This window comes from Malaclemys terrapin, chromosome 1 (assembly GCF_027887155.1).
Source record: "Malaclemys terrapin pileata isolate rMalTer1 chromosome 1, rMalTer1.hap1, whole genome shotgun sequence".
Taxonomy (NCBI): Eukaryota; Metazoa; Chordata; order Testudines; family Emydidae; genus Malaclemys; species Malaclemys terrapin.
The window spans coordinates 91239383-91516989 of NC_071505.1; the positions used below are offsets into that span (position 1 = coordinate 91239383).

At 44.5% G+C, this 277607-nt stretch overlaps 3 protein-coding genes and 1 long non-coding RNA gene across 6 annotated transcripts; 1 reads left to right on the plus strand and 3 right to left on the minus strand.

The window, feature by feature from the left end:
* Nucleotides 1-23021: 23021 nt before the first annotated feature.
* LOC128830406 (histone acetyltransferase p300-like) lies at nt 23022-32158 on the minus strand. Its single transcript, XM_054016227.1, has 3 exons — nt 32098-32158; nt 27435-27621; nt 23022-25140 (listed from the first exon to the last, which is right to left on the minus strand). The coding sequence occupies exon 3, from the start codon at nt 25087-25089 to the stop codon at nt 24604-24606; it is 486 nt and encodes a 161-aa protein (XP_053872202.1). The 5' UTR covers nt 25090-25140; nt 27435-27621; nt 32098-32158; the 3' UTR covers nt 23022-24603.
* Nucleotides 32159-57924: 25766 nt separating this feature from the next.
* LOC128838629 (histone acetyltransferase p300-like) lies at nt 57925-174654 on the minus strand. Of its 3 annotated transcripts, none has more exons than XM_054030988.1 (32): nt 173058-174654; nt 151400-152058; nt 130148-130324; nt 125340-125601; nt 123262-123375; nt 121750-121986; nt 103403-103496; nt 102573-102710; nt 101851-101968; nt 101016-101190; nt 98445-98522; nt 97731-97840; nt 97102-97257; nt 96247-96702; nt 95492-95680; nt 94053-94209; nt 87598-87716; nt 85988-86227; nt 85024-85112; nt 82501-82581; nt 79105-79161; nt 77639-77716; nt 76355-76422; nt 73506-73656; nt 72803-72949; nt 72188-72301; nt 70454-70619; nt 69594-69758; nt 68607-68681; nt 63800-63961; nt 63030-63311; nt 57925-61285 (listed from the first exon to the last, which is right to left on the minus strand). In XM_054030988.1, exons 1-32 carry the CDS (start codon nt 173149-173151, stop codon nt 59030-59032), a joined length of 7464 nt encoding a protein of 2487 aa, XP_053886963.1. In that variant the 5' UTR covers nt 173152-174654; the 3' UTR covers nt 57925-59029. The 3 variants fall into 3 exon arrangements, with proteins under 3 accessions (XP_053886963.1, XP_053886956.1, XP_053886972.1); XM_054030981.1 differs by having other exon boundaries at nt 97102-97260; XM_054030997.1 differs by lacking the exon at nt 68607-68681 and having other exon boundaries at nt 97102-97260.
* Nucleotides 173791-205231, plus strand: LOC128838645 (uncharacterized). The gene is made up of 3 exons (XR_008445226.1): nt 173791-173880; nt 190264-190415; nt 203089-205231. It is a non-coding gene; the product is annotated as an uncharacterized LOC128838645 (long non-coding RNA).
* Nucleotides 205232-237235: 32004 nt separating this feature from the next.
* On the minus strand, nt 237236-251273 carry RBX1 (ring-box 1). The gene is made up of 5 exons (XM_054031014.1): nt 251159-251273; nt 248418-248496; nt 240590-240660; nt 238811-238896; nt 237236-237417 (listed from the first exon to the last, which is right to left on the minus strand). The coding sequence occupies exons 1-5, from the start codon at nt 251270-251272 to the stop codon at nt 237405-237407; spliced, it is 363 nt and encodes a 120-aa protein (XP_053886989.1). The 5' UTR covers nt 251273; the 3' UTR covers nt 237236-237404.
* Nucleotides 251274-277607: the final 26334 nt, after the last annotated feature.

Below are 277607 nucleotides of genomic sequence, written 5' to 3' on the forward strand. Positions count from 1 at the left end.
ACCTCCAGAAGGCCCCTAGCACCAGAGGAAGTGTGCCCCCAACAGGAACAACTCACTCCACTGCCTGCCACAGTTTGGTATTCCCTGGAAGCCTGTCCAAGCATTGACAAAGATCACCGCTTGTCATGGTCTGTCTGTAGACAGAGCTATATGAACTTGTCCAGAGGATTCTGAGTTTGCAGTCCAGGCATAGAATTGGAAGACAGAAGCCTGTGTAGCTGCACCATGAGTGTCTTCACATCCAAGGACAGATGCTCAATTCTTAGTTTGAAGAGGGGATAGGTTGATCAATATTGGGTACAACTTTTCCAATTTGGGATTTTTTTTTTTAAATCTGTCTGGGGCAAGGCAGGGGAGGGGGAGAGAAGGGAATTTAAGGAAGAACATAGTTTTTTTCATGTAGACAAGACATGTGAATTAGGAGACAAGAACTTACTTGTCAAAGTTCATACCCAAAGGAAAAACAGATTCAGGAGGGAGACTGGGACGTGGAACCTCTACACCTGCATTCACTCTCAGAGTGTTGGGATCTAGAGATCAAGAAAAAAAAATTGCTGCATCTTAACTAATAGTTTGCCACCCTTTTACTGGGCTTTGCACAGTTATTTTATAGAAACTATCCATTTAGAAAACCAATTTAATATCTGGGAAGTGAAAATCCTTTACAACTTATCTTGGAAGAGTGATGAGAGGAGAGAAAACAGGGCTTACTTGGAGTTGTTCTGAAGAGCAGACCAGCCACTGGGGTAGATCTCTTGTTATCACAAGAAACCCTTCCTAGATCACTGCCAGGAAGGACCATGGCTGGTTTCAACAAGCCATTTGTTGAACTAGCAAAGAATAAAAGCAAAGCCTTGGCTGGATGCTCCCCCAGCAGGCAGTAACCTCCTTCAGCTTCTCCTAGATCTTGCCGCTAGTAGCGGCATAGCAGGCAACCACTAGTGAATGTTCACAAACTGGGTAATTCAGGAAGGCAGATGATCAGATTTGAGCAGCAAGATTCAGACGATTCCTTAACCAAAGGAAACTGTAGGTAAATATTTCAGGAACTAAAGTGGTACTGTTGGAAGATGTTCTAGTCTGGAAGACAGCCACAAATCCAGTTGCATTTCTCTTCCAGCATTTAGACTAAAGATTTAGGTCACTAGAACATGAGACACATTGGACAATATACTGTCTGCTGGAATGTGACCTTACTTTGTGGATTCCTGGGAGATGGCCCCTGGAGAGATTGTTCTGGCCGCTGACCATTTGCTTGAGGCCAAGGTAATCCCTCCATCTTGAGATGCCTGGCCAAGTTGTTGTGTAGGTGTGGAGAGAGTTGGTGTCAATCAAATAGTAGTTTGTACTCCAGACTCTACAAAGAGAATTTCCAAGTTCTACCTCAGCTCTCTTCCAGCACTGTTGGATGGAAACATCAGTAACAACCCCCTCCCCCGCACACCTTGGTAAAGAGAGAGAGAGAGAGAGAGAGAGAGACAGACTGTGCACAAGACTAGAGGTCTGGTTTTAGGCATGCACTCTCCTCCCACATGGCCACAAGAACATGGCCTGATCCTCATTCTATCCCAACCCCTCCCCACATGGCTGTCCTATTTTCCTCTCATAGGAGAGGAAGATTGGAATCTGCCCAGGAACACTGTTCTGTGAAGCCTGCCCCTGCCCCCCCTTCATTCCACTGGAACTGCCAGAGATAAATTTTACACTAAAAATCCTTCCAAACTGGAAGTACTGTATGAAGCAATGTATGACAAGAAGTGCAACGTCATTTTATATTTACCCTTCAACAGTATGACGAAAGAGAAATTCTTATCTTTAGAGGAATCTAACATGTCAGTTTGCTGACATGCGACCTGCTTGGGGTTATTTATATTGTGGTAGCACCTAGAGACCCTCCAACAAATATCAGGGTCCCATGGTGCTTGACACGAAGAAGACGGTTCCTGCTCTAGAAAGCTTATAGTTTAAACAAATTAGATCAATAATTGTAGAAATTTAGCCTAGGACTGGAAGGGACCTCAGGCCATCCCTGACAGGGGTTTGTCTAACCTGTTTTTAAAAACCTCCGGTGACAGGCAGGTTGTGGAATCTAGGTAGTTTGTGCACAGCTTAACCATCCTTCAATTAGGAAAATTTTCCTAATGTCTAACTTAAGCCTCCCTTCTGCGATTTAAGCTCATTACTTCTGTCCTCAGTGGATAAAGAGAACCATTTATCATCCCCCTCTTTATATGTGCCCCCTCAATCATCTCTTGAAGAAAAATCAATTTTTTCAGTCTTGCCTCATAGCTCACATTTTCTAGACCTTTAATCATTTTTGTTGCTCTCCTCTGGACTCTCCAGTTTGTCCACATCTTCCCCAAAGTGTGATGCCCTGAACTGGACACAATACTCCAGCTGAGGCCTCACCAGTGCTGAGTAGTGTGTCTTGCTTACAACATACCAATACATCCCAGAATGATGGTCACTTTTTTTTTTTTTTTTTGGGGGGGGGGGGGGGAGAAACAGAATTACAGATGTCTACAATGTAGCAGCAATCCACTGTAACCCCCAGATCCTTTTCCGCAGTACTCCTTCCTAGGTGCTCATTCCCCCCCCCCCCCCCCCAATTTTGTTTTTGGGCAATTTATGGTTCCTGTCTAACTGTAGTATTTGCATTTGTCCTTATGGAATTTCATGCTATTTGTTTCAGGCCATTTCTCCAGTTCTAGTACATTTTGAATTCTAATCCTGTCCTCCAAAGCATTTGCAACACCTCCCAGCTTGGTATCAACAAATTAAGTGCACTCTCAGTTTGGATAATGGTATAAATATATTGAATAGAACTGGACCTAGGACAGATCCCTGTGGGACCCCACGTGAAATGGCCTCCCAGCTTGACTGAGGCATTGATAACTACTCTGAGTAGTTATCCAGCCAGTTGTGCACCCAACTTATAGCAAGTTCATCTAGGCTAGATTTCCATAGTTTGCTTCTGAAAAGGGCATGTGAAACAGTATCAAAAGCCTTATTAAAATTGATATACATCACATCTGCTGCTTCCTTCCTATCCACAAGGCTTGTTACCCTGTCCAAGAAGGATATTAGGTTGGTTTGACATGATTTGTTCTTGACAAGTCCATGTTGACTGTTACTGATCACATTATCTTGTGGTGCTTACAAATGGATCGTTTGATTATTTGCACTGTTATCTTTCCAGGTACTGAAGTTAGGCTGACAGGTCTGTATTTCCCAGGGTTGTCCTTGTTCCCTTTTTATAGATGGGTAACTTGCCCTTTTCCAGTCCTCTAGGATCTCCCCCTTCCTCTAGGAGTCCCCAAAGGTCATCACTAATGGCTCAGAGATCTCTTCAGACAGTTCCTTACGTAGTCCAGTATGCATTCCATCAGGCCCTGCCAACTTGAAGACATCTAATTTGTCTAAGGCCAGGCCTACACTGCAAGCTTACATTGATATAACTATGTTGCGCAGTGGTATGAAAAAACAAAACACCCCCCCAAACAATATAGTTTTGCTAGCATAAGTGGTAGTGTGCACAGCACTAGGTCAGCAGGAGACCTCTTTGGGGGTGGTTTAATTATGTCAACAGGAGAGCTCTCTCTCATCAGCATAGAGTGGCTACAAGGGAGATCTTGGTGGTACAGCTGTGCAGTGTAAGGTCTCTAGTGTAGACATGGCCTAAGTTGACAGGAGAGCTCTGTCTGCATCAAGCATCTTCACTGCAGCGGTACAGCAGTGCAGCCCCCTCACAGGGCCAGCTTTAGGCTGATTCCCCCAAATTGGGTCCCGCACCTAAGGCATCTTTTAAATTTTTTAATTTGTTTTACTCACCTGGCGGCGGTCAACTCCGGGTCTTCGGCAGCACGGGGGCCTTCAGTGCTGCCGAAGACCTGGACTGGGTATTCAAATTGGGCCCTGCAGGTCCTAAAGTCAGCCCTGCCCCCTCAAAGGCCCCCCCCACTCTGTTCTTGGTCTTCAATTGATGCATTTATAAAAATGTTTTCTTGTTACATTTTATGTTCCAGCTAGTTTAATCTCATTTTGCCCCTTTGTAATTGGCCCTAGTTTTTACTTTCTGTAGGACTAGAGTTTCAGGTCATTGAAGATCTCCTCGTTAAGCCAACATGGTCTCTAACCATACTTCTTATGTTTCCTTTGCATTGGGATAGTTTGCTCTTACAGCCTTAAAATTGATAATTTTTTTTATTTGTTATTGATCTGAAGCACAGACCTTCATTAAAAATACAATTCCTCCCTGCTTTCTCCCCATTTCTTCACATCCTTTGTTCATCTCAGGGGCCCCTCTTCCACTTTACCCAACCCCCAGAGCTAATCACCCTCATCATACTGACCTTGAAAACCCATCCCCTAGCCAAACTGAAAACTAGACTACGTAGAAATAACATACTATGAAGCCTCTGCCTGAGGAGAATGCAATTGTATAGTAAAAAAAGTTTACAGTTTTCACAAACAGCAGCCAGAGAAAAGGCTGCAATAAAGTGTTAGTGGATGTACATAAGGAGAAAAATATCTTTCCCAACATTTGTTAGGGGGGGTCAAAGTGTCTTCCAAGCCACATGTCTGTAGAAACCAACATGGGGCTTTGCCTCACAGTAAGGGTGGTACAAGCAAAAGAGAAAAAGCCCAGGTGCCCAACATTAACAGGGCAGCATGGAGAAGTAGCAGCAACACATCTAGGACGGTCAACAGCAGAGTCACCTTTTACCAGGCGTTAGAGTCTCTCCCCCTCTGTGGTTGTGAGCATAGAAAAGGGAGAGAGACAAGATACATACATATCACCACCAGTTTTCTACTATCCTGTGGCTGTCTCCTACTTAGTGTAGTTGTAGATATGGTCGGTTTTCATTCTTGACACACTAGCTTTTTCCATGGAGTGACAGACCTGGAGGGAGCAGGCTAAGGAGGTCCATTTAAATAGTTGATAAGGATGAGTAAAGATTTAAAACTTAAGGAAAGAAAGTTCCCTTTCAGCCTGGCAACATAAAACAGCCTAGGTTTAAGAGGATGGAGGAACAGTACATAGCAGCCTTGCTATACAGAACTGGTAAATAATCACATCCACTTTTTAAGGAAGATCACAAAAATCAAAAGCTTTCAAGCACAATGCCAGAGTAAACAGTTTACTTAATAGCAGCCCCCTACTACACACTTCCCTATTCCCATACTTACATGCATTTCCCTCCAGGAAAGCTTAGCTATAGAGACCTGGCTTTCTTTATATACCAGTTAGCTTTGCTACTAGCGCTACCCCTCTTTAGCAAATGATCCTAATCCCAATCAATAAATAATTGGGGTGAGGGTGTGGTAGAAAGGAGTTACCATCTCATTAGCTAAAGGCTCACAACCACAGGATCACCCACAAACCTATTTTGAAGCTAATACAACTATGTTATTAAGTCTGTCCTGCCCAGGAGTCCCAGCTTACCTATCCACAATCAGTTTTGCTTGGGGGAAAAGGTAATAAAAGGGACTGTACCGAGTGAGTAATTTTTACATTTAAACTATAGACCAGATTAACTATCTGCTCTACATTATTAATATAATGGCAAATCCTCCTTTGAATCTTCCTCAGCTACACCTTGTGTCAGTGCCTGATCAATGAAGGGGCTCCCAGACGATTCTGATTGGCTGAGAGTGCAGAGTTTTTGTACTGCCATGAATAAAGCCCCCTCCCCCTGTTTTAATGAGCTCTCTGAAGGTGGACGTCTGTGCCAATGCACAGGCCTAGAGACTTCCCTGGGGCTCTGCACAGGTGCAAGGATTTACCTGCTCAGAGCTCATGACAGGATCAGGGCCTAAGCAAAGTGAGGGATTTGGTAGGACAGAACATTAGCTGGGCTAGTGGTTTAGAAGGGGAAGGAATTAAGATAAGGCTTTCCATGACCCTGGAGGGATGGGCTAGAAGGTGCTGCCTTTAATAAATCAATATAAAGCAGCCCTTATCTGGAGCCACTGTTTGAGAACATACAAAGATTTCCTTGTAGCCATATTAAGGGGCTGCCTTGGTGTATTTTTGACATACATCTTGCCTGGGTCAACAATGCTGAGTCACGGTTTAGTCTTAGCATTAAGTTTGTTGGTGAATGTTCTGTTATAGACAAGAAAGTTTGGCATTTGGGAGGGATGGGGTTTTTCCAAGCACTCCCTCTCTTGGAGACAGGTGCCCAAGTCCAGGCTGCAGGGAGGCACCTAGCTGTGCTAGTGATCTGTGAAATGGGGGAAAATAGGCACTCTGCTGCCTAAGTTGCATGTGGGACCTGAAACAAAATGTGGGGCAGGGAGAGAGAAGGAGGCCTTCCCTTATAACCTTCAGCCTAGGGTATTCACCTATGCTGTCGGAGACCCCCAGTTCAAGTCCCCCCTCCCTCTGATGAGAAGGGATTTGAACAGGGATCTCTCAGAGGCATGCCCTAACCACAAGACTGTGGAATATTCTCATGCAGGGCTCCCTCAATCTCTCCTACTGAAGTTGTGTCACTTTAATGAAACAGTGGAATACTTTGAGACAGAGTTAGAACAACTCTATAACTCTGTGGTTAGGGCACCCAGCTGAGAGGTGGCAGATGGTTGTTCCAATCCCTTCTCCTCATCAGGCAAGGGGAACTTGAACCAAGGATCTCCCACATCCTGGGACCCTATCCACTAGGTTTAAGATGATAAAGGGGCTGCTGCTCCTTTCCTTCACGGGCTTTGTGCAGATTCACCTGAGGGGCCCGATCCAGTAGACATTCTCAGAGGCTGTTTACAGGATCAGGCCCCTGCATGTGGCTTGGGCAGCTGAATGCCTGTCTTTCGCTGTGAGTGGCTCTGGGGCTTAGGTGGGCATCCGGACAGCTAGAGTGAGACAGCAGTGTGCATGCCCGGAAGAAAAAAAACTTAGGCACAGGCAAGTTTAGGCTTCTCCAGGGCTAGGCAGCAGCTGAATGGGAGTTCTGTGGATTGTAGCGGTGCCTGAAAATGGGACTTAGGCACCTAAGTACCTCTTAAAGCTCTAGCCTGGTCCCCAAACCAATGATCCAAGAGACTCCTTCTTCCCCATCCCACACCAGGAAAAACTTCAACTTGAACATGAGGGAGCTGCCAGTAGATACCTCTGTAGGACCCTTCAAGCTACAAAACCCCTCTTCTCAGGCATTTGTGGAGGTCTGGAGATACCTTTTGGCAGCTTTCATGGTATGGACATATTATTAGGATGGAAGACCAACAAATTATGACGCATGTTTGCCAAGGAAATTCTGCTACACAGCCAGCAATCACATGGTCATCAAAAGCTGCAGTGGCATGAGAAAATCACCAGTGAGGGAAATAAACTGAATCTCCAGCCAGACTGTCTTAAGGACCTAGCTAGAAATTGATCCAGGTGGCACTCGATCTCCAAGGAGGCTATGGGATTTGCCATGATGATGGTGGAGATGCCGTTTGTAATAGTGCATTTTAGTGGATGTTTATTCAGGTGAAGAGACTGGTCTGTCATGTGATGTGATATGAAAAAATTAAATTGTATAAAAGTGCTTACTGATGTTTTATAAACCTAACCAACTAGCCTACTTAAATCCAGAGTAGAGAATCAATTTCAGCAAGCTTAGTTGTGTTCATATGAATTTCCCCACAATAGCCAACAGATTAAAATTAGGGCAAGAGCGCCAATGGATAAAATTATCTGACCCCCAAACAATGTGTGCTTTTTAGAGTGATGTGTTTTTACCTGGCTCTCGTAACTCCAGAATGGCTCAGCAGCGGGGCCAGCGCAACCCATTAGGCGACCTAGGCAGTCGCCTAGGGCACTACAATTTGGGGAGCAGTGACCATGACGGTATTTCCGCGGCGGGACCTTCCGCCATCTCTGTGGGCGGCGGCATTTCGGGGCGGGACCTTCCGCCACCTAGGGCGGCAGAAAAGCTGGCGGCGCTCCTGCTCAGCAGACCTTGCTGAAGTTTTTGAGCCCTGGTCTGAGTTCAGCCATGAAACATTTAAATTCCAAACTGAAAAAAAGAGAGACTATAGAACTGTGTGTTTTGAATGCAGTGGCCATATATGACAACATGCGTCTTGCACCCCTTTAAATATTTAATGATAAATTATGAGTGGTATGTTCCTGCTGCTTGTGAAACAAATTGGACACTATGGAGGGGAGGGGATAGACAGACATCATGGGGGGAATAAAAACAGAGAATTCTATACAGAAGTCTAAACTCATGGTACTGGGACACGAAGCCTCTCTGGGAATTGTACAGGACCACCGGAAACACACACAGGGGGCCTTAACTCACATTTATTGGGCTATCTGCACATTTTGCTGGATATGCCAATAGCAGGTTCCATCTCTTAGGCAGAGAAACCAAATTAGTCCTTCTGGGTATAGTTCAGTAGGGAAACTAGCGGGCTTGTCCACATGAATACTTAGTTCCTAGCAAGCTGAGTGTCAATGTACAGTGCACTAGCATGCTATGGACACAGTGTCTGAGTGGGGCATGCTCCCGCACATTACACGTTCCCTAATGTCTTTAACCTACTCCCGTTTCAAAGCAGGATAGATCAAAGTGCACTATGGAACTTTTAATGCACGGCAGCAGGATCCACACGGACCCTTAGTACACAGCAAACTAGTGTGCCGTACAGTCATCTCCCAGCTTGCCATGAGCTAAGTGTTTATGTGGACAAGCCCTAAGAAACTTGCAGAGTTAAAATGAAGAATGTACGCCAAACCCCTGGAAATTCACTAGCCCCCCTAGACCATCTGCCAAGGACACTCTCCCAGCTTGACATGAAAACTCCTTTAACCACTTATAGTGGGACAGTCAAGTTGTAGGGATTTTGGAAAATGATAGGGCACTGGACTAGGTTAGGTAGCAGGAGACCTGGCATCTATTCCCACCTCTGCCACTTGCCTGCTGTAATCTTGAGCAAGTCGCTTCACCTCTTTCCCCTTCCCACCCATGGTCTATTTAGAACATAAACCCTTTGTTGCGCACACTATCTTTTACTACATGTTTGTAGTGTGCCTAGTGGGATGGAGCTCTGATGTCCACTGGGGCCTCGAGGTGCTACTGTAATACAATGAATAGGAAATTATCCTCCTGCAATCACACTTGGTGCTAGAGGCTTATTAGCACAGAGCCCTTCAATTCCTCTGACATGCACTTATGGGGACTCCTGTGATCACCTGTCTTCACCAGGGAAGAAATCCTCCTCATGCTGCTGGAGGAAGGATTGATTCTGCTGAAGTCAAGTGGCTACCAAGAGTCTCCCATGTTACATCCCTAGGTAAAGTCAAGACACTTGAAGTAAAGGCACTCCCACCCTCTTGTCCAGTTAAGACACTCCAACTAACTCGATGTCAGAATTGTTGTAGGAGCAGAAGTGATCTGTATGACTATGCTATGTATAACCTGTATGCTCAAAAGGTCTGTTACACCTTCCCCACACTTCTGTCTCCTCTCCCTCTTTGAATACCTGTGAAGTGGCTTTCCCCCTCCCCCCTGGAATGCTTGTGGGATGAATGGGCTGGTTGAACAGCTGGAAGATCAGAAGAACTCCCAGGTAGACAAGGTATCTGCGACTCTAATTAGGCAGCACTCACACACCCAATGCATGGACACTGGCCAAGGTGGAGTGTGACTAACCAGACATGGCCAAGTCATCTCTAGTCGCAGGCCATGAGGAGCAGGTCCTTAAGAGGGGAAGGGGCCATGTGCTTGGCAATGCACTCACAAGCTTGCACCTCCCGTGAAGGCCCTTCACCCGGATCGCCTGGCCAGTGGTTCACCGCATTGCATTCCATCGTGCCTTGGGAAGACTTACCTTCATCCAACCATCCATCGCTGTGCTGTGGGGACACTTACCTTGAAGGATCCTGACATCTCCAGTGCCATGCCTGTACTGGGAGCATGAGTATGCGAGTGTGAGTGTGACCCACCCCCTTCTTTTGAGCTTAGCTATCAGTATAATAAATGTGCTGCTTTCTGCCAAACGCTGGTGGGTCATTAGTCTTCCCTAAGCTTACTAGCTGGCCCAATTTCGGGTAACAAGAATGGTTAAACCTGCTGTCATAAATATAAAGGAAAGAGTTGCATAAAATCCCTCCTTGGCAGCTATACTGAATTGTTTTACCTGTAAGAGGTTAAGAAGCTCAATAACCTGGTTGGCACCTGACCAGAAGGACCAATAAGGAAAGAAGATACTTTCAAATCTGGAGGTGGGGGGAGGTTTTGTTTGTGCTCTCTTTGTTTGTTCCCGATCCGGACGGAGAGAGAGACCAGGCAGGTACATCTCCTCTTGAAAACATACCTTAAATGATCCATCTAAGATTACAAAAATTGTAAGTAAGGCAAGGAAATGCGTTACGTTATCTTTTGTTTTAGCTTGTGAATTTTCCCTATGCTAAGAGGTAGTTTTATTCATGTTTTTGTAACTGTGAAGCTGAGTCCAGAGGGGAGTCCTCTGTGTTTTAAATCTTTTTATTGCCCTGTAAAGTTACCTTCCATCCTGATTTTGCAGAGGTGATTCTTTTACTTTTTCCTTTATAATAAAGTTCTTCTTTTAAGAACCTGATTGATATTAGTGTCCTAAAGATAAAGGGTCTGGTCTGTACTTACATTAAAAGCAATTGTTTGGTAGATTATTCTCAAGCCTCCGCAAGGGGTGAAGGGACTTGGGGGAATATTTTGGGAGGATAGGGATTCCAAGTGACCCTGCCCTGAATTTTTGTGTAAATCACTTGGTGGTGGCAGCAATACCATCCAAGGACAAGGAAAGAAATTTGTGCCTTAGGGAAGTTTTTAACCTAAGCTGGTAGAATATAAGCTTAGGGGATCTTTCATGCGGGTCCCCACATCTGCACCCCAGAGTTCAGAGTGTGTGTGGGGGGGGGAACCCTGACACCTGCAAACCTCTGCAATGCTGAGTGATAAGACCTGAACTTGAAATAAAACTTGCTGGGCAAATAGTGTGTAACTTGCTTTAATGCACATTATTAATGTGACAGTACAACACTGAAAGGCGCTAGCAGTAGATGTGTGTAGTAGCTGCAGATGGCAGGCCCTTAAACTGGGTAACATGGTTGATTAAGGCTACATGATATTTCTTCACAGAAATCTTGACAGTGTGGTGATGGCTTTTGATTTTCTGCTTCATTTTCTGAGGGGCTGTGCTGCAAGGTACCATCCTCTCAAAAGGGGAGAAGAAAGTTAAATATTGGATCAAATTCAGCTCTGACACAAGCTGGTACAAAAGTCAGATCTGGCAACACTGAGATGCTGGTTTGTACTAGACCTAGGAAAGGAGACGAATTCAACGCCCCCAAACACATTCTGAGGTTCAAGGACCTAGCTGAATTCAGCATTGGTGAAATACGCCAGATTGACAAGCCAAAGCCTGTGCAAGCTTCCCATACACACCATTCCCTTGCCAATGTGCCTCAGGCTTGAAATAGAGGATCCTCCTTTTGGGATGGGTGGGAAGTTGAATCTAAATGTCACATTTAGGGCTTCCCCCAACATCCAATTAAGTTACTGGGATGTCTTTCTATTGATTTCATGAGATCTGGATCAGGTCCTTTGTCCTTAATGTGAAAGAACCAATGAGGGTACTAAATACTGCCAGCTGTTACTGTGGTTTGTGTGATGTGGGTAGTTCTCCAGTAGGGGCTAGAATTAAACCACTGCACGGAAGCCTCTTCTCCCCCAACCAATTTTGCAAATAGCCACAAAATGGCAACAATTTGGGTCACTATCTTTTGGACTAAATTTCAGCCAATGACCAAAATGAAAGACTCCATATGCCACAAAACCAATCCCCTGAGTCATTTATTGCCATATATGTTAATTCTTATTATTTTGTACTTTCAACTAGAAAAAAATGGAAGAATGTTTTCCTGAGACTTACCGTAGAATTTAATATCACAGCCAGAAGTCAAATGGCTGCAGGCCATTGTTAATAGATGCCGGAATTAACTATTTTGGAATGGGGGTAGAAGTTGAGTGACTGAGTCTCCATGTCACAAAAGGGGCTTACCTTTTTCTTTTCTTAGGGGGGTAGATGGGATCACGCAGGCGTCCCTTTGTCAAAACCCTTTCATAAGTTAAATTCCCCAGTGTCTATAAGTGAGAAAAGTTCTTCACTGTCTCCTTCATGGAGTTCTCCCTCATCATATATTTATTCTTGAAAATACAGCATAGACGGATGCAGGGCCAGCCCTAGACCAAATGGCACCCCAGGCGAGGAGCATCTTCCGCGCACCTCCCCCCCAACTTGTTAAACTTTTGAATACCTTTTTTTATTACATTTGTAATTAATTTTACGACTTTGATGCATGTTTATCCCTGTCATACAAGACGATAAATTTTCATGATAGGATCTGTAAATCTGTATTTATTCATGCCATATATAAACAAATAAAAAATATGTTTCCTCTAAGCTTATAGAAACTTTTGAATTTTAGGAATAACTGAAATGTACTAATATTAAGAAATTGAACTGTGCACCAACATTGGGTGAACCAGTATTAAATAGTGTTACAGTAGGTGACAGCCTTAGAACATTAACCCTAGTCCTTTAGTTCAAAAGGTCGCTTTTCTCGCCTTTGTCCTCGCGAACTGAAGCACAGCATCAGAGAGATCCAAAGATTGGCCAATGGCATTTTCAAGCAATAAAATAGCAATCAATGTCAGTCTCTCATCGGCCATTGTCGATCAAAGATAAGTTTTAATGGGCCTGAGCTTCAAAAAGCTGCGCTCACCGCTTCCATCTATGGCCAGCAGCGTGAGCAGAATCCTCACAGCTATCCACACATTAGGAAAAAGTGTCCTTCAGCTTTGCATCATGAATGAACTGGAGAACTAGGAGTGGAGAGTGCCTCCCACATGGCAAAATGTGACAGATGATGTCCAATTTGACATCAAGATGTTCAAACATTCTCCATGTGTCAGTGTCTGGTGAAGGTCTGTACAATTGTTCAAGAGTGTTTTCCTGTCTGCTGGCAGCTTACTAAGGTCATACAAAACCCACAGGTCTTTTTGTGGTGCTTCCTTTGTCCAAACCTTACTTCAGGGGACATTTGAGCAGTGTCAGCAAGCAAGCAAAAAAAATTCCCTCTTAATTTTTTTCTTCCAAGCTTCCCATCACCTCATCTCTGCCCTCATAAGCAAACTATCTCTTCTTCTGCTGACTATGAGTTTTCTTGAAGACAGGCTCAACTCCTAAGTTCTCTACCATTTCTTTGGCAGCAGTGATGGCATTTTCAAATCCATTGTCTCTGTAGGCCATAACGAAATCAAGGTAGCTTCTCATCAAAGTATTAACGGTCGCGATGGCCATCGACTGAGTTTGTAATGCCTTGCCTACAACACTTACTTGGAACAGGATATCGTGGCAAACCAAAACTGAGAGCAGAAATTTGAAGGTAGTGATCTAGTTTGCCAGGCTTTGCACCTCATGTTGGATTCTGGCCTTGGATTTACTCAACGGCGCCAGTTCCACCAGGGCATCGTAAACCTCAGTTACTTGGTATCTCTCTGGCCTTATGCTGTCAATGCAGCTCTTCCAGAAAGGTTTCAGAGTAGCAGCCATGTTAGTCTGTATCCGCAAAAAGAACAGGAGTACTTGTGGCACCTTAGAGACTAACAAATTTATTAGAGCATAAGCTTTCGTGGACTGCATCCGAAGAAGTGGGCTGTAGTCCACGAAAGCTTATGCTCTAATAAATTTGTTAGTCTCTAAGGTGCCACAAGTACTCCTGTTCCTCTTCCAGAAAGTCACTTAGTGGCTGCTCGGTCAGATTTGAAACATTGTCCGTGAGGATCTTTCAGCTGATAGTTGATGCTGAAACCAGGACGTATATCCTTTGCAGTACTCCGAAGAGAGATATTGAATCTAAAAAAGATGACGCTGCATCTGATACAACCAGGTTGAGGGAATGGCAGCTGCAAGGCACAAAGAAAGCTCTTTGATTCAGCACAAGAATCCTTGCCACTGTTTCTTCCTTTCATGATCATGCTGTTGTCATAGCCTTGGCCACAGCATAGGGTTACCATTCGTCCGGATTCCCCCGGACATGTCCGGCTTTTTCGGGTTAAAAATAGCGTCCAGGGGGAATTTGTCAATGTCCGGACTTCCCCTCCTCCCCCCTCCCATGCAGAGCGTGCGCGCGCTGTGCTCCAAAAGCCAGAGCCAGAGCCCTGCTTGCACTTCCCCTTCCTCCCTCCTGAAACTTGACACCACTCCCCTCCTCTCCCTCCCTCCCTCCCTGCACTCACAGATCGCTGGCTGGGCTGTTCGTCTGGAGCTCCGAGCCTGCTCCCCTCCCCCGCTGTCGAGCGCGCTGCTCTGCAGCACAGTAAGGGGGCCGGGGGCCAGAGAAGCGGCAGGGAGGTTCGGGGGGGGGGTAGTCAAGAGACAGGGAGCAGGGGGGAGGGTTGAATGGGTCAGGGAGTTCGGGGGGGGGGCTGTCTGGGGGTTAGGGGTGTAAGGTTTTGGGCAGTCAGGGTACAGGTGGGGGGGGTCTCAGGAGGGGGCAGTTAGGGGATAAGGAACAGGGAGGCTTAGGTAGGGGGTGGGGTTCTGGAGGGCAGTTAGGAGCAGGGGTCCCAGGAGGGGGCAGTCAGGGGACAGGGAGCAGAGGGGTTTAGATGGGTCAGGAGTTCTGGGGCGGGCTGTCAGGGGGTGGGGGTGTGAATAAGGGTTGGGGCAGTCAGGGGACAGGTAGGGGGGTAGGGTCCTAGGGGGCCAGTTAGGATGTGGGGAAGGTCTCAGGAGGAGGCAGTCAGGGGACAAGAGGCAGGGAGGCTTAGGGAGAGGGTGGAGTCCTGGGGGGCAGTCAGGGGACAAGGAGTGGGGGGGGAGGGTTGGGGGTTCTGAGGGGGCAGGAAGTGGGAGGGAGTGGAAGGGGCAGGGGCGGGGCTAGGACAGGACGGGGGCGGGGCTAGGACAGGACAGGGGCGGGGCTAGGGCGGGGCTCCTCCCGTCCTCTTTTTTGATTGTTGAAATATGGTAACCCTACCACAGCAGTCCTGAAGTTTTATTTTATTCCCATTCAAAATGTTCGTAAACAGTTCTGTTAGGCCTTATCCAGTAGAGTCGTCCACAAACCAGTAAAAATCCTTTACTTGGATACAGCCATCTTCGTCATCAACCAATCTTACTGTAAATGACATCTTTTCACTGTGACTAATGTCGGGAGTGCAGTCCATTATTACGGTGTAATACTTTGCTTTGCTGAACCACATCAATATGTTATCAAGCACCTTCCTTGCTATAAGGTCAATCAATTTGTTTTGAATTGTTTTGCTGCAGTAATGGTCCACAGCTTCTTTAAGAACTACTCGATGTAGGTGCTCATGCATAACATCGTTGTATTTCCCAAGGAGCTCTACCAAACTGAGGAAATTACTATTATGTTCAGTGAACAACTTATCTGACAAGCCCTGGAAAGCCAAATTATTCTTTGCAAGGAAGAGTGTAATTGAGATCAGATGCTCAAGCACGTTCCTCCAATGCTGGGTTTCTACATTAATAATAAGCTGGTTTTCTACGTCTGTGCATTTATTCAGCTTGAGTCTGGACTCTACCTCCATCCATTTGGAGTAGGCCATAAAATGGCTGGGTGACTTTTCATGTTGCTTCAGTGCAGCAGCTAAGAAGTTATGCCAATAATTGTACCCAGAAAGCACAAGCAATGATTTGCATTCTTGTCAGATATTTTGGAACAAAAACAGAACACTTTGTTAGTTGATTTCAAGTAAATTAGCCAACACCGATTCAGTATCTCACCATTGTCAAGCACTTTTTCACAGTGTGACTTTGAGAAGTGTCACTTCCACTCATTTCCTGGAAATGTCATATCCTTGTATTTGCCCCGTTTGTTCAAAATTGTACGGTCACTATTAGGGTTACCATATTTCAGCAAGCAAAAAAGAGGACGGGAGGAGCCCCACCCTAGCCCCGCCCCTGTCCTGCCCTAGCCCCGCCCCTGCCCCACCCACTTCCCACCCCCCTCAGAACCCCAACCCTCCCCCCCGCTCCTTGTTCCCTGACTGCCCTCTCCTGGGACCCCTGCCCCTAACTGCCCCCCCCAGGACTTTACCCCCTACCTAAGCCTCCCTGTTACTTATCCCCTAACTGCCCCCTCCTAAGACCCCCCCCCAAATGCCCCCCAGGACCCTACCCCCTACCTGTACCCTGACTGCCCAAAATCTTATCCACACCCCCAGAAAGCCCCCCCCCGAACTCCCAACCCTCCCCCCGTCTCTTGACTGCCCCCTCCAGAACCTCCCTGCCCCTTCTCCCACCCCCTTGTTGTTGGCCTTTCTTCACCTAATGTCTGGTGAACTTGCTCAGGAACTGCCTGAGCCGCTGGGCAGCAGCGGGGGAGGAGCTCCAGACTGCCGGAGCCGATCTGCGATGCAGGGAGGGAGGGAGGGAGGGAGCTCTGCTGCAGGGGGAGGAGGGATTCCCTCTCACTGTCGGAGCCCCATGTAAGTGGCACCATCCGGCTGCCCTGTTAGCCGCGCGTGCTCTGCATGGGGGGAAGGGGGGGGAAGTCCGGACATTAACAAATTCCCCCCGGACGCTATTTTTAGTTCAAAAATCCGGACATGTCCGGGGGAATCCGGACGAATGGTAACCCTAGTCACTATGAGCAGAGTTTAGGATTGCAGGCCATAAAGCAGGATCTGACACATTGATTTGTGGTGTGCCATTTTTCTCACCGCTGTTTCTGTCATCATGAAAGGCTGATTCTTCTTTATTGTTTCTTTCCTTTTCATGTAAACCTGATTTTTTTCTTATTACTCTCCTTTTCATGTGAGCCACATTCTTCTTTACCATCACTCTCCTTTATGCCGCCAGGAAAACTGGGCAATTCTCCATAACTTTCCTCACATTTCCATTCCTTATCTTCAGGTAAATCTGCTAATTCCTTAGCAATAGGAATTCCATCATTTATGCTTCTCTCCTCAATTTCTTCTGCACGGGAATGATCGCTACTGCCTAAAGCCCAGTCTAGGTTGTTCTGTTTCAGATATTTTCCCATCAAACTTTCCCCTTGCTGCAAACTAGATTGCAACTGAAGTTTTCGCTTCTTATACTGAGCTCCTGAAGGCTTCTTCAGGGGCATCTTTTATTTTCTCTGGGTGAAAATAGACAGTATTGGAGAGAGCAAAAGACTACATTCCACAGTCTTAAAAACATCAAACATCACGTGTTAAGCCTGGCAAAAGAAGTAACAGTATTTATTTTATATTGTTGCGTAGATAGGGGTTCAATAGATATCTCTGGAGTCTCACTAAATATGTCCTTTATTAGTAGCTATGTACACTCCTCAAGTCTTAAACCACAAGTACACTTTCACAATTATACGCTAAAACAAGGTTCACAGTATTACAGCTGGACTGTCACTTCACTTCAGATCGTCCTTATATCTCACTGACTGACTGGCGATGCCCTGCCCGTAATATATCCCCAAAGGCATGGCTGACAACATTCTAGAAGGTTTGAGGAAAATGTAGTTCTCAAAGTGTGGAAGGTTCCACGAGAGTCTATAAAGGTCCAGAACATTCAAGGAGGTTAGTGAAAAATGAATCCACATACGGAATACCTGAAACATGTTACTTCAAACATTCTATTTTCCCTTTTGTCGCTAACAACAAAAACACCCTGAGCCCGGTGCCTCCCAAGCCTGGCACTCCAAGCAATCTCCTGGGTCACCTGCCCCTAAATCCAGCCCTGGATGGATGCGCACACACACCCATTACTCACTCTGGCAGGATTTGCCAGCCTGGCAGTGTGTCATATGGCTGAGGACGTTCTTCATGGCACTGCAAGGAGGGAGGTTGCATTGTCGCACCTCACAATTTGCCTGTTCCCACCACCACGGCCGGCTTTAGGAAGTGTGGGGCCCAATTCGAACATTTTCGGCAGGGCCCCGGCAGGGATGACTTTAAAAAAAAAAAAGTTAAAAAAACCCTTTAATTTCTTCTATGTATTATTTACTTTCCATAACTATATAAATAATAACAAAATTATATATTACGTACATTGCTGGCTGGAGGCAGAGCAAGGGCAGGGCAGGGGCTGACTGGAGGTAGGGTCTGCCTGGAGGCAGGGCAGGGGGTGCGGGGCTGGCTGCGGGCAGGGCAGGGGGTGCGGCACTGGAGGCAGGGCAGGGGGTGCAGCAGGGGCTGGCTGCGGGCAGGGCAGGGGCTCCCCTGCTGCTACCGCCCTGGCCCTTTAAATAGCTACCAGAGCCCTGGGGAAGCAGCGGGGCTTCCGCGGCTATTTAAAAGACCAGGGCGGCAGAGGTAGCTGGAGCCCCGGCCCTTTAAATAGCCGCTGGAGCCACTCGCTTCCCCAGGGCTCTGGGGACTATTTAAAGGGCCCGGGGCTCCCCTGCTTCTATTGCCCCGGCCATTTAAATAGCCGAGGGAGCCGTGGGGAAGCAGCGGGGCTCCAGCGGCTATTTAAAGGGCCGGGGCGGTAGAAGCAACGGGAGCCCCGGATTTTTTAAATACCCCCAGAGCCCTGCAGCCCTACCCCAGGGCTCCAGAAGTGGGGCTCTGATGGCAATTTAAAGGGCCTGGGGCTTCAGCCCCTGCTGGGAGCCCCAGGCCCTTTAAATTGCCCCCTGGGGAAGCCGGGCCACCCCGGTACGCGTACTGGTGGCGGCAAGGGCGCGGGGCCCTCTTAGGTGCGGGGCCCGATTCAGGGGAATTGGCTGAATCGGCCTAAAGCCGGCCCTGCCCACCACTGACACATGTCAGCATGTAAGAGGAGAACGAGCTGCTGCTGAATGAGCCTGCATATTGCTCTGTCTGCCATATGTGCAGGGCCGGCGCAACCCATTAGGCGACCTAGGTGGTCGCCTAGGGCGCTGCGATTTGGGGGGCGACGACTGAGGCAGTATTTCAGCTGCGGGACCTTCCGCTGCCTCTGTGGGGGGGGGGCGGCATTTTGGGGCGGAAAAGCTGGCGGCGCTCCCGCATATGTGCTCCCAACACCACTTCCCGGTATGTAGTTTAAAAATCACTCCCATCCCCTTCATTTATCTCCAGCTTCTTCATTGCTGTACACATTAGTGAGTAGGTGCAAACAGTCTGGCTAGATTTTTAAATCAAAGCTATGCAAATCACCAATTTTAAACATGATTTAAATCAGCAAGCAGGAAACAGGTGATTAAAATCACTGATTTTAATTTGTCCTTTAGCTACACCTCTACTCCGATATAACGTGACCCGATATAACACGAATTCGGATATAACGCGGTAAAACAGCGCTCGGGGGGGGGGGGGGGGGGCAGGGCTGCGCACTCCGGCCGTCAAAGCAAGTTCAATATAACACAGTTTCACCTATAACATGGTAAGATTTTGTGGCTCCCGAGGACAGCGTTATATCAGGGTAGAGGTGTATTTTCCTAAAGACCAGGTCAATTCACGCTGGTTAGTAGGGGGTCGGGCTGACCTAGGAGAGATGGCCTTAAAAGCCAGAGGCTAAGCAACTAAGGAACCGCAAACAGCGGCATTTAAGAGGGAGAGGGGATTCCCCTGCTGAATGAACAAGGTGCGCGTACTAATCTCGGGCTGAGTGAGCGAGCTTGTTTGGCTGTTTTTGGTTTTTGGCTGTTTGTTTTTCTTTCTCTTTCAGGTTATTTAAAGTTACAGGGTAAATTGGGAGCGTGTGTTTGGGGGCTGTTTGAGCCTTTGTTCCCTGGATCAGCCTTGATCATCTTTGAACAGCCTTCATCAGCCTTGGAGAGAAGGCCTTAAAAGCCAGTGGCTAAGCAACCAAGGGGAGACAATAATATAGACTGTCATACCATTGGGGCAATAATCTGGTAGAGCTGTACCACCACCTGGCGCTCTCAATCACTGACACCTCAACCTAAGGTCAGTCTAGCACACTGGGGTACTGGGAAATCTCCCAGGAGGCCCCTTCCCCCAACCACGCACAGCTTAAAAATACGGGGGGTGGGGGGGGGGCGGTGTTAGAATCCTGTCTCTTTAAAACTGGCAGAGAAAAGCCTCAGCACTCGGCACAGGCAGATCCCAGGGGGGCCCCTCAGCACTGCCTTCCTTTGGTAGTGCCTGTGTAACCCACGCCTTGTGGGTGTGGTGTTCTGTCCCAGTAAGTGAGTGAGTGGGGGTTGGGGTGGGGGAAGAGTCTGCTCTACAGCTTAGCTAACAGCCAGTTGGCTTTTAGCTCATGCGGTAGAGGCTCATGCACTAAGCTCCAGAGGTCCCCTGTTCGATCGATCCTGCCGGTGACCGGGGTCTGCTGGCGTTACACCAGCACTGCAGCATAATGCCCCAGAATGCACTGCAGGCGCTGACTGCTTCTGTCAAATGAAGGGGAGGGGCACCATCACAGTGCCCTGTGGGTGTCGCTCCACAGCAGCTGGGCGATGGGATTCCCTGCTTGAGTAGATGTACATACGCTAGCTCTGCTCAAGCTAGTGCTGGAAAAAATAGCAGTTTGTCCCGGCAGCAGCTAGCACACTGATGAATTGAGCCCTTTTTCTTTGCCTTCAAGGCCCTGCATTACTCCATCCACCTATTTAATCTGACCTTCTGTTTTATGTCATCCCACCACTGATGCCAGCCTAGGTGCTCCCTTTGTCACTTCTCCCACAGCCAGCTCTAGGCTTTTTCCCACATTGCCCTCTAGCCCTGGAAGGCTGGTTCATAAGGCCATCACCCTCTCCTCATTCACATCTGTTGGGAAGACCCACTTATATCACGAGGCCTACTGGGAACGAGTCACTCTCAGCATACAATGTCACTGAGGAACCCTGCAATCTAACTGCTGTCACCCAATCCTTCATCTGCCACCCCACCCTACTGTACTGTGACCCCCTTCAGTCTATCATGATCTGAAATTAGACTGCAAACTCTCTAGGGCAGGGATTATCATTTTTTTTATCTGTGCTGTGAGCAGTGGTGCCAACTCATGATTTTAATTGCAAGTATAGGCACCCTTTACTAGCGGGGCCTCTGTACTTTACTGGGCGTGTTCCAGGGGAAAAGCCTGTGTGCTGCAATCTAGCCTTAGAGACTACAACTCCCATGATGCCTTGGGGAAAGAGGGGGAGACTACCTCGTGCAGGGAGAGAAGGCATCAGACTCTATTTTGGGAAAAGGAGTGAGATTGCAGCTGTGGAGCTCTGTCCATACCAGGAGCTGCTACTGAGAGCCTGCAGGGGCTTTGATCAAGCAGGGAGCCTCAGAGGCTGTTGGTGGCTTCACTGGAGCCAGGTCAGAGACGTTTGCTGTGCCTAGCGCTGACTGAGGTGGTGGGCCTGCAGTGAAGGAACTGAGAGTAACCCTAGGGTTACCATACGTCCGGATTTTCCCGGACATGTCCGGCTTTTTGGGCCTCAAATCCCCGTCCGGGGGGAAATCCCAAAAAGCCAGACATGTCCGGGAAAATAGGGAGGGAGGGACCGGCGGTGCTCAGCCAGGGGCTGGAGCCGCTGGGGCCGGCAGTGCTTGGCCGGGGGCCAGGCCGGGGCCGGCGGTGCTGGAGCCGGGGGGCCGGCGCTGCAGAGCTGGGGCCGGGCGGTGCTTGGCCCGGGGGCGGCGGTGCTCTGCCCGGGGGCGGGGGCTGGAGCCGGCGGTGCAGGGCCAGGGTTGGGGGCCGGCGCCCCAGGGCTTGAGCCAAGCCGGGTGGGAGACGCCGGGGCCAGAGCCTCTTGGCCTGGGCCAGCCGGCGAAGGAAGCCGCTCGGCCAGGGGGGCCGGACTGGGCCGCGCCCCCCCGCCCCAGCTTGCCTGCTGCTTCAGGCTTCCCGCAAATGAAATGTTCGCGGGAAGCAGGGGAGCGGGAGGGGCGGGGGGGGCAAAGCGTCCAGGGGAGGGAGTGGATTGGGGCGGGGCTGGGAAGGGGCGGAGTTGGGGCGGGGCCGTGGAGTGTCCTCCTTTTGGACACTTAAAATATGGTAACCCTAAGTAACCCCCACTCTCCAAACTCCCTGGTTTGGGAAAGTATTTGCAAGGGAAGGGGCACAGCAGAGAGACAGTCTGAGGAGACACAGAGTGATCTTCCCGTCGAACCAGGACCCAGAGCTGCTGACATTTGGTGGAGCCAGCTCCAATCATCAGAGGGGTTGTGCAGTTTCTTGCCTTGGCTGGACTGATACACAGAACCGCCAGAGTGCTGTCTCCAGCTGTAGATCTTCCAGCACGCCCACACAAGCGTCTAGGACTCCGAAATCCAGAGGAGTGTGCACTGCGGGGTGGGGTCAATGGTGGCAGTGTAAATGCCAGTTAGATAAGTTTCATTTATTGCTGTATACTATATTTGTTAATTGATTTTATTCAGATTTAAATTAGTAGTGACATGTAATCTTAGTCGGTTAGACACTGATTTTTTAAGTTGTTAAGTAAAGGTATGTTAACTCTAATGTAAATATATTGGATGTATATTATTTATAATTGGTATTTTTGAGTTACACCCATGCCACAAATTATGTCATAATTATTTATTATTAGAATAGCTTTATTCCTGGAGGTTCCCAAGACACGCCATTGAGTGTGTACAGGGCCCAGCCAGGTGGAGGCACCGCCAATTTTAAATTCCTTTAGGAGTAAAGGGACTGCAGCAGAGGGGTGGATAGAGGATTCCCATCTATCCAACAGCACCACTGGGATACTCAGGATCTTCTTTAATGTCAACAATATCAGGCACACAGGTGAGTGTTGCCTGCTCCCGAGTAACGCAGGAAGGAAAGGGGGGGCTACACAAGTCTCACAATATTTGGTACGTTTTTTAAAACCCTAGCCCCAGATGTCAGGTGATTTAATGAGAATTTCAGCTTTCATTTAAAAAAAAAAAATTGTTTCGAGCCTGCATCGGTACAGAAAAAAGCATGAAAACGTGTCTCAAAACCCTAAGACAAACCCACAGAACCCAAAATGTTCTATATTTATTTAATCACATGATTTTTTGGGACTCATGCTCTTTGAACACTTGGTACTGGCAGTACAGTGGGAAGGGTGTTAAAATCACATACTCTAATAACAGTGGTGAACACACATTGTTTAATAGTTTGACTGCACCAGAAAAGAAAACAATATCCTAAAGCATTTTCACAACCAGGAGTACAGAACAGTTCTAGCCCAGAATAGCCACTAATCACTGAGCGACGACCCCCACTACCAAAGGTAGATTAGAGCCTGTGCCCTAGGCTGCAGGGCTGGATGGGGGGCATGACACCTGGGCCACCGCCTGACCACTTTTAAGCAGGTACATGGAAAATAGGGTTGCCACTGACTGGGCTGGGTTTTCTACTCTCTTGCCAGTTAAGAGATGTCATTGGCTGGTCTTCTTTTTGTTGATGCCTGTTTGGTGATCTTGTAACTAGTGGTCATGCTCATCATGGCTGGAACAGAAGCCACCCAGGTCCCACTCTGTATGCGCAGCAGACCGGGGCCTCACCTGACAGTTGCCAAAACCATGATGGCACCTCTCAGCACCAAGGGCCACCCGGGAAGTGAGACAGACATCACCAATGGCCAGGCTCGCCAGCAGGGAGGGGGTCAGGTGTGGAGTAGGGGAGATGGGGTCCTGGGAGAGAACAGTAGAGGGGAGGGGCTTCCAGGGGGCTGAGGCTCTTGAGAGGGGGTAGAGTGGGCCAGCGATTTCAGGTTCTCAGGAATGGTGGGGCACCTGAGAGTGGAAGAAGAGGGTCGTGCAGAGGGTGGCAAATCTATTTCCCCCAACTTTAAAGGGGGCATATGCTGCACTAAATCCAACCTCCCCTCCAAAGCACCCCGTTCTTCAGAGCAACTAGTAGAAAGCCAGGGGTTTGTGGGGAGAAATAATTCAGGACAGCTCCTGTAGATGGCCCATACAGATCCTCTCTCCTGAGATATTTCCACACATGACTAACCCAAGAATTATCTGAGAGATTTAATGAAGGATTTTGTCCCATTAGGTTAGTAGCTAAAAGGGCACCTCCAGCATCTTAGCCTTGACAGCCTGACCAACCCCACAGTACATTGGTCTTACTCAGCTTGAAGTTTGAGGCCACTTTCAGCAGGAGGCTGCAGCACCACTTCATCTTCGGGAAGCATGCCCTAAGCAGGGCTAGTCACTACAGCCTGGAGCTCTGGGACTCTCCTGACCAGCGCTGTCACCACAAGGAATGCAGGCTTCAGAGCCAGGGACAGAACATTCTCCTTGAGATTGAAACAGAGACTAGCAGCTTGGCTAGGATGAGGGAGAAGCCTCTCAAAGGCATTGGGAATGCAGAGGAGGGATGTTAAATGTCCCCTTTCAATGTAGAAACTGCTTCCCCTGGAATACAATATGCTGCAATCACTGACAGATTAGTTTTAAGGGAATTTACTGAGCAGCCCTATTGCCTTACAGTTCATAATGCCCAGGGCAGGTGCTGACACGGATAGAGGGTCTCTTTCTATCCATGCTGCCCATATAAAAAACTTTCTCCTTGTCAGGCCCTTTATCTATGCCAAGGGACATAGGCCTACTATGCTACGCTATTCTTATTCTATCTTGCTTAAGCTAATGTCTTACAGGGTACAGGCCTGTAGGTTCCTTGCGTTACTGCTAAATATAATAAAAGGCTAAACTAGCTCTATGGGCTACACTGCTGGCCTGGTGGAGTTGTTGGTGTGGCTGGGGTTGGTGAAGGCAATCCTTGCTGCTGACCTACCACACCGGTCCTCTGCATGCTCGCCATCCTCCTTCGGCGCATCTGGGCCTGCTGCAGACGGTGCTGAAGTTGCTGTTGGCGAAGCTTGTGTTTAATATTGAGGCAAAAGAGCACCGGGCACTTGTTCTCCTGGCAGTGCTTTGCATGGTAGCAGCAAAGAGCAATGAGGTGTTTGCAAATAGGGCACCCTCCGTTGGTCTTGCGCTTGCAGCCTTTGGTATGTTGGACAACTCGCTTCATCTTCTGACAGGACGGCAGTGAACAGTTGGCGTTATGACACAGGCAGGCATGGACAAGGGACTGGATACAGCGCTGGATGCTCAGGCGGCGAGAGTCACCAGGGCTCTGGGTGGTTGCAGTCTGCTGGTTGTTGCTCTCATTGTCTAGGCCAAGGCCCAATTTCTCCATCTTGTGGTCGTGGTTTTCAGTGTTATAACAGGTGATGCACAGGTCGTAATCCTGCAAAGAGACAAAACATTTTGAAAATTTAACAGCTGTCTACATAACCTGGCACAATAAATATACAAATGGGGTCATGTCACTAACAAGGGATATGGACTGTGGTTGGGGAGAGGGGTATGGCCTTTTTGTTGATTATAAAGCCAGAAGGAACCATTGTGATCATCTAGTCTGACCTCTTGTGTAACACAGGCCATAGGACTTCCCTGGATTAATGTCTATTCAACTAGACCACTGCTTTTAGGAAAACATCCTGTCTCGATTTAAAAGTTTGCAGTGTTGGAGAATCTATCACAACCCGTGCTAAATTGTTCCAATGGCTAATTACTGTCATTTAAATTTGCACCTTATTTCTAGTGTAGATTTGTCTAGCTTCAACTTCCAGCCATTGGATCTCGTCATATCTTTGCTTGCTAGATTGAAGGGCCCTCATCACATTTCTGTTCTCCACGTAGGTAGCTCTAGACTGATCAAGTCACCCCTTAAACATCTCTTTGTTAAGCTCAATAGACTGAGCTGCTTATAAGCACGTTTTCCAATCTTTTATTCATTTTTGTGGCTCTTCTTTGAACCCTGTCCAATATATCAACTTTTTTTGAATTGCAAACGGTAGAACCAAACACAATATTCCAGTGGAAGTCACACCAGTGCCAAATAGAGATAATATAACGGCTCTTTTCCTACTTGATATTCCCCTTTTTATACAGCCAAGGATCACACTAGCTCTTTTAGCCAGTGTTGCATGGCCTTGCAATGTTCCGTCCATGGGTGGCGGTTCGCATAGGCTGGGCGAGGCTTTGCCTCCCCAAACAGCCAGGCATACCCCTGCCGTGATGCTCCTGCGTGCGGCTGTGGCTCCAGTCCTCTGGTTCCGAGTCCAGACCCCAGTGGTCTGGGGGTGGGGCCAGCCACCTTCCCATGCTCCAAAGCTGGGGAGACTGAGGCCGTGCGCCGCCCACCCTCCCAGTGCTCCTTTGGGGCTGGGGTCTAGCTGCGGGACTAGGCTGGTGGCTGTGTGTGTGTGGGGGGGCAGTTCCGGGGGTCGGGGGGCATGCTGGCTCCAGCAGGGGTGGAAGGGTTGGGGCCTCCAGCAGAAGGGGCAGGGCTGGGGGCTAGCCTCCCTCAGCCAGCGGTTCACACGCCGCTCATGGTTCCCTCTAACTATTGTGCCGGCAGCTGTCAGTGTGAACATACAACAGCCGTTTCCCTTCTGCCCTCTCTGAGCAGCGCTGTAACTTCCAGCAGTGTAACTTTGCCAGTGTAGACGGGCCCTCAGAAAAGCCCAGAAAGCTTTGAAGGAGAAAGAGAAGGCTATTAAGGAGTTAACAAATCGGCTACATTCAGTGTCAGAGGAGCGATTAGTACTTTTTCAAAAGATGCAGGAGTTAGAGGAGAAGTTTGAAGAGAGTAGGTATCGGGTACAGAAAGCAAGAGAGGAAACACGCTGTTGGCAGGACCAAGCGGTTGCCAGCTGAAGATCTCTGAAGGGCTATAAATCAGACTGGGATCAGCTTTTGGAGAGAATCGGGGAGTTGGAAAGTGTTTGTGATGTGTTAGAGAGACAGACGAGGGACACAGTGCCAAGTATAGCAGGGCTACAAAATGCCTGCCGCTGCAAGCTTCTTGAGAGAAGAAGCAAGCACGGAGGTACAGATGGTGACACACATTGTGAGAGAGATCAGAGGACCGGCGCATCGGTTCCCATTCCCGTTAGTATGGTGGAGCCAACAGAGATAGAGCAACCTGTGGGGCCAATTACTAGAAGCAGGGCGGGAGAGTTAGCACAGGCTGACAGGGTACCTTCAGGAGCGGAGACGGAGATTGTCTGAGGAGCCACAGGGACCGTCAGTTACCAGTAGCAGCTGGGTGTAGTCTGCAAACAGAAAGGGGAAGTTCCAGAGTGGCACAGCAGGAGGTGGGGTCAAGTGTCATCTTAGAGGAAGTGACTGGGGGTGCAAAGGTCAGGATAAGATGAGCGGAGCAAAGGGGGAGAAGCCATCCTCTCCTCTGTTAGTGTCTGCCCCTACTAGCAAAGAGGGGGTGCTTTTAGAGACTGTGATTGTTCAGGAACTAGCCCAGTGGTTCTCAAGTTTTTTTTTCCCCACAGACCACGAGAAAATTGCTGAAGGTCTCGGCGGACCACTTAATGATCTTTCCAAATGTTATTTATACTGTTAGCTAACAATTGTAAAGTGCTTTGGATAAAAGTGCTATAAAAAAACGTAATAATAATAAACTTTTTTTGTTCTACAAATAAAAGCACACAACTGATATTTTAATATCAGTAATCTTACCTTTCTAATGTGATGGATGTGCCCTCTCTTCCCCGTCGCAGCAGCCCCCAAGCTGGGGCTGAGAAGGAGGGGGGTGTCTCCCTCTCTCCCCGGCCTTAGCAGCCCCCGAGCTGGGGCTGGGAAGGAGGGGGGTCTCTCCCCGGCAGCCGCAGCCCTGGAGCTGGGGAAAGTCGCCTCTTTCTCTGGCCTAGGGTTACCATATTTCAACAATCAAAAAAGAGGACGGGAGGAGCCCCGCCCCTGTCCTAGCCCCGCCCCCGTCCTGTCCTAGCCCCGCCCCTGCCCCTTCCACTCCCTCCCACTTCCTGCCCCCTCAGAACCCCCAACCCTCCCCCCCACTCCTTGTCCCCTGACTGCCCCCCAGGACTCCACCCCCTCCCTAAGCCTCCCTGCCTCTTGTCCCCTGACTGCCTCCTCCTGAGACCTTCCCCACATCCTAACTGGCCCCCTAGTACCCTACCCCCCTACCTGTCCCCTGACTGCCCCAACCCTTATCCACACCCCCACCCCCTGACAGCCCCCCCCAGAACTCCTGACCCATCTAAACCCCTCTGCTCCCTGTCCCCTGACTGCCCCCTCCTGGGACCCCTGCTCCTAACTGCCCTCCAGAACCCCACCCCCTACCTAAGCCTCCCTGTTCCTTATCCCCTAACTGCCCCCCAGGACCCTACCCCCTACCTGTACCCTGACTGCCCAAAACCTTACACCCCCAACCCCCAGACAGCCCCCCCCCGAACTCCCTGACCCATTCAACCCTCCCCCCTGCTCCCTGTCTCTTGACTACCCCCCCCCCCGAACCTCCCTGACGCTTCTCTGGTCCCCGGCCCCCTTACTGTGCTGCAGAGCAGCGTGCTCGACAGCGGGGGAGGGCAGCAGTGTCGGAGCCTGCGATCTGTGAGTGGAGGGAGGGAGAGGAGGGGGGGTGTCAAGTTTCAGGAGGGAGGAGGGGGAAGTGCAAGCAGGGCTCTGGCTCTGGCTGTCCGAGCTCTGGCTCTGGCTGTCGGAGCACCGGCTGCTTTGTAAGCGCGCGCACGCTCTGCATGGGAGTGGGAAGGAGGGGAAGTCCGGACATTGACAAATTCCCCCCGGACGCTATTTTTAACCCGAAAAAGCCGGACATGTCCGGGGGAATCCGGACGAATGGTAACCCTACTCTGGCCGCTGCAGTCCTGCACATCCCAAATTCCCCCCACCCCCTCTTCTCACCCCACTACCCCTTCCCACCTACCCCCTACTTCCCCCAAGGCCACCACTTCACCTTACATGTGCGTCTTCTCCAGGGTCCAGGCACCTAATTAGCGGAGCCACACCTGTGCGGCTCCACTAACTAGGTAGGTGGCCCTTCATTCTCTCATGTGCAACCGCCCAGGCATGCATCTTAGAGGGAACTATCTGCAGGCCACCTGAATGGAGCTCGCAGACCACTGGTGGTCTGCGGACTACAGTTTGAGATCCTCTGGACTAGAAGATGCGGTGTCACAGGTGACACAAGTAGCTAGTGCCTCTGATGTAGTAATCTCTAGGTTACAACACAGAGAGAGACAACATCCAAGGGATGCCATGTCTGCTCCTCCACCCAATGTTATATTGACACCATATAGGTCAAGAGACCCACCCCCTTCGGGTGAGCACTTATTGACATTTGGGTGACCACCAGCACTGCCTAGGTCCCTAGAATTTCGTGGACCATCTTCACCCCCTTGGTATATGCTGGTATCACCTGGTGTATCTGTAGAACACCCAGTAACACCCAGTCTTAATGGACTGAGGGATGTCCTGTGTCAGTGTGGAGATGCCTTAAGTGTAGGATGTAGAGGTTTTATGGAGAGTTACCCTGCTCACGCAGGATTATAGGCAGGGGAAAGTTCTGATAGCTCTGATGAGGAAAGTGCTGATCCGGGTAAGAGAACCCCATATCCTGTATTGAGGAGTCAAGGCCCAGAAACCATAGATTCAGATCCAGGCAGAAGACACCCACATCCTGATCCAGGGAGGTGAACCCCAGATTCTGATTCAAATTGTCCTGTGGCAGCTGTTACAGATATTAAGACCCTAGATTTGATAGCTAAGCAAGTAGGGATGATGGAGGATTCTTCGGTTGCGATGCACGCACAGCGTGTGCAAGAAACAGTGAAAGTATTTGGCTTACCAAGGGAAGACTGGGTTAAAATCCTACAGCTCACAGTGAATTGAACATTATGGAGTACCTTACTCCCTGAGGATATGGTAGGAGAGAGATCTTTTAAAGAAACAGTAGCCCTATTGGAACATAACTAGCACACAGGACAAGCTGGAGTGGTCATCCTGTCTAACCTAAAGCAAAGACCCAATGCTGGTTGGCAATCCTGAGTTGGAAGCCCCCCATGAAGTAATCTTTGCATCCAAATAAATCCAGGCGCTTGGCGTCCTTAGATTGCTTGCTGACCCTGCCTCTCCCTCTCATTTACTGCCGACACTACCAACGAGCAAGGCTGTGGGTGTGTGAACAGGTACTTGAACCCTTTGGAGAGTATGAAGTACTTCCTCTCCACACCCTTAGCGGCAGGGCCGGCTTTAGCAAGAGCGGGGCCCGATTCCTGGGGGCGGGGCTTGCTGCAAGCCCCGCCCCCAGGACCCGAGCCGCGCCGCGGGGGGGGGGGACGGGACGGGGGGACCGAGCCGCGCCGCGGGGGGGGGAAGACGGGGGGGACCCGAGCCGCACCGCGGGGGGACGGGGGATGGGGGACGGGGGGACCCGAGCCCCGCCGCGGGGACGGGGGGACCCGAGCCGCCCCCAGGACCCGAGCCGCGCCGCGGGGGGGGACGGGACGGGGGGACCCAAGCCGCGCCGCGCCGTGGGGACGACGCCAGCCGCGCCGCGGGGGGGACGGGGGGACCCGAGCCGCGCCGCGGGGGGGGACAGGGGACTGGGGGAGCCGAGCCCCGCCGCGCCGTGGGGGGGACGGGGACGGGGAGCCGAGCCGCGCCGCGGGGACGGGGGGAGCCGAGCCGCGCCGCGGGGGGGGGGAAGCCGAGCCGCGGGGGGGGGGGGAAGCCGAGCCGCGGGGGGGGGGGAGGGGGGAGCTGAGACGCGCCGCGGGGGACGGGGGAGCCGTGCCGCGCCGCGGGGACGGGGGGGGGAGCCGAGCCGCGCCGCGCCGCGGGGACGGGGGGCGGGGGAGCCGAGCCGCGCTGCGGGGACGGGGGAGCCGAGCCGCGCCACGGGGGGGGGGGGAGCCGAGCCGTGCTGTGGGGGGGACGGGGGGACCCGAGCCGCGCCGCGGAAGCCGCTCCGGGGGGGGGGGGGGGGAGATGGGACCCGAGCCGCGGGGGCCGGGCTGGAGCCAAGCCGGGCCAGAGCCCCTGGGGCCCGCGGGAACGGGCCGCGCCTCCCCGGAGCCCTTCTCCCGCCCCCACCCCAGCTTACCTCATGCTGCTGGCCCGCCCCTGCTTCGTCTCAGACTTCCCGCGAATCGCAGGGGAGGGGACGGGGCGTGGAGGAGGGGGAAGTGAGCTGGGGGCGGGGCGGACAGCTGCAGCGCGGGGCCCTCTTGGCGCGGGGCCCAATTCAGCCGAATCGGCTGAATCGGCCTAAAGCCGGCCCTGCTTAGCGGTGGGAAGGATGGAGGCCAGGGTCTGCCAAATGGTCTTTGCATTGGCTTGTATAGTTTTGATGAGAGGTAGAGTGACCCTGGATGGTCCTTCTAGTGCCAGGATGTCCACCATAGGGTCCTCCGACTCTACCACCGCCTCAGCCTGCAGGTTCATATTCTGTGCCACCCCACACAGGACTTCCTGGTGGGCACGGCTATCTAGAGGGGGCGGCCCCGAGATGGAGGTGCCCGCCACTGTTGACCTGAATTTGATGGGTTAGCTGTTATGGCTTGCCACTGTTCACATCCAACCAGAAGATTTATAGGTTCTTGTCCAATTCAGACTACAGGGTCCGAGAACTCAGAGAGTTCTATATCGGGAGAGGACTGTCGGGGTGCTTGGCAAAAACACGTACGCTGAGGACAATACCAAATTGATGTAGTGCCCCTCTCCACCTGGTTACCTCCTTTAATGGAAATCTGCTTACAGGTTTTGATGGACAGGTCTGGGTTCTTTTGGATCCCGCCACCCATTCATCAGGGTGAATCTTTGTTCTTTTTTTTTCTATGAAATTATTTGGCGGTGACTCCACCCTCCTCGCTCCTTCCTGGCAGGATCACCAGGGCAGCTTGGGCGGAAAATTCTAACTACAGAGTAATCCCCATTTACTTGCCAGATAGTTGGAGACTTCCAAGAAATAACACAACACAACACAATAATGATATTAAACAGGCAACAAATACAACATAACAGGGTGAAACACTATTTTTAGGGTCACCAGTGCCCACACTGAAAATACCCGTGACTTGATGTAACAAGTGTAAAATTAGTGTCCTGTTGGTACGCGTACTTTGCTGGGGCCCTTGATGACCTATACAATTCTCTGTGGTGGTTTAGCTGTGTGGCTGACTGGGTTCAGTACAGCCCAAAGGACCCACAAGTGGGAGGAGGTGGTGAATCCCTCCACAGGTATAATAAGCAGCAGGTTATAAAATCCTCAAACCCTTCCTCCCTGGCTTGAGGACACAGTTCAGGGAGTAGGGGGTCCCCAAAACAAATTCCCTGACTAACTAAAAGATGGTGCACTCACGAACTCCATGAATTATCTTCAGGTTTGAAGATGATGCTGGGCTCTTCAGTCACTGCAGAAGGGCTGCTGTCAGGGATCCTCCTCAAGCAGGAATCAGGCTGCGTTGGTCCCAGGATTTCCCCTCACCACAAAGGGGTGCAGGGCTCAAGGTGTAGGTTATACAACTACCCTAACATCCCAACTGTAGCCTCCTAGCCCAGCCTCCAGTCACACACTCAGCAGGCAGCTTCCCTGGACTAGCAGAGCTGACCATGTGGTGACTAGTCTCACCTAGGGAGCTGGAGCCTGGCTGGGAAAATTTCTCAAAAAACACTACCAATTGGGACTCACCCGTGGGGAAAGAAAACCGAGGTGAGGGATCAGCTGTCAGCTCCCTAGAGGCCAGTTCTCAGGGGGAACCCTGCTTGCAGGCCTGGGACTCACCAGCTCTCCACACAACCAGTCCTGCCCTTGCCCTGGCTGGCTCCAGCCTCTCCAAAAGGGCTTCTCCCCTCTCCTGAACTCCCTGGGAGGGGCATCTCACTCCCTATTGGTTGCCGGGCAGACTCTGAGTTTGCCTTGGCTCCTCCTCCCTGAGCTGCCGGCAGACAGAGCTCCAGGAATCTATGTAATCTCCTTGGGGGTTACATTGATAAAAATTTTGAGATTAACAAAAGAATAATAAATGCTATGAAACTTATGACTGCAAAACAGTAAAAGAATTCCACAACTCCTGGTGGTAACATTCCTATTATAAATAGCTTAACCTAACATACTCACACCTTTCCTCGAGGACCTGGTAATAGGAGGTGAAGGACCAGCCTTACTCCTGACATGCCCAATAACACAATGGTTCTGGCTTCCCCAATACTTAGGAATGCTGCATAGTTATACTGTACTACACACACTGAGCTAATAGCGTGATGGAAGATAGAATGATGGGTAGATAAAAAGGTAGTCTATAGAACAAAGAGAAGAAAAAAGCTCTCTAAGATATTCTTACATGGTATTTTATAGGATTACACTATGTAATTCAGGCCCAACCTACTATACCCAAATCTTACTTCCGTACCCTAAGAAATTTATGGGTACCCTTCTCCTATAGGTTAGTGGATTATGACACGTACTCTCCACTTATTAATAAGGATTGTCTCACTCCAAAAACTGCCAAGCTAGGTTCTCTTGGCGACTTCCAGGTTTGTGGTGCACCCTGCGGTTACCAACCGGTTGCAGACGCCGGATAAACCTGTTCAGTGTTGGGTGTAGTTCCTCCCTTCGGTTCCCCAAAGTTCAGGGACCATTTCTATCTGTGCCATTGGTTGCCAGCCTTTATGCTGACTTACTATTAACTGATCATACTTTTAGCTATTAAGCTGATTTTACCAGATACAGGCCCGTAGGCTTCTTGCATTTCAGCAAAACTTAATCTATGTATAATTATTAGGAAACACATATCATATGCCTCAACACATCCCAATTTCATAGGAATTCATACTGATAAAATATAAGGATCATGTATGAAATGGATTAATTCAGAAAGAGAAACATATTATTTGATATGGCTGGCTGGATTAGTAGGATATAGTAGCTAACAAAGTAATCCTTTGGGCTATACCACCGCCTTGTCCGGGGAGGATGATGAGGATACTAGTGGGGTAACTGGGTCCTCTGGACCCTCTTCGTCCTCAGGGACCTGCTGCCCCGCTTCTAGCTCCGTGCCAGCCACACCAGTGGCGCTCAATTGGAGGGAATAAAAATGGATGCCTACCTGCAGAATCAGCAAGAACATTTAAATCAGGTCCACTTGCAGATAGCTGCTAAACTGGGGAAAGGCAAAGGCCTACTTTGACAAAAACCAGAGAGAGAATACTTGGAAGGTTACAATGTTATAATGTTGTTATCTTACAAAGCACCAGAGCATGGGCTGTGTAATCGATGAATCAGACCCTTCTGAATCATCACTAATCTCAGTTCAGCAGTGTATAAACTTAGGATAACAGGAGGCAAGTGTAATAGAGACAGAATCTACCATGCTAACTCGTTAAAGCTGTATCGATCATCCAGGTCACAGGAGCCACTTTCACCTCAGGAGCCAGGTGAGCAACACCCAGCAGAATTGCAATCGCTGTAGTTCAGCAGATCCCAACCATGAAATGGACACTGATCTTTCTGATTTGCTGCCCCCTTAGCATTGCTCTAAGGGTAAGTGTAGTGGGGTGGCTGCCTCACTCCGGGAGAACAGGGGTTAAAACAGCCAAGCTAGGCTGATTGGAGTAGCAGCCACAGCTGTGGCCAGCTCAATTAGGGCCCAGCTGGCCCTGACAGGAGGGTGTGGGCCAGAAGCTGGAGGCAGTCTTTCTCTAGGTGGGGAGAGAGATGGTACCTGAACTGGAGCAATGCTGGGGAATAGGGCAAGGGAACTGGAGAGCTCCAGCCTGGGAAATCCCCAGGCCGCAGGCCTTGGTGAAGGCCTACACAGGTACTGAGGTTGCAGAGGTGCAGCTTGGGCTTAGGCAGAGGCAGCTGGTCCGACCTCCTTGCCAATGATGAGTGGCCTTTTACAGGCTGCAGTTTGCCCCAGTGAAAAATCACAAGAACAAATCTGCACAGACACACCCCTAGAGCCCCAACTGCTACCCAAGCTGCTACCCAAGATCCATAAACCTGGAAATCCTGGACGCCCCATCATCTCAGCCATTGGCACCCTGACAGCAGGATTGTCTGGCTATGTAGACTCTTTCCACAGGCCCTACGCTACCAGCACTCCTAGCTATCTTTGAGACACCACTGACTTCCTGAGGAAACTACAATCCATTGATGATCCTCCAGAAAACACCATCCTGGCCACTATGGATGTAGAAGCCTTCTACACCAACATTCCACACAAAGATGGACTACAAGCCGTCAGGAACAGTATCCCCAATAATGTCACGGCAAACCTGGTGGCTGAACTTTGTAACTTTGTCCTCACCCACAACTATTTCACATTTGGGGACAATATATACCTTCAAGTCAGTGGCATTGCTATGGGTACCCGCATGGCCCCACAGTATGCCAACATTTTTATGGCTGACTTATAACAACGCTTCCTCAGCTCTCGTCCCCTAATGCCCCAACTCTACTTGCGTTACACTGATGACATCATCATCTGGACCCATGGAAAAGAAGCCCTTGAGGAATTCCACCATGATTTAAATAATTTCCATCCCACTATCAACCTCAGCTTGGACCAGTCCACACAAGAGATCCACTTCCTGGACACTACAGTGCTAATAAGCGATGGTCACATAAACACCACCCTATGCCAGAAACCTACTGACCGCTATACTTACCTACATGCCTCCAGCTTTCATCCAGACCACACCACACGATCCATTGTCTACAGCTTAGCTCTAAGATACAACCGCATTTGCTCCAACCCCTCAAACAGAGACAAACACCTACAAGATCTCTATCAAGCATTCTTACAACTACAATACCCACCTGCTGAAGTGAAGAAACAGATTGACAGAGCCAGAAGAGTACCTAGAAGTTACCTACTACAGGACAGGCCCAACAAAGAAAGTAACAGAATGCAACTAGCCGTCACCTTCAGCCCCCAACTGAAACCTCTCCAGTGCATCATCAAAGATCTACAACATAGCCTGAAGGACGATCCCTCACTCTCACAGATCTTGGGAGACAGGCCAGTCCTCGCTTACAGACAGCCCCCCCAACCTGAAGCAAATACTCACCAGCAACCACACACAACACAACAAAAACACTAACCCAGGAACCTATCCTTGCAACAAAGCCCATTGCCAACTCTGTCCACATATCTATTTGGGGGACACCATCACAGGATCTAATCACATCAGCCACACTATCAGAGGCTCGTTCACCTGCACATCTACCAATGTGATATATGCCATCATGTGCCAGCAATGCCCCTCTGCCATGTACATTGGCCAAACCGGACAGTCCCTCCGCAAAAGAATAAATGGACACAAATCAGACGTCAAGAATTATAACATTCAATACCAATCAGAGAACACTTCAACCTCCCTGGTCACTCAATTACAGACCTCAAAGTCACAATACCCCAACCAAAAAAACTTCAAAAATAGACTCCAACGAGAAACTGCAGAATTGGAATTAATTTGCAAACTGGACACCATTAAATTAGGCGTGAATAAAGACTGGGAGTGGATGGGTCATTACACAAAGTAAAACCTATTTCCCCATGCTAATTTTCCCCCCCTACTGTTACTCACACCTTGTCAACTGTTGGAAATGGGCCATCCTAATTATTGATACAAAAGTTTTTTTCCCTCCTGCTGATAATTGCTCACCTTAGTTGATTACTCTTGTTACAGTTGGTATGGCTACACCCATTTTTTCATCTATATCTTCCTACTCTATTTTCCACTGCATGCATCCGATGAAGTGGGTTTTAGCCCACGAAAGCTTATGCCCAAATAAATTTGTTAGGCTCTAAGGTGCCACAAGTACTCCTGTTCTTTTTGCTGATACAGACTAACATGGCTATCACTCTGAAACCTGGCAGAAGAAGAGTGATTTACTGTTTACAACATGCATGACATAACCCAACTATTTAATGAGACCCAACGTATACTCCTGATGGCCTTCTGTGCCAAATAATCAAAAAATAAAAATTCTACGCACAAGATTTTAAAATTCTTCAAAATTCTCAAATTTTGTCAAATAAATGTGGAGGCTCCAGCATGGCATTGGGGAGCACAGGCCACTGGCTGCATAGAGGTGGGAAATCACTGTGCAGCTCTCCCCAGGACACGGACTCAGCAGTGAGGCTGCACCCAACCCTGACACAGCACAAGGACCAGGCCTGGCCCAGAAACACCCCAGGGCCCTGCCCCTCTGTGCAAGATGCACCAGGTGTGGGCAGGCAGGCTCAGCAAGGCAAGATCCAAGTATGGAGGGGCTTAGTGTGGGGGAAATCCAGGTGAGGGTTGAGAGGGTTTTGTGTGGGGCAATCTGGGTGCACGGGGATCTGGATGCACAGGGGAGTCCTGGGTGCAATGTTAATGGGACTCTCCAGGGACGTTCAGGTGATGGTGGTTGGGGCTCAATGAGGGGGGGCTGATGGTGGGGGGGGATAGAGCTCAGCAGGGGGGTCTGGGTGTGGGGAGCTCAGTGGCGGGTCCAGATACTGGGGGAGTGGGGCTCAGTGGGGTGAGGATCCAGGTGCAGCTTGTTGGGTCTCGGTGGGGTGGAGGTCAGGGTGTGGGTGGCTCATCAAGGTGGTCCAGGTGCAGGGGGAGTGGGGCTCAGCAGGAGGGTTCTGAGTGTGTGGGGTGAGGCTTGGCAGGAGGGCCAGGGTATGAGGGGGGTCTGGATGCACAGGGGAGCAGCTCCCTGTACAGGGATCCCTCCCCCTGCAGCTGAGGAGCGATGGGTGCAGCAGGAAGTGGGGACTTTGCAGAGCTTTCTGCAGCCGGGGGAGAAATCTGGGTCTGACCCAGTCCTGGATGCCGTGCAGGGGAAGAGGAAGTCCCATCCTCCCCAGCCCAGCCAGGTCTAGCAGCTGAGCCCGGTGCAGAGTAGGAGCCACCAGCTGGGTCTTCTCCAGTCCTGCCTCCTGACCCACAGTGATTTACCTCTCTGCCGGCTGCCCTGGGCCCACAAACCATATTGCGGGGAAGGGTCATGTGACCACTCTTGTAGCTTCCCTTTGCTTCCCTGTCAGAAGGTCATTTTTCTGGGGGAAAGCAAAGAAATCTGCGGGAGAGATAAATTCTGCACATGTGCAATGGCACATAATTCCTCCAGAAGTACAATTTAAAATGAACCAGCTAGTCATTTTAAACAACAATCAGCACAAGGATCAATATATAGGAAAAGAGATTATTTGCCCTGCGTATGGAACGTATGTTGTAACTACAATCACTGATGCAGTACAATCTCTAAGATTGGGAAAGGTTCCTGACGTAATAAAGAAAGATGACCAGTTGTTGAGTTGGTATTGCCCCAAATGTTTCAAAGGCTGGGAAAGGAGCGATCCATGTGTTTGGATTTGTGCCAGCATTTATCAGTAGGTACAATGAGACAGCTGGGATCTGACACACCTCACCCCAACTGAGAGAGGTGTTCTTTTTCTAAAGATTGTATAATGACATGATCCTTGTATGTCTCATACATGATCTCGTTACCAGTGTTTGACCGAGACAGGGATATGTACAGGCAATTGGTGGCTGTTCATTCTATAAGGCACTTTGAAGATGACATCTACAGTGAACGTGTCAATGTGGCTCCCTTGGTGGTCCATCACACTTCAGCTTGAACCTGGAAAATTCCACAGATGGCCTGTTGCTCTGAAAAAGGACCTTGGTACATCTGTAGATGTTATGTGTTTGAGACAGACACTGTCCTTTGTGGACTACAAGGAGAAGAATTACGGAATAAATCATCATTATCGCCGTGCCTGGTGACGCTGACCAAGTGGAAGACTCTGATGGAGAGGGTGACCTATGCTGGAAATGGCCAATTTTGCGTGGTAACCAATCAAAAGAGGTACCAATATGGTCCCTTGGTGTGTCCTGTCACAGACCCAAATTTTTGTTTTACTCCAAAGCAACCTACTTTGATAGGGAACCAAGCAATTTCCCCTGTTCCCACTTTTGAAAACATCACCATCATTCAGTCTGACCCAGCCTATTAGGATTTAACTATTTAAAGTACACCCACATTTCTTGTCTATATTCCTCTGCTAAGCTTTCAATTAAAGGCATTACTGGCTCGTAAGGAGACCCACCTCAGACAAATTACTAACAATATGGCTAAAGCTAAGCTATTACTCAATTAATTAATGAAGGTAATGAGTCTTCAATAACCCCCGGGAAGGATGTTGGGTTAAAAGGTGGGTTATTGCCCAAGGAATTGCAATAGGGGTTATTTGCATTGTTTTAGGATGTATGCAGTATAAACCCAAGAAGTATAGGCAAAGACCTAGACAGGTACCAAATATTAATGATGGCGAATATATATCCACGGTACCAGGGTACCTTCCAGAAACACATCAGGACTCTGAGTCTCACCTTTACGATACCCTTCCTCCATCCCACGATGTGGAATATGGCATTGTAACTGTCCCTATTATTTTCTTATAACAGGTTATAATAGGTTTATATTAAAGTATTCTGGCTGTAACGCAAGGGACCTACAGGCCACATCCTGTGTGTTGAGCTAAGGCAAATTTAGCCTACATCTGTTTGTGATCTTTCACCCAGATAGGTGGTGATGAGTTAAAGCATAAGGTCCATATATGGCTATGATCTTTAACATAGATAGATAAAAGATGCATTGAAGCAGGTTGGCATAAGGGGCTTCCTAAGTTCATATCCTCTTTAAACGTAACAGGTCCACCACAAGGAAATAACTGATATAACTGAGTAGGACAGAAATAACAAATATGAGAATGATCTAATGTTATTAATATGTATGCATATGTCATCAATATGTACAAACATGCCAGCCTATGGAGTAAGTGTAACCTAATGTACTGTGGCTGAGGAAACCAAGTTTGGACATAGAAGCGGGGACTCAGGTGTTCAAGCCCTATAAGAGGTGTGACCCACCGGGCCAAGGCAGCTTCGTTAGTTCTTTGTCTATTAGTCTGTTAGTGTTTTACTTAACTAACGTACTTTACTGACTTAAACTTACAATTAAGAACTAAGTTAGCTTCTTTAGCAATTAGGTCTTTAGCATCTCCTAAGCTCTACACCTGCCACTCAAGAACTGAGGAACCTGGACCCGAACTCTCTTGGCATGCCAGAGGTGAGGCTGGTCCTTTGTCTCTTACTGCCAGGTTATCAGGGATGGGTGTAAGTATAGTAATCAAAAACTTTACAGTTTATAATATCACACATCTTTCTAGGACTATATTATTGCATTTGTAACTCTGATTATTTTACCATTTGATTATTATTCCATTTAGCTCAATGAAAGGCTACATTTGTCTCAGTATGAGTGTCCTGTCTTACATCCCGAGGGTCCTTGCAAATTCTATGTAGCCTGCTTTTGGGACAAGAACCTTATCATCTTCTGATCAGATTATTTGACGAGTCTATAACCCATAATATCCAAATTAATAATATGAACCTCCTAAAATCAAGCAATACCCTCCCTACTCTTGTGGGCTGGCCTGTTTCTAGTCCAGTGACCCCAAACTGTGAGGCACGTTCCCCCTAGGCTGGTGTGTAGAAATATTGGGGGAGGGGGGGGGCGTGCAGGGTGGTATGTTGCGGGGCCTAGGCCAGTCCCTACTGGGGGTGGGGAGGGAGTGCCACACTTCCAGACCTGCTCCGCTCCCAGCCTTACTGCATCCCCAATCCGATTCAGCCCCCAGTCATGCTACACCTCCAGGCCAGATCCACCCCCATCCCCAGCTCCACTCTGCTCCCTGCTCCACCCCCAGCCCTGCTCTGCCCTCATTTCCTCTCTACGCCCCCTGACCAGATCCACCTCTAGCTCCAGCTCCTCCCCCATCCCCAGCTCCACCTTCAGCCCAAGCTCCGCTCCACTACTGAGGAATCCTTGGCTGGGCAGTAATGGTGGGGAGAGGTGCAGACTGATTCCATTAATGGTTGGGGGGGGGGGGGGGAGGGAAATGTTTGTGCACCACTATTCTTGTCTCATTATACTGGGGTAGGCCTTTCTGGTAGCAACCACACGCCTATTTGTTATGTTGTTGTTTTGTTTTATAATGAAAATAAGCTCACAGTAGTTTTTAAAATATAGAGCTGAAAAAATACTGAAACTTTATTTTAATCAGTAAACCAAATATTTTTTCAGTTCAGTTCTAGTTCCAGATCAGTAGGTAGAACAAAATTATGGTTCCGGTTCAGTTCCAGTTTAAACACCAGTTTGAACTGTGTTTCTGGTTCTGGTTCAACTCCCTGGGCAGAATAGATTATCTGGGCAGCTCAGATACCAGGTAAGACGTCTAAGTGCTCTGTGGTGGTTCTAAAATACGCAACACAGGGAGTAGGACAGAGAGTGATTCTAAGCATCTAAACAATGAGACTGGCTCAGCAATTCCTTGCTTATTTAGCAAGGAAGCACTAAAGGAGGTGGAGGAGGGGGAGGGGTGGAGTGGCTCCTGGGCCAGGGCTGTCAGGATTCTGGGTGGGTGGTGGTGCACTGGAGAGGGGAAAAGGCAGGTCAGGCAGAGGGAGGCAAATTTATATCCCCCACACACTTTAAATAGTACATCCGCCTCCCTAAATCCAACCCCCAGAGTTAGGTTGCAGGGTGAGAGAAAGGCCCCATCGCACAGGCGGGGAGATTTCTAAAAGGTACAAATGGGAGTTAACCATGTTGCCAACTCCTGCAATTTTTTGGTGGCTCTGGCAACATCTGGTGATCTTCCTGAAGCCCGAGGGGCTCCACTTTCATTTAAAAATCAAACAAACATAAAAGGAACTTCCTCAGCCTCCCACGTGCAGAAAAAAGCTTGACCAGGTGATGGGAGTGTAACCCCCACCAGGCTCAGAAACCAGCAGGAAAATGCAAAACACCAAATGTTTTAAAAAAAAAAAAATCTTCTGGACCCTCTGTTTCACTGTGCTGCTCTAAGTGTGGGTCCTGTGGGGCGGAGGGAATGCCCAACAGCCCACTGGATATGGATTTTTCCCAGGGTCCCTCCCTCTCTCTGTGGGTAGATGGCCCTGCCCCTTCTCCCAGGATTGACAAGGCAGGGGTTGTCTCCTCCAATGGAAAGGGGGTCCCCCAATATCCTCACCTCTCCACTTTGCATCCGGCTGCTCCCGGACATGTGCATCTCTTGGGCGGGGAGAGGTGCAGAAGTGCTGTGTCATGCCCAGGTGTCATCAGTGCCACACTCTCAACTTAGCCCTGCCGGTGTCACCAGCCAGCTTGCCACCACAGCCCCATCACTCACCCCCAGGTTGCACAGCCAATGGGCATTCACCCCTGACAGTGTGCAGCCAATCAACCCTGGGGACGGGAGCCACCAACCTCTACCACCATCGCAGAGGGAGCCCTCACTGAAATCCAATGCAGCACATTCCTATTAAAACAAGCCCTGAGATGCGTGCTCCCTCCTACCCCCAACAGACTGCACTCAAGCATGCAGTGTTTCCCCCAGGAACTGAAATTAGGGGGGGGATGTTCGATTTTACGGGGAGGGGGGTATGGTACTATGGCACCATAGTAAAAACTAAAAAATGTTTCATGACTATTTTATTAAATTTAACTCATGTTTCAAAATCATCACACAAATTAAAGTTGGCTACTCAAGCCTTCTATGAAGCACTACAGCTACATCCTTCTTGGTTTCTTGTTATAATTTTGCACAACTCTGTTAATGAACTTCTTGAATGCAATGCGTTCATCTTTGGTGGCTTCTCGTAGGTCCGGTACTTTCATTCCTTCAATTGATATGCTCATTAGTTCATTCACATGATCTGAAAGAAGCCGCCTTCTGCCTGAACACAAAATTCTATTCGATGATGAAAAAGAATGCTCAACTGTAGCTGTTGTGACTGGGAGTAGCAAGAGATGAATTCCTACTTCTTTCATCCCAGGAAACAGAACACAAAGATCGATTCGAGCCACTAGTGATGATAAAAAAGAAGTTGAAGTCAAACATTCATTCATCGTATGATATTCTATTCTGTGTTCAAATTCGCTATTCTGTCCTGGGTACACGGCAGCCCCATTGCTGGTGGTGCCTCACTCCGCTCAATTGTTGGTGTTTTATAGGACAGGGATCTGTAAAAGCTACGTAGAGGTTGAGTAGAATCTAGAAGTCACTGTTGTCGATTTTTAAGAATCAAGTCTGAGTACTTTTTCAGTTGTCTTAAACACTTCTTGTCCTCTTCACTTCAGGATTCAATATAAATGCCTTCATTAGTCAACTTCTGGACTGAAGTCTTTGTTTCTTCCAGTACTTTTTCAATTGATAGCTCTCTGATTGTCCAGCAATAGAAGCTACATTTGGATCAAAGATCTACTACTGTTGTAGCAGATGCCTGGATGGCATTGTTTAGTGACCCAAGTGGTTTCAACAGTAGACTTACAAGGGAGAGAATGGCAATAGTCTTCTCTGAACATAGTAGCAAAAGTAATCCACCAGCCTCACTACTTAGATCCATCCCATCTTGGTAGATACTTTCCAAAAAGTCAGTAATAATGGCTGGAGTAATTTTAAGACAACAGCCAAGGATCACTCATGAGAAAGCCAGAGGGTTATCCCTGGTTGGACTAATTTGAACTTCAGTCCCAGTCTATCTTCTATATTTTCCAAGATATTCAGTCTTTTTGGGCTCTCATGTCTTCATTTGGACTCAGCAAATGTATAGCTTTTTAAATGTCTTTTGAAGAGTCTGCAGCTCGTATTAGTGCTAGTTGGAGTAGCTGGCCTCTGCAGTGTGTATAGGAGAGATTAGGGTTACACTTTTCTCTGAACAAAGCTTGCACTCCACCATGTCTTCCAGAGAAGTTTGCAGCTCCATCAAATGCACAAGCAGCCATCTGTTTGGGGTCCAATTGACAAGCATTTAACTCTTCTAAGATGTGGGTTGTCACAGATGCAGCCAATGTGTCTTCTACAACTTGAACATCTAGAAATGCATCTACTGGCCTACCACTGACATCAAGATAACCTACACAATGACTTAATACTCGATGCTCATTTGCATTGGTGCATTCATCAGCCATGTATGCAAATTTTTTGAATGTGGTGAGAGAGTTCTTCACTTTTTCAACTGTTGAGTCTTTCACTGTTGCACCACATGCTCTTAGCCAGTCAGTTGAGTTTCTTGCAGAAAGACAGTGAGCATTTGCTGGTCTTGTTCAGAACCAGTGTTCAATTTCAGGATGAGCAAGTGAAAATGCACTTAACATTGGCCTCCAGTTTGTAGTGTGTGGTATCTTTTGCTTAAATAGAAAGTATGATGCCATAGCCATGTTTGTTCACATGAACTGTGTTGTGTCTCCAGCATTCTTAAGAGCTTCATTAGCACTCACCGGTGTGGTTCTTGGTCAGTGGAGACTCAGAGTTCAGAGGTGCTTTCACATGAGTTGGTCTCTTGAGGTTCCACCCAGCTCTCAGTGATTTCAGCTGAGCTCTCAGTGGGGGAACCTCGCTGCTAGTGCGGACTAGTCTGCCTTTTCCACAGAAACACTGTCTCACAGCAGGTCTAAGTGCTTAGACCTGATTATCAGTGATTTCAGCTGTAGTGGTCACTTAAAACAAAAGATTATCTATGGCAGGGGTGGGCAAACCTTTTGGCCCGAGGGCCACATATGGGTATGGAAATTGTATGGTGGGCCATGAATGCTCACAAAATTGGGGGTTGGGATACAGGAGGGAGTAAGGGCTCTGGCAGGGGGTACAGGCTCTGGGGTGAGGCCAGAAATTAGGAGTTCAGGGTGCGGGAGGGGGCTCTGGGCACGGGTGGGGGGTGAGGACTCTGGGTTGCAGGAAGGTGGTACTAGGGTTACCATTCGTCCGGATTTACCCGGACATGTCCTCCTTTTTGTGCTAAAAATAGCGTCCGGGGGGGAATTTGTAAAGCACTCACAATGTCCGGGATTTCCCCCCTCCCCCGGAGCGGCTGGGAGGGCTGCAGGGAAGTCCCGGGCTGGACTCCGGAGCAGCTGGAGAGGAGCTCCGCCCTGCATTCTGAGCAAGTGTCTCAGCACAAAGTGCAGCCCTCCCCTTTTGCAACTGGGAGCGGTTACTGCCATGCAGCGTAGCAAAACGGGAGCGAGAGCACTTTGTGCTGATACAAGGGCAGCTCTCTCCTGCAACCCGGTCCGGGCCAGGGACCGGGTTTTGTTGTGCAGGGCCAGGGACCGGGTTTTGTTGTGCTGGGGAGCTCAGCCACGTGTCCGGCTCGCACAGAGCCCAACACCCTGTTCTGAGCAGCAGGGTAAGGGGGGCAGGAGAAGGGGCAGGGAGGTTCTGGAGGGGGCAGTCAAGAAACGGGGGGGGGGCTTTTTGGGGGGAGTGGAGAAAGTTTTGGGCAGTCAGGGTACAGGTAGGGGGTAGGGTCCTGGTGGGCAGTTGGGGGGGGGTCTTAGGAGGGGGCAGTTAGGGGACAAGGAACAGGGAGTCTTAGGTAGGGGGTGGGGTTCTGGAGGGCAGTTAGGAGCAGGGGTCCCAGGAGGGGGCAGTCAGGGGACAAGGAGCGGGGGGGTAGGGGGCTGGGAGTTCTGGGGGGGAGCTGTCAGGGGGCAGGAGTGGGGAGAGGGATCGGAGCAGTCAGGGGACAGGGAGCAGAGGGGTTTAGATGGGTTGGGAGTTCTGGGGGGGAGCTGTCAGGGGGCAGGAGTGGGGAGAGGGATCGGAGCAGTCAGGGGACAGGGAGCAGAAGGGTTTAGATGGGTTGGGAGTTCTGGGGGGGGCTGTCAGGGGGCAGGAGTGCGGAGAGGGATCGGAGCAGTCAGGGGACAGGGAGCAGAGGGGTTTAGATGGGTTGGGAGTTCTGGGGGGGAGCTGTCAGGGGGCAGGAGTGGGGAGAGGGATCGGAGCAGTCGGGACAGGGAGCAGAGGGGTTTAGATGGGTTGGGAGTTCTGGGGGGGGGGCTGTCAGGGGGTGGGGAGTGGTTGGATGGGGCGTGGGAGTCCCAGGGGTCTGTCTGGGGGTGGGGGTGTGGATAAAGGTTGGGGCAGTCAGGGGACAAGAGGCAGGGAGGCTTAGATAGTCCTGGGGGGCAGTTAGGGGCAGGGGTCCCAGGAGGGGGTAGTCAGGGGACAAGGAACGGGGGGAGGGTTGGGAGGTCAGGGGGGGCGGGAAGTGGGAGGGGCAGGGGCGGGGCTAGGGCGGGGCTTCTCCCGTCCTCTTTTTTGCTCGCTGAAATATGGTAACCCTAGGTGGTACTGAGGGGTTTGGAGGGGGATCAGGGCTGGGGCAGGGGGTTGGGGCACAGGAGGGGGCAGGGGTGCAGGCTCTGGGCGGCACTTACTTCAAGCAGCTCCCGGAAACAGCGGCATGTCCCCACTCCGGCTCCTACGCAGAGGTGCAGCCAGGTGGCTCTGCATACTGCCCTGTCCGCAGGCACTGCCCCTGCACCTTCCATTGGCCCCATTTGCTGGCTAATGGGAGCTATGGGGGCAGCACTTGTGGTGGGGGCAGCGTGCGGAGCCCCCTGGCTGTCCCTACGTGTAGGAGCCGGAGTGGGGATGTGCCGCTGCTTCCAGGAGCTGTGCGGAGCAAGCCCCTGACCCCACTCCCTGGCAGGAGCTCGAGGGCCAGAGTAAAACATCTGAAGGGCTGGATGTGCCCACCGGGCTATAGTTTGCTCACCCCTGATCTATGGAGCCTAATCAGCTCTGTCTTTAAACAGTGGAGAGGGGCAGGTCAAATAGTACTTGTGACTCAGGCAGACCATCAATCAAAACACCTGTCCCTTGATGCCCTCAATCAGCACAGGCTAAATACAGTTCTACTGCCCTTTACTCATACAATAAGAACAACAACATTTCATCCCCCCCCCTTCCCCCTGCCGAATTCAAGTGATTTGTAACCCAACCCCAACCAAAATCTATCACTTGGGCGACACAGCTCTGTTTGCTGGATACCGAGGTAGATTAGGTGTGAATGTAAATACAATCTGGTCCTGAAGCCTTTCCCCCCAGCTCATCACTAGCTGTCAGGGAGAGCTCATTTAGACTTTGCTCACAAATCATCATTTGAAATGATTAGGTTGGCCAACATCACCGACATGAATGCATTGACATTGTCATAAAAACAACAGCCGTATAAGGAAGCTAGTCTATGTTCATACTTTTCAAATCTATTCTACTTTTTTCAGATACATGTATTTATCATATGAAAGTGTGTATTCATGTTTCAATTTCAATTCAAATTTCCAAACAATCACTAAATTGGCAACAGTAACTAGTTCACAAAACTTGGGGGGGGGGAGGGGGAAGGGAGTAAGGAAATCCCTGCAAGCATTATCATTAACATAGAGTGCGTTACCCAAAGGAAAGTAGGGTTACCGTATAGGGTTACCATACTTCCGGGTTTCCCCAACATGTCCCCTTTTGGGTCTTTAAATAGCAGTTGAGGGAATTTGTAAAAAGCTAAAAATGTCCGGGATTTCCCCCGGACGGCTATTTAAAGATCCAAAAGCGGCTGACAGGGCAGCCGCTCCAGCAGAAAGCGGTACTGGGAACAGCATGGAGCGGCCGCGAGAGGTGGGTGCGGGCGGCCCGGCTCGCCCTGCCTGGGGCTCCCCCTCTGCAGCGCTGCCCGCCGCGGGGCTGGGGCTCTCCCGGGGCTCTGCCCTGCACGTGCCCAGCACCCCCCGGGCTGCTCCTGTCTCCCCGGGCTGGCCCCAGATCCCCTCCCCCGGGGGTTTGGGGTCCTGTTGCAGCTTGCGCCCCTCTGCCTCCTCCGCGGGGCAGGCAGCCCCGGGGGGTTGAGGCCGTGCCACCCCTTCCCCAGCTTCCCCCTCCAGCAGCCCCCGCACCGCCCTGCCGGCCCTGTTCGGCCCTCGGCCCCACCGGGTTCTGCCCTGCTTCAAGCAACCCACCCCCCCCTTGGCGTGCGGCGGCCCGGGGGGACTGGGGGAGCCGCAGCAAAGCCTCGCCCGGAGCTGGTGCAGGAGATGAGTCTGGCTCCGGCATCAGACTGTAGCCGGGAGCAGAGCCACCACCCGCCGGCTCGGCTCAGCCCAGCCCCGCTCTTAAAGGGACAGGGACCCTACCTTGGCTTGGCCCGGCCTGGGGCACGTGGGGGTGTCACCTCACCCCGCGCTTGGGGGGCCCCGTGAGGGGGGTGCTCGGCACCATAGCAGCGCAGAGGGGAGGCCAGCGATGCACCTTACTCTCTCCTGCACTGCCAGCCATGGTCTTGCCTCCTTTCCCCAGCTCTGTGAGGCACTGTACATCTCAGAGCAGCAAATGGTAGCAGATTCTGCTGTCTCCAAGCAGAGTTTAGCCCTGAGTGTTTATTTCCGCACCAGTGAGTTTTCGGTTTGGTGCATTCACTCCTGATCTTCCTGGTAAAGTGTAACAAAAGCCCTTGGCATTCATTTTCTCGGTGTTTCTGGGAATACCCTTTTCAGTTTCGTAGATTGATCTGGGATCTTTCTTTTGCTGTTTCCGGAGAGAACTGTTGACAGCAGGGAGATATGTCCCTGACTAGAGGGCAGGAAGCAAATTTGAGTAGACCAGTTGTGACTTCCTTTTTATTTGTTTACTATAAAATGTATTACACACAAATAGATTGCTAATGAACTTCCACCTTTGGGTTTCTGGAAAACAACTCACTCTAATACTTGGAAGATGCAGGGACCTTTGGTCTTAAAAAACGAACCATCAGACTCATTAATTTGGGGGAAGTGCAGTGGTCCATTTATGAAATATCTTAAAAACATGATTAAAAAAATTCTTCTGAGACTGTATTTTAATGCTGAGATCCCAATAGCCTTACTATAGAAATAGAAAGTAAAACAAAGACATTCTTGATCCAGGTCAATTAGAGCGGTGGTTGTCAATGTTTCCAGGCTACTGTACCTCCTTCAGGAGGCTGATTTGTCTTGAGTACCCCTCACTTAAAAACTACTTGCTTACAAAATCAGTCATAAAAATACAAGTATCACAGCATTACTGAAAAATTGCTTATTTTCTCATTTTTACCATATACATTATCAAATAAATCACGACTCCCAGATTGAGAAACACATATAGTATATAGAGCAGTATAAACAAGTCACTGTCTACGATGATGGTTGCATATGCTTCGATAATTAGTTTGGCAAGGCCTTCTATATCAAAGTTACACACATTTTTACACAGTATCAGGCAAACCAGCTTGGATCTCTCACTATTCATGTCTCTGTACTAATTGTGCTCTGCATCATTTCACAAAAAAGTTATTTAACTGAGCTTGAAATTTGTCATTATACTGAGATTTCTAAAAATACCCTTCTAGAAAAACTTACATTTGGCTTCCCAGTAAAGAAAAGGAGTTTATATAGCTTGTTTGTTTGAACTTTGAGGCCCATACAGTCCCTGAAATGACACTGCCTTGGTTAGTGTTGTGCCCCATTTCTCACAGTACTCACGATGGGTTGGATTGTCACAGCCCAGCTCAGCCACACAAGGGAGTAAATATTATCTTTTCCAAGTAGACCCCGCTGATATGGGGATGCCCCTTTAAAGGAAGGCCCCGGGACAGGTATGGACAGGGGAGTCCCTCCAGTGGAGGGAGAGGTGAGTGTCAGAGGTAGGGTTACCATACGTCCGGATTTTCCCAGACATGTCTGGCTTTTTGGTCCTCAAATCCCCATCCGGGAGGAATTTCCAAAAAGTCGAACATGTCCAGGAAAATAGGGAGGCATGGTAAGGGGACCGCCTCCTCCCCGGGCTCCAACTTTCCTGGCTCCCGCCACTCTCCACCGCGGCGGGGGCCGAAGAAACTGCCCCAGTGCAGCAGCAGCTGGAGGGCGGGAGGGAGGAGGGGGAATGTGGGGTGCTCAGGGGAGGGGGCAGAGGTAGGGAAGGGGCAGAGTTGGGGTGGGGTCCCGGGGAGTGTCCTCTTTTTGCACTATTGAAATATGGTAACCCTAAGGAAAGTATCGCAGAGCCCACTACAGAGGGGCATCGAAGTAACCACACCTCCCCTGCTGCTATGGGAGACCAGGAATGCAGTGGTGCAGACACATTAAAACATTGCTTAAGACGGTATAGGCTGTGTAACAGCACTGAGGGAGAGAAATCCTGGCAGAGTAAAAAGCTGGGGGAAGAGGAGGACATGTTTGCCCCCTGTCCATCCCTGCAGTGGTCGGGTCTGTGCTGGAATAGCAGAGGCCTGGCCGGATGGAGCCATTTCCTGGAATCGATGTCATGCATCTCCCACTCCCCACCACAAGGCAGTTGCTACATCCTGTGACTGACAGAACACACGCAGCTCTCTGGGGAAAGGAGGCATGAATTTCATTTCTAGGTATTCGACTCTGTAGACTTGATGCAACCTACTGAATTTGCTTGGGGAAAATGCTGTGCTTTAAAAAAAAACAAAAATGTTCTGATTGTTCATGCAGCACAGAGGTGGCTTTAGCTATTTTGCCTTACGCCTACTTCACACTGTGAGGGGCCTGACTCATGATTTTGGGGTTTCTAGTGGTACGGATGCTATTATGGACAGGAGAGTTCTGATGACCCAGTTATTTAGGCAGAATTTAAGCTTGCTGGAGAGAAGCTGGTCTTGGAAATGGTTCCGTGCTGCTCTGGGTGCTTTGTGTGTGCTACGGTCTGATTTAGCTCTGGCAGCAGAATGCAGAAAATACACCAGACAGTCCCTTCCCCCATCTTTTCACTTTCCTAGGGTCTATGCACCAGGCAAGCCCTCTGCCAGTGTGGGATCGTGTGTGGAGGCCTGGACTTGAGAAATCTAACATCGACATAACTGTCTAAAGTTTATGACCTCTGATAAAAAACACATAGAAAAATGCCTTTGAGGATCATCAATTGTCTGGGAAGTTAATGGTGTCCTAAAGTTACCCATTTAAGCCAGTGCAGTTAGAGATTAATGTGACTGGTTCAGAAAGTCTGCTAAGCACTGTCCCACAATGCACTAGTCACTCTCCAGTTGGGCTATCTGGTGTACTTTCTGCACTCCACTGCCCAGGGCGCAGCTTGGCTGGAAGTCACTTAGTCATACAAATACTGCTGCAAACACACCGCAGCTCATTGGCAATCTCCATAGCAAGCAACTCTTCCCCTTCTACAGGTGCATTTAAATAGTACATCTCAGAGAAGACTATCATCCAACTGGCCTGCAATGCCAGGCAAAAACTAAGGATGGCAAGACAAAATTATATGATCAAGGACCAGAATAACCAGTCCAGAGTGGGCAGAAGACAGGCCCCTTCAACACTGAGGCTGCGCCTCTCCTCCCAGCCCAACCAACACTCAAGGACACTGAGAGGCCAGCAACATTAATGCTGGATGATAAGGAGGGGTAGTGGGGAAGACTAGGATGCGGAGGAGCATGACAGGGAACTACCAGGCTCCCAGGACATTTTTGGGGTCCCCCAGGATGACCACATGTCAGAAGACTTACAGGGATGGTGTGCATGACATGGCAGACATGTTGGAGGGGATGGAATTGAAGGAAGAGGCATCCTTTAAACAACGTAACATTTTATTGCACAATAGACCAAGAGCAGTTGAGATAGAGCAGATGTGAAACCTGACTTTTCCAGGTCCATGTTCAAAGCAGACACAAAAGAATAGGCAGAAGGGTTTATGAGTAAGTGTTTGTCAAGCCTTGTCTACACACAAACTGGAACCAAAAACTAAAGTGGTCGTGCTTTACACTGTTAGCCACAAGTCAGTATGTGGACATGTATTTCAAGAACAGGAGTGTCTTATTTCAGTATTCATAGACAAGATGTTTAACTATTTCATTCTCTCACCTGCTATGTAGTTTTGAGGACTTTTCTCCACAGCAAAATGAATTGAAATGGCTCTGTTACAGCCCCTGTCTCTTCTGCTTTGGCTAACATTGATCTATCTGAGGTAACATTTTAATCTTACTCCAAAGGAAGACAATAAAAAGGTCTTGCAGCCAGTGCTAGGCATAAGCAGACGATACATTGCTTAGGGCCCCAAGCAGCTCCCGGGGGACCCCTATTAATTAATAGTATGTGTTGTGGGTGGGGTGGCCCCAAAAGTATTCCTGCTTAGAGCCACCAATGGGCTAGCACTGGCACTGCCTGCAGCCCAAGTGAAATCCTCAGTGACATCTATGCCACCTTCACCACTTTGCTCCTAGTTGCCTTCATAGGGTTTGTACTAGTATGACTGACAGAACCAGCTGGATGGGCCACTCTTAGCTGGTGTAATTGCCGGCTGGTTCCCTTTTCCTCTCACCAGGGCCGACCCTAGACCAAATGGTGCCCCAGGCGAGGAACGTCTTCAGTGGCCCACACTTCATTTGTTAAACTTTTGAATACCTTATTTTTTATTGAATTTGTAGCCCATTTCATGGCTTTGATGCACAATTTGCATGCATGAGTTATCCCTGTCATATAGTCACTACTTGCACTCTTCAAGTCTTAAAACACAAGTATGCTTTCACAATTACACAAGGTTCACAATATTGCAGCTGGGCTCTCACTTCAGTTTGTTCTTACTCACTGACTGGCGACGCCCTGCCCCTTGTATACCCACGAGGGCATGGCTGACAACATTCTAGGAGGCTCCAGGAAAATGTAGTTCTCACAGTCTGGAAGGTTCCATGAGATTCTACAAAGGTCCAGAACATTCTAGGTGGTTAGTAAAAAGTTGATCCACATACAGAATACCTGAAATGTTACTTCAAACATTCTATTTTCCCTTTTGCTGCTAACAACAGAAACAGCTTCCCGAGCCCAGCGCCCCCCAAGCCTGGAACTCCATGCGGCCACCTGGGTTGCCTGTCCCTAAATCCAGCCCGGCCTCTCACTCCCTGAGGCTGGTGTCTGTTTCCTCTCCTCCACATTGGACTAAAGTGGAGGAAGTCACAGTGACGCCTCATCACCAGCTGCTTTTACAGGCTCTACTTAAGAAGTAATTTACCAAGGGACGAAGAGAGGCATTTGGTTAGTGATTGCTTCTCCTCCATTACCGCCTCAGAAACATCAGACATTCCACCTTTTTTTTTTTTTTTGTTAATAAAACTTTAGAAATAGCAGCTGTGCCTTGAAGAAGCCAGCAGCCGCTCTCCTCGCCCTTAGTCTAAGGTGTGGTGGTGTTTGTTAGGCATTTAAATGATGGAGTTAAAAAAAAAAAATTGAGCCTAAACCCCTCTCCTCCAGCAGATTAGCTCCACTAGACAGTTTGGGTGCGGTCAGTGGCATTCATTTTACTAAACAAGGTCTCTTCACTGTCACCTTGTCCCCCTCTTCATTTGTCTGTTGAATACACCAGTTGTCTCGTTATATGCCAAGGTTGGAAGCTCTTTGGGATGGGAATATAAAAAAAAAAAAAAAAACATCCCATTCCTAGCCCAATAGAGCCCTGATCCATGCTGGGAAACCTCTAGCTACTAACACAATAAAAAGCTCTTCATTCAGGCATAGTATCCTTCCAGAAAAATGGTACCCACTCATCCAAGTTACTAACGTAAAAAACTAGAAAGCTAAACAAACCCCATAAATCCCTTCTTCAAGGCTTAGCAGCCCTGGAGAGGCCTTTGTTGTTTAATGTGCAGTGAAAGTGCTAAACTGCACAACTTTAAATCCAGACTGGCGCGTGTGCTCTCTCTCTATTCTCTACCTCAAAGAGCAGTTATTGGGTGGGATACAGGAACTCCTGGGTAAAATCCTATAAGTTGTGATATACAGGAGGTTAGACTAGATGATCAATGTGGTCCCTTGTGGCCTTAAAAAAAAAATCTATGAAGCTGACCGAACAAAGATGCAGAGAGAAGATGCAAAAGTTTTTTGCAAAGGGCTTCTTGGCCATGTGTACTGAGCCCTCTCCACCTATACGTTATATGGGAAACAAACACATTCACCTCTGTAAGGGGAGTTGCATGCATTTGAAAGCCCTTATTTTGGTATTTGACAAGGCCAGGTATCACCACCCCTACAACAATCCCCGTTCCTCTCCCCCCCAAAGAAACTGAAAAATGTTATATCACACTTGCATGGCCAAAATTAAAAGGCAGTGATAGAAGAGCCTTATAACTCTGAATTCAGCTAAAACCGGTTTCTTCAAACTGATTAACATTCATACAATATTGACTCTGAACAAAACCAAGTTCAGTGAGAGCAGTCAGCGTGCAAGATACCCCACTGCACCTCATGGGTGCCTGACTGCATCTCCGGCTGCTATTCCAGCTCACAACAATGGATGAATAGCAAAGTGAGTAGTGAAGCACAGTCACTTGCAAATACATCCTCTGGGAAGAGTCTGACTTACACAGCAGAGGTTCGCACTTGGTAGAGAAGCAAGCATGTTATTGTGTTACTGGCCTTGGCTACACTGGTTTTCAGATGTATAGGATGCTGGTGACCAGCACGTCTGAAGATCAGGCCACTTCAGTGTGTTCTTGAGTGCTCAAAAGTGCAGCACTGGGATGGATGTGTTCCAGCAGTTACTGCTGATACGCTGGTTGTGATCATACCAGAGCAACCCCAAAAGGAGAGCCATGTTTGTGAAGGCAGGTAACACCACCAAACATTTCACTTTTCAATAAAACTACAGGAATCCCAGGGCCATGAAGCAAAAAGCAGCAGGTGGAAGAGGAAAAATTCTCCCCACCATTTCTCAGCAATCAAACAGTAAAGTTCAGCAGCAGATGAGGCTGATTGAGATGATACCCCTCTAAGTAATTCCAACAGACCCCTTCCCCTGTTCTTCACAGCAACAGGTGAATAGCAGGGAGTTTGTCAGGAGAAGTAATACAGGACAGCTCCTGTAAATGGCCCATATATACCCTCTCTCCCGAGATATTTCCACCCATGACTAGCCCAAGAATTTTCTGAAAGATTTAATGAAGGACTTTGTCCCATTAGGTTAGTAGCTAAAAGGGCACCTCCAGCATCTTAGCCTTGACAGCCTGACCAACCCCACAGTACATTGGTCTTACTCAGCTTGAAGTTTGAGGCCACTTTCAGCAGGAGGCTACAGCACCACTGCATCTTTGAGAAGCACTCCCTAAACAGGGCTAGTCACTACAGCCTGGAGCTCTGGGACTCTCCTGACCAGCGCTGTCACCACAAGGAATGCAGCCTTCAGAGCCAGGGACAGAACATTCTCCTTGGGATTGAAATAGACACCAGAAGTTTGCCTAGGATGAGGGAGAAACCTTTCAAGGGCATTGGGAACACAGAGGCGGGATCTTAAATGGCCCCTTTCAAATGCTGTGAGGCAAGCATGGAAAAACTGAAACTTCTTCCCCTGGAATACAATATGCCAGTCACTGAGAGATTAACTTTAAGGGAAGTTACTGAGCAGCCCTATTGCCTTACAGTTCATAGAGCCCAGGACAGGCGCTGACACAAAGAGATGGTCTATTTCTATCTGTGCTGCCCAAATAGAAAACTTCCCCCTTGCTGCTACACAGGATTTTCCTACTTATGGTTTCCAATTCTCTAGTAGTATCTGCCAGACCTCCTGTACTACTAACTTAAAGTAGAACCTTCATGCTGGGTTAGAATCCAGGAAAGAGGGAGGTAGATGCGATTCTGCATGGCAGTAAAGCCAAAGCTCCCTGTAGCCTACAGCCACACTTGGTGACTGATGAATGTGGGAATTTTTATTTATTTATTTCTATGCACACACCAGTTTCTCTGGACTTTATAGTGCTATGCACTAAGTGCAAAGGGAAGGGGCCAGGTCTGGAGATAAGCACCATTAAATTGAATAAAGGCTACACCTATGAACAGGAGGATGCAGAACACACAAAGGAAACCCCACCTAGCCACCACCATTCTCCCCACTTCCACTGGGTGGCAAACTGGCCCCATGCTGGAGAGGAAAGGGAAAAGGCACCACATGGCTGTGCTCTCCCCTGGGATGGGAACAAAGAACAGGGAGAGAAAGAAGCAGAGATGGTTCCTAGAGCACCATGACTCAGGGACCCCTGATGCTCGCATCTGAACTCTGTCTTAATCTTTGCTTCTTGATGCTGACCTCTGGGCTTTCAGATGCGGTATGCCAGGGGATGGCTTGATGTTGCTGCAAATATCAAAGCACTGCTCCCTCCAGGGGTGAAGAACAAGTCTCTCACAGGGGCCTAGCTTGGCTGGGGTTGGTGCAAGAAGCCACACAGAAAAATATGGATCCCTGGCCCCCAAAGGCCATTTCGGAGTCATGGAGGCTATGGGCCTTTCCCTGGGGAACTGTTTAGATCCTGGGGAGTTACCCCTTCAGCCCCCAAGGAGCTGGTTACACTCTGGGGCAGACACCAAACCTTGTAGATCCATGACCGTGACAAGCTGAGGCTGGGATTTTGAAGGAGAGCCAAAGCTGGTCACAACTCCAAATCCACCTGAAGCTCTTGGGGCCTCCTCCCTCAGCATGGATGAGATTAGAGGCTGATCATTGCATACGCAGGGTGTAAATTTAGGGCGGATTTAGCACTAGCTAAGCAAACAGGCTTCACTCAAGCCTCTAAAGGCACTGGGCCTGTGGGACAGATTGGAAATCTAAGGTTAGAAAATGGGCAGTCTTTAAACTTTTGCCAGAGCCTCCATCCTTGGAAGAAGGTTGGTATCAGGCAAAATAGTTCTTGGAACCAAAATCCTTAACAAAGAAATAAACTCTATTTAGTGTTGATTTGTATCTATTTACAGTGGAACTAGGCGTAGCTGGAGGAGGAAGCAAACTGGACCTTTTGGTTAGAGGCTGAGGGAGGAGGAGGAGTTCTGATGTATGTATATGCATCCTTAGTTCCTTCCAATAGGCCCTGTTCCTTTCCATGGCACAACAGAAAGCCTGCATTAATGGGCTGGAGAATTCTGGCTTGGTGTGGAGTGTGTAGATACAAGTCAGGAGTGGTGATCTGTATTAACAATACTTGAAAGAATCCCAAGCTTCTCACTGGAGTGCTTTCCATGAAACATAATGAGGTCTCCCCACCAGCTTTCATGTAGTCTCTACCTAGTAGGTGTATTTTTGTCTGTTAGCCCAAGTTATACTTATTTCTACACTGAGTACTTGTGGCACCTTAGAGCCTAACAAATTTATTGGGGTATAAGCTTTTGTGGGCTTAAACCCACTTCATCAGAAGCATGGAGTGGAAAATACAGTAGGAACACACACGAAAAGATGGGGGTTGCCAACTTTTCATTTACTCTGTATATATATCTTCCTACTGTATTTTCCACTCCATGCCTCTGATGAAGTGGGTTTTAGCCCATGAAAGCTTATGCCAAAATAAATTTGTTAGTCTAAAGTGCCACAAGTACTCCTCGTTGTTTTTGCTGATACAGATTAACACGGCTACCACTCTGAAAGCTGTAATTTCTACACTATATTTCTCTTCCTTTTTTAGTATTTAGACCTTTCAAATATTTCCAAGTAGCTATCTTATTCCCCTCCCTTCCCATAGTTTGTGGCAAACAATGTTCCTTCTTTCAGTCTTTTCACAAATCAATAACCACAAAACCTTATTCCTCCAGTTTGACCCAGAGGCTACATCTACACTTGGAGCTGAGTTTGCAATGCCCAACTCACATAGTTATACTCAAGCTAGCATGCTAAAAATAGCACAGCCAGGATAGAAGAGGTGACTGTTCAAACTAGCTGCTCTGAAGATGTCCCCACCAGGATCTCCTGGCTATGTATTTGGGCAGCCTGTGCTGCCCTGGTACACTGCTATTTTAAGTGCACTAGCTTGAGTAGAGCCACTGTGGGTACATCTACGAAGCTGAGAATCACACACCCAGCTCAGAGTGTAGACAGTCACAAGGTTGGCACAAAAAGCTCTACAGGGTACTCCAGAAGGAATGTGGTCTTTCAATTTTGTATCACCCAAGCAGAAGTTTGGGTTTCATATTAAGGAGCGGCCCTTGGAACTCAAGATGCTAAAACACACCGACTGGAGCCCAGCGGACTGGCATGGCAGTTGTGTAAGGCGGGGGGACCAGGCCTTGTTTTTTGGTAAATTAGAGTGAGCAGATGCAATTACAGAGTCTTACCAAAATGTGCATTTCTAATGCTAATTATAAACAACTCCAGATTGTAAGTTTTTTTTTTTTTTTAAAAAGCAATGGCAAAAACCAAATACCGTGAATAATTCTCCAACTTCTGACCACCAAAAGTTTAAGCAGCATATACTCCGCTGTCCTCACCATTTTAAAAACAAGCACCATAGGTGAGAGAGAGGAGAAGGGAAGCAGTAAAAAGCAGGCTGTCTGTCTCACACAGTTTATTTAACAATAGGTAATAAGAAATCAATTTTAACAGTCTATACAGTGATCGAAAGTTCATATTTATAAGTAATCAACTTTAATTGCATGATTTACAACATTTGAGGGTTTTTTGCTTTCTATTTTCAAGTTTTACAGAAAGTGGAAGAGGGTGGGGAAAGGGGAGAGAGAAAGCAAGCATAAAGAAGAAACCCCAGGGATTTTTCTCAGGTTAAAATCATCCTCTCGGAATTGTTTCTTACCCTCTTTTTTATTTTTTTCCTTTGTTAGATGTAAAAATAACAAAAAAAAATTCTTTCAAGAAAACAGAAACCACAATATATATACTACATCCATTTGGCAGCTGCCCCTGTGTATTTGCAAAAATGTTGTCTTCTCTACATGTACAAATTATTTTAATACTTGAAGTTTTTTTAAGCTCAGACTCTTGTATAGAAAATTCTTGGAGGACAAAAGTAGACTTCAGGAGGGTATGGGTTATTTAATATTTTTACATTTTTTCAAAGAATTGACATCTTTCCAACCAAAGAGGAAAAAACTGGTATTTATTTTTAATATATATTTATATATATGTAATGTATTTTTAAAGCAACATTAACCCCTTTTGTCCTCCGGTTTTAGGAAATGTTCTCCTGTGGGTTTTTTGCAATGATGTGAGGAAAAACCAGAATAGGGAAAATGTTAACCATCTGCCTCAGTAAATAATAACTATCAATATTACATATTTTCATTAATTTAAAAAAAAATAAAACCTATTGGAGGCATGAGAAGGGGGCCAATTTGGTCAGCGGCCAAAAGACCACCCTTTTCCCCTCCACCTCCCAACGCACGCATGCGAGGAAAAACAAGAAAAAGGACTGGTTATGATTCCAGCCATAACAAAAATATATTCTTTGTATTCTATTGTCCCTCAGGTTCATTTTGTTGGTTTCTTGTTTTTAAAACCACAAATTACTGCTGCAGAGTTCGGATGTGTTCCAGGGAAAAATGTTGTTTTAGCTAAGAAAGATTCAAAAAAATTTGTCTTCAGTACAAAAAGTCTTGAGAAAATAAGTTTTTTTTTTGCTCCCAAAATGCTACAATGTGTCTAGTGTATGTCTAGTGTACTCTGTGAAAGGTTTGAATTCAAGTCTGAGTTATCGGAGCTGAGCCCCAGTTCCGTGGCGCTTGTACCATGGAGGCCTGCCATGCCTGGATTGCCAGCAAGCTGAGAAAGCATTGCACTCTGGTCCGGGCTGGCAAAGTGCCCCTGATCCATGGGGTTAGCCTGGGCAGCTACCAGTCCTGGATGTGGGGAGCTGGTCTGCGGAGAGACATGGTGTGGAGAAGGTTGAGGTTGCATCCGAGGGGAAGGGCTGGAATGGGGGGGCTGGGACTGGGGTCGTGGTGAGGGTACAGGCTGTGGAGAACGCACTTGATTGGTGAGCGATGAAGGGATCTGCTGGCCCTGTAAGTGTGGGGACTGGGCCTGACTGGGGAGCATGTGCTGTTGGGGGCTCATAGGGTTGGGCTGAGCTGGGGATCCCATTTGCTGCTGAAGTAGCCTCTGCTGGAAAGCCTGCTGCAAACTGGCTCCTGTCTCTGCACTCATTGCCTGTGGAAGCTGGCTCATTTGTCCCATAGTTCCTTGCTGCATCTGTTGCATATGATGCTGCATCCTTTGCTGTTGCTGCTGCTGTTGCTGCTGAGCGTAACCGACACCCTGGGGCTGCTGAAACTGATTATGGTTGGCCATCCCGGGCCCCAATCCCGGACCGGCTCCTTGCTGCTGCTGCTGCTGCTGATGGCGCTGCTGCTCCATCATCTGCTGCCGTCTCATTAAAAGATCCCGGAATTGCGGAGACATCCCAGAGTGATTCATGTTCATCGGCTGTGCCTGAGGATTCATCCCACCCAGGGCCTGCTGAGGCGGCTGCTGCTGCTGCGTCTGTTGGGGCATGCTGGGCCTTTGGACCCCGGCTTGCATGGGGTTCATATTTTGCATGGCTGGATTTGGGTGCACCCCTCCTTGCTGCCCTTGCATGGCTGGCTGCGGTTGAAGCCCTGGCTGACCCTGTGGCATTCCAGGCTGCCCTGGCATACCTTGTGGATTCTGAGACACTGCGTACTTGGCAGCCCTCTGCTTGATGAAAGCAGCCAGTAGCTGAGGGTTGGAGTGGAGGATGTTAAGCACCTGCTGCTGCTGCATGGGGGAGCTGGGAGACCTGAGAGTCCGCAGTAAGTTTTGTAAGGCTGCCTGGGGCAGAGATGCTGGTTTTGGCTGAGGCGCACCAGGAACCTGACCCATTCCTGGCTGAGGCGCCATGTTCATAGGCTGCCCTGGCTGGGCTACTGACATCATGGATGGTCTCTGCATTCCTGGCTGGAGCTGCTGTGGTTGGGGTAACCCACTCTGGGCCCATGGTGGCTGCTGCTGGATTCCCGCTGGCCCCATCCCTTGATCTATGTGACCGCCAGGCCCTCTAGCCATCTGGGGAGGGTTCATCCCCATTGGTGGCATCGGATTCAGTTGGGGCATCTGGTGCTGAATTGGCCTTTGGAAAATCTGAACTTGTGCCATCTGACGCTGAGTCTCTGCTGCCCGCTGGATCTGCATGGCCATTTCTACTGCAGCTGGAGGAGGACCCTGGACTGGTGGCTGAGCAGTCTGAGGTGGAGTTGGAGGAGTTATCTGGCCACCTGCTTTGCCCTGGGACACAGCACCAGGGGGTTGAGTTCTCGGCATGGTGTAGGGCGGCATAGTATTGGGAGGTGCAGGTTGGGGTTGCGAGGCAGGCTGGGGTGGTGGCTGGGGTTGTGGGGTCTGTGGTGTTGGGGGCTGCTGGCCTGTTGGAGTTGTTGGTGTGGCTGGGGTTGGTGAAGGCAATCCTTGCTGCTGACCTACCACACCGGTCCTCTGCATGCTCGCCATCCTCCTTCGGAGCATCTGGGCCTGCTGCAGACGGTGCTGAAGTTGCTGCTGGCGAAGCTTGTGTTTAATATTGAGGCAAAAGGGCACCGGGCACTTGTTCTCCTGGCAGTGCTTTGCATGGTAGCAGCAAAGAGCAATGAGTTGTTTGCAAATAGGGCACCCTCCGTTGGTCTTGCGCTTGCAGCCTTTGGTATGTTGGACAACTCGCTTCATCTTCTGACAGGACGGCAGTGAACAGTTGGCGTTACGACACTGGCAGGCATGGACAAGGGACTGGATACAGCGCTGGATGCTCAGGCGGCGAGAGTCACCAGGGCTCTGGGTGGTTGCAGTCTGCTGGTTGTTGCTCTCATCGTCTAGGCCAAGGCCCAATTTCTCCATCTTGTGGTCATGGTTTTTAGTGTTATAACAGGTGATGCACAGGTCGTAATCCTGCAAAGAGACAAACCATTTTGAAAATTAAACAGCTGTCTACATAACCTGGCACAATAAATATACAAATGGGGTCATGTCACTAACAAGGGATATGGATTGTGGTTGGGAGGAGGGGGAAAAATTGGCCTTTTTGTTGATTACAAAGCCAGAAGGGACCATTGTGATCATCTAGTCTGACTTCTTGTGTAACACAGGCCATAGGACTTCCCTGGATTAATGTCTCTTCAACTAGACTACTGCTTTTAGGAAAACATCCAGTCTTGATTTCAAAGTTTGCAGTGATGGAGAATCTATCACAACCTGTGCTAAATTGTTCCAATGGCTAATTACTGTCATTTAAATTGGCATCTTATTTCTAGTGCAGATTTCTCTAGCTTCAACTTTCAGGCATTGGATTTAGTCATATCTTTGCTTGCTAGATTGAAGGGCCCTCATCACATTTCTGTTCTCCACGTAGGTAGCTCTAGACTGATCAAGTCACCCCTTAAACATCTCTTTGTTAAGCTCAATAGACTGAGCTGCTTGTAAGCACGTTTTCCAATCTTTTATTCATTCTTGTGGCTCCTCTCTGAACCCTCTCCAATATATCACTATCCTTCTTGAATTGTGGATAGTAGAACTGAATACAATATTCCAGCAGCCCCACCAGTGCCAAAGAGAGAATAAAACTCCCTCTACCTGATATTTCCCCATTTATACATCCAAGGATCACACTAGCTCTTTTGACCACAGCGTTACACTGGGAGCTGATGTTCAAGTGATTATCCATCGCGACGCCCAAGTCTTTTTCAGAGTGACTGCTTCCCAAGATACAGTCCCCTATGACCAGTGACCTGTGCTGGCCATTATTTACCACTCTCCCAGTCTTTGGATCATCTGAAAAGTATCACTAATAATTTTATATTTTCCTTTCAGGTAATTTATAATGTCCTCTGGGCCCAGGTATTGGCAGAAGTCCAAACAACTAACAGTGAAAAGTGTGGGCACAAAATAGTATCTGACATTTATACAGACCGATTAGCCAGGGCTTGGAAAACCTGTTTGCCCTGAGCCAGTAGAAATTTCACCTGACCAAGTGGGGTCAGGGGACCACTGGCTCCTTCCCCTGGAGGGGAGGAGGACCTCAGGCAACAGAGTAGCCACTCATCTGCTTGCTCTTCTTCGAAAGAGGAGTGGGACACTATAGTGACACTTCTTTAAGAAGGGGAGAGGGAGGAGCAGATTGCTTTTCCCAGTGCGGAAGGGGAGCACAGAGCAGAGGGGCCACATGGAGAACAGATAGGAGGCTGGGCGGCTTTGAAATTCTGAGGAAGGCAGAAGTCCTGCCAAACGGTAGGGGACCTGGTATTCCTAAAATTCGTGAAGAAAATAAAAAACTCCCAAAATTCACTAACTGGAGAACCCAGAATTTGTTTACTTAGGTGTATGTGGGAGGCAGAATGTTAAGTTTTATTTGCAGTTTCTCAGAACTGAATTTAGGGCACAGTTAATTTACTGGTGGAGGAGTGAAGATTTAAATGAAACAGGCATGGTTAAGGTGATTGTGACCTTTGGGGGCACAGAGCAGCACAGCTACTTTTCACTCAGGCTAGCACACTTAACACCTCCCATTCCAAACTGCCACAATGTAGACTGGACAGACATTGCTATGAATGTAGGTTTAGAAGTGACTTCAGGTCAAGAGTCTCCTTAACCTTGGTGCCCAGAGCTAGTGGGGAAAAAAACATCTTATCAGGCATACCTCACAGACAGTGCAGTGCCATCTAGTCTCTACATGATGCTTGCATTCATTGCAGGTGTAAACAAAGCGGTCCTGGCTCTGGGTATGCAGTTCCACCAGCATGCACATGGTTGACCACTGAGCTCTTCGTAGTGAGGAGAACTCCAGGTGTTTGTCTCTAGCAAGGGTGAGGAAGGCATCACGCCCATCCATCAAGTCACATGGAATGAGTGGGTCAGGCTCAACAATGGGAGGCAGGGAGTTCGCTGCAGGGCCAGCGATGAGACGGATAACAAAGAAGACCTGAAAAGTAAAGCAGAAGTTAAAATCAGCCATTGACAAACCTTAACTACACAGTATAGGACATTCCATGGCTACTGATGTTAGCATGCTGTGATGGGTGGGGTGGCTTCACATCAAGCTGACTACTTGCATGGGTCATGAAGGAATTTCCACTTCTGCACATACAACATTACATAATTCACCAAGTGCACTACGAATCCCTCCCCTCCACTTTCCTCTGATGCAAATACTGACCACTGAACTAAATGGACCAATGGTCCAATCTGGCACAGCAAAGACTTTTACTTATGAAAGTTCTCTACACAGCACAGCTGTGATCTGTATTTATTCCCATAGCCCTGACAGGAAAGAGTCTAGATGGGGATTCCATCTACAAATACGTACGCTCTTGCTAAATTCTATATTAAATGTTAGAACATAGAACATAAGAAGAGGGGACACTTGGCTGCTCAAATAGAGTAGATACTTCTCAATCCAATGGCTTTTACCTCTTTGTGCTTCTCCATAGTGGCATACAACTTCTGGGAGAGATCGTTGGAGACATTGGGCATGCCAGGCTTCTTCTTATTGCCACGACTCAAGCTGCTCTTGTTTTTACTTGTCTTCTTATTATTCTTCTTTTTGGCATTTTTGCTGTCTCCCTTACTCACCTGCCAGAGAAGCCAATAACTTTGAATTTGTAGAATAATAAGAGGCGTTTAGGTGCCTCTTACAATTATTTAAAAAGACAGTAAATCAGTATATCAAAATTTAAAGCACTTTATTAGGCTAGCACCTCCAGTCATTGGAGAACTATAAGAAAAGCTTTCACAATAATTTACTATGAAGCTAGGAAAATGTTCTTACCAACTGTCCTGGAAGTCTGAATTAATTTGATCAGTCATTCCAAAGATGCCAGAGTGGCAATATAACCATCTAAAAGGTATTTGAAGAGTGTAAACACCCAAAAGAGATATTTGTTTAGGTTGGACTGAAGGGGTAAAACAGAGAAAAGGGATAAAATTCATCAAAGACTGGCAATCAGAAAAAGGTTCTCTAATGGTGAGCTCTCAGATTGTGGAATCATCTCCATGGGATGTAACAGACAACCTTGATCCATTTAAACCTGGAGAAGTCACTGAAGAACACATAAGGAATGAGAGTGCACTGTCCAGAGACCTGGGGAAGGAGTAGACAGTCCATGTGACTTTATAAGTATCTCTCATTTCTATTATCTTCCCATCAACACAGCCTCCCTAACCATTTATTCCAGCTTAACTCATCTCTCTAGATTGCCTCCAACGGAGGTTTATACCAAGTTGTGCCTTTATGTCCAAGAAATGGGTTTTACTCCCACTTTGATCTTGATTAACATGTGTATGTGAGAATAATGGTAGCTGGAAGGGGTAACAATTTCAATTGATACAGACAAAAGTAGTAGTCCCTTCTGTAGATGCTTTTTATGTACTTTGTGTGATAAATTGGGTATGGGAATACAGACCTTAAAGTTTATTTCTTCAGTGGGCTTTATTTTGATAAACTTTAAAGTAACTTTGTCAAGATGAAAATTTCCAAAAAGAAACTATTTGATATAATCCCCAATTCCTAAATAAAGATTACTAAATTGTCTTGTTTGCAAGACGAATGGTGACATCTGATCCTAAAATGATCACACTTATTTTGTGCTGAACTTTCCATAAACTGCTGGCATAATGCCATTTCAAGACCCTTTCACCTGGACAAGGCCATGTCAGCTTCCTTAGAAGTGTATTTGATATTTTTGGTGGTCTCAAAATACTCCCTGAATGCAAATACTGAATACTTTAAAAAAAATTGCTGGTTTTAGCAAGACTCTCTCCCCCTCCACTCCCCAATGCTAGCCAAAAAGATTTCCTAACTCAAACACAATCAGATCAAGCTTCATGGCTTCAAGGTAAGACTCTCATCCGCTTTGTCCAAAGGCCTTGGAGGAAGATGCTGCAAGGCGGCATAGGAATACCATAAGAATTAAGGGTAAGACTGAGAAGTTTTGCCTTTTGGATCAGCAAGCCACTGAGGAAAGACTAAAGTTCTAGAATCCCAAGACTGATCACCTCTGGGGGAGGAAGTCACAACATCAACAAACAGGCTATGCCAGGCTTTGGCCAGTCTACCTGCACATGAAAAAGTCTGCTAGCAAGCAGCACTGTCAGCAACATCGCTGTCTGGCTCGACTGAAGTTCCCGTTCCTATTTCTAAAGAGTCTAGAATACTACGTAAGCCCTCTATTATCTTAAGTATCTTTTCCCTTTTTCTATTTGTCTTTTACTTTTATTAGCTGGGCGACATCCCAGCCTTTCATTCTTTAATTTTAGGGTGTAAAAATGTGGTTGAGAATATAAGCATCAGTAAAGTCCACCCTGGGAAGCTGCCAGAAAGTAAGTTCCACAGGCTTAAGTAACCCTACAACAAAGTCTCAAAAATACTCATTAAAGCAACTTCTGTCTTCTGAATCCTAAGCAACTTAAAACGGTCAGCTGTAAACTAGGATATGTAAACTGCTAAGTCAGGGTTGTCAGACTTCTGCTTATCAAAGTATTCTGTAGAGACCTGTATTTAGTTGCTTTTTTTTGGGGGGGGGGGGGGAGTGGGAGGGAAGGAGGATTAGCTACCACATGAGAACTGAAATCTAAAGAGGAAGCTTTTGTTTGGTTGTGGTTTAGAAATTATACAGTTTTTTTTCAGTATCAAATATTTAACCAGCTCCAAGTTCAGACTGACTAACCTTGGTAAAATTCTTAGTTGGTGTTTGTAACTGAACTGACAGCCACCTCCTTAGTTCCCTTCTTTGAATTTATAAGGACTAATTATTTGTTGAATTAATCTGATGATCTGACTAATTTGATCATTTAATTCAAATCTACTAACTTGCTGATTTAGCCTTGTTTGATCTTTTTGCTTTATCCTTAGGTTTCATTTAGTATGGCTAACTGCAACTTAGTTTCAGTGATATGCTTTCTTTATTTTAATAGCTTAAATAAAATGTATAAAATTGATGCAGAGTCATTTCTTTAAAAAAAAGAAACCAACAAAAAAAAAAACCCAACCCAAAACAAAGATCCAGAATCCTTGAATATCCTGGATGGATATTAGCTGGTCAAGCTAAAACCCTGATCACCTCCCCCAATTGATCTTTGACTCTCAACTTTTAGACCAGCTTTGTTAGAGATTGAAAGACCATATAACCGCAGAAATTCACATGACTGGAATGTTAAATGAATGGTTATAATCTATTCAGGAAGGACTGAGTGAGCAAAAGGGGAGAGGGAGGGGCACCCTATGTTGAAAATGGCATTACCTGTTTCCGAGTCACTCATAACTCGGACAAAAGTGACCCTGAATGCTCATACGTCAATATCCTAACAGATAAAGCACAAGTGGGGTATCAGCTGGTGTCTTCTACAGATCACCAAATCACACTAGGGAACAGGATGACTGCCTCCTTATGTACTTCTCTATGATCTGTAGGCGGAAAAAAAACTTGTGTGATCATGGGGGACTTCAATTTGAGTGACATATGCTGGAGGTCTTGAGTGACATATGCTGCCAGTACTAAAAATATCCTTGGAATTTCTAAACATTATAGATGGCAATTTCCAAACTCAAAAGTGTTGCAAGCCAACATGGGGGAATTATTTATTAGACCTCATCTTAACAGAAAAAAAGGAAGTGATCACAGAACTAAAAAATAATGGTAGCTTAGTGATCATGACTTGATCCCATTTATAATATGCAAGCAGAATAAAGGCCAGACCAGTAATATGTATACACTTGGTCCGGATTTCACAAAGTTGAACACAATTATGAGCCAACTCAGCTGGGAGAAAGAATTTAATCTGAAAAATGTGAATGATAGTTCGGAATCATTTAAGAAACTAGGGTTACTAGATGCATAGAAAGCCACAATTCCACAATCAAGGAACAAGGCTGTACTGCATAAAAAACGACCTGAGAGGGGAAATGAAGGCAGGTATAAAAAAGAATATATAACAAATGAAAGAAAGGGAAAGGAGATAGAAATGAATATATATCAGAAGTTAGGAATTGTAGAAAATTGATAAGGGAAGCCAAGGGTCACATGGAGAAATCTATGGCCAGCAGAGTTAAGGACAATAAGGAGTTGTAAAAATGTTTTAGGGACAAAGAATCCGGACAATGATATTGGTCCATTATTAGATGGAAATGGTAGAATCATCAATAATAATGCAGAAATGTCAGAAGTGTTCAATAAATATTTGTTCTGTATTTGAGGAAAAAACATATGGTGGTAACACACTTTCCATTCCAATAGTATCTCTGGAGGATGTTAAACAGGAGCTACTGAAGGGAGACATTTTAAAATCAGCAGGTCCAGATAACTTGCATCCAAAGAGTTTTAAAAGAGCTGGCTGAGGAGCTCGATAGACTATTAATGATGTTCTTCAACAAGGCTTGGAGCACTGGGGAAGTTCTAGAAGACTGGAAGAAAGCTAATGCTGTTCCAATTTTTAAGAAGGGTAAACAGGATGATCCGGGTAATCACAGGCCTGTTAGGCTGACATCAATCCCAGACAAGATAATGGAGTGGCTGATACGGGACTCAATTAATAAGGAATTAAAGGAAGGCAATATAATAAATGCAATTCAACATGGGTTTATGGAAAACCGATCTTGTCAAACTTGGTATTTTTTATGGGATTACAAGTCTGGTTGATAAAGACAGTGTTGACGTAATATACTTATACTTTTGCAAAGCATTTGACTTGGTAACATGACATTTTGATTGAAAAACTACAATGACAAATTAACATGGCACACATTAAATGGATTAAAAACTGACTAAATGATATGTCTCCAAATATAACTAAACAGGAAATCATCATCTAGCAGGTGCATTTCCGGTGGGGTTCTGCAGGGACTGTTATTGGCCCTATGCTATTTAACATTTTTATCAATGACCTGGAAGAAAACATGAAATTGTCACGGATAAAATTTGTAGATGACAAAAACTGGGAACAGGTCAATGATTCAGAGCGATCTGGATCACTTGATAAACTGGGCACAAGCAAACAATATGCATTTTAATACGGCTAAATGTATACATCTAGGAACAAAGAATGTAGGTAATATTTAAAGGATTGGGGACTCTATCCTGTGAAGCAATGACTGAAAAAGATTTGAGGGTCATGGTGGATAATGAACATGAGCTCCCAGTGCAACACTGCGGCCAAAAGAGCAAATGCAAGCCTGGGATGCATAAACAGGGGAATCTTGAGTAGAGTAGAGAGGTTATTTTACCTCTGTATTTGGCACTGGGTGCGACTGCTGCTGGAATACTGTGTCCAGTTCTGGTGTCCACAATTCAAGAAGAATCTTGATAAATTGGAGAGGGTTCAGAGAAGAGCCACGAGAATGATTAAAGAATTAGAAAACATGCCTTATATAGTGATAGACTCAAGGAGCTCAATCTATTTAGCTTAACAAAGAAAAGGTTAAGGGGTGACTTGATTACAGCCTATAGTATTTACAAGGGGAACAAATATTTAATAATGGGATCTTCACTCTCGGGAGTGGAAGGTGTAACATGATCCAATGACTGGAAGTAGAAGCCAGACAAATTCAGACTTGAAACAAGGTGTAAATTTTTTAACAGTCAGAGTAATTAACCATTGGAACAATTTACCAAGGACCGTGGTGAATTCTCCATCACTGACAATTTTTAAAATCAAGATCGGATTTTTTCTAAAAGATTTGCTCTGGGAATTATTTTAGGAAAGTTCTATGGCCTGGGTTATATAGGAAGTCAGACTAGATGACCAGAGTCATCCTGTCTGGCCTTGAAATCTATGGAAAATGTCAGTAATGGACTCACTGTTATGCTCATTCTGCATTACTCAGCACTCTCATACCAATTAAGACAAACCAAGGTTAAAGTCCAGTGACACAATGTGTCCATCTGAATCTGAAGATAAGCTGGCTGATAATGGTTTCCAAGGCTCCCACACAATGATTTTCTGGCTCCCAATTAAGTAGAATGATAGCAAGAATTCAACTTACAGGTAGGGAAACAGGGGGAAATGGGCAGCATCTGGGAAAGTGGGAGAGCTGAGTCTCAAAATAAACATGCATTTTAGATAAACCTAAAGAAAATGATTTCCACCCCCAAATGGAAGCTTTAAACTTTAACATTTAATTCTGCACCAGGGACCTAGGGAAACTAAATGAAGATATAAGAAAAGATGGAGAAATATCATGAAGAATTAGGTAAAAAAAGAGTCTCCTTACATCTGTGCTCTCATTGCTAGTGTTCTCTTCTCTCTTCCGTTCTTCCTCCTCTTGTTCTAGTTCCTTAATGCTCTCCTCCAGCACGTTGGGCCAGAAGTCCCCTTCAAAGTAAGGCAGCTCTTTTGCACTTGTTAGACGATCTTCTGTTGCCTGCTTAAAAATATCCTATAAAAAAACATACAAACTTGGTTACAGCTATCATAACTATGCAAGTGAACCAGGGCACCCTCTTCTCAGAGGCAGCAAAAAAAGCACTGAAGACAGCATCCAAAAAAGCTAAGAGACACATTTAGTGGTGCTTCAATTACGGATAGTTTGGGTCGATGATTCAGATATTTAGTCCCCACAGGAAAAAAAACCCATTAGTAGACTGCTAGCCACTCACTGCAAGCCCATTTATTAGATAGAACAGCAATATCACACCACTTCCTACAGCCCTTGATCTCAAGTCAACATAAACCTGTAGACTTGAGGTCCTAACTGCATCAGCAGCCCAACCATGTATGTTAGGGTTTTCTTTTTTAAAATTGCTAAGATATCCCCAAAAGATTAACTCCATATTGGCTGTTCTTTAGTATTCCCATGGCCTGTAGCTTTGATTTTCTATTTCTTTGGGAGCAAAGGAAGGTGTGACATTACCTCATACCTCTTTTACTAAAATGGCTTCAAAAGATGTGTGATTTAGATAGGATTTACGTATTTTAACCCCAGACTGCTAAATACTCAATCCAGTTCTAAAACACAAGTTAATGCCTTACAAATTTCTTTGAATAATCCCACACTGCAGGACAAGCGGTGGGAAGAGAACCAAAACAGACTGCTCATGAAATCCGACTGCATCTAGTTTACATTTAACCAACCTTGTAGTCATGGACAATGCGCTCCGACACAGATTTGTCCAGCATCTTTTTATACCACTCTTGCAGTCGCTTGGGCTTGGGTATCTTCTGGTCAGGAGGATGGCAATGGAAAATATAGTCATCTCCTTCACTAGGTGGGCAGGCCCAGATATGTCCAGTTGTATATCTGCCATTGTAAAAAACATCAATACATCAGAATGCTGATGTTTATCACTAGGGTCTTCTATTCCTTTCAGCCACAAGGTGGAGCCAGCACAAAGTCTGCTGGTACTACAAGATGGACAACTACTGCAATCCTCTTCCTGATCTAAATTCTAGAGCAGTCGCTATATATAAGCAATGGATACCATTAATAAAAACATTGAGTTGTATTCTGATTGGCACGTGCATACAATATGGGCATGCATATTTTTACTAATTAATGCACAGACCTACACTGTGCAGAAACAAAGCATTTTCCCCCAATCTACAGGTAAAATCACTAAAGCCTGACATATACTTGCAACGGTCATCTACCAACTGCATTATAATTAGATGAGAGAAGTGTAAATTCTCAGAGCAAAGAAACAGATTATTTCAGCACTAGGAGCCAGGATTTTCCTTCCCCAACAAGACAGATGAACTGCTTACCAGATGAGATTCCAAAAACTACCTTGTCTTCTGAAACCTACTTTACTTTCCCAGCATTGATTCCTTTCCCTTGGCCTTCAAGGCCAATTAAAGGAAGAAAATTCCTCTATACCTGGGAGTTCTCCAAGTATATTTCCTCTGTAGCTCCTAGGAAGCATATGTTTCAGTACCATGAAACCTGAAATCATCTAGAAATTAATAACTGTGAAAGGCTATAGGACCACAAAGCCAAATTTGCCCTCAGTCCCTTTCCATCTATTGGTAATTTGAAAGACGCCCAAAACCAGGGAAAAGAGAGTAGACAATATACTCAAAATTCCAGTTATAAGTATGCTTCCTTGCTTCACTGAGAACAGTCTCTGCAGATCCCCCATCCCACTTTAGGGCCTTGTCTACATTACCGCTTAAGTTACATCCCTCCAGGGTGTGAAAAAGCCACTCCCCAGCAACGTAACTTACATAGATTTAAGGTAGTGTCTACACTGTGCTATGTCAGTGGGAGACGCTTTCTTGCGCGACATAGCTTTCACTTCTCGTTGAGGTGGATTAATTACGTTGACAGGAGAGCTCCCAATAATGTACGGTGTCTTCACCGGATGTGCTAAATCACAGTGGTGCCGATTTGGCACGGTAGCGAAGACAAGCCTTAGGAAGCTTAGCTAGCAGCAGTCCTCCCCTTCATGCCAGGAAAGTAGTTACCTGACTGATTATTATAATCCCCAAACGAGCACCTGACATAACCCATAAGCACAGAAAGCAGCATGAAGTGAAGATGTGGACTGAGCTTCATATAGCAGTTTAACAGATACTGGGGTAAGGAAATTCCATGGTGGGAACATAGCATAATACATGGGGCAAGTCTTTTATACCTTTAAAAAACTGTTCCACAAGTCTCTGCTGAGAAACCACAACTCGCTGCAGTGTCATATCCCCTTCCTCCTCCTAAACCTATCCCCCACGGTTTTGTTGCCCCTTCCATTAAGTTACTGGTTGAAATTAGATGGCATGCTCTTCAGGGTAGGGTTCATATCATTTTGTCTGCACTGCGAGGTGCCTAGCACACTACTGGATGCTGTAAATTAGGAAGAAGGATTAAAGGCTTACCCTAATTTCTTGACATATTCTAGGTATCCAATTAATATTTCGTGATAGACAGCAGTCCTCAAGCATTTAGGGCGGAAGAAATGAACACTGTCGAGGTAAGATATGTATACGCGCCTAGACAAAGACAGGGAAAAATATACATGACACTACAGAACAGAAGGCCAGAAATATTTCACAGTATTTATATACATTCATCCATGGTATTTTCTGTCCTTGAAGTACCTAATGCACAAGCCACTGTCTTCAAAGGCTATGGGTCCCATCTACCTCCAGGAACTCACCTTCCTTTACATCACCTCTGATCTGCAAAATCTGACCTCCCCCACTCTCTAGAACAGTCTGCTCCTTCTTCCTCACTGACTCCCTGTTTCTTTACAAACTAGACCCCAAAATCCATCTGTTTCCTGCTGCTGGAACACCACAACCAGATGCCCATTCTGTCACCCACCTGTCTTCAATTCCTTCTTACTATAACCTTATTGCTGTAACTGTTTTGTGTTGGGATATACTATTAGGAACAACAAAAATTTAATTATGCTGCACAGAAGTTTTAAATCTGAGACTTCTGAGCAAAGTAAAATTTAACCTCCCTTGACTGGCACTGCAGTTCCTCACCTCTGATTAGGCGGGGGGCAATCGGAGCCGTACTCCTGTACATGCATACCGAAGAAGCACAAGTCTACACCATCAATTTCCTCAAAAGCAAACAGGGCTTTTGTTCGATAAGGGAAGGACTCTGCCATCTCTCCACTGTCTACAAACCTGCAGATATCATAAGATAAAGAGGAGAGTAATAAATACTTTCATTCCATCAGGACAGAGAACACCACATGGTGATACATAAAGATAGTAATTAAGAGAGGATTTGCAACGCATGGTCAGAGCCATTTGTCACCGGCAATGGGAAAGCCAACCCTGACAACTATATCCCAGAGAAGGAAAAGTGTCCCAAGTTATCCTGAAAGTTTGTTCATGTTTCATCTCAATCTTTCTGGAGTGGAGGGATTTTAGTGTTTACATAAAGGACAAAACTAGAGAGCAACAAATACAAATAATCAAAGCTACAATGCAATGGAACACAGCTTTATTTTAAAATTGTTTAGTTTTAATCTCCAGAACTTTAATGTACTTCATGCAATATAATACAGGTGGGTGTGACATCACTGACAGCCAATCAAGAAAGCTCTGTTGGTGGTGTTCTGAATACTAGACACACACACTTTGCAGTTGCCAAATAGCAGCAAATGTAGAAAACTCAAACACCTATCTTTTGGGATGATGCTGGGAGCAGGCAACATTAGGACTTGAAGGGATGTACCTTGCTTTCATTCCAGGTTTTACTTCTACAGTTTTGTCGGAGGCATGAACCACCCTGACTGTGACCTCTCCTGACTCAGGGTGATTCTGTCTTCTCAGAAATTCATTCACTCTGTTCTCCAAGAAGGTACCCAGCCTTGTAGATGGCAACCCTGCACAAACAAACAAAACTCTTAACATATGCATAACTGGACATTCAAATTCTATTTCTCTATTTATGTATTAGATTATGAATGAGGGCACTGGGCCCAGGATTAGAGTAAGTAGGACATGCTGCATGTGGAAGTTTCAGGCTGCCTATCCCTGTCAGGTTCTAGCCAATAGTGTCAATACCTTCGTTCTCTTGAAGACAAATTCACCCATTTTTTTGATAAATAAAAACCCTACTAAATAGAACTATTCCATTTATATCCACAAGGATTACAGTCATCTCTCCTTTCAAAGGAAACCTAAACAAAGGAAGAGCAAGTATACAGGCATCTGAAGGAATAGCTGAAACTGGAAGTTCATGTAAGTAAGAACATGATGAGGCCCTAGCACAATGAGGCCCCAATCTCTTTTTGAGCCTGCAGACACTCCTGTAATATTAACAGTTTCTTGTCCACAGCCTCCAACTTTCACATTTGGCACATTCCTGAAAATCCCCACTATACAATAGTATCGTGAGTAAAATTTGCATGTAAGTAATTGGAAACCCTAGCTAATTGAACAAAATTGGAAGCAGCCCTCCCATTCCTCTCAGTAAATCCAGGACGCTTGGATTATGGAAAAAGCATACAGATGGTCTAACTTGAAGCACTAGTCTAAAAGTGGTTTGGCTTCCATTTTATGAGAATGCAGTTGAAGAGAAAAGCTCTGGGATGGCTAAGATGCAAACCCAACTATTTTTTCAACATTTCAAGACAATTCAGTTCTCTAAATTGCCTCCTTGCCCATTGTCAGAAAAGCTCACTACAAAGGTAGAACTTTTATACTATGCAATTACTAACACCCCAGTGTCAGTCAAGTTTTGTTTGGGCTGTTTGAGCAAAATGAAATGCAACTATTTACTCAACTTTTTAAACGCATTTTAAAGCAGAGTGAAAGGTGTCAGATTGAAAAGCTTTAAAAATAATCCCTAAAGAACAGACAATGACAGTAGAAGCTTCCTACACATTGCCTTCATCCTGATATCAATCCTGCCCAAGGAGAAGCCACCTCTAGTAGTGAGAAAGAGTGGTTTTGTTTTTGTGGTCAAACCAAATAGTCTACTCTGCCAAGACTTCTAGAGGTGCCAGCTGTGGGGATGACTTGAATGTGTTATCTTCACATTTAAGCAAAACAGCAATCATACAGGAGCCACTCAACACTAGTAGTATTAGTGACTGGGGTAAAAGTCTCTGTATCCCACATTAACAGTCCCCTAAACCAATACATTAGTAACAGGGCCGGATTAATCTTTTGTTGACCCGGCACCAAACATATTTGTGGGCCCCTCTGGGGGCAATGGAACATGGCATGGGGTGGTCAGGCCTTGGAGCGAGTGGCTGGCCGGGGCAAGGCACAGCGTGGACGACCCCACTCCGCCCAGCGCGAGGGCACTGTTTACAAACTGACAGTTGCCAGATGCATACTGGCCCGCCCAGCCCTGTGCCCCTTCCCCGTGGGGGTGGGTCCACGATGCATTTCACAACCGCCCCACCCAGCACCCCCCCCACACACAAATACAGTGCCCTGCACACCACCATCCCTATCCAGGACCCTCTCCCCCGCACTCAACCCCCACCACAAATGCCTAGTACCCCACAGACCCCCCCATTGCCCAGCATCCCAACATGCACAGATCTCCACACCCCCGCTGCCCAGTACCCTTCCCCACAGCCCCCAACCACCATAACTACACAGTGCCCACCCAACAGACCCCCACTGCCTAGCACCCCAAAACACACAAACCTCCCCCACTGCCCAGCACCTCCCACCCCCTCACATCTCAGCATCCCTCCCTCCCCCGCCCCCCACAGACCCACTCCCCCATGCCCTGGCCCGCCAGCGCAGAGCAGGGATCCCCCCCTCCCAGCACAGTGCTAGGAGTCAGGACAGCTGACACTCGGGAGCACAGAGCTGCCCCGTGCCCTGGGGGCCCCACCCGGCCCTACCCGCCTGTGTTGATGTTGCTCACAGTGGAGGAGACATTTCCTTGCATGGGCAAGGAGGGTGGGGGTGAAGCAGCCTCCAACTTCCCCAGCCCAACACTTCCACAAAGCAGCAGGGAGAGACGGGCCCTGCCCGGGGGAGCCCAAAGTGGACAGTGACCAGACTGGAGCGGCAGCGGGCTCCCCTCTGCCCCTATATCCACTGGCGGCTGCTGGCTGGTGATGGGGGCAGAAAGGAGCCCTCAGCTGGCCGAAAGGAGCAAGCCAGGGGCAGGGAGGAGGGGCCAGGGGTGGGGAGGAGCCGGCAGGTGGGGCCAGCGGCAGAGAGATGTCCTGGCCGGCAGGCCGAGAGGAGTGAGTGGTGGTGTTGGTGAGCCAGGGGGGTAGAGAGGAGCCAGCTGCTCCGTGCGCAGTGCAAGTGGAGGGGGCCCCGACCCCCTTTTGAGCATGGGCCCCGCCCCTGCCATTGTAAACCCAGTACTGATTAGTAAGTTGGATGTGTGTATTTTGAATAAATATGAGGGAAGTGATCTGGCTGAAATTATCTTCCCATCTCTATCCCAAAACACATGGAATCCCAGAATTTAAGTAAAAGCTTAAAATGCTAAAAAAATAAAATAAAAGAGGAACAGGAAAGTTCCCCTTCTCCCCCAATACATTGTTAAAATCTAGCCAATACACCTGAAATGTTCTCTAAACAAGTATCAGGAGGACTTACTTTTAGCAGAGAATTTGTTCTCTTTTCTGGTTCGTCCTGTTTTCTTTAAGCAGCCATCACACACAAAGCTGAAGGGGAAACAAGAAAAAGGAATGAATAACCCCATACCTAATGCTGCTAAGGTACTCATAGTAAGATTCACAACATAGGTTTGAAACATCAGGAACAAAACATTCTACCAGATGTAAAAGACTAGGGAACAGCCACACTGAAAATATTGGATAAAACAGGACAGGAGGAAGAGAATGGCAGTAACTCTACTAGTGGAAAGTTACTGTCATCTTAACATCTGGAGCTTTTCAAGACAGAACATGAGAAAGCTGAATGAACAGAGCATGAACACAGTTGATCTTTACAATATGGGCTTATTCCTCTGAAACCTCAGGTATTACCACTGATGGAGACAGGATCCTGGTTAGAGGAACTAATGGTCTGATGGGAATATAGAAAATTCTAGGATCCTAGTACACAAAAAAAATTCTGGACAACCCTAGGATTCTTCCCCAAGCAGTTAAGGGCCAACCACCCTTATAAAAAGAGGAATAGGAGTAGCAAGATAGCAAATCCCCAAATTGTGCAATCAGCAAAAAGTAAGAGTTCTTTTTACAGAAATTTACTTACAGAATTATAATTGATCATTTGTTATCTTAATCACTATAATTAGGACACACTAATAACATTTAAATTTACTAAAGTCTCTTGTACTTTTGAGTTTCCTGATTAAGAAAGATCTACAGCAAGTCCAGCCAAGATACAAATGGAGATTTAGACCTTTGCCTTTCAGGATGTAAATGGCTCGTAGCTGGGGTCAAGAAGATGCAGTCTACCAGTTCAATTCTTCAGTGATGCCAAAATGTTTAAACTGCAGTTTATATTACACAGAAATACATATCCCAAAGAGTAAGGAAAACAGACCAATATAAAGCAATGGCAATTAGTAATTATGACATCAGCACTCCTGGTCAAGGACAATCATAACTTCAGTGAACTAATATCTAAAAGTTCTTCTTTTACATAAAGGTATCCTAGTGATCAGCAATGGTAAGAAATGCAGAACATTTTAATCAAGACACCATCCAATATTTAAGTTTATTGGACATTGGATATTGTTTAAAATGTTAACAGCTAATGGAATGTCTCCCGTTGGATCAAGTTTTTTTTAGACATAGGATTTCATATATATAAAACGTAATGTATCAAAATGTAGGTATATACACATAAACACCTGTACACGAACCAAATGTCATCTATTCAAGAAAGGGAGCAAAAGCTGAAGAAACTCACCCAGATGGCCAGATTATTTCGTTATGAAGCACACAGATCTGGTGCATTTTTCTCCCACACTCTATACATTCAACAAACCTGGATGTCAGAAAAAAAAGTGTGGAGAGCACATTAAATCAACTATACTAATTACAGGGTTACTTAAGCTAACAATGTTTCAAAGATAAACGTGTACTAAGACTCGTACCTCATGCCTTCCCTAACACACAGAGTCAAAGGGAGACAGGGACCCTATTCCTTGAGAGTTCAGAGATGTAAGGGTGGACCGGTGTCATTTGTGCTAGGGGCCTGGGATCAGAAGCAGCCTCTGAATTTTATTCTTTGGACTGCAGAGGCACTACAACAACGATGGAAGGGATAGAGTTATGAGCCGTATTTTCATTCTTTCCTTCCATGACCCTTGCCAAATTGAAAAGCAACACTGACTGATCCCAGGGTAGGCATGAGCCCCTCTGACCTATTCATTAGGAATTAAGACATTTTAGCAGCTGCAATGTGGGTGGCGGAATTAGGGACTGGATTAAGGGCTAAAAGATGATAAAAAAGCATTGGTGAGATGTAGGGGAAGCAGATTGCTATCTGGTCACCACTGGCTCCAGCACCTGAATGTCCACTACTCTTTCTCCAGCAAGAAGGACAGAATAGCAGCCAACTCTGTATAATTTAACATATTCTGTCATCCCGGTATAGCTGCCTGCAAAGTAGGATTTCTGCTCTTGGTTATTACAGAAACCAAGAGCAGAAAAATGCTGCTGCAGAATGATCTGAACTAAATTTTGACCTCTCCATACGCTATACCAGGGGTGGCCAAACTGTGGCTAGTGAGCCACATTCAGCTCTTTTACCATTCAAGTGTGGCTCACTGAGCCCCCGCCCCCTGCACTATTTACCCCCCATTCTCCACCTACGGGGGATGAGCGGGGAGGAAAGAGGGGTTTGGCCCTCTGCCTTGCAGGGACTTCTGCCCTGTGAGGAGGTGGGTCACTGGGCTTTAGACCCACTGGGTTCACCTGCCAGGGCTCAGGGCTTCGGCAGGAGCGGGGTTGAAGCCCCGAGCCCCATCAGGTGTGCCATGGCTCTCGAACTTCTGAGCTGCATACAACAATCTTCAGAAGGTCAGTAAGTTTGGCCACCCCGCACTACACCAAAAGAAAGAGCTTCAAGTAGCACAGCTAACTGCAGATTTCTATCAAACATCAGAATTCAAGAAGAGCGAAATGGACTCTGCAACTCCAGCAGCCCATAACCTCAAGATCGCATTTTCTCAGGCAGATCTGTGACAATCTGGAGTCTCAGGACAGAATGCAAAACTTGGTGCTTGCACACCAGCCCCTGCTGGCCAATTAATGGAGCAGCATTAAGCTAAGAAAACTATGAAGTGATGGCTTTTTTCACAGGGGGTGAACGAGGAGATTGGGGATATAGATTTAAAAATAAATAAGTTGAGTTGCCAGAGTATTACTTACAGTTCAGGATCTAGTGTATCATTTTTCCTCTTAGAAAACTGTTCTTTGTTTATCGTACTAAGGAGAAAGAGACAGGTGATAAAAACTTAGTTGTGATATAAGATAAGCATTCATAGTATACTAATTTCCCGCATCTCGAGCATGCCCAGGCACATTCACTGTAACTGGATTTCTTAAGTGTTTACGATGCTGTGGGTATAGGAGTAAGAAAGAGTTCATAATGAGATGGCTGAGCACAAAGTATGTGCTTGCTCCTGCCCTGGGGCAAGGATGCTGTTCTATTGGAGAGTGACTTGTACAGACATTTGCTCCTCCCAGAAATGAGATTACTAGTGCATGCCTCAGGTAGATTTGAACCGGAGAAGTGCACCAGTAGTCTAAATGCACACCCTGGAATGGCATATAGCTATCTCAATTTGCGGCTCATAAGTTTTATATTTCTTTTTTGAAAGCCTTTTAAAATTTAGTTTTGGGTTAGTTTATGAAACATACCTTTCCTCTATGAGAGATAGTTCCTACAAGGATCTATGGAAAAATTGGTATAAGCTATTATGGAGGGAATACGCTATTCTCAAAACAACCTGGATTATTCAGACCCTTTCACAATGAGACCAGTTATAATAGCCTCCTCCTGGAGTAACACTTGAAAAAAAACTTCTGCTTCCCCCTGCAGCCTGGCCCTGGTACCCAGCTGTACCGCTTCTCACTTAATCTGGACTATCTTTTTCCCCATTTAACAGAAAAATCCCTCCAACCTTTATGAGTCTTTTGGTGATGGGGTCCCAGCCATGGATATCTGGGATGTGGTTTATGGCATAGTAACATTGGCTCAAAGAGCTAAACAGCTTTGAACTATCAATACCTAAAACTACACTAAATGACAGTAGGTAGAGCTGTGAGATTTGGAGGGGTTGAGCGTGTGGAGAGAAGCATGCACTGAAGTTATCATAGGAACAGAGAATCAGTCCAAGTTGCATGGGATTGCTTCCCCTTCCTATCCCCTCTATTTCAGGGTTCAGCCTGGGTTTTGCAGGATGCAGTCATCCTTCCCCACAAATATGAGATTTATATAAAAGGGCCAACCCTCCCTATCATCTCAGAAGTTACATGCTATTCCTCATCTCACACATCAAAAAGTTCTGGTTTTGTTACTATTCTCTCCCAACCCTTTTCTTCTAAAAACATGCTGTCAGAGTGAGAAGACTGGACTCAAGGTAATGGGGCCTATGAGTTTACAGGCTGCACCAAAATTAATATGAAACAAGGGGTGGTGGCATACCAAAAAACTTAACTACTGACTCATTTGAAGGAGGAGACTTTCAAATTCATTATGTAGTAACCACTTATTTATAGGATTGGGGAGGGGAGTACACCACATATTAGGAATTATTTTCTTCATTTTACTACTGTTAATAGACATTTCAACACCATTTACTAGTTACATTTAATATGAATACAGTTCAACTATTTGTATTTGCAATTATAGTACAAAATTTGGTATACAGAAATTAAGCAGCACTCACCACAGAGGGTGGCCTTTCTTCATTCTACCTGATGCTGTTGCAAATTGTGCTATTCACTTTCCTAATTTATGTGCAATGTGGTTTATACATTGCCGATTGGCAAGTGGCAGTTCATATGGTCTAGAAGTCTTACAGATCTCAGATTATAAAAAACAGTTTAACATGAGTAAACTGTGACCTTTGATTCTAGGGACACTATTGGAAATGCTGACTAGCATACCAAGGCCACAACACCCACTTCTCTCTGCCCCAAAGAAAATTGACAAGTGCTCCCACAGCAATCCTAGGTATAAATGATCCCTCTGCAGTTATTCTAGATAGTAGCATATCCCTTACTGTGACCAAGATTTGGCCATTTTGTGCTTCTGATAACCTTTGTTTCCAGTTGAAGGCATCATCTTGTACCTTCCTTCCTATATGCCAGTTTCCAATCACCCAGATTGGGAATTTTCTGCGTTCCCTACCTCTTTTCCCCCTGTAGAATCTATGCTCCAAGGAGTTTCCCTGGAGAGTCCAATATCGGCCCTAATCGGCAAACTAACAACTCTGCACTCATCTGCCCATGCTATTGGTTTCCTTCCTCACTGGAATTCTCTGTTGCAAGCCATGAGGAAGCAAACAATGTCCTAGCAGTTGTCAGAGCATCACTTCCACTACTATTACTACAGAAAAAACAATTAAATCCTTGTCAAGCTCTCCAAATCGTCTGCCCATCAGCAACTGTGCAGCATCTCTTACATCAGGAGTGGGCAAACTTTTTGGCCCGAGGACCACATCTGGGTATGGAAATTGTATGGCGGACCATTAATGCTAACGAAAATGGGGATTGGGGTGCGGGAGGGGGTGACGGCTCTGGCTGGGGTGGGCTTTTGGGTGGGGCTGGGGATGAGGGGTGGGGGTGCAGTAGGGTGCTCCGGGCTGGGACCAAAAGGTTTGGAGGGCGGGAGGGGGGGGGAGATCAGGGCTGGGGCACGGGAGAGGGTCAAGGGGCCAGGCTCCGGGCGGTGCTTACCTCAAGCAGCTCCCAGAAACAGCGGCACGTTCCCCCTCTGGCTCCTATGCGGAGGCGCGGCCAGGCCACTCTACACGCTGCCCTGTCTGCAGGTGCTGCCCCTGCAGCTCCCATTGGCTGCGGTTCCTGGACAATGGGAGCTGCGGGGGTGGCGCTTGGGGTGGGGGCAGCATGCAGAGCCCCCTGGCTGCCCCTACGCATAGGAGCCAGAGTGGGGACATGCCACTGCTTCCAGGAGCTGTGCAGAGTGGGGCAAGACCCCGACCCCACTCCCCAGCTGAAGCACCGGAGCGGGGCAAGCCCCAGACCCCGCTTCCCGGCGGGAGCTCGGGGGCCAGATTAAAACGTCTAGAGGGCCGGATGTGGCCCCCGGGCAGTAGTTTGCCCACCTCTGTCTTATATGATTACAAGATAGTGCTCCAATAAAAAGGGTCTTAAATAGCTCAATGGCAAAACTGAATTGTTCTTGCTTGTACTTTTAGGCAGAAGACAGAAGAGTGAACAGAAAAACTCCCTAAAGCAGAAGGGCATAGATTCAGCGGAGATCTAGAAGGATATTTGCTATGCACCCTACCCTTTAAAAAACGTCAATTTTCACGTGAAGATATATCCTGACCTCTTAGTATTGTCCAGGATTTGAAAGACAGGTGTCCCTACCCACACTTAAGATAAAATCCAGATTTTTAAACTTCCCCCCACTCAGTATTTGGTCCAACTCTTGAAGAAAGATTAAAGCAAACCCCTTTATTGCCTAGGTATTTCCTAATCTTTGAGAGTGCATTTTAGATCATGCTATAGATCAGAAATCACAAAAATAAAAATATATAAATAACTATCCCAAGCAGATATATGGCTACTCACGTCTGAGGTTGTGATGGGTCATCCCCCAGAGAAACGCTCTCCCCCTGGATTTCGTTGAAGCACTTCTCACAGAAATGATACCTGTCAGCAAGAAGGCCATATTTGGGTGAACTGTTCCGTCCACACAACACAGCCCAAGCCAAGCAACGGAGCCACCAATCACAGCAGGCCAAGGAGGGGGCGGGAGCAGAGAGCAGGTCATCAACGGCGACAGGGATATTCAATGATGTAGATTTATGGGCCCCACAGTTTGTGTTTGGTTGGTTTGTTTTTTTTGGTTTGTTTTTTTTGCAATCAAAGCCAAGTGCAGACAACGACAAGCATGAAGGAGAAATAAAAAATAACACACACACGAACAAACAAAGAAATGGGGGTTGTAGGACAAAAACAAAAAACACAAAAGCAGGACAAGACAACACAAAGCAGAAAGCCAAGGCAAAGCACAGATTAGCATTAAATCTCAAATGGGATCACAAGCAGCAAATGATTATAGCAAATAAAACAAAAGAGTATTACATTTTAGCATACCCGCACCCTCTTCATTTTAAAAATGAACGCAATATAAAGCAAAGAATCAAAATGAGGAAAGGGAAGAGGGTAGAAGGACGGAAGGATTGCTACTCTGGCAACTGTATCAGGATAGCAATTCTGTCTGCAAGAGCATCTGCTAGGAGATGACTGGAAGGGGGAATCTTCCACCTTAAAAAAAAAACCACTCAAAGACTGAAGGGCCACAGGATTCTCTCCTCACTGAAGTGGACTCCATGGCTTGCAATAAGCTACAAGATTCTCATTTTCATCAATTTAAAGGGACAGTAATCAGTCCTCAAAACCACCATCCATTTGTTTTAGGTCTGTCAAATTACATGTAAAACAGGTATTTGAAATGTATTAATTGCATTCATACTGCTCTAGATTCGCACAGTATTGCCATACCCCAATTTTGAGACACAAAATACTTTAGATATCAACAAAATGAAACCGTTCTGTGGTGCTTATTTGCATTTGAATGAAACTAGAGTGTTTTATTCAAGATCTGATCTCCACCCCTCAAAAGTCTATTGAAACTACAGTCTCTCCATTACTAATCATGTTAACTGGAGTGCACAAAACATCTAAAAACAAAAGAATGAAAAATAAAAAATTGCGACAGTTTATCATAAAGCAACACAAACCAACACTATGGGATCTGTAAAGCTAAAGAAGTCACTTTATCCTCTGAGCTCCCTCCAGTATAGATGGAAGCTGAATCATGATTTTACTTAAATATAGATTATATATACACAGTTTATATATTACATACACATATATTTAAAGATCAGAAGTGAATGATACTCAAGTTATGGAAGCAAGTTTAGGAAGAAGATTCTTCTGGTCCATTTAGTGCTCACCAAAGGATGGCACATGAGGAGAAACTATTGACCCATGGCATGAAATGTTCTTGCATATAAAACCACTGAAAATCCAGATTCAAATTTCTTTTTACGAGACACTATGGCCTCTTTTCCCCACTCCTCCATTCCCACCCATAAAAACCTCCCTTGATGCATTGTAGCAATCCTCTTCCTGCAGTCAAAGAGGGCTGGATGCAACCACTGTTCTGTAGATTCTCAATGCTTCTTTCCACCCCTACAGGCTGAATACACTTCCCCTCCTGAAAGACCTGGCTGGCTTCAAGATGAAAGACTTTTCTTTGAAAGGTGCCAGACCGGAGAACAGAAAGCAAGAACCATACTGAATAAAAGGTGGCATAATTGAAAGATATCTCCATCCCTCTGTTTAGACTGAAGTGTTTAGTAACAAACCAAGGGCTGCCATCCCTGCATGTTAAGCGCAGCACAGTGTTCTTCCAGGATAAGAAGAAATATCTAGCAAGAAACCCTCCCTGGGAAGTTAAATAGGTTTTAATAAACTGCAGGTCAAACATATTAGCCAGGAAGAGAATTTTGGAAGTGACAGTATTTTATATTGTTGCTGACAGCCACAGAAACGCAACAATTCACTCAAGGGGGCTTGTGATGAGAAAAGCACTAATTCCCTCAGCAAGATTTGAATAATTAATGAAGTATGTGTCAAAGACAGCTACATTATTCACTGCAAAATTCTTCATAATAATAGCATAGAGAACCAGTTACTTGCTGAATATGATCAGAAGTTCACTGCACAAAAGAAAGTTACTAACTTATCTGCTGAAGGACTGTTGTGTACTGTTTGGCAAGGAGCAATATAATTTATTATAGCATAATATACTGATGAAAACAAAATCTGACTACAGGATAAAAGTCTACTGAATACCACAGGTTTTTTTTTTTTTTTTAAGACAAAGGAGTAAGAGCAAAGGGTGCAACAAGCCTTTTTGCAGAATGGCAGCTTGCTAATACACAATGTAAGCTGTTTAGGATGTTTCCAGAAATTTAGAATGTGACATGAAGGTATACACATGTATGAAGGATGCATACATATACAGGCACGCCTCTGCCCATAGATTGATTAGTGATGCATGCTGTAACCAGTTTTACTTACCTGTTCTGGTAACTGTAGTAAGTGGCATCTCGAGGGATTGTGCATAACTGTTTGCCATAGCAACACAAAGTCTGTGGTGAGAACTCCAACTGCAGAAAGAAATTATTTTCTTAGTATTCATGCATGTTTCCACTGGCTCTCCCTGAGAAGTGGGTATGACCCTTACAGTGAAGATCATTTGGATTACTAAGATTGCACCATTATGTGCACAAATCTGAACAGTACAGTATGAGAGTCTATACTGAACGTTAACACTATAACAATGTTCTGTTCAGCTGTCATTTACAAGTTAACCATTTCTTTACACACTTTTCCCAACAGGGAATCTATTTCCCCGTTCTATGATTGGGTGAGTCAATTATATAATACCACAGAGCGATCACTTTGTTATAACACTCAGAAAAGCTGATGTACCTATTTCAAACTACATTAAGCCTTAATACATATCCTCACAAGCTTGCTTCTGGTGCATTATATTAAAAAAATTTTGGTTTTAAGCAGTTTGCGTAGTATTAGACATTTTATGACTAAGATTTTAAAACGGACACCTAAAATTAGAGTCTAAGGTCATATCTAACACAGCAAAAAATTCCATGACAGCAAGCGTCAGAGCCCAGTTCAACTGACCTGGGCTCATGGTACAGGGCTCAAAACAGCAGCACACACATTCCTGCTTGGACTGGAGCACAGGCTCTGAAACCTGGCGACAGGAGCGGGTCTCAAGGCCTGAGTTGGAACATTGACCCTGCTATTTTAAGCTCCATAGCCCAAGCCTGAGCCAGCTGACCGGCCTCAGATTCACTGACACTTATTTTTTTGTCCTTAAATAATTAAATAAGTGGCTTGATTTTCAGAAGTTCTGAGCACCCAACAGCTCCCACTGACTGCTGCTCCTATGCTCTTTCATATTATATATTACATATGGAGATGGGAAAAAGTCTATAAGGAAGTTGCCCTTCCTTACCTTTCTCCCACAGCAATAACCAAGGCTCTGCATAACTGGATCAATTTCTTGTTCAAACACCTCTGCCAGTCTGGAGCAGTACTTATACACACGGGATGTCTTGCGGTTATAGAGCCAAGCGTTGTTGAACATGAGCCAGATATCATCCACATATTGCCAAGGTTCCTGGTACTGTCCTGTATCTAGCTTCCTCTTGATGGTCGAGAGGTCCATGGGGTTCTTCACTATATCAAAGTAATCCTGCAAGAATGAGGGGCATTTCAAACAAGATCAGAGAAAATGTATTACAATGTGATAGCATGTGTGTTCTTTAGACAAGCTTCTTCTTCAATACCCTTGCAAGCATTAGAAGTAACAACCCTAGAACATGTAATGCCAAACATGGACTGTTCGTGACATACAGTGCTCTCTCTTAGCAATGCCATCTCTCCCATGTAAGGCCTTCCTTCCCTTATTTTCACCACATTTCTTGGATACTTTACTTTGCCCTTCCAACCTTGGCCAAATAAAACCACTTTGCTATTTGGTTAACAAGGACTAAGATGGCCAGGGAGACTAGAAGCCCACATTTACAATCACTATTATTCTATTACATATTTTCACTATGTATCTATTTAGTTTGATCTTCAGTTATATAATTTAGTATTGTTCTGAAAGTGTCATACTGAAATAGAAATCATGTAAAAAAGAACAATGACTGTACATACCAAACAGGTCTTTGCAGGAATTGTGGACCAAAGCACCCGAATCAGGTTGCTGTCATGAATTTTAACTTTTGATACACTCATTTGTGTGCACCAAGGAACTGAAATTAGTTTATGGCAATGATACTCAGACCTCTGGTTCAGGAGCCAAATTAGCAATCAGCATTACCCAGGAGCCATAGTTGTGTGAATTAATAGTTTCATTTACTATAGTATTGTTCATATTTGAACAGTATGAGAGGGGAAATATTTATTATAGCGTTATATAAAAATCTCATATCCAATAAGTTAATAACTTAGTGCAAACCCATAACTTAATTAGTTAATAGTAAAAGCATCCCTAATTGGTTAATAATTAAATCACACAGTGTTTAATATGTGCTGCAAAGAGCACTGGCTAGATCCAACCACCTTGACCTGGGTTTTGTTTTTCTTGCTTCTATAGTATTTAGCAGTGCACGACATAAGTTACTGTTTAAATGAATTTTTCAAAAATTTTAGCGTTGATAAGCTTCCTGAACAGTTGAGAAACTAAACTGTTGCCACACACTTCGGGTGAGAATGGCTTCCCTGGTTTCCCAGGACTTTGTGACACTGCAGAAACAGGACAGTATGCAAATGTCCTGCAAAAGCCAGTATATGTAGGATTCCATCAATAAGAATAATTTGATGTCTTCCCATTCTTCTATTTTCTCTTTAACAGAAAACAGAAAAACAAGCCTTAAAAATAAGTTTCTCTATGCCACAGATGTGGTACAAGCCAATCCCAAATCCAAGCTCTTCCAATCCATCTATATAAAAATGGAGACAGGACTACAGCATGCCATCTGGTCTCCTCGGGCAGACAAGTCCTGGAGTTGAAGCTATAAGTTAAAAAACAGGGAAACAGCTTGATAATAAACTTACAGGAATTCCTAGTAGTTGGGGATCCACAGGCTGTCTGAAAGGAAGGGACTCAGGATCCTGCCGGTATAGCGCCTCCAATGTTGGCATAAGTGCCTGCCGCAACTCTTCCGGTTTGAAAACTTTTGAAAAATAAATACACGCAAAAATGGAGTAACGGCCAGAAGCAAGAAATCTGCTGTAAAATTTGAATGCTGTTGAAAACACTACACACACTGTATATACAAGACACAAACATATTGCGCTTACACCACTCACAGCAATGCTGGGTTTTGTGGAAGACAGAAATTAGACTGGAAGCCCATAATGTGAAATGGCATACTAAATAAAGAAAAAACGTTTACTTACATGTACACTAACTGTTGTTCTTCAAGATGCGTTGTGCACATATACATTCCATTGCAAGTGTGTGTGCACCCAATGCACTCAAATTTGAGATCTCTACCAGCTGCACCACAAGGTAGAGCATAAAAGGGGCATGGTTGCCCCCCTCCCTCCGCTCTTTTGCACTGCCGTCTAATACCTGAATTAGCAGGGAATGTATATGTGTGTATGTGCACAACACATCTCAAAGAACAGTTACTGTATAGTTAAGGAGCCATTTTTGTTCCTTCCAGTGATTATGCACATATACCTTCCACTGCACGTGACTCCTCAGCAGTTTTCTTACAGGTGGAGGGACTTCAGATTAAAAGAAACTGAAGCACCAACTTGCTGATGTTAATGTAGAGTAGTGTCTGGAGAAGGCATGTACCAACAACCACACTGCTGCTTTGCAGGTATCCACTACAGGAATGTTGGTCAGAGAGGTTGATGAAGTGGAATGAGCTCTAGTGGAGTGTGCCGTTACCCATAGTGGAAGAGAGACCAAGATCATAGCAAAATCGGCAGTCCAAAAATCCATGGCTTGGAACCAAGCCTCGGGAAGGAAGGGTCTAGCCTGAGTAGAGTTGAGCACCACTCCAATGAATTCTATGCACTATAGTGGGGTTAAGGTTGACTTTCTCTCATTTATTACCAGCCCCAGGTCATGACAGGTGAAAAAAACAGATTGAGATGCCACCGCACCTGATCCTGGGACCAGCCCTTTAGTAGCAAGCGATCAAGGTATGGGTAAATTTGAAAGCCCTGATGCTGGAGGTAAGCGGCCACTGCCACTATGCACTTTGTGAACTCTCTTTGGGCTGATAAGAGACCAAAGGGCATTGCTATGAATTGGAAATGGCACCGGCAAAGCATAAAACAAAGGAAGCGCCTGCGCACCCGGAAAATGGAAATACGTGTCCTTCAAGTCGAGGGTGGAGTACCTGTCTCCCAGATCCAGGGAGGGGATACCAGAGGCCAGGGACACCATGTGAAACTTCAAGTTCTTGAGAGACTTGAGACGACGCAGGTCCAAGACCAGGGCCCCCTGCCTCTCCCCGGAGTTGGATTCCTGGTGAAGCCCCAGGGCTGGCACCTGGCCTGACATCTGTCCTTTGCCCAAAACCCCTTTTCCTTCCAGTGCCAGGGGTTCTTCTTTTGCCGCATTCTTAGGTGCTGGCAAGGGGGAAATAGTGCTAGTCGGCGCCTGGTGCCAGCGGTTCTCTCCATACCGAAGCGGGAGGGCTCCAATGCAGAACAAAGCGCAGCCTCCAAGAAGAGGGCCATCAAGCGGATATCCCGCTTTTGGGTTCTAGGTCGAATGTTTTTAGAGATTTGACACTTGTCATTTCTATGGGATTCCCCCAAACACTTCAAGCAGCTGTCGTGGGAGTCACTGATAGGCACTGGCCTGCTGCATGTCGAGCATGGTCTGAAGCTGGGAGAGCATGCCCCGCTTCAGGACGAAGTCCCAGCCGGGACGCTAACTACCAACTAACCTAATACTTAATTAGTAACTAAGTACCTACAAACTATATACAAAGAAGATAAAGGCTGTAAAGAACCGCTAATGCTCTTGCGATCTGCAAGACAAGGCGCTCCAACCAATAATCATGGGCGGTAAGAAGGAACTGAGAGAGCTTAGTGTTGGCAGCGCCTAATATACCGACGCATGAGCATGGCTCTCAAGGGGGCGCCACAGCACCCTACGGATACTGCTAAGGCAGAAGTCTCCGACAACTGTGCGAGTGGGTGCGCACACACCTAGAATAGAATGGACTGGACATGAGCAAGTACTCAAAGAAGAAAACAACAGAGGATCCTGTGGCACCTTTGAGACTGACAGAAGTATTGGGAGCATAAGCTTTCGTGGGTAAGAACCTCACTTCTTCAGATGCAGAAGTCTTCTTCTTCTTGCATCTGAAGAAGTGAGGTTCTTACCCACGAAAGCTTATGCTCCCAATACTTCTGTTAGTCTCAAAGGTGCCACAGGACTCTCTGTTGCTTTTTACAGATTCAGACTAACACGGTTACCCCTCTGATACTCAAAGAAGAAAGACGTCTGTCATGGAACCCTGGGCTTCACCCTGTTCTGGAGCAGAATCTCCTGCATTTGTTGCTCAGGTTGGCTGCAAAAAGGTCTATTACTGGGTAACCCCACTGGCAGAAGACCTAGAGCAAAATGTATTTTCTTATTGACCACTTGTGCTGGTCTATAAACTACCTGCTGAAGGAATCCGTAAGAGCATTCTTCACCCCTGGAAAGTGAAAGGCTTTCTGGTGAGACCTTCTTTATATAGAGGTTCCACAAGTGGATCGCTTCCTAGCATACTGCACCTCCATGTTTTTTCAGGTAAAACATAGCAGTGGTGTTGTCTGTGAGAACTTGAACCACCTGATTCCTAATGGTTGACGTAAACATCTTGTGGGTCCGACAAATAGCTTGAAGCTCCAGCACATTTATATGTAGTGAAGCCTCCTGAAGCAACCTAAGTACTTGAGCCTAAAGTTGACTGAGATCCCTCCCACCTCCACACACACATCCTGCTACGGCAACCCTTGGTAGATGTGTCTGTTACAAGAGTCACAGTTGGTTCTGGTATGAAAAAGGGAACCCCTTTGCATATGTTCTGATGGTCCAACCAACAATCCAGGGACTAAAGCATTCAGGCAGGTGCAAATGAGCATGTCTTATGAACATCTGCTTGGTTGATATACTAAGTGGAGCCAGGTGTGCAGACATCTGACGTGAAGTCTAGCATGCAGAGTCATATACATGCGCACGGCCATGTGACCCAGGAGTTGTAGACAAATGCTCTGTTGTCCTTGGGTTGGATTTGAGGGTTTTGGACAGAGATACTATGGACTGAAACCTGTCTGTGGAGAAGTAAGCCATGGTGCACAGAGGACTGCTCCTTTGAAGATTATTCATTGTCTTGTCACAATTCCGATGCCTCTACATTTAGTTTTAAACCCAGATGAGAGAACAGATGTCAGATGAGAATGCTGTTTTGGACATGGGTACTTGATCTTCCCTGAACTAGCCAACTGTCTTGGTAAGGAAACATTTGTATACCTAGGCAGTGGGCTGCTACCACCATCATGCACTTAGTGAATACCCATGGGGCCAACGATAACCCAAAGAGAAGCATCATGTACTAGTAGTTCTTGCTGCCTGCTATGAACTGAAAATAATTTCAGTAGCCAGGGTGTACTGCCACATGAAAGTAAACATCCTATAAATTGAGGGCAGCATACGATCGCCAAGGAAAGGATAACTGAAGCAAGTTGATTTTCTAACCTTTTTTTTTTTTATTAAAGGTCTAGACTGGATCAAAGACCACCGTGGTGGGAATTGGGAAGTACGGGGAAAAGAAACCTTTCATTCTGTGTTGATAAGGAAAACCTGCTCTGTGGCTCCCAATTTGGAAAAAGACACTACTTCCTGAAGAAGGGATGGGAAAAGTGGGCTGAGGAAGGGAAAGGAATTGAACTCGATAATGAATCCCTCCCTTACTGTTTTGAGTGCCCACTTGTCTGACGTAATCTTTCTCCAAAAACTATAAAAAAGAGAGGTACATGCTTTCTAAATAGTGGGAGATGAGATATAGCTGGTGTGCTGTCTTCAATCAAGTAATCAAAACTATCATCGGAGCCCTAAGAGGTCTGGTGAGAAGAGGCTGCCATGGACAATGACAACTGACAACTAGCATGCTTAGACCTTCTTTTAGAGGTCTCCTGAGACCTTAGCTAACAGAATTGTCTGTAACATGTTTGAGGCATAAGCTGTTTTTTCTGTTACTGGGGTGTAACATAGATTCTGGGGTGACGGCCTCATCAGGGAAGATTAAATCGGGCGGGGGGAGGGAGGCGGGGAGGTTATCACCTAGGCTTTCCTCCCTTGCATCCGCTTCCTCTGCCTGCTCCAACAAAAGACTGGGCTGAGGGTTTGTAGAATCTTCCCTAGAAATCCCCAGTATGGGAGAAAGGAATCTCCTCAGACTGACAGGCGTCTAGACTCTCTTGGATCAGTCCAAGATGCCTAATAAAGTTGGGGGGTGTGGGTGTAGGTGTTCCATTCCAATCTTTGAACCACACATGGTGGTATGCACCACACAGGGGCCTCTTTGTAAGAATGCCAATCTTGCCCCTTGATTCAGGCATCTCTAGAGCATGACCTGAACACTCCTTGGTGGAGATATGGGTCTACCGTGGTCAAAGTCTGAAGGAGATATGGCTCCCCTTGGTGAATGGAGGAGCTGTTCCAATTGACATTTGTGGGCATCTCAGCACCATCAAAATTGGGATCATGTCCTAAAGGTACCGACATGGAGGATGTATCCAACAGTCATGGAAGTGGGACAGGAAGGCAAAAGGATAAGTTGAGGCGGTCACCAAGGGCTGTATTCAAGAAGCCAATTGAAATGATGGAGCCATGATTGTAAATGATGTCACGGCCAACAGTACCGGTCAAGACTGGTGCTGGACGATATAGTAAAGGAGAGTCCAGTAGGGGAAAGATACAAAAGGTCCTTTTGCTGCAAGTAAGGCCTGCAGTGTTGGTGGCACCAAAATCAGAGGCAAATGTGTTCTCACTGCCTATGGTATGTACAGGACCCAAATGCTGAGGATGAGGATGCTCTAGATAACAGTAGAGATGCTGGTCTTGATGGCCCCAGGGGATGGTGCTGCCTCAGATAGTGCTGGTGAGAATCAGTGTGCAACTAGATCTTGACCTGGCATTGGAAATCTTCTGATATTTTTCTGTGAGGTAAAGAGTGATGCTTCAACTCCCTACCAGTCTCAGAAGACAAAGATGGTTAAAATGTCTTGAGGAGGCTGCGAGAGAAGAGAAAGAGCGGTGTTTCTCAACAAATCTGGGCTCAGAAGCTGAGACAGCAGGAGGGACACTCCTCGTGGACAAGCTGTCCATCCTCTTGTGATTAGGGTCACACTCTGAAGAGGAACGCATTACCTCTTCCATAAAATGGATTTTAAGGCAGAAATTCCTGTTTCTTCCTCCACATTGGAAAAGAGGCACTAATAAGACATTTGTCCCTTCCCCATGCCATGCCCATGCCCATCCCCCTCCCCAGGCAAATTAGGCAGCTTTTGTGACTGTCCATAACAGTTATCATGGCCCTGTTTATTTGAATCCTGGGGATTTTTTTCCATATTAAATCTCCAAATGAAAGGACTAAGAAAACTATAAGAAGCCTAAACTGTAACTATAATTATGAGTAACAGAAGTCTTTTTTATCAGAGGGGTAGCCGTGTTAGTCTGAATCTGTAAAAAGCAACAGAGGGTCCTGTGGCACCTTTGAGACTAACAGAAGTACTGGGAGCATAAGCTTTCGTGGGTCAGAACCTCACTTCTTCAGATGCAAGTCTGAAGAAGTGAGGTTCTGACCCACAAAAGCTTATGCTCCCAGTACTTCTGTTAGTCTCAAAGGTGCCACAGGACCCTCTGTTGCTTTTTACAGAAGTCTTTTTCTAGAGGCTGGATAATCAAAGCTAAACAATGACAGAGTCCAACTCTCACCACAGGCACCAAGAAGGAACTGAGAGGGAGGTGGTGGCAGCCATTCCCTTTTCATGCCCTCAGCTCCCATCATGAAGACAGCAGTGGCGCATGCACTGCCTTGGTTTTACAGTTGGCAAATTCTCCGACTTGAGTGCATTGGGGGGGAGGGAGGGGTGCATGCACCTGCAGTGGAATGTACATGTTCACAATCACTTGAAGGAGAACAGGGTCTTCCTGCATTATAGTTCTTCCAAGAGCCAATTTATACACTCAGAATACAGTCTTTTTATGTAAGATAATTTCCTACAGACGTTTATTAAACAGGAAAGGGTCTCCGATCCTTATTTTACAGAGAGTGTCTAATACCTGATTCAGTGTCAGATAACATTTGAGAACAGTTCACTAGAACCACTTTTGTACTACTAAAATATTAATACTTATGTCCAAGAGCTACAAAGAGAAGAGTTCATATATGCAAATCGGAAACACTGAAGAAAGTTCAGCTTCTGCCTAGATATCCCCACTCCCCCAGAGATTTGAATCCCAAGACCACAACAGTTTTCTTGCTTACTTTTCCTCTTAGACTGTCCTGGTGCTGGAGAAGACTGAGTAGCTGGAGTATTGGGTCTTTCTTCCTCTTCCTTCATTTCTGACTTCACTTCTGGTTTCTTCTCTTCTTGCTCCATTGGTTCTGTCATACATTCCTTCACCACTGATTCCACTTTAATCTGAAAAGCAGATCAGATTCCCTTCACTTATATTGAATTAAGCCCCTCACTTGCTCTTGTTGTGAGGATATAGTAAGATAGTGTGTCTTTTGGGCTTAGCTACAGCTTGCCTGTCGTTACTTCCTACGGAAAAAATGACCCTTGCTCACTCATCCTGGCTCTCACCTAAGCCTATTCTTCACTCCTCCCCATGTGGTCTCTGCCAAGATTCAAATAGTTCTATGGGTAATTTATTTAACACTAAATCATGAAGACTGACCTCCGCCTTCCCTTCCTCCATCTCATCCAATTGGTGAGGAATCCCACCTCCCTGATCACTAGGATCCAGTCTCCTTTTTGGCTTTTAATGTGAGGATACTATAGTTTCTATCCCCGCCAGACAAAAAGTGAAGCTACTTTCCCATAAAGCCACAAGTTCCTTTAATGAAAAGTGATCAGGACCTTAGTTTTTCAGCTCAAAGATGTAACCCACAGGAGCACAATTCACTATTATAAGGAATCAAGCCTACAGTGCAGGGGTGGCCAACTTGAGTCTGAGAAGAAGCCAGAATTTACCAACGTACATTGCTAAAGAGCCATGGTAAAACGTCAGCAGCCCCCCCATCTGCTCCCCCACCCTGCTCCCAGGGCCTCCCACACACACCGGCAGCCCCGCCGATCAGCACCTCCCCTTCCCTCCCGATCAGTTGTTTTGTGGCGTGCAGAAGGCTCTGGGGGGGTGGGGGGGAAGGAGCGAGGGCACTGCAGGTTCAGGGGAGGGGGAAGGAAGGGGTGGAGTGGGGTAGGGCTGTGGCAGAGACAGGGGTTGAGCAGTGAGCACCCCCCGTCACATTGGAAAGTTGGCTCCTGTAGCTCCAGCCCCAGAGTCAGTGCCTATACAAGGAGCCACATATTAACTTCTGAAGAGCTGCATGTGGCTCCGGAGCCACAGGCTGGCCACCCCTGCTATAGTGACTGCTTACACTAAGGAACATTTTACAGAGGAAAAAAACCAGTTGCAGGCACATGCTCAGCTCTCACCGGGTTAGCAAAATTGAGGACCTCAGTGCTGAGAGCCTACTGGCTGCTGCCACCATTTTAAGCACTCATCTACCCCGGCTCAAAACCAGGTCTAGGAGAGAGTGCCTAAATTATGGTGCAGCTGGGATCTACAACTAGCTTAGCTAGAGCCCTAGAGGGAATACCCTCTTCTGAATCACAGCACTCATTTCTCTTCAATCCCCCATCCAAGTACTGACCTTGCCCAATCAATTCATACCAGAAAAATTATCTATCCTCTTACCTCTGGTTTCTCCTCTATCTGGAGCTCTGTTTGTTCTGACCCCTCTTCTTCCATTTTAATATCCATTTTCACTTCCTGCAAGAGTGGCTGCTGCTGCTCAGGGATAGTCTGTTGCGAGTTCACTTCTGTGCTGCTGGTGGATGGTGGGTTTGATACCTGCCCATCAATGCTTACAGCCGGCTGCGAAAGCTGCGGGGAAACTCACAGTGACTAAAAAGGGCCAAGCAATTATGCTGCCAAGTTTACTTTATTAAGATGTGCTTTTCATTTGCCGTCATGTTTCCTCAAATTTAACTACACCTCACTTATTCCCCTCCCTTGAAAAAAAACCTGACTCCTGCACAACTGTGGTCTGAGGAAACATGCTATTGAAATCTGCTTTGGACAGCACGGCATTTTAACAATTTTATATGCCTACTGTACAATCCCACCCCTACACATGCATGGAAATAGATGCATTATGAGAGACATCTTCTATATTTCGCAGTAGGCTCCTAAATGTGCACTAAAATTCTCTAAAATCCTTCCAACATGGAAGTGTCAGGTGTTCCAGTGTCCAGTTTACTGGTCCTGGGTCTTCAGACACAAAAATGTACTTCTCAAATGTAATGCATACCCATATTGGTTCAGATGCCTCTTAAACAGGTTGTTCACCATTGTCTTGGACACAGAACAAATAAACAAAGCTCCTGTCTGAAAGAGTCTCACATCTGAGTATCCCTGGGGAAAGCATAGAAATAAAAATATTTTCTTACAGGTGTTGTGGGGTGCTGAGGTTGCAGTGGTGCTGTTGGGGTGGGCACAGATGCAGTCGTGCTCTGTTGGGACAGGGGTTGCTGCTGTTGCTCTGCCGAAGGGGTGACTGGAACTGGAGGTTGGACTTGTGGAGGCAGCTGTGCCTGTGGAGGCGTTGGAGTCTGCCTCGGAGGGGGGTGCATAGTTTGTGACTGCGGTCCAGGTGGCATTGCCGTAGGGGTGGGGGCAGTGGGGGCAGTGGTGGCGGCTGCTGCTGGTGTTGCCTGCGGCTGCTGCTGCTGGGATCCCAGACCTGGGGGAGTGTGGTGAGGTGTTGGGGTACGGCTAGGTACTGGAGAGGGAGAGTTTCGGTGCAAGGTAGGCTGTGGAAGAGGTGGGCAGTGAATATGGCTCCCTTGAGAACCTGGAGCCATTACAGGAGAGTTCACAGGACAGGAAGAGCTGGTCATTTGTGCCTGTGGGAAAACAAGTAGATATATACAATGACTTGAGACAGTAAGCGCGAAGAGGGAAGGGATTACCTTCAAGTGGGCACTTTTTACCTGAGTTACTAACACCTATCAGTTTAAAAGTATGACTAGCAATACTGTTGACTTTTTGCATTTCATTTACTTTAGTGAGCAGAACAGGATTGTTCAATTTGACATTTTTGTTCACATGCACAATGCTGCAGTGTTTAGGTTTCCCAGAACTTGTAAGAAAAATGTAAATACAATTAACTAGTTTTCACTGATATTTAAATAAGCATTAAAGAACAACATTCCCTATTAATCCAACTACCCAATTGAAAAAGAACCGTAAAACCAGCTCGCAGAGCCTGTCAGTGAAACTGCTCCCTTAAGTGAAGAACATACTTGAGACACTGGCGTCTGATTGCCAGGCTGGGTCATAGGCATGTTTGTTGCATTCATTCCTGGGGAGGAAGCAGGGAACTGGTTCTGTTGCAGAAACTGACTTTGGCTGGAAGGTTGGCCAACCCCCGGCTGCTGCATACGTGAAGCAAATCCCATCTGCTGGGAAAAAGGAAAGGCTTATTTCACAGTGTATACATACCCACTCACTCACCCTTAAAAATAAAATTCTACAAAGTAACATCCAGTGCAAGGCAGAGCAATTGACACATCTGGCAGCATGTGATGTGATGCAGCATGGCAAATATGCTAATACTCTGCTTAAAAGCAGGAATATATTTTTAGTTACTTCCTAATTCAGTTTAGGACAGGAGTTCAGGAATTCAGACAGATCATGCCTCAAGTTTCTGAGCTAGTTTCTGATAAATTCCTCTCTTTCAAGGGTGTTACTGCACACACCGTCTTAAATCTAAGCCAATATTAGCAGTTCCCTCACTGATTTGTAAAGACTGCATCTCCACTATGAGTAGCCAAAGGGAGAAACAACGGGACCATAGAGCAAGCAAAGAATTACTGTTTGGATAACCATAGTTAAACAGGAACATCAAACCTAAAGAATTCAACATACTGACCTGGTTCATGGCCCCAGCCTGGCTTAGCTGTCCAGGGTGCTGAAGAGGAGGGGTTTGCCGGGGACCCATGGATGGCAGTTGCATGTTCATCTGGCCAAACTGGTTCATTCCTGTGTATTTACCCCAAAAAGATTTTAAAACAAAAGTTTCAGTTCTCATTTGGACATCATTCAATGTTTGAACAGGAACAAATATTGCCTCTACTCTCCTAATTTTATTTCTACCAACACACATCTTTGAGTATGCCACATAATGTAGTTCAGGCTCTAACTTAGGTATTTTAAGCCTTTCGAAAGCAATGCACATAAACCTAGTAATAAGTTTCTGGGTCAAAGGAATTGTTTTTGAGCATGCTTTGAAGAGAAAGGATTTTTTTGTTTGTTTACAAAGTGTATTTTACACACAACTCCAATATGCTAAGAGAAATCTGTCTTTACATTAACCAGCTGCTTGGCAGAGTTTGAAATCAAGTTTAATATGTCAACCCAAACTCCTGCACATTCCTTCAGAACACAAACTAGGCTTTCCTGAAAGACTTGTGTATCCATGTCCCTGCTTTCAGGTATGAGTTTTGGTGAAGAGCAGAGAAAACTACATTCTAATAGACTCCAGTGAGGACTGCTTGATGTCATATAGCCATTGAGGAAGGCAGAATCCAAGATTCTATGCACATTCATTTGGAATTACATACGCTTCCTTTCTTTGGACACTTACCCGGCTGCGTCTGCATGCGATTCATCATCTGATTTGGCACACTGGCACGAATCATGGTTGGGTCAGGAAGGGGACCATCTGAAAAAGAGTTGGAGAAACAGAGGTTAGGGAGTTAAGACCACCCTCTCAAACTTCACTTTTACAACAATTACTTTATTGGGAAATATTCAAATTAACTCCAAACACAGTGAGACCATGTTAGGCCCTAAAAGATGACTCAATGGAACAAAGATGGAAAAACTTGTAAATACAAACACGTGTGCTATTTCTTAACCAAAAAGAGTTTAAGATCTCTGAACTTTGTGAAGTTGAGGACTGATCTACAGCATATTAACGACTTACAATGACTAGATGGCCAGAGGCTTAAAATGTCTCACGCACTATTAAGCAGTGTTAACACTGTTCTGTATAGGTTAAACTGCAGACTGACAAATTCAATTAGAGTACCAACCTTGAAAGGACCTGTATCTCACACCGAAATCAAGTTCAAACTTTTTTTATCAAAATGCATCCTCTTTTAAAAGTGACTAACCCAATTGTACAGTGACATTCTGAGGTGAATGGATGGCTCAGGGGATTGGGAAAAATGTTTAGCTTTTTGCCTCTACATCACTAATTCCATCTAACCCCAGTCTGGTGAGCAAAACACATTACAATATGATGGCTGTTTAGCAGCCTGCATGAAATTCAATATTCAACTAAATTCATATTTGTAAAGTGCTTCTAAAGCTCAAGAACTGAATGAGCACAAGAAAAAAAAAAATCCCCTCATTCTTAGAGGTAGGTGGCCTGTTAGGAGAATGGCCATACTGAGCAAGGGGAATAGCTCTGTGAAATAAGTTTACAGAGCTGCAATTGTACTTAGAGGACTTCAGTCTCCAGAGCTGTCAGTTCAGCACCTTGCACCAACACAAAACTAATCTTAAACAAGTATGTTTTAGCACAAGTAATTTGTCATTTAAATTATTACTGTAAAAGTGTTTTACTTACAGAAATATAAAAAAGACAGACAGACCAACTGGAAGGGGAAAGGAGGACAGAACAGGATAGTGTCTGTCCCACCCCACCCTACCCCCCAGTCTATTATATCACACTGATCACCACAGCTGACATTTCTACACCCATTGTCTAATATTCCTTGGCCATGAACAGATTTGTTTGTTGTTGGATTGGTGGTGGGAGTTATAACATTGTAAGTGTAATGTGAGAATCTGAGCAAGAAATGATTGGAAATTTAACCATCAATCCAAGCCCTTAAGTTATTGCTTAGCATTACCCAGATGAAGCACACTGTACCTGATGATGTTTAAAGACATTAAACACGCTAATACCCAGGCAGTCCTGTAGAATTTGGCCTTGTCACCCCATTTATTTATGATGTCTGGTGGACTGTTGGAGTGATACTACAGACTTCAACATCAGCATGCTAATATCTAGTTCTACTCCCCCGCCCATCAAGACCAAACTATTATTTCTCTGATATCCCAGCACCTGGCTGAAGGAGAAACCTGGACAAAATCCATTGCATCCACAGTACTTAGGGACTCCGTTTGGTTAACATGGAAGTGATTATTGTGAAGGAGGAAGAAGCATTATGAGAAATACACTGAGATTTTGATTTCACCCACAACTGAAGGCATCTGTTCATCTGTCAAGGTGACATGCATTTTTTTGGGGTCTTATTGGACTTCTAATTCTGAATTCCCAAATGCATTTCTGGGCAAAAATATTTTTTTACTTCTGAATTTTCAAGAGATTAATATACATCCTTTTCTCTCCAATGACAACCTTTGCAGTGTCTTCTAGGCATATGTAGCTCCAGGCTAGCTTACAGCAATGTGCTCCCCACTTCGGATTACCTTTAAATAGCCACCGGGAAGCTGCAAAAAGTGCAGAATATGGCAACTTTATAGGTAAGGGCAGGCTGTCAAGAGCACATCTCACCAATGCTCTAAACTGGTTACAATTCCAATTCTTTAAAAAAAATAAAGTTGTAAATGGTTTATGACCCAGCTATCTCAGAGCCTTTCCCATAGCCGCTATAACAACTGCCATTAACCAAGTAACAGTTTACTTCAGTCCCCAGAGCTGAATTCTTCATTCATACTGTGGTTGCATATTCTCAGAAATAGGCTCAGCTCTGGAATTCACTCAATTGATCCATCAGAATCTAAGTCTTGCCACTTTTAGGACACAATACAGGACAGCTCTGCTTACACTCTCCAAAACAGACAGACAGTGGCAAGTTCAGTTAGTGCACAAGATCCCATGTGAAGTTTTGTCTTGTCAAACACCATTCTCTCCACCACTTGAGTGCAAGTTAACTCAGATTTTGCAAGTAGTTCTTGCAAAATCTCACATAGTGAATAGGCAACAACAGGAAAATGCTCTCACCACCGTACCACATACTATTACACACTGAGCCACCTCAAGTTCTTCTAGAGAATTAGGCAATTATAATTTTGTAAGATTAGCTGTAAAATGGGGGAGAAAGGCTCCCATTCTGTCCCACTATAATAATTTCCCCTGCAAAAGTTATTCCCTTTTATTAACTAACCCAACTGTTCTTACTTGCAGACATCCCTGGTTGTGGCTGCCCCATGTTGGGTCCTTGATTCATGGGAGCTGGAGGCATGCCTGGTGCATTTGGTATCATGTTCTGCTTCTGCAATCTGGTCCTTCGCTTTTCCTCTAGTTCCTTCTGAATCTTATAGATCTTCTCAGCTAACAAGTGGTAGTACTCCGCCTGTTGCGGTATAAAGACACAAGAGATAGTGGAGACATACAATAAGTAAAGCTTACAGATTAAAAACTGATGACCAAGTTTAGGGCTGGGAAAAACTTCCGTCTCTCCCCTGCATATTAGAGTGCTGAGAAGTCATTTTCCCATAGGATTAGGCGAGCATATTCCACAGTATTTCCTGCAACTGAAGACTGACTGACCGTGGAGATTTATTCTACCAATATTGTGCATTTATTTGACACACATCACAGTGAAGGGTGAGCTCTGGTTTATACTGTATTTGGGAGAAAATGAGAAACCTCAAGCATGGCACATTAGGATAAAAAGCTTTCAGACCACAAACATGTCTCAAGCAAAAAGACAAGATCTGAAACTAGGAAGAGATTGGAGCTTGCTGTTGGCCCTTGTATATGTCAGCATCACCTTTAAAAAAAAACTCTGCACTTTTATTCATTTTTGGGACCCAACTTGTCAGTTAGGCCTCTACTCCCACCCTACAAACACCACTTCATTTATGAATGGTGCATTGAGACAGTATTTCAACACTGACCCCATGAATACTAGAAGCTGCCTAGTTTCCATAGCAGTTCTGAGTTCTGTCCACTATACTGACAAACTCATGCTGGCTCTCTGCAGCTCTGGAGGGAAAATATGGCAACTCACCCTGCTATTTGCGGACTCATACATGTCACCTTCTACCTTCCGCGCATATGCCACCAGGTTCTCCATGCGCCTGTCTTTTAATGCTGCAGGGTCAGGGGTAGGAAATATGGCTTGGACTCTGAAGAGGGAAAAACCATGAAACAGATTAAAAAGATGCATCTTTTGAATTTAAATAAATGGCCCCAAATGAAGTTCAAACATAAAGGGCTTTTAATCTCTATTTCAAGCATCTAAAGAAAGTTAGAGATCATCATACATTGCAGCTTTAGGGGTCTCTATAACCCCATTGCTTTCCAGATCTCTCCTCCAATACTGCCAATCTGGAGCACAGAGGGGCATGTTTGATACAATAGGATCAGACCTAAAGTAGCTTCTGATATAATTTTAAGATTTAACACAAGGAAAGCAAGTAATCCCATATTTTTGCCATTATTTCTTCTGACCTTCACCCCATCCGAAATCCACTTTCATGTCCTATCTTGCTCAAAGCAACAGGCTTCAACTTTAGAGCTTAAGCTACTCACTAGTAGCTCTCTCTCTACTTTTTTGGGGTGGAGCAGAGTGGGGTGCAACTACAAAACATTTTAAAAAGTTTTTGTGTTTATACTTCTTTAAGTTCAACTGATTCCTTAGCCTCCTAATCTTAGAAAATTCGACAACCCTTCCAGTTCTCCCAACCTTCCTTGGCAGAGGGAGACCTTGTTTTGATACCAAATACCTACAGTTTATGAACAAGATGATTTCGGAGGTCCTGAGTAATATCTTCATGCCACTGTTTTCGAATTCCGGTGTTGGATGGTTGTGCTGCTGTTGGCATAGCTCCCAAACTGGTAACACTGGCGCTTTCACTCATCATGGGACTTTGAAATAGAAGAAGATGATGTTAGAGGAGGAAAAAGTGCTAAACTTATGATCTTACATGAATAGTCTATTTTATACTTAAGGATGACAAATCACTATTTACTATTTGATTTACACACTATATAAGAATCACTTCACTGATCAAGGCAGCACACCCACCTCTGGAGTGAGGCAAAATGGATGTTTAGTAGTATGCAGCAGCACTACAAAACTATTTAGGAGACTGACATGAATACTACCAAATCCAATGGAAAACACAGCAACTACCTAAAAGGAATTTAGCCCTGACACTGGGGTTTACTTCTTTTCCCTTGCAAAAAGTTTGACAGAAGTTGTAATTACCTCTTTATATCTCATCTGAAAGATGAGGCACCAGAGTGGCTCTTAACCCCATGGCAGAGGGATGACAGATTTGCAATACATCATCACATCCAGTAACACCTGCATGTTTGAGGTCTAGCAAAAAACTCACTCAGCCTAACAGTGGTAATCCATGAGACCTGATGTTCTTTTAACCATACCAAAAATGCCCTCAAATCCAAAGATACTCCCTTTTTTCCAGTCTTAATTGCAAAGATTATATAAATCTCTCAACATGGGAGTAGGGATTTCTCCCCCTCAGGTTTTTTTGAGGTGAATTCTGTTCAGTATTTTCAGACTTTTTTTAATCCATGTAAAATGTTCAACTTACTTTTGGGAATTCATTGCCGAATGCAACATCGACTCAGGCAGCAGATTAGGGGCTTGAACCCCCATACCTCCATTCACACCCATAGGATTAGCATCTAGATAGCAAAAGGAAGAATATATTAAAATTAATGACTCACCACCACACAAGCTCTGTACTCAATCCTCCTCCCTCAAGAGAGGGAAAAACATTGGTAAAAAAAGAAATATGGATAGCGCTGAAGAGTTATGAAATACTCACTTGAGGCTTTCAAGACATTTTCCCCTAATAGTCATTTTTCACTAAGCAAATACTGATTCCTTTGCCAATCCGTGTACATTGCGACTTGTATATTTCTAGGTCATCAGAAGCCAACGTGTGTATCAGCTCTGATAATTTCTTGGATCAGCTGTTATAATCTCCTCTTTCCTCTCCAACAATGCCACCAAGACCAGAGAGGCAGGAGAAAAGAACAGAGGAGAGAAGTTACTTACCTTTTACAGTAACTGGAGTTCAATATATATGTCCTTATGGGTGCTCCACTTTGAATGTGTCTATGCCCCATGTGCCTTCATAGGAGATTTTCTGTAGCAGTGCCTGTTAGGCTAATGCATGTGCCCTACACATCCTCCTGCTCTGTACCAAGGAAATATGGGGTTGCATGGGCGAATCGCCCTCAGTTCCTTCTCCACCGCAAAGCCCTAAAGAGATGAGACTCTGAAGCAGAGGGGAAGGAAGGAAGGCAGGGTACTGGAGCATCCATAGAGACTCATCTCAAAGAACTCCAATTACTGTACAAGGTAAGTAACCTCTTCTCCTTTGAGTAGTCTCTCTGTGGGCATCAAGCACCAGAATTCCTAGCAGTACCCACTGAAGGAGACAGACTGAGTGCCGAAGCCCCTAAGGCTGTCTGTAAGACAGCAAAGTCTACATTCTATGTAGGAAGCATCAACCAAGGCATAGTGTCTAGAGAAAGTGTGAATTGAAGCTCACATAGCAGTCTTGCATATTTCCATAATAAACAAGTCCTTTAGCAGAGTCCCAAACATGGAGTATGATCTTGTAGAACTGACAAGGACTTTAGAGGGGGAGAGAATGTTAGCAGCCACATAACAGGTGAGTTATGAAACCAGAAACCCACTGGGTTGTCACAGCTAGCTCTGGCCACAACAGAAAAACAATCTCAGGAAGGGATTGAAAAAAAGTCAATACCTGCCCAGATAATAAGCCAACATTCTTCTGACATCTGATATGAAGAACAGTTTCCTGTTTTGACTGATGACTGGTGTAGAATACTGGGAGATGAAATGATTGATTGACATGAAAATCTGAAGAAATGTTGGGTAAGAAGCATAGAATGGTCAAAGAAACTATCTTTGAAAACAATGGAATATAGAGGGTCAGCCACTAAAGCTCCCAATTCTCCACTGCTTTAGGCAGAGATAATAGCCACTAGGAATGCTGCTTTTATGGAGGGGTTCAGAAGCAAGCAGATCACTAACACTATAAAGGGTGGTTTCATCAAAAGCACTGAAAACTAAATTTAAGTCCCAGGAGGGAGTAGGGTGTCTAATACTAAAGAGGATTGACAGATCCTGTATAAATCTTGACATTGCAAGATAAATATTGAGAAGCCTTGTACTGGAGAATGGAATACTGTGATGGCAGCTAGGTGAACTTTAACAGAACTCAAAGCAAGTTCTGCTTTCTTCAAAAAGTAAATAAGTATTCTAATACTTCGAAGTGGGAGATCAATAGGAGACAAATTATGGTGAACACATCAATGACAACTTCAGAAATGGAAAAGGTTTTAAGTCTTTCTGATGGAATCTTCCCTACTGTTCAGAAGAATCTCCTGAATCCTTATGACGGTAAGATAGTACTAGCTCCAGGAACCATCTAGGTATCAGGCCTCGAGCCGCAGCATGTTCAGGTTGGTTTGAAGGACACTCCCTGAGTCCTGTGTGAGAAGACCAGGCATCAGCAGAAGATTGATAGCTGGTCAGGAGAAGAGAAAAAGGAAGCCAAATTTGTCATCTCAGCCAAGTTGGTGCAAACAAGATGACCGTGGCTTTGTCCTGCTTGATTCTGTTTAAGACCCTGAGAATCAGTGTCATTGAAGGAAACACATAGAAGTTTCTTTGCCCAGGAAAGGAGAAAGGCATTGCCCAGAGAATGGTGGCCCAACCCTCCCCTTGAACAGAACTGCACAAGTTTTTGATTGGCTGCGGGGGCAAAAATCCGTTTTTGGAAATCCCAGGCAAAAAATACCAGAGTCCGACTGTCTCGTTCCCACTAAGTGAAGCACCTGCTGAGACTGTCAGCTTCAGTGTTTTGGTGGGTAGGAAGACTGCCGAGATCAGAATATTATGAGCTATGCACCAGTTCTGTAATTTCATGGCTTCTGTGGAGAGGGAAAGAGAATCTTGCTCCCCCTCGTCTATAATAGTACATACTGGCCCTGCTCTCTGTCACTATGTGGACTGATTGGCCTTGAATCATGAATAGAAAGTGCAGACAGGCATGTCTGACAGCTCTGAGTTCCAGAACAATGATGTGCAAGGTGGACTCTTGGGCAGACCCTCTGCCTTGGACAGTATGCACCTAAAGAAGAGTTCCCCATTCAAAGGAGGACATATCAAGCTATCACATGAGAAGGTGGCTGAACAGCCCCGCCCCCAACACACTTTTTTGGATTCTTCCACCATTCAAGGGAAAGTAGAATATGACAGGGATTAGAGACCTGAAGCAGGCTTGGAAGCAACATAAGTGCAGCTGAGCATGAAATCTGACAAAAGGTACATGCTGCAGGCATGATCTGGCAGTGACTTGAGAACAGATCTGAATTCGCACAATCAGATGCGACCGCGCAAGGAACCTGGCAGATAAGCTCTGGTTGTGTTAGCGTTTCAAATAGCCCCTAAAAACTCTATCCTTTGTAAAAGGTAGGAGGAAGGACTTCCTGAAGTTGAGCTGAAGACCAATACTGCTGAACAGAGACAAAGCCAAGAATGCTGCCAATCTGTGTAGGTATATCACTTGAGAAGCCAGTCGTCAAGGTAGGGGTAGATGATTATTCACCATTGACAAAAGTTGTGCAGTTACCGCTGCCATGACTTTTATAAACACTTGGGAGCAGTAGCTAACCCAAAAAGGAAGTATGAGATATTGGTAATGGTCTTCCCCACCTCAAAGTGTAGAAATTTCCTGTGAGAAGGGTGCATCGCAATATGAAAACACATCCTGAAGGTTGACGATCGGGAAGTAGTCCCCCAGATCCAGAGATTGAATGATGGCTGCCAGTAGTATCCTCAATTTCCGTCACCTTGACAAAAGTATTCAACGTCTATAGATCTAGAATCAGTCTCCATCTACCCTTCTATTTAGGAATAGAAGTCCTTAGAATAGAGCCCCCTTTCCTTGTATTGAGTAGGAACTGCTCCTGAACAGAGAAGGGACTGAACCTCTTGCTTCAGAAAAGGTTCATGAGAGGGGTCCCTCCAAAGTGAAGGGAAAGGGAGAATGGAATGGAACTGAATGGAGTAACCCAAAGTTGTTATAACTTTGGACACTCATCTGTCAAAGATACTCTGCTCTCATGAGGTGTGAAAAATGGAGATGATCTCCAAAGGGTGGAAAGTTGGGTAGGGTAACATGATGCAGCAAGAGGCCTGAATCGGCATGTTCGTGCTCCTCAATCGAGTCAAAAAGAATGTTTGGCTATCATTGGGCTACTGAGTTGAGGTTGCTGTAGCAGATGGTCTCTGCCAACCTTCTGAATCTATCATGATCATCTAGTGTGACCTCCTGCACATTGCAGGCCTCAGAACCTCACCCACCAATTCTTGTAATAGACCCCTAACCTCTGACTGAGTTACTGAAGTCCTCAAATCATGGTTTAGAGACTTCAAGTTATAGAGAATCCATGATTTATACTAATTTAAACCTGCAAGTGACTTGTTCCTCATGCTGCAGAGAGGAAGGCAAAAAACACCCCAGAATGTCTGCCAATATTGCCCTGGTGAAAATTCCTTCCCGACTCCAAACATGGCAATCAGTTAGACCCTGAGCATATGGACAAGACCCACCAGCCAGACACCTAGGAAAACATTCTCTAATAATCAGAGCCCTCCCCATCTAGTGTCCCATCACCAGCCATTGGAGTTATTTGCTGCTAGCAGTTGCAGATTGGCTACATGCCATTGTTGTCAGTCTCATCATACGATCCCCTCCATAAACTTAGCAAGCTCAGTCTTGAAGCCAATTCGATTTTTTGCCCCCACTGCTCCCCTTAGAAGGCTGTTCCAGAACTTCACTCCTCAGAATTAGAAACTTTTGCCTAATCTCAAGCCTAAACTTACTGATGGCCAATTTATATCCATTTGTTCTTGTGTCCACACTGGCACTTAACTTAAATAACTTTCCTTATGAAATCTGGGGTTTATTCTAGGTGGCACTGAATCTATGGAAAGCAGAGAATTGAGAAGGGCGTGATCTCTGGAGCGGTCTGAGATAGACTAAACCTCTCTTTATTTGCAGGCATAGATATACCCAGAGAGTGAAGGGTCCTCCTGAAGTCCTCCAAAGTATGCAGCCAATTGTCTGTGGTATCACTGAATAATTTTAGAACATCAAAAAGGAGGTCCCTCTACAGTGTTCAGACATCACGATTTCCTGTGATGTCCAGAAGCTACGATACCCTGTGAATTACTACCACTACCATACCAATGGAATGAGAAGCCTGCACGGTTGCTATAGCCAAGAGCTGCCCTTTTGCAATAATGGCTTGAAGTTTTTCTTTGCACTTTTGTGGTATATGTTAAATTTAAAAAACAAAAACTAAACTTGGTATAATTAGTATCACTATTTTGCTACAATTGCGTGAAAGTTAGCAATTCAGAATTAACATAAGGACACAATAATAATGGCCATATTGGTTCAGATCAATAGTCCATCTAGCCCAGCATCCTGTTTTTGACAGGAACTGGTGCCAGATGGTTCAGAGGGACAACCAGAACCGGCAGTTGATCAAGTGATCCATCCCACTGTCCATTCCCACCTTCTGGCAGTCAGATGTTTATGGACAGCCTGAGCATGGGGTTGCACATCTGACCATCTTGGCTAATAGCCACCGACAGAGGTATCCTCCATGAACTTATCTAATTCTTTTTTGAACTAAGTTACACTTTTGATTTTCACAACATCCCCCAGCAATAAGTTCCACAGGTTGACTATGTATTGTGTGACGTAGTACTTCCTTAAAATTAGTTTTATATGTGCTTCCTATTAATTTCATTTGGTGACCCCTGGTTCGTACGTTATGTGAAGGAATAAGTAACACTTCCTCATTCACAGTCTCCACACTATTCATGATTTTATAGACCTCTATTATATCCTCTCTCACTCACCTCTAAGATGAACAATCCCAGTCTTTTTAAACCCTCCTCATAGGAAAGCTGTTCCATACCTCTAATCATTTTTATTTTTGTTGTCCTTCTCTGTACTGTAGCCAATTTAATATATTTTTGAGGGGGGTGGGGTGACCAGAACTGTATGCAGAATTCAAGGGGTGGGTGTACCATGGATTTATATAGTGTCATGATATTTTCTCTTATCTATCCCTTCCCTAATGGTTTCTAACACTATTTGCTTGTTTATCTGCTGCTGCACACTGAGCAGATTTTTTCAGAGCGCTATTAACAATGCCTCCGATCTTTCTTGAGTGGTAACAGCTAATGTAGATCCTGTCATTTTCCATGGATAGTTGGGATTACGTTTTCCAATGTACATTACTTTGCATTTATCAACACCAAATTTCACTTGTCATCCTGTTGCCCAATCACCCAATATTGTGAGATCCCTCCCTTAACTACCTTGAGTAATTTTGTATTGTCTGCAATTTTACTACCTCATTAAATTACCCCCTTTCCAGATCATTTAGGAATACGTTGAACACCATTGGTCCCAGTTCCGATCCTTGGGGTCCCTGCTCTATTTACCTCTCTCTATTGTAAAAACAGCATTTATTCCTACCCTTTGTTTTCTATCTTTTAATCAGTTACTGATCCATGAGAGGACCTTCCCTCTTATCCCATGACTGCCCACTTTGCTTAAGAGCCTTTGGTGAGTGACCTTAAAAGGCATTCTGAAAGTTCAAGTACACTATATCAACTGGATCACCCATGTCTAAATGGGTGTTGATACCAATCTATTAGAATTCTGTGAGAGTAAGGCATGATTTCCCTTTACAAAAGCCGTGATGACTCTTCCACAATGTATCATGTTCATTTAAGTGACTGATTATTCTGTTCTTTACTATGGTAACAACCAATATGCCTGGTACTCAAGTTAGGTTTACCGGTCTGTAACTGTCAGAATTGCCTCCAGAGCCTTTTTAAAAACAATACAAATTAGCATCACATTAGCTATTTGCCAGTCATCTGGTATAGAGGCTGATTTAAGCAACAGGTTACATAACACAGTTAATAGCTCTGCAGTTTCATATACAAGTTCCTTCAGAACTCTTGGGCAAGTACCATCTGCCTGGTCCTGGTGACTTATTACTGTTTATTTCATCAATTTGTTCCCAAACCACCTCTACGGACACTTCAATCTTGGACAATTCCTCAGATTTCTGACCTAAAAAGAATGGTTCAGGTATGGGACTCTCTGACATACTCTGCAGTGAAGACCAATGAAAAGAATTCACTTAGCTTCTCTTCAACAGCCTTTCATTTTTTGAGTGCTCTATTAGCACTATCATCCAGTGGCCCCACTGATTGTTTCACAGGCATCCTGCTTCTGCTGTAAAACTGCAGAAAAGTAATCCAAATGAGCACTGGGCACTTTAAAAAACCCTCTTGCCAGTAGATAGTCCAGGGATCCCAGTATGTCCACTGGGAAGACGTGAGAGAGTGTGAATGAGAGAGAGAGAATGGAGGGGACATTCTGGGTTGGTCGTACCAGGTGAGATGTTTGGTGGGCTTTAATGGTAGAAGCCTGAGTCTCTCTCCCCATAGGTCAGCTTCTGGATAGTCAAACATAGTAGGTAGTCAGCAGAATCCTGCGCAGAAATCTGAGAATCTAAAGTACTCGCCACCTCTTTATAGTCTAGTGGAGAGGCAGATGGAAAGAGAAGTAACTGGTATCTTTCAGAAAGTGCCAGTACTGGTGATATAGACAGTCTCTGCAAAAGGTGGGATATGAAGTATAACACCAGTTGTGGTACTGGAGTCTCAAACACCGAGGAGACTTTGGATCCCTGGAAATAAATGGGTCCTCTGAGAATTTCAATTCCTGCAATACCAGGTGAGCCAGTGTGGTGAGATAGTGAGTCCCAGCGACAAAGATGAGAGGTATCCAGGGTCGGATGATTGTATCCATACCCGCTGCACTGATGCTCTAGGTATGAGCAAGACAGTGGAAGATGAAGAGTGTGCTGCCTTCTTACTAGAGTTCTTAGGATCAGTCGTCTCACCCAAGTTTGAATGGTACTGATGGCTTCTGTACCGAGTGGTGGGTACTGTGCACTCTGAAAAGCTGACAAGGACTTAGGATAGATGATTTCTCAGTACCAAGACCACTTGAAGTTTCTGCAGGGTGCAAAGTCTGCAGTCTGGTAGACCTTTTAGAATAGTCTTTGTGAGGAGACCTGACACTCCTCTTGGAGGATGGTCTTCCAGATTCACTCATAGGTCTGTCCCTCAAAGTCCTAGAGGGTGAGCTACCCACAGGAGTTGTTGCAATACTAGTCACTCAGAGGCTGATGCCCCCATTTCTGAGCCTGGATCTGAAGTGAGACAAAGACAGAGCTCCATCAAAAGGGGTCAATGCTTTCATCTCTTTTTCCTTGAGTGGCTCTTGAAGCTAGTGCAAAACTTGCACTTAGATATACACGCGTATCCCTAAAGCAGTGAATACAGCACAAATGGCTGCCACTCACTGGGAAGGGTTTCTGGCAAGTGAGAACTTTTGAAACCTTGGGATATAGGCATATCACAGAAGAAAAAAGATTTCTGAGGAAGGACCCCCGTACAGGGGGGTGGAGGATGAGGAAAGTCCCAACCCGTAGAAAAATGGAAAAACCAAAACAAGAACAAAATAAACTAAGTAGTAATAAGTTAAGAAAAGATCTAAAAAATACACTAGCAAAATAGAAGCCACGCTTAGGCAGGTGCTACAAATTGCTCTGTGTCAGGCCACGGCTGTTGAGGGCAGTTTGCCAGTAGTGCCCTATATCTCCTCGGTAAGGAACACAAGTATGCATAGGGCACATGTGCAAGCCAAATGGGCATGGCTACTTAAAATCTCCGACTGAAGGAGCATGTGCACCTCAAGTGGAGCACCCACAAGGATGCTACTCAAAGAATTATCATCGTCTCCTTTCTTGTAGCAGTTACATGTAGCTCAAGCTCCTCACTTTCAGAGTTTCATAATATCGCATCTCCTACACTACATAGTTTTCATTGCTTGTTTTGTCTTTACTTTCACTTTATGCCATTTATAGTAATTCTACTCTTGGGATGATTTCCCAGTAACACACACCAAGTCCCCTTCCTCTCCAGTTTAAAAGTAGTCAAAGCACTAGAAAACATATTATAGGAAACAATCTACTAGCAAGAAGATGGATTAGGTGACAAATTACTACCTAATTTTTTTTTTTAATTCAGCCCCAAAACATTTCATTAACAACTTCTGAAAATCTACCTGTTCTGCAAAACACACTAGCTTCTAGAAAACATGTTTTTCCACTCTTATACCAACTCTCACTTAAAAAGCGAGCTCTGAAGCAGGGATTTTGTTTAGTGTGCTTTACACATTGTAAAGCATCCTACAGCAATAACAATGACAAGACTTTAAGTGATTTAAACCTCTTCATGAAAAATGTCACTGTCTACGCCCTATGGCCTTATGGTTTAAATAGCAGCTGGGCAACTGAGGCTACATCGTTCAATAGAAAATGGCTCATTTATAGAGGAGATTGATTTCTGCCATGGATGTCAGTAATTACATCCCTTAGACTGGTACAGGTCTCTAACAAAAATCTAACTTCCTTCAGGAGTTTTAATAGGAACAGCTTCAGTAAATTTTAGATGCTACCTCCTGCAACCAAGAATCCCAATTTCTGGGAAACAACAGTAATATTTCAGCTCAAAGTAATTCCTTATAGGAGGAGTTTTGAACATCACTTGAAGGCTCTCCTAAAAGCAGGCCTCCATGTGAGAGAAAGGGTGCATGCACAAGTAGGAAATGAGTACAAAAGTTTCTGACAGAGTACAATAAGTGCTAAATATTGTCACTATTGCAGAAGTCAACTACCTATCTGCTTCCAAAACCAAGTCTTATACAATCATTTGTTTCTATTCCAAACAAAACGGCAATCCAAATCACAAACTTATTGCTTGTTGACAAAAAATACCTCTGAAATACCAAGGGGAAATTTTCTTAGGCCAGGTCTACACTAACCCCCCAATTCGAACTAAGGTACACAACTTCAGCTACGTTATTCACATAGCTGAAGTTGACGTACCTTAGTCCGAACTTACTGCGGTCCAGACGCAGCAGGCAGGCTCCCCCATTGACTCCGCGTACTCCTCGCACCAAGCAGGATTACCGGAGTCGATGGGGAGCACTTCTGGGTTCGATTTATCGCGTCCAGACAAGACGCGATAAATCGAACCCAGAAGTTCGATTGCCTGCCGCCAAACCAACGCGTAAGTATAGACAAGCCCTTAGTGTGAATCACTTGTGTCCAAGAGGACATGAAAGTATTAGTCAGTTCACCATGTCAAGAGTGACTTTTCAGGGGGACGTGCGGTTTAAAATTGAGACTAATTGAGGGAAATTCCTTTGCTCAGGATATAACGAATTCTTCTATACTCCTTTTCCACTCTATTTTTAAATACCAATTAAGGCAAAGTTACAATAAAATGTTAACATACTACATATCATACAGTACTTATTCAGGATCAGTTTAATAGTCAAAGAACCTGGCTAAAGATTCCGGATTACTGGTTGGGGAGCCTCTTCCTCAGAGTATGCTAAAAAAGGATGACCAAATTTCTACATAGCTATCTCCTCTTTTTGGCACTTCTCGTGTGTATATACTTGGTGTGAAAGCTTTCACACCAAGGACTGTCCAGACTTTACCATACCACAACTCTAAAGAAGTCCTATTTTTCCAATATGCAATACAAAGTCTTGTTGCCAACAAAAAATTAATTTGTCATTCTGTTTTTAAAATGGAGCTCCTTTACTGGAATACAAAGTATTCAGGTTAGGGGATCTCAGGGAAGCTGGCATTTTGTTACAAGATGAAATTAATAATTTCCTCCCCAAACCATCTAATTCCCGGACACAACCACCACATATGAAATATGTTCCCCTTTCCCCACAATCCCTCCAACAGAGTACATCCCTGGTAGCAAAAATATGATGATGATCTTAACTGGAGTCAAATGTTATCTATAAAGAAATTTTTTATAAATTACTGTGTGAGCTACAAAAGTTGAAGATGTACATCACTTCTCACCTAGATCAATTTCCTTTACCATATCCCTCTCCTGTCTTTTCATGGGGGTTGTTTTCCTATCAACATCTTTTTCAATCAAAATTGTACGTATCTTAGAAGCTGAACTTTTTGTTCACACTTGCTTCTGGTTCAGCTCCTCAAATGTGGTTAAAAGGTCTACATAGAACAATCCTGTATCCAGATTTCACAATAAAATGTTTGATTTGTAAATACTGAAATATGGGATCTTCATATTATTTACATTATTATGCATCTGTTGGTATGATTTCAAATCAGGACCCAGGAACAGCTCTCCAAATTGAGTAATCTCAGCTCTTACCCACAATGAATAGTCAGTTTGATATTTCCTAGAGATAAATTCCTGATTACTAGTGAAAGTAGCTAAGGGAAAAGGCCTTGATAACAGGTGTTTAAAAAAAATTATCCAAAGCTAAGTTGGTTTGGATAAAAGGGTGATTTTTTTAATTTTGGTGACCTAAATTTTGTTATTCGAGTGCTTGTTCATGTCCATTCCAATGTAGGTGTGTGCCTGCCCCGAGCACTGCCACCAGAAAGCTTTTCCCTCAGTGGTATCTCTTGGGTCAGCTCTGATGCCGCCTGAAGTCCTGCTCTCATAGCGCCACTATAAAGGGCTCTCTTGACTCTCCCCCCCACAGTTCCTTCTTACCACCTGTAACGGTGGCTGGAACTGCATTTCGTTCCTGCTTCTGCAAGTACTCCTCAGTGGACTTTCTCTAAACTCTGTAGAGAATTTAAGCCCGCACCAAGAAGGATAGAGATGCTAGATTTCATTCTATCCTCATGGAGGCAGTGCTCCGACCTCCATCAAAGCCAGGCCACTGGGACTTGGCACCGAGTACTTCGGCCTCAGTAGAAGTGCCCCAGCCTCACTTTGAGACACCCAGCACAGTTTCCAGTCTCCGGCACGGAGGCAAGACGCTACAACTGCATCTAAGAAACCACGGCACTATCAAACATCTCCGGTGCCGAAGAAAGATGCACTGGCAAGACACTAGGCACCGTTCACCATCGCCAGTGCCTATGAAGAAACAAAGGAAGACTGACGGGTTGATTTCCATCACAGAGATCGGCAGGACAAGGGGACACTGCCAGGGTGAGACCTGGGTTGGGCCACCCTGTGATGCCGACAACCCATGCCATGACATTGACTCCGGTCCCAGAATGTGAGCTGTTGAATCTGGCACTGAGACTCAACAACGTGAGACAAGTTGGAGGCCCACAACCCTGCCAGTGTCGTCGATGCCAGAGGCCTTCACGGCAGTAAGGGACTTACTTACGATGTCAGTACCGATGTTCCTGGCTGTACGAGAACCGTCAATGGCGACACCGACATAAAGGATTTCTGCAGGCTCGAGTCCAAAGATGGTTTCGAAGGGGAAACCAGCCATGATAGCACAGCCCAGTCCCGTCCCATCCCTCCAAGCACCGCTCATCAGCGCTGGCTGGGACTGCTCTATCCCTGACTCCAGAGGGATCCTTGGCGATGGACTCTGAGGTGGAGTTCTATGTCTCACGGAGGAGCCAGCAATTCCAGTCTAGGCACTATCCCGCTGCTGACCCGAGCCAAAGGGTCCCACTGGCAGTGTGCCCACCAGGACAGTGGCAGTTCCCTGTATAGTGACCTTTTTGGAACCCCTGAGCATTTCCAGCGCAACAAAGGTCACATTCCAGGTGGTCATATTTAGGGGCTTCACAGCCCAGACTGCCTCCACCACCAGAGCACAATCCAGTACCAAGGCTGGTGCCATATGCCAGGAGATGGCACTACGGAATTCGGCTCGTGCCGAGGATAAAGAGTAAGGCCCGGTGCCAGTCCAAGCATCCTCCTCCTCTTCCCCAGATAAGGCGGTCATGGAGACTGATGTTGCATCCCTGTAGGAGGATTATAAGTCACAGCAAGAGCTCCTAAGGAGGGTCTCTCAGAACCTGGAAATTCAGGCGCTGGTCTTCATAGAAAGGAAAACTACTCAACTGCTTGTGGTGACTGCAGACAGGATGAAAGGCTCCCCAGTCTCCACCCAGAGAATTTCATCATGGATCACCTCCTGTATCCACACATGCTATGACTTGGCAAAAGTCCTGGTTCTGGCCCTAACGGCACAGTCCACAAGGGTACAGGCATCTTCAGCTGCATTTGAGACACAGGTTCCTATCCAGGACCTCTGTAGAGCAGCAATGTGGTCTTCGGTCCACACTTTTGCATCTCACTATGCCATCACTCAGCAGGCCAGAGATGCTTTTTTTTGACAGAGCAGTGCTATGGTCTGCTTGTCAATCAACTCCGAATCCCTGCTCCTACACTTGCTTGGGAGTCACCTACATTGGAATGAATATGAGCAAGCACTCGAAGAAAACACAGTTACTAACCTTCCATAACTGTTGTTCAAGATGTATTCCTCATGTCCATTCCAAAACCCACTCTCCTACCTCACTATCATTATTAGCCAGCAAGAAGGAACTGAGAGGGTGGTGAAGAACAGTTAGAGAAGATTAGTAACCGTTTTTTAACCTAACAGCTGTAATTGGGGTCCAGTCTTGTTCAAGTTTCAGTGTTTGGATGGTCTATTGTTAACCCACTTGATCGTATTTTAATTATGATTCATAATAAGCCAAATTAGGGAAAGCTAACCTACCCCACTTGGTAGGCTTATCCAGAAAGTTAGAACTCACCCTTTTTCTTTTATGTTTCTATAAAATTTTAATAGTGCATGCTACCATGTTTTAATGTCATGTCAGGAATACCAACAGGGATGCAGAGAAACAAAAAAATAGTAACTCAGTATTATATCCTTGTCTTGATAGTAGTGTAGACAGACAATCACATCTCTTGGTTTGGAGCCTGCTGGAAGCCTGGGGAAAGGGATTTGTGAGCCCTTTCAATATTAATGTAATTCTTATTGCCCAGTTTTAGTATGTCATGGAAAATATCACCCAATGTGTCCAGAATACCTTTAAATCCTTACGTTATTCCTGTGTTCTCTACTTTCCATGTCCTCTAGCTTTAATTTTATTTTCTCTTTTCAATTCTGATTCTTTCATCGAGATTAAAAGTGCTGTCCAATTACTCATTTAATCCTGCTTCCACATCTGATGTGGAATATTTTACTATTAATCTCATTTCATTTTTTGATATCTTTAATGAAAGCCTGGAACTCTTCCCTCATCATCTTATTCATCTTTTGATTCCTAACAGCAGGCCCTTCAGGTCACCCTTTGTGACTGGGGCTTCGTTACCCACCTCCATAGTCTGTTTGCTGGAAGTGGAGTTACTCTTTTCCATGGACATGTCTTTGTTCTGGGGGAGAGGGGAAGGGGAGGAGGAGGAGGAGAGACCGATCTTTGTATTGGAGGATTCCTTTCCCTTCCCAGACATCTAGATCATCCTTCCTCCTTGCATATTGTGCCTCTCCCCCAAGATGGTTGCCACCACTCTCCCCCTTTCCAAAATGGTCACTGCCACACACTTCCTCCCTGAGCTACACTAGTACGATTTTTTTTAAATAAGTTCTGCAGGCTGATGGCACTGGATTCTTTTGCTGGATTTTCTCCCTCAGAAGCAGCTTTCTGGGCCTGGGATCTGGCCAACTCTCTTCACCCTTTTTCTCTTTCCAAAACTAGCTCCATGGATGGTTATTCATATTTAGGACACAACTGTTGATTCAGACTGGCTTTGTTCTTTTTATCTTCTTAAATTGTTTTCTTTTCCTCTCCTCTTTATTGCAGAGCTGGAGTTAGCCACCATCTTGTTTGCTATTTTAGACACACTCCCTCCACTAATTTAGACAGTGTGTTGTGTGTCATAGTCCCAGGACTAAACTCTGCTATTCAGATAAGCTACAATTCCATGGACAATTCATCTGGTGATAATGGCAGATCTAAGACAGGAGAGAGTTACAAGACACAAACTGCCATACCAAAGAAAGCCATGGTCCATCTACACTGGTATACTGTTTGACAAGAGCTAGTGCTGTCAGAGGAAGGGTTCCTCCTCTTCTAATCAGTTAAAAGTTTCTGTAATAGTGGAATACTACAGCATGGAAAAAAGGACATTTCTTTCTAATCTCAGATGGTGATCAGCCCTGAGGCCTGAAGGTAGTAATTTTTCTAACGTTTAGTTGCAGATACCAGTTTTAATCACTTGTGTAATGCTATTTTGATCTGTCTCAATGTTCTTCACTAGAGAGTTCCACATATGGGATTATGTGGGGAAAATCAAGGAAGTGAGGAAGCCTGCAATAAAAGAGAATCATCAGTGATCCTGCTGATTTAAGGAAATTTCAGATTCCCAGCCCTGGCAGCTTTATTTTCCACTGTAAAGTTATTCCTGTGCTATGTCTTTGACCCACAGAAGTCTCTTCACACAATGAAAATTTCTTCTTGGTTTTATTGTTGTTGCCTTTAACTTCACCCTTTATCCATAACAGAAAGGCATTTGGTTAACAGGAGTGCCCCCTGGGCATTCTGTAGTCAGTCTATTTTTATTTACTGCCATCATTTCTCTTATCCTCTCCAAGTAAAAAGCAAGTTTTTAAATTTCTCAATTCCTCACCTGCCATCGCTCATGCCAAGGCATGAATTAGTTAGCCTTCTAAAGACCCATTCTATTTCTACTATTTCTCTGACAAAACTCAGCACAGCATTTGAGGGGAGGTCAAACCAATCTGACAAATCTACATGAACATCAGTATTTACCTCAATGAGTGGCTAAGTCAGAAAAAAAATCCATGTTAACTTGCAAAGCTATTCCGAAGGCATGTCGGGCTGCTCGTAAGTTATGGTTGGGAGAGGAAAGAATACCAGAAACTGACAATCCCTGATTTGAGAAGCTAATAAGTATCTAAAGAAGGATGACAATCACAAAGGACTACATAAAGTTGGAGTCCCAAGTCCAATCAGGCTCCCATCATAGTGCTGGCTCTTTAAAAATGATGCTATTACTATGAATGGTGTATTCCTACAAATTTGGGTGTGCTTGAGAGGGACACAGGTGAACAAATCAATGACAACTGGTTTGAAGATGATTCAACGGGCCAATTTCTCAAGGAGACCTTTGAAATTGTACCTCTTGACACCACCAAGGGAGGAGATTTTCAGGAGTTTACCATTTTACCTATCAAGCACAATCTAGATAAGAATTACTCCCCCCTCTTAATCAGCTCCAAACTGGCTAGTCTTCATAAATGTTATTCTTTACAAGACTGTGGCAGAATATCTAGACAACAGCAAAAATCATTCACAAGTATTCAAGATACTAGTGGAGGAGGGGAAAGAGGAGTTTTATCTTCATGATGTACAAAGGTTTGGAAGTTTACGGTTTTATGGTTGGTTGTTTTACTTCAAAATATTTTGGTTTGTTGGAGGATTTTTTTTTCTCTTTTAGAATTGGAAAATTGAAGAAAGTCATAGCTCTCATCTAAAGGGGTTGTGGTACTCAAAACTTCCACAAGGAGTTTCCTTCCAAAAGTCTGATGGGAATCTGAGTCAAACAGGTACTATAAAACGATGAGTTTTATTGTCTGGCTAAAAATCTCTTCCTCTCTTAACTGCTCAGGTTTCAGTTTCTTGTAGGATAACATGAGACTAGTCATTCAGCCTTGATTCTTCCAGCATAATAGCCAAAACTGAAAAAAAAGGGGACACTCTTGCAGGCTACCTTCAAAGTCAAGTAAAGTATCCATCAGCCATCTGCAAACTACAGCAGCATTTTGCATTTATAGAAACAAGCATGAGAGGAAAAGGTTTGTTCTGATGAAGCTATTGATCATAATAATTGATATTGGTTTAATGATAAAACATAGTAGCCAAGGAAAACCAAGCAATGGTACATGAACAGCATAATGGCCAACAAGGGTCAGGCTAGAGACTCTTGCCTATATGCTCGGGGTATTACTGATCGCCATATTTGGGGTCGGGAAGGAATTTTCCTCCAGGGTAGATTGGCTGAGCCTCTGGAGGTTTTTCGCCTTCCTCCGCAGCATGGGGCAGGGATCACTAGCAGGAGGGTCTCAGCCGATTGAAGTCACTAAAACACAGGATTGGGGACTTCAACGGTAGAGTCCAGGGAAGGGTCTTGCGGCCTGCAGCATGCAGGGGGTCAGACCAGATGATCATAATGGTCCCTTCTGACCTTAATGTCTATGAGTCTATGAGTCTATGAACAGCAAGGCCAAGCATGAGAGTAAGAGCAGACCAAGGTTGAGGAAAATCAACACTAATTCAGGGCAGAACTGTGTCCTTTGATGTTATCTGCAGTCTTCATATTCAAAGAGGACAATAGCACAGATTCTCTAAAATGAAGAGAATTTGAGGATAAAAGGAGCCACACTCTGAGGTAGTGCAGTCTAATTTCTCTCCACTAACCCAATAATAAAGAACAACATGAATCTCAACAGGCTCTCCAGAAACTTCTGAGAGCAACTGTCCTTGGAAATAGGATTTAGCTCTAGCACACATTTCTCCTATGACTAAAGAATAGGAAAATATTCTCCAGAAAATAGTCTAGAGACACGAGGAAAGCCATATAAACCAGAATGGGTTGGGAAGCCCTTGATATCCACCAATTGAACCTTAAATGCACCACATAGGTTACTTCACAGAAAACAATTAATAAAATTCTGCTTATTCTGGGCTTTTCACCTGGGTAAAGCCACCCAAAGAATGGCTATGATAATCTCAAAGCATCCATTTAATTTGCATTAGATTTTGTTTGGTTAAATGAGGTTACTCAAATGCACCATCTTTATTTGCCAAGAGTAGTCACACTGGAGTGGTATGGAATATTTTACTTTTGTGCATTTGCACTTACAGCAAGCATGAATGTGTATGGATTGCTACAGGGCCACATGAGAATCTCATCTCATCTCAGTGTGTCACATTTAAAAGGTGTTCTGAAGTGTTTTAAAGATACACAGCTATGTATTTTTTTTAAAGTTGTAAATGAAAGCACTCTGAGTTTGGGGCAATTGGAGGGAGAAGCCACAGGGAAGAAGAGGGAGAAGAGTTGGGGAGCCATTACCTTTTTCCCTGGGCTTGAAGAGTTACTGTTAACTTCTGGGACGAGGGAACATTCCACCTCTTCTCTTCCCAGAGGGGAGTCTCAGGAGAAAGCTCATCTCACTCTAGGGCCCCCTGCTTTCCCTCTCCTTTCCTACTCTTCTGGGCTGGTCTCTTCCTATTACCCTTCCCATTATACTGGGGCAGGCCTTTCTGGTAGCAATCACACACTTATATTATTTTGTCTTGTTTTATAATGAAAATAAGATCACAGAAGAATTTTTTAAAATACTGAACTTAAAATTGCTGAAAATGTATTTTAAGCAGTAACCCCAATTTTTTTTCCCCCAGTTCAGTTTCGGTTCAGGAGGTAGGACTAAATTATGGTTCAGGTTTGGTTCTGGTTCAAGTAAAAATACTGGTTCAAACTGGTTCTCCGGTTCCAGTTTGACTCCTTGAGTAGTTCAGATACCAGGTAAGACCTCTAAGTATTCTTTGGTGGTTCTAAAATAAGCATAGAGACAGAGAATGATTCTAAGCATCTAAACAATGAGTTGAGGATAGCAATTCCCTATTTAGCTCTTTCAAATTTTTAAGCAAACACTACAAAACAAATGACAATGCTGTAAAATGCTTCAATCCGCATCTGATCATGAAGTCATACCTGCATTCCAGTATTGTGCAAGGTGTGAATATACACAAAGCAGTTTGGAAACAAAAATACTTAAGGAAATCGAAGCATTTTCATAACATGAAGCATGCATTAGACAAAGCACAGAAGATAGCTGTATACAGTTTATATTTTAACACTTGATTGTCAACTTACTCATGGGATTCATAGGGCGCAGACCCTGGGGTGACTGCCCTTGCTGCTGATTCTTCACTTGAGCCTGGGATTGCGTCTGCATCTGGTTCCCTTGATAGGTCAGTCCAAGGGCTGCATACGCCCTCTCAATGGAGCTAGGGTCAATCTGACTGGTAGTGTTTATAGAGGGCGTAGTCTGTTGCCCTACCCCTACAGAGCCAGTATTTGCAAGTCCTGCAGCAGCTCCCCCCAGTAATGCTGGAAAAGACAGATTCCATATTAACAAAAATGTCAGAAACTGAGACCAAAGAAAAAGGTAAAAGTGCACAAAATTTCAGTGGTTGGTATGACCAAAATATACCCTTACAAGAGCAGTTACATGAGCACCCTGGTCAAGAATCCACAATGAGAAGTTTGAGGAATTTTATCCTACCACAATGTACTACTTTCACTATGAACTGGGAACAGTAAATGTACACTATTATTAAATGTATAGGACGTCAGTTTGCTTTAAACAGTTTAAAGCTCAAGCAGCACATAATCAGATGTTAAAGGCCCGAGGAGCAGAGTCCTTCAGATTGGTCATGGTGTTGTTTATTTCTCTCTCTCGATATATAGTTTCAGAATAGAGTTAAACAGCCTGGAGGACCAGTTGTGAGAAAAGCACAAAGTAGCAAGGAGAATGGTTTGGGGTTTTTTTCCTGGAGGGAATACTGGGAAACAGAAGCATCGGGATATTTCGACAGGAACAAGGGAGAGTCAGGCAGCAAGAAAAATTTCGGGCAAGTAATACTAGGAGAAGGATGGGGGAAGCATGCTGGGACATAATGCAGAAGCTGCCAGGGTAAAAAAAAAAAAAGTTTATGTACAATATTCTTCACATGGCAGAAAAGTGTCAGCTTAGAATGGGAAGAAGAGGGGCTGGTCAGGTGAGAGGCAGGAATTACTTTCATTCAACCTTAGCTGAAAGTCAGAAGAGTATGTGATAAACACTACAAATCTTTTGCTCTAACTACACATATAGTGTGCTGGTATCAGGGCATTTATAAACCAAAAATTTTAAGAATTCCAAAATTAGACTTTGAATTCAAGTAGTATATAACCTGGCATAAATAACTAATATCATTTAATACTTTCATATTGATCTGAGCAGGCAAAAGTTCTTAGAACACACCACTTTTTAATCTTTAGTGTGCAAACTCCAGTTTCACACTTTTGACAAGGATGAAAGTGGACATACCCAACATTTCTTCTCTCAGAACTACCAGCCCTTAGGCCCAGCATCATGCTGGCCTCCTCTCTCCAGCTAAAAAGAGCTAAATTAAGTGATCTAAGGGGTCTTTCAACATTATATTGGGTACTGACTAGAGAAAGGGGGGATATCCTTCCAAAGCAACATGAAAATCCTTATCCTCACGTTAGTTCCTGGATGACATGGCAGCTCTGCTCTGATCCATATTCTTAGGGGCTTACAACAACACAGATCTAACACTAAACATGACATTTTATGCAAAAAGACCACATGAGGCTTACATTGTTGGTTTCTTTTGTCCCCAGCATTTTTGAGAGGCAAACACACAGGACAGTCATGTCTTGTACAATTCTTCCAGTGCGAGATGATTTGTCGTGAAGATGCACAGTGTGCCACTAGGGAAGGGAAGAGAAACAAAAACATTTTAAAAAGAATTCTAAATTTTCAGTTCTCCACATTCTTCTCTCTCTCATTCGCGCACACATGCATGCACACACGAGAACCATCAAGTCATGGCTCTATGAAGTATAATAGCACAAAATATCTTAATCAGAGATGACAGATTTATTAAGACACCTGGTCTAATCTCTTATCACCAGGGCAGGATTTAGAGTATTTTCGTAGCAGAAGATAATAATCAAGAGGTCTTACAGTTCAGTTTTGTTGTTAAACGAAAGTTAAGGTCTTTTCCATTAGGTTTATATGCGCCACCCTGCTCTTCTTACTCATTTTTGCTTTTAAATTTGAATTTAGTGCAGGTGAGAATTTCCAGAATAGCAAACGGAAATCTAAGCAAACTTATACACACATGCATCCATCCATACCAAGTGCTCTTAGCCAAACTGACCCATGCTTCACCTGAAGGAACCAGTTTTTGGGGCAGAGGGGATTTTTCATGTTTGCTTGCTGTCCTTGTCAGCATCCCCAAATGAGGTACAGGTGTCAGAAGAGTGTGCACTTGCCCACTAGCCACTACAAACTGTTTGATGTTGTCTTTTTTCTATCAACTAATTGTACAAAAGCCAATAAATAGCCAGAAATATGCAACAACTGTCACTATTTCAACTTTCTCCCAGGTTAATATAGACCAGAGACAAGAGGCTTCAGGTACCATTAAACCAATCCCAAATCATCCATTTTCCTAGGTGTTAATTTATACTTTCAGTGAGAAAAAAATTCGAGAGTGTTTGCCTAAGACTTACTGCAGAACTTAAGATGAACTGTGTAGAACTGTAAATAAGTTAAAACAAGACTACAAAGTATCCACAAAACATGGGTTCCATTTTGACTCATTAACTACAACATGAAAGACAACTGCTCCACTGCCAAAAGGGGCATATAAAAAAGTGTATTCCTTGATGGCTTATGTTTATATAGCCCGCTTTCTTCCTGAGACATCCCGAAGTGTTTTACAGATTGCATACACAGGGATCACTCTGCCACCACTGAAATACAAATGTCTCTAAGTTGACTAAGGCAGTTCACCAGCAAATAGAAATCCTACAAACAGTCACAAGAGACAAGTAAAGAACACCGAATCTAGCTAAAACTGCAGGAAGAATTTTAGGTCAGACAATAGTTATCCATACTGGAAGCTGGGCAGAACACAGAGACCAATAACTTTACTCTCTAGGAAACTACCATTGGAGGTCTTTTAATAAAAGAAGCGGTCAGAAGCTCAATTTTTATTAGTCATTCTAAATACAGTACACTTCCAGCACCAGTCTCCAAACATGCATATGAGGCATTAGATGCTTAATGACTTAATATATAGCACTCTCCCCTCTGAACCCCCAACACCAGCTACTGCAGCATTGGGATTTCCCTTGGCAGTTTCCAAACCAAGTACTGTCAAGTTGACCCTCTACCATGTGAGATCTGACAATATCCTGGCCAGAGGTCAAATGGCCGCAGGCCATTGTTAACAGATACTGCAGTTACAGTAAAACCTGCCTTAGAGACCATCTCTAAAGAGAGACCACTTGTCACAAGTGGCTTCTTGCCGAGGCCATGGAACACCACTGCTCTCTGGTGTGCAAACCTTTGAAAAGAGACCTCTTATAAGCAACTACTTTTGCTAACTCTCACGGTAATCACTCTTGGTAGGTTTTACTGTATTTCAGAATGGGGGTAAAACTTGAGTGGCTATGCCTCTGCATCACAAAAGGTGCTTAACCCTTTCTTTTCTTAGCATGCAGATTCCGTGATCATGGAGGCATCCTGTTGTCAAAACCCTTTTATAAGCTAAATTCCCCAGTATCTATAAGTGAGAAAAATTCTGCATCGTCTCCTTCATGGAGTCCTGTCCAATCCTATATTTATTCTTGTAAGCACACTCAAATGCTCACTCTCTACTTACCCTGGCAGGATTTGCCAGCCTGGCAGTGTGTCATGTGGTTGAGGACATTCTTCATGGTACGGCAATGAGGAAGGTTGCATTGTCGCACCTCACCATTTGCCTGTTCCCGCCGCTGGCACTTGTGAGCATGTAAGAGGAGAACGAGCTGTTGCTGAATGAGTTTGCGTTTTTCTGGGTCTGCTGTGGGTGCACCTGACCCCATTCCCTGGGGAGCAGCTGGCACCATCCCAGCTTGCTGAACTTGAGGAGCCTGCTGCTGGCCCTTGAGGGAAGTGATGGAGACAAACAAATTAAAATAGAGTCCCTTTTGAAAAAGGGTCAATTTTCTGATTAGCTAGGATTATACACAAAATCACATCTGCTAAAACAGATCATGAATACAATTTTGCATTGAGAACTATACCTTCCACTTACCTTTAACCACAGATTACCAGAATTAAATATTTATTAACACTGTGACAAGCTGGTATTGAAACTTGTTGCTGACAACAGTACTTTCAGCCTCTTTCCTCCTCCCTGACCCCCCTTTCCTTTTTTTCCTACCTTCTCTATATGAATTAAGACCACTTCAATTCACACTCGCTTTCAGATTGACTTGTGAGGCCACACTATTTGAAGTCTCATTAAATATGACTTCATTTTTAAAACATCAAAGAGCTGTGGGTGCAGCTGTTTAAATGCAAGATAAATCTAACGGACAGAACTCCTGTAGCACTTGTACCATTATTTAAAGAGGTACTAACCAAAGAAGTCCTCCACCTTTGAAAGCAACAGTCTAATTGGAGAGGAGATGGTTGGGAAGTTGCCTGGTCACAAAGATTTCATGCAGGCATACAGAACACAAAGCTTATCTGTTCTCTACCAGAGATGCCACACAACTTCCAGGTAATGCACAGTATAATTAGCCTAGACTGTGTTGTTCCAGTTAGTATTACCTTCAAATGGCCTGTGATAACTTCTTTGAGGGGCTCGGGGCCGCTCTTTGTGCCCTTTCAATGTGAAAACCTGAGGCTTCTGATGGACTGTCCACTTCTAATTAATTTGATGTAATTTCTGACGAGGACTGAATATTTTCTGGGATCTTCTGAGATTCACTGTCTGATTTTGTCCCCATGCTTTCTTTAGTTGCTTTGAATAGCATTATCAACATCCTCCTTCCGCAAAAGGAGGAGAGCCAGGTTAAGGGCACCATTAAGTCTTAATGCTCAAGTGCTGCCATTTACTGGCTTGTTTGTAACCTTTCCTTTTTAGGCAGGAGAATTGGGAAGGTGGTGTTTGGTTGGTTCTAGGTGCACCTGGATGCATAAGTCATCTTAAGCAGATTTAAGTCTGAACTGAAGCTTTCTGAAGATGAGATTGTTCATGACCCTGACTAGCACAACTTCCTGATGTTTTGACATTTGGGTTACATGGCTATAGTGGTCATGCTGGACCTTTCCAAGGATTCTGTGAGTACAAGAGGTTGCTTCAGAAACTAGGTCTACAGTGCTGTGAATGGAACTACCCTCTGGATGTATGAGTAAAGGATTGGAATTACTTAGGGATGAACAACCGTTCTTAAGAATAGCCTGAAATGCAGTGTTCAGGACTTTATCCTATTTCATCCATACTCAATGTATACATAAGGTTTCTTACCGAGATCGCCTCTAAACATGAGGTAGAGTATCATGAGTATGCCAAACAATCACATGTATTTCGACCCTTGGATCCTGTTTGATCAATATCTGCTTTGGAGATGTGCTTGGTCAATACTGATCTCCAAAGCCATTAATGCTATCTCCTCCTCAACCTCTGAAGACTGAATGTTTAATACTAGATAGTGGTAGTCAGTACAAGGATATCCCCTTCTTTGGTGCCTCCTGTTCTCCTCCCCATCTTCTGAGGGGATATGTTAAATGGAATGATGCTAGAACTCTAGCATTATATTGCACATTCTTTCCAGGGAAAACTATCAGATATAGTACAAAAGTGTTTTTCCACTAAATTTGTACCAGCCATACTTTGACTTATCCTGTAACAACTTTTGTAACAGCAATGTATTCCCAAGACAAAAAGTTTAGTGACTATAATTTTCTCCTAGTAGAACTTTTAGCAGGGCTCTTCACTTACAGACTGCAGCAACACTGTTGCTGAAGGAATAAGCCCTGCCTGCCTGCTAGTGACAAACTGATTAAGATAGCCCTGTTGGTTTTTAGAGCTCTGAAAGACTGTAGAACCTCATATTATTTATATTACTGTAGTGCCAAGCAGCCTTAATCATGGACCAGGACACCCTAAGGACCCTTTTCTTGTTGCTTATTTTGACAGGTAACCAATCTCATACCAAGAGTTCCATCATCACACTTTTGCTGTTGTGGTACACTATTCAGGGGTGGCCAACCTGTGGCTCTGGAGCCACATGAAGCTCTTCAGAAGTTAATATGCGGATCCTTGTATAGGCATCGACTCCGGAGCTGGAGCTATAGGCACCAACTTTCCAATGTGCCAGGGGGTGCTCACTACTCAACCCCTGGCTCTACCACAGGCCCTACCCCCACTCCACCCCTTCCTGCCCCCGCACCCCGAGCCTGTAGTGCCCTCGCTCTCCCTCCCCCTCACCTCCTGCACACCACAAACAGCTGATTGGGAGGTGCAGGGAGGGAGGGAGAGGTGCTGATCGGCAGGGCTGCCAGTGGATGGGAGGTGCTGGGAGTGGGGTGGGGGAGCTGATGGGGGGCTGCTGACGTATTACTGTGGCTCTTTAGCAATGTACATTGGTAAATTCTGGCTCCTTCTCAGGCTCAGGTTGGCCACCCAAGCGCTATATCACTGAGACATCCACTCCATTCACCCTTCCCGTTTTTCAAAAGAATCAGCAGCCACTCCTTCCAGAACTTTTTTCAGTAATTTCAGTCCTTGTATGGGATTCTCCCTTTCCTGTTTTTTAATGGCAAGATTTTTTTATTGCATTGGATTTAAATTGTTGTGTAGCACCCCAGGGCCTCTGCGTGAACACTGTATAAATAAGATCAACGAAAACTAAATTCAGAGTGCTTTAATATCCCCAATTTAATTCTAGAAAGCTAGTTCGAAGTGGCTTGTGGATCACAAACATCTGCTAAAACAAAAGCCTACCTTCTAATGCTTAAGAGAAAGGAGAAATCTCTTCTTTTTAAGGATGAACCTATTAGAAACAAGTATGTTCATAATAGTAAGAAAAAGGTGTTTATTAGGGCTGTCAATTAATCGCAGTTAACTCACGCGATTAACTCAAAAAATTAATCGCGATTTTTTTATCGCACTGTTAAACAGACTACCAATTGAAATCTATTAAATATTTTGGATGTTTTTCTACATTTTCAAATATTGAATTCAATTACAACACAGAATGCAAAGTGTACAGTGCTTACTTTATATTTCTGATTACAAATATTTGCACTGTAAAAAACAAAATAGTATTTTTCAATTCACCTCATACAAGTACTGTAGTGCAATCTCTATCATGAAAGTGTAACTTACAAATGTAGATTATTATTATTTTTTTTTAACATAACTGCATTCAAAACCAAAACAATGTAAAACTTTGGAGCCTACAAGTCCACTTACTCCTACTTCTTGTTCAGCCAATCACTAAGACAAACAATTTTGTTTACATTTACGTGAGATACTGCTGCCTGCTTCTTATTTACAATGTAACCTGAAAGTGAGAACAGGCGTTCACGTGGCACTTTTGTAACCAGTGCTGCAAGGTGTTTACGTGCCAGATATGCTAAACATTTGTATGCCCCTTCATGTTTCAGCCACCATTCCAGAGGACACGCTTCCATGCTGATGATGCGCGTTAAAAACACAATGTGTTAATTAAATTTGTGACTGAACTCCTTGGGGTAGAACTGTATGTCTCCTGCTCTGTTTTACCCGCATTCTGCCATATATTTCATGTTATATCAGGCCTGGATGATGACCCAGCACATGTTCGTTTTAAGAACACTGACAGCAGATTTGACAAAAACGCAAAGAAGGTACCAACGTGAGATTTCTAAAAATAGCTACAGCACTCGACCCAAGGTTTAAGAATCTGAAGTGCCATCTAAAATCTGAGAGGAACAAGGTGTGGAGCATGATTTCAGAAGTCTTAAAAAAGCAACACTCTGATGCGGAAACTACAGAACCCGAACCACCAAAAAAGAAAATCAACCCTCTGCTGGTGGCATCTGACTCAGATGATGAAAATGAACATGCGTCTGTCCACTGTGCTTTGGATCGTTATTGAGCAGAACCCCTCATCAACATGGGACGCACGTCCTCTGGAATAGTGGTTGAAACATGAAGGGACATATGAATCTTTAGCACATCTGGCATGTAAATATCTTGCAATGCCAGCTACAACAGTGCCATATGAATGCCTGTATTTACTTTCAGGTGACATTATAAACAAGCAGCGTGCAGCATTACCTCCTGTAAATTGTAACCAGATTTGTTTGAGAGATTGGTTGAAGTAGGAATGAGTGGACTTGTAGGCGTTAAGTTTTAAATTGTTTTATTTTTGAATGCAGGTTTTCTTGTACATAATTCTACATTTGTAAGTTCAACTTTCATGATAAAGAGATTGCACTACAGTACCACTCACTCTCTTCCTCCTTTCCCAGCTCTATCTTTCATAGAGAGAGCTAGATCCTCCTCCATGCATACCCATGACACAAGGGGACAAAGAGAATGCACACGGTATTTGACAGCTATAAAACCCAAGAGTACCACAAGCAGAATATTGCAAGAAGCCCATATTTGATCTGCTACCATTTGAAAGTGGAACCTATAATTCTACCTACCATGTTAGGCATTCCTGCCCCGGGAACTGGCTTCTTGTCCATTGGAAACTGGGGTAAGCTGTTTGGTAGCCCAGTCTTATTCTGCATCTGGGGACCAAGTCCACTGGCTCCAATCTGCTGCCCAGTGTTCTGGCTGTACGGTGAGCCATAAGGACTGGGATTGCTCATCATTCCCATCTAGGAATTAAGAAGAAATTTAAAAAGTTATACTAGGTTTAGTTAGGAAGATGTGTTTCCATTTAATTTTACTTAGCTTACTATTTCATACAGTATACTACAAGAAGAGACTAGCTGGCACATCAAGAGCCAGGAACCAAAAGTAGTCTGCTACATGAGGCCCTAACACATGCTGCCCGTTCCTCCTCCAAAACCACTTTATGTACCTCCATACCCTTACCATAGCAAGACTAACACACTGATTAGGCTGTCTTCTTTAAGAGTTCCACAGAACTAGTTGACACCTATGCTAGTCTGGTTAGAACTGTTGCAATATTTTCATTGTAAAGCATTTAGTCCAGCAAGTTTATCACTCAAGGTTATCTTTCCTTTTATTATTCCATACTATGGTGTTCATCACTATATAGTAGTAGAGCACTTTACAAATGACGTCTGTATCCTTGCAGCATCAGTGTGTGGTAAAAAAGCATCCACATTTTACAGTTGGAGAACTCAAGCATAGTAGAGAGCTTAGATGACTGGCGTATGGTCATACAAGTAGACAGTAGGAGAGGCAGGAACAGACCCAGACACCTCAAGTTCCAGTACAGTGTACTAACCACAACATCGTTCCCAGTTAGAAGTTAATCAAACACGGCCTCACTCCACTCTGACATAACTGAGCTAGTCACAGTCATTTTTACAGAGCAGTTTGTGTTCTATCACTGTTTTCCAGACCATATTCTTTTCTCACCCCCATAACAATGTTATGAAATACACACACACACACACGCGTCTATAGCAGGTTTGGCTAGCAGAGTTCTTGGAAAAGAAAACCTGTCCTGGAAACACTGCTAGCCTTGCTAGCAATAACCATATTATATCCAGTTATAGCTAGCACTGTTGAGCCCAGTGAAGAGAAGGACAAAAGTTTAAACTTACTAAGATCTCATCTATAGTGAAGGGTTGTCTACACAGACTTAGTGAGTGGCAAGCATAGGTGCCCACAGTAGCCTCCTATGTGAACCCTGCTACCACACACTAGAAGCTCTATAATGCACTTTGATATACTGATAGCAGTATATCAAAGTACACTAAGGAACTTTTAGTGCATGGTAGCAGGGTCCATACCGCCAGCTAGTGCATGGCAGGCTAGTATGCTGTAGATTTACACCCTGGCTTGCTATGCACCAAGTCTCCATGTAGACTAGCCCTTTGTTTGCTCCAATTACAGCAATCAGTGGTCAACCACCTGCATAGATGCATCAGTGCAAGCGATACCACCACTATTTTCATCAGTGGAGCTTAACCCAAATAACTCCTACCCATCTGTTAAAACTTCCAGCCCCAGTCCTCTGCACACTAAACACCTTCTACAATTGTGTACTTTCAATACAAAACCAAGAGGCAGTATAAAATTTCATTAAATATCGTAGACACACAGGAAATGCCATACCGAATCAGACCTGTGATCCAGGTAGTCCAGTACCCTGTATGAAAGTAACCAGTCCCAGATGTTTGAGAGGAAGGTGTAGCATGGTACTCTGCAGGCAGTATGAAGTTATGAAATCTGCCTATAGGATATTTCCTCCTATCCCGCATTGAAATTTATATCCTTTTCAAAGCAGTTTTTCTAGGTTTTAAAGTCCTTACTCTACCATCACCATGGATTCTCTTGTTATATATCTATCACTGTAGCAGATGCATTACTCATTTATATATTTAATTCAGTAAAATCCTCTGTTTTTAGCGCATTAGAAAGATGCCAGAGAATTTCCAATCTGCTGCACTGGGTGTGCCTCAGTATCCAGGACACCTGCCTCAGAATTTAGGTCAACATTCCCACGAAGTATAGAGGACATTGTGTCCCCCCGCCCTTTCCCTTCCTCCACCCCCTCCAATTTCTTTCCCTATACTGTGTTATTCCCCAATATTCCATTCCTCCTTTGGTTTCCTCCTATCCACACAAAGCTCTCATACGTCTCTTTTCTTCTAGCCTTAGTCCCATCTATGGATAGGTTCAGCTCTTGGAGACCTCCATTCCAGTCTGTTCCTCAAAACTCTGCAGTTAATCAAATCCTTTTGTAGGACATTCATCTAGCTCCACTTTTAAATTTTAAACACACCCTGTTTCCTATATATCTGATTTTTTGCATGGACAAACAATTTAAGCCTGAATTTCCTCAGCTTTTCCTATAATTGGTACTGGCTTCACACTTCCTCTAACCTTGGTTCATTCTAACACGGTTCATCCTTGTAACTCCAAGCATCCATCTTCGTTTTTTAAAATCTCACTTTTTTCCTCAGACAATTTGGAAATGTTTTCCAGGAATGTAACAGCACGAAGACTAAAAATACAATAAAGGTCAGCATAAAAAGTTCTCACCATTATCCAGGTGATATGTTAACATCCTTCCATCCCATAGCACTTGGGAAAGAGGATGCTGAAATATGCATCAGATTATTATTCTGGACATCTATTTGGAAACTCCATTTTATATACTGGCCTCTGATTAGCAGGTATTTAGTCAATTTAAAGCCACTCAATCTCCTTTGGCTGTTCTGTTTCCCCACTCAATAAAAGAGCTTATTGGCAGCTAAGATAGGTTTGTGTCTCCTCCATTACCATTCGCCTAGGCTGTTCTTGGGTCTTCTTCCTAGAGTGAATAACTGAAGTGGCTGCTTCTACTGTTCATAAGTTTCTCAAGCTGCAGAGTGAAAGCGACCTGCTTCTCAACTTAATTACTGCCCTGAGATTACCTGTGCTTATCTAAAGGCTTCTTTTCTTCAAGTAATAGCTTTCAATGATCCATTACAGTGGTTCTTCAGCCAGTATGCAATCTCTAGGTCAGAACCAGACTTGTCTATTACTGGCAGAAGGGGAGTGACTCTCTTACTGAAAAGCCTGCCACTTGAGAACTTCTACCAGGCAAGATAAGTTCACCAAACTCTGAGAAAAGCCAACCTTTTAATACAAAAACCTCACACTAGTTAATAGTTTCACCTACTGCCACGCATGGGATGGATCTTTAAAAATAAAGAAATAAAAACTGGTATTCATTTTAAGCAGGAGTGATCCTCTGTCTAGATACAGTGATATTACCTGAAGGACATTTCTAGGTAAGCAAATACATTTTTCCTATTCACTCAATTAACACCCAAAGAGCCCATCAGCTGAGGAATGGATGTTTACTTTGTAGAATTTGGTGAAATATGGATAAATGCGGCTATAATGCACTTGATAAGCATAGACTTCTGCCCATGATATCACAACAGTATTAAAGAAACAGATTCTAAGGTTTAACATATTCGTAAAAACCTTTAAATCTCTGAAGTTCTCCATCTGATCTCCATCTCAATTTTAATAGATGATTTAGAGGTTCTAGTTTAGTTCAATGTAGACTCTGGTAGCCCCATATATGTCCCACATATACACCTCTACCCCGATATAACGTGACCCGCTATAACACAAATTTGGCTATAATGCAGTAAAGCAGTGCTCTGGAGGGGCAGGGCTGTGCACTCCGGCGGATCAAAGCAAGTTCGATATAATGCGGTTTCACCTATAACGCGGTAAGATTTTTTGGCTCCCGAGGACAGCGTTATATTGGGGTAGAGGTGTACCAAAAATTTTCCTCAGTGTGAAGGTTTGAGACAAGGATATGTTTTTTGATATTTGGGGGGGATAAATAGTTGTTCAGTCAGAAACATCTGTTTCATATATACCCAATACCAAGACTAAGGGGGCTCCTGTCTGACACCTATCTGGCAGTTGTGACCACCACCACCAGGAAGTCCACCTGGATGGACTGCAAGTACAAGACATCTCTCTCCAGCTTTCAATCAAGTGTACCACAAGTGCAATAGGTAGGAGATAAGATTCCAGGGTTATGTCATGGTCTTTTGCAGATGATGCATCATAGAGCCCAGATGCAAATACATTCTTCTTGCCAGATGCACAGAATACTTAACGAAGTGAAGATGTGGTCTCATACAACATAGCAGCCTTCATACGCCCAAGTTAGGACTCTCCAAATGAATTCTAGGACATGATTCACTTTTGACAGCGATAAATAATTCATGGTCTCTTCACCAGTATCTAAACCTCACTCAAGTCTTAGAACAGATTTGACAACTTTTTAATTGACGTTAACAGTGTGAGATTATCCAAGTAGCTCTCTTTAGATACTTGCCAAATACTTAGAAGCTAGCTGACATTTGTCTGGTTTGGGGTGCAGGACTGATCCCTGTGATAATACAAACTATGTGGTAGGAATACAGAGAAAGGGGGGGGGCGCATTCACATTAGAAAGAGCCTCCATCTTGGCCCCTAGGTCTCTATCTGACAAAGTAGCAGAGAATCTTCATTTAAAAGGCAAATAGGTCCATTTCTACCTTTCCAAATTGTTAGATAAGTAGCAAGACTATCTAACTGGAGGCTCTACTCTGTTGATCTTTTGAGGCAGTCTGCTTCTGGTACAAAGAGCATATATCCCCCTTGAAACAAAGAACATATATCAATAAGTGGTTCCTCTCCAGTCAGAAGAGCAGAGAGATACAGAGTGATCCTGTTTTTTTTTTTTTTTTTTTTTTTTCCCTTAAATATAGCTCATGATATGCATGTTGGCAATGAATTTAGTGCTTTGAGACAATTACAGGCCTGCCTTGGGATTTGGACAGTTGCTACTGCCTTCTTTGGACCCTGTTCCGTGGATTACATTCATCCAGGAGTAGTTCTCATACTGCAAGGATGCACTGGGTGAGTGTGAGTGAGGTGAAGACTGACCTGTCTGGGTATTTAAATTTTCCCTTCTAAATATTTTCTTCCATCATTTTAGATAACTATGTAAAGACTGCACAACTTTAATACAAGATGTAATGTGGAGGAGAAATCTTTGGATCACTCATCCTGAGCCACAGAGTCCCATATGAGCCAGTCACCACAACAGGCTTGCAGTGATAGTCATATGAATTGCTCTCAATATTGTCATAGGTTTGCCCTGGAAGAGATGACGTGATCACCACCCACGAAGGACCCATCAAACATCTGAAGGGATTGTCAAGTGGTGGTAGATATTATGTAGTAGAGACCCAGTGTTCAGAAGTTCTGAAGAGGTGAAGATGAAGCACTGTCTATGGAACAGTTTACATAAAAAACGCCCCCATGCTGACCAGCTGAAGTCATCGGTCTGTTGATGCCTGGAGAGTGCTTGAGGAACAGCCTGAGGAGGACTTGATTTTTATAAAGCTTTTCCTTGGGAAATATTAAGAGGCTCAGAGTGGTTATGCAGAGAGCTCACAGGTTTAGAGTTACTGAGACAGGATATGGCAGCTTTGATGGTTCATTGTTAATTCCATGCTTTAAAAACAAAACAATGAGCAGCTTGGCAAGTGTGACCTTGTAGGACTGCACCTTCAACATCAGAATGTCCAGACAGTGGTAGATCTGAATCCCCTCTTGTCTATGGCTATCTACCAGAAATAAACTGTCTGAACATGAGATGAGAGGATTCCAAACCAAAGGTCATTACCTGAAACTTACGGTTGTTCCAGAAGGCAAAACATAAGTTGTTAGCTCGGACACATTGGAAATATAAAGCTCCTTGAGATCCGTGTAATATAAATCTCAGAGCTAGTTTTTGGTTCAGAAGAAGAGCTGGTCTCTATCCTGGAATTGGTTATGCACATGGAGAGGTTACAGATGGACCACTCCAGAATTTTTATCATCCCAAGGAAAATGGAGTTGAAATTTATTAGAAGTGATACTGGACCAGACTGAAAAGAAATTCTTAATCCTTTCTCCCAGGTGAAGATAGGCCCCATGCCAGCAGACCTTCACTGTCTTGCAGAGAATCCTTTCTGGACAACTTCTCTGGTTAGTACTGGAAAAGAGGAAGTTACTCACCTTGTGGAGTAACAATGGTTCTCTGAGATGTCTCTCTCTATGGGTGCTCAACTGTAGATGTATCTGTGTCCCTATGCCTCTGATGGGAGATTTTAGGTAGCAGTCTCCTTTGGCCCACACTTATGATCTCCCTCCTTCATGCTCCGTCTAGAGGCTAATTTAATTTAGCCCTGTGTGGGCAAACCACCCTCAGTTCCTTCTCTACCGCAGAGCCCCTTGTTGAGAACTCTGAAGTAGAGGGGAGGAGGGTGAGTCGTGAAGCACCCATAGGGGGACATCTCAAGGAACCATAGTTACTGCACAAGGTAAGTAACTTCCTCTTCTTTGCATAGTGTCCCTATGGGTGCCGTACAGTAGGTGACTTCACAGCATTCCCGCTTCCCTCCTCCCCCCAATGGAGGGCTGAGGCTTCAGAGTGGAATCTATTATTGATAATACTGTGGAGCTGAAGATGGCATCAGAAGCTGAGTCTCGAGTAATTGCGTAGTGTTCCAGAAAAGTATGAGCAGAAGCCCAAGTTTCTACCCTACAGATTTCTGAGATGGAACATCTTTAAAAAATGCAGCCAAGGTGGAACATGATTTCATGGAGTGTGCGCGAATTTCTGATGGAGGTAGCAGGTTATGGGCATGACAATAGTTAATGCAGTTCAAAACCCATTTGGAGAGCCTTTGAGCTGATTGTGGAGCCCTTGGAGCTGTCTGCATTTGAGAGGAGAGTTTAGAAGGTTCCCTAAAGCCCTTTTGACCTGTCCAAATAAAATGTTACAGCTCTCCTAATATCAAGCATATGTAGTATTGCCTCAGTGTTGTCACAATGCGACTTTGAGAAAAAGTTAGGGAGATGAATGAGCTAGCTCATGTGGAAGGACCAGGCCACCTTGGGGAGAAACTTTGGGTGAGGCCTTAGAGTGATTTTGTCTTTAAAGACAACCATGAAGAGTGGGTGCACCATCAACACTTATTTCCCCTATTCGTCATGCTGAGGTGATGGTCACTAGAAATGCTGTCTTTATTGACAGGTGTAGAAGAGAACAAGGTTAAAAGAGTGGTCTAGTTAGGGTCCCATGTTGGAACTGGGTATCTGGTGTGAGAAGGTGGTTTCCCATGCCCTTGAGGAAATCTTTGTGTTGTTGGATGGGCAAATATCGAATAGCCATCCATCCGCTGGAGGAAGGCTGTCATGGCCATGAGATGTACTTTGAGTGAGAGACCAGTCCCTTCTGAGAACGAGTATATAGTCTAGGATCAAAGGGAGGGAGGAAGCTGTCTGGGCAACTTGTTTGGAATTGGACCAAATTTGGAATAATTTCCACGTTTGCAAGTAAGTGCAACAAGTAGTTAATTTCCTATTGAGTAGTAACACTTCTTTCAACTCCTCAGAGCAGCAGCTCTTGGTGTGTTGGAACAATGAAGCAGCCAAGCCTGGAGCCAAAGGATCTGTAAATTGGGGTGATGGATGTGTCAGTCATTTTGGGAGAGTAGGTGAGGACTGGGTTGAAGAGGAATTGGAGGACACATTGCCCCCAACTGACAGAGAGAAGTGTGTTACCCATACCTGACACAGCTAGCAATCAGTATAACGCTTGCTTTTTCACACCTTAATTTTAATAGGACCTTTGATATCAGAGGGAATGAAGAAAAGACGTATAGCAGTTCTCTGCCCCACTGAAGAAAGAAAGCATCACCTAGGGACTATTTCCTAAATCTGGCTCTGGAGCAGTAGTGGAGACATTTCTTGTTCTGGGAAGTAGCAAACAATTTTATTGTTGGGGTTCCCCATGACCAAATACATTGTGGAGCACAGTTTGGGTTCATTTCCCATTCATGGTTGTGAGAGAAATTACCTCTAAGACTGACTGCTGTTATATTTTGTATCCCTGGCAGGCAAGCGACTGATATGAATACACTGTAGTGCATACATCAGTTCCAGAGTTTTAGTGCTTCTGTGCAAAGGGAAGGTGATCTGGCACCCCCCTTGGCAGTTTAGGTAAATCATGCACACTATCTTGTCTGTCATGATATTCGAAAGAGTATCCCTGATGAATGGGAGAAAGTGCGCACAAGCCTAAGGTTGATATAGAGTAAAGCTTCCACGGGGACCATTTGCCCTGAACTCTACGATTGTTGCGGTGGGCTCCCCAGCCTAACAGAGAGGCATCTGCTGTTAGAATCAGTGCTGCTGCTGGTTGTGTGAATGTGATCCTTGCACATACATCAGATGGGTCTTTCCACCATTTTAGGGAGTGTTCGACTCTGGAGGGTATCGACAGCAGCTTGTTGAGCCTGTCCTTGTTTGGATTCTAAACATATCTGTGCCATGTCTGTAGATCCCTCATATGTAATTGGGCATGAGATGTCAAAAATATGCATGATACCATGTGCCGGAGAAAATGAAGGCAATTTCTGGCTGTCATTTGTGGGCTGGCCTGAACTGTCTCTAGGAGACTGGTCAGAGTGTTGAATCTGTGCAGCAGGAGGAATGCTCTTGCTTAAACTGCGTCGAGTTCAACCCCTATAAACTCCAAACGCTTTACTGGAGTCAAGGCTAATTTCTGGGTATTGAGTTGTAGACCCAGTTGCGCAAAAGTGTCCTTTGGGTGGCTCATAGGGCATCTTTGAAGGAATGATAAGGCAGTCCTCCAGATATGGGTAGATTACGATATCCAGTGTTCGTAGATGTGTTGCTAAGACAGAGGACCTTGGAGAATACTTTGGGTGCCAGTGAGAGACTGAATGGAAGTTCTCTGTCCTGGTAGCGGTCCTGCCCAGAGGTAAATCAAAGGAATCTTCTGTGGGACGGTAGGATTGAGATGTAGAAATAGGCATACTGTATATCAAGGGCAGAGAACCCATCTCCCTGCTCTAGAGATGGAATAATTGCTTCTAGTGTGATCTTGAATCTTTGCGCCTTCACATATCTGTTTAGTGCTCTTTGATCTAATATGGGTCTCCAACCTCCTTTTTTCTCTTGGGGATCAGGAAATATTTGAATAAAAGCCTTTGCCTTGGGAGGTGAACAGGGACAGGTTTTATGGCCCCTAGGTACAGATCACCTGCTATTTCCTGACATGAGTCTCTTGTGAGAAAGATCCCTGAAGAGGGATGGGGAGAGAAGGTAGGTAGAAGGGAGGGAGGGAGAAGTGGATTAAGTAACCCTTGGAAATGATCTCTAAGACCAATTTGTCGGAAGTGATGTTTTCCCAATTCTGGGGGAAGAAAGCTAGGCAATATCCAAAGGGATGTGGAAGGGTCTGTGTGTTGCAGCTATTATAAGGAGTGGTTGCTCAGGGCCTTGACCAAGGCTTCAAAACCGGTGCTTTGACATTGAGGGCTGAAATGTTGAAGACTGGGAGGTTGACTGTTTCCGCTTCTGCATCCTAGGTCTTTTGTTGTGGTTCGTAGTATCACTGTGGTGGTGGGGGGGAACTCTGCGAGCTGGTTGTAAACTAATGAGTACATTCCTAGAGAGTGCAGAGTAGCTATGGAATCCTTTAAAGGGTGAAGCTATGTGTCAGTCTCGTCAGAGAAGAGTGGAGTCCTCAAAAGGGAAGTGCTCAATCGTCATCAGTACTTCCTTAGGCAGCCCTGAGAAGTGTAACCATGAAGCCTGCCTCATTCCACTGCCATTGAAACTGAGCAGGCTGCTGTAGGCACAGTGTCCAATGTGGTCTGTAGCTCTGTTCTCACTACCAGCTGGCCCTCATGGATGACTGCTTGAAACTGTTCTCGTTGTGCTTCTGGCAAGTGGTCAATAAAGGCACTGAGTTTTCCATAATTCATGTGTTCGTACTTCACCATTAAAACTTGATAGGTTGAAATCCTGAATTGCAGAGTTGCTGAGGAGTATGCCTTCCTCCCAAATAAGTCCAGCCTTTTCCAGTCTCTATCATAAGGATTTGATTTAGCGTAGTGATGCTTTCCTTGAAAATTAACAGCATCAATGTCAACAGAGTTAGACTGAGGATGCATAAAAAGAGTGTGCCTCTTTGGGGGACACGTAGTACTTCTCAGCCATTTTACATGTCAGTGCAGTGGAGGCTCTTGTCTGCCAGATGACCTTGACAGGATCTAAAGGCTGCTCATTGACTGGGAGGACAATTCTTGAAGAGGAGGTGGTGTGTAATACGTCCAGCAATTTGTGGTGGGTATCTTTCACTTCAAGGGAGATTTTCAGTGTGTCAGCAACCCTCTTAGCGAGATCCTGAAAACGTTTAAAATCACTGGCCTGTGATGGAGGGGACATCACCGCCTCATCCAGTGAGGAGGAGAAGGAGATATTTGCTGGGGGTATAGTCTCCTTTTCTAGTTTGGCCTCCTGTTCCTCAAAAGTTTCCTCCTGATATTCTGGGGCTCTGGATACAGAGACTGTAGGAGATCTCCTAGTAGACTTTCTGTAGGAGACACTGGATGCCCAAGTAGTATGGTGCCTGTAGGCTGCCCACGGATCTCAGTACGGCCGCTGGGGAGGAGGAAAGGACACGAGTGGCAGCACCCACAGGTGGCCATATCAGGAGGATTGGGGACTGGAGCGTGGGTGTAGTTGGGAAGGTACTGATTGTTGTAATTATGAGGGATGGTGAGAGGCCAGAGAGAGGTTGTCACAACCACCAGGTCACTCCTGCTGGAATAGGGTGGGGCTGACAGGGAAGCGGGAGGTGAAGGCACCAGAACCTCTGGTGATTCTGGGTACCAGGACATGCTTGATACCAGTACTGAGTAGCGGGAACTCTGGCATCTCTGTGATTGTAAGGGTATCGTTGCGATCGGTATCATCAGGGGTTATTGGTGCTGATTCATCAATACCGATATCTTTTATGGGCGTCACGGTCCAAACAAACGTTGCTTTGAGGCGGTTGGTGCCCAAGGATTTCTTTGGCGGTACCAGTTTTGCAAAGATTGTGCCCTTCATGTCTTTAGGCATTACAGCGGAGCTTGTACCCGAGGGTCCCTGTGTTTTCTGGGTACCATGTTTCAAAGCCACCAGTGCCAAAGTGACCAATTGTGCCAGGACCTCCTCTGGCTGGTGAGGAGCTCAGCTTGAGGGCTTGCAGCCCTCTTTTTATTTGGAAGCTTTGCGAGGTGAGTCTGAAGATTTTCTCGTCGGCTCTTTCTCCCTAGAAGTTGAAGGCTCTAGGGATGATCTTTGCCGCAGAGAGGATTCAGGACCGGGGTCAGATACCGGTTTAAGAACCCCTCCATAAGGAGGAATTTCAATTTTAAACTCAATTTTTTCAGGATCTAGCCTTCAACTGCTGACAGAAGAGGCAATTCTGCAGGATAGGAGGCAGCAGACATGTCCATCTGTAACAGGAGAGGCACCATTTACAGCTAGGGTAGCGAAGCATGCCCCTTCCATAGGGTGATCCCCAAAGAGGGGGGAGGGGGAAAATAGGGAGAAAAAAATTAAAAATGGAATCTCTGCATGCTACAAAAATAAAACTCTATAAAAGACTAAAAACATTATTAATTATAATTAAACATGAGATAAGAAAACCGGACTGTTACTCGCTCTGTCTCAGGGCAAGGGCAGTTGATAAGGAACTGCAAGAGGTTCACCCACACAGCACTAGAAAGCCTCGAGGCAGAAAGCACATGTGCAAGCCAAATGGACACTGCTACCTAAAAATCTCTGATCAGAGGCACAGGGGCACAGATATACCTACAGTGGAGCACCCACAGGGACACTACTCAAAGAAGAATAATCTCTTGGTCCTGATAAATCGAAAGACGAGAGTTTGACAATTCTTGTATAGCTGACAGTTGCAGGGAAATAAACCTGAAGTTTCCCAAGTATCTGTCAAAAATGGATGGCTGGGAACAATTTAAATCATACCTGAAGAATTTTTAACAGCTTTCAGGAGAAGCTTGCTTAAGAGTTTCATTCCATCAAAGTGTGCCTAAAGAAGTTTGCCTTTGTAAGTCTAAGCTGGAAAAGGGTAAAGATTGAAAAACTCCTAAGGAAGAAAACCCACAGAGAAAACCTCTGCCTCAGAGCACAAAGACAAAATTTTGCAGGAATACCGCCGCCGCTATAGTTCACTAAGCATGCTTCTAGAAAGCATGGACAGGCAAGCTGCACTAGAAAGAGACGAACCACTTACCTATCCTTGAGAAAGAGGGGTGGGGGAGAGACGGGGAGACCAGTTTCAAGTCTGATGCAGCAGATCCCCATTGTAGGAGGGAATTCAACATTTCCATCTATTGGTGAATGGAAGATAACTGAAAACAATCCCCTTGCCTGCTTGACCTGGACTTTGTTCTCTGAGACGCAAGAGTGAATCATCTCATACAAAGAATATTTGTGTTGCACATTGCAAGGAAGACATGTCCTAGGGCAGTCAAAAAGTTAATATTCTCCTTCAGAACAGTATTTAGTTTATCCCTAATCAACCCAAGAATCCTGGAATAGGATGACCATGAGCTTGAATTTGTTGGTTGAAGAATTCCTCAGATCAAGTTCACAGAAAAAAGACTCTTCCAAACAGCATTCATACCTCCTAGATAACTAACTTTAGGCACTCACACTGCATCACAGTGCTTTAATGGCAAAACAAAAGTTTTTAACCAAAGCTTAAGATTCCCTCAGATCTAACACTGGATCACACCAGTCTGTGGATGTGTAAGCCAGTCTAGAAAAGCTCTAGAAACACAGGACATGTACACTGACACCCAGGACAACCATGAAGAATTAGTAATCCTTGCATAAAGCCCACATGCAATTTTTCAATCCAGAACATCTCTGGTATATTACGTTTAAATTCGAACAGTGGATTTGATATAGGAAACACAAAAAGATTGATCATGGGAGCCAACAGCTTCCTGTATATAAATAGCCAGCATGTGTTGTCTTAAAGCAGTTTTGGAGTGATCTAGCATTCATCTAGTACCTATAAGAACATACCTAACCAGAATTAGACAATGTCCCCATCATTCCAGCATTAAAAAAAAAAGCCTACAGGCTGGCATCTTCATCTTGAGAATGTCAGCTACAAATCTCACCAAAAATATTCCAGTTTCTCCTGCGTTACTGGACTGAAACTGGGGCTTTTGTATTGGAGCTGTTTTCATCATGGTCCCCACTGCTTATTCATTTGAAAGGCAGAAGGATTTCTCCTGCAAGATAGCTGCAGTCTTTTAGAGCAGCAGTTCTCTAGCAATTATACACCGCAGTTGATAGTGATCTTCGGAGAGGCTGTAGACAATATTTCCTCTAATTTTAATTAGTGTACATAACTAACAACTGTTTGAGAGGAAGTTTAAAAATCAGTGAATACAGTTTTTTTTACATACTCTCCCCCTCGCTCAATTCCTCTCCCAATTCCCACTAACCTCTTCATTCTCTCATTCCCACTTTTTCCATATTCATGCCATAGCCCGTATTAATATTTTCCTCTCCTTTCACTTTCCTCCCCCCATTCTTCCATTTCATAAAAATGGCAATACTGAGTCAGACCAAAGGTCTATCTAGCCCAATATCCTGTCTTCCGACAGTGACCAATGCAGGTGCCCCAGAGGGAATGAACAGGTAATCAAGTGATTCATCCCCCGTCGCCCATTCCCAGCTTCTGGCAAACAGAGGCTAGGGATATCATCCCTGCCCATCCTGACTAATAGCCAGTGATGGACCTATATAGCCTCCAAGAATTTATCTAGTTCTTTTTTGAATCCTGCTTATAGTCTTGGCCTTCACAACATCCTCTGGCAAAGAGTTCCACAGGTTGACTGTGCGTTGTGAGAAGAAATACTTGCTTTTGTTTGTTTTAAACCTGCTGCCTATTAATTTCATTTGGTGACCCCTACTTCTTGTTTTATGAGAAGGAGTAAATAACACTTGATCTCACACACCCTCTTCCTCACTTTCACTGTGTGAGAAAAGTTACATGTACAGGGAAACCAGGGGAGAGGGTGCATGTGATGAGAAGAATGAGACATAGGAAGGGGAGAAGATATAATAAAAGTGGTTTATGGAATGAATGAAGGAGGAAGAAAAACGTAAGTGAATTAAGTAGACTGAATGAGGGAAACGGATAGAGTAAAAGAGGAATAGGGAGAAAATGAAGTCACAGGTTTTAAAGTTAAGCTCAGGTAGTCACTTCTTCTGCACACAAATTGAAGAGGAACAGATAAGGGGAGAGAAGTAGGCAGCGTTGCTTTCCCTCCCTGCCCCAAAATGCAAGCAGCATCAAGCTGCCACCACGATTGGGAGAGGTGGTGAAGACCCTGGAGTCCCTTCTTCTCAGCCAAGAGTAGCAGTGGCACAGAAAATGCATCCCCTCCTTCTCAGGAAAAGACAGCAGCAAAAAAGGCTGCTTTGGCCAGATGCAACAGCAGCTGCAAGGAGCTCCAACACTACCACTTCACACTGGGAAGCAGATGCCTCCAAAATTAGGAATCTTCAATGTGCAGCAGGCACTACTGAGTGCCTTGTGCCTACCAGTAGTGTGGCTGCTCATGAAAGTTAAGCAGAAGCAGAGTTAGATATTAAGAGGCTCCTTAGGCTGTAAACTCCTTGGAACATGGACCAGCCTTCTGAAACGTTTGCTCATAGCAGACACTACCATAATCAAGAAACAGCACTGCATTGTTCTTGTTTCCAGCTACTTCTCTAGCTAGCCAAGCTCTTCAATGGAAGACTGTAGGGAGGCAGAGTAGCCTCCCTCCAGACTGGAGAGCGAGGGACCACTACCCTCCCTTTGGCGGGCAGAGCCAGACCTGCCCGTACCCCAGCTCGCCAGACAGGCAGGACAGGAAGTACAAGGGAGGGACCTACAGCTCAGCTGAGCAGAAGCCACGGAAGGAGTCACAGATGAGCCCATGCTGCGCAGCGCCCTGCCGTTGGAGGAGACAGAACCTGGAGAGAAGTTGCCAGGACTGCCATCCACAGTAGACCCTGAGGAGACAGAGGACACTTGGACTACATAACCCCGTCTCCAGACTGTGGCTGGAAGTAGCCCAGGGAAACCAGACTTTACTCCAGTTTTGTTGCTGGAGCAGGGGTCAGCACGTTGCAGCTGGAATCCCTGCTGACCCAGTGGCAGAACACTCCGCCACTGTTGGGGCCTGAGGTCCTCCTACCCCCCTTGCTGCCAACCCCACCCCTGGGGTGGCAGCCTTTGCACCCCTAGGCCAGAAGGCCTGTGCTTGGCTTGTCCCCCATCAGAAGACCGAGCCTTAGTGTGTGTGTGCTGGCCGCCATAGCCAGGAGGCTTAGGCTAATGTCTGTTCCCTGCTCTGCCCTGCACAAAGAGCCAGAGCTTTAGACTGTTAGTTACTGCCAGCCTCAGACAGGAGGCTGTGGGCTAAAGACTGCTCATTGCTCTGCCCCGCCCAAGGGGACTAGAGCACCAAATTGTTACTTGTTGTTTGCCTCTGCTAAGTGGCCTCAGAGCCATAGACTTCGTACTGCTTGGCCCCGCCAGCGGAACCCGAGCCCAAGTGCTGTTACCTGACACAGCGAGGCGGAGTGGCCTCCCTCCCCACTTGAGAGCGAGGGACCACTTCAAAGAATCTACAGAACTAGCTGAAAATGAGGACTACCACAGCTACCTCCTACCAGCAGTCACAGAAAATGTAGACATCAGCCAGTCAGCAAGGAAGCATGGACAGGGAAAGAAGCTGTCTACACTCACGTTTTTCTTAATTTCCCACCAGTGTACTATCATTGAAAACACCTCCATTAGTGGTAGCTATAGTAGATGCCCTAGCACACTCGCATATTGGTGAACTTCTGTGGCCACTTATTCATGAGTAAGGAAGTTTTGTCACAAGCCCTGACAGCTGCCCACCAGCCCACTGCGCAAGCCGCACCAGCCACCACTCTGGCAAGGGTTGAGGCCAAAGAAGTCACAGAGGTCCGTTAAAGTCCGTTTATCCAATACCTGTTATCCTGAAAGACCAATACAAAATATGAATAGACAGCCAGCAAGTATCAATGGCAAAACTCTGATGAGACGTTTAGCATTACTCTTTATCCTGGGCTGCTGACCTTGGACACTACTCTTGTGCTTCATATTTCATAACAGTCTCTGGTAGTACATGCCTAATAAATGTTAGCACTACCTCACCAGTGACTGCTGGAAGAGCTTCTCTCCTACCCACCCTAAGAGTCTACTGGCTGCAGTAAAAGCAAGGGTCTCCACAGCTCCAATACTCCCCCCTGAACACCTGTCTACCTCTGATATTGCTTGGAAAAGCAGACTATTAGCCAGATTTTTCTCCTCCCCACCCAGGAAAAAAAAGTTACACACCCAGCTAAAAGTGAATTTTAATTCTTTAAATAGATCAACGTACAATCATAAAAGCACCCTTCATCCAAAAGCACTTTACACACACATCAATCCACCCACCACTGAAATGTCCACATTTGGGATGGAAAACAGCAGCTATTTAAAGAATGCATAGCAATACTATGGCCAAAATATCACCCCTAAAAGTGTGATTTAATGATGCCAAAGAGAAGACCATTTCTATTATGTCCCTTAACTGCACCAACTTCAGAAGTTCCATATCTACTACAATAATTAATTTTTCCCCCTTCTTCAAGCCTTGGGCAGCACAATTCATAAGACTCAAGTCATTTTAAAATTAAGCTACCTGGAGGATTCTAATTTGACATAATTTCAGTTGGGATGCATTGAAGTTGTAAAGGGGAAAAAAAAAGTTCTTTCTACAAAATTAAGAATATCTTTTCTTCACTCAGTTACAACTGAATTCTACTTTTTAGAAGTTCTGTTTGTTGGTAAGTGTCAGTGGCTACCGGTGTGGTGCTCTGCTCTTGTTCGATAACAATCGGCTGCGTGCATGTTCCTTCTGTGTGCTACCCCAGTTCTGCGCAGATAGCCGACACAGCAAACCCCAAGAGAACCCCCAAAGACCACAGACTCTAGTAGGGTACGAAGGAACCCGAGCCAGGTTTATTGTTAAACAAAGCACAGTAATAGTTTCCTATAGACTCTACAGGACATACTACGAATATGTGCCCCCTAGCAATGGACACAGCTCAGTCAGTGGCGGGACATTCCACTGCCCCCTAGGCTGGACAAAGATGTGCACTCCGGGACCTATTTTTATACAGTTACAGGACAGATTACTCATCCCTACTGACGTATTGAGGTACAGCCCCTAGACTCATTAGGGTGCTGTCTCCCCCTTTGATCATGTTGTTTCAAACATGATCTATCCATCATGCTGTCCTTTTGACCCTGTCTTTAAGATGCACCTGCCTGTTCCTCGTTATCTCTGTGGAGTATTCTGATGCCATTTTGGCACAAGTTCCTCTTATTAGCACTTATGTGTGGATGCACCTGCTTCTAGCAGCCCTCTTCTCGCCAACTTCTGTGAGTGGGGCCTGCCTCTGGCTCCCAGCCCAACTTTTGCTTAGCAATGCCTGGAAGTACTTTGGTTCAGGCCTCAGACTGGGCCTCTGACACAAGAGTTTATATTTCAGGGCCTCATCTTACTACAGTAAGGTAGGGACCAAGCCAAGTTACCATCCTCTAATATAAACCAATTCTAGATTTTTACAAAGTGAACTGAACAAGTTTGCCCCATGTTTTTAACAGCCTAACTTCTGAACTTTGTATACTCCCAAAATTATGTATTGAATCAGATGATTTGAGGACTGCTCAACTGCAATTCTTTAAAAATATTTCAAACAGATTTAAAGCTTTACATAGAAATGAAGTGTTCTGATTGGTGTCCATAATGTATCAGGACTGACTAGTCTCCTCTCCTTTTCATACTAGGAGAAAAATTATTGGAAGAACAGACATTAAAAATATTTATTTCAAATGGCTGACGTCACTTTACCTTCAGATTTGTGGCACGCAGGACAGCAGAGTGCAACCACCACCAAAGAAATACACAAATTATCATATTTGTTTATGAAACACCTTCCCATTCTGAAGAACATGAGTAGACCAGGCAACATGATAGTAACCAGAGGGTGCTAACAGCAAGCTGCTGAACAGCCAAAGAGGCAGAATAAAATGAGTATTTTGTTGAAGATTAACTGGCTCAGGGCTGCTGGAGTTGGGATAGTATAGATATTATTTGACTTGTGAATTTATAAAATACCAATTGGAAACTTGTCCAATTTGAGGCTAGTATATCTAGGCTCCTAAAGACAAATAAGCCTCAAATAACCATCTTACTCCTAAGTCCAGCTTTATTCAGGAGGTGAGACTAAACCTTTGGTCATGAAGATAAAGTCCAGGTAGCTATCAAAAAGGATAATCCTCTGTAAATTTAGAGCAATTCTGTTCCAAGCACACAATCCTATCTCCAAATAAGCATCCCAACAAGCTTAGTAACAACATGCAATAAAGCTCATCTCAGGAAAATTTTTAAAACAGATTTGTCTGTTCTCAAGGGTGTGCCAGGCTTTCTTCCACTGGATTGCAAAGCCGGCACCCTGCATATTCAATATCATGGAACCTTGGTAATAAAAGTTTCCTCTTCATACTGAAACTAGGGAATTTATTTAGAAATAAGTTTGATGCAGACATGAAGATACTACCTTGCAAAACAAGTATAAGGACTTTTACAAAGTGGGGTTTTTATTTATAGAACTGATGAATTTTATATTTATGCACCTAACTTAAGTTGCAGGACTTATGCAGTACGAATGAATAAAATGTTACCTATTTCCTGTATTTTTTAAAATCCTTCATTCATCCACACAATCAAAATTTTAACTTGAAAGTGTCCTTAAAATGCTTACATTTGAAACAGTCTCAGTAGTTGTAAACAGAACAGATGGCCTTCAAATTCCTGTTTCAAGAACAATAGGTGAACTCCCACCCCCCACCTTAACCTAAATCAAACACAGCTAGCAGCAGGCTCATTCAGGCAAAGCACACCCTGTGCTAGCTCCCTTCCCACTTCTCAAGTTCTGCTGGCTCCTCTTAGGCACACCCCGATCCACTACATCACCAGTTAAACATCACCGAGGAAATGTTTCACTAACTCCATAGAGCAACAATAGGCCTTCAAAGCATATTTCTGCTACTCAAACTGAAGAGCCACTACACATTAGTAAATCCAGGCTCCCAGGTTAAAAAACTACCACTGTAATTTACCAAAATATTTTTAAACAGCCAATAAAAAGTTATATTTACAATTATGTTTAATTTCCTTTTCCATCTATTTTTTGAAGATTTGGAGGTGGGAATGATGAGGCCAGATGGGTGGAAAGATACAATGGTCAGAGATATTACTGTTATTAGCTTCTGCTAACTCCACTGCAAGTAGTGAAACATCGGCTCCCTGCCAACAACTAAACCAAATGAAGACATTCTGGAATTTCAGCCTCCATTTCAGACTGTTCCTTCTCATCAGGCAGTTCAGCTACTTTATGAGCAATGTATATTACAATCAAATACGACATTGAAACATAGGCTCAAACAAAATTTCATGCATTTTTATAGCTAAGGTTTCTCTCTTCACATTAAACCCTATTCAAATATATTTTCTATCAACTCAGATAGCAAATTAAAAATTCCACATACTGCACTGATGTATTTGATTTGAAATCCCAAAAAGCAAGCAACTAGATCAAATTTGAAATGCTTTCCTTCCTTATTTGGATCCACACAGCACACTTCAGGGCTTCGGTTGAAATAGGTTGGGGACAGTGTAAATTAACTATATCAATTCAAAGACTGACCTTGCAATCTTAGCAAAGATTTTCTCCAAATTAAACAGATGTTTTGAAATTTGATCAGCTTTATTGATACTTAAATCTTGTAATTAAAATGCATCTTGAACTGCAATGCATTAATCTTGAAATTAGTGTAAATTTTTAACTTGAAATAAAATTCCACATTGGACTATAGAGAACAATGCATCAAAATTCCTTTCTGTATAGTTGTTTTGATATGCTTCTGACTCTGCCCTTAGAGAAATTTCAGTTACATTGAACAATTATGTTTAATTTCCTTTTTACAGCACCATTTGAATATATTGCAACACATCCTTTTGTAACGGTCATGTTTACCAAACAGTCCAAGTGATCGTAGTCTACCAGATTAATATTAACAATCCAATCAAAGGCCAGTTCATTGTTAGATATGCTTCCACCCACTAGGTACCATATTTACTATTACATCAAGCTCACAGGGTCAGTTTTGATTTTTAAAATTTACTTCTTAGGCTATTTGTAAGGCAATTATTTCAGACCATTTTATTAATACTAGTTAAGATCTAGTCCACATTACAGACTAATATTCTAAATTAGTTTGGTTGGTTTTTTTAAGTTTAAGGGTGCTTTTTATGGAATAAGGTGCATCCCAACCCAATAAGCTTCCAAAATTTTCATTTTGATTACAGCATCTGAATAAATCTCTTTAAAGTGTTTTTTAGAATAACTTTCCCTCTTTGACCAACACATGATATAATTCACTCTGGATGGAAATTGCATAATAGTTGACTGATTGTTCTGACTTCTGATTTAGAGTTGAACCCAAAGCTTGGAAAAATATTCCACGTCAGACTATTTCTGAAAAGGGGAATGTGTATTTGTAGTTTCAACTCTGTCATGCCAGATCATTTCCATTTTCAAAATGCCCCAGTACCACTCCTCCTTACTCTTTTCCCCATCCCAATATTAAAAACTCATTTCCTTCCCCATTACCCAAGAATATTTTCTATTTTTTTTTTCTGCTTTCCTCTTTATTCCCTCACCTTGGAATGAGTCTTCCAAATTTTATACCAAATTTGGCAGATTAACACTTACCCAGTAAGAATTCCAATATGGGTCCATAGAAATTTAAGTGAATGTTTAATAAAAAGGATTCAAATCCACTTGTTCCACCAAGGAACGTATTTATGGACAGGAATAAAAACTACATTCTCAGATCAAAATACATCAGAGAATCTTTAGTTTAATTTAGAGTGGTAGTGATGACAATGTAAAAAATTAACAGGTTTTTTAAAAAAGTAACAGACCTTTATCCAGCAATATTGGTACATGTCTCTAATGAATGTAGCTTCTTATAAGATCTGTAATTCTCACCTTTATATAACTCCTTTGAATGCTGCCAATTCTTTTGTACCAAATTATCTAGAAGGAAGTGTTCCCTTATAATACGGGTTTTGAAGACAGGTCAAGAATGAGTTTTCTACCCTAGTTCTTATAAATGATGTCAAAGTTACCACATGGAATAAGTAAAGTAACCAAGCTTTCCTTACCTTGTTCATTGCTCCAGGTTGTGGCCCTCTCAGTCCCGTCTGTCCTCCCATCTGGGGAGAACCTTGCTGCAGTGTCTCAGCCAACAAGTTACCAGCATTACCTATTCCTGGATTTGGATATGGCATGTTGGGTCGCCCTCTTCCTGCTCCAATTGAACCGTTCATGACTTGCCCTTGCATCATCCCCTGTCCATTGCCTGCAGCCAGCATCCCAGGATTCATGCCAGCATTCATCCCTGTGTTCATTCCCATGCCAGGCTGATTAACTGGACTATTTACTGCAGGCATCATTCCTGCAGTTGACTGGGCTGAAGGACCTTGATTTGGGCCACTTGTACCCATCCCCATATTTGGAGACGTCAAACCTGCCTGTGCCATGGGGCTTTTAACCATGCTGTTTAAGATTCCCATTCCAGGACTGTTCTGTTGGGTTTGACTTGCCATGCCTTGGCCTGGTCCCCCAACCCCCATATTGAGGTTTGGGGAACTACCAGCCCGCAGCAGTTCAGACAGCTGCTTATGTTTAGATGCAGCATCTTGTGCCATGCCAAGACTGGTTTGCAGCTGATTAATGTCACCACCGTTGGTAAGTCCCAAATCTGTGGAGCTGATTAGTTCATCTGGTAAATCATGTTCCAGATCAAAGAGGGATCCAAAATCTAGAAGGAAAAACAAAAAGAAGTTTTTTTAAAAAATTCAGATCAACTAATAAGATCCGAAGATAAACCAGAACAAAATAATCAAGCGTCTATGTCAGATGAATAGCACACCTTCACAGCAACTATTCAAGCAATTATTACAGCATCAGCTAGTATTTGAAGTTAGCCAGCTCGCCTTCATGCAGACCACCTCAACTGCAAAAACTTAATGAGATTACACCTTTTTTGTTTCTTTACGATACATGAAAAATGCCTCACTCCCAACCCCACATAAACCAATTTTGCTGGAGGAGCTATTGGATGTCTCAGAGCATGTTTATGAGCTCTTGCACTGTAAGTGTGGGAGTTTTAGATTTTTAACAATGATGTCCTTTTCCAAAGGGTTGGTCACTGAAGTTAAATAGGTTTTAATTGTCAAAAAATAAAGTTTTGAATCATTAAAAATCCCTTCCCCTCAATTTCTCAGCTTTCACTTAACTAAGGCTTTGTCTATACTACGCACCTTGTAGTGACACAGCAGTGCCACTACAAATACTTAAGAGATATGCCATAGGTACTGTGCATCTCTTAATCTGTACTGAGTCAGTGATCTGTGTATTATTTTTACAGTTAAATATAAAACCAAAAAGTGTTTCCACAAAAGATCACCTACTATATTATGAATTCATACAATTTTAATGACTAAGGAGCATGCTGCCTAATGTTTACAGTTGGACACTATATTACATAAAATAGTTAGTGATCAAGTTTAATTTTAACCTCTTAAAACAAGTTTCATTTCATGAATGCTCTATTATAGCAGATATTTTACTTTACTTTCAAAGAGAAATTATTCAAAACTTTGTTAGACAACTGACATTGCTGCCAATACACTATTTTCACACTATTATAATGCTGATTAAGGGGACGTGCCAACTCTACTGAAAGTCAAAGAGTATGACCACAGTAGTCCTCACTAAAATATTAAAATTGAAGATAAAGAATTAGTATCAGAAATAAGAAGCAGGTTAAGTCTGAATTCCATTAGATACTTGCTCAATAGGGATCACAATGATACAGTACCAAGTTGCAAGACCTTAGTATCTGCAGCCTTGGAAGTAAGCATGACTTCAGAAATGAAAAGTAAATCACCAAAAAAAGCCTTCTGAAAGTTTTGCTGCTGGGGATTAGCAAGAGAAGAATTAGTTGGATAGACTAAGATGAAGCAATTTCAATTCTATTTAAATTTTAATGCCCCCAACACTGCAGTATCCAAGAACCACAGATAAAACTATAGAAACAAAATTCTTGCCCAAAAGGCCTACTTTCCAATCCTCCCTTATTACTTCATAAATTGCTGCAGTCATTTGCCTCAGTAAAATGTAAACAGACCATCCTTTAGCCTCCATTATTTGGGGGAAGTCTGTGCAAAGGACAGGCCTTGCATTATACTTCAACAGTGGATCTTCAATAGCAGCTTCCTTTCGACAGTCTTGTAATTTAGTTACTATTTACAGATGAAGTTGAGAAGAGGAGGAAAAAGGGGCCCTTAATTCTGCTAAGCATACAGTTTCCAGGAGGCAGGCCTAAACTTCATATAATTTCACATCAGAAGGAATAGAAAATACTTCACTTGCTTCCTGAGAACTAAACAAATCAGTGAGTGAAAGGAAACAGCAAGGATTACAATGGAGAAGCATCTTAAAGATAGCAGGAGGACAAGAGAAATGGGAAAGCAATAAAAGGGACATGTGGTACCCTGAAAAGACTAAAAAGCATGTCAAACGTTCAGAGACTATCAGACTCAGGTTAAGTAGTGTCAGACTAAGAGGATCAGTAAGGAAGGTCAGAAACAAGAGAAAAGTGATTCACAAGCTACAGTCCATGGTCCAGCAAAGATGTGGAGAGCCATTCCTGGTGGTTAGCAGAATAAAACTTTGAGAACTAAAGCAGTGAAATTTTGCAAGAGAACATGGTCCATGAATGGTGCATCTTATTAAGCAAGTCAGAGAACAAAAAGTCAGAAAGTCACTGAATAAGGAAACTTCTGAACATGAAGAACTCTCAACCCCCTCTTCAAAATATGATGGGACATCATTTCCATGGAAAGGCTCGTGTAAGGAATTTAAAGTATATGCCAATCCTGTAAACTAGTATGAAATTCTTGTTTTCAGAATTCTAAAGCCATATTTGCTTTTCCTCATGTAATGAAAAGATCACTTAGCATGTCTCTGAAGATCTAACAATCACATGGGATTCTCCCTCCTAGATCTCCACTTCTAAGTACATGAGGGCAGAATTCTAAGCTTTAAAGGTTTCTGGTCTCTAAGAACAACTCTAGCATCCAGAAATGTAAGCCAACCCCTACCCCTCATTGGCAGTCATGCCAAAGGAGCCTTTCAGCAGGGAAAATACACCAACAAAATAATCAAACAAAAAATGTTCCCTCAAAAGGCAAGAAATGAACAGGTACATGCAGAAAAAACAAGAACAAAATCATACTAGATTGAGGGAAGGTGGCTGGGAAATAATCCTCTTGGCTTTAAACATTCAGAGATACAGAATTATAAATATTCTCTCTCTTATCTATCAGGGTGGATAAAAATCAATGATTTAAAAAAAAAAAATCAAAAAATTCGGTTTTTATTTAAAACTGATTTTTTTTATAAATGCTTTTTGAAGAGAAAAACTTATCTAAAGATAGTTTTAATTAAGGTATCTTTGAGTTATAATGTCTCATGGAATAGGGATTATAAATTTAATTCTAGAGTATGAGAAAATATTTATCTAATGTTTAAGAAAGTTTTGTAAATGAGTTCCAATAGTTCATGGATTAGGGACCCAATCTTAAAGACTAACAGATTGTTGTTTTTGTGGATACAGACTAACACGGCTACCTCCTGATACTATCTACCCAATGGACTCCGTACTCAGTCTAGAAGATATCATCAGAGATGCTTAGTTTTGCAGTTCTCAAACTGTGGATTTGTCTCTCCAGGGATAACATGCTTGTTAACAGCAAAAATGTTTTAAATAAATAAATATATAGAGGGAGAAACAACAGACCTCAACCCTATTGTCCCTCTGCAAATTTCTGTACACAGAGTCAATCCCTTACCTCTCTCTAAAAGTGCAAAGTTTCAAAAAGTTCACTGAATAGAAGATTGTTGGAGGCGGAATAGATCTGGACAAGGAGAAGAAGTCTGGAGATAAATGTGAGAAGGGAGGGACGGAGTAGAAACAAAAGTGAAACTGTTTGAGCAGCATATTCCAGACTTCTTGAGGTCTTTCTGAGTGTAGCCTTCATTGATCTGAGATCTACCATACCATTCTCTCACTAGATGAGAAAACCTGTAATGGGGGCAGGCCGTAAAAGAGACCCAGTTTGGGAATATTTTAATGAAGTTCCTCTACCTGTGGGTAAGACAGGCATGCGTGCAAAATGTATACAGTGCAACAAAGAAATGCAAGGCCTGGTTGCCCGAATGAAACAACATCACGAGAAGTGTTCCTTCTCAGGAGGAAGCTGCGTTGAAGATGATCAAAGGAACAGGTCTGAACATGCAGGATCTTCAGGTTGGTAAATTTTTATTTCATACTTCTTTCTTAAGGACTGCCTGTCTTCCTTCTGGACTATTCTTGAATTCTCATGTTTGAGCAAAAAAAAATTATAGGTGTTACTCTATGGATGCAGTTGTGATAAAAAATGAATAGCTGAAATTGGCAGATCTTCCTTTTACAATTTCACCTTTGAAGTAGTACTGAGTGTCAGTGAATGCAATGAGTAATACTAAATGAGCAGTATAGTAATAATAATTAAGTAACTGCATTGACTTATTTTGTTTAGGAGAATCCATCCTCAACATACAGGATTCTGAAGACTATCCACCTTCAAGATCACCATCATTTTCTATAGTTTCAGAGTTATCTGCCAATGATAGTGTTTCAGTCACATCATAGCCACAGTATATCACCTGTAGCAAAAAGAAAAAAAAAAATCTCCATCATCCAGAAACCACCATAGATAAGTTTGTGATTAAGAACCAGCAGATTACAAAAAAAAAAAAAAAAAAAAAAAAAGAGATAATTGATAAAAAAAATTGCCCGGTTTGTTTATGCAACAAACTCTCCTTTCCATAGGACTGAGAACCCACACTTCATTCACAGGGTTCAGTCATTAAGACCAGGATACAGTCCACCCAACAGAGCAGATGTTGCAGGCAAATTGTTGGATAAAGTATATGAAAGAGATTGAGCAGTGTGCAAAAGGTCTAGAGGGTAAAATTGTTAACCTGAGTCTTGATGGGTGGAGCAATGTCCCACAATGATCCTGTTGTATGTGCTTGTGTGACAACAGAAGGGAATGTCTTCCTTATAGAAACAATTGATACAAGAAGCAGCAGTAAAAGCTATAACAAACTGGAAAAAAAAATTCAGATGTCTAGCACGCAGCTTGGTCATCGACAATTCTGCAAATGTATCCAAGATGAGAAGAAATTATTTAGGAGTGAAGAGAGTCCCAAGCTAATAAGATACGGTTGCAGTGCTCATTCAATGCACCCATTAGCCAAAGACTTCAGTGTTCAGAGAATGTTGAAACGCAAAATACTTCTGTAACAACCACTTTGCGGCAGCTGCTCTAAAAAGGTGGGAGGAACCAAGCTAACTCTCCCACAAGACTAGTGTTGTGAGCACTATATCAAGAACTGGCCTAATCTGATGACAGTGTGTGAACAGAATCATGAAAAAATAGATGGCACTCACAGCCAAAGTTCTCAACATTGGGCTTAAGAGAAATGTTGAACACATGCCGAGTACCCTGAAGCCTATTTCTGTAGCCTTAAACAAAATGCAGGGAAATTGCTGTTTTATTGCTGACGCTGCTGAAATTTGGAAGGAACTGAGTGAGATCTTAAAAAGATAAATATGCAATAACAGAGTTAAATTACAAGCATTAAAAAAAACACAAATGGGACAAGCACTATCTCCGGCTCATTTTCTTGCAAAGATTCTCAATACTCGGTACTGGGGTCAAACCTTAACTGCTGAAGAAGAGGAGTTGGCTATGACATGGACATTAAGCAATCATCCGTCCATAATGCCAACTATAATAAACATCAGAGCTAAGGGTGAACCATTCAAGAAATATATGTTTGCTGATGATGTTTTAAAGAAAGTCACACCAGTGAACTGGTCGAAGTCACTTAAGCACTTGGATTCAGGGACTCGAAGTGATAATCTCACTTTACAGTAGTAGTAGCTTCTTCTGCTGGTGTAGAAAGAATATTTTCTTCCTTTGGACTAATTCATCCCAAACTGAGAAATTGTTTGGGACCTGAAAAAGAAGGAAAGCTTATTTTTCTATTCCAGATTATGAACAAACAGGAAAATGAAGGTGAAGACGACAGTTAGCTGCAGAAGCCAATATTTTAAGTTTCTCATGTTGATCTGGCTGACAGTCAATTTAATTTAATATTTCATTAACTATTTTAGTAAAAGTCATTTTAACAAAAACAAACCTGATTTTAAAAAATTTGAATGTTTAACTAAATTCAAAAATTCATATGCTTGTTTTGTTAAAATATTATATGTTTGCTGAAGAAAAACATCCAGAATACATAACATTGTTGTTTTAGTTAAATAAAACAATTTGAATGTCTGTCTGGTGATGTTCTCCTCCTAATACAGCATGGCAAGAAAATCCTCCAAATATTAATGATTAACCAGTTGAATTGGAGATACTTCCCCTCCCAGTGACTTAATAAATATCTGCTTCAATTACCTTTGGTAAATGAAATAACCAATCATTCATTTTCTGATATAGCTGTAAAACTACTCTGAAAAAACTTTTCAAAATAAATCACTTAAAAAAATATCTAGTGTGTACCTTCTAAAAATGAAACTTTCATCTATCTCCGAGCTGTGAAGTATATGTATTAAGGTTATAACAACCAACAAGAATGCACTGTTATGTAGAAATCCATGATTAAATTGAGTCTTCTTGACTAGTGATTTAAATCATGATTTAAATCAATTTGATTTAAACCAAATCCACCCTGAAAGATATCATTTGCCAAGATTCTCACTTCTGAAGAGTACAAAATGGTTGTCTCAGGAGAATAGCAGTAAGTATTAACCAAAAATATGAAGTGAACTTGAGCAAGGATAACGGTATTCTGTTTTGTTTTTAATGACAGGTAAAGTCAAATTGAAACCCAAATCTACGAAGTCTTTTACAGCCAAAGGAAAGGAAACAAATACCAGACAGAATGTTCAAACTGTAGGATTTTCCTTTCAAAGTCAACCAAACTAGTAGTCTGAAGACCAGCAACGAGTTTGCGTTCCCACATTTTACAGGCAGATCCCGTTGGACTGAGGGATCAAAATATGAACAGCCTCAGGAAATTTATTTCAGCAGTACTGCTTTGTGTGTACTTACGTACATGATAGAGTCACAGCTTATTTCATATTCATATTTATTTGCAGACAATATGCATCTTGAGGCAGACTGTGGAGGCTGCTTTGGCTCTGACCAAATCAGCACTGGCATGGCTTGGTCACTGACCAGCTACTCAAGAACCTGGTGTCAAAACTCAGGAAGAGGAGTCAGCTTTCCAACACACAGAGTCTTCTGCAACCTCTCTCTTTCACCCAGAATGCACCAAAGAAGATCTGACCAAAGTAAGGGAGTATGCAGACATTTGATCATCAAGGTAATGATTTATGATCTCTAGAGACATCATGACACCCTCCCAAATACAGAAGAGTTACTACATGGGGGAAATAGGCACTCTGGTTTAAACTCTGAAGTAAAACGCAGAAGTCACCAATACCCAGGAAGCGACCTTCAGTGTTAGGGTGGTTCAGAAGAATCCTACATTAGGTTAATCTGGGGATCCATTAATACCCTGGGTTCACAGGTAAAGTGAAGATGTAGAGAAGAGGGAATGTTTCACCCTAAGTATCTGACGATGGGTTACTGAGACAAATGACCTATTTTTAATTAGGCCATATCCAAAAGGTTACCCACAAAAATAGCATTAGTGTGGAATAGCCTCAAGGTGCAAAGATGATATGCAACAGTTCTCTTATGAACTGCGCCACCAGCAGATACTTCTGCTATGCCCGAAGTCCCTTTGTCAGCTACTGCCCACGCAACCATAGAACTCATCTGTGAAAGAAAACACCCCATGAAATGTTACCCTATCAGGAACCACATCATGAGCAAGGTACAGACTGAACAAGTTGGTTCAATCCTACAGTCTTTCACAGACATAATACGGACGAAATCATAACCCTCATAAGCCAACAATGGCCGTCTCATCACTCAATTCACAATTCCCTTGTGTGTTCTCTTGCCTTATGGGACATAACAGCCCTAACCTCTCACCCATGCTGCCAGCTGCTAACACACCTCTTTACAGCAGCCACAGCTTTCCTGCACTACCCTTAGTGCACAGTCTTCTCCTATCTTGGTCCATTATTAATTTGTGGATTTATTTTGTGACACCATCAAGAACTTGCACTGCTAGGGCTCACCTTAAACTTCCTTAGATCTCAACTTGTTGGAAGTATCTGCACACCATGGGATACACGTGTTAACTCAAGTCAGATGAAGCCTTCTGACCTTACAACGGGATAGTGGTTATTCCCTGCTGGCGCTAAGCAAGGTATAGACCAGCTGGTCTCAGTCATGCACTGAATGTGGTGCTTTTTTACTTTCATAGTGTGAGAGCCATCTTTTCCGGGGACCCTGGCTATCCTGTGTTAACACAGATCATTTTGGTACTGCATGGGATTTATGGGTTTTCCAGCCTGCAGCATGTCCAGGCATTCAGCCTGGGAGTAGTTTTCCTCCTACCAGTCATTTGGAGACTCACCTGACACCTAGGTGGCCTTAAGTTACTCAAATTCAGACATTACTGTCAGACATTACTGTAACACTGTTGCAAATAAAGCAAACATCATTCTGGGATCCATTAGCAGGAGTATTGTAAGCAAGACATGAGAAGTAATTATTTCGCTCTACTCCATGCTGATTAGACCTCAGCTGGAGTATTGTGTCCAGTTCTGGGCACCACATTTCAGGAAAGATGTGGTGGACAAATTGGAGAAAGTCCAGAGAAGAGCAACAAAAATGTATTAAAGATCTAGAAAACATGACCTATTAGGGAAGATTGAAAAAACGGGGTTTGTTTAGTCTGGAGAAGAGAAGACAGAGGGGACATAACAGTTTTCAAATACATAAAAGGCTGTTAAAAGGAGGAGGGAGAAAAATTGATGTTCTTAACCTCTGAGGATAGGACAAGCAGAAATGGACTTAAATTGCAGCAAGGGCGGTTTAGGTTGGACATAAGGAAAAAACTTCCTTAACTGTCAGGGTGGTTAAGCACTGGAATAAATTGCCTAGGGAGGTTGTAAAATCTCCATCATTGGGGATTTTTAAGAGCAGATTATTACTTAGTCCTGCCTTGAGTGCAGGGGACTGGACTAGATGACCTCTTGAGGTCCCTTAGAGTTCTATGATTACTAATCAAGATCCTGAAGGTGAATCTGACCTTTAATGTGCTAGGAACTCAATGCCCTAGCATCTCAAAGTTGTCCTATTTAAGGTGGAAAACAGTATCTCTAACATTATTTATACTGCAGTAATGCCTAGGAGTCCCAGTGAGGGACCAGGATCACACTGAAAAGGCACTTTACAAACAGAAAACAAAAAATGGTCCCTATCACAAGAAGTTGACATTCTAGGCAAAATATATCCTTACCTATTACAGAGCAGAGAACCAAACTTGCAAATGGGTTGAGGCACTCAATGCTAGTCCCTCTTTCATGTTTTCTAGCTCAGGTGAATCTCATTCAGATTAGAAAACTGGAGGAAGTTCTCACTTAATTAAGATTAGTTTTACTTGTTTCTGAAAGTATATTAACAGGCCTTTCTACCAAGTTTCTGGGTAGTTAGCTTCTAATAACAGAGGATGGAATAATTCCAGTTTTTTGGGAACTTGCTCCAGAGGCCTCCAGATACCTGAGGAGGTTTTTGACCTCATTGCCTAAATGTGTTCTGCAGATGGGAACAATGGCCTCAAAGTAGTCAATCTTCAAAGAATAGATTTTTAATTGAAATGACAGTTTTGTATGCACAGAAATGCCTGAAGGATCTTGGCACAGAAGCTGTGTAAGATGACAGAAAGTGCCAGATAAGCCTTGAGGCAGATTCTTATAGCAGGCAAGACAGGGCCTTGAGGCTCCAGTCTAGATCCCCCTTTACAGCACTGCAATGGGAAGAGAGATGAATCAAAGTTGGACCTCAAAGAACGATCATCCTTCTGAACAACCCATCAGCAGCCCTGATATGCATCAGTAAATCAGACCATGAAATAGCTCTGTCTGATGTATAAAATGAATTAACGAGTGGACAAGGCTTGATACCAGCGCTTCTCTCTGCTTTGTCCAATAGACACTTCAAGCAGCACTGTCTTGTACTTGGCACACTCAGTCTTCCACATCAGGCAAAACTAACAACAAGCACTCAACATTCCATGCAAAATACCTCATCAGGACTCCAACCCTAGAGCCCTGCAAGCATTAACAGGTGCACCTCAAAGCTTTACTATCAACACTGACTGCTGGGTGCCACACAATGCAGGCTACTGCATATGAAACATATGGCATCCCTTTTGTGCTTTCAGGCAGAAGCAATGGCCGTGAAATGCTGAGATCAAAATACTCTCTGCAGAGAGACCTGAAAGCTATCCAGCACAAGGCCTAGAAGCAAGAAAGAAAAGACCAACCCACAGGACACAACTAAGCACCATAGTGTAACCAGCTATTTGGGTTCAGAGTTAAGCAGCTACACTGGGGATCCAAGAATGGAGGCTCATGACCTAAAGTACTCTACAAAAAGATAAGCTGAGAAGACAATGAGCCAAGGAACGTCACAAGGCAAAACACTTAGATGCCCTGAACAACTTAGTTCAATACCCTGAAACAAAGAAAGAAAATGTCAAATAAAGCTAAGGAGGAGGTAAAACAAAAGTAACTACCAACAAGCTCTGAAAGTTGCAATATTAGGGCCTAAAGGTCTCCTGATGGGGAGACAAAATGACTCTTCCAAGGAGAGATGTGACACAGAAAGAACCTCAGCCAGGAAGGGACTGAAGTAAAAAGGAAAACTGAAGCAACAAGAAATTGGACTGCAGTGAAGAGTCACTACTTTGGTTGAAGGGGCAAAGCTCCTGTGGGGAGCTCCATCACTGACTGATCAAGGAAAGGACTGGAAATTTCAGATGGCAACCGTTAGAAGTTCAGGTGGAGTGTGACCGCCAGTAGATGCTCTGCTGTTCTTTGGGGACAAAAAACAAAAAAAACAAACACAAACCTTTAACACTTGCAGAGTTCCACCCTGTTCTGTCTGGGAAACATTCAAATGTGAGGATTCTAACAAATGATATTTAGAGAAGGTCAGATTTATTTCCCCTTAATGGGGCTTATGACAGGGTCCAATAGCATTTTCATTGTAAACACTTCTGAAGCAACAATCCCCTTCAAGGTGAAATTTAATGATAGTTTTTTCCTACTTTTTTTTAAATTGTGGAGCCATTTTTAATTAGAGGGCAACAGAAATTAACTATACCACTGCTGTATTCAGACAAAATCCAATAATCTGATTTAAGATCAAATAAAGGCAGAAATTCAAACAAGACCTAAAAAAGTACAAGATTCAGAGCCACAAAAGCTATTGAGTTCAGTTATACATCAAACCTCACAACATCCTAGGATGCTAGTCCCTAAACAACCAGAAGTAACTTCACCTCTTTGTGTCTAGAATACGAAAGTTTGATCCAAAGCTGCAAATTTTTTCCCTGCATCTGTTTCAGGAAGCTATAACCTTTTTGCTTTAATACACCATGTGTGTTTTGGAAACTCCAAGAGCCTCTGGTATTAGGTTTTTAATTCTCCTCACTAAGAAATTGTGTTTTTTGCTTCCCCTCACCACCACCTCACACCCTGAAGACCCCACTTTAATGCAGTATTCATGTGCATTCTGCCTCAAGGAACTCAAAGGGAAAATAAGATGCCTGAATTCAAAGTTTGGGACTGCCAGCAAAACCCTACCCAACAGCTGTGCCTAACCAGAACAACTTTTCAATACCTCATGTTAGTGATCAGAATCATTGAAAGTCTGCAAATGGAAGCCTGTAAGCCATTTTAGGAGAGTAAAGCAAGTGTTTCAGACAGCGGCTCGTAGCAGCAACCCAACAAAGTTTGTTGGTGAAAATGTTCAACGCAGTGGCAGACATACACATTACCTCATCTACCAGTTGGGGAGAGGGGGAGGAGAATTGTCACACATTTGATATAATTAATTTGCAAAGGGCAAGATGACAAGTAAATGTTATAAAAAAGACCATTTATTGCTCTAGCCCAATCTGAAAAGAATCTATCTTGGGGTGCTCATTCTTTGTGCAAATTCTTACACCGTGTAATTTGTATACACCCCACATTCCCTGATCAGAGTGCAGATTCTATGCCAAGCACCACACCGCTCTTCCTCAAAAGAAAGAACAAACATTCCATTTTGTTCAGAATAGTGATCTGAAAGTTCACTCAGGGCCTGATCCAAAGCCCTCTGAAGTCAATAGGACTCTGACTTCAAAATGGGCTTTGGATCAGTGCCACAATCAAGAGCACTAAAACTGAGCCATCTGATTCAGAGAGGTTGTAACCCAGTTTCCATCCTGTTTTTATTCTGGATTTGACATCTGGAGAACTTAACTGCTTTAACATTAAACTGATTAACAAGTTAAAGTTTTGTTACTAATTGGTCACTAAAATATTTTGAAATAAAATGTTAAGATTTATAAATGATCAAGAGTGCTATTCACCAACATGAGCTAGGGAGACATTTCAGCTCATTCACCATGCTGAAAGCGATTAACAATAACTAAAGGGGGAAGTTAAAAAAAGTTATCTGAGTAAACCAGATTTAAAAATACACAATGCAAAGCCTTTGCTCAGCGACTATTGGCCCAAGTTATAAACAACATGAGGGGCCTTGGACATTAATAGTTAATAATGGCCCCCAATATACCAAGGTAAGAGTCTAGCTTAATATCAACTGAAACATTTTGTTAATCAACTTCTTGCCTAGTACATTCCCCAGCCAAGGATGTGCCACCTTTATATAGCATAGGCTTTGTAAAGCTAGACTGATTCAAAATAATACTCAGTCTAAGAAAAATATACAAGCTTCAGACAGGAATTTCATTTGTACAGTTTTAACCCCGGCCTTAAAGTATAGCAGTTTTCAAATATGTAAGTATTACTGAAGAGTCTCAATTTTCTGAGCACTATGGGCCCTAGTACAAGTTGAAATTAGAGGTGAATGAGCCTATTTTAGCATACTAACATTGTGGACCACCAGAAGAAAGCACAATGAAGCAACCATTCACTATTATCCCAATAAGGATGAATTTTCTACCTAGAATACCAAAAAAAAAAAAAATCAGTAGCCCTGCAATACTTTGCGACCTTTGGTTTAAGCCAGGGGTAGGCAACCTATGGCACGTGTGCCGAAGGCAGCACTCGAGCTGATTTTCAGTGGCACTCTCACTGCCTGGGTCCTGGCCACCAGCCCGAGGGGCTCTGCATTTTAATTTAATTTTAAATGAAGCTTCTCAAACATTTAAAAAGCTTTATTTACTTTACATACAATAGTTTAGTTATATATTATAGACTTATAGAAAGAGACCTTCTAAAAACATTAAAATGTATTACTGGCACATGAAACCTTAAATTAGAGTGGATAAATGAAGACTCGGCACACCACTTCTGAAAGGTTGCCGACCCCTGGTTTAAGCAGTCTAGAGCCTATTTGCAAGGTACTCTAACTTACTAGGACAGCCCACCTATTCACCCCATACTTACGAGCTACAAAGAGAAAAACTAAGCCAGCGGCTTGGGTTGAAAACAATCTGTAGTAGGGGTCGGCAACCTTCGGCACGCAGCCTATCAGGGTAATCCGCTGGCAGGCCACAAGACATTGTGTTTACATTGACCATCCACAGGCACAGCCCCCCGTAGCTCTCAGTGGCCACGGTTCACAGTTCCCAGCCAATGGGAGCTTCAGGAAGCGGCATCGGCTGCAGGGATGTGCTGGCTGCCGTTTCCCGCAACTCCCATTGGCTGGGAACGGTGAACTGCAACAGACCATGCCTCCCTCCGGACAGTCAACATAAACATGACTCGCGGCCCACCAGCGGATTACCCTGATGGGCTGCATGCCAAAGGTTGCCAACCCCTGATCTATAGTCACTATACATTTTAGAAATTCCTCTGTAGGAGAATCACCATGGCTCACTCTCGCTCATGCTTCCCAGCAACACCAGCAGAGACTTGTAATTGATGTGGTCCTGAACTCCAGCATCCTGTTGAAAAAAATCCTAAAAGCAGAAAGAGAGCTAATATATGCATGGTTTTGTACTGGTGCTGTGGAAAAGGACAGGAGGACAAAAGAGAAAAACTTCTCTTGCCATTCTACCTCACACCAGCAGTGATGAATCACCTGTACTACTGCTGCTCCTGCACATAGTATTTTCAAAACAGAAGTGGAGAGAATCTAACTAGTGCCACATCAATTCCACATCTCTGCTGATGCAAATGTAGCTGAGAACTACACAACTGGCTGAGAACTACACAACTTACCCATTACAGTTCCCCCATCTAAAAATGGCAGCTGTTTGGAATTCTTGGAAAAATGAAAAAGTGTCAACATTTTCTTTAAAAAAAATCCTACAGCAAAAGCATATCTGAAGACAGTTATTTGTATATGACAAAGTAAAGCCTTCAAAATACATAGAAAAGTTAAGTGACATTTGTTATTTTGTGCTGTGATTCACATAACAACCTAATATCAGGAAACATGCTTTAAGAAAGAAATATCGGATCATGCCCATGGACATGTTGCTTACTGCTTAGCAAATAAGGAGGTTCCTGTGTATAAAATAGCTGATTTATGTCTTGCTTGTCAGATTCATGTATCCAAATTCAGTGGGATCACGATGTTTTGCATGTCACTGAATACAACCATATGCAGAGACAGATGTATTTTACTTCAACCTGCTGCTACAGTTTTGGTAAAGCCTGAGAAGCCAAATCCTTGGAGACCCATATAAGTAGTTTAAACTGACAGGTAAACAAATCAGCAAAATTACTTAGATTTGTTATCTGACAAACTAAATGACTTTGGGCTCAATCTCCACAGAGGGGCACTGGTTAATGTGCAGAGAATGGTTAAAGTAAGATCATTACATCAACAGAGCATGCACTGGAAGACTGTCCCACTGAAGCATACAAGCAAGTCATGGAGGAGAGACTAGAGACAACCAACCAGAAGTGTGTGGGGGGGGGGGGGGGAGGAACTTGCAATAGATATACTTATAAATCCCATTAAATCCACTGGCAGAGAAAGACTGCTGTACACTTTGGACATAGCAATCCATAGAAAAGAGCCAGAATTCTTCCAGTAATATGCTTAATCTCTCCTCCCTCCACCCAACCCACAAGCATTAGTAAAAAACAAAAAAATTCTCTACACAAGTGTTTTAACAAAGAATTGATTAAGGATCTGAACTGATGGCTCCTATTAGGCAGAGTTAAGTATTCAGCCTGAAATAGATCATTTAACAAGAGACCATCTCAACTGCATCTACTTAAAATTAACTAGGTTTTGTTGGAATCTAGCATCTAAAACTCCTGAATTCAGCAGCAAGGTTTTCTCCTGAAATTTCAGACATCCATTTGTTAGTTGCTATTTACTTTTAAGTACACCTCTACCTCAATATAACACTGTCCTCGGGAGTAAAAAAAACAAAAAAAAAATCTTACTGCGTTATAGGTGAAACTACATTCTATCGAACTTGCTTTGATCCGCTGGAGTACGCAGTGCCCCCCCATTCCCAAGCATCCGAATTCATGTTATATCGGGGTAGAGGTGTAGTACACACCCCCTTCTGATCTCAGGTGTCTTACACTGTACAGTGCCCAGGACTTAGTTTTTACTTGTAGTTTGCATAATATACATACATACACACATATAAAATTTATATTTCCATAGAGCTTTACTTATGTGTATATATTTTTATTTTTAAAATGTGTAAAACATTGCAATTTTACATACGTAATTCAGTGAGTGTAGGAAAGAAAAATAAATAAATAGTTATAGGTATCATAAGATTAGGAATGGAATGCAAAGTTGTGAAGTCTGCAGGATCATTGATTTTTGAATCAACCACCATAGAAAGATCAAGTTACTGTTCTTCTCAAAAATCTTATTCTTGACAGTCCACTTGACTACAAACTAGAAATTATTTCAGTTCTCTCACACCAATTATTCAGTGTCAATTAAAATAATAATTGCCAACTGTAACAATACAGTATGTATTACATTATTTTCTACCTGTCCAACCCCCAAATTAAGGGTTTTCTGTTTCTCTTGTAACAACTGACACCATTAACACTTCAAAAAACAAAAACGGTGAAGAGAAAAAAAACTAGAACTGGGTCTCACCAGGAAAGGTAATAAATCTCGTTTTTAAATAATTTCTAATATTTAAATATATGTAATAATTTCAGGTCTATGGGTTTTTTTAATTAATTCTCTATTTTTTCAGGTACCAGAACAAGCAGTTTTAGTGAAAAGTACATTTGAGTTATAAAAATAAAGATTTCCAAGTGAATTCTTGACAGTTGCCTACAGCTTGGTTGCTGACTGACAGTATTTCATAGTAAAGGGAGTGTGAAGATGTGTGACTTTGTGATAGGGCACAGGAACATGAGTCAAGAGACCAAGGTTCTATTCCTGGCTCTGACACTTACCTGTTATATGGTCATGAACAAGTCACTTCACCTCTCCGTGCCTCTGATCCCTCTCCCTATCCTTTGCATATCTTGTCTATTGAGACTGTAAGCTCTTTGGAGAAGAACTATAACTTACTACAAGTCTGTACAATGTCTAGCACAGTCTCAGTTGCACAACTGTAATTAATACAAGTAAAAATAGTTTTATTTGCTATAATACAAAAACTTTGTAAGTTATCTATTAAAGAGGCAGCAAATGAAAATAAAGTGAACTGCAACAGACTCACTCACCCAAGTTTCAGAGAGAAAGAGCACATGTAAAGTTGAAAGGGAGGGGAACTCAGGAGTGAGATCTGATTGCTGTGCAAGAAAGGGGCCAGGAGTCAGACCTGAAAGGAGAGAGGGCTAGAAAGAAAAAAGGTGAGGTCAAACAAATGGAGAGAAACTCCAAGAAGGAGCCTGAAAACTGGGTCGAGACTTTGTATCAATCTCTGAAATAGATAGGGAGCCAGGTTAAAATTTGAGGTGATGTGTTCCTAATGAAGAAACAATCCTCCACATTTTAAAAATCAATGAAAATTACATTTTCTATACAAAGAATTACAGTAATCCAGATGACAGAAGATGACAATATGAATCATTTTTTATAAGAGGAGCAATTCCTGAAGCTTTTACAATAGAGAAATGTATACACCTTGGATATGAGGGATGTAGAAGAATTAAGGGTCAAGATGAGAACAAATCAAGATTTATAAAAAATGGATACCAATTGGAAGGGAGATTAAGGGGATGTACATTTGGCTCTAAGGGCTGTTAATCAATAGAATCTGATTTTTGGATATGCCTAGCTGAAGGATGCTAAATTCCATACTACAAATATACATACAGATCTCTTTTACCACAAATCTGTATATTAACGGTTATCTCAGGAAATGATAGAGTTGTTTAATATTTTACAACTTACATGTCAAACAATATTTTTATATCCAACAACCAAAAGATCTTGCACTGTCTACTACAATGTTATGACATTTATCAAGGAATACAAACTTCAGGATATCCTCTCCAAATACATAACACCATTTAACACGCCTGATTAATGGAAGGAAGTCTTGCCCAAAATGAACTTAAAAAAACATTTGGTATTTTTGAAGACTATTTGGGATGCTAAATTTACATAAAGCTCTTGTCAAGCATTTCATTACAGTATTAAGAAAAATGAAAATGGTAGACTTTTACTCCAAAGCCTAGACTACACTGAGAAAGGGTTGCTGGGTATAAATATACCAACAGAATCTAAGTGAAAGCTGCATCTACGCTTTTTTTTTTTTTAGCAGTGTTTCTGCTAGTATAGCTTATACCAGGTCCCCAAACGAAATGCACAACATCAGCAAAATCACTTTTATGAAGGAATGACCAAATCTACATGAAGGCTTTCGCCAGGACATAAATGTCACCAAAAAACACCCTTAACTGATATTGCTTATAATGCAAAAGTTTCTAGCATAGACCTGGCTCAAGTGTTCCGATTTAGTGTTCTTTGAAGAACTCAATTTAGGGCTTCACATGCACAGACAGGTATTAGTCCTCCTTCCCACCAAGTTTTGTCAACTGTTCGCACTGAAGTGGTACCAGTACTTTTGTAACTATTGAGAAAATCTAAGATGTTCAGCTCCTAAAGTCAAGAGTTTTTAATGGATGCATTAAGAATTACAAGGGATGACAAAACAATATGTAAAGTTTAACCATTAGTTTACTAGAAGGAAAACCATTCACATCATCAAGATTTTCTGATACTCCTCAGTATCCAGTAGGTATAACAGTATTTTAGTGTTGGCAAATGATATGAACCTGCAGTTAAACACTTGAGCTGGCTGGTAACACAGTATTCCCTTCCTGCTTCTTCTTCCTCTGGACAAGGAATTTAGCCTTTATTAGAATTTATTTTCGCATTTATTTTTAAACTGTGAAAGCTCTTAAGTTATACTACTTTCTATGGCTTCAGAGCAAACATTACTTTCAAAACAGGAAAGAAATAACAGCCAAGGCTTCTTAGAAAGAGATCCAGCACTGCGACACAGTGGGCAAGAAGCTACTGGATGGATGAGCAGAGAAATGAGGTTTACTAGTGCAACCCAGGTGAACACCTTTTGAATTCTCCCAATGCGTTTTGTGAATCCCAATAACTTCCTTTTTTGTGTACATTCTGAAAACCAATTAACTATATAGTCTTGGTACGTAACAAAAACACAATTGGGGATAAATTATGGCTTCTGTATGTTGAAAATATTTGACATCTGCTAGTTTCAGCTCCAGCAACTCAACTAAACTCACCACTGCTCTTAGGTCTCCAATCTGCCAAATCCATATTTTAAATTAACACTGAACCAAATAAGCCAACAGTGAGAAATATACAAAAAGAATCCCCTTCACGCTTGCAAGCAAAGTGAAATAGCCACAACAATTTAGAAATTTCTGACTCCTCACTTTATGAGCACATAATGAAGTTTGCAATCTAATATTTAGATTACTGCAGAAAAAAATGTAATGTTTCTAGTAAATAATTAAGGTAAGATCAAAAACATGATGCAATAATTATCCTAGGAGTGGGGCAACACACCCCTTTCTATAGCCGGGACCTACCACACTACACATCACTAATTCAAAGTTACTTGGGGAAAAGAAAGGGAAAAGCCTTAAGATATAGTAGAAACTGGAGTTGTGGTGTTTATGGAAACAGGTTGACATGAGACAAAAAACAGTCATGCAATGGAAGTGAAGGAATATAACCCGCAAACGATGGGTTTTGAGTTAAAGAAACACTAATATTCAACTTTACAAGATAAGTGCGCTTGTGAGATGAACGCATAATTATGCCCAGGTAACAAACATAGTACTGTGCCTCAAAGCCCGCAATGTTAATATGTTACTTAACATGAGAACCCAGAGTAAAGAAGTCTTCATCAATAACTATTGAGTGTAATTTCATATGAAAAATTGACGCTATCCAAAGCCTCTGCATTACCTGTTGAATGAAGTAAAGTTTGAGTTTATACAAGTCTTATGAACAAAGTACATTCTGTTTTGTCCACTATGTCACATCTGAATTCCTAAGAAATAGTTACAATATCTGTATTAAGTGTTTGATCCGACCTATACAATGATTCCTCAACTATTAAGTCGCCCAATGCTCCTGATTAAAATGCTCACATTATATTAAATATATTGAGCATCTGCACTTGTTAAATAGAAATAAGCTCCCTGTAGCCTGGCACAACCAGTGTTTTTATACTTTCAATCAAATACATAAAACGTTTCCACCTGTCCAACTATTCTAAACAGTATCCTGATTCCCTCCCCCCCAAAAAAGCCTGAAGTCAAATTTGGAACTTTCCACACAATGAAGGGGGCGGGGGGTATGATTTTGAACTAAAACAATTTCCCTGTTGAATGATCAACTTGACAGGGAAAGGAAATATAGGAAGGCTACTGAATTCAAGTACTTGCTTTCTAAGTAATGCTAAAAATCAACCACTGATCTGAGGGGGTGGAGGAAGAGGAACTCCCCTCCTATCTCCCTCTTCTATTAGAGACTGGACCTGTTGATTTTGGGACAGAAATGCATCACCCCTCTTTCACAGTCTCTGTAACACTGCCTATGCCTTAATGTGCTCTAAAAGTTCTCAGCAAACTTTTTTTTTTAAATTATACACCAATTAAAACTTCATTAATCCAGAACAAAGAAAAGATCAGCAAAAAAACTTTTTAATTAAGATGATTCCAGTTAAACCAGTGCACAACTGAAAGCTAGACATTTAAACATCTTGTTTACTGTCTGATAGCCAGCCATTTTTTACTTATTTTCCTGGCAGCTCAATCAATTACAATAAACAAGAAAACTGGTGCCTACAAGGAACAACAACCTTAACTAGACAATGTATGGCAGGGGGAGACAGAGTTGGGGAGTCCCCGAAGTTTTCTTTTGGCTAAGAAGTCTAAAAGCGAGTTTTGAGAAGCAACTAGGGGCAGGCTGCTCAGTACTCTCAAAGCAAAATGACCAAATATTTATCTGCTTCTTAATAAGAGGCAGTGAAAAGAAGAACAGCTTATTGTTAATTTCCAGTACAACCAGTTTACGTTTGCTGGGGATTGGGACACGCAAAATTTACACCCTCTAGCTTGGTTTCAGAGCAACTATGGATTGTTCCTCCCTAAAAAAAAAAAACACTGTTAAAAATCCTTGCAGGATTGCAAAGAACAAGCCCCCTTCATCTTCACAACCCAATAAACCTACATGGGAATTTCAGACATTTTGGCCTCACAGCAAAGAAATGGGAGATGCAAAATGAACTGCGCTCCATATTGATTCTTAATGCAAATAAGATGAAACGCTATGTGTTTGCATCAAGATAAAAAGGCTCTTAAAAAGCCCTACACATCACTAAAATCTGCAATCTAGGTCTTTAAAAACTAACACTAAGCTAAATTTCTAACAAAAAACAGAACCACTCTTCCTCAGAGAAAAGACAGGGTAAGAAAGGGTGAAGGGAAAAGGTAAAAAAGTAAATAGAATAACCAGAATGCAAACAAGGGCTAAAATGAGGAATGGAAGAGAATTCAATCCCTTATTTAGAAAAAAAAGTGATAAAAATCCTTACATATAAGCCGACAAACATTAAGAGAGAGGTGTGTGTGTATATATACACACACACACACATCTCTCTCAATGTTTGTCGGCTTATATGCAAGGATATACACACACAGTTAAGAGTGATGAAGAGGATACTTGTGTGCACTATTTTATGCATATAATCAGAATTTAGATAGATATATGAGAAAGAGTGCTTGATATAATTATTACAACGAAAAGGATGAAAATGGTAAAATTGTTAGTCTTTTTCTGCAAATGGCCATATGCATAATAAACCAAACAGCTTTCCTCTCAATCACGTCCAACAAATAAAGGACAAGAGCAATTAAATACCCTCCGAGGAGATTAATACACATAGGTGCAGAGGAAAAAGGGGTACAAATGGAAAGACAGTAAGGGGGAGAGAAGAAGTGGAGCTGGAAAAAAAAGATGGGGAAAAGAAGGCGAGAGAAAGGGTTCTAGGTGTACAGCTGGGATATAGGAGGGGGTCTGGGCCCCTGAGACTGACCTGTGCCGTCGCTTGCGGACACGGAGAGCGCCGGTGAGGAGAGTTTAGGCCGCTTGGCTGAAGGCGGGCCCGGCTCCACCACATTCTCGGCCATTTTTAATTCTTTTTAGACAAACACAACGAGCAGAGAGACGGGGGATCCCCAAAATCTTCGCCTTCCTCTCGGGCCCCCGACGCAGCTGAAGACTATGGAGAGCGAGCGACGGATCTGGAGGACGCGGGGGGCCAAGTTCCCCTTTTTCTGCCCCTCGGGTTTGGTCTCTGGTAGGGTGGCACCGGCTCAGCGGGGGGGAAAGGTGGGGAGTAGGGTGGGGAAGAGGCCTTTTCCCCCGGGCCACGGGCAGAGGGGACGGGAAGAACACGGAAAGCGCCCCCGCCAGAAAAAAAAAAGGGGGGGGAGAGAAGAGGCTGGTGGGTTTTTAGTCAAATTAATCCCGGCTGTTGTGCTGCTGGTGCTTCCTCATCTCTGCCACCATCATCTTCATCCTCCGGGGGGTCTCCTCCTCCTGCTGCCGCCTCACCGCCGCCATCAGCCTCTTCCTCCTCGGCGTCGTTCTCCTCCTCCTCATCGCCACAAGGAGGCGGGCGAAGGAGGGGAGAGGAGGAGGAAAAAGGAGAGAGAGAAAAAATCACCCTCCTCTAGCAGCTCCTTCCCTGTCCAACACCACCCTGCAAAAAAACAAACAAAACAAAAAAAAACCCACCGCCCGCGAAGGGGCTGGAGGGGAGGAAGACAGCGCGTGTGCGGGGTCCCCAGCGCCCCCTGCTTCTTCCTCGCCAGGCACTAATGGCTGCAGAGAGGGGAGCTGGAAGGATGAGGAGGGTGAGGATAAGTCCCAGGAGTCTCCGCTTCACATCTTGTTGTGCGGGGAAGAAGGAGGGGTTGTTGTCCTGATGGAGGCAGCGCCGATCTCGGGGTGGGGGTGCAGGGGCGGGTTTCAGCGCCCCCTCCGCGCTCTCTCTCAGCCCGAAGAGCAGGGTGCCCCCCAGAGCAAGCGGAGGGACCGATCCCAAAGCAGGAGGAGGAGGAGGAGGAGGAAGAAGCAGCCGGCCCCTCCCCCCTTCTCTCGCGCTACCTTCCCCCTCCCCAGTGGCGGAGGATGGTTATTAGCGCTGGGTTTGGGCAGGGCGGGGGGTGTTAGGCTCCTCTCTTCTCCCACCCCCTGCGCTCGGCGATGGTCACTCTCCGCTTCTCCCACCGCCGCTCAGGCGCTGCTGGGACGCCCTCTCGCCTCCGCCATAGGGGGCGGGGGCCCCAACGGGGGTCCAGACGCCTCCCAAAATACCGAGCCAAGAGGGGGGATCTCCCCTTGTGGATTAAACAGACCGCGGGGGGGGGGTCTCCTCTGCTCCGGGGCGGGGTAGGACGGGGCTTTGAGCGAGGAGGCCCCTAGTGCCCCTGCCTGGCTCTCGGCGGCTGGCTGTGGGGCTGGTGTGATGTACGTGGGGGATGGGTCTCGGACTCTCTCGTCTCTCCCCGTTCCCCGCCCGGGCCCCTGGGTCTCTCTGCGCTGCCCGCCCTCTGGCTCGCCCCGTCCGGCTCGGTCTCTCTCGCCCTCCCTCAGTCGCTCACACACAAACAAAATGGCGGCTGTTGTTTCTTCACTCTCCCGAGTCCTCACAGGGAAGCGAGCGACGGCGGCCGGAAATGAGCCAAGAGAAAAAAGGAGGCGGGGCTAGGGGTGGGGGCGGGGCTGCGCGGAGCTCGCACTCACAATGGAACACGGGGGGTGGAGGCTAGAATGGGGGGGGAAGAATCAGGGGCGGGGCTAGCTGCAGTCACGAGACCAGGCCGACCACTCAGCGTGCGTTGCTCATCGTTCCCTTCCGCAAACTCCCTCACCTCCGCCTCTTAAAGGGGAAGGAGGAGGAGGGAAAAAAAACATTTCTCTCCCCCCCACACCCACACCGAGAATTATTAGTCGTCGGAAAAATGCAGCGCGGTGGTTGCTTGGGACAGGCCTGTTGTAATCCTACAGCTGAGGCGCGGGGCGGGGGGGCGCAACCTGGAGCAGGCAGCTCCTCTGCTGCACAGCGGGGCGGGGGCACGACAGCCCGCGGCGCGGCTCCCCCTGCACGGCGTACACTGCATAGACAAAGGCCCCACAGCTAAGCCCCTGGATTTAGGGGCGGGGGGGGAGATTTCTCAGGTGTAAGCAGAGCAGGACTTGGCCCATTTTTTATGTAGGTTTCTACACAGGCAGCTGGGTATACGTGTGATAAACTGTCTGCACCTATATGTATATTACATCATTGTGCTACCTATGGTTGATAAAATCATGTGTGATGCAAAGCTGTGTCTAACCAGCCTTGCAAAATCCCACCTTCCTGCTTGCCTGGGAGAAGCAATTTTATTTATTTAAAATACAGGCATGGACACTTTTTTTCTCCACCATTATCATCATCGGCAAGCACAGCTTCATAGATTTTTGTAATGGGACTGATATGCCTTTATGACAATTTTGCAAGGTTGGTTTCTCACAAACACAAATTCTGATCTCACCTACTCTACTGTACAATGTTATTTACTATGCATCAACATTGTGTTTTGCTCTACCCCGCAGCCAGAGGGCTCCATGCATGCAAAACAAGTTGTAAGAGCTAGGCCTAAAAGACAGGCAAGAATGTATCCAGGGATACAAAATCTGGTGATAACTCAGAAGGGGGAGTTGTTTGGTTAAATAAAAACATTAGTGTCTTCTTCTTTCTTGCCACTTCTCTGTTCAGGGTCAGCAACATTTATTGCCTTCTTTCAAACTCATAACTGTACACCTGGCTGTCAAGCAAATTAGTATTTTTGTGGTTTGCTGATATCTGGTCCATGTACCATGTCTTTGTCCTCTCCCTTGGTCATCTTCCATCCAAGATCAGCACAAGGGCCGTTCTACTAATATAACTCTCAGGTCTCTGCTGAACATGTCCATACCAATGTACCGTAACCTCAACTTGTCTTCAGTTGGGACAACCCTCATTAGCCCCGTTACAACCTCAGTTCATTTCCTCTCAAGGAATGTCCAGTCATCTCACCATCTCAACATCTTAATTTCCATAATGGAGAGCATACTGATTTCTTTTCTTGTGGAGGGCCAGGACGCTGTTCTGTACATTAGGATAGGTTGAACTACAGTTTTACACACTACCTTTTAAATGTATTGGTATATTTTTATCACAGAGAACTGAGGTCAGCTCTTACCATTTGTACCAAGCAGCTTTGATATGATGCCAGGCATCATGTAGTAGGGAACCATTGTCAGCAACCATTGATCCTAGGTATTTAAATTATTTCACTCTTCTACACTGTCTGCCAGCAATATTCTTTGTGGTGGGTCCTCCTCCCTCGGTTATCAAAGCCTCAGTCTCACCAAAGTTCACTGTAAGTCCCACCAGCTCAAAACTGTGTTGCACTTGTTCAAAGTTGGTTTCCAGTGTCTCACAATCTTCTGCATATATCACTAAGTCACCAGCGAACACTATATTCCAGGATGACTCCCTTCATATATTCCCACTTATCACATCTATGAAAACCACAAACAAAAAAAGGCTCCAATGCTGACCCCTGATGCAGGCCATTTACTGGAAACGCTTGCTGTAGCCTCATATGGTTTGGACTGTGATAGTCACGTAGTCATACATAACCAGATCAAACAGACATATCCTTCTGGCACACCTCTCCGTTGCAAATTCCACAAAACTCATTCTCTTGGTACATAATCATATGCCTTCTCCAAGTCCACAAAGACTATACCCAGTTGCCACCCCTTTTTTCTCTGAGCTTCTCCTTGAGGATTCATAGAACGATGGCATAAATTTTACTCCTTCCACACATAAGTCCCTACTAATCCTTCCAGATTTCAACTGATCCACACAAATGCTTTTCAGTAATCTTCTCCCACATTTTCATGGGATGTGATTTCAGCTTAATTGGGCAATAATTAGCATACAGTGTAATATCTCCTTTATGTTTTAAAACAGGCATGTAGCAGGGTGGTCACCCGCTCCAGGCTTAAAGGGCTTAAAACAGCCCAGGAGAGGGCTGTGGCTGGGAGCAAGCAGTTCCCAGGCTGTTTGGGGACGCAGGCTCAGCTGTGGCCATGCCCCAATCAGGGCTCAGCTGGCCCTTATAAGAGGGCAGGGGCCCCAGAGCAGATAGTGTCCTCTAGCTATGGAGGGAGATGGGTGCTGGCCTTGACTGATGGGGTGTGTCCCTAAGGTGGAGCAGGGCTGGGGGAAGGTCAGAGGAGCTGGGGAGCTTTAGCCTGCAAACCCCCCAGGCTGCAGGCCTAATGTAAGGCCAAACAGGTACTGGGGTTGTAGGGGACAGTCCAAGGCTAGACAGAGGCAGCAGGTCCAAACCCCCCTTGCCAGTGATGAGTGGCACTTCCACTGCAGTCTGCCCCAGGGAGGGGGGGCTAGTTAATGACTGGCAGTGGCCATACTGAGGTGAGGTGGGGATAGTGGGTGGGGGTTCCCCTGGGTGAGGAGACCTAGAGAGTGGGTGCACTGCTAGGGGGCAGCACCCAAAGACAAGGGGCACTGGGTCTGGGAGGGGCATGGGGGGCCAGTGGCAAGCAGGACACTGGCCTGCAGAGGGTGCTCTGGGTCAAAAGAGCTAATTCCCAGGATGACCAACAGGAGGTGCCACTGGGGTGAGTCACCACATTGCTACAAGGCACCATTTACACCATTCATCCAACAATTTCTTTTTCTTGAGAATATCATTGAACAGACTTGTAAAATACTTGATACTTTCCCTTCCCAATGATGTCAGTACATCCACCAGTACTTCATCAGTCCCAGGTGCTTTCTCCTTTTCTTTTTCATAAGTGCCTCTACATCCTCTTCCTCCTGTATGCAATCTATCACACCACAGGTTGGCTTACAGATTCTTGGATTCTCCTCATTGATCACTTTTTCAAAATGATCAGTCCAGACTTTGTTGATTGGTTCACCATTCATTTGCAATAACCATATTAATTTCTAATATAAGCAAACTCTTTTACATCCCTTATCGTTTTCTTTCTCGCCTAAGCTTGTAGATGGTCTGTTCTCTCTCATAACCTCCTAATCTGTTATCTAGCTTGCCACAAGGCAAATTTTTAGCTGTCACAATACTTATTTGGCCTCTTTATTTTCCTCCATATATGCCATCTTATTGCTCAAGCCACTGGCCTGCCATTTTTTAAAGGTTCCCTTTTTCTTCTCAACGGATTCTTTAACTTGAGGATTCTACCACTAAGTCTCCCTTCAAATCCTTTTTGGTACTGGTTTCACCACTCAAAGGACTTCATGTGCCATTTCCAGCAATGTTAACTTTAATTTGTGCCAGTTATCCTCTACACATCCCTGTGTGTAGTCAAGGAGTCTACCCGTCACTACTTGTTTAAAGATTTTTATTTATTTATTTCCAGTTTTAAGTTTCCACCACTTAGGCTTTTCCAGTGCTCGGGGGTTCTGGTGTTTTGAGGACTCTGCATATGGAAGTCCATAAGAAGAAGTCTGTGCTGGTTCACAGTACACTCACTGGAGTGACACGGTGATGTCCCGCTCCTGTCTTCTGCTCTCTCTATGCAGACTCAGATCTTCAGTTGTTAAACCCCCCAGTGCAGTCTATTTACATTTGCTCTTTCCACCACATTACTGATCCATACACCATAATTATTTACAATTTCAGGTTTCTCCTCAGTTCTCTACCAAGGAGAAAAAAGGGAAGAGATCCCTCTACCCAGAGATCCTTTTTGGTTCTGGCTCTGCTAGCTTGCCTATCTCTCTCCTGCACTCTTTTCCCATTCCTTTTTACACCTCCTGTGTTAATGGGCCAATTGGCTCATTAGTCCTCCCCAACTCGTTCTAATACGCTAATTGGGCCCTGTCAGATCTACCTGGGAGAGGTAGAGATTAACTCGTGTTGAAGTGACCAGAGTGCTAGCTCAGCTGTTGTTTCCCAGCATTCTCACTAGCTAGGTATTACCTTACAAGCCATTATTCGTGATCTCTCTCTTCTTCTTGTTAAAAAGAAATCAATTTGACACCACTGGCATAGATTATTAGGTGGCTTTCCCTCTTCAGAAAGGGTGTGTTTGCAATCACCAAGTCCAATGCCAGAAAAGTCTATAAATATCTTCTTTCTGTGTGTTCCATCCTTTCTATGCATCCAATGAAGTGGCCTGTAGCCCATGAAAGCTTATGCTCAAATAAATTTGTTAGTCCCTAAGGTGCCACAAGTACTCCTGTTCTTTTTGCAGAAAAGTCTGTAAGACCGTTTCCCCCTTGAAGTTTCTGGTTCCAATGCCATGCCCTCTGTGGACTGCTTCGTACCCATCCTTCTAAATGCACATGTTGGAACTGTGATCTGCTCCTCTCTCATTGGATGATGCCTTTCCAATAAGGCACAATAACTCATCTAAAAACTCCTCTTTTACCTTTTGATTCTATCCTAGCTGTGGTGCATTCCCACTTATATGGCTATTTACCTCTCCCCGGCACAGTTCAACACTCATTAGTTGGTTTGACCTTCTGGAAACCTCTATCATATGCCTGTGCATGGTATAATTCAGCATAACTCTAACACCATTATAGGAGGTTGAACTCTCTGAATAGTAGATTTTGTGACCCTCCACTAGTATCTTGGCTTACACCTTTTCCATTTAAACTTTTGTACATGTGCCACTTTTACTGTTCTCCTCTTTAAGACCTTAAATACCTCCAAGTTTCTTCCGGTCACCATTCCTGCATTTCAACTTGCATATCTTAGATCACCCCACTCGACTTGCTTCTTTAATTTTAGCAGCCATTGCCCAATTACAATAGTCAGATAAGACTGTAAGTCTCTTGCAGGGAACACCCTAACCATCTGACATGGACATCATGTGACATCAACATCAGTTCACATTCCAATATCTATTGGACAGGCTTTTCGGGTCCTCTGTCCAAGCTGGCACCCTTGGTTTGAAATGGGTGTTTGCCTTCTCCTAGGTCCCTGTTGAGGCTACCAAGCCTCACCTGCCCTGTTTATTTGCTTTGACATACTTATCATAGGATCTATGTGGCATTTGATAGAGGTAGTGACACCACCAGCTATCCCACCATGCCCTGCTAAGAGATGCCACCAGTTGCTCTGCAGCTGTTTACCGGAAAATTGCAGCTGTTCTGCCTCTGCAGGATGTTCCCCTATCCATCAGCCAGGGACATACATGCCTAATGGGAGCTGGTTGCCCCATCACAGGAAATAAAAAATTGGAAGGGTGATAGTAGTATATTCACATGTGGGTTTGTATTTGAAAGCCTTGTGATACAAGTGGCTTTTCAAGAGGCATTGAAAAGAAGAAAATCATAGAATCGTAGGACTGGAAGGGACCTCAAGAGGTTATCTAGTCCAGTCCCTTGCACTCATGGCAGGACTAAGTATTTCTAGACCATCCCAGACAGGTGTTTGTCTAACTTGCTCTTAAAAATCTCCAATGATGGAGATTCCACAACCTCCCTAGGCAATTTATTCAAGTGCTTAACTACCCTGACAGTTAGGAAGATTTTCCTAATGGCCAACCTAAACTGTCTTTGCTGCAATTTAAGCCCATTGCTTCTTATCCTAGACTCAGAGGTTAAGGAGAAAAATTTTTCTCCCTCCTCTTTGTAACAACCTTTTATGTACTTGAAAACTGTTATCACATCCCTTCTCAGTCTTCTCTTCTCCAGTCTAAACAAATTCAGTTTTTTTTTCAACCTTCCCTCATAGGTCATGTTTTGTAGACCTTTGATCATTTTTGTTGGTGTTCTCTGGACTTTCTCCAGTTTGTCCACATCTTTCCTGAAATGTGCCTAGAACTGGACACAATACTTGAGCTGAGGCCTAATCAGCGTGGAGTAGAGTAGAAGAATTTTTTTTCTCGTGTCTTGCTTACAGTACTCCTGCTAATACAGCAAACATAATTCTGGGATTTTTTTGCAAGTGTTACACTGTTAACTCATATTTAGCTTGTGATTTACTATGACCCCCAGATCCCTTTCCACAGTATTCTTTCCTAGGCAGTCATTCCCCATTTTGTATGTGTGCAACTGATTGTTCCTTCCTAAGTGAAGTACTTTGCATTTGTCCTTATTGAATTTCATCCTATTTACTTCAAACCATTTCTCCAGATCATTTTGAATTTTAATTCTAACTTCCAAGCACTGGCAACCCCTCCCAGCTTGGTATTGTCCGCAAACTTTATAAGTGTACTCTCTATGTCATTATCTAAATCATTGATGAAGATATTGAACAGAACTGGACCCAGAACCCATCCCTGTGGGATCCCACTCAATATGCCCTTCCAGCTTGACTGTGAACCACTGATAACTACTCTCTGGGAATGGTTTTCCAACCAATTATGCACCCACCTTATAGTAGCTCCATCTAAGTTGTATTTCTCTAGCTTGTTTGTGAGACAGTCATGCGAGGCAGTATCAAAAGCCTTACTAAAGTTAAGATATACCATATCTACTGCTTCCCACCATCTATAATGCATAGTTTAAAAGCTCAGTGGCATAGAAGTTACTGCAGATTTATACCAAATTACAAAACAGAATTTGGCCCACGTGTATTATACAGAACTATAATATTTTAATCATATATAAGGTGATATTTGATATATATAAAATTATACTGTGTATTTCAAATATATACACACATTCCCCTTTCTAGGCTTGGTATGAACCCACAGCAAATCTCTTATGTTATACGCTAAGTTACACAATAATTAATAACCATCAATCACACAGCCTTTTTGCAGTTTAATGGGGATTATTGACTGGCCAAGAGTTCCTAAAATCTTTAGCTCTAGTCAGGTATTACCCAGGAAATACCCTGCAGCAAGGTTTAGAGGAGGGGGTAGTTTGTTTTTTGTTTTGTGTTTATTTGCTTTGCTTTTGTAAGTTGAAAATGGAAATGAAGCATAGGCTTGCATATTTTTAAATAGAAATGTAGTTTCAGTTGGTCTGCATGGGATATTTATGAAGAATTAATGCCTATTACGTTAGCTTGTCAATGAATCATTTTTCAATACTACATTTTTCGTGAGTGTTTTTGTACTCTGCAGGTGTCTTTACATGAATTTGGGAGGGAGTTTGTGGGCAGGGTGTTAATATCCTCTTCCTACTTCCTCAGTATGTGAGTATTGTGGGAGCTCTAAGGGGTGCGTGTGTGGGAACAAAGGCACTTAGGCTTCTAAATTCTAGACTTAGGCACCTAACTCTGGGGATTAGGCATGTAAGTCCCAGTTTTGGCCCCACTGAAATCCATAAAATTCCCACTGAACCTTGTAGGCACCTAAACTCACTTGGTGCCTAAGATTTTCAGATTAAAAATTCCCTCAATTCCTATGTTCCTACCTCAGGCATGAGCACTACTGCCCCCCAATGATTAAGTACTTATTCACAGTAGAACCATTATTGGGCTAGCGAGAGAGAGAGACTCTTGTAGCCCTTGGTTAGGGCACCCATCTCGGAGGTGGGAGACCCTGGGCCCAGTCCTGCTGCTCCAGAACTCTTGGATTAGTTATCCAGAGTGCAGCAGCTTCAACAGGAGAGATTAAGGGAGCCCCACATCAGAATATCCCCAGTCTCAGTGGTTAAAGCACTTGCCTAAGAGGTAGGAGATCCTTCTTCAAATCCTTTCTTCCTGCCTCTAGCAGAGAGGGGGGAATTGAACCTGGGCCTTCCGCATCTTAGGTGAAAGCTCTAACTACTGGGTTAAAAGTTACAAGGTGGGTGCCACCTCATCTCACCCCCATTTTAGGTGGAGAGAGGCAGGCACCTAATTCATTCCTTCAAAAACCAGCTTAGGCTGCAAAGCCACCTGACTCCAGGCAATGGGTTCCCATTCATGGATTACAAAGATAATGTAGAGGGGCACCTCCCTGCAGCCTGGATTTCAGCACCTATCTCAGAGGGGCGGAGCTTAGCACACATGCCTCTAATTGAGAATTCCCATTGGCAAGCTTAAGTGGCTCCTTGACTAGCATGCTGGCTTTTGTGAATGGCATTCTTAGGCACCTCACTCTCCCCATTGTATAGGGAGCATAGGCCCCTCGCTTGACTTTGTGGATCACAGAGCTGTTCTTGTGATTTTTCTAGGTGCCTAAAAGTTAGGTGCCATCATGATGACCAGTATGGCAATGCCAAAGTCTGTTTCTGGATCCCAGCCAGGGTTCTCAACCGTTTTTTCTCCCACGCCATCCACATTCAGCTACGCAGAACTGCATTCTCTGAAGATTACGCCTGGGGGAATTCTGAACCACTGCAGATGTGCAGAATATATGTCCCCCGCAGATTTCTTTGCTTCCCTGCAGAAAAATTCCTTTTTGACAGGGAAGCAAAGATAAGCCACAAAAGCAGTCAGGCAGCTCTCCCCATCAGTATATATTGGGTGCCCAGGGCAGCCAGCAGAGAAGTAAATCATTGTGGGGCAGGAGGCGGAACTGGGGAAGACTCGGCTGGTGGCTCCTACCCTGCACTGGGCTCAGCTGCTAGTCCGGGCTGGGCTGGGGAGGACAGAACTACTTCTTCCCTTGCATGGTATTCCGGGCCGTGTCAGACCCATACCCAGATTTCTGGAACCCCCCCCACCCACAGAGTCCCATTACCATTGCACCCAGAACCCCCCAACAAGCCCCTGTTCACCCAGGTCCCCCACACACCTGGAGCCCCCACTGAGCTGCCCGCACCCAGACTGCCCCACACAGAACCCTCTCAACCCACATTTGGATCCCCCCAACACTAAGCCCTTCCACACTTGGATCCTGCCTTGCTGAGCCTGCCTGCCCACATCTGGTACACCTGTCATGGAGGGGCAGAGCCCTGGGGTGTTTCTAGGGCAGGCCTGGTCCTTCTGCTGTGTCATGGTTGGGTGCAGGCTCACCGCTGAGTCCATATCCTGGGGGGGGAGCTGCACAGTGATCTCCCACATCTGTGAAGCCAGTGGCCTGTGCTCCCCAATGCCATGCCAGAGCCTCCACATTTATTTCACAAATAAAATTTGCAGAATTTTTAATCTTTTGGTGCAGAATGTCCTCAGGAGTAATCTTGAAGATGCACCAAAGCAAGAGAGCCATTTTCAGAAAAAAGATGAGAGAAAGAATAAATGCAAGTTTATAGCCCCCCACAACTTCCCATTCTTTCCCTTAGCTGACCTCAACAAGTTTCCCTCATTCAGCGTTTAAGGCAGCTTGTTGGTGTCTCCCCAGCACCAAAAGGGACTATGCAAATGGAGTTTTGCTCAAACTCTTCCAAAGTTGCTTCTATAGCACATATATAATTACTTTCTGAGAGAAATCTTTAAGACAGAGGCAGGGTTGTAAAGATAATTTATCTAAGACTAAAGCCTTATGAAAACATTGAAATTATAGAAAAATTAATATTTTGAAATCCAGGAAATTCAAAGCTAAGAGTAAGTGTGACGGGATGGACTAGGCCCTGAGGCACCCTGCTGGAGGCCTTGAGCCCTGCTACACCGCACCCCCAAAAAGGCCGGTAGAGAGGTCCTCCAAGCTGCAGAGAGTGGCTGTGTGGGAAGCAACCAATCGGGGCCCAGCAGGCTAGTTATTATAAGAAGAGCTGCATGGCCTGCCTGAGAGCAGTTCCCTGTTAGAGCTGGAGGAGTGTGGATAGAGCTGCTGGACCTTGGCTGACCTAGTGCTGCCAGAAGCCAGGGAGATTGAGAAGGAGCCCTGAGCTGGTTGTGATGACTCCATCAGAAAAAAGACCCTGAGGTAAGGGTGACGAGGGTGAGGCTGTGTGGAAGTGGCTCAGGGAATTAGAGCAGTGGTGTGACTTAGATAAAGGGACATGGCAAACAGCTGCTATCAATAGGATCCCTGGGCTGGGCCCTGGAGTAGTGGGCGGGAAGGCCCTAAGAGGGTGAAGACTGTGTCACTAGGGAGGGAGTCCTGGGCCACTGCTCTATCCTGGAGCAGGGACAACTTGTGGGAGACATTATAGGAGGCACTAAGAGACCCTTTGTGGACTTGAACCCTGGAAAGGGTTCTGCTTTGCTTTCATCACATAGATTGTGTGAGACTTGGCTGGAGGGCTGAGTCACCAAAGACACACCACAGAGAGAGAGTGTGCAGGCACACCCACTTGGCTAAGGGGGGGATGGGGGTGCTCATGAGAGGAGTGCCCTGTTACAGTAAGTTTTGTTTGTTTTTTAAAGATTAAAAGTCTGAAATTCATTGGTGTTACAAACAACCTGCTCTCTGAACTCCTATTCTCAACTGCTGTATTATATATTGTTTACCCTGCAGTCTCAGTATATGATAAATATCTTATTAGGTGGTTTCTGCATATTTTCAGGCAAGGATAAAGGTACACAATTTCTTTATGGACTAACATCTGAGCCCTATCAAACTGAGTAAAGGAGGTATTGAGACTAAATACAGCCACTATATGCTTTGGAGGGTGTGTGAAGTAGATTATTCTTTATGGACCAGGCAATCTAGAAATCTGAGACAATGTTAGTTTTGGACTATATGAGTTGGATAACAGAGGCTATGTCAGGGCTTCTTTTTGCCAATGTACAGGAGGAAGTTGTGGAAGAGGGCTTGAGTTTTTATTAGTGGTCCCTATGTGATTGTTGGAGAGCAGTCCACAAATTATATATACAGTGTAGTAGATGAGTTTGTAGTCCTTATCAAACACATAGAAACTGTATTTTGTGACAATATGGTAGGTGGGCCAAAGGGGTTGTTCCAAATAAAAGATGGACATTGTTATGTCAGTGTCAGTTAAAGGCATCACCTTAAAAAGCTCACCTGTCTCACATTATTTGTAGCAATAAGAGGTAATATAACTCCTAAGGTTACAATAACTAAAATATTACAGAGAATAAAAAACACTTTCTGTTCTTGTTAACTCTGTATTTGACAGCACTTAGGGGAAACTGACTCTACCCGATTGCTTGTGTTGTTCCTTCACACAGCAACAGCAAAAAGAAAAACATGTTTTGTAATAGAATGTTTGTTTGTAAACCCACACAAAATTGGCAGCGGTACTCGGGGACATAGGCAGTATCTAAGACTAATTTAGTCTTATATACTGAATTTTTTGTGTGGGCTTACAATCCGTGTCCCTTTAAAGTTTATTGTGGCTTCAGTAAATCTACAGACAAAGTTTGTAGTCCCTGAACCCATCTGGTAAGGAACTAGTGCCAGATTTGTAAAGATATTTAGGCAGAGTTAGCTACATAAATACCTTTTTAAAAATTCCTCCCTTACTGCCCAACCAACTCAAACATAGCTAAGTTGTTGTTAGAAGTAAAAATTCTGAGAAGCTCTGGTTCTCAAGGGCCCTGGTCCTACAAACATGTACACGTGTGCTTCCCTTTACTACCTGAGTAATCCCATTGATTTAATGCGACTCTTTGTGGTAGTAAAGTTAAGTACATACGTGTTTGCTGGATTGGGGCCTAGAAGAGAAGACTAAAACAAATGTGGAGTTATGTCATTCCAAAAAGATAGCTAGATAAAGTAAAATAGCAGGTTGACTTGTAGAAAAAAGAAAAAGCCTCTATTTGCTTTCCATCCCCTACCTCTAGCTGTCTGTCCTTAGACCATAAGCTTTGTGGGGCAGGGAGAGACTGACCTCTTGAATGTCTGGAAAATGCTTAGATTGTGGTAGCTCCTAAAGTGTGATGCTAATAAAATATTAATAATAAAATAATCCATAGATTAGACTTGATAGGATTATGCTAGTAAACACCTCAATCTTAATGATGTCCTATAATATTTCTATCACTGTAGAAACGTTTTTTTTTCCATAATCAGGTCAAACTGCTTCCCTCAGAGGAATAAACATATGGACTGAATTACATGGGAAAGCAACTGAAGTAAAAGAAAAGTGAGATACCTTTTATTGGTTTCTGGCAGGAGCACCGCCAGCTTTTTCGCTACCCTAGGCGGCGGAAGGTCCCACCCCTGAAATACCACTGACAACCCGGGGTGGCTGAAGATCCAGTCGCCACCCCCCCCTCCCCCAAATGTTAGTGCCCTAAGCGACCGCCTAGGTTGCCTAATGGGTTGCGCCGGCCCTGGTTTCTGGAGAAGACCAGGATTATGGAGTCAGGTAAAACCCCACACAGGGTTAAGGTCAACCAAAAGAGAGAACATATTTGGGTCTCTCTATTGCTAAAAATGCCTATGCTTTATTTAATTAAAGTATTCACACATGGCACCAATCTGGCCAGGTCCCACTAAACATTCTATTCCTATGCCAAAACAACCAGGTACACTATTGGAAAGCAATCAGAAAAGACACAGTATACAATGTCAAAAAAGAGACTTCATGTATCCATTTTCACAAAACACAATGAAAGGTTACACAATAAAAAACATCAAGTCTATTTACCCAGCTATCTCACTGTGCCTCAATTTCTCTAACTGTAGTGTGGGGATAATACTACTACACATGTATTGTAGAGTGTAATTAATTTATTACTAGTAATTCTGATTGTAATGTGTGAAATCATTGGATGAAAGGTGCTAGAACATGAGTGGAATGGGAATGAGAATCTGTTTAGGGAAATGATGAAATGGTAACAGAACAGGAGTATGGAGTCTTGTACTGATATCACTGCTTTAATTTGGCCTGAGATTGGTAGTAACTAAAAGCTGTTAATATGCAAGCTATTTTGTGGCCTGTGGAAAAATAAGATGACAACATCCCCTTCCTACTATAAGTGTCTACATTATAATCAGCACTAATTATCAATCATGTTTCCAGACTCGGCAGAAAGGCAAAGGACTGAATGGACAAAGAGAATGAATTCGATGCCTTCCGGTAACTTGCTTTATGGTGCTCCTGTTAAAGCTATCTGGACACATAGAAGACAGTCTCTGAAGCTGTCAGGCCAGCATCTTTTATTAACTAAATTCACTTAGAAAGGAAAATAAATATTTCCAGCACTATTAGCAAATATAGTGTTATCCAAGGCAACATGCCACCTCAGGGAATCTGTGACACAATTCTGTAATCACTTAATACTGCTCCTTAATTCCCCAGGGCAAGGATCATTCCCCTCCCATGGTAAAACTTGCAGTATAGGGCTTAGGAGGAGGCTGGCCTCCATGGAAAAGGCTAGAGGCCCGCACCCAAGCAAACATGGATTCTGAGGGACCTGTGGAAGTCTAGGGATATGTACCTGGAGGCTCTGTGCTGCCTCAGCTGATCTGGCTCCCATTGAGCTCCCACAACTCCCTGGCGAACTGAATCATTGGTGCCATGCTACTGGGACTCTTCCTGCCCGAAGCTGCATTATTTTTTCTGGGAATCTCCATGTGGCTGGCATGAATATGATGCATGTCCTGCCTCAGTCAGCTCCTCCTGCTCCGAGCCAACTACTCTACACCACCTTCCCATGCACACCTCTGACCCATGAGGTCTGGAGGAGAAATTACTCCCTTCCACATAGGAATGAGGAGACCCATGCATGGAAGGGCCCCTCTGTGCACAGATCTGGGGAGAGGTCTGGCTTGAACTAGAAAGTAATGCCAGTGTCCATCAATTATTTCTGGAGGGCAAGAGACAATGGAGTAAGTAACTCCGCTGAATGGCCTATCCAAGTTAAAACCCAGTAGCACTTTGATATGAGTCAAGTTCTATTAAACACATAAGAAATAACCATCCAAAAACTGGTTCTTGAATCCAAATTTATATTCTTGTATAAAAAAGGCTTGGATTTTTGGCAACAAATAAAATACTTCCAATGCTGTGCCCCAGAAACACAATCTTGCTTAGTCACAGTATTTTCAGTATCTCCAAACAGAGTTTTGTTGCTAAATCTGTAGGGCTCAGCAGTTTACCAGAAAAAAAATTTCCTCCCTGGAACACATGTTTTTGCTTAAAGGGAGTTCTCCAAAACACTTTATTTCATTAGCAAATGCAACGTTCTATCCTCACAAACATATGTTATTGTCTGGTAAGAGTGAATAGCAAAAGGGAATTGGCCACTCTGTTTAGTAAGGAGTGAGGGGTAGGTTGTGTATAGGAAATGCAGTCAGTTTCGACATCTCCTGAATATAACAAATTACACTTTAAATACTGCTCCAGTACCTCTCCCTGTGTCTTTTTTTTCATGTTTTAATTCACAGACTGATTAAAGTATGAACTGAAAGTTGTTACTCAGACCTACATTCTCTTCCCAGTTCTGCATCTGACTTGCTTTATAACTTTAGCAAATCAATTCACCTCTATGTGGCTCAGTTTTCCACCTGTAAAATGGAGACAACACTTCCCTGCCTTCATAAAGCACTTTGAGATCAACAAATGAAAAGTGCCAAAACTTGGTATTCTACTACTTATGAATAGTCACCAACAGGACCAAATTCATACCTGGTGTAACTCCGCTGAAATCAATGGAGTTATACCAGAGATTAATTCAACCCACTATTTTAGAGCAGTGGCTCTCAACCTTTCCAGACTACTGTACCCCTTTCAAGAGTCTGATTTGTCTTGTGTACCTCCGAGATCCACCTCACTTAAACTACTTGCTTACAAAATCAGACATAAAAAGAAAAGTGTCACAGCCACACTATTAATGAAAAATTGCTGACTTCCAAATTTCTACCCTATAATTATAAAATAAATCATTGAAATATAAATATTGTACTTGCATTTTGGTGTATATTATATAGAGCAGTATAAAAGTCATTGTATGAAATTTTAGTTTTGTACTGACTAGTGCTTTTTATGTAGTCTGTTGTAAAACTAGGCAAATATCTAAATGAGTTGTGTTCTAGGGGGTACATCAGGCATTTATTTCCTCCAGGCCCTGGGGGTGTTCAACCCCCTGCTCTACCTCTTCCTGCCCCCACTCCACTCCTGCCTCTTCCCATCCAGTTCCTCCCCTGAACACACCCCATCCCCTCTCCTGCATACCACAGAACAGCTGATCGTGGTGGGCAGTAGGCGCTGGGAGCATTACATGGCTAGAAGTTAAAGGTATGTCTCACATGGTAATGGCTCAACCCAACTCAGTATCTATCACCTGTAAGAACCTCCTGCCTCCGAATCACTGGAAGGATGACTGATCTCTAGGGAAATTAAACTGAAGAAAGATTTATTAAACAAAAGATAGTACAACAAAACTCAGTGGTTGAACTTGGAACTGAGGGTATTGAGCCTGCACCCAATTACCCCTTACAAATATGGGTAACTAACAACGGTGTTACTATACTTGCAGATGGACCTCTGGACGTGGACAGGCTGTGTGACTGCAACATCAGATCCCGGACTGCTTACTACCTAGATAAAAGTCGGCAAGAGGAATATGGAATCTGGATGAACCACAGCTATGGAGCACCTTGGATGGAGATCAAATAAGCTCTCTTGATGGTACGTTGGCTCTCAATGCATGTATCTCACGGGCTGCTGCTCAGAAGGACAGCACCGTTTCTGGTGTTCTCCCCTTATATAGTCTCTCTCTCAGCCATACCACGTGACTTTAGACCCAGTGGTCTTCCCGCTCTTTTACACCAAATGACATGGAACACCTTACATTGCCCCTCCTTGACGGCAAAGGGATACCCATAGAACTTTAACCATCACATTCCATAGACATTACTTAACTTGAAAGATGATAAAGACACAGAAGCTATAGGTACAGATGTTTTTCTTTTGATCCAGCGAGGCAGATCAAGTATCCAATGATTACAAATTGGATGATTGGGACCACAATAATAGGATGTAACATAATAATCCATACATTAAAGTTTTCCAGTCCCCCAAATAGATTCTCCCACCACTGACTAGAAGCAGTCTCATTTTTTATTTGCTTTTACACCCGCTTAATCTGATTAGAAGCACGATATACAGTCAGTAATCTTTCCCTTCCTTCTCAATTTGCTTTAAGTGAGCTTTCATTTCTGTGTGGAACATGAGTTGCTTTAGGGCTGCTATATTTGCTCCAAGGTGGACTGGATCTAAGTGGTCGTATAAAGTATACTGTACATCTATAGTCTTGGTGGTGATGTCATGCCAGACAAAGTCTCTCTCACAACCCTTGAAGGAAAAGATGGAGCTCAGACAAAGGTTGATGGAGGGGTCATGTGTAATTTTATAATAACTATTTACAGTAAACTCACTGCACCAACTCCTTAGGCATAAACAATGGACATTTGTGAGCACAACGGAGGAGTGATTAAAATCTGAAGAGTGCATTTTATAATGACGCATTCCTTTTTGGGCATGTAAACATACATGGGATCCTTCCAAAACTTCAGTGTTACAAGTGTAGCCTAGGCCTCTTCTTCTAGGCAAGGCTGGAGGCTCGCAGTGTGGTATTCTTCACCCTTCCGATGGACCCATTTGCTGATAGCCATAGGAATAAGTACAGCTTGTCCCACATTTTAGCCTATGGGCACTAAAAGGGTAAACCCATTCCTTGTTTGCTGCTTTTAAGGTCAGCACATAAGCAATTATTGAATGGTTGTGGTGGCGGTAAGAAGTTAATTAACTTCCACCACCCTTGGTGCTCTTGCTCAAAAGGAGTGAGATAGTTCCACAACATGTTTTATCTCCGCTGGAATAAGCCCATTCAGGCCAACCCTCACAATGGACTTAGCCACATCTAGGTTCCATTGCTGTACTTGCACACATGCTAAAGCAAGGGAGCTGTTAGACTGAAGAATGTTTAAGGCCCATATGATGTTGAGGTGACCTGTTTCCTGGATGCGAATTCAGGAATTGGCTATATGATACTCAATCTCACTAATCCTATTTAAGGAGGTAGTAAGAGGGTGTGATAAAAAGGCTACATCATGGCCCAAAGCTCCTATTTTATCAGCTAGTCATCTATAGTATTTAACACACCTAGTCCAGTTCCAACCCCTCCTAATATTTTAGCTAAGGTATCCCCAGGTTTCCTTATGAGAGAGTTGGATGATGGAACCACCACTCCATCCCACAATTAGAAGTGCAGTGTGTGCAAAACCTCCTTGGTTAACATTGTGCATGGAAATTTGTAGAGGCACTATTAACCTTTTGATGGAATAGACTGGATTTATCATCAGTACTTTTCTAACATTTTGTTTGACCACCACTGGTCCAATAGGACTTGGGTATGGTCAAGGTACCACAGATACCTTTACACTGACCTTAGTTCTATACAGACTTGTGATAACCCAGTCAGTGTCATCAAATGACACAGGTAACAAGCATTCACAATACATACAACAGGGAAACTTACATTCTGTAAATTTTTTTACAAAACCCATTCATGATACTGGCATTATAATTACTAACACATGATTCTATACAATGACTGCATTTCAGAGTTGCTAGATAATGACCTGATGGCAAATACAAATGAGCATTTATAAAGGTGTGATTAACATTACCGATGCCTACTGAAACCATTACACTTAAATCCCCAGGTTTTACCTGTAGAGGGAGGTCACTTATGATGGACAGACACTTGGACAGCTCCCAAGCCTCAATCAACCTAGAGCACCCATCTAGGAAAGGGTCATCAAAGAGCCATGAACAATTGCCCCTCGTTTCCTTAGATTTAATTTGTGCCTCCTTATCTAATATGAGCTCATGCTTCTGTTCATCTGCTGTGAAGGCCATTAACCAAGTGTTACCCCTTTTTCTGCCCATACAAGATAACGATAGCCTGTATCCACATAGGCATATACCACTATCATCCCTTTTAAGACAGCTTCATTCATCAGTATACTTCTGCCCTTAGGATTATCCACCACATCTTCATCATAATCATCAGTTTCATTATACATGGATTCTAACAACTCATAATTATATTCATAAACCCCTACAGGTGTATCCCATCTCCCAGCCATTGTATTGTTCTTATTTACAATAAGAGTCTATAAACCTAACAAACAATAATATTAACATGCAACATTTTCCAATCCAGGTGGCTGGATGATTTTCCTGGAATAGACAGAGCAGAGATTTCAGTTATTGATACTGATTATGGCTCAACACCACCCTTCCATTCCTTTAGTTGGGACAAATGGAACCATTTAAAAACCATCTCTTGCCAGATTTTAACTCGACCTGATACGTTGTTGGACTGGCCCTCTTGGTTATAACTACAGACCCTACCTAGCTGGGACTCAGAGGGTGATGTTTCTCTGAGTAGAATTGAAATGAAACTTTATCCCCAACCTGCCATTCATGAAATTTAAGGTTGGCATTCAGCCTTTTGTCCATTTGACATATGTTCTGCTTTAATTGGGTAGCTACCTCCTTCTGAGCATCACTAATTTTAACCAACAGCTGGGTTATGTACTGGTCTATTTGTACCTGGGGCTGATTCATAGATTATAGGACTGGAAGGGACCTCGAGAGGTCATCGAGTCCAGTCCCCTGCCCGCATGGCAGGACCAAATACTGTCTAGACCATCCCTGATAGACATTTATCTAACCTACTCTTAAATATCTCCAGAGACGGAGATTCCACAACCTCCCTAGGCAATTTGTTCCAGTGTTTAACCACCCTGACAGTTAGGAACTTTTTCCTAATGTCCAACCTAGACCTCCCTTGCTGCAGTTTAAACCCATTGTTTCTGGTTCTATCCTTAGAGGCTAAGGTGAACAAGTTCTCTCCCTCCTCCTTATGACACCCTTTTAGATACCTGAAAACTGCTATCATGTCCCCTCTCAGTCTTCTCTTTTCCAAACTAAACAAACCCAGTTCTTTCAGCCTTCCTTCATAGGTCATGTTCTCAAGACTTTTAATCATTCTTGTTGCTCTTCTTTGGACCCTTTCCAATTTCTCCACATCTTTTTTAAAATGCGGTGCCCTGAACTGGACACAATACTCCAGCTGAGGCCTAACCAGAGCAGAGTAGAGCGGAAGAATGACTTCTCGTGTCTTGCTCACAACACACCTGTTAATGCATCCCAGAATCATGTTTGCTTTTTTTGCAACAGCATCACACTGTTGACTCATATTTAGCTTGTGGTCCACTATAACCCCTAGATCCCTTTCTGCCGTACTCCTTCCTAGACAGTCTTTTCCCATACTTATCAGGTGGTGCCCCCACTCCCCCCACCACATCTCAGGAGTCCTCATTGGCTGGCCCATAAAGATCTCATGGGGTGTAAATCAATGTGCTCCTATTGAGGACCTGATGGCCATTAGGATAAAGGGTAGCTTTTTTTTATCCCAATTCTTTCCCATGGGCTCTATGATCTTCCTTAATGCTGTTTTAATCATCCTATTGGTCAGTTCAACAATCCCCAAGCTCTGGGGATATCCAGTGATGTGGAGATGGTGTTTGAGAAGTGCAAGGTAAATGTTCTTAACCGGGTCACCCACAAAGTGGGGCCCCTGGTCAGAGTCAATGACCTCCAGAAGGCCATACCAGGAAAGTGTGCGGTGGTGGCTGCAGTATTTTTCAAAGGGTAGGTCTCCACCCACATGGAAAATGGATCCACTACCACAAGTAGTTTCCCTGCTCTGTGTGCAGTAGTGGGCCAATGTAGTCCACCTGGACCCAATGCCAGGAACCCTTGATGGGCTGATGGAGGACTACTCCCTTCCTAACCCGATAGTCTGGGTTCTGCACATATGCCAATCAATTCCAGATATGATACTCTACATCCCTGGTGATGTCTGGCCTTTTTACTGTCTTCTTGATGCCAAAATGACCTTGTTGATCCACTAAATTTAGAAGTTCCTTACGTAGGCAACCCAGAACTACCAATATTGGAAGGTCATCTTTCACCTCTGCTCAATTTACCATTACCAGTCCACCTTTATGTTCAAATATTTGGTACCCCCCTACGACAATGTTTAGAGAGTAGATCCTGAATCTTTGTCCTTTTGTATCTGCAAAATATCAAGTTGTTGCTGTACAGCTGCAGGTTGCAGTGAGCACATATTGTCCAATTTTACCCACAACGTGTCTGGGCCCATTAATGCTGCCTCTTTAAATAGGCTGTCCACCCTGTTAAGCATGGATACCTCTGCCATGTTCTTCCAATGAGCCCATACCTTAAAAAGGAAAGTCAGAGCTCTCCTGCCTTCAAGTTTCCATACATGAATAAGATATTTGGCATGAGTAACTGGCTTGTCTGCAGTGTTCATGCCATGAGCCATCTACACCATCATCCAGTAAATGAGGGCCCTCAGGACCCAGTCAGAATCCAAGCAAATCATTATCACAGAGTCTCTGTCCACAGCATCCAATGCAGCTACTATGGCAACAATTTCTGCTGCCTGGGCAGAATGGTGCAACACAATGCCTTGCAAAACCCTATCTGTTGCTACCTGGAGTACAGCATAACCTGTATGGGGGGGGGGGGCTTTTAGATGGAAACCACTCCCACTGATGACCCATATGTCATGGCCCACTGCTTTAGCTACTTCATATGAGGTCTCTAGCTGGAATGGGGACTAGATGGTATTAGTCTCCTCCAATGGAAGCAGGCACTCGTGGTCTTCACCTTCTAACAATAGAGCAAACGGTACAGTAGACCGAGACTGCACTTTATCCACCATAACCTCCCGGTTTAACAAGCATAGAGTCCAACCTGCAAGATGGGGATTGGACACCCAGCCCTCATTTGCCTTCCCAGATAAGATGTACAGTACCTGACTGGCATGTGAGATGTCTGAAGCACCACCAGAGCCATTCCAATTATGTATTCCAGTGTTTGATGGACCATACAAGGTTTGATGGCCAAAGCTTCTTTCACAGGGCATACAACGCTGTTCCACTTCAGTCAGCTGTTTTGAACTGTATGCAACAGCTTCATGCTGGTGCCACTTGACTGCATAATACAGGTCTGTTGCATCTTGCGCGCATTTAACATGAGCTATTTCAGCTTTACACGGTCGGCAAAAACAAAAAAACCCAACAATTTTAATACTGTACTTGTAGTGCGGGCGATTCTGCCCGCCATTCAACTCAATGTGATTTTGACTATATGCGGTTTTCACTTTACGCGCTAATCGTGGAACGGAACCCCCACGTAAGATGAGACTTGCCTGTAACTAGATTGATGCCTTTCTCAGTGGTAGCAAGCTGTAATATGAACACCTTAACCAATTGAGGGTAGGCCAATGCAGGAGCCTGCATTAAGGCCTGTTTTAGCTTAAACACTGCTTCATATTCTTTCTCCTCAGGACCACTCTTGTCCCTTGCAGAGCAGCATGTATAAGGGGCATGCAAGGTCTGCATAATCGTATATAAAATCCCAAGAAAAGCCTACCAATCCCAGGCGAGATCTCAGTTATGTCCCTGGGAGCTGGTAATTTGCAGTTCAGATTGATTTGGTGGTGATGGGGGACTTCAACTATCCGGATATATGTTGGGAAAATAACACAGCAGGGCACAGACTATCCAACAAATTCTTGGACTGCATTGGAGACAACTTTTTATTTCAGAAGGTTGAAAAAGCTACTAGGGGGGAAGCTGTTCTAAACTTGATTTTAACAAATAGGGAGGAACTCGTTGAGAATGTGAAAGTAGAAGGCAGCCTGGGTGAAAGTGATCATGAAATCATAGAGTTTGCAATTCTAAGGAAGGGTAGAAGGGAGAACAGCAAAATAGAGACCATGGATTTCAGGAAGGCAGATTTTGGGAAGCTCAGAGAGCTGATAGGTAAGGTCCCATGGGAATCAAGACTGAGGGGAAAAACAACTGAGGAGAGTTGGCAGTTTTTCAAAGGGACACTATTAAGGGCCCAAAAGCAAGCTATTCCGCTGGTTAGGAAAGATAGAAAATGTGGCAAAAGACCACCTTGGCTTAACCACGAGAACTTGCACGATCTAAAAAATAAAAAGGAGTCATATAAAAAATGGAAACTAGGACAGATTACAAAGGATGAATATAGGCAAACAACACAGGAATGCAGGGGCAAGATTAGAAAGGCAAAGGCACAAAATGAGCTCAAACTAGCTATGGGAATAAAAGGAAACAAGAAGACTTTATCAATACATTAGAAGCAAGAGGAAGACCAAAGACAGGGTAGGCCCACTGCTTAGTGAAGAGGGAGAAACAGTAACAGGAAACTTGGAAATGGCGGAGATGCTTAATGACTTCTTTGTTTCGGTCTTCACCGAGAAGTCTGAAGGAATGCCTAACATAGTGAATGCTAATGGGAAGGGGGTAGGTTTAGCGGATAAAATAAAAAAAGAACAAGTTAAAAATCACTGAGAAAAGTTAGATGCCTGCAAGTCACCCGGGCCTGATGAAATGCATCCTAGAATACTCAAGGAGGTATCTGAGCCTCTAGCTATTATCTTTGGAAAGTCATGGGAGACGGGAGAGATTCCAGAAGACTGGAAAAGGGCAAATATAGTGCCCATCTATAAAAAGGGAAATAAAAACAACCCAGGTAACTACAGACCAGTTAGTTTAACTTCTGTGCCAGGGAAGATAATGGAGCAAGTAATTAAGGAAATCATTTGCAAACACTTGGAAGGTGGTAAGGTGATAGGGAACAGCCAGCATGGATTTGTGAAGAACAAATCATGTCAAACCAATCTGATAGCTTTCTTTGATAGGATAACGAGCCTTGTGGATAAGGGTGAAGCGGTGGATGTGGTATACCTAGACTTTAGTAAGGCATTTGATACGGTCTCGCATGATATTCTTATCGATAAACTAGGCAAATACAAATTAGATGGAGCTACTATAAGGTGGGTGCATAACTGGCTGGATAACCGTACTCAGAGAGTTGTTATTAATGGTTCCCAATCCTGCTGGAAAGGCGTAACGAGTGGGGTTCCGCAGGGGTCTGTTTTGGGACCGGCTCTGTTCAATATCTTCATCAACGATTTAGATATTGGCATAGAAAGTACGCTTATTAAGTTTGCGGATGATACCAAACTGGGAGGGATTGCAACTACTTTGGAGGACAGGGTCATAATTCAAAATTATCTGGACAAATTGGAGAAATGGGCTGAGGTAAACAGGATGAAGTTTAACAAAGACAAATGCAAAGTGCTCCACTTAGGAAGGAAAAATCAATTTCACACATACAGAATGGGAAAAGACTGTCTAGGAAGGAGTACGGCAGAAAGGGATCTAGGGGTTATAGTGGACCACAAGCTAAATATGAGTCAACAGTGTGATGCTGTTGCAAAAAAAGCAAACATGATTCTGGGATGCATTAACAGGTGTGTTGTGAACAAGACACGAGAAGTCATTCTTCCGCTCTACTCTGCTCTGGTTAGGCCTCAGCTGGAGTATTGTGTCCAGTTCTGGGCACCGCATTTTAAAAAAGATGTGGAGAAATTGGAAAGGGTCCAAAGAAGAGCAACAAGAATGATTAAAGGTCTTGAGAACATGACCTATGAAGGAAGGCTGAAAGAACTGGGTTTGTTTAGTTTGGAAAAGAGAAGACTGAGAGGGGACATGATAGCAGTTTTCAGGTATCTAAAAGGGTGTCATAAGGAGGAGGGAGAGAACTTGTTCACCTTAGCCTCTAAGGATAGAACCAGAAACAATGGGTTTAAACTGCAGCAAGGGAGGTCTAGGTTGGACATTAGGAAAAAGTTCCTAACTGTCAGGGTGGTTAAACACTGGAACAAATTGCCTAGGGAGGTTGTGGAATCTCCGTCTCTGGAGATATTTAAGAGTAGGTTAGATAAATGTCTATCAGGGATGGTCTAGACAGTATTTGGTCCTGCCATGCGGGCAGGGGACTGGACTCGATGACCTCTCGAGGTCCCTTCCAGTCCTATAATCTATGAATCTATGATTCAATCGGTATCTGGACGTTGCCCTTCAACTCTGAGCTCGACTCCAAGGTAAGTGACTTTCTGCTGTACAAGTTGGGCTTTTTGCAGGCTAACAAGGAAGCCCGTTCTTTGGATGTTCAGGACCTCACTCAAAACAAGCAAGTTCTCCTCCCTGGTCTTTGTAGCCACCAATATATAATCCACATAGCTGATAACCCGGTCCTTGTGGACTAGGTTTCTCCACATCTTGGTAACATGCAGATGACATATCGTGGGCGCATTGTGATAACCTTGCACTACTTTCGTAAAAGTCAGCTGCTGATGGCCCAATGTAAAGGCAAACTTCTACCATGCACTTTTATGCAGTGGTATAGAAAAGAACACATTTGTGATATCAATGACCGAGAACCATCCAGCCCCACCTTCAATGGTAGACATTATTTCTGGAAACTTGGCGACAACAGGTGCCATGCAAGGCGACACTCTGAGAGCTCTGTAATCAACTGTGAGCCTTCACATTGATTGATCAGACTTAAGCACTGGCCAAATCAGCACATTGCACACGCTGTTTGTCTCTACCAGAACTTCTTGGGATCTCAAAGCATCAATGGTGCTCCCAATTCTTCCTGGGGCCTCTCTCCAGTATTTGTACTGGCGCTGAGGCCAAGGATCCTTCCACCATAATCTCCACATCAATACATCCACAGTCTAACTTATTCTTTGCAAATACTTGCAAGTATTTGTTTAGTGATTTCCAGGATGTCTGGTTCCCATGTTGGCAACTTGAGTTTGGTAGGCACCCTGAGAGTACACTCAATGCACTGATGGTATAATGACTCCTCCTTCACCCTGGCCTTTAACAAGCCTCTGATTGACAGGCGCTTGGATGTCATAGTGGATCTTCCCAAAGTCAGACTCAGGACTCGCAATTTGTCAGACCACTCTGTTTATTAGCAAAAGCGCTCTGCTAATAAACCCAGAAAATGTGAGCCCCATACAAGGCTCAAACCACCTTATTTATACAGATAAAGGGGCACGAAATTAACAAGATTACAAAGGAAGCAGAACTGATAAATTTACCTGGGGCTAGACACACATCTCATGTCCTTATTAACTCTCACCAATCTCCTGTTAATGTCCCACCATCAGCGTAAGTGGACCCATTGTTCAATACCTTAATGTTCCTCTTCCCGACAACTTTATCTCAACATTCCTCATTCCTGCTTAAAGGAACATACAACATTTCTTTAATTCATTCTACTTTACTTTCACATGCCTCAACACATCCCTCCCTGAAGCTGTCCATCAAGCTTCTGGAAACCAAAGAAAGCTTCAGTGATCAGTGCCTCAGTTATCCAAATTGTTGGCTCTGAAAAGGGCACTAGACTTTTCTTCCTGTTATATCCTTCAAGTACCTTGATTTCTGTAATGGTAGCTGTTTTATTGAAGGAACTGCTTTTGTGCAAATCATACTCATTGTGGCCCCAGTGTCCAGCAGCGTTTTCTGCTTGATGTTACCAAATTCCCCTCTCAGACAGATGTTAGTTGCCGGCCTTCCCCACCTATCATTTACAATAGTGGCTACATGCAATGGGGAAGGGAGAGCTCGGTGGCTTCAGAGGGAGCTTTGGGGTGGTGCTCTTTCCTCTCAAGGGACCACCTTCTCCCCTGTTAAATCCTCTCCCTCATCCTGTGCTAGCTTTTTCAGCAAGGTTCAAGTTGGCAGACCATCTAGTTGTTCTACAGGCTAGTACTTGCAGAGTTTCTCCACAAGGGTAATCTTAAACCCATAGTCAGGATCTCTATTTTTGCTGTTCTTTCTATAACTAGCCTTCTCATCATTCCCACCTTTTATGGCAGCCACTTGCTGTGTGTCCTGGGAGGTTATTGCTGCTAGGGTAAGCTTCCCTATATAGTTCATATGCTTCTTGAGCTCTGGTTTCCAATTCTTTGAGACTAGTTACTCTGGGATTTGGCAGGTGCCATGGTCATTTTAATTGCAGGGAGCAAACCCTGAACAAACATCTCCCAGAATTCAGGGATGTTCTACAGAACTCGGAAGCTGACCTGTAAGTCAATATGGCAATCATTTCCTGGCAAGAAATTTCTGTGGTCTTTCTGAGATCCTCTGTTTGTCAGAGTACATCTTGCCCCTAAGACTTCTGTATGGGTAGTACAGCTTCATAATGGCAAATAAAGCAATAAATTTCTACAGATTCCTGAACACAACCCATCTGAACCTCTGTAGGTAGGACCCCAAACTCATCTGCACTCATACTTTCTTTTACCAACACAACTGTCTTCTAAACTTAAATTGGCAGTCACACTAAGCTTTGCCAGCCAATCTAATGCATTTTCTTTAGAAAGGGGGCCCATGTGCTTGCTCATAGCTCACACCTGTTCCAGCCCCAGGGTGTGGATTTCATACCTTGTTTCCAAGGGTCTGCCATGTCCATAATGAACCACAGTAGTGGTTATTGGAGCAATCGGAGAGTGGCTTGAATTTCCCTAGACCCCCAATGGGGTTCCTGTGGTGCTGATGTGGGAGGAGGAAACAGATACTACCTCCTTCTAGGTATACTAAGAATGAAACATTTCTCTTTCTGTCACTCCCATCCAAGTCAATAGATGTACCAGACTCATGCACTCTTAAGAGGTCCGTTTTTATGGCACTTAATGACACCCTGCCTACGCTGCAACCTTTGCTTCAACATTCTTATCTTTTGATCACATACATTAAGGTTCATAGATGTTCCTTGTCTTATAGTCTTTACCTTTAATTAACTCTCTAGTTGCAGCTTGAGAGCCTTGTAACTTTTTTGACAGCACATATATTTCTTTCTTCTTTTTCAGGAAGTTACCATTCAACTCCTGCACTTGAGGATTCTAACGGGTTAAGATGCATTGTCAAGTTAGCAATTTGGGCTGTTGCAGCAGCCTGCTGGGAGCTGAGTTTTTCTACCTCAGCTTCCTTTTCAGAAGCTTACAGCTTGAGAAATAGCTACATTTACAGCTTGAGAAGCGGCTTCTTGTTTCAGTCTGTTGCCGATCCGGCTCCTTTGCAGTCATACCCAACCTGTAGAGCAAAGCTCTTCTTTTTTTTTTCTTAGCCTTTTCAAGAGGGGAATGCTTAGACATCTCAAACCTTTCCCATGTTCTGTACAGTTTAACCATAGCAGCCTCTCCATTGAACGGATCAGCTCAGGGCGGTTTATTCTTCCCAAATAAAGCAATACAGAAGTCAAACACACACACACCCCTGGAGGTATTTTTAACAAGGTGGAGGAAGGGGCACTTACTAATGCACTCTGAGTGAGGGTCCTGCAAGGGAGTCCTGCTCCCCCAGGGGCTCTCACCCACAATCTCACACGACTCACACAGGAGGATTGACTTTGCAGGTCCCACCCAGGGAAACCAATGTTTCCTCTCCCCAGACAGCACCCTACTTCCAAGCCTGCCTGTGTCCACCAACTGGTGTCAGGCCGACCGCTGTTGCTTCCTCCAATGCATCCATACCTCAGACACAGAAGCCTCCTCACTAGCCACCTACCCAGTCTGACATTTATTCCAACAGCCACACGGCTTGTTGTATCCAACAGATCCCAAACAGAGTCTCACCAGATCAGGCTGTACCCTGCCACTCTCCACCCAAGACCAGCCACCTCTGGTTCAACCACTGAACTGGGTGTCACGCAGGGATTTTAAAATGGGACAATGGGTTCGGATCCTTTAGATCTCCCACTCCCATCCACTGGCTTATGGAAAGGGAACACTCAACCACCCAGAGATGTGGCCTTGCTGGAAAGGCACTAGTCCCGGCCTCCCGGTGCAGGAAACCAAGAGGCCTAGGACACAACCCTGTTATCTAACAGCAGCCGGCACTCACGCTAAAATACATACACTCCAGGATGGGAGTGATGTTCACCTCCCACAGGCCACAAGAGACCTAAGCTCAAACCCCATGAGTAAAGGAAAATAAATAAAACAGACATAAGCCAGAGACCGGTAGAGATCTGAGCAGTAGACTCACAGCTATGGCATACTGGTCTTAACATTCAATCCAGCTGCGGTAACATAAACTATTGCATAGCTAGAAGCTGCAGCATTAAAGGTATGCCACATGTGGTAAAGGCTCAACCTAACTCAGTATCTATCACCTGTAAGACCCTCCCACCTCTGAATCACTGGAAAGATGACTAATCTCTAGGGAAATGAAACAAAAATTTATTAAATTAAAAATAGTAAACAAATAATTCAGTGGTTGAACTTGGAACTGTAGGCAGTGAGCCCAGACCTAATTACCCCTTAAAATATGGGTGACAAACAACGGTGTTACTATACTTGCAGATGGAATGCCAGGTACAGACCGACTGCAACATCAGATCCTGGACTGACTACTACCTAGATAACGGTCGGCAAGAGGAATACGGAATCTGGATGAACCATGGCCCACCCTCACAGACACACTGTCACAAGCTAAGGATTTCTAGAGAACATTCTGAATCTATTCCTACCCCTTTATCTTCCTTACGTTGTAAATTCTTTTCCTTGTTCCATGCACTTTTCTCATTGTGTTTATTATGGTATGTTTTTCCTAACCCAAAAGGTGTTTTTATTCAGCATCTGTAATATTTCTGTATATGCTGAAGTGTAATATGTTTGAAATTTTCCATGAAAAATATAAACAAGGTAAGGTGAGGGTTCTGTTATCAGGCTTCAGGGCACCAAGTGAGTACCTCCTGGAGATCAGGAAGGAATTCTTTCTGCATGTAAAGAAGTAGATGGATGCACTGAGGTTTTTGGGTCCGATTGGGCCTTCTTCTGAAGAAACAGCTACTATCCATTATTGAAGGTATGATAACAGACTAATGAACATAGTCTGAGCTGGTTTGAAAACCCCATGTTCTTTTAACGATAGAAGGATTTCTCCACACACCCCTCCCCCCCAGGTGTTCTCTCCCTTCTCTACAGGATTCTATGCTTGAGCTCTTTGCCCTATAAGGAGAGGGAGATGCCTTCATTGCTACTTACCTTCTGCACACAGATAAAAATCAATGATTAACCCCATCTACCAAAAGCCCATTGATTCTTCCACAAAGATTCTGCCTAAAACAATAGGGTTAATCACCTCCCTCATTTAATTTATCCTTTTGTCCTTTCATCTCCTCCTCACTCAATTTTCTTTGCTAGTCCCAAGCTTTCAATAGCCATGAATTTGCCCCTTCTCTCCTTCCCCCTCTCCCCCCAGTGCCAGCTATAGGCCCTTGTATTTCAAGTAGTTCTGAGACACCTTGTAGGCTGCATCCATTACTAGAGTTCTGACAACCACTAAAAGCTCTATTGGGTCCCAGAGGGAAGGAAGTAGGCTCTTGGAAAGGGAATGAAAACTAGATATTGTTATACTGTTTAAAAGTCACCAATCCAGCAACAAAAAGACACAAGTTCTACTGGCTACCTGCCACTTACTTTCCCCCCCACAGAATTCTCTTCCATTGACTGACTGAAATCAGCAAAATGATAATGCATGGGAGCAATATCAGTGAACCTTGACCTAGTGTCTCAGCTGCCTTGCAATGTTTATTCAAACCTCATTTAGAAACTCACCTACTTTCCCTTTTGTCTGAGACCTAGCAATGTAGAGGGATCCTACAGTGGGGTGGAGAAGGGCAGATGGATGTGGATGGACAGGAACAGCACTGAAGAGACTGCTGCCAGGTACTGGGGCTGAGATGGTTGGATCATCACAGGCTGGAGCAACAATGAAGAGGCAGCCACTCAGAAGTGAAGCTGAGAGGATGGGATCAGCAGTGACAAAGCTTTTACCCAGTAGTGCGACTGATGGCAGAGGAAAGGGATGATAGGCAAGAGAAGCACCAAAGAGGCCACACAAGGGAGTTGAGAATATTGACATGATATACCAGACCTTTGTCCTTCAGTATGGCTGCTAGAAATAGATGGACAGAACATACTGAAGAAGCCTTCAGTAGGCTCTAGGCCTAAGAAAGGTGGATAGAGCTGGATTGAAAGAAGGGACCCACACAGCACTATAATATATTATAATCCTTGCATATTCTGATAGGCCTTGGAGCCTAACTCAAAGCAGCCTCTCTGTGTCCCGGTGGGTCCAGTCTGGGAAAAAGGGGGAAATGGGAAACAAGGAGCCACGGGGAAGTGCTGGGAGGTGTGGGCTTTGCTGCAGAATATCTAGCCTGTGTAAACATGTGGCAGGCAGTGGAGTGGGGAGGTGCTTGGGTTCTGGGGAGCAGAAAAGTAGGAGTTATCTATGTAGGGAGAGGATCAAGGTCTAAACCCTGCATAGCCTAATGCTGGCATTATCAAAGTCATATGGACTCCTGTCACACAGCAATTCTTAGCAACCTTTTTTTTTTTTTTTTTTTTAAAGCTACGAACATAATGCTTTGTAAGTATTATAGATTAAAACAACAACTGTTAGTAAAGCAAGCAATTAAAAGTTAAGGGTATTTGCTTACACCTCTATCTAATCTATGTGATTCGTGCCTTATAAAATACCTATCTGAACACCAACTTTAACGGGGGAAAAGGCCAAAAAGTATGGAAATGGACAGTTAAAGTCATAAAACAGCTTCAACTCTGCCCCACTATTCTGCCCATATGATGCATGAGGCAGATATGTTTTTCTAACAACTTAAAGTCTGCACTTCACAGCCTCTGACATCTTAAATCCTACCACTGTGCACACAGTGCGGGAACTAAATACTGTTTACTAAGGATGTTAAATTCTGTATTATTGCAGCTTGGCACAGTTGGCATGTACATTTGAAACACTTCTGAAAGAAATTTCAACTAGGTGAAGTTAAAATTTTTCAATTATGTATATTTGCAAAGGCTTGTCTCCGCTTACAAAGGATGGAACATGTAGGTGGTGGGAAGACCTAGGTTTATAATATATAAGGTAAAGTATATAAAGATAAGTGCAAAGTATTTCACTGAGTTAGAAAATATCAAATGCACAGATACAAAATGGGTAATAACTGACACAATGATAGTACTGCTGAAAAGGATCTGGGGGGTTACAGTGGATCACAAATTAACTATGAGTCAACAATGTGATGCAATTGCAAAAAAGGCAAATGTAATTCTGGGGCGTATTAAGAGTGTCGTCATATGTAAGACCCAGGAGCTAACTGTCCCTCTCTACTCTACACTGATGAGGCCTCAGCTGCAGTACTATGTCTATTTCTGGGTGCCACACTTTAGGAAAGATGTGAACAAATTGGAGAGAGTCCAGAGAAAAGCAACAAAAATGATAAAACATTTAGAAAATCTGACATATGAGGAAAGAGGTTAAAAAAAGGGTGGGGGGGCACATGTTTAGTTTTGAGAAAAGAAGACTGAGGAGGGACCTACTACCAGTCTTCAAATATGTTAAGGGCTGTTCTAAAAAGGATATTGATCAATTGTTCTCCTTGTCCACTGAAGGTAGAACAAGAAGGAATGGGCTTAATCTGCAGCAAGGGAGATTTAGATTAAATATTACAAAAATCTTTCTAAGGCCTGGTCTACACTACAAAGTTTGGTTGATGTAAGCTACCTCCTGTCAAACTAGCTGTATATGTGTCTACACTTACATTTTTCTTCATCTCATGTAAGTGCCCTATTAGAGTGATACAGTAAAACTACCTCCCCAAATGGTGTTGAGCCATGGTGAATACTCTGAGGTTGATGTAGCACAAGTGTAGACACTGTGTGACCTATACCAACACGCACAGTCCTCCAACAGCTGTCCTCCAATACCCAACACTGATCACTCTGGTCGCAAGTGCTGCCTGGGCTCATGGAGTCCAGAAGTCCCACATCCCCCTTTAAAACCCCACAAATGTTTGAAGTGCCTTTTCCTGATTGCCTAGCTTGGTGATCACATCTAGTAGCTTTCCCTTGTGTGCAACTGCCCTACCAATCACACCAGATACACACTCCAGCTGTGTTCCTGCCTGGAGTAGACAGGAGATAGTGGATCTCCTGGGCCTGCGGGGGGAAGAGGCTCTGCCAGCACAGCTACGAAGCAGTCATTGAAACACTGACATCTACGAGCAGATTGCACAAGGGATGCAGGCAAAGGGATATGATATAGATAGTTGGGTATGCGATGACTGGAAGAATTGCATGATGACTTGACTGCCTGGTGCGCAGGTCGTGGATCTCTCGAGACATCTAGATAGGCTTATGTGTAGAGCTGGGGAGGAGCTGATGGTTGTCGTACATGTAGGTACCAATAACATAGGGAAGGATAGGAGAGCGGTCTTGGAGGCCAAATTTAGGTTGCTAGGTAAGAGATTGAAGTCCAGGACCTCCATGGGAGCATTCTCTGAAATACTTCCAGTTCTACACGCAGGGCCAGTTAGACAGGCAGAACTGCTGGATCTCAATGTGTGGATGAGATGATGGTGTAGGGAGGAGAGGGTTAGATTTATTAGGAACTAGGGAAACTTTTGGGAAAGGGGGAACCTATACAGGAAGGATGGACTCCACCTAAACCAAAATGGAACCAGATTGCTGGTGCTTAAACTTAAAAAGGTCATAGAGCAGTTTTTAAACTAAGGGCTGGGGGAAAGCTGACAGATGCGGATGAGCACATGGTTCAGACATCCCTTTGGGGAGGATCTATAAATGGAGATTCCCTATGTCCTAATGAGGAGAGGATGGAAGATGATAAAATACAGGTAGGATCTAATGAGAAACAGTCAAAAGAAAAAAAGTCTCGTTCAATTACATCATGTAATGGCAGACAGTTAAAAAGTGACAATTTTTTAAAGTGCTTACATACCAATATTAGAAGTCTACATAATAAGATGGGCAAACTAGAGTGCCTTGTATTAAATGAGGATATTGATATAATAGGCATCACAGAAACTTGGTGGAATGAGGATAATCAATGGAACACAGTAATACCAGGGCACAAAACATATTGGAAGGACAGAACAGGTCGTGCTGGTATGGGAGTGGCACTATATGTGAAAGAAAGTGTAGAATCAAATGAAGTAAAAATCTTAAATGAACCAAACTATACCATAGAATCTCTATGGATAGTAATTCCATGCTTCAATAATAAGAATATAGCAGTAGGGATATATTACAGACCACCTGACCAGGATGGTGATAGTGACTATGAAATGCTCAGGGAGATTAGAAAGGCTATTAAAATAAAAAACTCAATAATAATAATGGGGGATTTCAACTATCCCCATATTGACTGGGTACATATCATCTCAGGAAGGGATGCAGAGATAAAGTTTCTTGACATCTTAAATGACTACGTCTTGGAGCAGCTAATCCTGGAACCCACAAAAGGAGAGGCAATTCTTGATTTAGACCTAAATGGAGCACAGGATCTGGTCCAAAAGGTGAATATGGCTGGACTGCTTGGTAATAATGACCATAATATAATTAAATTTAACAATCCTGTGGCGGAAAAAACATCACAGCAGCCCAACACTATAGCATTTAATTTCAGAAAGGGAACGACACAAAAATGAGGAAGTTAGTTAACCAGAAATTAAAAGGTACAGTGGCAAAAGTAAAATCCCTGCAAGCTGTATGGAAACTTTTTAAAGACACCGTAATAGAGGCTCAACTTAAATGTATACCCCAAATTAAACAACATAGTAAAAGAACCAAAAAAGAGCCACCATGGCTAAACAACAATCTAAAAGAACCAGTGAGAGGCAAGAAGGCCTCCTTTAAAAAGTGGAAGTTAAATCCTAATGAGGAAAATAGAAAGGAGCTTAAACTGTGGCAAATGAAGTATAAAAATATAATGAGAAAGGCCAAAAAAGAATTTGAAGAACAGCTAGCCAAAGACTCAAAAAGTAATAGCAATTTTTTTTTTTAAGTACATCAGAATCAGGAAGCCTGCTAAACAACCAGTGGGGCCACTGGACGATCGAGATGATAGAGGAGCACTCAAGGATGAGAAGGCCATTGCGGAGAAGCTAAATGAATTCTTTGCATCAGACTTCACGGTTGAGGATGTGAGGGAGATTCCCAAACCTGAGCCATTCTTTTTAGGTGACAAATCTGAGGAACTGTCCCAGGTGGTGTCATTAGAGGAGATTTTGGAACAAATTGATACATTAAACAGTAATAAGTCACAAGGGCTAGATTGTATTCACCCAAGAGTTCTGAAGAAACGCAAATGTGAAATTGCAGGACTACTAATGGTTGTCTATAATCTATCATTTAAATCAGCTTCTGTACCAAATGACTGGAAGATAGCTAATGTGACACCAATTTTTAAAAAGGGCTCCAGAGGTGATTCCGGCAATTACAGGCCGGTAAGCCTGACTTCAGTACTGGCCAAACTGGCTGAAACTATAGTAAAGAACAGAATTGTCAGACACATAGATGAACATAATTTGTTGGGGAATAGTCAACCTGTTTTTTGTAAAGGAAAATCATGCCTCACCAATCTACCTGAATTCTCCAAAGGGGTCAACAAGCACGTGGACAAGGGGACTCCAGTGGATACATTGTATTTAGATTTTCAGAAAGCCTTTGACAAGGTTCCTCACCAAAGACTCTTATGCAAAGTAGGCAGTCATAGGATAAGAGAGAACGTCCTCTCATGGATTGGTAACTGGTTAAAAGATAGGAAACAAAGGGTAGGAATAAACGGTTAGTTTTCAGAATGGAGAGAGGTAAATAGTGGTGTCCCACAGGGGGTGTATGGGGACCAGTCCTATTCAACATATTCATAAATGATCTGGAAAAAGGGGTAAATAGTGAGGTAGCAAAATTTGCAGATGATACAAAACTACTCAAGATAGTTAAGTCCCAGGCAGACTGTGAAGAGCTACAAAAGGATCTCTCAAAACTGGGTGACTGGGCAACAAAATGGCAGATGAAATTCAATGTTGATAAATGCAAAGTAATGCAAATTGGAAAACATAATCCCAACTATACATATAAAATAATGGGGTCTAAATTAGCTGTTACCACTCAAAAAAGAGAGTGGAGTCATTGTGGATAGTTCTCTGAAAACATCCACTCAATGTGCAGCAGCAGTCAAAAAAGCAACCAAAATGTTGGGAATCCTTAGGGAAAGGGCTAGATAAGACAGAAAATATCATATTGCCTCTATGTAAATCCACAGAACACCCACATCTTGAATACTGTGTGCAGATGTGGTCGCCCCATCTTAAAAAAGCTATATTGGAATTGGAAAAGGTTCAGAAAAGGGCAACAAAAATGATTAAGGGTACAAACGGCTGCCATATGAGGAGAGATTAATAAAACTGGGACTTTTCGGCTTGGAAAAGAGATGACTTATGATATGATATGATAGAGGTCTATAAAATCATGACTGGTGTGGAGAAAGTAAATAAGGAAGTGTTATTTACTCCTTCTCTTAACACAAGAACTAGGGGCCACCAAATGAAATTAATAGGCAGCAGGCTTAAAATAAACAAAAGCAAGTATTTTTCACACAACGCACAGTCAACCTATAGAACTCCTTGCCAGAGGATGTTGTGAAGGCCAAGACTATAACAGGGTTCAAAAAAGTACTAGATACATTCACGGAAGATAGGTCCATCAATGGCTATTAGCCAGGATGAGCAGGGATGGTATCCCTAGCCTCTGTTTACCAGAAGCTGGGAATGGGCAACAGGGGATGGTTCACTTGATGGTTACTTGTTCTGTTCATTCCCTCTGGGGCACCTGGCACTGGCTAGATCGGGGTGGCCAACCTGAGCCTGAGAAGGAACCAGAATTTACCAATGTACGTTGCCAAAGAGCCAAAGTAATACATCAGCAGCCTCCCATCAGCTCCCCCACCCCGCTCCCAGCGCTTCCCACCCACCAGCAGCCCCACCGATCAGCACCTCCCCACACCTCCCCATCAGCTGTTTCGTGGTGTGCAGGAGGCTCGGGGGGGAGGAGCGAGGGCACTACAGGCTGGGGGGATGGACGGACAGGAAGGGGTGGAGTGGGGGTAGGGCCTGTGGCAGAGCCGGGGTTGAGCAGTGAACACCCCCCGTCACATTGGAAAGTTGGCTCCTGTAGCTCCAGCCCCGGAGCCAGTGCCTATACAAGGAGCCACATATTAACTTCTGAAGAGCCGCGTGTGGCTCTGGAGCTACAGGTTGGCCACCCCTGGGTTAGATGGACCTTTGGTCTGACCCAGTATAGCCATTCTTATGTTCTTATGACAGGGACCAGCAGCAGTGCCACATGAAAGCCAAGAAACTACAGCAGGCAGGAGACCAGTGAGGCCAACAGTCTATCTAGTGCTGAGCTGCAGACCTGCCACTTTTACAACGAGCAGTATGGCATACTAGTGGAGACCTCACGACCACCCCACATACCACTATGGGTACCTCCAAGGAGCACAAGTTACAGGTCCCTGGAGTAACCAGCGAGGAGGAGGAGGAGGATGGGAAACATGCAACTGTGGGGTCCAGCTATGCTGCAAGGCAGTTCCATGGCAGAGATTCCATCACAGTCCTGGCAGTTGAGCATGGGCAAGCCTGATGGAGAGGAAGGAAACTTGGATAAGCATGTGAATGCATTTCCCATTAAAATAGTTAAATGTACTGATGATGCCTGACCCCAAAGTAGCAGGATAGCTATTGACTTTTCAGTAGTTTACTCATACTAGAAGAGGTAGTGGTACTACAAACAGAGGTAGAGTTATTATTTGCTTTTCATTCCCCTGTAAAGTTAGGTGGGAGGAGGGCATCTAGAGCATTTGGTTATGTACACAGGGATGTCCCTTGAATCCTCATGAGAGATCTCGATGAACGGAGCTACTCTGCACTCCTCCCCTGAATGTTTCTAGGGATGGCAGCCTAATTTCTTCCTCCACAGTAGAACATTTTCCCATGCCACTGCATGATGGATTCAGCTGGCACCACTGCAGTAAACAAGCTAGCAGCATACAGGCCCAGGCAGCTTCAGGACACCAGTAGCTGCTGAGCTCTCTCTGCCTTTGTTACTCTCCGGGGTGAGAGATCAACTAAAATCACCAGCACCTGTGGAAAATAGTGCCAGTATTCAGTGCAATGGCCGTATACTCATGTTTCATACAACTGAACAATTCTCTACTCATTGCTCACTCTGCTTGCCCTGGTGGGCCATACTCACCGTGGCTGGGACTGAAGAGCGGTGTTGTGCACAAGCACTCCAAGGTTGAAGTGTCAATAAGCAGGTCTTGTTTAAAACTAGGGATGCAAGGGAAGGGAGTTCTGAATCTTAACTTTCACTTTCCATTGCGACTATACTGACAATAACACCTCTGTGTGTTTTATCTGTAGCTGCTGCCATTGCAGCATTGACAGGTTCCCCCTCCACACCCGCGGCATGCCTAACCCAGGTAAGGAGGAGAAAGAAGATGACTTGGGATTACATGTTCAGTGAAATCCTGCAAGGCAGTGCTGCATCAGGCTGTAAGCAGAAGTTTTGAAGGGTGAATATTTCAGACTGTATGAAGAACAAAAGAGCGGATGGGGAAAGGCCCCAGGAGTCCTGCAGGAAGAGGAGGGAGCTGCACCAGGACATAATGGGGCTTTTCTGGCAGCAAACAGTTGTTGCAGACTCTTGTGGACCTACAGGTTCAATAGGCATGGGCTCACCTCCCTTTGTAGTCAATGGAGAAATCCATTTTAGCACCTCCCTGAACACCTCCCCCATCCCAACATTCTATGTGGCATCCTGGCTGCATCCCTACCCCTATGACTCCACCTGGGGGACAGTGAGGAGAACTGACCTGTGAGAGCTATGGTTGATGTAGGGTGTAGCCAAAATGAACCGAAATGGACAGGAATGTTCTTTCCCCTTGTTAAGTTCTGTTTCATTCATTTATTTCAAAAGTTTCCATTGTATTTGCTTTTAAAGTGCACTTTTTTTTTGATCTGGTTGTGTGACTCAATAAAATTCTATTTTTTTTAAATTAATTAATCTTTATTACTTCACAATACAGGCTGCAGAATGCCTAGCGGTACTGAAAGCGCCCATTTCTTATGGTACAGGATGACAGAACTCAAAGGATCAGGGACAAACACAGTATAATAATTACAGATGTACAGCAAGCACCACAAAATTAATAGGTGCACAAACAGACAGTGTTAGATTCATATGTGTACTCCAGGGTTAGGCAACCTATGGCACGGGTGCCAAAGGCGGCACGTGAGCTTATTTTCAGTGGCACTCACACTGCCTGGGGCTTGGCCACCGGTCCGGGGGGCTCTGCATTTTAATTTAATTTTAAATGAAGCTTCTCAAACATTTTAAAAACCTTATTTACTTTACATACAACAATAGTTTAGTTATATATTATAGACTTATAGAAAGAGACCTAAAAACGTTAAAATGTATTACTGGCACGCAAAACCTTAAATTAGAGTGAATAAATGAAGACTCGGCACACCACTTTTGAAAGGTTGCTGACCCCTGATGTACTCCAAGCACCACATAATTCCTATTAGGTTCCAAAACTTCAGGGCCAGGTAGAGCACTGTCCACCATACCATATTACTTTGGCTGATGGTTAAAGTGCTCTTTCAAGACCTCCTGCACCTGCATACCACCGTGTTGAGCTCCTCTAATAGTCCTTGTGTCGGGCTCTTCAAACGCAGCAGACAAATGCTCCACCTCTGCCCTCCACTCTGGCAGCAGCTTTTCCCCCTTAGCCTCACAGATATTATGCAGGATACAACAGGCAGCTATAATCATTGGGATATTTTTCTGAGATCTAATTTAGTGAGTAAACAATACCAACATCCTTTCAATCTACCAAAAGCACATTCAACCATCATTCTGCACCTGCTGAGCTAGTAATTGAATGTTTCCTTGGTGCTGTTGAGATGGCCAGTGTATGGCTTTGTGAGAGAAGGTAGCAAGGGGTAGGCTGGGTCCCCCAGGATCACTCTTGGCAGTTCAGCATCACCAGTGGTAATCTGCTGGTGAAGAAAGTGTCCCAGCTTGCAGCTTTCTGAACCGTCCTGTGTTCTTAAAGATGTGAGCATCATGAACCTTCCCTGACAGCCAACACTGATGTTTGTGAAATATCCCCGATGTTCCTCCAATGCTTGTATAACCATAGAAAAGTAACACTTTCCCAAAATAGGGATATGCGTGCCGTCTATTGCTTCACTTCAGAGCAGGAACTCCACTGCTGCAAATCCAACCACTATGTTCTACACAGTGCCAAGCATCACAGGCCTGTGTAGCAGGAGATAATTAATGGCCTTACACACTTGCATGACAGTGGCCCCCACTGTGGATTTTCCCATTCCAAAATGATTTCTCACTGACCGGTAGCAAGCCAGTGTTGCAAGCTTCCACATTGTGATCGCCACGCGCTTCTCCATTGTCAGTACAGCTCTCACTTTGGTATCCCTGCTTTGGAAGGCTGGGGTGAGCTCGGCACACAGATCCAGGAATGTGGCCATGCACATTGGAAAGTTCTGCAGCCACTGTTTGTCATTTCAACCGTGCATTACAATGCACTCCCACCACTCAGTGCTCATTTCTCAGGCCCAGAAGTGGTGCTTCACCATCGGCAGCTGCTCTGTGAATGCTCCCAACACCACTGAACTGGCTCTCGCCATGTCCCACAGGCATCTGTTCTCTATGAAATCACCGTGTCCCCCACACTTGTGGTTCTTCCTGTGGCTCTGCAAATACTGGAGAAGTGTGCCTCCTGTGTTTGCAAGGCTCATGATAATAGTGCAGAGCTACATGGGCTCCATGCTTTTGTCAGAGATGGTGGCCAGCAACAAGCGCTGTCTGGGTTCGTGGGATTTTTAAAAAGGCGAGAAATTATGGGCTAGGGTGGCATTATGGGCTGGAGAAGGGTGCATAATGGAAATGTGACCCCTCGCTCCCAGTCACCCCTGTTACACACGTACCCATGGTGCACTGCACTGTGTATCGACACATGCATTCCTGGTGACTACATACAATGCCGGCACAAGGAGCCAAGTATGGATGCACTCAAGTGATATAGTATCTCCAGTAACTTTATGCTGCCATTACGTCCATCAACCAAAGTTTATAGTGTAGACACGGCCTAACTATAAGGATGGTTAAGCACTTGACCAGGCTTCCAAGGGAGGTTTTGGAATCCCCATCATTGGAGATTTTTAAGAACAGGTTGGACAAACACCTGTCAGGGATGGTCTAAGTCAGTGGCTCTCAACCTTTCAGGAGCCTGACTTGTCTTGAGTACCCCCAAGTTTCACCTCACTTAAAAACTTGCTTACAAAATCAGACATAAAAATACAAAAGTATCACAGCCACACTAGTACTGACAAATTGCTGACTTTCTCATTTTTACCATACAATTATAAAATAAATCAACTGGACTATAAATATTGTACTTACATTTCAGTGTATAGTATATAGAGCAATATAAACAAGTCACTGTCTGTGTGAAAGTTTAATTTGTACTGACTTTGCTAATGCTTTTTACGTAGCCCGTTGTAAAACTAGAAAAATATCTAGATGAGTTGATGTACCCTGTGGAAGACCTGTGCGATTCCCCAGGGGTACACACACACCCCTGGTTGAAAACCACTGGACTAGGTTTACTTGGTCCTGCTGCAGCACAGGGGGTGGGACTTGATGGCTCCTTGAGGTGCCTTCCAGCCCTACATTTCTGTGATTCTGTAAGGTAGATGTCTGTTCATCCTATATTGAAGAATAATGGCCAAATATACTCCTGAATCTCTCCACAACATTCAGTATGGTCGATTATGAGATGCTGCTCCTGGTATCCTAATTGAGAGAAGAGGTGTAGGGGACCCAAGAAAATTCATTAAAATGGTTTGAATCCTTCCTGGAGAGCCACATGCAGAGGTTAATGATGGGAAATTGCACTTCTGCCACAAGTCTCTCACCTGACTCAATTCTCTACCATGTCCTGTTCAATATTAACATACAGTCACTAGGAGAACTAGTAAGACCTACTGGGCTCTGATGCCAACAATATGCCGATGATGTGCAACTATCGCTGTCACTGACAACCTACCACAGCAGCACTGTCACTCAGCTCTCCTAGGCTACATCTACCTTGGAGCTGGAGGTGTAATTTCCAGCTAGGGTAGGCGTACATGCACTAGTGCTGATCGAACAAGCAAGCTAATAATAGCAGTGCAGCCGTGGCCGCATGGGAGGCAGGCTGAACTAGCCACCCTGAGTGTGCACCGAGGCTCTCAGAAAGGAGTGTGTGCGTGTCCTGCCACCTAGGCAGCTGCACTGCTATTTTTAGCACACTCACTCCATCAGGGCTAGAGCAAGTATGGCTATCCAAGCTGGAAATTACACCTCCAGCTCCAGGGTAGACATACCTTTTGTGTCCAGCTTTGGAAGAGGTAGGTGACATTAAAGCCTAGAGCAAGGCAGCAGTTGTAGCTGTAGGCAGAGGAAGTTGATTAAAAGAGCTTGCTCCCACTAAGCCTGAGCCAAGGTGCAGTGAAGTCAATGGAAACCCTGCCATTGACTTTCCTGGGCTTTGGATCAGGCCCACAGTGTGGTCTTCTCCAGCCAAGGATGCTTTCCCACAAAATTGTCAAGCCAGCTATAGTTCATGTGATCTTCTACATGGTTCACTGAGTTAGCAAACAGCAACATCCATGAGAAACATGATCAATCATCTCGGTGAGGGTAGGAGGACTGCATCACAGCTTTGTGGATGATGCTCTGGCCTCAGTAATATATGCCTTTGTTTACCACCTGTTGAGTTATAGTGATATAATTGACCTGGGTTTGAAATCATCAGTCCTGAGACAGCTACAACTGGTACAGATGCTGCAGCACACATCAGAACTACAGGCTACTGCAACCCCATCACTCCGTATCCTACTCACGCCACTAAATCCCATTCAATACTCTATCAAGTCTCAGGTCTTGGTACTTAACATGAAACAGTCTGGGTCCAGAACGCATGAGAGACAACCTCACCCTTTGGGGTTTCAGCTGCTCTGGACAGCTCTGGCACAGTCTACTGCAAGAGAGCTGCTTGTGTGTGCAGGAGACAGAGCTTTCTTGGGCACTGGCCCAAGACAATAAAACTTACTCCTGCAAGAACTACCACAAACCTCACACCTTTCTAGTCCAGTGCAAAGCATGCTATTGCAACCTCGTCTTCTCAGATTACAACACATGGTGTTTCCGCTCACATTCAAAAAGAAACCCCCTATGCAGTTTCCCCCCCAGAAGAGGAATGGAGAGGAAGCCCCACGTGACAGATAGTAGCCATTATGTTTAGCTGATCTTTCTCACGGCTGAATGATGGGAAAGATTCTCTAGTCCTGTGTTGGGTTGCGTTTGTTTTTGTTGGCTTCATAGTGTTTTTTAAACTTCTCGTGGTCTTGCTCACAAATAGAAATTAGAGCTGGAAAAGACCTAGGACAGCATGTAGGTCATTTCCTCTATCCAGGGTCTGCCTTGAACACTGCCAACAAATTTGACTGCTTCGGGCCCCATGTTTCTGGAGGCCTCAGACAAACCCACAACTCCTTGACCTGCCCGTTTACTCTCTTAGGCAGTGGGACCAGCAATGCAGCATCTCATTGTCTAATCTCCTACCTTTTGCAAATTGTAAAGTCAGTGCAGGATTATTCCCTCAGGAAGGTAATCTCAACCCTTCTTTTGGTCTGGCTGCGCCTCTCATTTTGTCAGGGACTCCAGCAATGCTCTTTGATGCTGAGCCTTCGTTGCATCATTTTGGAAGTCTTGTCGCTATGGCGACTGGATGCAGCTTGACAATCTGTTTGTGGTCCACCTATTTCAGTCAGAAATTATTCTGGCTGCTTTACATTTGTAGTTATTTCAACTCATTGTTTATTAGGTGTTTTAGAGTGTCAGGAAGAATACTGATACTCTACAAAGATAAACTTTAAGAAACCTGCATGTTCCACCACTTTATTGAAAAAAACAAACAAAAAACGCTGAATGGAATTTATGCTGATGTAGGTTCCAGAGCTACAGCTCTTAGAAAGAGAATTCTTTACTTAGCCCCACAGAATTGGTACAACATGCACACAGATCAATGGGGTTCAGGTCTGGCCTTGAGATACCACTTTTAGGCTGAGAGGCACGTTTAGCCTCCATGACTCATTCAATCCTCAGGCCTCTCTGCTGAGAACACCAGCAAGAGGGCTAGGGCTAGACTGTACCAATTGTGGGCTTTTGTTGTTGTTTTTGGTTGGCTGGTTGGTTTTTGGGAGGGAGATGCAGACACCTGTACACTAGGAAGTGGATTGACAATAGGAGCTAACTTTACATAATTCACTAAAGACAAATATCACCCCTCTTCCCCGCCCCACCCACGCACTCCCCTCCCACCATAGTGATGATCTCTTCAAGAGTAGGGCTGCAGCACTGGGTAGGAGTGGAGGGCAGGTTGCTTTGCTGCTACCACTGCTTTACCTGCTCTGTGGATAAAGCAAGGATTTCATCTTCCCAGGCTGGCATCCAGCACAAAACTTCTTTTACAAAAAAATATTTAAAAAAAAGACTGTCCCTTCAGGACAGGTGATCATATAAAGCCAACCATCAAAGCTGGCCTCTCTGCTTGGGCTAGGGAGACTGAATTCCCTGCCCAGCATTACTGATGACACCTTCAGGGCAGGGGAGAGGCAAATCAGCAGAATGGGTGTGTGTAATTTACATTGCCGTTGCCTTTGCTTTACCTTTTCTGGGGCTAAACAGAAGACTTGGGTCTCTGGGGCTGTCAGACAGACACTTTTCATCTTCACTGACTCCATGAGTCCCTTCTTGGAGAAGTGGGTGTCATTTGGGATTCTCTGCTCAGTGTCCCACACTGGTGCCATTTTGTTAATCTCCACCCCTACCCCTGCCTTTAGGATTAGTCTCCAGGTTTTCATAAACCTCAGTTCCTTTGTGCTCCCCATCCCCGCCACAAAAGGGAGGCTGGTCATTGGTGTTTCTATGGTGGAATCCCTCAGCCTCCACAGAGGTCAAATAGGCCAGTACCTTTTAGATGCTCAATGCACTTTGGATTGTTTTTGTTCTGCTAACTGACAACAGAGAGACAAGATGGTTGAGATAATATCTTTTATTGGACCAACTTTTGTTGGTGAGAACATCACAAACAGAAGTAGGTTCAATAAAAGATATTACCTCACCCATCATGTCTCTCTAATACCCTGGGACCAACATGGCTACAACACCACTGCATACATATGTAAAAGTGACAGCTTTTGACCAAACAGACCTGTTTCCTGTGGGTAGTCACCATACTATCTCCTGACAAAAATAAGGCCATATTTACACTACCAATTTTTGTCGAAAAAAGTGATGTTGATACCCAAAAGGCAACATAATCAAAATCGGAATTTCATGTTCATACTTGTTCCCTCTGTCGGCAGATCGCGGGACAGGTGGGGGCACCATCATTGACAGTGTGAGCATTGCACTGTTGGTACCTATCCCACTGTCCAGCTCGTTACCATCCAAGACCTGCTCTCCTATGCACGGCCCCATGGCCACAATTCTGGGAGCCGCGATTCTGGGAGCTGCCCCCACCCCCCTTCCCGACAGGCATTTTCCCCTTCAAAATGCCACTTCTCTCCGGCCGGCTTTTATAGTTAATAAATCTGTTTGTTTATTCTACCTGAAGCAGTGCATTTGGTTTGCAATGTGTCAGAGACTCCCCTTGGGAGAACAAGCCTGGTACGTATAAATTTCTTTGTTAAATTGACAAACTTATATAAGCTTGCGGAGGTTCCCAGGGTAGTTTCTGGGACCGGAGATATTGGCTAGTGTCATTCGGTTGCACAATCCAAGGAGCAGCTTAGGAGTGGGGCTTCTCACAGTGGAGCAGGGTAAAGCTGGCTCCCAGAGTCAAGAGTTGGAGTGGCCTAGCAGATCACTGGTCCAGACAACACCAGAGGGGAACGTCACATAGCCTTTTGTCCATTTTCTCTGAGAAGAGAGTCTCACCCTCAAAGGGCAGGTCTTGGATGGTTTGCTGTACCTCATAGGGGAGGCCAGAAACCTGGAGCCATGAGCCCCTTCTCATGGCCACTCCAGTAGCCATAACTCTGGTTGCCGCATCTGCCCCGTCAAGTGCCGCCTGAAGGGATGCTCTGGAGATCAGTCTCCCTTCCTCAACCAAAGCCGAAAATTCGGCATGGAAGTCCGAGAGTAGCAACTCCGTAAATGTAGCCATCGCTGAGCATTTATTATAGGAGTACCTGCTGACGATGGCCTGCTGGTTGGATATTCGGAGTTGCAGTACCCCCATGGAGTAGACCTTTCACCCAAAGAGGTCTAGTTTTTTGGTGTCCCTATTCTTGGGTGAAGGGCCTTGAAATCCTTGCCTCTCCCGCTGGTTAGCAGTGTCCACCACCAGGGAATCAGGCTGAAGGTGGGAATAAAGGTGTTCATAGCCCTTGGAGGGTACAAAGTACTGGTGCTCATTGCACTTGGCCGAAGATGGCAGCGAGGCCGGGGTCTGCCAAAGAGTCCTGGTCATGTCTGTGATTATCTTTATCAGCGGTAAGGCGATACGGGCAGGACTGGAGGGAGATAGAATGTCCACCATAGGGTCCGCGTCATCCACAACTTCCTCTGCCTTAATGCCCAGACCCTGGGTGACCCGGCACAGCAGCTGCTCCAACACCCTGGCGTCTTACAGAGCTGGGGCTACTGAAGTGCCCGCTAGGGCCTCATCTGGTGAGAAGGAGGAGGAGGAGACCACCAGAGGAGGTGGTTGCTCCTTACCGTCCCCATGGGAACAGCCATTGGTTGGCCTGGTCCTGGTGCTGTGAAAGGTGCAGGTGTTGGTGCCGACATCATGCCCCACGCTGGTGCTGGTGCCACGGTGTGCACTGGGGTTCCCATAGGCACTGTCGCAGCCAGCGCCAATGACAGAGGTGGTGTCGGTGCCATTGCCGTTGTCAGTGCCGAGGGTGCGTCGTGTGCCTTGGCCACAATCGGGGCCACTGATGCCTCCAGTGCCGAAGTGATCAATGTCGGTGCTGCAGTCGGTGCTGAAAATGGCACCGCAGGTGCCAGTGTTAATGACCAAGCACTGACTCCAGTGCCAATCATGGTGGAACGAACATCGCGGATGCCACCGATGCTGCACCCGAGTGGGATCTCTGGCTCCAACCCTGGTCTTGATGGAAAGCCCATGGAGTCCAAAAGGGCCCCTGCGGTGGATTTTTCCATTCAGGGGTCCACTGCTTTGGGCGGGACCACCTACGGTGCTGCAAGGAGGATTTTCTGCTCCTGCTATAGTCAGAGCGGTATGAGTCCGACTCTGACTCTGAGTAGGAGAACCAGGGTGGCGCTGCTCCTCTCGAGGTAGAGCGTCGAGAAGCAGGGGACCAACTGCGCTCCCTGGATGGTGGTGCAGGAGTAGAAGGGTGCAAACGTGATGGGGATCGGCATGCCATCGTTGCTGGCTTCCCCTTTGACTGCATGGGGTGCTGGGATGGAACCTGCAGTGCTGGGACGCTCTCCTGTCTCGGCGGCAAGAATGGCGTCATGAGCCTCGATAGGTCCTACGCCGCCACGAAAGCCTCTGGAGTGGATGGGAGCGGAAGATGGTCCGATGGGTGCGGTGAGCGATACGGGCCCGGACTCGACTGTGTTGCTTGGGCAGGAGTCAACATGGCCCCACTCTGAGTCTCCAAGCCGTCGCCCAACTGAGGTGCCACTGGTGGCTGTTCCCTGGGACTTGCTGAGGGAGATCGGCCTCTCTCTGACCTCTTTTTCTTCTGTGCCGGTGATCGGGACAGGTGTCAAAGGCTGGAATGTCCCCAAGAATCTCCATGCTGGTGCCAACCTTCCCTGCCAGCATCTTTCTTCGGCGCTGGATCCTTCAAAGATGGCTCCGTAGCACTTTGCGCTGAAGACGACGTGCTGGGAGAAGAATCCCTGGCGCCTGGGTCCGACTGAGGTCAGAGAGGTGCCTCCATAAGAAAAAATTTGAGATGCTGCTCCCTCTCCTTAATGGTTCTCGGTTGGAATTCCCGACAGATTTTGCAGCGGTCTTTCTGGTGATCCTCACCCAGGCACCGTAAGCAGGAGGTGTGGGGGTCACTTTTTGGCATGCGCTTTGCGCAAATCTGGCAAGTCTTAAAGCCCGGGGATCTTGGCATGCCCCAGTAATGAGTGAGGGGGAGAAACGGGGGTGGAATGGGGGCGGGGGGGAATTCCCCATAACTGAAGAACTACTAGACTATACTAACTACTGAAAACTAACTATGTACAGTGTACAGCTAAAGCACTGCTAATCCACTTGCTGAAGCAAGAGAAGAGCAAGAGTAAGTTCCAGTTACTGTCACTGGTGGTAAGATGGAACTGAGGAGGGTCAGCAGGGCTTTATATTGGGCGCCCTGAAGGCACAACTCCAGGGGGGGCACCCAGGCCGACCCTACGGTTGTTGCTAGGAGAAATATCTTCTGGCTATTGTGCACGCGCACACACCTGATTGGAATTTACATGAACAAGCACTCGAAGAAGAACCAACAGCTCTGCAGTGGTCCAAGCAGGAGAGCATTTGGTGCGATAACCCACTATGGTCACCTGGGAAGATGCAATATGAGCTCTCCATGCCGAGCCATCAGGAAATGGAATTTCAAAAATTCCCAGGGCTTCTAAGGGGCAGGGGTGGATGGTCGTTTACCTGGCTGCAGGACAGTGGAGTTCAAACCGCTGACCAGAGCGATCACGATGGGCATTGTGGGACACCTCCTAGCTCCCGGAGGCCAATTAAAGCGATGAAATCAAGTGTGGTATCTACAGCAGTGTTCCCTCTAATTTTTCCCATGCATGTGTGGAATGAATTTTGTTATGTGCACCAGTATGAAGTTGCTGTGTCACATATCCCCTTCATATTGATGCACATAACAAAATTCATGTGGCAGGGTTGGGCCGAGGGGTTCGGAGTGTAGGAGGGGGCTGAGGGCCAGGAGAGAGGGTTGGGGTGCAGGAGGGGGTGAGGGCTCTGGCTGGGGGTGCGGTCTCTGGAGTGGGGCCAAGGATGAGGGGTTTGGGGTGCAGGGTGCCCTGGGGCTACAGTGGGGAGAGAGACTCCCCCTGCTCTCTCCCCGCAGCAGCACCTGGACTGAGGAGGAGAGGCGCCTCTCCCCACCGTGGCAGTTCTGGAGCTGGGGCCATGGGATAGACATCTCTCCCCCAGCTGTGAGAGGTCCAGGCCGGGCTGGGTTGGTGCCAGGGGAGGAGCGCCTCTCCCCTGGTTGTGGCAGATCCGTCTGCAGTCTAGGCCGCTGGTGATGGTCCGTGGCTTCAGGCTTCCCTGGGGAGTCTGAAGTGACAGACCATCTGTCACTGCAGCCCAGAGGAGTGGCAGCGGCTGTGGGCTCCTTTCCACCCTCCAACCCCTGTTACTGGCAGGCAGCCATCCGCTGCCTGCCGGTGACAGAGGATGGGGGAGGAGAGAGGAGCCCTCAGCTGGCCAGCTGAGAGGAGCAAGTGGGGGGTGGGGGGAAGCTCGGGGAGAAGCCCTGGGCCCACAGGCTTAGAGGAGCGCTGGGGAAGGACCAGAGAGGAGAAGAGAGGAGCCCGTGAAGTGGAGCCCCGAGCCAGCAGGGCCCCTGCTGAGCACGGGCCTGCTGCCATTATAAACCCGGTACTGGCTGGGCTGGGCTGGGGGAAGAGGCGCCTCTTCCCCAGCTGTGGCAGGTCCAGGGCTGGTCTGGGGCCGGCGGGGAGAGGTGCCTCTCCACACCCCGGCAGGTCTGGGGCTGGGGGAGAGGCATGTCTCCCCACCATAGCCCTGCCTGAGCGCCCGTGCAGCGCTTAATAGGCTGCCTGCTGCTGCTGCTGCGAGGCCACACAGCTTACAGGGAACTTAGGTCTACACTGGCACTTTGTTGAGAAAAATGTAGAGGAAAAAGACGTAAATCTCTCATCAGGGTGGACATATTTAGTCGCCAAAACCAAGCATCTTTCCTGACAAAAGTCGCAGCATGGTATGTACACACACACACTGTTTGGTCTAGAAAAGGCAGTTTTTGGCGACAAAACTTGGTAGTGTAGACAAGGCCTAAGATTTCATTGTTTTTTTACTTCTGTTAACCCTGGCTCCAGAGTCAAACACAGTTAGGAAGTGTGAGCTGGAGTCTAGTTCATAAACAGAATTGCTCGCTATCTTCCAGTCTGTTACAGCCATGCAAACCCACTAAAGAGAATGAGGGAGCACAAGTGACATTGTCCCCTTATTACTGGAGACTGGATGAGGTGAAAAGAACTCAGTTTGACTATTGGGGGCCATTTTCCAAACATTCTCAGCACTCAAAATACACGTTAAGTGTTGAACTTTTTGAAAATTTAGGCCTGATTGTGGGCACTGAGCTCCACCAAAAGGTCTGGCCTCAAATCCCACGATGCATTTGCAGGGCTAGTAGGGAGTAAACAGAACAGGTGAGAGACAGAAGCTGAGGTACAGTAAACATGTAGCCCCAGAATGTTCATGTCAGAGCAGAACTATGCTTTTATATGTAATTGTTATTCTAGTAAATGGCTGTTGAACATGAGACCTGAATGCAACATGTCACACCAAGGAATGAAGTCTTTGTGGCTGAGGTATGAATTCTTTTACATAGCAACTACTAACAAAACATATGGTGTAGCAATATGAGCTTGCATTATAATAAAAGATGGCAACAAGTAATTAAAACAGCTACCAACTAACTTATAATAAACATGTAAAGAGATGTGATCAAGAGAAAAATGATTTGTGAAAAATATCCTGAACTATATTAACATTCCAGCTTAAAAAGTCTTTTGTTTTTTTACTCTAATTGACTTTTTACCATTAATTTACACTGTGTTTATTTTTTGGACTTCACTGAACTTGGGCAATTACATCTAATTCGTTTCACTTTCTGTTTCTAAATATTTGCATTTACAGTCCCTAGCACTGTACTCTGGATTTGGGTCTTCTAAAGGGTGGTGGATTTTTTACATAAAACTATCAACATTTAAAAGTACATCCTAGAAGAAACATACCTATTAATATCACATTTTGTCAAACCCTTTCCTTTTATTTGCAAAACCAACATGTAGGGAAGCTATTTGACAGTGTCCCTTTAAAAAAATGGACACTCCTCTCTTTTATGTAATCACGAAGGGTGTGTGCATGTGGGGGAAGTTGCAGTCAGCACCCAGTGAATCAGAAAGCTCTATTCAGTCAACCTGCATCATTGTTTTTCTATGCAAAGTCTGGTGAACTCACCTTGTTCACACACTTCCCTCCCAGTGCTGTATGTGTATGCGGTGAGAGGCATATCATGCTTACACAGATTATTAGGAGGAAGCAGATGTGCTTATGTTTCCCAGTGGCTTTTTCTGAAAGGCAGGAAGAAACAAGAGGGTAGTGCAATTTACCACTTTTCATCACAGCCAATCCATTTACAAGCAATTTCACTCCCAGACAATTGGCTCACTGGTGATTTCAGTCTCAGCCAATCCAGCTCTTTCCTTGAAGCTCCAATTACACTCCCAAAGGGAGCTGGTTAATTGCACGTTAGTGGCTGCCAAGACCTGCTCCTCTAATAAAACAAGCTGTTGGTTCTTTATACCAATGAAGAAATATTCAGTGGAAGCTAGCCCTTTAGTCTGTGCATGTACAGAAGAAAACTCACCTGGAAATAGGAACAAACCAAAATTGCATCTATTTCACCTCATGTGCTTTTGGAATTTGACAGGAAAAGAGATTGTACATTTCAGCAATAAAACAAGGAATAGTCAAACATTTCTGGGAGATTATAGCACACCTCCCACTAAGGCCAGTGATTACCTGAGAATAATTGTTCCTGAAATGACATACCCTAGATTTTATTCATTGCTACAATTAAAGTGACAGAAAACACTGCCTGCAAGTTACTTGATGTTACAGACATAAATGTGACAGTACTGACTAGGCACCTCTCAGAGACAGGATTGGCCAAGCACATTTGTGGGAACCTCTAACTATAAAAGTCCTCCAGGTCTCAAGGGCCATCTCTGGAAGAAGCATTTCAAGTGAGGGTAGTTTTCACATTCTCAAAGAGGGTGCAAAGTATCTCTCTTGGTTTGATGATTCCAGAGGCCTCTGCGTAACACTGGGCCTGTCCTGACGAGAAAACCCTAAGGCTATGTCTATGCTACCACCTGTCAGCAAAACTTATGTCGCTCAGGGGTGTGAACATTCCACCCCCCTGAATGACATGAGTTACACCGATATAAGTGCTAATGCAGGGGTTCTCAAACTGGGAGTCAGGACCCCTCAAGGGGTCGCGAGGTTATTACATGGAGGGTCGCAAGCGGTCAACCTCCACCCCAACTCTGCTTTGCCTGCAGCATTTATAATAGTGTTATATAAAAAAGTGTTTTTAATTTATAAGGGGGGGTCGCACTCAGAGGCTTGCTATGTGAAAGGGGTCACCAGTATAAAAGTTTGAGAACCACTGTGCTAACGTGCACAGCGCTACATTGTCAGGAGAGCTTCTCCTGCTAACACAGCTTATGCTGCTCGCAGGGGTGTTTTTTTAATGCCAACAGGAGATCGCTCCATAGGGCGTCTTCACTAGACGCTGCAGCAGCACAGCTGTCTCACTACAGGTGTGCCGCTGCAGCACTGTACATGTAGACATCGAGTGATGGATTACCTCTCCCCAATTTTTGTGCTACCGTCCTGATTTTCTTGGGGGCAGGGTAGCTGTTCCTGAAACTTACAAACATCCCAGAAACATTTGGGGCAGACACAGGTGTCATGAAAAGCAAAGCCCATTCCACACATTTCAGCTGACTGTAGGCATTAGTGACAAGGTTACTAGCATCAGGAGAAATCCCAGCTTTTGGTACAAAGAACTTAAACGACTGCTCGTCACAAAAGGCAGCTTCATTCAGGAACAAAAATCCACTCAGGGCACCCCCAACAAAACTGACTCCTTTCCACCGTGATCACATTCCTAAGCAAAGGGTGTGTGGGTGTGGGTATTTTTCAGGCTACCCCCAATCCAGCCCTTGGCTGCAGAAGTACTGGGAATCTGGGCATAGCTGCCCACTTTTACAAAAGTTTTGCAAGGGACATTTATCCAAATAAGACTAGAGGTCTCTCATTGTGACCAAGATTGATTTTTTTACACCTTTGAAACTGTTAAAGCAATTGAAGTACAGAGACAATGTGTGTGAATTTGTCACTGCACATGTCATAACATCTCTTGGTCAGGCAGGCAGGTCTACAATCCATCATTTTATGTTGGAGTTATTAATCATCTCAGTTTTCCTTGATCATGTGACAGAGCTGAGTGTATAGTGGCCGGCACTGCTAACATCCTATTATGTTTGAACCAGTTAAAAAAAAAAAAGGGGGACGGGGTGTCTGGAAATACCTGTTTACACTTATTTTCCATCTTAAGGCATTGAAAGGGCAACACTTAGTGCCAGGGCCAAATAATTAATTACTGAACAATCGATTGTTTTCTTTTTCTTTGTTAAAAAGAGCCCGTCTGCCACTACAAAACCAACCAGGCATGGTCACATATCACGGCTTGAGGACCCAAATACAATGTTGTTATGCTCCATCTCCATTACTACAGAGCCACCTTTTAGTCACATTGACAGACAAGCACATTGTAAACGAGCCGCTCAAGATGGCAGTTTTTGTGGTTGTAGATACGCCCAAAGTGTATGACCAGGATGCTCACAAAAGTGAGAGACCAATAGTGCTGGCTAGAGACAAATGCTTCATTTCACATTCCCTCCCCTTAGATTTGCTGTTCTCTCAGACGTTTTTGCCATCTTCCTCCTAATTCGCTCTCCCTAGCGATTCCCTGCCTCTCTCCTCCTGAACGGGGTCTTGCTGTCCTCATCACACTTCAGTTATCTTCTGCTCTCCCTGAACTGCCCACTTCCAGCTGCCATGAAACCTTCTGAGTCCAATATTCCTTCCCTGCTCCTAAAAAGGACAACTCAAAACATTCTGTTCTGTTTGAACAGCACTAGAGGAAAAACAGTGTCACTCTGTGTTGTTACTTCCGTCAAGCCCTGCAGTGTTGCCCCTTCCATTCCATTTTGGGGGGGGGGAGGGGATCTCCATACAATTCTGTTAGGGTCCTTTAATCCCAGCCTTCCATACATAATGCTCTTCCAGTCTGGAGCCTCTTCAGAGCAACAGTTTCCAAAAATGAAAGATTATGCTGTAGTTTAGTTACGTGGATACACTTTTACCATAAAATACACCTGGGGGCAAGGGGGGAAACTTACTGACCCTCCGAGCCACATACAATCTTCAGAAGTCTGGGGCGCACCTGCCGGGGCTCAGGGTTTCAGCTCTGTGGCGAGGTGGTGGGGCTAGGGGCTTTTGCCCTGCAGGGTCAAGGGGTTTCAGTGGGGCACGCCTGCCAGGGCACAAGACTTCAGCCCATCTCCCGTTGAAGCTCCAAGCCCTGGCAGGCACCTCCTGTGGAGCTGAAGCCACAAGACCCCCTGGCCCTGCTTGCTGGGCAGAAGCTTCTAACCCCACCACTCCACTGCAGGGCAGAATCCCTGAGCCCCCCCCAAACAGGCTGGTAGGCAGAGAATGGTGGGGGAGGGAGGACTCCAAGATCCGCACTTTAACTATGAAAGAACCACATGCGACTCATGAGCCATGGTTTGGCCACCCCTGAACTAGACTGAGAAGCCACCAAACTTGTTGCAAGGTTTCCCAAATGTTAAAAAGGGTAATTTAGTAAACCACTGTAGTCTAAAAAACCCCTTACTGTACAGTCACCTCATGCAGTGTGTCATTTCCACTCTATGACAGATGGAGTCACCGGGTCAGAGTCTGGCCTCTACTCCAGCATATATAAGGGTTGTAAAGGAGCTGCAGCAGCTCCAGGGAGAAGGTGGCCCTATGTTACCCCTTCCCCTGCTGTCCCCAGCATAAAGGCCTGCCAAGGGTGAGAGTGGGCCGCCCGGGCATGGAGGAAGAGTACTTTGCAATAGAGCTATTTTGGGTTGCAGATCAGCCCATATGCAGCAGTGGGGAGGCTGCCATAAATTACAGCAGTCCCCAGGGCTGTTCCAACTTACGCTAGGAGTTATATCAACTCCCAGGGCAGGCAGAATCCAGGAGTCACACAGAAGGTTTAAAGCCATCTTTATCCCCTTTCTCAGCTGCATCTTCTGTGCGTTGCTTCCTAAGAGATGTAACACAATCTAGCTCACTGTGTTTATCACTCCACATTCTTCAACTAGATAACTCTGCATGGGGTACCATGTCACATTCACATGTGGCCCAGAACACAACTGCCTCGCGATCCAACTCCACTGTGTCGCTCATGAGGAAATGATAGGCAAAATACATCTCACCACAGCATACACATTACTTTCACTTGGTCAAAAAAAAAAGGCAAGAAGAGGAAGCGAAGAAGAAAATGTAAGTGGTGTCCAAAAAGGGTTAGTTTATTTGAGAAACGTCTGAATCACCTTCCATTCAAGCACCTGGGTGCCAGGACATTAATACCAGACAGACCCCACATGGGTAACTCGGTGAATCACCACAGCCATTGCTCTCTGATTACATGGTTCTGTCAAAATGAGCACCCCGCATTTCCATAATGATTGCCATTGAATGCTTGCTCCTTCACTGTGCCCTGAAGGCCGAAGAACCCAGGCTCTGACGTCCAATTAGAGGAAGTGAATTCCAGAGTGAGAGGAGCCTGCTGAGAACACCCAGGACCAGATTTGTAAAGATATGTAGGCACCTGAAGTTGCAAGTTGGAGTTGTAAGAGTGAACGAGTCCTGGGGCAACAGGAGGCAGGGGAGGAGTTGGGGAAGTGGTGCTGCTGGGGCCCAGGCAGATGATAAGTCCCAGAGCTAGGGAGCTGGGGAAGTGATGCCACTGGCTCCGAGGAAGAGAAAAGTTGCTGCTGGACCAAGACAGCAATAAGAAATAGATGGCAGTTTCCCAATATTAGGGGTGAGGAGAGGGTAAATGGAGTCTCCACCTGAGCAGGCAGGGAGAGGCATGCGTTTGTGTGCATTAAAGATTGACTTATCACCCTGAAATTACCACACACACATTGGCAGAGGAACAGAGGGGATAGAAGATAGACTACAAAACATGAACAGGTTTTAAAAACAAACAAACAAAAACACCTGACACCCCTAATGATTTTTGGGCCAACCTCATGATTTATGTTCCCATGGACTAGCACTCAGAATCCAGTCCTTTTGTTATATGCTTCCTGGGACTTACCCCATTAAGCAGGCAGACACTGTTGCATTCTGGATTCAGCTAAAGCTTCCAGATGGTCTTCAAGGGAAGTCTTACATAATGTGCTTTGTAGTAGACCAGTTTGGAGCTGACAAAGGCTTTGATAATTGTGTCAAGGTCTGTATGAAGGAGCAGGGGAGCAAAACAGCTGCCTGTGTTCTTACCCCAACAGCTAGGTGCTATCTTAGGGTTACCATACGTCCTCTTTTTCCCGGACATGTCCGGCTTTTCAGCAATCAAACCCCCGTCCGGGGGGAATTGCTGAAAAGCCACACATGTCCGGGAAAATGGCCGGCACTTCCTCTCCCCCTGTGGCTCTGCTCCACTCCTCCTCTCTCAGATTTACAGAGCCAAGCTGCCCGAGCAAGCGCTACTGGCTTCAGGCAGCACCACCCCCCCCGCCTCCGGACCCCGAGCCCCCAGCCAGGCACTTCTCCTACCCGGCTCCAGCTGAGCTGCTCCCACGGTGCAAGGTCCCGAGGCAGGGGGGGTGCTGCCTGAAGCCGGTAACGCTGGCTCCTGCAGCTCTGCTCTGTAAGTCTGAGGGGGCGGAGCCGAGCAGCTCAGTTGGAGCCGGGGGAAGGGACGTGTCCAGCCAGCTCTGGGTCCTGAGGTAGGGGAGGGCTGCCAGAAGCCAGCAGCTCGGCTCTTACAGTCTGAGCTGGGAGGAGCAGCTCAGGTGGAGCCCAGGTAGGAGAAGTGCCTGAAGCCGGTAGCACTAGGGCAGCTTGGCTCTTAAACAGAGCCGAAGAGTCAGGGAGCAGCAAAGCTGGGAGTACCATGCGCCGCTGATTGCACAGGTGGGGGGCAGCGCTGGGGGAGCTGCTCCGGGGAGTCGCCAAAAAGCACTGACTGTGGTGGGGGAGGAGGGGAGGGCAGTGTGAGAAAGGCAGGAGTGTGCAGAGGGATCAGAGCTCTGGCTGCGATGGGCATCGGGCTGCCTTGCCTGCAAGTGGATCAGAGCTCCTGGGGCTGGGGTGTGCTGTATGGCACTCAGCTCCCCATTTGTGATGAGACACAGCAGTGTGGTGGATCACTGCGAAATACCTGCCCAATCAGAGCTGCGGGGGCAGGGCTTGCAGGGGCTGGCTCCGACAGCTCCCATTGGAGCTTTTCCCAGCCAATGGGAGCCTCTGAGCTTGGCTTGTGGCGGGCCAAGCACGTGGAGACCCTGGCTGCCCCTGATCCTAGGAGCAAACACAATGCCAAAACGAAAATACAAAGTTCACTACATATAAAGAATTACGTTTTAGAATTAAAGAATTAAATAGCTCAAAATGTCCGGGATTTTACCGGGCAGGGAGGAGAACTGGGTGCTCCAAGGCATCTGGGGAGCTGGGAAACAGAACAGTGTGAGCTGCGTGTCCTGACCGCTCCCAAAAACTGAGGGCCGGGGCAGATCCTCCACTGAGCAGCTTCATTAAAGTCATGGGAGTCTATACTAGTGGAGTGCCTGACTTTAGAATTGGTGCAGCTGTTTCGTGTGGCTGGGAGGGAGGAGGGGGAATGTGGGGTGCTCAGGGGAGGGGGCGGAGACTTTGGGGAAGGGGTTGGAATGGGGACAGGGAAGGGGCGGAGTTGGGCGGGGCCGGGGGTGGGGAAAGGGGTGGGACCGGGGGAGGGGAAGGGGCGGAGTTGGGGCGGGGCCGGGGCCCCATGGAGTGTCCTCTTTTTTCAATGTTCAAATATGGTAACCCTATGCTATCTGCTTGATGGGCAAGACGGGCTTCCTTACCGTGCTCCTCCTGCCACATGGGGTCCTCTGCTGGCACAGTGTTTGCAGGAGGCCCGTAGAGCAGTGGATCTTGTAGTTATGTCTCCTTTGAGATACATGGAACAGCTCATACCTCTCCAAGCTATTGTTTCAGGCTAGCTGCAAACTCATGCAGACATCTCTACGTTACTTACATTTGGGTTGTGTTTTCAAGCTTTTCTTCAAAATCATAAGGACTGACATTTTAATTTCTTTAAAAAAAAAAAAGAGCTAAGATTCTGAATTCATCACATGATTCCAGGAGCTGGAGCCTTGACACTGCCCTATAACGCCTATGCCTTAATCCAACTCTAAGGAAGAAAGATTGCAACTTCTTAAACCAACCATAGATGGAAAGCACTTCAGGACCCCATTGCTCCCTAAGAATCCAAGAACAGTGGTGGATTGAGACCATAAAATATTTTTGCAAATGTTAGACATACCTGCCCAATATGGAATGAACAGAACAGCAATATATGTAATATTTTGCATCACTAATATCTTTATGCAGAATTACTATGAGTGGATAATCCCAGAAAACATTAAACAAAGTTCCAGTTATACCATGTAGCCTCTAGCATTGGTTTGTATAGATCATAGATATTTTAGCTATTTTCTGTGGTGCCAAATATTCCTGTACTTTGTTTCTAACATTGTATGAGACAGCGTACAGGGCAGCAAATGTGACATGGTGGCTACTTGCATTTTGTTTTTCTTTTAGAGATTAATTTGAAATCTCAAAAGGTACAAGTTGTTCATGGAAGAGCATAAAGTTTAGATCAGCATAAATCTCTCTTGTACTGCACGATTCACCAAAAAAAATGAATACACCTCTACCCCAATATAACACTGTCCTCGGGAGCCAAAAAATCTTACCGCGTTATAGGTGAAACCGCGTTATATCGAACTTGCTTTGATCCGCCGGAGTGCGCAGCCCCGCCCCACCAGGGCACTGCTTTACTGTGTTATATCTGAATTTGTGTTATATTGGGTCGCGTTATATCAGGGTAGAGGTGTACATATGTTTACAAAAAATCTTCCTGACTTCTGGAGAACAGGTGAAATCACATGCAATCTGCCCTGAAGATGCTGAATGTTGCCACACTGGGCTTACTGTTGCTTGGAATCAGGCCAGTGGGACAGGAAGTGGCTGTGCAGGATGGACAACTGGAGGACAGGAAGTTACAGACAGATTATGTTTGCTCTCTTTATAACTCACCACAGGAACTTCGCAGTTCAGCAGTCTCATCTTCTTAAGCCATTTTCATTAGGCACCGATTTTTTTAAAAACAAAACTTACAAAAAGCACTTACATTTACCGCATAAATATTTATATTGCACTTTTCATCTTCAAAGCACTATACAAACATTGACTAATTCTAACAGCACCCGATGAGATTGTATGTATTATTTTCCCCCTTGTATAAATGAGACAGCTGAGACAGAAGCTAAGGATAACATTTTCAAAAGACTGTGCAGACAAAAATGATTGAGTGTATAAAAAGGATTGTTGACTCTTCTGGGCACACGTAGCATTTTCAGAAAGTGATCACCAGGGTCCCTGAGTGTCCATGCCCTTTCCCACACCTCTGTCCTTCCTCTTTGTTCCTCACTCTCACATGGGCGCTCATCTGGCATTTTCAAAAGCTCTAACAGTGATCACACACAAATAGCGACTTCTGCTCTATTTGTGCTTCAGGTAGAACTAAACACCTCTCACAAAGATGCAGCACTCAAAAAAAGACACCATAACACACTTATTAAAAGACAACCAAACACATTACAATTTTTCAGAGCAGCATAAGGAGATAGCTCTACTGAGGGGAGAGACAGAGGGAGTGTGCTCAAGTCCCCAGCAGGTGGTTTTCATCATTGGGGAGAAGGGTCAACCACCAATGGGCCCAACCCCAGGGACACAAGAGGCTGCCAACAGCACTGTCAGTTACATGTACAAACACAAAAATACATAAACAGCTATGGAAATCAACACAACTGAGAAAGGGTAAAGGCTCAAAAAGAGCTCACAACAAACATTTTTGCTGTTGTTTGTGAGATGCTACAATAATGCCATTGTCTAAAGACTTTGATATCTTCTGCTTCTGAGAGTATCCATTCCACTTGAGGAGGTTTCAACACTGCCCGTGTTTCCCAGACATAAACTGGATGGCACATGCCATGTGGGTGAGTCAGTGTACCTGGAGTAGGAGGCAAAGGCAGAGATGCTTAAAAGATGCTCCGGGGAGAAGACAAGGGTGTCATGGGGGAGTAAGTCAAGCGTACACATAGGATACATTTGCATCTCTGGATCTTCAGTCTCAGGATGGTAGAATCAAGACTGAAAGGGGATAAGGAGACTATTGCATGATTTCCCCTGTTGGTGGCTGTCTGCAAAATGGGAGCCAATACCACAGTGAACATGGAAGATGAAACCTCCTGAAGCAAAGCCAAGAAGTGCCTTACAGCTCAGTTGACTGATTGATTCACATTTACTTTGGCTTGTTTAGTCTTCCTGCAGGGAAGCTACAGACTCCTGAACATTCCCATGGATGTTAATAATTGTACTTTTGCATTGGTAAATTGCCTGAACAAAGTCTCTTCAACTGTATTCCCATGTGCCTAAAGTGGAAGGGTGATTTGGTGCATCATCATCCTCACCTAGGTGGAGGGGCATCTCCTTTTATTCCATCCCCATCACCTTGCAAGAGACAACAGAATGGAGACAAACCTAATAGGAGAAAAATTCTGGACTACCCTCGGTATCGATTGCTGCAGGGAGATTTTTAGGTCATCAGGAGGCTACTGGAGGAGCCACATGCTCACAGACAAGCCTGTCAGTGCTGTCATCCTCCTTTGTTGGTCTCCTGTGGGAACACCACAGAGGAACATGATTTATGGATGTTTGAGGCAACCCCTCTCTCCTACTGGCTGGCTAGCTGGCAGAACAGCAGATATTGGAAGGGCACAGAGGAGGAAGAATCATGAGATGGACAGCCACCCACTCCCCCTCGATCAGAAGAATGCTGGTGACTAAGGCTGATAGGGTGGAATGTAGAATTTCCAAGGTGCCTGCCGAAGTGTTCAAACTATGTCCATACTCTCCGTCCTCTGGCTTTTAAAACAAAACAGAGCTTCTCCACCTTGTCAGGATCCTTCACAAATCCAGTTCCTGAAATCCCACAAGCTCAATTCTTCTGACAGTCAACAATGCCTCAATTTCACCATCTGTAATGTGGGGATAACATGGGCCTCATGGGTAGTGCAGGGAGAAGAGGCTGGTTAGTTAATGGTTGGTAGAGAGCCATGTATGTGTTCAATTAAATAATTAACAGTTGCTTAATTATTTCAAGGCAGGAGACTCCTAGCAACCTCAACCAGTGAAGGATTCTGCACAAGAAAACAGACACTCACAGGGTCAAGGTGGCAAAACAGGCCTTTTTAAGAGGAGGAAATGTAGCTATTGTAGCAGCAACAGCTGGAATTGGCAGGCTTGCCCAATATGGGTTGGTCAACAACAATTATCTGTTAATCCAAGAATAATGATAGCTAGCTTTCTTTCATCTACAGTACTGAAATGTGAGACTCATTCTCTTCTCCTCAAGGTTAAAATTAATCAACCTTGAAGGGGAAATGGGGGACAATATAATAGAGGGACCAGAGAACTAATCCACAGGGATCATGAAGATTGCCTCTGCAATGGTAGGGCCCATAATGCTATTTCTGCTATCCTACCACAATGTCCCTGGTGTGAAAGCTCCCTGTTTCCTGGGGCTAGTAGTTTGAACTGGCCCTAGATCATTGCTCCATCTGGGGTTTGCGGTGTTGATGAGAATAACCGCTCTCAAATGAGTCTTTATACAGAGCAAACAAAAATCTACCCGCTCAAAGTCAAAGACTGCAGTCCAATTAAGAGAAAAAAATATTTCCAAAACAGTATATGAATTTTGTGATGTGGCTGCTCTTAGGGTTCCTTCTCTAGGACACATCTGTCTCAGACCTTAACTCCCTCTCTCTCCCCCTTTCCTCCAGGGGGGAAAAAAATCAAAGTAGTATGCCATACCTATCCTAGTAGGTCAGCAGTAAGTAACTTCTTCCTTTATAAGGTATCAACACCTGCTGACAAACAATTCTGCCACTCTTACACATCTGCACTCAGCTCAAAAAAGGCCCCAGACACTGAAAAACCTGTCACTGCCAGGACCTGCATTTGCAACCTTCTGCTCATTAGCACTATAGTGCTCTAGTGCAGTGGCTCTCAACCTTTCCAAACTATTGTACCCCTTTCAGGAGTCTGATTTGTCTTGTGTACCCCCAAGTTTCACCTCACTTAAAAACTACTTGCTTATAAAAAAAACAAAAATACAAGTGTCACAGCACACTTGCTGAAAAATTGCAGACTTCTCATTTTTACCATATAATTATAAAATAAATCAATTGGAATATAAATATTGTACTTACATTTCAGTGTATAGTATATAGAGCAGTATAAACAAGTCACTGTCTGAATGAAATTTTAGGTTTGTACTGACTTCACTAGTGCTCTTTATGTAGCCCATTGTAAAACCAGGCAACTATCTAGATGAGCTGATGTACCTTTGGTTGAGAACCACTGCTCTAGTGCTCAGCAGCACATTAGTTACTAAGCTTAACCAGCCTCAACAACTGGCCAGAGAGCATGTGTAGAGATCCCAAGGCAGCATAACTGGAATAGATCTACTGTGCACATGGTACTTCCAATGATTAAACTAATACCTCAAGCCAAAGCTACTTGTTATCAGAGACTCAATAGTTTAATTTTACTACACTAGAATGAGAAATCAGAGAGAAGCCAATGATCTGCAGGGGATTTTTTTTAAGCAGCATTGAGAGACTAAAAAATGTCAATTTAAAAAGAGATTTGGTGGGAATTTAGTACTTGGGAAAGGTACGAAACCAACAGCCCTGGAAACCAAAGTCATTCATTTATAGATCTAGCACAGCATAGGAATGCTAATTTTCCTAAAGTACCACAATATGCCTTAACTCTAATGTGGTAGGACCATATTTTGTGATAAGATTTTCTCTCTATGGTCATTTGAGTCCCTGGCCTTTCTGCTGAGACTGTAAATAAAGATGCTGTATTATGATTTTATTATATGGATGGTTGTCAACTGGGAACTAGACAGACCAAGTTTAACATAGACCACTACGTAGTGATCAGACATTAATGACTTTGGGTCATATGACCCCAGGCTTGATTTCAACTGGGGATCTAGAAGTGAAGGTCACCCAGTTTTAATCTGCTCATTCACTGCCCCATTTGTGGGTTTGAAAACAATTTTAAAAATTGCTTGGTGAGAAATCAGGCACACTGACAAGGCAAGTTGTATGGGAAGTTCTGTCTTGTGGAACACAGGATGGTAGTCCCCAGAACTGTCACTAACACTAAATTGACTAATAAAAGCCAGTTGGCTTCCCTTTGAAAAGGATCACACCCCGTTCACAATCATTTCATTCATGAATACAAGACAAAGTTAGATAGGATGTTCCAACAATATTTTATTTAAGAGTATACAATATGGCAGCATTAAGATTAAAGCAAAAAACAAGACATATGTATAACTGATTTACAGAATTCCTAAAACAGACCCATTAACAAGAGCCAATTACGTTGGTGACAGAATGGTAAATTTGGTGACCATTTTTCTTTAGTGCCCATACCTGAAAATACAAACATTTGTTATGTTACCATGCTTGTTATTTTTATATTGAATACCAATGTTGATTTTTTGGCACCAGCTTTACTCTCACGATAATATTTAATCCAGTTAACATGCAACATACAAATATATATTTCAACCTCAGTAGAAATAGCAAAAAGCAAAAGGTACCTATTTAACTTTTTCCTTAAACCTCCCAGACATTAGTGATTAATTGGACGAGACTAAACAGCTCATCATTTCATGGACTTGTGACCCTATCATCCTAATCATCTGCCCAAACTCCACTTCTCAGGTCTGTCCTTGGTGTAGAGAGGCTGGAGCATGTCATTACCTCTTATACATTACTAGGCATGTGTAAAATGTAAGCCAGTTCATGTCTCATACTGGTACCTAGGCATCTTAGTCACTAGCCAAACAGAATAGCTGCCCCATGGGTCCAGTTTTCAATTTTGGCTGCCTTAAGATGTTCAAATCCTGCACTTTGGTGCTGAAGTTGTCACAGAAGCAGCCATTTACGCAACTGAGTGCCAATTAATGCCCAAATATGGGACTGAGAAATTTTAACACTCCTGCTTTAGAAGTCAGGACTCAGTTTAAAGAGAATGCTCTTTTTAAAAAAATCTGGGTGAATCTGTAGCTAGCAAAGTAAGTGGTTAATGGATAAAGGATTCAGTTAAACCAGGCACAGAGTGGGGCGGGAGCTAGGTAAGCTTCTTGATACCATTTTCAGCTTACTTCATCTCCAACCCAATCTGTACCCCCATATAAATAGGTCAATGCCCCTCAATCCTAATCAGCAGCTTCTCTGGCTCTTCTAATGATGGGTCTTTAGGCAAGGCCATCAGTCTGGCTCATTTACTTGGTGGTTCTGCAAGCACTGCAAGCAAACATCCACCAAGCCAAGACAGTTAAGTTAGTTTTATTCATCTGTAACCTTAATAGGGTTTTAAAACAAAACTCAACAATGCAAGGTCAGAGTGACCTGATGCAATTTTTGGCATCTTGACAAACACAATACCCAGGTTTTGGAGCAACGGATTTAACCCAGGTTAGTTTCTGAACCCAAGTCACTCATGTGGGGCTCTGCTATCAGTGAATTTCACTTCTCTATGCTCTCTAGAGAAAATGTCGATGTAGAGCTCTCACTTACACCAGGACTATCTGGACACCCTTCAGAGCCCATCAACTCTGTTAGCAAAGATCGCTGTACAGTGCCACAGAAAACTCCTCCCAGTAGGAACAGAGTATGCTGCCAGACCCAGAAATGAGAAAGATACCCAGGTGCTCTATCAGCAAGATCTAGCAGAGATGAACAATGCCTAGCACTCATCACAAGAGCCAATGGATGGGCAATAGCATGTTCCATGTTGGGAAAGGCACAGGATACCTACTTTTGGAACTCCCATTCTCTGTTGTCCAGCGGACACACCTGGCGAGTCTTAAGCCAACGAGAGATGCAGTGGAAGTGGAAAGCATGCTGAAAGAGAAGGTCCATGTTACATAGTTTCATAAGGTGCTGTTCATGAATTTCTTAATAGAGAAATTAAAGCAATGACAGGGTCACTATAAAAAAAGATACACAGTGTGTTTGTAAACAAAGATGTGGGGACCTGACTGAGCTCACTGATAAATGGCAAGGAAGAGGACGGTTTTGATCTGTTTAGAAAAGGAAGGGAAATATCAATGAAGTAGTAGCAGAGAGGCTGTTTCACAGCTGATGCCAAGGCACATGATTGATTTCTGACAAAGGAGGGAGAGGAGGGTTCAGAAGCTGTCAGTACTAGCAGAGCAGAGGCCGATAGAGACATGTCTATGGAGCAAAGAAGAGGAATTTCATAGTGGACAAATATATGAAGAACCAGAGGACGTCCTGAAGGGCAGGAATGATGGAGATGAAGGAACAGGCTGAAGGAGGCATTCTGCAAGTACTCTGAACCAAATGAGGTTTGAATACAAGTGACTTTGGGAAGCCAGAGAGAAAGCTCTATTACATATTTGCTGCAGACACTGTCCTGCTTTCCCCATACAGCTCCTTAAAAATTAGAGTCCCATTTGTCTGTACCATTAAAGGCTTATGTTGGGAATCCCAGTTCCAGTACTCAAGTTCCTCAACATGTTTAAAAGCCATCATTTGATCTCGCTCTGTAGACAGATACAACTTTGTTTTTAGCCTTGTTGAGGCACTATCTTGTTGTAACACCACCACATAGTAGTTTTTGTAATGTAGCCAGGTCCAAGTCTGGCAAGAGTAGTTTCTTCATGCAATTCTTTAAATGCTACCCTGGACACAGTGGCATGCCATGACACTTTTAGTCAGGCAAACCGTGCCACACCTCCAGGCAAAATAGCATCCTGCATGTGTTGTACCTCACACATACAGTGCACATGTGGTCACGCTGTGTGCAGGATGCCATTTTGTTCTACAAAAATGCAGCCTTCATGTGCGTTCGGGGGCTGGACAGAACTGTTCTGCAGGCAAAACCAGTCCTCGGGCATGCAATGCATGCCTGGCATACATACACAGTATGCCCTTGCCAGGACATGAGGTGGTGGGGAAATGCTGATTTGCATGCTTGAGTCTAGAGACATGGCTGGTACCCTGTCTGAAGGACAGTGATGCCTCAGCAAAATGGGAAAATCTGAAATTAACTGGATCAAACAATTTGGGTCTCTCTTTTTAATACAGAAACAAACCCTCCGGTCAACAAAAATTGTCCCTTCACATAGGTTTGCACATCAAGAGAAATCAATCAATGTGTGGGCATCCAAATAACACTTTGTTTTCTGATGGTGGGACAACTCCCAGCTATGAGCCTGTCCCTTGAATATTCAGAGATACTCACATCTCAAAATTAAATTCCTACAATATTGCCATGCAACAAGGTACAGAGGTATCTCTAGCCTTCACCCCTTCCTTTTGTGTATTCTCTTTTTCTCAATCTGTCTTGTTGTACACATTCCCAACTCTCATTTTTCCATTTTCCTCTTCCCTTCTTCTAGTCATCTCAATGTCCCAGGAAGCATCCAGGGTTTGAAAATTCTTTCCTAATAAATGACTATGAGACCATCTTAATGGATTAGCTGACTTTCTCTATTCTGATTTTGAGTAATAGAAAAGAGGAGACCTAATTTTTTCGTAATAGCTCGTTAGTGAAAGCAGTTTGCCTTACATTGCAGACACCCCATGCAACAGTACACTCTTCAGAGGTGGCCGATGCCTGGTTAGCTTGACATTCTATACCTGTAGAAAAAGATTAAACACACATTCAGAAGTGGGACCCTTTCTACTTGTAACATCAAACAGTCCTCTTTACTACAGTAAATGTGGAAAAATATCCAAGCTCTTTGTTCTGTTGGACTTATTACAAGCAAACAAAGTGTTGGAAATCACTGGGTTTAAGTAAGATTTTTTTCAAATTGGGGAGGGAGGGACTAGTCAGGGACTAGGGACTTCATTAATGAAGACAGATTTTTCTGTCCATTTTCTTAGACTGGGGGGGGGGGGGGGGTTTACTGTGTAGGAGTACCTATATCATCTACCAGTGAAATGTGTCTGCTTGCCAAATTGTAAAGATAAATATTTCTAATTTGGTCATACCAAAGTCTGTTTGACTTTTGAAGGGTTTTTATTTTTATTAATTATTATGGGTTATTGTATCAAAATTGTGAGAAAAGATTTAGTTAAGAGGAAGATTTGTTATTCAAGATTCTCTATCTGGGACTGACCTCTCCCCCTTGTTCAAGATATTTGGTTTGTAACTATCAGTACTTGTGCAAACTTATTCATGTAGCACAGAGCTTGGCCACATCTTGCATGAAAAGATGTGACTGTGGAAAGTCTTAGGTTCAAAATCTAGGCCATCTCATAAGAAATTCAGAAGAACCGAACACCTAGCTTCTTGCTGCTGACCTTTCAATCTTGACACCAATGGAACTGTGTCCAAATTCTTTAGTAGCTCAAGAAGATGGAAGGCATTCAGGAGGCTAACAGAGCTTCTGTTACTTGGGAGAATGACCCACTGGTTTGGAATTTGTCATTTCAATGCCCAGACTCAATCTTATATAGTTTGAATTGGGAAGCAGGAGGACATCCTAGGACAGGAATAGAGACAGCTGCAACAGCTTTCCTTTGGCCAATTTGGGGTGGCAAATTTAAAAAACAATAATATTTTAATCAAAATCACTCTTCCTAGGAGCAGAAGGGGGGACCACAGACTTTATTCAATCATCTATGAGCCAGTGTCCGTTCCTAGTAATCTTTGGCCTGCTTTCCTCGTGCAGAAGAGTCTTGCCTTTGCATTCCTGCTTGATATTAATAAGTCAACCTAGGAATAATGTAGGTGCTTGGATATCAGCTAGTCTACTTCTTGGGGGTTGGGGACCATTCCAGATAGTCTGTTGATGCAGTGTCTCCATAAGACCTCCTTATGTTGGGGAATCTGGCAGAATCCATCCTGAATTTTATCTTCTTAGTGGAACTGTTTATACTCTCAAGGTCTAAGATGGCTGAGATTCCACAAGGTCTTTTTCTTACTATGGATACTGAATAGATCTCTGAGCACCTTTCATCTTGAGAGAAAAAGCTCAATCACCCATAGTTATAGGAGGTGAGAAATTACTTTCAGGATAATTGTATGCAGATTTCTCGAGACTGAAAAAAATGAAGTAAAGGTATATGGAAGAGCCTGATGCTCCACAGAGCATCTGAATTGAGCAATCACCCATACATCTCTCCAAAATCAACTGAGACCTACGCTCTGAGAAGTAGGATATCTTGCCCTAACCCTATTTCTGCATGGAGGTAAGATGACTCTAGTCATACTTACGGTTTGGTCTGTACTACCTTCCCTCAGACATTCCAGAGGTAATACCTACATCCAGAACATGAGTCATCCCTTCTCTGCTACCTTTGCTAGGGGTAAGGATTAAAAGAACTTCTGCTCCTTCCCAGACTTTGAAAAGCGAGGAGAAAATGCTTTGGTATGTCCATAGTATTGGGTATAACCCATCAAGCTTCTCTCTCAACATATTCCACCTGATAATTCTGAGGCACAAAGGATTTACTTTGAATAGTTATCCATTTGTCCAGGACTTAGACCAAAGTTGGCACGTGCTCACTAAATTAGCTATCATAGCTCTGTGTGTCCCTCCCCAGCTCTGCCGCCCCCCCGAGTCCATGGTTCCATCAACACAGTATAAAGATTTATTTTATTTGTCGTCATTTGTGGCAAACTCTTCCTTAGTGTTGGATAGGAGATACTTATCCTTGGTTTTAGCCTGTTTGTCTTGTTTTGCTGGCTTGATCTTGATGGCCTCTTTCTTCCTCTTGCCATTTCAAATATTTCTAGGGGAAAGAATCTATCCTGCTTCTCTGGCTTGGGGTTATGATCTTTTGCTGCTAAGGAGAAGTTAGAACTTGTGGAAGGTGATTAGGATCTAGAACCCTTTCGCCATTTTGAGGTGATCATGGTCATCTACAAAGTTCTGTCTCAGCTGGTGTTCTGTCTCAGGATGTGTATGTTTTGAGCTCTGGTGGTCCGCATCATTCAGTATTCGAATTGGAGAGGAAACGTAGGGAAAAGCTTCCCTGAGCGTCCAGATCTTCCGCTTGGGAATAAGATGGGCAAAACAGGACACCAGATTCCTCGGCAAATAAAATTACTCACTTTAAATACCTGAAGTAGGATCCTGGAGCTTTTCCCTTTAGAGGGAGACAGGATGGGGGTGGGGGGGGAGAAGGATGTTGAAAGGAGTTTTGGACTTATTCCTGAAGAATTGATGATCAGCAAGTATGGTCCATATTGCAGAGTCCCAAACACTTAAGAGGGCAGACCGCTTGAAGAGACATCTCTGGGGGAGCCCCAAGCTGGTGTTGATGGATGCAAAGGCCCCCAAACTAGCCATCCAGACTGAACTCCTTCCCTAATAGGGCAAGTTTTGGCAGGCTGGAGGCAATCATAGACATACTCCCATTCTTTAGCTCCCAAGGCAACGTCCTTGCAGATGAATCACCTCTTGACCTTCTGTTTCTCCACGTATCCAGCTCCACCATGACAGACAAGGGGTTAACAAAGGGAGAGAAGGAGCTCCATGGGTGGCTTCATTCAGGGAATGAATCCTGAAAATTCTGCCCCCCTCCCCCCAAAAGCAGAGGAGATATCTGCTGGCTGCTACCCAAAATTAAACTATAAAAGCAGAGATTATAGTAGATAACCTGGGAGTGCTCAACTACTTCTCTCTGCTAGTGGCAGAGAATTTGAAGTGAAGGCAAAAGGGGTGTGGCAGAGACCTGGAGTCTTGTGGACAAGCATGAGCTATTTGTAGTATTTGAAAGAAGTGCAGCCCAAATGTCTTGCACTAGGAGAGTGGTCAGGATCCCACAATAAACATGTATTTCAGCATTTCTCCATGAAGAGCCCCACTTTTGTTTCCCCACACTATTCTGGCAGCCTTCGGAATTTTAATATGGAAAGAGAAGTAACCCAAGATTCAATTTTCTCCCTAATAGTTGATCACCGAAAATAAGGCATGGTTCTCCTTTATTTGCAGCTATATTAATGGGCCTCCAAATTAATACTTGTTAAGGTGTGGCTACCCAGGAGACACACTTCTTAGAGTGGCTCCTTTTTGAGCAACAGTATTGTGAAAATACACACTACATGGTATTCTCTTTCTCCCTGCGAAGTTGCCTTCTAGAACTATTCATGACTTCAGCTACTGTACTGTATCAGAAGTCAGACATGGAAGAAACAATCAAGCCAACTAATCACCTTATTACTAGTGCAGATCTGTTTCCTACAAAAAGTTTTCTAGGGCTTCCCCAGTCCAGTTTTTAAAATTTGGTACAGGAGAGGATTCCACTGCACTCTTTGGAAGACTATTGCAGTACTTCATAGATTTCTATTGGATCATCTCAATATTTAGCCTCATTCTTCTGCTCAATGTCATATGATCACTTCTAGTTATAATCACTTCTACCATATTTCCTTCCTGCATTAATGTTTACACCCTCCAAATATTTGTAGACAGTTATGTTCCAGGCTTAGTTATCACATAGTCAAACTAGTCACAATTAGTTTTTAGTCTTCTCAAATTAATCCCTTCAACCCCTTAATCATTGTCTCTCTCTTCTCTGGACTCAATCTTGTTTGTATATATTTTTGTGGTTATGAGATGGCCAAACCCAATACAGTATTGCAGGTGCAGCGTCACCAGAGCTGCACAGAGAGAGGCTTCTTTAATAGCTCAATGTATGCAGCCCAAGACTGCACTAGACTTTTTTGCTACTGCATTACATTGCATATTCATTATAGGAGGAAGCTGGTAATACTGCATATCATTCATATTGCCTTACGTTTCTTATTATATTTTCAGTTGCCTATAAACGTTGCCAAACCTTACCCATTTAAGCTGAAATTTTACATGGCAGGTGTCTACCTCAGGGCGATTTCTCTCTCCTTGGGGGCAGGGGGAAGACTACTTTTTATATTACGAGATAACACTGCTCTACAGCCAAAATGCTTCTGAAATAAATGTAGTCAAACTTTACTAATTCTGGGTCACTGAGAACGAAAATGATGCTGAAAATTGTTGATTGGCTCTAGTTTTCAAGATATGCTATTGGGTCAGTATATACGACCCTTGACTTGGGAATGGCGGAGGATAAGTGAGTTATAAAGGGAAAGGATCTCAATTTAAACCAGAAATGACTAAAATACATCTTTGACCGGATGAATAAATCTATGACTGGGTTTGGACAGTACTTGCTTTTTAGGCAAAACAATGAATGATGCAATCTGAAGCTGTGTATGACGCAATACCGATATGAATTGCATCATGTTATTCCTAGAAGTCATGGATGATGCAATCATAACGAAGCTTACATCACTCTGCTGAACAAATTGCCCTATATCAGCTCTAGAAATCATACAGTGTCGTGCTCTCTTATTTGTCAGTGTTTGATTTTGCAAAAGGACACATTTCTGTTTAGCCAAAGTGCGCAGAGATTCCTCGTACTTGTGTGAACAGTGCAGATAACTTCTGCTATGTTTGTGGTGAAGTGACTTTTGCATGACAAAAGCGCAGTCTACCCACTATGGTTAAGAAAGCCTATCACCTTTATTTTGGCTGCAAAATTGGAGATCAGGACAAGAGGTGGGCCCCACACATATGCTGCAACACTTGTGCAACGAATCTTCGCCAGTGGTTGAACAGGAAAAGGAAATCTATGCCTTTTGCAGCGCCAATGATTTGGAGAGAGCCAACAGATCATACCAGCAATTGTTACTTCTGCATGGTGCCTCCAGTTGGGAAAGGTGTGTCAAAGAAGAAAAAGTGGACTGTGCATTATCCAAACATTCCATCAGCTATACGCCTAGTACCCCACAGAGAAGGACTGCCGGTTCCTGATGCACCAGAATCATTCTCACTTGAGTCAGACGAGGAAGAGGAAGAGGATGAAACTTCTGGTCCTGAACCATCAATGTCACAGGACCCACATTTTCTCCCATCCTCCTCCTCTGAACAACACCTCATAACACAAGGTGAACTGAATGACCTTGTCAGGGATTTGGAACTACCCAAGAGTAAGGTAGAGCTGTTAGGCTCCAGACTACAGCAGTGGAATCTCCTGGCAGGTGATGTTAGGGTTTCCATGTTCCGTGACTGTCAAAAGGATCTTGTCCCATTCTTCTTCATGGAAGGTGATCTTGTAGCCTGCAACAACATTGATGGTGTGATGGCAGCCCTCAACATCGTTCACGATCCAGATGAGTGGAGACTGTTCATTGATTCATCGAAGACGAGTCTTAAAGCTGTTTTACTGCATAATAGCAATGTTTTGCCATAAATTCCAGTTGGTCATGCAGTCCATATGAAGGAAACCTATGACAACATCAAACAACTTTTGAGGTGCATAAACTATGACCAACATCAGTGGCAGCTTTGTGGCGATTTGAAGGTTGTTGCTCTCTTGCTTGGTCTGCAGACTGGATACACAAAGTACTGCTGTTTTCTCTGCGAATGGGATAGTCGTGCAAGAGATTCCCACTACATCAAGAAAGATTGGCCACTCCGACAGTCATTGGAGCCTGGGAGGAAAAGTGTTCAGCATCCACCACTTGATTTACACATCAAGCTGGGTCTGATGAAGAACTTTGTCAAGGCCATTGACAAAACACAAGCAGCTTTCAAGTTCCTCTGTGGAAAATTTCCAAGGTTAAGTGAAGCTAAGATAAAGGAAGGTGTCTTTGTTGAGCCTCAGATTCGTGAACTTCTTCAAGATGATGCATTTGACCATGCACTGCGTGGCAAGGAAGAGACAGCATGGAAAGCCTTCCAGTTAGTGGCAATACATTTTCTCGGAAACAACAAGGCAGACAACTACAGGTTGTTGGTGGAAACCTCCTCAAGGCATACAAAAGCCTTGGTTGCAACATGTCACTAAAGATACTTTTTTTGCACTCTCCTCTAGATTTTTTTCCACCGAACTGCGGAGCAGTGAGCGACGAGCACGGCAAGCGATTTCCACCAGGACATTGCAACAATGGAGAAACGCTATCAGGGCAAATGGAGCCCATCAATGCTTGCAGACTATTCCTGGACAGTGACAAGAGATGCTCCATTTAATGAATACAAGAGACAAGCCAAGAAGCGCCGAGTAGACACTGAATAGGACTAAACTATGTACATAATAGTTTTTTGCCTTTTGTTTCATAATAAATTTTATTTATATAACCCTTTTGCTGATTCTTATAGTGTTATATAAACAGGACAGGTGAAATATTATCATGTAAAGCAACCATAAACACATGAAAAGACCTAGGTTTACAATTTATGATTAAAACTCTACTATCTACACAATATACATAGACATAAAATGTAAAAACTTAAATATCTTAGAAACAGTAGCCAGTTGTTTTAATTGTCATATTTGAATTCAGCACATCAAAATACATAATAAATAGCACATTTTATCTCTGAAGCAGATGACTTCTCAAAAATTGTAGACCAGTGTAATCAACAAAGCAAGACCAGCCTTGGAAACCTGTTCTCATACATTCACCTAGAGGATGCCAAATATTTGTCCATCTACAGTAAGGCGGGGGGGTGGGGGGGGGCAGTTAGATTTTGTGCCTCTGGTACCACTCTCGATTCTGAGAATCTGTTTTTGTACCCATTGTGTAACTCTCTGGAGAATTGATATCAGTGACTGATCTGTGTGTGCATGTACATTTCAAGTTTGAAATGTTCAAAACTGAACTCCAGTTTAATACCCTTCATATGGAATAAATGTTTTGATGTTTATTTGTAAAATTAAGCTTATTGTAAGTGTTCCCAGATAAAGCAGAGCAGACATTTAAGGGTAACGTTTGTATTGTTCAAGTATTTATGTTTGTTTGGTTTGTCTATTCTATAACAAAACAATCCATGCGTCTCTGGATAGCCACCACACAATTCCAGGTTATTATACACAGCATGAGGTAGCTAATGCTATCTTCTGTGGAGTGATATCAACTGAAGTTAGCGGTCTGATTGGATTCTTGGTGTGTCAGTAATTGTAGAAGTATTGAGTGTCACAATCTTCACTGGTTTAATGAAACAGTCAATTTGGGTTTTCTAACTAGTTCAATTTATGCATGATTCCTGCCCCCAAATAATCTCACCTCTCCTTTGGCCCCTCAACATTACTCCACCTCGCCACACTTCTTTCCAAATCCCTGCCCAGCCAACATTGGCTCCTGCGTAGCAGTGATATACCAATTTAATTCCTCAATTCGTCCCTCTTTAAAGTGGGGGGAAAAGGGAAATGTGGTGGTGAAGAAGGTAAGAGATTGAATCCTAGCCTTTAGACATTACCAAAACACAGGCTTGCAATTTCAGGCTTTGAAAAGAATCTGACTTTAAGAGGTGATTTTGGCTGTGCATTACATCTGTGAGGGAACTGCCATGTCTGAATAGCCCTAGTGCCTGTAATTTTCCCCCACTCCATTTACTTACACAGATCCATGATATGGTTCCTGCAAATGGCACAGTTATCAACCACAATGTCCCAGGCCCAGAGAGCTACTGCATTCCACTACAAAGAGAAAGAAGAACACATTTTCTGTTGAATTTACATTATCTGTCAGAGGATTCCTTGGCCCTCCTTCCCTGTTACACTATTCCTGAGATCACAGCTCTTCAGAGCACAGATGGGGAGATCTCCTTGAAAACCCACCACCACCACTCTTTGGAACAGGTAGAGTTGCTTGAGAGTAATCAGACACTACTGAACACACACCCAAGACCCAAGCACTTCCTGCCAACCCAGGAAACAAGAGGAATTATTTATTACACAAGAAATATAAATATAAAAACAGACTCCTAGTTAGGAAAGAGGTTTATTTACCTGCATACGCCAGTCACTCTTAAATATAAGTCCCTTATTTTTACAAAAACAAATGCAACTGTTCATATTTCTGTTCAAGAGACCTGAATCACATATTCAGGTGGGTCTTTTGCTCCCAGAGCCATATCTTTAGGACTGATGGACTGGACGGAAAGTGTGCACGTTTCTGGAAGTCCAAGCCAGATGTCCTTGACAAAAATAGAAACTACCACTATCAGCAGTAGCCCTACCAATAAGTCACCACTGCGGAACAATGAGAACCAATTACTTGAGACAGTTTATATGCCACCCTACATTGAAGTCCCTTATTTCAAACACAATGGGAGCTAGCACAAAGGACTGCAGGGCACATCTGAGGATCCAATATGGGTGTCTGAATACATTGGGGGGGAGGGGGGAAGAGCGCAGCTGAGAATCCTTCAAATCTCATCTTTTAAGAAGTGTCACGCCCCCCCCCCCCCCAAAAAAAAAGGGACTCTGGCTTCCATGATCACAAAAGCCTACAAGAAGAGGGTCTGCTATGCATTTAAAGTGACAATATTTGGGGGGGGAAAATCAACACAGGATTGGAACCCTTAGCCAAATGATACATAATTATAACAGAAAGTGCATCCCATCCCCTTCTCTGCCCCCCAAAAAGATTAAATTAGAAGACACTTCATAATTATACAGGCTACCAGAACTCGCTTGCCTGACATTGTGGGTGGCAATTCTAACTTGTATTACTGCAATATAATCAGTCTAGAGATTATTGTCTAACTCCCTTTCCAGTAAGTGACTGTTCTCCACAGTATATATTTTCCTGTATATAAGCAAATCAAGTGATGTTTCCATCACTTCCTCAGAGTCCATCCTACCAACAGATGTCACCATTAGGAAGTGTTTCCTGATACTCAACCTAAATTTCTCCTTACTTGCTCATTATAGGTCTTTGTACAACATACTTTCCCCTCCCTCTCAGTGTTTTCATGCTGCATAAACTGCAGGCCCAGATTTCTGACCACAGCTACCATTAAAGTGTTTTTCTAAACTGAGAAGTAACAATGTAAGCTTGTAAAAACTTTCTAACTCAGGAGAGCTGATGTATCCAAGTCACAGCTATTAAATTTAGAGATGAAAATCAGGATTTTATTGCTTATTTTACTTCTGTTAGGTCAGTAAAGCCAATATAGCTACAGGGGAAGGAAGATGATGATCCAATCAACCACGCTACAGTTAGAGAGTCTTCATTTCTGGTGATGTTGTATCCATGCCCACTGGGCAAAGCTGGAGTAACCAACAGGCCTGTGACTAGGAGCTCTGACTAGAGTCACGAGATCTCTGACATCATGTGTTGCCAGAGGAGAGCATGTAGGACAAGCTTCACTCAGCATGAGACAGTCTGACCCACAATCAAACTCACACATTCACATACACTTCTGGCGTGGGGCAGCCACTACTGCTGTCACTCAGGTGTCAAAGGGAGGTTATGAGAGGTCCTGAGCACTCTTTTCACTTTTGCCTAGTGGAGGTCTCCATGGGCAAACTTCTCACTGGGTTGACAGGAGAAGCCTCATCTCGCAGGGCCAGTTCCTGGGCTGCCAGCGCACCCCTGGCTTCCTGACCCTTCGTTTTGGGGGTTGAAGGGCAGAAGGAAAGGAGACAAGACGTTCTTCCTCCTGGATGGGCCCCAGCCAGCTTCGAGGCAGAGTCCGGGGGTGGGGAAGAGGAGCTAAAGCCACTGGCAGAGGAGCAGGAGCGCTGTCCAGGGGCCCCCTGCACCACCCCGAAGACTAGATCGGGCTCAGGAAGAAGGAGCCTTCAGCCAGGCGGCAGAGCTACCCAAGCAAGAGCTCTCACGTCCTGACATCACCAAATTAAGCGGCAGCGAGGCCCCATCACGGGTGGCTCCGTGTGGGGGCAGGGCCACACCAGAGGCTCCAGGCAGCCGGCACGCAGCCGTGTCCCCCCCGGCCACGCCCCACAGCATCGCCCTGGCAGAGGGGGCTGAGCCGAAGCGTCGCCCCGCCCCCATCCGTCCCCGCATGCCACCACCCAGGCCCCTGTAAGAGAGCGGGCGCCTCCCTGACACAGCCCCGCCCCACCGCCCCTCCCCGCACGCCGCTGTCACCCGGCAACAACAGCGCGGCTGATTGGCTCCTCCATCCCCCACGTACAGCGACCCCACCTCAGCCATTGGCCCCAACCTTCGCCAGAAACCCAGAGCCCCGCCCCCGCCTGAGAAGTGCGGAACCGGAGACCCGGCCCCTGAGAAGAACAAAACCCGCCCCCTCCTCGTCCCGGAGTGACCGGCCCGTTCACCCCCATCTCCCTCCGCAGCTGTCAAGGTGGCGCCCTTCAGAGACCGCACCTTCTTCACTTCGAAGCGTTTCTTGCTGGCGCTGCTGTTGGCGCCGCTCGGGGTGTCCACATCCATCGCCGCCGCCATTTTGAATACACGATTCCAGGTCCCCTTAGTGCGCATGCGCGGGGCTGGAGACGAAGACTCGCGACAGCCTCCCTTTTCCCTTCCCCTCGCCCCTCCCCGCACGCAAACAGGTGTATGCGGGGGGGGGGGGGGGGGAGATGAGAGCAATGAAGCGTCACATGACACTGGTCTCTTAAAGGCGCCGGCCAGGGCGGAGCCCAGAGTCAGGCTCCCCCGCCCCCATGACAGAGTTGCGCAACCCGATGGGGGGGAGGGGCTGGGCCCGGCAGCAGCAGCTGCAGCATTTAAAGGGAGACGCAAGACTTCTCTCCCGAGCGCCGGAGTGCTGCTGGGGGGCCAGCCCCGCCCCGCCCCGCCCGCTCGTCAATCTGCGCGGCCCCGTCCGGCCCCGTGGCGCGCGCGCAGCGCCTCGTCCGCAGCCTTGGCCTGAGGCCGCGAGGTGCGCGAAGCCCGGGCGCGCTGCAGGCCTCGCTCGACCCAGTGGCTCGGTCTGGAACCGGCCGGGGCTTTATGCGGCAGGGCAGAGCCCCGCGTGGCTACCCCGTGCCGGCCGGGGGCCGCTAGACTCGCGTAAAGCCCGGGCTAGGCCGGCCGCCTACGGGCGGTTGTTTGCTGCTCTCAGCTCCATGGCGGTGACCCCGGGGACCCACAGGAGATTGCACTGGGGCAGCCACAGGCAGGACTTGGCCCGGTGCCTCCAGCTACAGAAATTCAAACTAAGTGTCTCCTTCCCAACAAATGTAGCTTGACACGGTCTTTCATGGTGCTAGTCGTCAGGGCAGCAGGGAACAATGCGGGTCGGCTAGCGCTCTGTGCTACCATGCATGAGACTACAGTGTCCAACTCATTTTCAGTTGCGATGCTTCCACCAGTTAGTGTTGACCTGTCCCAAGGCTCATTCTGTCCCTAACAAGCATTTGCAAAGCATGGGTTTCAACGGGAAAATCCCACATTGGTGACCTGAGGCTATTGCCCACTGCCCCTGGGGCCAGGAAAACTGTTCAGTTCTGTTCCCTTGCTAAGTGAGTGTGGGGAATGCTGATGGAGGCAACATGTTTAAATCCACCAGGAACGATGCATTGCACCTCATGTAGCTTAGCAGTGACTTTTCTTACGGATTAAGGAGCAGTGTTGAATGACACCCCAGCTGCTTCTCTTTAGCTGTAAAGCTAAAGAGCTGCCAATAGTTTACAATCAATTGTTACTCTGAAACTTGCCAATAGTTTGTATCACATCACAATGCTGTTTCCCAGCTCACTGTTACGATCTGAAAGCACAAATGCTATCCTACTGTTCTGGTATATTGCATCATATATGCTGTAGCATTCTGGCTCTTGAAATAAATTGGATGATCATCCTTTAAAAAGCTAAGGCTACTGGCACAGATCCATTAAAAAATCAGCAGTGGCTGGCAAACCTTGAAGGCCAGAGTCTGGTGTGATACCTAGCAGAGGACAAACATCAGGAATGCAGAGAATGCCTTTGGATGTATACAGGTAAGGGAAGGGGAATAAATGCAACATGGCATCCTTCCTCTCCTTGTGCTGACAGCAGAGGGATGTGCTTAAGTAGCAAGTGTATGGATTTCACTCATACTGGTCTTGTGGGAAGAGACAGTGAAGGAAGACTTGGGGGGGGGGGAGGATGCAAAAAAGAGGGTCACCCTTGGTGATATAAGTAATTGCCTCTGGATAGGGTAATCCTAGTCCCGTGTACTGTTTGCCATCAATTATTTGCCAACATGAACTCAAATCCTGCAGCTATTCCATGACCAATCTACCTTACCTCCAGCTGTTGATTGCAGGGGAAGGAGGCTCCCATTATTATGGTAAGAAAACTGTGTATAAATAATAAAATTAGGGTGGTAGCAAATACAGAAAAGGAGCAAAGTCAACTTTACCACAAAGTAAAGGCTGAAAATTTTAAACAAAAATTCTAAATTATTCAATTAAGATTTCAGTGCCAATTCTGACTCATCTCCCTTCTCTCCCCTGGATTCTTGCAACCTGTTTTCCCGATAAGAACCAGAGGCTCATCTTCCCAAAGCAGGCTGCTAACCTTAACCTAAGTCTTTGCATACAGGCCAGGGCTAGACCATATCCTACACGCTATTACCACAAGCCTGAGTTGTCTTACTTTTATGCATAGCTACTGTTTTTATTACATAAGAAAACTCAATAACCCACTTCATAGAGGGAGAGCAGATGGGATTTCATTAATATTTATAAGAATTGAGAAAGCGGTGAAAGTTATCAAAAGAGAAGAGGGGGATGATGGGATATTTAGAGGGTACACAGTGGATGGCAAGGAAATGATGCTGTGACCTATAGATGCAGGCTGAATGGCAGTACGTAGGATTCTTCAGCTAATATGTGAAGTGTGGGTGGTGGTATGAAGAGATCTCAAGTCTATACCTGGAGGCTGAAGGGCAATGTAATGTGGAGGGGGCACAGGTCCATGCCAGGAGAGGTGGGCAGCTATAGAAAGTGGCAGACGTAAGTGTGGTGTTGAAATATTAACCGAGAAGGTCCTGACGTTTTTGTGTTTAAAATTCTCAGCCTTAACCTTGGACTTTTCATTGTTGTAGGAATTTCCTTCTTTTTAATCAATCATTTAATTGTACATAAGGTTCACTTCTGCCCAGAGACTAAATGTGGGAAATAGCAGAGCCAAAGGAACTTGTGTTTTTAATGGAAAGTTAGGAACCTTAGCTATGGAATCACTACCAAATTAGACCCTGATCCTGCAAGTTGCTCTGAACAGGTGAACCCTCAGGCCTGTGTGGAGCCCCACTGAAGTCAGCTGAGGTTTGCCTGTGCAGATCCCAGAATTGGGACCTAACTCCTTAATCGTAACCTCTTCTTACCCCCGTCTACCTCCGGACAGGCTCAGGCTTGTACACATTATTGTTGCGATTTATTCCTTTATTGGCAGTTAAAACTTTCTTCTAACTGTAACAATTTAATTGATGGACAGGACCTCATAATGTGTTAGTCTTGAATATACAATATCATAATATTAACACACAACAGTTAGGTAAAAAAGATAGTTAAAAACCAGCATCGATTTTAAGTTGCCAGCATTGTATAAACTCTTGCTCCACTTTCAGTCAAAAATGTGAGAATGGCAGGCATAAGGGACAGCACTGAAAATAACAACACCTCGCTCTTATGGAGCACTTTCCATCCATAGATCTCCAGACACCTTAGCAACAGGGTCAGCATCATTATCTACATTTTACAGTTGGGGAAACTGAGGCATAGAACGGTGATGCGAAATGCCCAAGGTCACCCAGCAGACCAGGGATAGAGCTGAGCATAGAACTTCTGAATCCCAGGCAAATGCTCTACCCACTTGGTCACATTGCCATCTCATGTCTACCCTGACACCAAAGGCCAAGAGCCCTTCAGGGAATCTACAGTGGGTTTCTGCCTGGATGCAGGAAGGAGCAGGACACGGTGAAGGTGCACAGGAATAGAGGAAGCTTTTCCTCATATACACATACATGTAGTTTCCTGGAAAATATCCCCTCTAAAAGTTCCTGACCAGGACTGTGGAACAACCAAAATTAAGAATATATCCTCCCCCATTCCCTACAGCGTTCATGTTAGGTTTTAACTGAGACGCAGTGCTTGCTGGGACAGGATGTTTGGAAGTGTTTAGTCAGGTATACATAAACTTCCAGTTAAAGGCAAGATCCTGGTCCTATTGAACAGATTGGAGTTTTACCATTGCTTTCAATGGAACAAAGGTTGGAAAGCAAGAGGACTTCTCATATGTCTACAGTTAGGCACATACATAAGTGTTGCAGGATCAGGGCCTAAGTCTACAAGTTACACAAAGGCTGTCAAGACAAAAGTTGTAATAAATGAAAATGCCTTATCTGTGTTATTAACACTAACACCTCAAATTATCAACATGGAAAATATTTACCGTCTAAGTTGCTTTTCCATGTTGATGCTATTCATTTATGTGCACATCATGCAGTGTGAATAGTAAAACTAGATGGTCACTTTCACTTTATTCTCATACCATTAACCTAATGCTGTGCAGTGTTAGGAATCACAAGGGAATCATTTAGAGAAAAGGGGGAAAAGTTTTTAGAAATGTATTATCCCTGCATGAAAACAACTCTATTATATTAAGTTTGCCAAATCCCTTCTTTTTACTCAACCTGAATTCAATCCTAAATCTAGTTGACAAATGTCCCTTTAAAATAACGAGCATCAGTCTCCGTATATTAAATGAGACTCCTGCACATCTGAGACATGAAAATATACATTAGGGTGCAAGCATTGGAGGAATTTTTAAATTCATTTAAAATTACTATTTCCATGGAAAACTATAACCTTCCATTCTCAGCTGTTGTCATTACAGGGAGGTGGCCGCTGATGGGTAAAAGTCATGCAATCAGCAGTCTTGTATGTCTGGATTTATGATCCAGTGTCTGGCAGTGAAGGAAAAGATGTGGCAATAAAAATCTTTAACTGAATCCTGCTGTACTAAAAAGGTAATTTTTAAAAAGATCTCTTTATTAAAAGGCATTGCAATATAGAGATACTAAATAGAGATGTGCATCATTTCTCTCAGTGCTGAATGGAATGTGTGATATATAATCTGTATATCTACATATATACATAGACAGACCCAGGATAGCACCTTTCTTTTAAAGGTCCCAAAGTGCTTTACAGACAAAGTGTAATTGGTGGGTTTTTTCTAACCATCCTTCACTTTGTAAAATGCTGAGAGAGTAGATGATCAGTCTTGGTTTACTTAAAAATGATTCAACTTTACTTTCAGTTCATTTTGGTGCCCCCATCTAATTTCCTTCCTTCTATGAAGAAGCCCAGTCCCCTGCTTAAGGTTGTTTATTATTTTATCAGAAGAGGGAGGAAGGTGGCACTGGCTGCTGCACAAAGCATCAGTCCAAGAAGAAATAAAACATTGTTAGTCCAAAGTACCACTGATGATTTTAAAATTGGATCATTTTTCAAATCACCAGGGAGATGAGGAGGAAAAGAAAAAGAGACAGCAAAGCTGAGGAGATGGGGATGCAGAAATACTGAGCAGTCCAAACCTCATGGCAAGTGCCCTGAACCAAATTAGTCCCCACACCCAATTGCTAACCTCTCCCATGCCTCAACACAAGTTGACCTCCCTGGCAATTGCTGAACCCTCCCATGTCTTCTAAAACAAGACCCCAACACACTAGCCCCAAATGCTAAAACCTTCTCAACACCCAATAAAGACAAGTTCCTTCCAGCCTGACCCCCTCTAATCACCACCTCTGCTGCTGGAAAAACGATTGCACCTTTGCGCAACTACCCTGAAAAATTCACTTTTTTCACTTTGAAAATGAGCATCTGATTGGGCTGGTTAACAAAGGGCAACGTGTGGGCCCTGGCCCTCAGCCGCTGCATCCTGTTCAAGGACCTGCAAGGAAGAACAAGCCAGGAGGCTAATGTCCTGCTGACAGAACTGAACAAGAGCGTTACACCATTGGCATGAGAGCAGAAGTGAAGGTATCTGTGTGGCAGGAGGGATCCACTTCCCGGATTTTAGATCGTTAAATCAGCGCTACCTAGAAAAGACATCAACTAGGTAAATAAATGGTTGCTTTGCTTTCTAACAGTAACGTTACCTGAGCCATTAACTATCCAATTCCCTGTCCAAACTACAGAGTCCCCACATCAGCAACAACTTATCACTGCATGTGTGTGTGGGAGCACATTTCCTGAGGAACCCAAGCAGGGTGTATAAGGCGGAGGAGAGAAATCACAGGCTGCGGCACAGATCTGCTCAACATGACAGATCTTCTTGGGGCAGTCTGCAGACAGGATCAGCGACACAACAGATCTTCTTGGGGCAGCCTGCAGACAGGATCAGCGATACATCTTCCGTCACCACCATGTCATCCTCAATCCACTGAGACTGAAGAAGCTCTCTGGGGCGGCCATTGCATCCTGGGGGATATGAACGCCTGAGGGAAAGGAGGGAAGAAAGCCCCTCCGAAGAGCAGGATGAGAAGACACTACAGAATGCTCCCCCCCCTTCACTGGCTCACATGGTGATGAGGGTAGGGCTGTGCGCTGAGCGATACTGGAGGAGGTCAAACCGGAAAAGCTTTGTCAAGGAAAGTTTCTCTTATTCCCCACTGCTTGGGGCAGCTTATAGAGGAAGGGGAGGGAAGAGAGGACTTCCTCACTGTATATAAACCCTCACTATTCCAGCCAGCTGTCTTGCTGCTGATGGCTGGGCTTGAAGAGTGACTTTGATGGTACTCTGGGCAGTGAAAGGTGGAAAGACACCAATGTTGAAGACCAGTTTTCACTTGATGGGTGCAAATCCAGCAGTAACAATCAGAAGGAAAATTTCACTGTTTAAGGAACATGTTTAGTTTGTAAACATTAAGTGTAACGTTTTGAGGGTTCCCCCTCCAATTTGCACACTCATAATCTGTCGGTGCAGCTGAGGCCAGCTAAAGATACTAGTACCTGATTTGCAGGTACAATCTGCTATTTAGATGCCCAAGCACTACACATTAAACCCACAAATAATAATTGCGTCAAAATAGTGTCAGCAGTTATTTGGATCCACAAAACAGCTGTCTTTTTAAGCAGTAAGCGAAAGGGCCTTCCCCCAGCCCAGGGAATGAGCCATTCACTCAATGACTCTTGCATTGGAAGGCAGAGTTCTAACTGCAGGACTAAAGCGGTAGACGTAGATTTTATGGAATATGTTGCTCAATAGGTTATAGGCCACATTGTGCCTCAGTCTCTGCAAACATCCTTTCTTCTTCCCATCGTGCATGTTGTGCAGCAGATGGGCACGTTTGCTGTTCCTCCTAATCCCGCTGGGATTACAGTCCAATCACAAAAAGGTGAAGAAAGAGATGGGGCCTTTTTTTTTCCCCTCCAACCACACCAGCCACAAAAGCGGAGGAATACAGAGAGGGGAGCAGGCTGCACCATTCTAGGGATCATTACAGAAGAGCGGCGACAATGATCAGTAGTGTCCCAGGTAAGGCTGCTCTGCCTTGTTGCTGATTTGAGCCAATATTACACCTGCATTAATTGCTATGTCTATCAGTAAAGGAGTGACTGTGAGTCTCATGCCCAAAGGATCACTGAGGGCTTTCCTCCATTTCATGATAAATTGTGGAGCAACTGGGCAGCTTCCCCGCTGTTCTCAATAGAGTAGCCAAATCTCTTCACTCCTGGCCTGCACACACCACATACTTCAGTCTTAGGCCCCCACAAGCACCTCTACCAATATAGTTCCGCTCTGACCTTCTGCATCCCTTGGATACTCCAGGCCTGGACCACTCTCATCAACAGAGCCTGCCAATTTGCAGCAAACTGCAGTGATTTTGTGATGTGGATAAAATGTTCTCTAAGAACTAGGCTTAGAATGCTGCACAGGTTTCACTTCATCCCTCCCTACAATGCTTAACCCCACTGCACCACCCTAATCTCCTCCCCCACCTAAGGATCTCATTGTAAGAAAGAATCAAAACATCTAATCCCACCTCCCGTTCCCCACCCCATCCCCTTTACATTTCTTGAGAACTGCTGATGCAATCCGATCTGGCTGTGCTGCCACCTGCTGAGAGAAACAGGCATCGTCTCCCCTTGCTTCACATTTTTATTGGCCATGTTCCTGTCAGGGCTGTAACAGCATGAGAGAGCCATATACTGAAGTGAGCCCTGAACCCAGGTCCCCAGGGCTTGTGCATGGATTGCCATACAGATTCTCTTTCCTGCAAGGAGATAGGGACCAGATCTGGTTTGGGGATGCCAGGGTGAAGAGAATTAAAGTACCTTGAAGAGGTGGTTCTCAGTGCTGCTTTTCTTTAGGATCCCCAGCTCTTTCAGCTTCTGTCCCATAAGGCTCAGCATGAGGCTGTAGATGTTCTCCAGGCTGACACCTGGAGAGCAGAGGCTCAGGCAGGACTTCTGGATCTCCAGGACAGCCTGGTACAGCTCTGCTTGGGGATCAGTGAACCTGAAAGCCAGGGGAAAACAAAGGCGGTCACGTCTCAAATGGGAAGTTCCCAGGTCAGGCGCAGTTCTGAGTCAGGCACAGCTCAGTGCTGAAACACTGAGAAGAGAACACAATGGCTGTCAATATGAAAGGGCACACAAGGTACTACTGAGGTCACCTCCTTCCCTGCTTTGGAGAGCGGACTCTTGGTCAGAATCCTTGGCCTGAAGCCGAGCAAGGCAAAGTTGCAGTTTGAAGGGAAGGACATGAGCAGAGAGACACTGGAACCAACCCAACCATCACAGGGACACTTTTACTGGAAACTTCCTGACCTGAGACTGGCAGCCACTCACACATGGACTAAACACCTGTTCCCCTACACTTGACACACATGCCTAGAGTCAGCACCTGCACAAGGAAAAGCAAGACCCATCTCTGTGACTTTAGATTTACCCCCAACAGTTGCACTAAGGGGGAAATAAAAAAACCAATAATCGCAGAAATCATAAAGTCAATCTAGATACATTAAAAGTATCTAGACAGCAAGTCTGTATGTGCACACACAGCTAAATTAACACAGGTACACATTCCTCACCTTCTCTGCAAGCTGGTGTGTGGTGTATTACTAACTATGGGCATCCTGCCTGCCTCTGCTGGACCAGATGCAGGTGATTTCACTCAAGTAGCAGAAGCATGCTCATCTCTACCAACCAATAAGACCATTTCTCCATGAGCAAAAGCAGAAGGGTCAGGGCTTCTCTCCTCCCGACCTCTTTTCCAGCATTATGTTTGTGAGATAGTGGTGTGTGTGTGTGTATGTGTACGTGAGATAGTGTTGTGTGTGTGTACAGAATCTCACATGCATATATAGGACAGCAAGTAAAATGTAAAACTATAAAGTAATTTTTCCCCAGGATGTGTTGTCATTGCTTATTGGCTCCTGTTGGAGGCTGACTCCCTTCAAACCCTCTCTATGCTCTGCCAGTATCCCCTAGCCAAGGAGGGGACCCAGACCTCCCACATATGGTCCCAGTATTTCAGACCCCTTCCCCAAATTAGTAGGGGGTCAACATACTGCAAGCGCACATTTCCTCCTTCCTTCCCTTGTATAATTTGGACCACCACTAATGCCAGTGCTATGGCATTCTGCCATTACAGGTCTGGGGGATGGTGCTAGAGAAGAAAAACACAGTGGGATTCAAACATCGGCCCCATAATGTGCAGAGCAGCACATTACAACAAGGGGTCACAATGACAACCTTTCCATGCCCCTTTTAACCAGGCTGGGGGTACTTTTGTGTACCACTCTCCAAATCCTCCTCTTTCATTTTTCACTCACAGGGCCAACCTAGTGTGTGTTCAGGGGTGGAGGGCTCAGTGGTTTGATTGTCTGCCAGGGTCATTAAACCTTGACTGCCCAATTTGAATACCAAGTCATGATACTTCAGTCTTCCATTTAGAGATTACAAACATCTCTACAGCAACCACGTGCCATGTCACGAGCTGAAACTTGTGACATCATGCAGGGAAATAAGCAGCCAGAGCACAAGAGGTTGTGTCATTACACAAATATCCCTCAGTAATAATTTATTATTTTTATTACAATAAGCCCCTAGAAACTCCAGTCACGAACCAAGATCCCATTGTGCCAGGTGCTCTACAGATACAGAAGAAAAAGACAGTCCCTGACGCAAAGCACTTACAAATGAGTATAAGCCAAGAGACAACAAACGGACACAGGCAGCTAGACGGGGAGTATCTGGAAACAAGGAGACAATATTGACCAACATGACAGACAGCGCACTAGTGACTTAAATGTTGTCAATTTTTTTGTAGTCATCATGGCAAAGGGGAGTTTTAAAGAGGTATTTGGAGGAGGATAGTGCATTAGTTTTGTGGCTATTTACAGGAAGCTCCTCTTAAGTGTGAAGGGCAGCATGGGAGAAAGCACAAAGGTGCTTTTTTGAAAATGTAACAAGCAGTTGATCGGAGACAGAAGTTGACAGCTCAGTACTGAATGAGAGGTGACAGGTAGAGTGGGGAAAGGCCATGAAGTGCCTTGAAAGTGAATACAAGCATCTTACATTTGATGCAACAGAAAAGGGGGAGCTAGTGGAGGGATGCAAAGAGAGGGGTTACTTGGTCAAAGTAACAGGCTAGGACAGGGGTCGGCAACCTTTCAGAAGTGACGTGCCGAGTCTTCATTTATTCACTCTAATTTAAGGTTTCGCGTGCCGGTAATACATTTTAACGTTTTTAGAAGGTCTCTTTCTATAAGTCTATAATATATAACTAAACTATTGATGTATGTAAAGTAAATAAGGTTTTTAAAATGTTTAAGAAGCTTCATTTAAAATTAAATTAAAATGCAGAGCCCCCTGGACTGGTGGCCAGGACCCGGGCAGTGTGAGTGCCACTGAAAATCAGCTCGCGTGCCGCCTTTGGCATGCATGCCATAGGTTGCTTACCCCTGGGATAGGAGAACAATCTTTGCAGCAGCATTCTCAATGGTTAGAAGCAGGATAGGATTGCATTTGTCAAGGTCAGAGACAAGGATATTGCAATAATCACAAAGTGAAATGATGAGAGCCTGGACAAGAGTTTTAGCTGCTTGGGTAGATGGGAAAATGTTTTTCTTAAAGAATCTGCAATATTTAGATATAGTCTGAATGTGAGGGCAGAGAGAGAGGTCTGGGTTGAAGATGGTGCCAGGTTATGGGCCTGAGTGACAGGAAGGTAGTATTGTGATCAAGAAAGGACATTGGGAGAGAGATTGTGAGCTTGGTTTTAGCCATATTGAACTTGAGCTGATAGCTAGACATCCAAGAGATGTCAGAGAGACAGGCTGAGATTTTAGTGTGGACAGAATGGGTCTGGAGATGGGTCTGGAGTTGAGAATAACAGGAAGACAAAAATCTGGGAAGTTACTATTTTCAGGTAAAAATTCTATTTCTGCATCTCCAGTACACCACTATGGAATGATGAGGGGTCTTGTGACATCACAGGACTAAGACACAGTATCACTAATCACATTTAAGGAATATTTTGGTGCCAAGGACTCTAGTTCCCAACATGTGTCTCCCATAATGCTTAGAGGAAGTTTTTATGGCCCTCAAAAAGAAGAAGAATGTTAATAGGGAGAGTGTTAAAAAGATTCAGTTAAATTAGTAAAAAGCATGTATTGTACTCTGGTCCCTGAATGACAATGGATAATCTGCGAACAATAGGTTGACTGTAAAAGCTGCAGAAGCTACCAAAGTAGTAACACAAATGCTTCTGCATACTAAAATCAATGAACTCCTACTGATTCCAGAAATCCATGTCTGTTCAGTAACACAAGAGGAGGCCGTTCCAGACTGGTGCGTGGGAGATACTAAAAAACTGTTTAGAGATATTCTAATACCTACAACTCCTATATGCTGGTCTGGAATGCAGCACTCTCTCCAGCAGTCTCACATTGAGAGAACGGGTTGGAAATTAGTGAAGAGAGCCTATTCTCAGCACTATACTCAGAAGGTATATCTACACTGCTCGCTAAGCTCGGGCTCTGACTCAGGTTTGAGCCCAAGCCCTGCTCCCGTCTACACACAAGTTAGTCTGACTTGGGTCAGCAAGTACTCAGGACTCGGGTCCTAGTACCCTTCTAGGAGGGTAGGTCAGAGCCAGAGTCCCACTGTGACTCAGGTCCATGCCCTGTCATTTTGCAGTTACTCCTGGGGGAATTCTGCACCACTGCATGTGCACAGAATTCATGTTCCCCACAGATTTCTTTGCTTCCCCACAGAAAAATAACTTCTTACAGGAAAAAAGAGGAAAGCTGCAAAAGTGATCATGCACTCCTCCCCAGCAGTTCAGGCATGTCGTTTCTGGTGCCTGGAGTAACTACCAGAGAAGTAAATCATGGCAGTGGGGGGCAAAGCTGGAGATGCCCCATCTGGTGGCTCCTACCCTGTGCTGGGCTCAGCTGCTAGTCCCAGCTGGGCTGGGGAGGACGGGATTTCCTCTTCCCCTGGAAGGAGCGGCCAGGGAGGAGGAAGTGATGAAGCTAGCAAACTGGGGTAGGAAAGCCAGATGGTGAGGAAAGGGCTCAGGGAAAGGCAGTAAGGTCCAGGGGGGAACAGGTCTGGCCTGATGGTTAGAGGGTCCCTGAGCTGCAACCCAGAGTAGAAGTTAGTCCCCGGTTCCTCTGCCAGCCACTGAGGGAGTGGCACTATGCAGCAGTGACTGGGAAGACTGCCTGAGAATCCTGGTTAGGAAAGACTACTGCCCAAGATTGCTGAAGGAAGATTTTGATACTCCCGAAGGAGGAAATGGATAGTGAGCTGCCCGGAGGGCTGAGTCACGAAGAGGAGGCTGCAGCTCGTGGAGCGAGAAAGGGACTGCAGACCCAGAGAGAGAGGAGGAGAGACGGCATGAAAGGGGTGTCAATATCACAAGCTAACCCCAGAGTGACCAGGAGGAGGTACCATCCTAGAGGTGCGTCAAGCACCCCGTCACAGGAAGGAATCATTCTTAAAACCACTTTGTCTTGGTGAAACACCAAGGAAGTGAGGCGAAGACACTAGAAGGCCCAGACACCAAGGTCATGGGTGAAAAAACTATATACATACAACAGCCACCTCCTGAGCCCTCCTCATGGAAACTATGGCAACCAAGGTAAGATCTATGGATTGACAGTCACATAAATATGGAGCTCAGAGGATCAAAGGAAGCTTGGTGAATGGACCAGAGAGTCTCTAGGTGAGAGCAATGTGTCTACCTGGGCTCTTATAACTGACACATTCCTTTAAAAAAAATAGCAGTTAACGGTTGCCCAGTTACTAAGTGCCCTGATAATCTCCTCCCAATAGTGACAGGAGCAGAGACATAATTTCTCCTAAACTTTTGTGCACCCCGAAAGAGCCACCCCATCCAAATAGGCTGGCATCTGTGATCATCACTCTACATCAGTCAGGCTCCAATAGAGAGATCCCTTTTAATGAGGGACTCTGAAAATTACCAGGACAGAAAGGGTTTTACAGAGAGGGAAATGGGAAGTGATTTGTCCAATGCTTCTGGTGGGCTACAGAGAGGAAAAGGGACAGCTAAAGAGCTTTAGCCCAGGGGACCATCCTTGTTTTCAGGACATCAGAAAACCCAATGGGTGTATTCCCTTTCTGACAGGGCAGCATTGTTGGGACTGAAACCTTAAAACAATTTCTATTTTTTCTATTCCCTGCTCTCTCCTGGGATTGAGACACTGCCCTCAGCAGCGCTGAGATGGATTCTGAGGTGCACCAGGTCAAGGGAAGCCAAAACTTCAGCACACGTTCACTTCCAAGTCCACAAAACAGTTCCGGTGCCCAGTTCCACAAAACTCACTTTTAGATTAGCCAAAGGAGAACTTTGGGGATGCCCCAACTCTGTCTTCCTTCCCCTGCCATTCATCTAGTTAGTGTGTCATTCCTCTGGAGCCCAGTTTTCTTGTTCATTGTAGTTTGAGCTTCCAGGAAAATTAAGGTCTGGCCATCAGACAGTAAACAAGATGTTTAAAAATCTACCTTTCCATTCCAGTTGGTTTAACTGGAATCATGTTTAAAAGTTTTGTGCTAATCTTTTCTTTGTTCTAGATTAATGAAGTTTTAACTTGTTTTGTGTATAATTAAAAAAAAGTTTACAGAGAACTTTTAAAGCATATTTAGACATAGGCAGTGTTATATGGACTGTAAAAGGGAGATAAATTTCTGACTCAAAATCAGTAGGTCCATTCTCTAGTAGAAGAGGGAGATGGGGTGGAAGAATTCTCCTCTTGTCAGACCCAGTGGTTGATTTTTAGCATTACTTAGAAAGCAAATATTTAAATTCAGTAGCTTTCATATATTTCACTTCCTTCCCCGACATTTAATCTTTCCACAGGGAATTGTTTTAGTTCAAAATCATATCCATTTTTCTCACTGAGCATGGGGAAAGTTCCAAATTTGACTTCAGGCCTTTTCTTGCATCATGGTATTGTTTAGAATAGCTGGACAGGTTGAAACTTATTTTCGGTCAGATATATAAAAGTATGAAAATATTGGTTGTACCAGGTTACAGGGAGTTTATTTCAATGTTTAACAGTTGCAGATATTCACAATATTTAACATGTACATTTTAATCAGGAGCTTTTTGAATGACTTAATAGGTGAGGAATCATCGTATAGGTATGGTCAACCATTTACTATGGATAGTTGAATAACTTCTCAGGAATTCAGATGTGACATAATAGTGCACAAAATAAAATACACTTTCTTCATAAAACTCATGTAAGCCCAAGCTTTACATTTCCAAATAGGCTATACAGAGGGTTTTGATAGTGCCAATTTTTCATATAAAATTACACAGAATAATTATTGATGTTAATACCTTATTAAATGGGGAAAAACTCCCTGTATCGTTATTAGGTAGAATAGGTTAATATCCTGTCCAAGATATTATATCCAATCCAGACATATCCCTTTAATTTAAATAACAATCTTTTTGTTAACCTTTATAGAATTGTCGCTGATTTCTTATGGAGGGGTAAGAAACCACATGTTGCTTTAAATAAATTCAGTTGCCCAAAAGAGAAGGGTGATATGGGCTGATTTCAAAGAGTCCTTTTAGGTGATTCTTCTAGAATACATTGCACATTAGACTTAAGAGCCAAAGGATAGCACTTGACTGAGAATACAATAATTTACATCTCCTCTAGCTGCTTTAATAAAGGCTGGATTTTGCAAGAGTGATTATTTGTATGTTACAGCTGTGAACCATCCCCATATACAGGTACAAGATACAATCAAAATATGGCACAAGATGAGAAAGGCCTCTGAATAAGATATAAAACTTCATGGGTGCTGTAAGTATTAGGAGATCTGTGTTTCTCACAACGACTAATTGATCCTGTATTCCAAACATGGACAAATTTGGAACTCTGGACCTTAGACGGTATTGCACTATGCAAAAAAATAGAAAGCACAAATAGCAGATTGCCCACATGTACAACATGGAATTTTAAATAAGCACAAGCAACACTATCTACAGCTCAGAAGCCACATTTTAAAACATTTCAATACCAACAAAGGTCTACAGGAACAAGTGTTGTAATAATCAACTTTTTAATACAACCCACAAAGGTTTATCTCAGCAGCTTATAATGTACAAATTAACCTTTCACAATGGTACATTGTAGGAGCCATCACCCTTTGGAATTAAGATTTAAACATCAAACTTAACCAAAAACAGCAGTTGGATGCTATATAAAACACATACTGTATTTCCAGAAATAAAACACCTTATGCAAAACCAGATCTACGGTTATTGATGGTTATGGTTATTCATTCCTGTTTCCTAGTTCCTTATTCAAAAGGTACACAATAAAAAAAAATTGTAAATTTAAATTTTTAGAAATTTCATGAGAAGAAATATGATTGAATTTATAGCAATGTGTGTGTTTTTAAAGATAGGTTTTTCTGAGATGAAAGCAAGACCTCCATCCCACATGTGTAAATTGCCTCTTACTTTGAATAAGTAATTGAAATTTGATGATATTTATAAAGGACAAAATCTTTGTTGGGTCACCCCAAGTGACAGGTCCCTGTGACCATTAGACTGTTTTGAAATGGCTGGCACATGCCACTCCTAAATCCAAAGCTTTATATTTACGCAATATGGTGCCACATGACACTCTCCATCCCACCTTCCATTTTGCAAATTCTCTTTTGAACAAGAATCTGTCTTAGACTGGCTAAGTATGCAAGTAAATACTTCTATTATTATATATGGCTATTTATTAATTTATTTTAAATATTAATGCTACATTCAAATGACATGGAAAAGAACAACAGAGAGGGTCAGATGACAGTTTTTTCTGGGGTTGGGTATTTCATTCTCCGAATGGTATTTGAAAAGATGCAATCCAGTACTTTGACAGAATAAACAAATTGCATCTTGTTTTCCTTCAGCTTACCTCTATCATGCACAGAAGTCTCTAGTGGAAATACCCAAAGGCCAAATTTTTCAGTTTTTCTGGGACCAGATTCAATTGCAAATATAATGTGAAAGATGCCTGATTCACCATAAATGAAATGTTGTTTACTGAACTGACAAACCACTGCACTTATTTGCTTTGATGCTGGAACTGTAAAATAAGATGCACTTATTTAGTAATATAACACAGAATATTAATCGAGGAATTGTTCCTTTTGTTGTTAGTGCTGACTGTTCCTGACACATTCTTAAGGATTTACATTAGAAGACTCTGCTTTGCACAGAATGGACGTTTCATCATGGTCTAGAATTCCTGCATCATCATGGTCTAGAATTCCTGCATCATTTGGTGTTGTCTGCCTGTCCATAAGGAAGTTTATATGGTCTGTTATCCCGACACAACCAACTACTACACCAAACATTTGCCTGTGGGGAGTGGATGGGGGGGAACTAGCGAAGGGATGGGTGCAGGAGGGCCAGGAGTTCTTTTCCATGTAGCTAGAATGTAACAATATTTAAAATGATGTTTCAAATATTGATTAGTTTAATAGAGGACCTGAACATTGTTTGCATAAAAAAGCTGAGTTTAAGTAAGTAAAGGTCCTGTCATTAGTAATAAAGTTGTTGGGATAACACTGGAACTCACAATGTTTCCATAAGCCTGATAACACTGAGCGCTGGCGTTTCTATGATGGTGGAGTCGAGGTATGACATGTGGCACTATACTGTGCAGAAATAACGCTTAGGGGGCAGGGAGTGGCTTGTGCCAGCAACTTCAGAACAGTTTAACAGTCACAGGGACAGTCACTTGGGATGACCCGAGAAGGATTTTGTCATTTACACATCTTCAAATCTCAAATAGTTATTCAGATTAAGAGGCAATTATGCTATGGCGATTTGGGGTCTTGCTTTCATCTCAGGAAAGTATATTCTTAAAAAACATGAATATATATTGTTATACAAGTCAATCTCACTATTTTGGTGAAATTTCTAAAAACGTAAACTTGCACTGATTTTTTTTAAAAGCGTGGCTTTTAATAAGGAAGGGGACAAAGGAATCAACTTCAGCCTCCTTCCAGGATCTTTATAGGCCTTAGGAGCTTTATTTCTCCTAAACTACGAGACAATATGTCAAAAAGAGCATTTGCAATAAGTGTAAATTAGAAGATTCCTTCTATTTTCATGCCATATGCTTATGTCCACCAACACAAACTTTTGGGGCAGAAGTAATACACACAATAAAGGAGGTACTGTAAATTGTCGCTCTTACACAATGGCGCACCTTTGGCTTTGCTAAGCATTTGAAATGTTATTAAATGGATATGAGTCCTTAGCTTAACCCTAGCCAGAAATGCAACCCTGACAACAGGGATGCATTGCAACAGGGCCACCACAGGCTGAATACCTGACCCTGATCAGAGTAAAGCTCATAAAGGAGCAAGTCCCAGCAAGAGCAACACAGAACTCAGACCAGTTCAAAAGGGAGCGGGAAACTACAGTTGATTATTGCAAAATAAACAATAGAGACTTACCCCTACTGTACAGTTCTGTAACCACTGCATATTATTATACAGCTATATCACCACCTCTGTTCAGATTTATCACTGGAAAGAAAAGAGGAGGAAAACAGTTAACCATATTCTTGTCATATGTGCAGTAAAAACTGTTCAGGGGAAAATAGCATCTCATGCACACCAATATGAATGTAAACAAATTCAGATACAGTCAGGGGTGCTGGAACAATTTTTATAGTGGGGGTGCTGAAAGCAGAAACCATGTATTTGGTTATTACTACTTCAAACCAGGGGGTGCTCCTGCACTCCCAGCACCCCAAGTTCCACAGGGCTGCTGTCCTGAAACAGCCCCACCCCCTCTGCCCTCTGGGTTGAGTCTGAAATAATCTCTCAGAATGGCTGTTCAGCAGCCTCTTCTGACCCCACCCCCAATCTCAGTTAGGCACCATCCACGAAGTTCAGAGAAAGCCCAGGTGAGGCATCATCTTGAAACAGTGGACCCTTTAAAAGGTTACATTATAACCACCCTGAGGTGAGAGTCAGTCTTATAGGTGGAACAGAACAAAGGAGGATACTAGTCCTCTGTCTTGGTGGCATCCAGAGTGCACAGACAGTGCTCTTACACTGACAGAAGGAACACATGCTCACCATCATCAAACATGCATAGCCTACTAAGGACCTTTGTGCTAGTCACAGTGACCACAATTGATTGCATCACACCCCATGTCATGCCCACCCAGTTACTGATCATGAAAAATCACGAAGGCTCAAGGGTAGTGACTGATTTATCGAGGATCGATATATCGTTCCCCGAACGCGCTCCCCATCGACTCCAGAAACTCCACCGGAGCGAGCGGCGGTAGCAGAGTCGACGGGGGAGCCGCGGCCGTCGATCCCGTGCAGTGAGGACCCAAGGTAAATGGATCTAAGATACTTCGACTTCAGCTACGCTATTCACGTAGCTGAAGTTGCGTATCTTAGATCGATCCCCCCCGAGTATAGACCAGCCCGTAGAGTCAGAATAATCCTCTCATCTGACAAACAGGTTCAGGTCGTCTATCCTGGCCTCCGTCCTAGACAACTCAATTTGTGTATTTTAATAACCGGCTAGATTAGTTAGTTATTGGTTTGGTTGAAAAAGTTTTATTTGCATTTTTTTAAAAGACATTTAGCCTTGTCATATGACATGGTATCAACCCTGGAGTAACATAAGTGACTGGGGCCAGAGATTAAATTCAGTGTTTTATACTTTTTTATGGAAATGCCAGTCATGAGTTTTGCACATAAGGCAACCTCTTTGTTACGCAGGAAGAATACAATGTACTAGCTCTGAACCTTGCTGACTTTTTGATCAAACAGCTACTTCTTTTTCACAAAACAATTTTTACTGCAGAGGTCTGCCAGATGCTGAGGTGGATCAGCCACCTTGAGCCTTCGTGGTTTTTCATGATCAGTAACTGGGTGGGCATGACATGGGGTGTGATGCAATGTATCCTCCCCAAAATTAGAGAAGTTACTTTTAATTAGAATTTAGGGACAAAAGGGAAATCAGGCATAATCAGTGAGGGTAATTAGCAATTAGAACAAACTACCAAGGTCAGTGGTGGATTCTCTATCTCTTGATGTCTTCAAGACTTGATGTCTTTTTGGCAAATATGCTTTAGTCAAACACAAGTTATTGGGATAACAGGGTGAAATTTAATGGCCTGTGATATACAGGTAAGACTATGTGATCTAATGGTTTCTTCCAGCCTTGCACTCTATGAAAACTATGAATAGAGTATAGAATGAATTGTCTGAGAATTTACAAGTAATTCTTTATTAGTTTAAGAGTTCACATTCATTCAAAATGGGTGCTTTAAGAAATTTTGCATTTGGTGCCAGACCATTTCTTGTCCTAAAATTAATGATGGAATAAAACAAACAGTTTTCCAAGTTACCACATAATTAAAACTCATTAAAATCTTGGCCACAGATTACACTGGAAAAAAAATAGTAATTGTATCTCACTGCTATGATTATTTTGGAAACATGAGTGTAAGTTAATAAGTAAGGTTGCCCCATAATTTTCCTTTTAATCGGACTTCTGTAAACTTTTCAATCTGTTCAGTCTTCAATCATTTTTGAAAAACATTTGGAAATATAAATCTTAGCATGCTTGTATTTTCAAAAATACTTTTGGGTTCAAAAGTTATAGTTTTTAAATTACAGCATTTTTTTTTTAAATCACATTTTTTCAGGCAGCATGTCTCATCTTTTTGCGGGCACCCTTTTGGTTAAAAATCACAGCAAGCAGACTCCTCAAAATGTACATGCATTATTTAGTAAAATTATTTGAGAAAAATTACCTTAAGATGGAGTTAAAGTTTAGAATACTTAGCAGTAATTTAGGGTAAATACAGGGATGTTGTAATTATCCCAAAACTAAGCATTATAAATCCAGGAAATTCAGAGATCAGGTTAAACTTAAGAAAAATCCAAAAATGATCAGGAATAAAAATGCACACAGGACACCAAAGCAACCTTAACTCTGCCCTGTCAGAGACTCTTCAAAATTTCATAATACACCACTACCCCGATATAACACGACCCGATATAACAGGAATTCAGATATAACACGGTAAAGCAGTGCTCCGGGGGGGTGGGGCTGCGCACTCCAGTGGATCAAAGCAAGTTCAATATAACGCGGTTTTACCTATAACGCGGTAAGGTTTTTTGGCTCCCAAGGACAGTGTTATATCGAGGTAGAGGTGTAATTGAAACTCATTGCATAGGCAATCTTTGAATACGTAGTTTTTAAGATTAATGATAAATTTCCCCATTATTAGTCTTCATAACTAAAAGTTTATCCTTAGCAAAAACTTCAACTCGGCCCTGTAGTGACACCATAGGAGGTTGGGGGGACAGAGAGAGGAGGAGGAGGGGGGAGTGCCTTTAAAAATCAGTTTAATCTAAAGTTGGTCCACAAACTTTAGAATACCTCAGTGGTAATTACACGTCTTTTGCGTGGCTATACTCACCATGGTCACGCTCATACAACCATGAACACCCTGCCACCCCAGCCCCCAAAAACCAAACAAACAAACAAACAAAAACCCACACACACATACAAAACCCCCAACACATCTTCTGGATTTAAAAAAACCAAAAAAAAACAAATACAAAGCAAAATACATACCAGAGATCAGCACAATAGGAGCCTCAGTGATATTATAATGAATCTTCCAGCCAGGAGTAGATCAGTGTGATGAATCTGCCGAGGATGAAGCTGCTGCTGCTATTCTGGATCCTGCTTGGGAGGCTACAGGGCAGCCACGTGGGGAAGGTCTGGGGTAGTTAAGAGGATGGTTGGAGACCTGAAGAGTCAGTGATGGAGGCAGCTGTTTCAGGTAGCAGCTCAGGGTGACTGAGCTGAGAATTCTGGAGCTGCCTATGTGTAGGTGAATCTCTCTCAGATTAAGAGTAAGAGGGCTCCCGTGCATTGTGTCAATAAAAATATGGTGTAAATAAACAGGTTATGCCAGAACTGACTCCATTACATCAGTTTCTTTCCACCTCTTGCAAGGCCCTAGAATCAACCACTGTCTTGCCCATGGGCAACAATATATAAATATTCACCAACGGGGACAACCAGGAACCTGATAGCACATCAGGATAACTGTGTAGCAGTGTAAATCAATGACTTAAGTCGGAGAATTAAACCAAGGCTGCTAAATGGCCAGACTTTGTCAGGAAGAGATAAAAAGGTGTTCAGGAGCTTTTCAAAAACCTCTGTTTTTATAAACTGAGTCTTGAATCTGGCATACACTGACCATGGCTCAAAAACCTGCCCCTGTGAGTCCACAGATGTTTACAGTTATGGTTTCTCTGAGCATACACAGTAACATGCACACATCCAAGATTAGGATGTAACCCTACTAATTATGGAGGTGCTGGTCATATCTCAATAGATATGGTTCAGCTGAGCCTTGCACTTAAAGCTGGGATTCAACATTTTGTATTATATATGAATACAGCATATCCTCCCCAAACTTACCACACTTACTTGCTGGGGTCTACTCTGCTTAATCTAACTTCTGCCTGTAAACCAGTGAACTCTGGGGTTCATCTTCTCCTTGATAAGCAGTACATAGAGAGGGAATCTTGCTCTGCTCTAAGCTTCTCGCTGGTGTAGGGTTGTTCATATTGCTGCACTTTATTTATCCAAACTGCAGCAGGCATGCTATCATAGCCACAAGTCTGATTCTCCACAGTGTGGAGAGCCTGCAGAACAGACGATTGGCAGTAGTCAAAGTCCCATGAACTATGGTCCAATTTGAGCAGATCTGTGCATAAGATCAACATTCCTATTAGGCTCCAATAGAGACTGGATTTTATTTCTGTGGTACCTTCTTGTTCTTTTTATGGCAATCTTCATCTTTCGTTAACGTTCCTGTGAAAAGAACACTTTGTACCTGATAGTAGTAACCTTATCACCTCCATGTGACCCAAGGCCTCTTGGAGCCAACTGGCGGACAGCACACGAGGTTCACAGGGTTTATATGCACATTAGTTCACCAAAGGGTGGGAAAAGCCTGTACAGATAATTATTAAGAAGTGATGTATCTATACTGAAAAGTATGTTCTTAAAGACTTGGGATTAAGGCAGATCACCAGGAGGTAACATACCTCAGGAATGTTCTTTTCAGGCAGGTGATAACAGGTGCCTCTCTCCCGGTCTGATATGTTCCTTGTCTGCCTTACAGCGTACGCCTATCTGCATACTGACCCTGATGCCATTTGAGAGATTGAGAAATCCACAAGAGAGGAAAGCCACAGAAAGAAACAATCAGTGGGGGTGAGGTCCTGTTTATGAATAAGGACAAAGGATTGTTCTGATGTACCTAGGGGTACCAATTAACACCCTGGACCCATTACCGAGGAGGCAAGCTGACAGCATGTTATGCCTCATGAAAGAGGGGTCACAGCCAGCCTGGCTGTAAAGCTTTGGTAAGCACTACTTTATTAGACAAGAGAGTCTCTTGTTAATTAAGTCTACGCTCTAGAATGTATTATAATTTTACACATAACCATTTTTTTCCCCAATACTTCTACTTGCTATGACTTTGAATTGCTATATTTTGTTAAACCTATTCCTGATTTCACTATAAACAGTAAACGGAGCAGTGATCTGAGGTGTAACTGGTAAGCTGGGGCTGTACTGTTTCTTTGGAAGCAGCAGATCTGGGAATACTGTGAACATCCAGTGGACCAGGGGCTGGACACTCCAGTGGGACTCTCAAAGAGCTCAGGGTTTGGAGCGTGCCTTTCACTAAACTGTAGAGAGACAGAGGAGCCTATGCAGGCTCAGAGGGAAGTGCTTGTGTTGCCCTTGGCTAGTGGAGTAGGGAAGCTGACCCATGCCAGCCAGACAAGGCTTACTCACGCTAAGGTCAGGTGGTAGCGAGGTGCCTCACAACCCTAGATATCCCAGGAAATGTCAGACCCCACCACACACACCCCTGGTCTCTGATATCTTCCCTGTCTCTGTATGGCTTTCTTCTGTGTTTATCATATCTTAGTGCCTTCTTACTTCAGCTTTCTCTCTGCACAAAGCTCTGGTTAGCAGAATTATCCAGATAGGAATTAATTCCCTTCTTGCTGAAAGCTATTATTAATTCCCAAACAAAACAATATTAAGATTGAGTTAAGGCTGAAAGTCAGATCAGTAACTTAGGCATTATAAACCCAAGTTAATTTAATTTAGATGTACATAACAATAAGACACCTATATAAGGTTCTAGACACAACCATAATACAATAAAATCACAGTTTAAAATAAATCCAAATATTTTAAGGTATGGAAATGAACAGTTACGGCAGCCAAACAACCTTAACTCTGACCCGTAGTGACATATTTGGATTTCTTGTAAGTGTGATCTTCACTTTTCATTTCCTGGCTTTATAATGCTAGTTTCTGATACAATTACAACATCCACATTGTCTAGGGAAGTTGTGGAATTGCCGTCACTGGAGGTTTTTAAGAACAGGTTAGATAAACACCTGTCAGAAATGGTCAAGTTATTAATTAGTACTGCCTTGAGTGCAGGGGACTGGACTAGATGACCTATTGAGGTCCCTTCCACCCCTACATTTCTATGATCTCTATAAGGTATTTTATCCAGTTACTGATACATACTCTCAACCTTATCTCCACCCTAATGTGGGTTTTGTAGGGAATATACTTATTTTAAAATTATTAGAAATGTCATACATGAACCTACTGAAGAAGAACTACAGAGAACTGCACCATGATATCTCTAATGATTGGAAGATAAATAATATCAGCCTTAAATAATTTTTTGAATTTTAACTTTTAGGACCAGATTCATTGATACACTCTCGTTGCTTTCTGCCACTCTGGAGCAGCATAAACAAGCCATAGTGTATTGGCCAAATAGACCAGGTTATAAGCTGCTTTGTGTCACTAGAACACCACAAAGCAGCCAGAGAATACACCTGGCCTCCATGTTCCCCTGCACAAATACACCACAATTTCCCCTTCTCCTGTTCTCTGCTCTCCCTTGCATCACAATTTGCCTCTCCTTCAATTTGTATCTCCAATTTGCACCCCCTGCATTCTTCTCAGAATACATGCTGTAATTTTAGGGAGGATATGCTGTATATTTCATAGATAAGTGCAAAATTCACCTCAACCTTAACAATGGAGCTGTGACCAGTGCCTCCATAATACTAACACAATCCTGGAAAACAGGCTGGGAGCACAGGCCAAACTGTATGGTAACTATTGGATTCAAAATAGCTGCCATCCATTTGCCAATCAGAGGACTGCTCTGTGGGAAAGTAGAATGGGAATGTGAAGATAAGCCTTCTTCAGGACTATGGAATTCAGAAAGCTTCTCTGATTGTCTGCGTGGGTTTGAGAATCTTCATCTATACCTTGGCTCCTTTTAAGACTTGTTACGTTATTTCAACAAAAACTCTCTTCCAAATACACTTGCACCTGTTCCCTAGTCCTCCCTCAACCAAAACCCTGAGCAAAGATATCTTAAAGTTAGGGGTCATCAAACTCAGGCTCCTATAGATCAACAGGAGAAGTGAATTCTGCAGTTAACTACTCTCTGAGGACTATTAGAATTCCCTGATGTTTACATATCAGGACTGTCAGCTTGAGTGTTTCAGCAGATCTCATCGGCCATAGTAATGCTTGGTGAGAGGCATCTTTCATATAGCCAGAACCGCAATAATAGAATCATAGAAATATAGGACTGGAAAGTCTAGTCTATTCCCCTGCACTCATGGAAGGACTAAGTATTATCTAGATCATTGCTAACAGGTGTTTGTCTAACCTGCTCTTAAAAACCTGCAATGATGGCAATTCCACAACCTCCCTAGGTAATTTGTTCCAGTGCTTAGCCACCCTGACAGTTAAGAAGTTTTACCTAAAGTCTAACCTAAATCTCCCTTGCTACAATTTGAGCCCAATACTTCTTGTCCTGTCTTCAGTGGATAAGGAGAACACTTTATCACCCTCCTCTTTATAACCACCTTTTATGTACTTGAAGTCTGTTATGTCCTCCCTAGGTCTTCTTCTCTTCAGACTAAACAAACCCAATTTTTCCTGTATTTCCTCATGGGTCATGTTTTCTAGAACTTTAATCATTTTTGTTGCTCTCCACTAGTCTTTCTCCAATTTGTCCACATCTTCCCCAAAGTGTGGTGCCCAGACCTGGACACAATACTCCAGTTGAGGCCTTATAAGTGCTGAGTAGAGCAGAATTACTTCTCATGTCTTGCTTACAACACTCCTGCTAATAAATCCCAGAATGATGGGGTTTTTTTGCAACAGTATTACATTATTGGCTTTTATTTAGTTTGTGATCCACTATAACCCCCAGATCCTTTTCTGCAGTATTCCTCCCTAGATGCTCATTTCCCATTTTGTATTTGTGCAATGGATTATTGCTTCCTAAGTGGAGTACTTCGCACTTGTCCTTATTGAATTTCATCCTATTTACTTCAGATCATTTCTTGTTTGTCCAGATCATTTTGAATTCTAATCCTGTCCTCCAAAGCACATCCAACTCCTCCCAGCTTGGTATTGTCCGCAAACTTTATAAGTGTATTCTCTATGCCATTATTCAAATAATTGATAAAAACATTGAACAGAACCAGACCTAAGACAGATCCCTGTGGGACCCCACTCGATATGCCCTTCCAACATGGCTGCGAACCATTGATAACTATTCTCCGAGTATGATTTTCCAATCAGTTGTGCACCTACCATATAGCAGGTTCATCTAAGCTGTATTTCCCTAGTTTGCTTATGAGAAGGGCATGTGAGACAATACCAAAAGTTGTATTAAAGTTCAGATATCACATCTACTGCTTCTCCCCATCCACAAGCCTTGTTACTCTGTCAAAGACATATATTGGGTTGGTTTGACATGATTTGTTCTTGACAAATCCATGTTAATGGTTACTTATCACTTTATTATCTTCTAGGTCAGGGGTGGGCAAACTATGCCCGCGGGCCAGATCCAGCTCACCAGCCTGGGAAGCGGGGTCTGGGGCCTGCCCCGCTCCGACGCTCCAGCTGAGGAGCAGGGTTGGGACCCACTCTACGCAGAAGCAGCTGCATGGCCCCGCTCCGGTGCTCCTGTCGGGAGCAGGGTCAGGGGCCGCTCCATGCGGCTCCCGGAAGCAGCGGCATGGCCCCCTCCAGCCCCTATGCGCTCCAATGGCCCCCTCCAACGCTCCAACAGAGAAGGGACATGCCGCTGTTTCCGGGAGCTGCTTGAGGTAAGTGCTGCCCGGAGCCTACACCAATGAGCCTCTCCCCACGCCCCAACCACCCTGCCCCAACCCTGATCCCCCTCCTACCCTCC

Bases quoted from the DNA above. Each gene is read 5' to 3' on its own strand.
- LOC128838629 (XM_054030981.1), bottom strand. From the start codon at position 173,151: ATGGCCGAGAATGTGGTGGAGCCGGGCCCGCCTTCAGCCAAGCGGCCT. The intron at 79,162-82,500 runs GTGAGTAGCCAT...CTTTCTCCTTAG, and splicing joins GACCCATCACAACCTCAGAC to TACGATAAACAAAGAACAGT. The intron at 68,682-69,593 runs GTAAGGAGACTC...CAATTTATCAAG, and splicing joins CTAGCAATGAGAGCACAGAT to ATTCTTCTTGAATTGTGGAC.
- RBX1 (XM_054031014.1), bottom strand. From the start codon at position 251,272: ATGCGCACTAAGGGGACCTGGAATCGTGTATTCAAAATGGCGGCGGCG. The intron at 248,497-251,158 runs GTGCGGTCTCTG...TTCTCTTTGTAG, and splicing joins AACGCTTCGAAGTGAAGAAG to TGGAATGCAGTAGCTCTCTG. The intron at 238,897-240,589 runs GTAAGGCAAACT...CTTCTCTTTCAG, and splicing joins TTGCATGGGGTGTCTGCAAT to CATGCTTTCCACTTCCACTG.
- LOC128830406 (XM_054016227.1), bottom strand. From the start codon at position 25,089: ATGGAGAAATTGGGCCTTGGCCTAGACAATGAGAGCAACAACCAGCAG.